The following is a 288358-nucleotide window of genomic DNA, read 5'->3' as shown; positions in this document are numbered from 1 at the left end:
GGGATAGTCATCACTTTCCACATCTGATTTATAAAAAGCAATGTTAGTTGGAAGAAATGGTTGACAGTGACAAAGAAAGCAAAATGGCACATAAAGCTAATCTTGCAGGGAAAAAGAAAGTGTGATTGTCGACAGTTCCAACAAATCAAAAATCACCAATAAAAACAGTAGAGATTATTTGGCAACAGAAAAAAATGACATGAGGAAGGGTGCCTCACACCTTTCAATAATTAACTTTATAGAAAGATAAACTTGTCCTCTATAGATACCATACCATAATTTTATGAAAAACAAACAAGTTTATCTAAAGCAAGTTCTAGCACAATATTTACTTCACTCACATTAAACAAACAAAAAAGCCAGTTTTCAAACAATAAGCCTCAGTTACCAAGAGCAGGTTTTATTTAGGACTCTTGGCTTATTGAGGCAAGGAAATATATCATGTTTAGTGAGTTTTCCAGGAAAAAAAAAAAAAAAAGAAGCCAAAACCAAAACGTTTCAGAATTCAAAAACGTCATTTCTGTTTGTCTAAAACATAGGACTATGACACTGCAAATGGTATGAATTAACAAGAAAATACACGACCTAACTTCAGAATATGCACATTTTGTCAATGCTTACAAAATTATCAGACTATTTACTCTTCGTCCATCTAGAGTTGACCAACATTTTGATAACCGTCACGAGCCAAGAAACCACACTATGTTTCTGAGTTACAAAAGATATATTATTAACCTTTAATTTTGTGAAATCATCCCTTATTTCCAAATGACGGGGCAAAAGAAAAAAGGGAGAGTGCTTATCCTATTATCTTTATGAATCTATTAATCCTATTTTCTCTAAGTATTTATTTCACTTTTCCAGAATAATGTGCACACACCTGCCAAAAGTAATACAAGGTTTTTTCATTACTCTGTGAAATTATGATGTCACCAGTACCACCTTGGTTAATCTGAGGCTACTTTTGCCACCCATGCAAGTAAAATAATTTACATCTTAAATGAGGAGGACCAGCAAAGTTCCCATTAATTTTTTTTCAGCTACGCGCTTATTTGTAATTTTGGCGGTGGCAAAACTTTAATACAGTTATACTATAATGCACTAGCAATTGCTAGGGTTTATTGAGCTCCCATAATATTTACTTGATAACATTTCCATATACCCAAGATGCATAGCTGTACTCAAATCTTCCAGATACACAGGATAGAACATAAAAGTCATAGGAAAATAATTCCACTCCAAAGTAAGCCTGTCACTGTTTACTCTCTTCCTCTGCAATAAGCTGATGATCCCAGTATTTTTTAGAATGCTATCACACATCAAACTTCATGCCCTGTTCCAAAATGTCCTAAGATCTCATCCTTCCTCTCTCACTTTGAAAAAGCTTGGAAAAAGTTATTAACATTGCTTTTAGGGCTTGTTTTTGAGAGTATTCGTTTTTTGGTGATTTTAAGTCATTCACATTAGGAATTACATTTCTTTACATTTGTGTCTTCCCCAAGATTAAGTTATGTCCTTTCAAGTAATATTAAAGACACCTGGGAAATAGCAAAAATTAACCCAAATCACATTTTTAAGTCATTTTTGAAAACATAAGCTTTCTCTAAAAGGTCAGATAATTAATGAACCAAGCTGCACTTCATGTATAGACTTCATCTTAGAAAATATTTTTCTGCTTTTTGTTGGAGCTTACAGATGTATCTTAGGAATTTTATCCCAATGAATGAATATTCCTCTTACTATGTTTTGAAACATTTCTATCATACCCTGAATAATGTAGCCACTTTTTTTACAAAAATTTTTTTGCTTCTCTATGGAAGCAATTTTAACAACATGAATTTAAAAGAAAAAACAATAAAAGTTTAACATTCATAAACTTCACATTTTTGTTAAAGCCCTAAAAAAATGGGACACATTCATTCTTCACTCTTTATCTTAAAATACTGGCTTCCTGATTCTAGCAAAATATAATTTTAGTAACTCATCAAGACAGAATACATAAAATTGGCATATTTTTGATATGCACACAAATTCAGAAAGCATCTTTCCCAACTGTGTTGCAGAAAATGAAATGCATCTGGTATGACAATATGGCCAAGCACGTGAACTAGAATCAGTGGGAAGAAATGTTTTTTTTTTTTCCTTTTTCTCAAAGCAGAACATTTTGAATAATGGACATGCCCTAACAACAAGGCATTATTAACTCTGTTAAAGTGCCTTTCAGAGGTATATCGGGCTGAAGACCACAGAGTAGCAAGAGGGAGATGGGAGGCAGCATGGTTTGCTCAGAGTTAATCATTGTAGTTCAGTGATTTCCAAATCTCTTTCCCCCAGCAGTTCAAACTGATGTAGTTGTTTTTTTATTTTTTGTTTTGTTTTGTTTTCTTGCTTTTGCTTTTGCTTAACACCTCCACCCCGAGTCAGAGTTTATGCACATATGTTGTTGTGGCCTCATGCTGAGCTGCAGGGGGGAAATGGAGAGGTAGGGAGGTGTTGGGGAACAGGGCTAATGCCAGGATCAAGCAGAGAAAAACTGAGACATTTGCGTTATTTTTGCAATGAATTTTCTTTCTTCTTTGAAAAAAAGTTCTTTTTATCTAGGCAATCTGGAGATGTATTCAGTGCTCTTATTGCCTTTGCTTTCATGTGTACCTATTTGGCTTGGTGAACAACACAGGGATCTGCACATGCCACACTCTCCCTACCCCAGCCCAAGTATGTTGTGAGGCCAGGGCCTGGGGGAGCAAGGAAAGATCTCTGAGTGATGCAGGAAGCTTGCAAGGGCGCATGAAGCTCAACCTACTCCTGGACACCTCAGGGAGTCCTCTTCTACTTCCAGCTTCCAACTCTATTTCTTCCTCTTCTTCATCACAAGGTGAGCCAGCCAGGCTCTAGGAATTGGGCAGAGGGGCCATGGGAGGACCAAGGAATCCTGCTTCTGCACTGGCGAGAGAGTGCTACTGAAAGCCAGATTTGTGACTCCTAACAGAAGGCTGTCCACTTCTCAAGGAACAGACTCCATGAGCAGCAGATGCAGGAAACCAGCAATGGTGCCTCTTCCTAGGACTGTTTGTGGCCTCAAACAAGCCCCTCGGGGCTACTGTTCTGCCTACACCCCACCTTTCACCTATTCTTTGAAAGGCGTTTTAGCTTTGTTATTCCTTTTATGTCTTTGTTGAAATGCTGGTTCCTTATAACGAAAAGCTTCTTTAGATGGTATAATTAATAATGTCACTTGTAAATGTGATGTCATAGTTATGAAATAATGTATCACAGAGAAAAGAACAAATTAATATAGCTAATACATCATGGAACTGATTCTAGGAAGGGGGGAAACCCCCCAGAATGTATGTAAACCTGCAAGCATTAATCTTAGGACTGAAGTCATCTCAGAAACACACAAGCTCTAAAAGTTGTCAAAGGGTTATAGTAATGTAAAAAGACTCTGGGGAATTTTAGTATAAAACCTTGGTCATTTATTAACCATGTGACCCTAGAAAGGTTATTTAATGTCTTTGAGCATCAGTCTCCTAATCCATAAAATGGCAACAAGAACTTCTGTCCTGTAGGGGTGCTGGGAGGCTCTAATCCAGTAAGGCTGTAAGGCATATGGTGAAGGCACACACAATGTTAGTGTAATGTGCTCTCCAAAACAGGCTGAGGTCTTTGGTATACAAAATTCATAATTACATGGCAGTATTTTTTAAAGCTTGATAGTGTCAGAAAACTTTTTGGTAAAAACTAACAAAGATTAATTCAGAATTCTCTGCTTTTGCTTTGAGAATCTTGGTTCGATGAACTGCAAAGAATTTGGGGGGTTAAGTAATATATCTACCGTCAGAATAATTCAATTATTGGTTGTTGTATTATTCCTGATCATAGAAGTTAATAAAAACAAATGTAAACAGTACCCCAACTCTGAAGTTCTTATACCTTAGATTTATGTACACATTCAAAAGTAAATTCTATTAAAATATATAGCATTCCTCTACACTGAATTTAAAACATCCTTTTAAAAAACACTTTTTACTTTTGAAGCCAGAAACAGGAGTTCTATTCAGTTACCTTTCAAGATGAAAGGAAAAGTAGAGTTATTTAGACTCTTTGTCAATGTTATCTCTACCTACTCTTCTCCGAATAGGAACTTTTTCTAGAACATCAGGTGTCTTCTAGAGCATCAATAACATCAGGTTACCCACCTGTATTCTGGCTTGTTTTCTGAAACCACAGTAATTAGCTAACAAACTATAAAAATTTTCAATTGATAGCCCATCTATTCCTGTATCTTGCTGTTCAAAACATGGCCTTAGGGTTTTGTAGCTCAAATTTTAATCTAATTAAAGATTAACCTTTAAATTAATGAAAGATTAATTAATCAGAGTCAAAATAATGAGAATTTAAATAAGCTAAGATGTATTGGAGGAAAAGAGTTCTTTGAGGTCACTGATAGACTGGAACTTTCAAAATGCTTGCTAGCATTAACACAATTTTTAAGTATTAACAAAAGGAGCGCAACTCCTCTCCAAAAGCGAGGGAGTAAAAGCAGCTGCTCAGTGGAACGCCTTAAGAATCCTACAAGTTCATTTTTACTTGACTCTTGTCGGACCAAACTTAACTCTTGCCTGAACAAAGAGGCAACACGATGTACATAAAGCAGCATACTTGAGACGCAACCGCTTCAGATGACTACTGAAACTTGGAAAAGGCCATAGGAGCGAGTCTGACTAACTCGGCTGAGACGCTCACGCAGTCCACTTGTTGGGCAGCGATCGACTTGCAGCCGGAACTTTGAAGAAGGGAGTGCGAGAAAACAAGCCGACTTCTGCTTTAAGGGTTTCCCCAATAAACGGCCTCACGTTTACCAACGATTCACCTCCCCGCATTACTGTTCCTTCCCGCAAGCCATTTGTTTCTAGTTGTTTCCAATGGTGGCCCCTCCGCACCCTCATACATGGCTGTAATTTTTTTCTTTAAGTTGCTGGATTTGTTTTTCTTTAGAGAAGGTGAGACTTAGCTAAGACAGCCCTTCTAGGAGACCCCCCCAAAAAAGTACCCATTTTATGTCTAACTTTATTCCTCTCTCATTTGGCTACTATTAATAGTTCCATTTTCATTGGCAACGCATAGAGCTACCCAAAGAGCTTCTGGTAGTAGGGGTTATTCTACCAAAAGTAACGTCAGGGTGCAAGTCAGAACTGTATCTTTACTGAGCAGGATCGGGACTGTTTTCTTTTCACTATTTGATTTACTTGGTAGCACCTCTACTCCCCCGCGTCTCCCCGGGTAGCGACTGCCCGAAGCCGGAGGCGTGTCCCGCGCACCTAGTCTCCCGCCGCGCGCACCGGTCGCTCACCTGGCTGCTGCCGAGCTCCTCGCCCTTCTCCGGGGTCCGCGGCTGCACCGGGCTCTGAGCTGGCTCTGCGGGAGGCGGCGGCGGGTCCAGAAGCTGCTCCAGGCAGGCAGTGCCCGGCAGGGATGAACTCTTTTGATGGCACAAGTGCGCCTCGGGGCCCCGACGCCGTGCACCCTCATCTCGGGCGCGGTCCCCCCTCGCGGGCGGCTGGGGCGAGGAGGACAGGGAGGATGAGGCGGAGGACGAAGAGGGAGCCGAGTCCGGGGAGCGTCCGCCAGGAGGCGTCCCTCCCTCTGCTCCCGCGGTCGTCGCCGGCCCCTTTCCCGCGGGGAGCAAATGCTCACGGATCCGGCGGCGCAGGGTGGACCCCTGCTCGGTTCTGCCGGCGCCGCCGGGCTCGAGAGGCTCCGGCGAGGAGCAGCACAGGTTGGGCTGGGAGGAGGAGAAGACGCGGTCCAGCACTTGCTTGCGCTTCTTGAAGCCGCTCCACCTGCTGCCCGCGCCACCCACGCCGGCCGGTGCGTCCCGCCTGCCCCCCGGGAGTGGCGGGGAGGGCGATGGGGTGTCCGCAGTGCGGCGCTCTGGGCCCCCTGTGCGCCCGCCCCCGCTGCCCTTGCTCTTGCCCACCCCCAGCTGCAGGTTCTTCCAGAGCCGGGCCTGGAAGGAGGAGGACGCCGCCGCAGGCTCGGGCGACCCCGCCGCGGCTGTCCGGGGCTCCATCCTCCACCCCCTGCTCCTCCTCTCCACTCCTCCTCCACCTCCTCCTCTTCCTTCTTCTCCTCCGCCCTCTCCGGCTGCACCTCCTCCAGGAGCCCCGCGGTGGCGGCGGCGACGGACGCAGCAGCAGAAGCCGGGAGTGCCCGGCGGCTTCAGGACAGCGCGGGGGAAAGCCGCCGCCGCCGCCGCCGCCTCCAAGGCTCTTCGGCCGCCGGACTCCGGCGCCGCCTCTTCCTCCTGCACCTGCCGGGGTGGGCTGGCGCTGCCACCGAATCCCGGCCGCCGCTCCCGCAAAGTTTCTAGCTCCGAGCTCCGCAGCTCCAGTCCCCTGGAGTCCCCCAGGCCGCGCCCTGGCTCCCTCTCCTCGCGGGCTCTGGGCTGGAGAAGCTACAAGCGCCCGAGCGTGCGCGTCCAGCTGCGCCAGGGACCGCACCCTGCGCCCTCAGGGCAGCACCTGTCAGCGGCGGGGGCGGCTGCCTCCCAACTGGGCGCGCGCGCCACTCACACAACAGGGCGGATCGGGCTGAAGACAGGCGCGACCAGCAGCCCCGCGGGAGCACTCCGGGACCATCCTCCAGCTCCTGGGTGGGAGGGTGGGCAGGCGAGAGCCGGGTGGAGATGGGTAGGGACCAGCGCCAGGTTACTCCCCAGGATCTGGCCACAGCTCCCCACGTAGCTCTCTTTGGGCCGATGGCTGGACGCGCGCGCCGGCTAGTGTCTTGGTCCAATGAAGTGAGCTAGAGAGAAGATTATGCGCCTTGGGTGGGTCCTGTGGGGCACAGAGCGTCCATACCGAAAGGTGAACCTGACCGAATTCTGGGGCTGAACACTGCTGCTCCCGCCCCGTTTCGTGCCCTGGATCCAACAAGAGAGTTTGATTTCTTCTGTCTTGACTTCATCCCATCCAGCCTCCTTGCTCTTTATTTGCATGTACACCGGTAGTTCCTTTTGTGATCCAGGTCTAGAGGTTTCCGGAGTCTGACCGTAAATTAGCCAGCCCTAAAGTTGCAGGGAGTTTATGGTGGACGAAGATGTGGAGGATGTCCACTACCTCTCACACCATTCCAAACGCAGAGAATCTTGTTTAAATCCAAGTGCATTTACTTCCTTTGCTTCGTTGCAAGGCAAATGGAAAAGGGTTTGTTTTGCTCGTTCAGACCTTGCTTCTCCCTAAATCTACTGATCCAAGAGTCTTCTGATTCTACTAAGAGTGCTTCTTGAAAAGCAGGTGACACCGTGTCCCTTCCCTCCTCCACTGCCCTCCACACCATTAAATGCGGAAAACATGGAAGAGTTCCCTGGGCTTTGGCACCATACTGTCTGATTCCAGTCTCCTCTAGCTAACAGTATGCCCTCGAGATCTTACCATCCTGGCTTTTTAGTCTTTTTTTTTTTTTTTTTTAATCTTTATAACAAATACTTAACAAATATTTATTGAGCACCTACTATGTGTCAGGCAATATGAGAGGCTGTGAGGATGAAGCTGTGAACAGGGCAGACAGGGCCTCAACTCTCATGGAGCCCATCTTCCGGTAGGAGAGTCGAACAGCAAACAGAATTTCTAAAAAGAAAAGTCCCATGAAGAAAATTAAACAGGGTACCATAACAGAGTGGCTATGGAGGTAGGGTTACCAGATAAATTGCAGGACATCCAGTTAAGTTTAAATTGCAGATACTCTTTGAGTATAGGTATGTCCAGAATTTGTACACCACACACTAAAATGCCATTTGTTGCTTATCTGATATTCAAGTTTAACTGGGTTTTGTATTTTTTACTTGCTAAATCTGACAACCCCATACAAAGGGTTTTTGGTTGCTATTTTTTCTTAAAACAAAAGTCTAATGAGAAACTAAAATTTAAGGTGAGACTTAATGAGGACAAAGAGATAGTCACTGAAAGATCTGATTACAGCATTCCAGGCAGAAGGAACAGCAGGGCAAGTCAGGAAGCAGCTTGGTTAGGCATGTTCAAGGACAGATGGAGACCAGGCCATATAGTGTGAAGCAAGGTGAAAGAGTTGATAAGAGACGGAGTGGAAGAAATGGACAGGGTCCTGGCGGGTGGGTCCCATAACCACAGTAAGAGTTTGAGGTTCCTGTAAGTGAAATGGGGAGCCATTAGAGGGTTTTTAAACATGAGAGTAACATGATGTGATTAACTAATACCTACCTGCCCCATAGGGCTGTTTTAAGAATTAAGTGAAAAAGGACTTAGGTCAGTGCCTGAGGCTTTTCCACACAAGACAATCAAACTTAAAGTACCATGATCACAAAAAATTACATCAATATAGAACTACCATGATAGTCCAAAAAGAACTGCAACATACAAGTCTTTCTTCTCTATGGCACAGGAAAATTATTTTGTTACTAATATTTCTAAGACATAGTAAACAGAAGCATAGAGAAAATAAGAAACATAGAATTACTGTAAAGAAGTAAGAAGAAATGACCACCACTTCTTACCAAAACTCTTTATAAATATGTCAGTTTGTCATATTTATATGGCATGGATCTGTGGACCCATGGAAATAGCTCCATACAATTCAGCCTTATATTCATATAGTCTTTTTTTTATTATACATTTAATTGACTTTTGTAGTTTAATATTTTCATTTTTCTCCTCCACCTAATTTTGCCTTGAAAATACTAACTCTGAGATTTTGGGTTCTGGGCTCTATGACCCATCCCAAATAACACTTACTCATCAATGTGAATTCATTTATACAACTTGAATATGTATGTATATGTAACTTGCGTATGTAACCTTTCCTAAATATCTAAAGTGGATTACAAGAGAGGTTGTCCTACAAATATTGCATTATATAAAGTTGTACATGATATGTCCGATGTCTTATTATATTTAAGAGAAGATACTTATAAAAACGACAACACAAGGGAAAAGGGAATGGTACAAATTGATCACTGAGAAGTGAAGAATCACTTCTGCCCTGATCAAGGAAGATTTCTTGCTGGAGGCATCATCTGAGCTAAGATCTATTGCAGGCGACAGAGTATACCAAGAAGATAGATTGCCACCCACCAGGGAAAGCAAAATTCATGGCATGTAAGCTGTTCTTTTTATTATAATTTACTAACCATCTTAAATACTGATAGAGCATCTGTTGCTTGAATTAATAGGAAATTAATAGATGCATCACACACTGATATACAGGAGGTTGGGAAGGGGATGCGTAAGGTAATATTTCAGCACAAACCCAAAGGAAGTGAGGGAGTGAACCAGGCAGTGAATCTGAAGGAAATTTTTTTCCAGGAAGAGGGAACATTAAATGTGAAGAGGCTGGGGCATGTGGGTGGCTCAGTCGTTCAGCATCTGCCTTGGGCCCAGGGTCCTGGGATCAAGTCCCCCTTCCCCCCCCATCAGGCTCCCTGCTCTGCCGGAAGCCTGCTTCTCCCTCCCCCACTCCTGCTTGTGTTCCCTCTCTCGCTGTGTCTCTGTCAAATAAATAAATAAAAATCTTTAAAAATAAATAAATAAATAAATAAATGTGAAGAGGCTGAGGCAGGAACTTGCTCAGACTGAGATGTGGCAAAGAAGACAAAGTAGCCGGAACAGAGAAAGCAAGAGGAGAGGGGGAGGGAAAGACATTGCAGAGATGGCTAAGGGCCAGGTCCTGTAGGATTCTGTAGGCAACAGTGAGGACATTGGATTTGGGTGGATGGGAAGCCACTAGGGGGCTTTGAGGAGAGTTTCCTTATTATTAATTTGCATTTCAAAAGATTCACTCTGGTCTTTTTGTTGACAATAAAGTGGAGGAAGGGAATGGGTGGAAATAGTTTTTTTTTTTTTTTTTTTAAAGATTTAATTTATTTATTTTACAGAGAGAGAGTACTAGCAGGGGGATGCAGCAGGGAGAGGGAGAAGCAGGCTCCCGCTGAGCAGAGAGCCCGACGTAGGGCTCAATCCTAGGACCCTGGGATCATGACCTGAGCCAAAGGCAGATGCTTAACTGACTCAGCCACCAGGCTCCCCAGAAACAAAGTTTAGATAGGCGCTGTCACTCACTATAATACCCGAGGGACAAGGGTGGCTTTGAGCTTTAGCTGAGGAGCGATGAGAGTGGTTAAATTCTAGATACACGATGTTTGGAGGATAGAAGCAACAGGACTAGCCATAGTCTAGATGTGGAGTACTCAAGCATTGTGCTAAATGGTTTGCATCATTTACTATCTGTAATTCTCACAGCAACCCTATTTTATAGATGCGGGAACCAAGTCTGAGGCATGTGACATGATCTCGCAAGGTCACTCATTGAGTAGTTAGCAGATCCCAGGTCTAGGGATTCCGAAGCCACAAACCTTCTTTAGTTTTAAAATGTACGCATAGATATAGAGAATAAAATCATTGAAAGAGGCTTCAAAAAGATGCATGGATCCATGTCCTTGTCTTGGGTGAACAACAAGACTGTCCTGGACAGAACCACAATTTCCACTTGATTAGATCAAGGACATAAATGCAAGCATAAAAAACAACACTTGGGGGGACTAATTGAGTTAAAGGCCAACTAAATGGCCCTTAAGGAGCCCTCTTGTCAATGGAGCTCTGGCTGCTGTCCCCGCCAGCTCCCAGCCCAGGGCCAGATGCCTTCATGCCCTCATTTCCTCTCTCAGTCTCTAAAATGGGGATAAGAATGTCTATGGGCCTGACCCACCTCACAAGGCTCCAATTAAAAGCCAATGGAGGCAGCGGTTTTGACGAGTAAAGCCTGTCTACAAGAGAGATGTTATCATCACTTTGTAATCAAAAAAAAGAACAACTACCAGACTGACTTGTTCCAACTTACCTGGAAAAACCCTGCGTGTGTGGAGAGAAGCATTGTGAACCTTTTAAAAGCAAGAACCCTGTCATCGCAGTTCCACATGTTGAGACTGCTGCTGACTATACGGTCAGTTCAATGGAATAAACCCCTGCTCAGGTGTGAACTAGTTTTTGCCTTTTTCTTTCCTGCAAGTTTTCTCAACAGTTCTCAAATGCAGTTTAATGCTTAAATAACTTCAGAGAAGCTCTTTCTGTTCCCTTTGTTTAACCTAAGCCACCTCCTATTTTCTTCTTAACCAGAGTGTTAAAAATTCTAGGGTCCTAGACCAAGACATGCTCTGGAATGTCTATGTTGGAAGGGCATAGGACTGTCCTGTAGCTTGAATGGGGGAGGGGGGAGTTTGAAGCTGTCTTTGCATAATATTTTTTTTAAATCAATTGTCCTTATAAAAGAAGAGGAGAAGGAGTTAACTGGCGATTTGGGGAGAGAAAAGCCTTCTGCCGCCCACCTCTCAAGGCCAATTCTACATTGCACAAAGTCAGAAGACATGGGCATTTGCCTGGTGTTGCACCTAAGTGCTCTGTAACCACAGGCAGCCCCTAGAGCCTCAGTTTTTCACTAGCAAAATGAAGAAATGGAACTAGTTTCCCTCCAAGGCCCCTTTCAGCTTAAAAATTATGTAAGCTTCTGAAACAGTTCTCCAGTGTAGGATATAATCCATCTATTCATTCCTGGTCTGATGTCCTGCTTTTGCTGGTATATGCAAGGCAGGTATTACTGGATGGGCATGCAAATAACCCCCTTTGAATATATACCACATCACAGAAGCTCCCAGGGCCCTACTCCTATCCCTCAGGCCTCAGCACTTCACAGTGGGTATATGATCTCTCTACTACACCTTCCCCAAGTGTCCTAAACCAATGAGTTCCAGGAGATGATGTATAGATATTTTGCTCTCCCTCAGAGAGGGGATCAGGTAGGATAACTCAGAGGGAGGGATTCTATCTTCTTTCTAGTTCCAGTGCCCTTGGTGCCATTTGGGTTGACAACACACCCTTTCTAAGCTTCCTTCCCTTCCTGTCTCACATGCCTCCTTCCCTAACACTGCGCCCTGCACCTCAAAAAGAAACTGCTTGTATTTGAGTCCTTATTGCTAAGTGGGCTTCTGGGGGAACCCAAACTAAAACACATGGGATGGACATTTCAATCTTTAGCTAATGAGGTCCCCGATTTGACCATTCAACGAGAATAAAAGTAATGTTCTCCAGCAAGATTCCTTTGGGCCGTACAATTCTCTTACAGGGAACCTGGGGCCTATAAAGACAAAATTTATCCCCCAGCCTACAATCTATCCCCTGAAAGTGAGACCCCTTGAGAACCAGAGTTTTCATCTATGATTTACCTCCTAGAGTTGACAATAGGGTTGTACCGGCTGTTGTATGGACGTGTTGAGTCACTAAATTCTAGACCCAAAACTAATAATACAGCTCGTATGTTAACTAGCTGGAATTTAAGTAAAAGGTTCGAAGAAAAAAAATGTTCAAGAACTCGGAAGGTCATCGCTCAGATTGAGTGGGGCACTCCTATCTTGTTGCTCCACCGCATAGACCTACCATTCTCAAAGTCACTCACGCTTCACCATCATCAGTGAGCTGCACTCATTACATTCATCTTCCAGCCAAAGGAGAAAAGGGTAAAGAAGAGTCTGCCCCCACCTTTAAAGTTCCTTCCCAACTCTTCTCAGATCCCAGGGATTAGAACTCAGGTACATGGCCACGTCTGGCCATAAATTCTTTATTCTGGGCAGTCATGTGTCCAGCTAAGAAATCTGGGGTTTCATTATTGAGGAAGAAGAGGCAGGCAGATATTGGGGGACAGCAAGCAGACTCTGACACAGAGGAGTAGTCATTTGAGGGCTTCTGCACTCATAAAGAAAGGGCACAAAATAAATGATCTCTTTTCTTTATCTACATGTTTCGATGTTTGGTGTGACGTCTGGAACTGCTGCCCCCATCTCCTTCTGAATCTGAGGATGAAGCGGACACTGACGCTGGCAGAGGAGAGAGAAACAGCCTCAGTTCTGGATGTCATTGTGCTACACAGTCGGTCAATCCCTGAGGCCTTCCTTAACTCTGCTCCTGTCTTTATGTAGTTAGCTGTTTATTATTAAGTAGGAAATTAATTTATCTAGATTTGTAGACCAGAAGAAAAAATACATCTCCCAGGTTGCCTCATTCACACTAGGGCATTAGAGGAACTGGGTCCGTGTTACAAAGAATTGAGACACATCAATATTCACTAATGGTAAGAGCACTGAGAGACAGCTAAACAGGGTAGATCTTTCCTCTTTGCTGTGTTATTTCAAATCTGGTCATTCTGCTAATGAGAATCACGCTGTTCCCTTATTTTCACCTAACAGCATGCTTTCCCAGGTTGCAATCAGTTTTGGATTTATTTCAAATCCAATCCCCTAACTCACATGTTTTTCTTGAGCTAAAATGGTTATTTAAAAAATACACATTATTGATTTCAAACCAGTGCCTAAAAATTGAGCTGCCTTTCTGGCAAGCTCTGTCTTAAAAATGCCTGTTTAGGGAATACATGAGCAAGAACTAGGTAGAAAAAAGTTTTGTAGAGTTTTATTCTGAGATGAACTTCTGTCTGAATCCCATAGGGGAAGTAGGAAAAGGAAGGAAAGATGGAGTAGCTAAATGTGTACAATCATCCTTGGAAAAATAAAATCAAGTATTATGCATTTTATGAAGAAAATTACTTCGAATGAAACTACGTTGGCTAAAATAGATTTCCCAGACCCTGATTTGTAGCCTGGAAGTCCATCCCCCTGGTTTGTTTTTAATCTTGACATCTGCCACCATTACAGTTAAACTTCGAAATTCTGTCCATATAATTACATAGGTAGGACAGGTATTGTTTTCCACCTTTGACAGAACACCTAAGAAACCAAGGTATACGGGGACTTGGCCCAGGTCTCATATAAAGTCAGTGCTGAGATTAGTGAGGTAATTATAGATAACAGCATCTTTCCAAGTTTGGGCTATCCTTACTCCCACCACTCCCAGTGTATGTGGATCTATTTCTCATTCAGTTCTACGATTCAGCAGATTGGATCCAAGCACAATTTAACCACTCCAAGATCAAGAATTGTTTGTCTCTGTCGGGATGCATCAGACCATAGCCTAAACTCCAAAGACATCAGGTCTGGTGCTGCAAAGTCTTGGCTCAAGCTGGAAGGCAGCACCTGGAAACTCTGCCCTGGGGTTAAGAAATGAATTTGAGGCAGAAAAATTGCTGCCATAAGTAAACAAAATGGAGGCACCATTTATGGGGGCTGTCATCTATAAATAAAACCTCTGAGCACTAATGAGATTGGATATATGCCAAGAGGGCTAGGGACTGTAGGGAGAGTCTGACTTTGCAAATAGGAGAGTATTGGAATAAAAAAAAAAACACAGTATGGCGAACTTTTGTGCAGATGGAGAGAAAAATATAGCTCCTTTATATTTTCTGTAACTAATATGGTCTTCCTTTAGAGTAATGTCACTCAACCAGAAGTTAATGGAGAAAAAAAGAATGAAATATCCAACCCAACTTTGACAATCACCAAGATTTAATCATTTAGACAGTCCCTTTAGGAAATGCCTATGGTCTTCCTGGAACAAAATGTCTCTCAGGTAGGCTTCTCTCCCCTCGTTACTCTCCCTAAGAAGGTATCTGGGTAACTGGGGAAAGGCTGTGTCTTTCACATCTTCATGAAAGCAGGAAACAGCCAGGGCAATGTCATCTGCCTCTTCTGCTCTGGGAGAGATGTCCCTTGTCCACCTGTTTTGCCTGCTACCATTCATGAGCAAGTCTGCACTCATATGACCCGGTGTTTCCCATCCTAATCAGAGCCCAAAAAAAGCTCCCAGATGACTCAACATTTCGTTGGCTCCCACTGACTGGGGCCCCTGACATCTATCTGTCATTTCTCTTATCCAGCCTGGGCCCAATTACTCATACTAAGCTTCTACTGTGAGGCCACCTAGGCCCATTGGCACTTGACTCGGCATCCATAACATAAGAGATGAGTTAGGCTCAGAAAAGCTGAAAGTCAGGGCCTTCTCCTGCCAGCTCTAGAGCGCCACCTAGCCTTTGTTTGTGCGTCTGCACCCTAAATGGGTTTGCGACAGCTCTGTCCTCTGGGACTAAAGAGACCTTGCTCTTCTCTCTCTCTCTCTCTCTCTCTCTCTCTCTCTCTCTCTCTCCCCCCCACTCCTCCCTCCTTCCCTATCCCTATCCCATGTCCCCTGGCTTCCCTCCATCCCCTTGGACTGTCCTTTGGTATCCAGACAGGATAGGTTCATCATTCAGGGTTATAGCAGGAAATAGATACCACATTCAAGTAAGAAGATTTTGATATAAATTTAATAAATATAATTATTTTCAAAGGTGTGGGAAGGTTGAGAGCTGTGGCTCTCAGAATCTGATCTGGAGACCTGAGATCCTTTCGGGCCAAAGCTATTTTCCCAAAAATTCTAAGATGTCATGTGCCTTTTTCATAGTCTCCTACAAGTGTACAGCAGAGTTTTCCAAAGGCTACATAGCATGTACTATTTATAAGAAAGGGCATCATAAAGGAAAAGATAAAGAACAAAATGGGGAAGGGGAAATAACTGCAAAATATATAACAGGCAAGAGATTAAAATACAGAGGTTATAAGGAACTCCTCAAATTGATACAAAAAAGACAAACAACCCAATAGAAAAATTGGCAAAGAACATGAATGGGAAATTCACAAAATAGAAAAAGGAAAAATGCAAATTGTAACGCCATGAAGATACTTTTAAAAAATTTATTACAGAGATTAGTAAAATATAAAATTGCTTGAGGGTATCAGCTTTGGTATGGGTGTGGGGAGTAGATATCACAGTCATTACTAACGACAGTGTGAATTATTATAGCCATTTAAGAGGTCAATTTGGGGACACCTGGGTGGCTCAGTTGGTTAAGCGTCTGCCTTTGGGTCAGGTCATGATCCCAGGCTCCTGGGATCAAGTCCTGCATCAGGCTCCCTGCTCAGCTGAGAGTCTCCTTCTCCCTCTCCTTCTGCCCCTCCCCTCTGGCTCGTTCTCTCTCTCTCTCAAATAAATAAAATCTTTTTTTAAAAGAAGAGGTCAATTTGGCAATGTGTATTTAAATGCACATAATTCATTACTCAGGAATTCTACTCCTCAGCATCTTCCCCACCCACACCCCCAAATTCTGCACATAGATTAGGCTATATGTGTAAGGATCATATTGCAGCATTGTTAGAAATATCAATAATGGTTAGTAATAGACAAATAAAAATCAAAAAGGAAAAAATTGAATGTCCTTCAACACAGGAGTGATTATATATATTGCAATTTATCCATGCTATGAAATTTTATGCAGCAGACAAAAAGAAAGGGGTGGATCAATATGTTCACATAAGAAAGATCACCAAAACATTGCCGAGTCCAAAAAAAAAGCAAGTCGCAAATAAATATTTAGGCTATAATAGCATATTTCCATTTATAAATAAATAAATTCACAAATAGAAATCAGTAGTACATTAAAAAATAATACACCATAACATAGTTAGATTCATCTCCACAGTGGAATAATAATAGTTTACTATTAGGGAATTTACTAAAATAGTATGCCTATTAATCAGTCAAATGAGATCAAGTAATACAAAGCATGTAACAAAATTTGACATCTTTTACTAATTTAAAAACCCTAGTGAAATAGAAAGAGATGCAGGAGCACCTGGATGGCTCAGTCGGCTAAGCATCCAACCCTTGGTTTCGCTCAGGTCATGATCTCATTGGTCATGCGATCCAACCCCGAGTGGGGCTCCACACTCATCAGGGAGTGTGCTTCAGATTCTTTCCCTCTGCCCCTCCCCTTGCTCACACACACACACTCTCTCTCTCTCTCAAATAAATAAATAAATCTTTAAAAAAAAAAAGAGAGATGGATAATTCTTTAACATGATATAATAATATATGCATAAACTCCAAAGCCAGCAATAATATTCATAGCAAAGCAGTAATAAAGGGAATTCTGTATAAGTCAAGACCCAGGCAAGGATCCCAAATAATGGCACAACTATTTATAAGTGTTCTGCAAGAGTGAGCCAGTGCATTTAAATAAGAAAATAAAATAAGGTGTAAATAGTGGAAAGAACAAAGCAAATTTTTCCATTATTTATAGATGACAATCATTGAGTACTTGAAAAACTAAAGAAAAAACATAAAAACAATAAGGAAAAACAGTAAAGGAGTAAGTTACAAAATTAATCTACAAAAATCAATAGTTGTTCTTTCTACAGAGATTATAAAATAAAATAGAAAAAATAATATTGTTAAAAATAATACCCAAAATATAAAAACCAAGTGCACAAAATAAGATAAACCCAAGAGCTATATGAGGAAAGCTTTAAAACTTTATTGTGGGACATGAAAGAAGACTCGAATAAATGAAAACCAGCTGGGTGAAGAGATTCAGTATTGAATAGTGATCATTTATACTTAAATGAATCCATAAAGTCAATGTGATCCCAATCACAATACCAAGAATTTTTAAAACATGATGAAATAGTTATAAAGTTCATTTGGAAGACTATGTATATTGTAAGAGTCAGAAAATAAATCTGTCAAAGAAGAGTTTCGAGGGGAAATTAGTTCCTTCAGAAATCAAAATTTATTATATAAACTACAGTAATTTTAAAATTATGGTATTGGCTCAGAAAAAATTATGGTATTGGCTCAGAAACAGACACTATGGGTCAATGTTCAGAATGGGGTTTAGAAATAAACCCAAGTACCTACAGGTATTTAGTTTTTCATAAGGGTGCTACTTGAAAACCAACAGTAAAAGATAAAATAATTAGTTGAGATAGCTAATCCTATAAAGAAAAACAAAACAAAAATGTATTCCTACCTCATTCCTGTTATCAAAGTAAATTTCATATAGCTCAAATACTAATCCAATGCTAAAATAATTAACAATATCATAGCAAATTGAGTATATTAAAAGAATATCTAAGTGGATCAAACATTATTCCATAAATGCAGACATTTTTGTCTGTTTTATCCACCAAAATAAGACGCCTGACACACAGCTAGTATACGATAAATAATTGTTTGATGAATACATGAATCATAGACCAAAACATTAATAAAGATAAAAACTACAGAAGAAAATATAAATGATTTTAAAAAAAAATCTTTGAATTAGAGGGGTACCTCCGTGGCTTAGTTGGTTAAGCATCCACTCTTGCTTCCAGCTCAGGTCATGATCTCAGGGTTGTGAGAATGAGCCCCTCGTGGGGCTCTGCACTCCGTGGGGTGGAGGTGAGGATCTGCTTGAGATTTCTCCCTCTGTCCCTCCCCCCTTCAAATGAACAAATAAATCTTTTTTAAAAATCTTTGAATTAGGAAGGTCTTTTTTCATTGTAAAAGGAAATCCAGAAACCACTGGGGGGAGTAAAGATTGAGAAACCCAGTCAAATGAAAATTAAACTTGTCCATTCAGCCAAATTCCCATATATAAAAAACATATATGAGTGGCAAAAGACAAACTTTTTAACATTCAGAATGAATTTCCTAATCAATGCTAAAACAACAACCCCATAGGAAGCTTGGCAGAAATTAGTGGATAGAGAATAAGCTATACACAGAGAAAGGAATACGGACGGTCAACAATAATTTCATCGTTAAGTAGCTAAATATAAGTTTTCTAAATGCCACATTTTCTAACCAATAATATTGGAAAAGATAAATGGATTATACCCAGTGTTCACATGTGTTACTTATTTAAAAAGGAGTTCTCATGCACTATTAGTGGAAATATAAAATGGAACACATTAGTTAAGGTAATTTGGCAATGTATATCAAAGTGCTGAAAATGTTCACCATTTGACACAGTGTTGGTCCATCACCTTGGGGAGTTTCCTGGATGAAATTTATTATTCAAATTTTTTACTATTTATAGATAATATCAAATCGGCCCCCCTACACAGATTCAATCAGCAAAGGAACCTATGTGGCTTGTCTTAAGTGGCCACGAGAATAATCAGTCTCCATTCCCACCCGCCAGAGTCTCAAAAGTTTATAGAGAGGCCCTAACTGGGCTCAGTCACATATTCAGTGCACCTGGTCTCAACGCCTTACTCTCTGAAGGCTGCGTCCTTGAAACAGCCTGCTGCTAGTATGGGCATAGTAGACAAAACATACATTTTAGGTACAAGAGAGCTGTCATACAATAGTAGGTAGAATATACATTCCAAGGACAGACCAGCTCTCTGGTCAACCAGCAGTCACATCCTATGACCTCCTCTAACAGTAAGTTTTTCTAAATAATTTATCTGACAGATATACTGTCACAAATGTTCAAAGATGTGTATTCATTACAGCATGTTTATAATAATGAAATTTTAAAACAATCTAACTATTCATCAGTAGGGGTCTGGTTAAATAGCAATGCATAAAAATAAGGAAATACAACATAGTCATTAAAATAAACTGCAAGATATGAAAAATAACTATAATATAGATTTAAAGTTAAAAGAAAATCACAAAACAACATGAGAATGTCATTTTTTTTATCTTTAAAAATGTATAGGTAGGTAAATATATACCCCATGTGTGCACTTAGGGCGTCTAGAAGGAAATACACCTTTTTTTTTTTTTTTAAGTAGGCTCCATGCCCAGTGTGGAGGCCAACACAAGGCTTGAACTCACAACCCTGAGATCAAGACCTGAGCTGAGATCAGGAGTCAGACGCTCAACCAGCTGAGCCACCCAGGGACCCTGGAAATATACCTAACTCTAAATAGCAGTTACTTCTGATATGGGGCACAGAGCATTTCTCACATCACACAATTTTGAGCCATCAGATCTTTACAACCATTTGTTGGCTTTATAATAAAACAATTTATAACTGGTTAAGCTTTTAAAACAATATGGGAAAGCCTTAATATTTCTAAAATAATGAATTTAATATAGGACACATAATATATTAACATTAATTACTATCACATTAATTAATATCAACTATATTAATACAGGACATAATGTACTGGGCATTAGAAGGCTTGGAATTAGAAGATCTGTGTTTGAATTCAGCTTTATCCCGTACTTAATATCAGTAATTTATCAAGCCCGTATTTACTAAGATAATAGTACCTCTGTGCTAGCTACTAAATTCTAGCAACTAATGAAACAACACAGCTCTTTCCTTTATGGAGGCAACAACTACCAGTTATATCACTTAACCTATCTGGAGTACAGTTTTCCCATCTGTAAAATGGGAGTAGCAACGCCCACTTCCCAGATTCCTGTGACAATTAAATGAGTTCATGCATGTGAAAGCATCTAGCTTGTGCCTGGAACATGATAAGCACTCAGGAAATACTGGCTGAATGTGAAGTGTGTGCAGTCACTGATGACTTCACTAGCCTGAGTTTTTAGTGAAAATGAAAAAGACAATAGGAGTGCCTTTGTTTGGAAGACAAATGACAGATAGATACTGTCTTACTTCAGACTGCTTTAACAAAATATCACAGACTGGGTAGGTTAAAAAGACATTTATTTCTCATAGTAGAAGCCTAAGGTCAGGGTGCCTGGAGATCCTGTTTCTGAGAAGAGTTCTCCTGTTTTGCACATGGGCGCCTTCTTGCTGTTCCCCACAAGGTGGAGAAAGACTCTGGTCTCTTTTCTTGGAAGGTCACTAATCCCATCATGAGGGCCTCACATTCAAGCCTTCACCCAAACTTAATCACCTTGCAAAGGCCCACCCCTAAGTACCATCACAGTAGGAGTCATATTTTCTTTTTTTTTTTTTTTTTTTAAGATTTTATTTATCTGACAGAGAGAGAGAGAGAGCACAAGCAGGAGGAGTGGCAGGCAGAAGGAGAGAGAGAGAAGCAGGCTTCCGCCAAGCAAGGAGCCCGATGTGGGGCTCGATCCCAGGACTCTGGGATCATGACCTGAGCCGAAGGCAGACGCTTAACCGACTGAGCCACCCAGGCGTCCCGGAGTCATATTTTCAATGTATAAATTTGGGGAAGGACACAAACATTCAGTCCATGAGAGGATATTGCTCCCTCCTCAGAATCAGCCAAGATAGGTAAATATTTCATTTTAGTAAATTTGTCAGTGGTCCTGTGAACAAACAATAGTTTTGATACATCAAACTAGTGTATGTCATCAAAAAAGAAAACTCTTGGGATATGTTTGGATTTGCTAGTTATTGCCAGACTCACATCCTGGCATTCCCAGCTTGAATCTGTAAATCAAAGATGATGGAATTGGTATCATATAATTTCACTCAAATATTGACTAACCTGACTTTGGTGTTAAAATATTTATTTTAAATGTATTTTAACAATTTTTGTTTATGATACAATTGCAAACAATTTTGGAGCGACTATTTTTTATTGGTTCCTTCAACTAAATTAAGTTGGCAGTGAAAGATGAAATCAATAATAAGGAGATAAAGGGTAAGAGAGAATTGATAATACTTATGTTGAACCCATTGAGAACAATAGAAACATACTGCTTTTCTGTCAATATAACTTTTATAAATAATGACTGAAAAGGCATTTCAGTTTCAAAATCACTTGGTCAACTTGAATTAGAGAAGACTATGCTATTTTACTGTAGTAGCCTTGAAGGGGGGTTGCATCAATTTCAGCCAAGGCATTTTTGTTTTTTATAGTTTTGGATTATTCTTGGGATTTACTCTCTCTGGTAGTAATATGAACAACTAAAAAGATCAAATGACATAAGTAACTTTTAAGACAATAACTTCAATTTTAAAGCCAAAAATGCAATAAAGGGACCCAATAATTCAATTCAACATACACATTATGAATACTTCCAAAGTACAGAGTCTGTCCTAAGTGCTAACGGAACACAAAAATCAGTCATACCTGATCTTTGTCCTTGCAGAGCATATATTCTAGAAAGGGAGCTTTGACACATTCATAAATGATTATTAAACAGTAAAGAATGATTTGTGTTCTTTAAAAGAAATGCAAGATGCTTTAGGGATAGATAGGTAGAGGAGAGAGAGATTTTTTGGTTGGCAGATGGGGTAGGTGATGTGGATCAGAAAGTTTCCATGACCAACATAGCATTTAAGGTAACCTTGAAAAATGGATAAGGTTCTGTTTGACGGGTGGAGATGAGGAGCAGGAATACCAAATGGAAGGAAGAACATAAGCAAAAGCACAATGTACAATCGTGCACAAGCATCAACAAATGGTCTTATTTGCCCAAGTTACTGTGGCAAATTCTGGGGCGGGGATGGGGGAGCTCTACCTATTATGCAGGAGCAAAATATTGTCATTATTTATATAGTATGTTGAACTTTATTCTAAGTAATGGAGAGTCACTAAAAATTTTTTTTTAGTTGTAGAAGTGACATGGTTTGAGCAGTGGTTTAGGGAGATTAGTCTGACAGTGTACTGGACAAGGGCAAAATGGGAAGCTGGGGGAAATATTATAGATTACATTGACAAAAAGATAAGTAATAATGGCCTTGGCATCTTGGGTTAAGGTTGTAGCAAAAAGGAAGATATCTTAAAACCCTCTGAGTGACACACAGGAGGGAAACAACACATTCTGAGCTCTTGTTTTGTTCTAGATGCTTTATATATGAGCATATATATATATATATATATATATATATATATATATATTTTATATCATATATTTTTATTTTTTATATATATTTTACATATATATAATCACCACAAGGATCCCAGGTGGTAAATAATATTATCCTCCTTAACTGAGGCTAAGAGATCAAATAATTTGCTAACTAGGTGTGTTTGATTTTAAAATGCATATTTTTTCTAGTGTACTTTTCTGTAAAATTTACTTGTTAGTTGATTAATGTGGGGGGATAAGAGAGAAATAAATGAGTAAAAGATTTGGCTTTGACCATGAGTGATTGAGAGAATGCAGTTGCCACCAATAAAAATAAAATATCCTAGAGAAAGAATAGCTTAAAGAGGATAATAGTCAAGTTTTAGACACTTTGAGTTTGAATCAATATGCATTGTTTCTTCTCACCCCACTTGTTCACTCACTCAGATCAGGCTTTCCTCCCTGCTATTTTACTAAAACTGGTCAGGTGAGGGTCACCAATGACCACCTCATTGTTAAATCCAATGGTCAACCATCTTAAATTAACAACAGCATTGGAGGCAACCGTGCTCTCTCTCCTCCCTAATAATTTTTTTTTCACTTTCTCTCTAAAACTTTATGCTCTCTTGCTTTTCCTCCTACCCCACAGATAAACTTATTAGTCTCCTTTCTTTGGTTCTTCCTTTTCTCCTCAAACTTGTAATGTTGTTGTGCCTTGGGATTCAGTCCTTAATCCTTTTGTCTTCTCCATCCATGCTCATCCCCATAGTGGTCTCATCCAGTCATGACTGTAAACACCATCTGTATGGCACCAACAGTCATGTTCATATTTCCAGCCCAATATCACTCCAGAATCCCAGAATCCTATCCAGTCTGAACATCAAATAGGTGCCTCAAATTTATCGTGTCCAAATGTGATCTCCTGATCCTCCCCCACTGAACCTGTTTTACCTGCAACCTTTCCAATCTCGACTGATGGCAACTCCATTTTTCTAGTTGTTCAGGCTAAACATAGCTAATACATCAGGAAATTCTAATGGCTCCATATGCAAAATATACCCACAAGTTGACCATCTCCCATCAACGCAAAATATACCCACAAGTTGACCATCTCCCATTAATGTTAATGGGAGATGGTCAACTTGTGGGTATATTTTGCATATCCACTATCACACTTTGCCCAGATTGGAAAATAGCTTTATAGTTGGTCTCTCAGAGCTATCCTTGCTACCCTATACCTTGTTTTCAGCACAGTAACCAGAGTAACCCATTAACTTGTAAAATACATCATTCATTCCTCTGCTCAAAACTCTCCAATAGCTTCCCATTTCACAAAGAATAAAAGCCAAAGCCTGACAAGACCCTAAACAATCTGACTTCTCATTTCTTCTCTGACCCTCTCTCCTACCACTATTCTTTGAATATACCAGACATATTCGTGCTTTAAGGTCTTTGCAGTGGCTATTCCTCTGCCTAAAATGCATTTCCCCCAGATATTTTCCAAGTTAATTCCCTCACATCCTTTAAGAATTCTACAAATGTTTTTGTCTGAGCCAGGCCAGCCCTGACCACCCTATGCAAGAACGCAACCAATACTCCTATCACCACCCTTGCTAACTACACTCCTGATTCTCTTTATCCTGTCCTTTTCTCTTCTTTGTCATAGTGCTTCTCACATACAATCTACTTTTTATATGTTTTATGCTTATGGTTTGTCTGTCTCCTGCCACTAAAAAGTAAGTATCATCAGGAAGGGTAAATTTGTTTTATTCACTGATACAACCCAAGCACCTAGAATATTACCTGATATCTAGTATACACTCAGTAAATCTTTCCTCAATAAATGAGATGGTTAGCAAATGGAAACTTAATTCAAGAAATATTTAGTGAGTATTCACTATGTTCAATATTCTGAATAGATCTGGAGGTCAGGGGAAAAGTTGGAGAGATACACTTGAGAGTGATCAGAATAATTCTAATAACTGATATTGTGGAACTATATGTATTTCCAAGCAGAAATCCATGAAGGCAAAAAGAAGGCAATTACAGACAAATCTTTGGTATGGAAGGATAAAAAGGACCCAGTGAAGCATAGATGAATCATGAGCATGCCACTTCATAGAAAGAAGTTTTCAGGAAGAAAGGGGGGTGTTCAACAGTGGCAAGTGCTGGGAAGAGGAGGGGAGGAGAAGGATGGGGAAGTGGTACTGGGTTACTATATTTCAAAAGTTACTATGACCTTAAAAGCAACAGCTTTTAAAACAACTACCTTGGGGCACCTGGGTGGCTCAGTTGGTTAAGAATCTGACTCTTAGTTTCCGGTCAGGTCATGGTCTCAGGGTTGTGACATTGAGCCCTGCATCAGTCTCTGTGCTCAGCAGGGAGTCTGCTTGAGATTCTCTCTCTCTCTCTCCCCATCCCTTTGCCCCTCCCCCCGTGTGCTCTCTCTCTCTCTCTCTCAAATTAATAAAATCTTGGGGTACCTGGGTGGCTCAGTCAGTTAAGCCTCTGCCTTTGGCTCAGGTCATGATCCCAGGGTCCTGGGATCGGCCTGGTTTCGGACTTCCTGCTTAGCAGGGAGTCTATCTCTCCCTGTCCCTCTCCCCCTCCCCTCCACTTGTGCTCTCTCTTGCTCTCTCTCTCAAATAAAATCTTTAAAATAAAATAAATAAAATTTTTTTAAAAACTATCTCATAAGAAGTTTTATGATGCTCAGTTATAAAAATAGGACAGTGAAATCAAGAAATGATTTTATTTGCTACACTAGTGAGAAAGCCAGATATACATAAGAAACGTGTTATGATACAAGCATGATTTATAAGCAATCAAAAATTGAAAAAATATTCATATTTCATTGAAACTTCATTTGTTGGTCATTTTAGTAGTAGTAAAAAGTAGACAGCAGGCAGCACTTGGACTTGAAAAACCTAAGTTTGAGTCCTGGTTCTGCCACTTTCTAGCTTACAACTTTGGGCAATTCATTTCAACCCTCTGAGTCTCAGTTTGCTCCTCTGTCAAATAGATTTAATACTATTTGCCTTATCTACGTCACAGGTTTATGGGAAGAATAAATGAGATAATGTAAGAGAAGGAGTAAACTATAAATCTCATCATTCCACAACCAATATTATTCATAGGCAGCATGCTGTATTAAGAGTTTTTGAGTTCTGCTATGGTTTGACCAAGACATTGGGCATTATAGGGGAACCTGGGTCGTGCAGTCAGTTAAGTGTCCAATTCTTGGTTTTGGCTCAGGTTGTGATCCCAGGGTCATGAGATCGAGCCCCGTGTCTGGCTCTGCACTCAGTACAGAGTCTGCTTAAGTTTCTCTCTCTCTCTGCTCCTCCCTGCCCCCTCTAAAATAAATAAATAAGTAAATAAATCAATCTTTAAAAAAAAATGGGCATTACAGGTACCCATTATCTCCACTTATAAAATAAAATATCAATACCTATCTTGTTATCTCATTTTATTCTTCTAGGGATCTAATGAGCTGCTGTATAAAAGCACTTTGCAAACTTTATGCCATATGGTTGCAAGGAAATATCTACAGTTTCTCTGTGTTTAAGACTCTTGAAACAGCAGTTCTCATACTTCAGTGTATATAAGAATCATGGGGGAGCTTGGTAAAATTGTGGATTCCAGAGATCCCTACCCAGAAATTCCTAGTCAATGATCTTACAGAGACCTGGGATCTACATTTGGAACAAGCCCCCAAGGTAATTCTGTTGCACAGTCTACCTGTCATAAGGCAAAGAGTGGCAAGACTGGGAGTACTGAGGAGGTATAGAAAAGAAGGGTAGAAAGTGTGGTAGAAAGGAGGTGAGGTCCATTCTTCATTCCTGCTGATAGAGGCCTGGAGGCATGGGAAGGAATGGGCTTATTCTGACCCCTGGGTCTCACTCTTGATGCTCACTGGGGAGGGATGGTTTTTACTCCAAGGAGGCAAGAAAGGTCTGGAAGCTCTTCATCTAACTGCAAGAGTTTGATCAGAAAGTGAACAACTAACACCACTGATCATTTTATTAGTTTGAAATTGGACTAGATACTTGAACACTGAGAACACATTAATATAATGGGATATGGAATAGTTTTATACCAAAATGTTAGCCTTTCCCATTCTTGACGCCAAAATCACTGGGCATGAACACTCATAATCAGTATGAAAACAAGCGAATAATTCTTTCCTACTGGCTACAAAGGTACTCCTTTCCCAGATCTCTCTGTGACTGCATCTCAGCCTTTTGATTCATAGGATGCCCAACGCCTCAGTTCGAAAGGAGCTTCACTGATTGATTTCACACAGCTGAAACTTTCCCTGGCAATAATTGTTGTTTTCCTACAAAAATCCCCTTCCTGCCATTAAGGTTTATCATTTGTTTAAGTGTAGGACAGTACTTTCCCCACAATTAACCTGGAATAATGTTGTAGTTCTATATAGCAACACAAGATAATGTTGATGGTTGCTAAAATAAAAACAATTAATGAAACAAATCCATGTACAATTAAAAAGTAAATCCATACTTGCATTGAAGTATTTCCCAATGATAAAAATAAAAACCTTCTGCACAGCAAAGGAAAAAATCAACAAAACTAAAAGGCAACCTACTGAATGGGAGAAGATATTTGCAATGGCATATCTGGTAAGGGTTAGTATCCAAAATATATAAAGAACTGATAAAAATCAACACCCCCCAGGGACGCCTGGGTGGCTCAGTTGATTAAGCGACTGCCTTTGGCTCAGGTCATGATCCTGGAGTCCCGGGATCGAGTCCTGCATCGGGCTCCCTGCTCAGCGGGGAGTCTGCTCCTCCCTCTGACCCTCCCCTCTCTTATGTGCACTCTCTCTCACTCATTCTCTCTCTCTCAAATAAATAAAATCTTTAAAAAAAAAAATCAACACCCCCCAAAATGAATAATCCAATTTAAAAATGGGCAGAAGACATGAATAGACATGTTTCTAAAAAGACATACAGATGGCCAATAGACACATGAGAAGATGCTCAACATCACTCATCATCAGGGAAATACAAATCAAAACCACCTCACACTTGTCAGAATGGCTAAAATCAGCAACACAAGAAACAACAGGTGTTGGAGAGGAAGTGGAAAAGGGGGAACCCTCTTGCACTGTTGGTTGGAATGCAAACTGGTGCAACCACTCTGGAAAACAGTACAGAAGTTCCCCAGAAAGTTAAAAATAGAACTACCCTACGATTCAGCAATTACACTACTAAGTATTTGCCCAAAGAATACAAAAACACTAATTTGAAGGCATACATGCACTCTGATGTTTATAGCAGCATTATCTACAATAGCCAAAGTAGGGAAGTAGCCCAAGTGTCCATCAATGGATGAATATGGATAAAGAAGAGGTGATATATAAATATATATAATGAAATATTACTCGGCCATAAAAAAGAATGAAATCTTGCCATTTGCAACGACATGGATAGAGCTCAAGTGTATTATGCTAAGCGAAATCAGTCAGAGAAAGACATCTACCATATGATTTCACTCATATGTGGAATTTAAGAAATAAAACAAATGAGCAAAGGGGAAAAAAAGAGAGAGAGGGAGGCAAACCAAGAAAAAGACTTCTAATTATAGAGAACAAACTGATGGTTACCTGAGGGGAGGTGGATGGGGGATGGGTTAAAAATAGGTGATGAGGATTCAGGAGGGCACTTGTTGTGATGAGCACCCGGTGCTGTATGGAGGCGCTGAGTCCCTATGTCGTGCACCTGAAACTAATGTTGCACTGTATGTTAACTAACTGGAATTTAAATAAAAACCTCAAAAATTTTTTTCAAATAATTTTCATCTCCTTTGAAATATTTCCTGTGTTTATTTATCATAGGTCATCAAAAAATTTGAAATAAATTTCAGGGAAGATAAAAAAAATCATTTTTCTCTCGAGTATATACACCCCACAAACTTTCACTCAAAAACATTCAGATTCCACTGTATATATATATACCACATCTTTATCCATTCATCTGTTGATGGGCATCTTGGGTCTTTCCATAGTTTGGCTACTATGGACAATGCTGCTATAAACATTGGGGTGCACGTATCTCTTTGGATCACTACATTTGTATCTTTGGGGTAAATACCCAGTGCAGCCATCAAAAAAAAAAAAAAATGAAATCTTGCCATTTGCAATGACATGGATGGAACTAGAGGGTATTATGCTAAGCAAAATAAGTCAATCAGAGGAAGACAAGTATCACATGATCTCACTGATATGAGGAATTCTTAATCTCAGGAAACAAACTGAGGGTTGCTGGAGTGGTGGGAGGTGGGAGGGATGGGGTGGCTGGGTGATAGACATTGGGGAGGGTATGTGCTATGGTGAGTGCTGTGAATTGTGTAAGACTGATGAATCACAGACCTGTACCCCTGAAACAATACATTATACGTTAATAAAAAAAAAAAAAAGAAAAAGAAGATAGTAGGAAGGGAAAAATGAAGGGGGAGGAATCGGAGGGGGAGACGAACCACGAGAGACTATGGACTCTGAGAAACAAACTGAGGGTTCTAGAGGGGAGGGGGGTGGGGGGATGGGTTAGCCTGGTGATGGGTATTAAAGAGGGCATGTATTGAATGGAGCACTGGGTGTTATATGCAAGCAATGAATCATGGAACACTACATCAAAAACTAATGATGACTTATGGTGACTAACATAACATAATAAAATAAAATTAAAAAAAAAAAACATTCAGTTTCCCTGGTTCAATTTGAAAAGTATCTGTAGTTTCCTCTTGAGAAATAATCCCAAGAGTCTTATTTTACTTTTATCTTTCATTTTTTTCCCCTGCAATACTATTAAGCCACTTCATGTCTGAGTTTTATAATTTGAAACAGGACCATTCCATCTGCAGGAGCACATACAAGCATACAAGCATTTTATTTTCCCTTGCTGAAGATCTATGCATGGTGGCTTTGCTTCTAGCACATCATGGAAAAAAATATTCAAGCACATAATTCAAAATTAAATATGCCAGATAATATGTTTAATGGTAATAATCATTCTTTTCATGAAACCTGTGTATTATAGCTGGGCTTTCACATGGGATGAAGGAATATGGTTAAACAGATTGTGATATATCAGCCAGTGACACACAGTATTTTCATTAAAATTACAAATATGTAAACTATATTAATATTATAAATATAAACTTGTATACAAAATGGTCTTCATTTTAAAAGTAACTACAAAATATAATGCACATACTGCTTGAAATTATTATAGTTTATTTATTTAAACTCTGCCTTCTTTAAAAAAATATTTGGTCACTTTGAAGGCTATCTAGCACATAACAAGAAGATATAAATTAGAAGAAATTTTAAAAGTAAAGAAATAAAGTACAACTATGTAAACATTTATATCTAACTGACAAAGCTCAGAAGTTAATTTCGTGAAATAAAAAGTTTTATGTTCCATGAGTTGTTTTTTCTGTAAAGTCAAGTACATGATGAAATATTTTTCAACCATAGTTCATGGAAAATGCCCAAAATAGTTTAATGAAAGAAGTTGTCTCACTGAGACAGGAGACAGGTTCTGAGCTCTTAAGACTAGTGTCTCTAGGGTAAGTTATTTGAACATCAGAAGACTAAGGACATTGATCTCAGTACAATTCTTTGGCTTCTGGTTCCTTCTTCTGGAATGTAAATTCCACCAATCTAAACCGGCAAACATGAGAACCCATTATATATAAGAAACTGTTTCAACCTCCCTCTCCATAAAAAATGTCCTTAATAATGATTAGTGTCTGCTTCACACTTTGGGGGTTATTATTCCCCCTTTGCTGAAACTAGCTTTTCCTGATTCCAACAAAGCACAGCACATTTCAAGGGAAATTACAATTGTCTGAGCAAATCGGATTGAGTGCTAAATTTATCTGAATAATCTGAAACAACTAACGGGAAATAAATGTTTCTAGCTCTGAAGAACTAGGATTCTCTAGTTCTGACATCTTACTAATGTCCGTATCGATTAGGTCCCTGGCAGTCGGTACTGCCTCTTGTTCTTTGGGGAGGGTATGTGCTGTGGTGAGCGCTATGAATTGTGTAAGACTGTTGAATCACAGACCTGTACCTCTGAAACAAATAATACATTATATGTTTAAAAAAAAAAAAAAGAAGAAGAAGAGCTAGCAGGAGGGGAAGAATGAAGGGGGGGAAATCGGAGGGGGAGACGAACCATGAGAGATTGTGGACTCTGAGAAACAAACTGTGGGTTCTGGAGGGACAGGGGGTGGGGGGATGGGTTAGCCTGGTGATGGGTATTAAGGAGGGCACGTTCTGCATGGAGCACTGGGTGTTATACACAAACAATGAATCATGGAACACTACATCAAAAACTAATGATGTAATGTATGGTGATTAACATAACATAATAAAAACAAACAAAAAAGAACTAGGATTCTCAATACCTCAGCAAAGTATTTTAACACAAGGAAAGGGTTCCAGAGAAGTGAGACTAAAACATCTATCACCACAGTCTTGGCATTTATTCTATACTAATTGCATTTTCGTCAAATTAAGTATGAGAAGAAAATGACTCAAAGCTTCTAATATATTTAACTGTGTACAAGATCACTAAGTCCCCCTGGGTTTGTTTCTTGCCTTTAATAAATTAGCATCATTTTCCTTTGAAGAAGTCAGTTTGGCACCTGGAAACCTGAGAGATGAACAAAACCCTGTGAGAAAGTTCAGCATCCTCCCATATATATATCCTTCTGACACCAGGGAAACAACAGAAAAAGGACAGTAGCGTGGTTGAAGGTCAAAACAAGGACTTCAAATAATGAATCATGGAACACTACATCAAAAACTAATGATGTACTGTATGGTGACTAACATAACATAATAAAAACAAACAAACAACACCCAAACAACAGAAAAAACAAGGACTTCAGATAGGAATCCAGCTGGAGAGACAATGGGCAGGTTTGGTCTCCTTCAGCCAGAGGTCAAGTGGCCTCACTTAAGGTGGTCCAACGTGTCTGACAACAGAACTCCCCACCCCCCGGGGCAGCATCCCTTGCAATTCATTTCCAGATCACGCAAACACTGCAGGAAAACTACCCCACTGACACCAGTCTCAGGCATCCCCGGAACACCAACATGTTCACTGGTTATATCTGCTTGAGTTCTCTGACTTTTTCAATTGTAGACTATTCCTTTCTTCTTTTTCTTTTTCCTTGTCTTTTGAGTGGTTTTGTTTTTCCTCTGATATCAGGGTTAACACACATCCTTTCCGTGAAATTTAAAATATGCAGTTTTCCACCATACTTAATATGAAAAACGCTTGTGAGAGATCCATGATTTAATTTCTAGCCTGTCTTAAAGGGCAGGTCTCATTCACTGTTATTGCTCTAAATTTTACAATGAAAAAAAAAAAAACCAAACTGTTAGACTTTAAGCTCTAGGACGACAGGGATCATAGTATAGGCATCAGAGGTTTGCTAGAACAGTGCCTCGACATTTAGATTCTTGAGTAAGCCTGCCTGGTGCAAATACTAATTTTATGAGCCACATAATTTCTGGACAAGTTAAGGAAGCTCTTTTGGGCTTAGTTACCTCATCAACAAAATTGGAATAATAATAATAGTATCTATCTCAAAGAACTGTATTGAATGTACTGAAGGGAATAATCCATACAAAACATTTATCACAATGCCTGTGACAACTATATAACAAATGTTTAATAAATATAATACTCATTATATATTGGCCATTGACTATTTTAAAGGGTTTGAATAGGGCTACTCGATCTCCTTTGTTGCAAAGAAACTAGGTTGATATTGCAGATACACCTCAAAGCATACTAACTGATTTGTTGTATTTTCAAGTCTGCTTCCTGCTGGGTTTTGGTACATATAGTTCAATTCTCTTTTCATTTATCTTCATTAAATTGAGGACTATAAAACACTGACCTGAGCAACTCTTCCCTGGTTACTCTTTCACTATTTTTTATAGTTGCATAATGCATGATGTGTCGGGAAGATAAAGTTTACACTCAAGACACTGATCATAAGTTCTTATTTTTACTTTGAGTAATTTTCTATTTCTTTGGGACTATTTTAGTTTCCTCTGTTAAAATTGCCTTTCTCCTCTTGAGTAAAATTGAATTCAGATTTTAGAGTATTTTTATATCTTAAAATATTATATCTTACTTTTCTTTTTCCTTTCTTTTTTTTTTTTAATTCACTTCCATGAGAAACTATCTTATAGGTGGTGGTGAGAATGTTTGTCATTCTTTGGCCTTTTCCTTACTAGATTTGGTCATAAGGGCTGGTTTCCTTGTCCTCATGCTCACAGTATCCTGGCCTCTTTTTAGCTATTTTCTGATTTTTTTTTTAAGGTTTTCTGAGTTGCTTCAACATATGTAGTAATAACTAATCTTCACTATTTTCTCTACATTTGAAAAATTAACATATTTTCATAAGAAGGAATAACTAATTTGTTTATATTGTTGCCAGCAAATTAGAACCTAAGGCATTCTTTATTCTCTGAGCTTTTCACTATCCTTCCTGTTGTTATTACTCTTGTTTTCATATTCTTCTCTACATCATATTTTATACAGAACTTAGAGAAGTTGGATTAAATTTAAATAAATTCTTATTTTTAATCTTTTGGGGGGAAAAAGGATAGGAATAAAAAGGATTCTAACAATCCCGACTACACTGAAATCTAGTCATGTCATATTTGGGTGTCACAGTCCTAGCATGGATCCCAGCTCTGTCTTGGTCTCTCCAAGGTTGAGCACATAAATCTGAACCTTTCTGGGCCCTGGTTTTCTTTATTTTGTTTTGTTTTATTTCTGTAAGAAGAGGTTGAATGAATGAGCTGTAAGTTTCCCTGCAGATACAAAATTTGTCTTCAGATGAATACATCCTACAAAATACAATCATTTATATTGCTGTGGCATGTATAAGAAATTATAAAACATAGCACAGAGTAATGCAATAACAAAATATACTTTAACCAGTGATCTTTCTGTTGAAAAAAAAAAGCTAACTGAAAAATCTACTTCCTTTTTTTTTTTTTTTAATATTTTATTTGAGAGAGAGCACAAACATGGCAGGGGCAGAGAGAGAGGGAGAAGCAGGTGGGGAGCCCAGTGAGGTGGTAGGGGTAGGGGGAGGGCGCTCCATCCCAGGAACCCCGATATCATGGCCCAAGCCGAAATCAGATGCTTAACTGACTGAACCACCCAGGGGCCCCTGAAAAATGTATTTCCTTGAAAGAAACTTTCCTTGCCTTCAATATTAGATGATTATTTAAACATACATTTTTTTTTAGATTACTGGTATTTTAAAACTGAACAAAGTACGAGCACTTTAACAATAGTAACACTTCTTGGCCATTAATGAGGGTTCAAATTTTATAATATATTAAACTTCAACCCAGTATCTGTATTTTCTCATAAAACAAAATAGAAAATTTTGCTATATAAAATTGCACCTTGGATATGTTTTGTCATCATCCTTGCTCCTGGTTCTCTTTTTTCCATTAGTGCAGAGGGACACCCATGCATTGTCCAGTACCCCCTGTGGGGAGAAGTACCCAAAGTGACTACTCTTTCGAGGAGTAGTTGCCCCTCCCCCTCCCCCAGACCTCCCCCTACATAGTGGTATCACTATCGAAAGTACCAAATCATCCTGCTCTCAGCATTGACTGTGAACCAGGCAGTCTCCTACTTCACCTGAAGTAGGAAGGAGCTGCTCATTCATTTGAAAAAAAGCTTTGACAAAAATAAGATGTCTGTTATTGTAGAGGGAGATGTAAATGTGTGTATAAATAAACTGATTTTATTGTTTCACTTGAACATGAAGGTTTATTAAACTATGGAGTGTGTTCTGGTAAAGCAACAGCTGGGTTTTTGTTTTGTTTTTTTTTTTTAAATAAGATTCTATGTAATGGTTTCTACATTTTTATCATCCCCAAAAGAGGCTTCAATATTTTCACTCATAAAAGCAGTCCCACAGCTTCCACTTTCGATATTTTACTCCTCATTTTAAGGTCTAAACCAAAATTGAGTTAATTATGAAATGATCCCTACCCCTTCTTTGAATATCCAAGTAAGAGCAAAAAGAGAGGAAATTTTATCAGAAAACCTGGGTCTTCATCTTAATTCTTGAAACAACCAACTGTGTGTTCAAGTCACTTGACCTCTCTGTGCCTCAGTTTCCACCTCTGCAAAATGAAAGCACTGGACTTGATCCTTAAGTGCCACCCCTGCAGCTATAAAAATCCATAACTCTAAAGCAAACAATTTTTGACAGCCAAGTCAGTGAAACAACTCCATTCACGGATTCAATCAAGTTAATCTCTGGTTTGGATATTAGGAAGAATTTATCAGACAGAGTATGAGACTGGAGACCTGAGAGAAAAGAAGAATTCAGTGAATATGTTGACTTGCAAGAAAGTATATTAATATTGGGATCTAGAACTAATTGAGGTTGGCAAGATGCACTCATTAGTGGTCCTTCTCCATCACTGACGCTGGGTTTGAATGGTGGGACCCTGACCAAGTTTAGATCCCATCACTGGCCCCATGATGCTTTATGTAGGTTAGAAGGTTAGGCTTAGAGCTTCAGTCGAGGAGCTCCCCCACCATTTTGTGCCCCCACCTACTGCATCACTTCCTGAGTCTTGCAACTGTTCCACTCACTGAATGACACTTGCAGGTTATTTCAATAATTTAATATAATCTTTTCTATCCAAATGCAAACATCCCAAGATAAAACTATATTCAGTTTTTTCCTCACTGCACTTAAGTTTTTAGACCCTTTCCCCCAGATAACATTTTGATGAGGAAAGAGAAAAAAAGAGTACTGCCCCATCAGGGGTTAAAAAGTGAGTAACCAAGAAGGTGAAAGTAAAGGCAAATTGGCTGGAAACCCAGACTTTCAGTGAGAAACAAATCTGTACCATGTGGCATGGTGGTCTCTAGGTCCTGTTCAGCAAAGGACAAGAACAGCTTAAAACCCAGCTTGGAGAATGGTGAGAATCCACCTTTAACCAAAGAAAGTTGGTAATGAGTCTAAGCAAGAAAAGTATTGACAAACTTGTCAACTATCAAGGAATAAGGGGTGGGAATTTACCAAATAACTCAACTCTCATTTAAATTCCAATACATCTCTTGATTTTAACAAGTTTGACTGCTATCTTTCCAAGCTATTAACAGAGTGACTGTATAATTTATCAACTAAATGGGGATACTTTCAAGAGTAAAGGAAATAATATTTTGAACAGTGCTAGACAATGTATTTATACCAAGACTGTCCCACGAAAACCAGACGTATGGCCACGCTTGGTAACTTTCCTATCTTCTTAGGTGAGGTATTCTTTTTTTTTAAGATCTTATTTATTTATTTGACAGAGAGAGAGAGAACACACAAGCAGAGGGGAGCTCAGGGAGTGGGAGAGGGAGAAGCAGGCTCCCCGCTGAGCAGGGAGCCTGATGCAGGGCTTCATCCCAGGACCTTGGGATCATGGCCTGAGCTGAAGGCAGGCGCTTAACCGACTGAGCCACCAAGGCACCCTGGGTGAGGTAGTCTATATAAAGTAACTTTTTCACTATGATCCAAGTCATGAACATCCATTTCACTGTGTTGAAACGCAGTGACGCCCTCTGGATTTAGAGGACCTAACCACCAGGGGACCTCACCTTGTAGTGGGCACCAGAATCACTGGAGGGTTTGTTAGATTGCCGAGCTCCACCCTCAGAATTTCTGACTGAGTAGTTCTGGGGTGGGGCCTGAGTATTGCATTTCTTACATTTCCAAATGATCCTGACACTGGTCCAGGGCTCACACTTTGAGAAACATGCCCTATACTTCATGGTGATCTCAAATAGCAGTGTTCTGCTATTTCTTCGTTCTTAGGTCTTCATGCTGTAGTCTTTCAGTACCGGAACTCAGCTTCCCCCACTTTTTTTTGGTCAGCTTTCAGTATACCTGTCCCTCACAGTCTTCTAATTCCTTTAGTTCCTTCTAAACTGCTTCTTCTCATTTCCTGCTGACTGGGAAAATCAATATGCAAGTTATTTACAATTCTCTTTAAAATAAGTGCATCTATAGGCCTGTTCAGGCATTTCTTCACTGAGCCAACATATATTTGTCTTCTCCTCTGGACCATCCCTCAGGGGAAAGAATTGAGTCATGTGGATTTAGGCTACTCACATGCCTTGCTTCCTTTATTTTCTGTCTCCCAACTGGGCTTCAAAGAAGTATATTTTCTACATAAACGTGGAATAAGTAAGGGATAACTGCAACAGCTACTTGGAGAACATGTCATATAAAAGATAATCTATTAAATTTTTGACAGGATATTGCCATAAAGGCATTGCTACATAATATTCCTTTACAGAGAGAATGCTAATTTTTTACCAAGATTTTTTGTAAAATCTTCATAAAAATATGCCATTAATTCATAATATCCCTCCCATATTTGTCATCAACCCTACTCTTAGGAAATTATCTGTTATCCTTACAATACTATCATCAAGTTATCCTCATCCTCTTGGCGCATCCATGCATATGGCTTTGTTCCTTCGTACTTACTAAGATACATGGATTCTGCTAGAAATATAATGGAAAAAACTTAGCTTTTAAGGAGGCCTTTCTCACAGACAGGAAATCCTCATTTAGTGAAGAAATCTACTTTAGCTATTCTGAGAACTTTGTGGCGGTTAAGCTCTGAGTATTTCTTCCGTTTTTCATTGCCCTCCAATAGATACTCTTTGACACCAGAAAGTTGTTCTAATTAAAATCGACGTTGGAGTAGTGGGTGAAAAAACAGCTCTCACAAGCCAGGAGGGAAAGGAGAAGCCCTGGTGTTGGTTCCACCCCACCCTGGACACCAAGGCAAAGTATGAGACTGTACAATTGAATCACCTGCCTCTCATCCTGTGCTAATGCTATCAGCACAGGGCAAGGGCAGTGAGCAACTAGGACGGAGCCGGGCTTTAGGGTCAAGTACACCTGGCCTCAAGATTCTTCTTTGTCACCAAGTAATATGACTAAAGAGCCCCAAGACTCTTACTTTCAGGGATTCTCCTTTTTTTTTGTTATCTAAATAAAATGATTCACACTCTGAGAGAGGTTCAGCACCTTCCCAATATTTCTGAAGATTTTAGGAGGAGGGACCTTTAGGTTTCCATTTCTTCTTGCTCCAAGTTTGATTCTCAATCCCTCCTCCTATTTTTCTCTCCTGTACCTGCTTTCCTTTCTCTTCCTCACTTCGCCCTAAACATGGGCCACCCAACCAAAATGCTATCGATGCAAGACTCTGAAGGGTAACAAGGTTTTACTGAGCTTTTACTGCCACTGAGAGTAACTGCACACAGTGCAAACAACAGCTTTGAATTAAAAGCAGATCTCCCTGTCCCCCAAAATACCATTTCCAACCAGAAGGCCTTTTTCTTCCTCAGGTTCTGACTTGCTACTAGGTGACTGGACATACCAGTGACCTAGGCACTAGGTGACATACTGGGCACTTTCCATTCTATTCATTCCTCTGTCTTCCAGAAATCCGGTCCTTCTCTCAGATCACTAGTGTGCAGTCTAAAAACTTCTGTTCCTTTATTATGCAGAGCCGTTCAGTTTCTTAAACTCTATTCTAGACTGGTGGTATCCCTTCACATAACCAAAAACAAGCTCTTCTCCCCTGAAATTAATTTTATTGCTATCTTAGAATGGTAATCAATGACTCTAGTCATCTTTTTGAATTGCATTCTTCCTGTCCATGGCAATGGCTGCATGAATGTGTGTAAGCCAATTGGTTTATCTGAGCTTCAGTTTACTCATCTACTTCAGGTGGTTATTATTAAGATTACATGTCAAAGCCCAGCATAACACTTGCCAAAAGGTAACAGATAACCATGACAAATTTCCATTGGAAAGAATAATTAATAATGTCATCACTTGGGTATATGAGCCAACTCCCACAGCCAGTAGCTGATGTGCCAGGCTCAAGCTGAGGGTCCCACACTCTGGCACCAGGGACTGCATTTCCTGAGGCCCTGGATGCTATATTTTCTGGCAAATACACAGTTAGAAATATTAGGCAAATCATCACACCCAAGAGCTAAATATATCACCACTACCCCCCCAACAGCAAGGGATGGTGTTCTATCTTGCTTATGTTGTTTACTTCTTTCTCTCAGAGAGGAGAACCGAGCTGGACTGAGGCCCAGCTATGTGCTACACGCTTCTGCAATCCACTGCCTGCCATCATGTATCTGCTCTGAGAATAAACTGCAGTCACACTTTTACAAGGATTTAATTTCCCAATGAAACCAAAGTTGGTCTATGGATAATCTGCAAATCATTTAAACTGACAGATGAGTTAATGTCAGTTAATGCCAATGAAATGAGTTAATGTCAGTGAAAAAGGAACCAAATTTAAGGTGACTACCAGGGGGTGGACTTGAATCAGGTCCCACCAGCCTACTCCTTGTTCCCAGGTAACCCTCACATCAGGGTGACCCAAGGCCTTCTCTGAGGAAAGAGACCCTCACCCCCGTCTCTCTTCCTTTTTTACATTTCCAAGATGATTCCTACTCCTACAGACCTTTCCCAGAACCATAACCCAAGCACTTGTCTAAAAAGGAGGTGTGGTCGAAGTAGTTTGGGCTATTTGTGGTGCATGTACTGTACACCAGCTACGTGCCAGGCTCTCTGCTATGCACTTTACATGTATAATCACTTTACGTGTGTCCTCTCAATTATCTTCCCAGAAACACAATGAGATAGACAGTACACCCATCTCAAAGACAGAAAACTCATACTGGGAGAAGGTAAGGTACTTGAGCATGGTCACAGGATCAGTAAGTGAATAAAGGGGATTCAAATCAAGGTCTGTCAAATGTCAAGTCTCAAGCCTTTCACCACAAAATTCTCCCTGGGTGAGACCATCAGCTTACCATCACCTCAAAGAAGGTTTCTACTTAGACTCAAAGAATTCAAGAATTCTTAGTTTGGAACTGCTCACAGCCTAAAATGTTTCCAAATACATCTATCTCCACCCAACTGGGGACAATATGACATTGCTTATTCCACCATTTTTGGCTAACTTGAAAAAGTATAAGGTGCTATCTCATAATACATGAGTGATTAATATATTTATTTAGAGCCCTAGAACCACCACAACAGTGGAGTACTCATTCCCAACCTTTGTTCTTCCCGGTTCAGCCTACATCATGGTATTCTCTACCATTCTAATTCCCAACTCCCATTATGGTATCTCGTTCCTTAAAAACTACCTTTCACCCTCTGATGTGCCTCTGCTTAGTGTTCAAGGCTCTGTTCTTCCTGGCTGTAATGTAATATTTCAGCTTCATCTTCCATTTGCCCTCACATTTAGATGGTCCCCCTGTCAAGTGAAACCACTCAGGGGTCCGCTCACATGCCCTGACCCTTTGCTAGTTCAGGGTAGAAGTTGAGAGTAAATTTCTCTGCAATAAGAAGTAACAGAAACTTACCACAATGAGATACCACTTCACACTTACTATGAGATTGGCTGTATTATAGGAGCACTATAATAAAAAAAGTGGAAAATAGCAAGTGTTGATGAGTATGTGGAGAAATTGGAACTCTCATGCACTGCTAGGGAATGTAAAATGGTACCGCCACCATGGAAACAGTTCGGTGGTTTTTGAAACAGTTAGATACAGATCTACCATATTACCCAGAAATTCCACATCTAGGTATATATACAAAAAAAAATTGAAAGGAGGGACTCGAACAGATATGTATATACCAATAGTCATAGCAGCATCATTCACAATAGCCAAAAGGTGGAAGGAAACAATTTAAATGTTCATCAATACATGAATGTATAAACAAAATGTGGTATATACATACAATGGAGTATTATTCAGCATTAAGAAGGAATGAAATTTTGATATATGCTAAATGGATAGACTTTGAAAACATTATGTTCAGTGAAGTAAACCAGATAAAAAGGCTACATATTGTATGATTTCATCGTATGTAATATCCAGAATAGGTAAATCCATAGAGAGAATAGGGAATTAGTGGTTGCCAAGGGCTAGGATGTAGGGCAATGGAGAGTGACTGCTTAATGGGGATGGAGTTTCCTTTTGGGGTTATGAGAATGTTCTGGAACTAGATAGTGCTGATGGTTGCACATTGTATATGTACTAAATGCCACTGAATTTTATACTTTAAAATAGTTAAAATGATAAATTTTGTTACGCACATTTTATCACAACAAAAAATACAGACTATAGAAATGACATAAAAACTGCTCTATCATATTTATTCAATAACTCATTTATCCAAGGATGCTTGCCTTGAGGACAAATGGTGTTCCAATCCTAATGCAATAAATGTTTATTTGGAATTGTTAAAAACAAAAAAGTACCCTGTTTTTTTGTGAAAGAACTGGGTACCCTTTTTTATTATTAAGACTCTAAGCGTAATGATTGACATAGTATGTGGCTATGAATTGGGTAATATTAATATTTTGAGAAATTTATCAAATCGGTTAAGATGTCCCAGATTCAAGTCAATTTAGTAAATAATCATCCCTGAGAAATAGCAAAAGGATTTTTAAACATTTACATCTATATTCCTGAAAAGCTTCATGACAGAGATTCTGGAGCCCAATCCCACCACTAAAAGTTACATTTCAGACATTCCTCCATGGGCCCCAATTATCTATTAATCTATTCATCAGTGGTGAGGAATGAAAAACACTTTGCAATCTATACAAGCCCAAAGGGAAGGACAGCCTTGATAAATCCTCACCTTTTGGGACTGGTAACCAAGTAGAAAAATTGTTCAGTATGTCAAATCTAATACAGCAGTTAAGTTTCTATAAAAACAGATTTAATTTCCAGATAACTTAAATGGACAAATACAATCAAAAGACAAAATGTGTGCATTCCTCCTACCATTCGGGGCAATGATTTACACAAAATTTGCAGTAATTTCAGCTTCAGCCATTTATTGGGCAATATGATATTATTCTTGGAGTCATTACAGACAATCAGTTAGAACAGAGTTGCCAGGAAAAAACACTGTACAATTTAATATTGGGCACTCTTCTACTTTTTTTTTTCTTACAGCTATTGCTTTTTGAATAGTAGTTCTGACTCCAGGACCTTTCAGATTTTTTCCTTCATATATTACCATCTGACGTCCTAGGGCTGGTCAAGATGGAGCATATATTGCATGGTAGACATAGCAGTGACTTTTGAAGCTAGAAGATTCAGATTAAAATCTCTTCTCTGCTTCTTTCTAGTTGGAAAAATGAGTTCCTTAAACTTGGTCCCTCTTGATCCCCATCTGTAAAATAGGATAAAATAGTCTGTCCTCCCTACATCATGAGGTTGCTCTGAAGATTAAAATGAGGTGCTAATTGTGAAAGTAAATTATAAGGGGTGATATTGAAAACAGTGATGACAACAATTAGCAATCAGAGCTCTTTACTACCTGGTCGTTACTTACAGCGAATTCAACCACTTGCGTTCTTCATACCCTCCTCTCTTATAGTTGTTGAATTGACTTTCCTGGGAGACTGTTAAAAAAACTGGACAAGATGAGCAGAGTTGTTTTTATTCTGATACTTCTGCCAACAATAGGGGAGAAAGCAAAGACCAAGTCTAAGATCCCTAGCTCCACAGAGAAAAGGGTTGGAAAGACTTAAATTTAAGAGTTAGCATGGCAGATCACAGGCCACCTCTGTTTGCTAATTGTCCTCACCCAAAAGAAAAGTCAACTTTCTCACATCTTCATGACAAAAGTAGTTTTACAACTCGAAGCAGGGAGGTGGAGGAAGTGAGGCTCCTCCCCTCCACGGAATCTGGGACAGAGGGGCGGGGCACTATAATTGCATTTCAAAGGGTGGCTTTCAGATCCTTGAGAAAGACATTCCTGGGTTGTAAGACTGGCAAGACGCTATTTGAAAGATTTACGTCTCAAAGGGGCAGAGTAAAGGATACACAATAACAAGTTTTCGAAGTAAATGCTCTAGGAAAAGGGAGGTCAGGGGCTTACAGTCAGGAAGAAGCCTATCTGAAGTTAGTCAAGCTAAAGGGTACTTTAAAGCCATCTTGGTCAAGACCTACGAGAAAATGGCAGCAAATTGATTTTTTTACGATTCACAAAACATGTGCCAAAGTGTTCTAGTTTCACTGGATTTCCTCATAAGAGTGATAAAAATAATTTTATTTATTCAGGAAAAAAAATTGTGAATCAAGCAGCAGAATTTACGTTCCCCTGTGTGATGCTCCCAGTTCTTCTTGGGACACAGTGAGATCTGTACTGACTAGAGCACATAATCTCTCATCCTATATGACCTGCCATAGAAATTACCCATGAGTTCAAACACTGGCTGTTATAATCTGAATACAGCAATCTTTGGATGTTACCAACAAAGAGGAAGGATTCTGTAACGGAAATCAAAGTGCTTTCTCTGTAGCCTTTCAGAAACTCCTTCAAGGGGGAAGCTAATAAAACGTAAAAGCCATATCAAAAAGGAAATAGAGTTAAGAAGTTGAAGAAAATTCTCACTCTTCTCTTAAGCTACCAAATGCTTCCTGTGTTTACTTTCCTTCCTACCAGCTTCTTTCAATTAGTTCCTTGTCCTTGTATCTTAACCCTATCCTACCAATCCCTAAACTAGTATCAATTCAACAATTTACTTTCTCTACCATCGCTGCTATGAAGTTGGGTACTATTGGAGAAATCTCAAAACTTTATCTACTGGCAGTAATTCATAGGTTAAGTTTCTGTAAACAGAATAATGGCCTCCCCAAAGATGCTCACGTCCCTCCCCCCGCCCCAGAATCTGGGAATATGGGACCTTACATGGGAAAAGGAACTTTGCAGATGTGATTAAGTTAAGGATCTCAGTATTGGGAGATTATCCTGGATTATCTAAGTGAGCCCAAGGGTCAAGATCAAAGGAAAAGAGGTGAACAACAGACCTAGAGAGATGGGGTGATGAGCTTTGAAGATGGAGGAAGAGGCCATGAAACCAAACAATACAGGTGTCCTCTAGAAAGCTGGAAAAGGCAAGGATACAAATTCTCCCTTGGATCCTCCAGAAGAAACACAGCTCTGCAGACACCTTGATTCTAGTCCCACAGGACTCATTTTAGATTTCTGAAATCAGAACCATAAGGCAATAAACATGTGGCCTTCCCAGGTGGCTGCCAAAAATGACAGGGGGCAGATCCTAGTGCTTGGTGGCCAATGCCATCTCCTGGCTGCCCTGCAGACATCGTGGCCAAGGAGGTACTGTTGGGGGGGAAGGTGGTACTCCTGCACTAGGAGGGCATCCACGTTTCTGGCAACTTCTACAGAAACAAGGGCCCCGTTGAGGTGTGCTGCCCCATGAGAACCCTTGAAGCCCAGGCTGCCCTGCGCCACCTCTAGGTGTTTGATGAGACCCCATCACCTTATGACAAGTAAAAGTGGGTGGCAGCTCCTGCTACTCTTGAGTCTGTGCCTCTGAAGCCTACGTGAAAGTAGGTCTAGCCATACGGAGCCAGGAGGCTGGCTGGGTGTACCCAGGGTGCCAGCCACCCCGGAAGAGAAGAGGAAGGAGAAAGCCAAGATCCATTACTGTGAGGAAAAGAACCCCAGCTCATGAGGCTATGGAAACAGGACAAAAAAAAATGGGGAAGAAAATTGATAAATCCACAGAGGTATTTTTTTTGAAGATTTTATTTATTTATTTGACAAAGAGAGACATAGCGAGAGAGGGGACACAAGCAGGGGGAGAGGGAGAGGAGAAGCAGGCTTCCCGCGGAGCAGGGAGCCTGATGCGGGGCTCGATCCTAGGACCCTGGGATCGACCTGAGCCGAAGGCAGATGCTTAATGACTGAGCCATCCAGGCACCCCACACACAGAGGTATTTTTTAAGACCATGGACTCCTGGCCTGAGCATGATAAAACTGTTTATCCTTCATGTTTGGCCTGGCCTGTTCTTTTCCATCCCTGCCCTGGATGGAGGGGATCTGGAGGTAGCCATCAAGGTGCCAAGGCAGCGTGGGACTTTGCTGAAGCACAGAAGGGGCCTTGGTCGCTGCTCCTATTTTAAAAAGAACTGTCTTCTACGAATGTACTTTAAGTGTACTTTAAACAGCTCTAACAGTTGCACAGACAAAATTCACCTACGATCTACCAGTTCATGAGGGAGTTTTAGAAGATGGAGAATAGGGACAACCAGTTACTTTAGTTTTGATATTTGCCCAAGCGAGCTGGAAAACTAATTGGAACAAGGCGTCGTGAGCAAGACATCTGTTTCCACTTCCCACATGTCGGATACTACACTCTGCAGCTGTCAGGGAGCATGCTGGCGGGGCGGAGGGAGCCTCGGGTTGCACAAAGGCATTCCCAGTCGTAGACTGGGCACACACACGGTACAGACATTGCCCCTGCTGCTTCCCTGTATTTTGTGGTCAGAAATGAATACATTATTTCAAAGTAAATGAATAAATTGTGTTGCGTTAAGCCAACTTTGTAGTAATATGTTTGGGTGGCACTAGAAAGCGGATACAGTTTCCAACCTCAGGTGAGTCTTCAAACCCTTCAAACCCTCAGAAACTGTGGTGGAGAGACCTCAAAGACCACTGCTCAGTTCCTTTCCTCTCTGTACGTGCCTGCAGCTCATGATTTCAACAGGCGCCATCTCCTTGCCTGCCCCTTACATCTGGGCTGGCTTCATCACTTGTGTTGACCAACAGAGCGAGATGGAAGGGACACTCTGCCAGTTCTGGGCCTGCCCTTGCAACAGCTTTTTGCTTTCTCCCTCTTGGTGGCCAGCCACCATGTAGGAAGTCTGACTGTCCTGAGACCATTATGCTGTAGGAAGCCCACACTGTTCCAGGCATCCCAGCTGGGGCACCAGACACAGGAGTGCGGGAACCATCTTGGATCATCCAGCTGACACCGTATGAAGAAGAACTGCCCAATTGAGCCTAGCCCAGATCTCAGAATCATAAATCATACATGGCTGTTTTTTAAGCCACTAAGTTGGGGGTGGTTTGTTACCAACCAAGAACAAACTGAAACAAAAATATTTCCCGCTTGCCATTAGTCAACTTCTTCTCCCATTCCCTTCCCTCTCTGCAGATGATCTTCCCCCACCCCTATTTCAGAAATATCCTGGTCCTTCCAGCATATTTTCCGTTGGCTTCAACCCTAATCTCCCCTCCCATATCTGTAGCCACATTGATTTTCTGGTCTTTCTTAGAATTACCCTCCTAACTTAATCCCATCCTGCATCTCAAAGTTTCAGTTTTTCTGCAGATTCTGTCACTGTTGTTCTCCACTGGCTCCTTTCTTGGTACACACACCCAGGTTGATCCCAATCCCTTTAATTACAGCTTCAAGTTATTGCTCTCCTTTTTTAGTCCAAACTTTTTGTAAGAGTCTGCACGTGTCATGTTCACATTGAATGCTCAGTCACGTAGTGAGCTAAACTAGTGGAAGGACCTAATAAGGGTTGAACAGAGGCAATCGTGTATGTGGGAGTGGGGCAGAGGAAGCTGGGGAGGGAGGTCTATTATTTAAACAGAATCTAGTTGCCAACACCAGAAAGTAAAGGTGGGTTTGTGGCAAGTAGTGCCCGAGTCAGGGAGAGGACAAATGTGTACGGTTAAATGTATCCTACAGGCTGGGTGCAAGTCCCAGGCAAGACGTAGAGAGGGCGCTCAGTCCAGCCAAACCACAAGAAGCTGCAAGGTTGGAGCTTCGATTATTCAGCTGTGCGTGGTTGCTCTTGCTCAGGTGGACAAACAGGCCACTTCCACACAGAAGGACTTGCCTGCCCCAGGCTTTTCTATTCAGTGGTGAGGGCTCCATCTCTATATACTTAATGGATTATACTCAGAAAACAGTTAATGCTTAGATACCTACCAACAAAGCAACATTTCCAAATAAAGTAACATTGAGGTAAAATTACCAAGTTAATTATTTCAAATTAGTTTTCCCGGAAGAGATATTCACTTTGGACTATATATAACTAAAAATCTGCAAACCAGCTTTCCCAAAATAATAAATGAACAACATTTTTGCATTCTACTAGCAGAGTGAAATTGTTAAGAGCATGCACTTTGGAATCAGAGAAGAGGACGCACACATATCAAAACAACAGTCCATGTCTTAATGCTGGAAACGGTGAAGGTGTTACCTTACACAGCAAGGGGAAATTAAAGTTGCAGATGGAATTAAGATCGCTAATCAGCTGACCTTAAAATAGGGAGAGTATCCTAGTTTATACGGGGAGGCAATATTATCACAAGGGCCCTTCAAAATATCTGAGGGAGACAAAGGAGGAGGTAAGAGTGTTGCAGTGTGAGCACTCAACTTGCCTTTGCTGGCTCTGAAGTTGGAGGAAGGGGGCCAGGAGCCAAGGAAAGCAGGAAGCCTCTAGAAGCTGGAGAAAGCACGGAAACATCCTCCCCTAGGGCCTTGCTTTTAGTCCAGTGAGACCTCCGTCAGACTCGTGACCTACAGAAGTATAAGGTAAGAATCGTGTGTCGTTTGAGCTGCTAAATTTGTGACAATTTGTTAATGGCAGCAGTAGAAAACTAACAGTGACTACATCATTCAAATCCTGACTATCATTTACCTCTGGTGGACTTAGGGAACGTTACTTAATTTTTCCATTCCCGTTTATTTATCTGTAAAATGAGACTAATGAAATGAGATGAGATAATACATATAATATTTAGAGTAGTGCCAAACACACAATAAGGGCTCAATGTTAAGTGTTGCTATTGTTATTTCATTGTTGTTTTGTATTTACCTTTCTCTTTCATTTTTTGTCACCAGATTTTACCTGAGAACCATACTCCAAATATGTTTTTCCTGTATCCACTTAAACAGCACAAGGCCCATACCTGCTAAAGGATTAATACCTTTGAAGTCCTAAATTGCCTGGAGTACCTTCTTAGAATGTTTTGTTTTTAGCTTTGAACATCTAACTCATCTTGCTTGTTCCTATCTTGCTAGAACAAGCTGTACTAACACCATTTTTTAAAAAGAACTTTGCTACTTCTTGAGGACTTAATTACAGTGTTGCTGGTTGATGAGTTTGCATTTTAAACCGAGACCTTGAAATAAACCGTCATTTCAGTTCTTGATACAACGCAGAGAAAGTGCATTCTCTGATTAGCCTGTCGCCTTAGGACTGCACCATGGCAATGGGATAAAATTAGCCATACTTGCCAATGACCTGATACCCATTACAGATTTTGGCAGTTTCTAAATTCTTAATTCTTTTTGAAGTATATTGTATTTGATATATTTAGGGTGTTTACAGTACATCCAGCCATTTTATTTGAAAAATGTAATAAGTGTTTGCAGTATTTAATTAACTTAAATAATTTACATTTTCACAAGAGGAAAGTTTTGTTATACACGTAAAACATAAAGTCCTTTTATTTGTACTAAGTTCTGGGATCCCCTAAGAACACAATCTTCAACAACATCCATCTTCATGCTTACAAGACATGAAAAAGAGCTTTGCATTAGGGTCCTGCTTTAGTCTGAAGGGTCCCACCCTCCTACTCTTAATGGTTAACAACAGGAGCCCTTTTTATTAGCATTGACAGAAATATACATAAAAAGTATCAAAGAACATTGTTTGGACAAAAGGTTTTAGTGATGTCCAAAATCCTTTTGGACAAAAGGATTTAGTGATCACCAACAATTTCAACAGTTGGTGAAAGAAAAAGAATGGATCGAGTTTCCTTGTTTGTCATTAATTCATTCTTTCAACAAGTGTTCAAGTGTTTATTAAGTTCATACAATGGGACGCCTGGGTGGCTCAGTCAGTTGAGTGTCTGCCTTGGGCTCCCGCCTTAGGCTCCCTGCTCAGTGGGGAGTCTGCCTCTCCCTCTGCCCCTTCCCCTACTCGTGATCCCTCCCTTGCTCTCATTCTCCCTGTCAAATAAACAAATAAAATCTTTAAAAAAAAAAAGTTCATACAATGTCCCAGGAATTAAGAAACTCTCTCAAAAGCTAAATAGTGTATTGTCTAGGAATATACATATATATGTGATTAAATGGATTTTAAAACCCACCAAATTCAAAATAGTACCACTCTAGGGGAGGTAAGGAGATGGGAAGGATGAGGATTACACAGGTATTCCCACTGATGTGGGTGTGTCGGAGTTCTGGAATGGGTGGTAGGTCCTCAGGTGTTCATTCTCTGTGTTTTATAACATACACATACTTTACTTACATTCTTTTGATGTATCAAATACTAATTTTTAAAAGGAACAACCGATTTCTACTTTAAGGAGCTACTAGTCTTGGGCGCCTGGGTGGCTTAGTTGGTTAAGCAACTGCCTTTGGCTCAGGTCATGGTCCCAGGGTCCTGGGACCGTGTCCCGCATCTGGAGCCTACTTCTCCCTCTCCCTCTGCCTGCCACTCCCCCTGCATGTGCTCTAAATAAATAAATAAATAAATAAAATCTTAAAAAATAAAAAGGAGCTTCTAGTCTTGTATGATGTCTAGAACTTGACTGTTTCTCATATCTTGTGCTGTAACCATAGCCTGTCTCCCCCGTCACTCCGTATTTAGGAGTCTGTCATCGTCTTTTAGCGGGGAAAAAAAACCCAAACTATATGCACCAACATTTTTTTTTAAATCCTTAATTAAAGAGTGTTACGAATTCAAAAGTGCTTCCCTATCCTGAGTTCAAAGGCCCGAGGATCATCATTGTCTAATGAGAAGAGCAGTGGGTGCTCTTGTTTGTTTCCTGCCTGTTTCCCGCGACTAGAGCTCAAGGCAGGGTGAGCCCCTGGCATACCTTGGGTCTCGCAGAGTGCTAAATAGTCAAAAGGCAAGTTTCTAGACCCAGTTCCAACATTAGCTCACTGTGTGAATTTATGCAAGTAATTAAGTATTTTGTGGGTTTTTAAAAAAATTTATCAGTGTCAAAACACTCACAGATATAACCTATCTCCCTGGACCTATGAAATATAATTACAAATATGAAAGCATTTTGAAGAGTTAAGTGCCACATTAAAGTTGAATACTATTATAAGTGTTCTTATTACAAGTATGTGAATTTAATAAACATTTATAAAGAAATGCATGCATATAAAAAAAAAAAGAAATTTGTACCTGTAATTCAACAAAACTAAAAAGATAGAAGAGCATAGCGGGGCAGAAAGAAGGTAGATTTATAGCCAGACAAGCTTGGGTTCAAACCTTGGCTGTTTGTTATTAGCTGTGTCATCTTTATCAAGTACACTTATTCCTTTGAACTTCTGTTTCTTCACCTGTAGAATGGGATAATAATACTAGGCTTATAGGATTGTGATTAATTAACATATAACAGTAAATTCTACTACTCTGCTGGTGGGAATGAAAACTGGTATAGCAACCAAGGAGAGATACATGGCGACATCCATCACGTCAAGTTGACATATCCTTTGAACAAGAAATCCCATTTCAACAAGTTTGTCACAGTCTCACACAATTAGGAAATGACAAGACATGCATGGTTGTTTATTATAAGATTATAATTACTGAGGCTTAGAGATAATCTAAACACACAGAAATAATGCACATCCATACAACAGAAAATTATAAAACTGTTAAAAAAAAAAGTGAGGAAGTTCTTTGTATATGTATATGGAATCATCTTCAGGATAACTTGTTCAGTGAAAAACCAAGGTCCAAAAGGAAAAGTATGCAATCTACCACAATTTGTGCTTTTTTTTAAAAGAAAAAATATTAGTTTAATATGCATGAAATATTTCTCTAAGGACACACAGGATCGTATCACTTTGGTGACTTTTGAGGAGGGAAACTGGAGGACCCTGGGAGGGAAGGGGAGGCACCCTGCATACCCTTCTGGACCTTCCAAGTTTTGAACCAACAAAATACATCACCTATTTGATAAAGTTGAATGGATGGATGGATGGATGGATGAATCACAATATCAGGCATAAAATAAATGCTCAAAAACTCTTAGCTTTCATTCCCTGTTCCTCTCTACCTAAATTATCTTTAAACTAAATGTATAAATTTTAACCCTTTACCAATTTCACCCAATAATTTCAGAAATTCTTTATTTTATTTTATTTTTTTTTAAGATTTTTATTTATTTATTTAACAGAGAGAGAGAGAGAGCATAAGTAGGCGGAGCGGCAGACAGAGGGAGAGGGAGAAGCAGGCTCACTGCTGAGCAGGGAGCCCGATGCGGGGCTCGATCCCAGGACCCTGGGATCATGACCTGAGCTGAAGGCAGCTGCTTAACCAACTGAGCCACCCAGACACCCCACAATTCTTTAGTTTAAATAAAATCAACAGTAAGTCTGCCAGTTAAAAAAAAAAATCCATATTTCCCTATAACATCAACTGCAGAAAATGAAATAGAACACTCTTTCAGCAGATTCTGATTCTTTAAAAAAAAAAAAAAAAAAAAAAAAACAAGAACACACACAAAGGACCATCTCACACCCAAAGTGAACTCAAGACTCAAGGACATTAGAAATGAGAGAACAAGCTCAAACACCTCTGTACCTCTTTCCCCAAAGGGAACAAGGTGAACTCTCTTCCTGCAGAGCCTGAGCCACATCATCCTTTGAATTCAGCCTCTTCTCCCACCTGACCTTTACAGTCACTTTCAAGCAACAAAAAGAAATTCCCTGATTGAAGCGCCAATGGGGAAGGAAATGTTCCAGGAAAGGAAAGATGCCAACAAAGCTCAAAATTCAATAACCCAAGTACTTGGGAGGACAAAGTAATTTGACTTTATTAACTTTTTCTGTATGATTAAAGCAATTGCCATTACCTACAACTTACCATCTTTGACCTCTGTGTTCCATGGACCATTTTTAGAATCCTTTTGGAGACCTAAGATGCTAGATAGGTTTGAGCTCAGGTGGTTTTTTTCTATTTCAATTCTCAGATTACCTGCCTCTTCAGTTCCTTCCCAACTTTAAGGGTTGGTTCTTCAAAAAAAAAAAAGAAAAAATAGATTGTGATATCACTTGTTTTTTTCTTTCGATTTCATTTACTATATCCATCATGCTTTTGCTGCTCAATAAGTGTTTAATCATGAAAATGTGCATAAGGATATACAGATGTACATGACATAGGACAATGGAAGAGTAAATAATAATCCCAGACAAGAACGATGAAAGTAAAGCAGTGCAGTCTGCCATAAAAGTCAAAAGAATGAGAACAGTAGGTGCTAGAGGCCCATAGAGGAGGAAGTCACTGTGGTCTGAAAGGACTGGAAAGATTTCATGAAGGAAGTAACACTGTTGGGTACTAGAGAATTTGGATAATGGAATGAAGAGGTGAGGACATCCCAGGTGGGAGAAATTGTGAGTGAAGGTGTGGAGAATGGAAAATCTAAATCACATTTGGGAAACAAAAAATTTTTCATTAATTAATTAAAATAAAAATAAACCATATTCAGCCAGGAGTTACCAGTGTGGGGCAGTATTTCCCAAAGTGTGCACCAGGTAACACTGGAGGTACTAAAAGATTTTAGATGATACAAGGAAAATCATTTTATATTTTAACTTTTTTTTTTTTTGAAAGAGAGAGAAAGAGAGGTGGGGAGGGGCAGAGGGAGAGGGAGAGAGAGAATCTCAAATAGGCTCCACACTTAGCAGAGAGCCTGACATGGGGTTCGATCTCATGACCTGAGCCTGAATTAAGAGTCGGATGCTTAACCAACTGAGCCACCCAGGTACCCCAATTGTTGTGCTATTTTGAGCAAGTTGGTTAACCTTCTGCAATTACGTTTTCTCATTTATAAAACGAAATTAAATTAGAACAGTGGTTACAATTTTTGTTTTTTTTTTGAGATTCTGTGAACTACTAAAATTTCAAAGAACAAAAGGAGACATGAAAGAAGGCTTGAAACTTAATTTTGCCAAATGTGGCAGGGATTGGTTAATTTGTCACTAATCCTGCTGCTTCTTCCTCCTGAGCACATAGCTAACCTGTATTTCCCAGCCTAATTTGCTGAGAAGTTTGGCCACATAGTGAGTTCTGGACAATGAAATGGGAATAGAAGTGATGAGCTCCAATTCCAGGCATGGCCAGTAAAAACCTCGCTCCTGAAATCTTCCTTCTCTTTCTCCTGGAGAAAGGAGACTTTGGGAATCTAATCTAATCTAATCTAATTGAGAACAGAGCCACAAGATGGAAGGAGCCTGGGTCCCTGAGTGAATGTGAGTAATGCTTCCTTTATTCAGATTTTACTTGAGGAAGACATGAACTTTATTGGGTTAATCCATGGATATCTGGGGATTATAGCAGCTGTCATTACTTACCATAAGTCACATACCAAGTAAAGACATTTTAAAAATACCATCTCCTATCACAAAGAAAGGACATTTTTACATCAAAATTATAGGAAGCATACAATCTTAGAAACTGGAACAGTCCTTCAGATTGAAAAGCTAGCTTCATGAAAACCTCATTGCCTTGAACCTGCTTTTTCTCATTTCACCATGAATGTATGAAAACTTCATTATAGACAGTCACTGGCCCTTGACTAAGCATTGAACTTTAGGACAGATGATCCTCCACTCAATCAGAACTCAAGTAACAGGCTGAATTCACCTGCTCAAATAAAGTTGTCAAGAAGCAGCCTCTCTCCATCTCCTGGCTCTGCCATCCTGTGTTGCTTCATTTCCAATAGGGTAAATTCTCATGGTGGGCCTCATTCCTCCAAGCTAACATGAGCATAGTTCCAGGTCCAGAGGGGAGAAAAGCCTAGCTTCCTGTCGTTTCTTGACAAGTCCCAGCATCAGTTCTGCTCAGATCAGCATGGATCATGTCCCCACCACCAACCAAACACTGCAACCCAGAGGCCGGGATGGGCTACATGGCCATGCCTGGGTCACATACAAGGCTGTGTCCCCAAGGAAAAATATGCATGTTCTATTACCCAAAGGAAAGAGAATAAGCTCCACAAGGCCAAAACAACAGATACTGCAAATTCCAATGCCTCTCCAGCACTGAAATCCTGTTTGTAACTGGGGCAATCTGATTTGAAGAAGCTTACAGAATATTCATAGTAGCCTACGGTATTCCTCACAGCTGGGTGCCATAATGCTGCGGACGACCTTAAGCAAGGATTCTGCCCAGCTTGTCAGTGGGATTTAAAACAAAATGGGGGAGGGGCGCCTGCGTGTCCCAGTTAGTTAAGGGTCAGACTCTTGGTTTCAGCTCAGATCATGATCTCAGGGTTGTGAGATTGAGCCCCACAGGAGCCCAGGACTCCGTGCTCAGCAGGGAGTCTGCTTGAGATTAACTCTCTCCCTCTGACCCTCCCCCTCACTCGTTCGCTCGCTCTCTCTAAAATAAATAAATAAATAAATCTTTTTAAAAGAAAACGAAGTGTAGAAGAATCACTTTACAAAGCAGCACTTTGAAGATCAAAGAGTAAATGAATAATAATCAATCAGGCACATATTTCCCAAAATGTGTTATTATCCGTATGAAGATAGATGTAGATGCCCAAATTCTTGGGCTTAGGCAGGCTTATTAATTTCAAATGTGAGCTTTGGTTTTTATTTGGAGCATAAGAACAAATGAAATAAATTTGGGATAATTAAAAACTCGGTTTCTCCATCTATCATAGTATTTTTATATGCTACTAGTATCAGTCCATCTGTGAGAAAAGACTCAAAGACATTCAGCCCTTAGTATCATCGAGGCCACATCATTTTTTTCCTCCTCAGTCTAGTGCCCCCCTCCTTCTTAAATTGGTGATTCTTAGTATCATTAAATGCATCATTAAATTTTACTTTACCCAGATTAGTACAAAGTTTCAGGCTTTCAATCTAAGCTCTTTTGAATTTAGTATCTCCAAATCCTTTGAAAGACCTGTGCCATCATTTTGGTTCCTTTTATCCTAATTGTACAAGAAGGCTGGATATATATTCCTATTTTTCAACAATCTAGCCAAGTCTCATAAAATGTAACCCAGCATATACCTCCAGAAATAAGTGGACAATGAAGAATTTTCAAACCTGGTACAGATAAAAACTATATCACTCTCCATTATGTGGTATTTTTCTTTTCATCTCTGCTATCATTAATTCAGTCAAGAGCCCTTCGATATGATTTCTCCACACAGCAATGGATTTGTTTCTGTTCTTTCTGTCCATATTCATCTCTTTCAGGCAGATGTGAAGGCCAACTTCTGCCTTTATTACTTCAAGGCTATCTCTGCCCTGAATCACCACATAACACTGCACTTTCATTTTTTTTCCCTCAACAAGAAGAAAAAATCTATAGTCCCACATATTCACTTGCTTTTTCTAATGTATCGTAGCATGTGAGGTCAACTTCTGTTGTTGAAATATTGGAAATTCTTAAAACATTCACAATTATTAAGATGAAAATTAAATGTATGGATAAAATTTAGAGTTTTTTTCTAAAGAGATCTGATACTTTTAAAGTATTGTCAAATATCAAGGGATAAGGATGCCTGGGTGGCTCAATGAGTTAAGCATCTGCCTTCGGCTCAGGTCATGATCCCAGAGTCCTGGGATCGAGTCCCATGTCGGGCTCCTTGCTCAGCGGAGAGCCTGTTTCTCCCTCAGCCTGCCCTCACCCTGTTTGTGCTCTCTCTCTCTCTGACAAATAAATAAATAAAATCTTTAAAAAATATATCAAGGGATAACCAATCACTCATCCTTTTAACAAATACTTACTGATTCCCTGAATGTGTCAGTCAGTGTGCTCTGGGAGCTGAGGACACAGCACAGAACCAAGCACTAGCTCCTACCCTTACAGAGATGATATCCCAAAGAAGGAGCAGGAAAGAAACACCAACACAATTGTTAGAAAAACTGGGTCAAAAGCTAGAGAGTGCCTGATGGAGAACACTGTTATGGAAGTCATCTCTGAGGACATAACATCTCAGCTGAGACCAGAGGATGAGAAAAAGGCAGTCATGCTGTGAAGTTGGGTGGGGACAAACGTCCAGGCAGAGGAAACACATATGCAAAAGTCTGGAGGCTGGAAAAAGTTCCCCAAAGTCACAGGCTAGAAAGGAGACTGGTGTGGTTAGGTCATTATTTTCACTGATCTCTGTAAATACCCAATTCAGAGACATTATTTCTTATCTTCATTTACTGCACCATTTCAGTTTCATGGTTAAGTCACTTACTTCTTAACTTTAATTATGACTTACTTTACTTATGCATTTAGGTCATTGTGAATTCTCTGAAGGAGTTTGTCTTTACCACTAGAGAAGCCTTTTGAGAGTCAATGTATTAAAATCATCCGCTACCACGCCAGTGGTCAGGAAGAGTTAATAGACCTCCCCAAATATCTGGTTTACTGCCAAGAAATCCTGTATACCCTCAGAGAATCTGGCTGGGTATTTGTAGCCATCTGGTATTTAAAACAAAACCCATTGTGCAGAACTGGCCAGTATTTTAAGAATACAATACACCCAATCTAGGTTTTAAATGCGTATACCAATTGAATTAGGCTGCACTCATCTTTGCCTTTGAGCGCCCTGGTTTTAATAACATTTCAAACTAACAAAATGTCATGTAAAAAAGATGGAAGGAGCAGGGTTCGATTGTCTCTTTTGAGCTCGGCAGGATCCTGGTGTCTGCTCCATCTGCTTCCTGTAAGTACTGGGCCAGTCAGGAATCAGCCAGTCTGAAGATGACAAAATGCTGACTGCTGGCCCTAGCTCTGCTCCAGCTCTCTGGCAAGTGGGAGGAGAGGCTTCCTTGACAAGAAATGGGGTAATCATTGAGAGGATGGACTATGACGTCAGGAGGACCTGAGTACAAATTCTAGGCTGCTATTCACTGGCATTAAGACCTTAGTCCTTAGATAACTTACCTAACCTCTCTGAGCTTCACTTTTAGCAACTATAGAAGAAGAAGGATAATAACTACGTATTTGACTTGTTGTGAGAATTAAGTACGAGAATGTATATACAGCATGTGGCACACGGTAGGTGTTCAACAGTAGCAGGTATCATTTTTATTAGTCTTAATAATATAGTCCATTCTTCAGGTGAGAAACACCTACTAAGCAATTACCAATCCATAGAGATATGGCAGGTACTGAGGGTATATAAATTAAGCAACCTACCAAGGCCACCTTGTACCAGTTCCCATCACTATATCCACTCTGTCTCCCTTATCTAAGGATAGGGACCTCAGTAGGACCATTTACCTAGGGGCCCTCACTGATAAGGGACCTCATATTTTAGACACGTTAGATAAATACCTTGTAAGGTGATTCCAACATGAACTTCCTACCTCCTTGTGCCTCCTTTCCAAGGGTCTTTAGGTCTTTTTTGGATTCCCCCCGTGGGAAAAAAGAGTAACTGGTAGCAACTTTCACTTCCCCTACCAATTCTAAGAAAGGTCTGTTAACTCCTGTCTCCTGGGTACCTGGTGACCTCAAAGTTTTAGAGAAATAAAAAATAGCTGCTTCTAACACAATAAAAAGGTCTAGAGTGTCCTGCTTGAGATATAATGCAAAACGCTTGGAACTTACAAACGATTTCAGGTGCCCATCACTTAATGGCACTATTTGCTATTTGTAACTTAGGAATAGCCAACCAGCTTTATAAATGCCTCTTAGTCTTCACACCAGAGTAGACTCTGTTAAAATGCCAGGTTTTCTACAAAGAAATAATACTGGACTTGAAATATTATATTAAAGCAAGAACATAGAGAAAAACAATTCCTAAGCATTTTGCAGACTCCTCTACTTGATCTGTACACCTCCCTGAGCCCCTGATGATAGGCTTCTGGAGGCTAAATCCCAGCAATGTCCCCAGCGAGCTCTACCTCTGGATCCAGGTGCCCTCTGCCTGGACATGAGAACATCAACGGCAAGCCTTGAGTCACTAGCTGTCTTCCAACCCTTGTAATCCCTTGTTGACCTGTGTCTCAAGGCTTGAGCCACAGTTTGGTAATGGGTTATCTGAAAAGCAGCCCTGCTCCAGGAGAACTTCTCAAGGAAGTGGTCCTGGGGCCAATGGAAACACTTGAGTTTATGGCAGGGGCAGAGTCTACTTCCTCAGCTGCCAGATCTTCTGCCTCCCCCTGACCTCACTTTCTGCCACTCTGCTCCTTACTCCTTCTTGGCCTTCTTTCAGTTTTCCTCATACAACCTGTTCTTCCCTGCCTCAAGTCTGAGCACACACTGTTTTTTTTTTTTTCTAATTGAAATGCTTTTCCCCAGACCAGCTACACCCTTTCAGGGCACACTGCAAAATTAAAAATCAGGTGTTCTTATTCAAAACTCATTAATAATTTCAATATGGTGACAGCAGAGCTTTACACCAAGCATGGGACCCTTCTAAGCTTGGGGACCTGAGCAAATAAACAGGTCTTACACCCACAAAAACTGGCCCCACTTTTATTCTGCTTTTTACATAGCTGGCTCATCATCACTGAGGTCATCATTTCTAGTTATTCTCTTTCAGTTTCTTTTTTATTTTCTTTATAGCACTTATCACAATTTTCGATGTTAAATAATTAGCTTACTTTTTTGGGTCTAGCTCCCCCCACCCAGCCCCCTTTTACACTATGAGCTGCATAAGGGCAGAGGCTACATTTAGCCTTGACCACATGGATCTCCAGTGCCGACAACTGTGTTTGGCATAGTAGACACTTAATAAATATATGTTGTGGTGCGCCTGGGTGGCTCAGTCGGTTAAGCATCTGACTCCTGATTTTGTCTCAAGTCATGATCTCAGGGTGGTAAGATCAAGCCCCACGTCAGGCTCCACACTAAGCAGGGAATCTGCTTGAGATTCTCTCCCTCTGCCTCTCCCCCCATTTGCATGTACTTTCTCTCTCTCCCCAAAATAAACTTTTTAATAAAAAAATACATACATACATACATACGTACATACATGTTCCATGGTTGGATTAATTTATGTTTCTTTGCTTTCAGCTACAAGTTACTTTTAGCAATTGAAATCCTCAGTGCATAAAATAGCTTTAGACTTGTCAGAGAGAAAGCAGGAACCTCTAAGAGTGATCAGTGCTTGACTTGAGTCCGTGTAATGATATTCTCTCTTTCTCTGAGAAACTGCCTCTTGTTTCCCCAGAGATGGCTTGCTTTCTAGAATCATTTCATTGCTTTTAAGATTTCTGATCTACCCAAATTTTCATATTTTTCTTCTATAAAGGAAACATCCCAGTCATTCTATGAGGTATATTTAGAAATGAAAAAGATGGATATGATGATGTCTCTGTGCAAGAAGTGAATGAGGAGTTATTCTGATGCCAGCCAGTGTACTGCAGACTGCAGTGAATTCTGACGCTGACCACCCGGAGTTAGCACAGACCCCACAGGTTAAAGAGCCCAGTACCTAACAAGACACTTCACACACCAGCTGTGAGTGGAGTCCCCAGGCCACCCACACTTTCTGACCAACTGGCTATATACTTGAGTTCTCTGGGGGAGAGAAGGACAGGCCTCTCGGGCAGGTTTGAAGTGGCTTAAGAGCGCAAAGAAAGGAGACTGGCCTGGGTTTTTATTGTCCTTAGGGGCTTGAATCTCCTGCAAGTGCCAAAGGAGGGAAGGCTTTCTTATCAGCTGGCGTAGATGTGGGGCACAACGGGAAGAGGGAAGGTGACACATAAAGGTTGTTGGCAAACACCAAAATATGGAGTCAGACTTGTCATTACACGTACTAAAGTAGACAGAATGTACTACGCTTCCCCACTCACACATCACAGAGCTTCAAAAATTATCATGCAGTTTTTTGTTTCTTCTAAACTTCTTCCTACTTCCCCACCCCCATCAGATTATTTTGAGGTAAATCCTAAGCATCAGACCATTTTATTTACAAATATTTCACTGCATATCTCCAAAATACAGATGTTCCTTTTAAAATATAACTATAATTTCATCATTAAACCTAAACAAATTAACAATAATTCCTTAATATTATCAAATACTCATTCTGTGTTCATATTATTTTTAAAGCTTCTTTTATTGGAATTTGGATCCAAAGACCATAATTATATTTAGTTAATATGACTCTTCAGTCTTGAATAATTTATAGGTTCCTACTATATCTAATTATTTTTCCTTGCAATTTTATTGCTAAAGAAACCAGGTTGTTTGTCTTATGGATTTTCCCCATGGTCTGACTTCTGCTGTTTGTATTCTCAATATGTCTTTCAACGTGGTCCTCTTCTCCTTTAAATTGATGGTAATACCTAGAAGCTTGATCACATTCAGGTTTGATTCTTTCCTTTTTTGCAAGACCACTTTACTGGGGTTACTGTAAACTTCCATAAAGAAGTACATGATATCTGAGTGCCTTTTTATGTGGTGTTAGGAACCACTGATGGTTGGTTCACAGATCCATTAATTCATTAAGGGTTGTAAAATGATGAATTCCTAATTCTATCATTTCTTTTTGATTACTTAAAATACATAAGAAGGAACTTTTGTCAACCACTTGGTTACTTGGAGGTAGAGTACTATAGGAAAATTAGAAGAACTGCTTGATTCTTTCCCTGTATTTATAATGAGTTGGTGTCCTTGTGTCCTCAAAAGGCAATCTCTGAGTTTGTCGGAGGCTTTCTTAATTTTATGGTTTTAAATACATGGATTTAAAAATATTTGCTTTTATTATTCTCATTATCAAATTTTATGACCTTAAACTAGGGAGAATCATTTCAAGTTGGCTCTTGAGTTCATTTGCCACAATCCCAGTAGCCTTTGATAACGCTCCTGCTTGTTGTGACAATGCAAATCTTCAGTATTTCCTTGGACTGGACATTTCTCCAAGACATTCTTGTCCCTTTAGTGGGAAATTGTCTTTAAAATCACTATCTGAGAGCTATAAGTACTTGTAGCTATTGGGTTGGTATTGTAGAATGGGTTATGTTTCTGTTTTTGTATTTCCATTCTTATTTCACATTGATTTTTTAAATTCTAACTCCACTCTCATTAATTTTTAGTTTTCAGCTTCACAGTATTTTAATGTTCTTAAAGTAGGTATACTACAGCTTGCAAAATCATCTTTAACTGACCTAAGCCTAGAAGAGTATTTTATCTTCTTCCAGACAATGCAAGGACCTTAAAATAATTTTATTCCATTCACTTCTTCTCGTAAAATACTGTTGTTGTCTTATAGGACTTTAAAATATGTGTATTTTATTTACATGTTTATGTAGTGTTATTCTTTCATACTGTTAACATTTATTTAGATTTACCCTTTTTGGTGCTTGTGATTTTTTCGTGCATCTCTAAGATTTCATCTGAGATCTTTTCTACCCAAAAACCTAGTATTTTCTTCAGTGCAGATCTTCTGGTGATGAATTCTGCCAGTTTTTATTTGTCTGAAAAAGTGTTTTATCCCCATTTTCTTTAGGCTGGAAATTATTTTATCTCAGTAATTTGGAAAATGCTACCCCACTGTGTTCTGGAGTCTATTCTTTTTTTAAGTTTTGTCTTTTTACTCTGCTTACTTTGTAAGACTTTTTTTTTTTTAAGATTTTATTTATTTATTTGACAGAGAGAGACACAGTGAGAGAGGGAACACAAGCAGGGGGAGTGGGAGAGGGAGAAGCAGGCTTCCTGCTGAGCAGGGAGCCCGATGCGGGGCTCGATCCCAGGACCCTGGGATCATGACCCAAGCTGAAGGCAGACGCTTAACTGACCTAGCCACCCAGGCGCCCCACTTTGTAAGACATTTTTATTTTTGACATTTCTTTTCACCAATTATAGCATGATGTGTCTAGGTGTGATTTTCTTTGCATTAAACTTGCTTGTATTTCTTCTCAAATATATGGCTTGAGGTCTCTTTACCAGTTCTGGAAAAATCTTCAGCCATTATCTCTTCAAATATTTCTTTTGCCCTTCTCAATCTTTTTCTTTTCTTCTGGGATGTCAAGGAAACATGTATTACTTTTTTCTATATATTTTTTTTATCTTTCTCTTTTCAGTATTTCCAACCTCTTATTCCTTCATTCTAGATGTTTTCTCTGACCTTTCACTCTGTTTATTCTCTATTCAGTAGTATCTGATCTTCTAAGTCCAACTTTGTGTCATTAATTTTATATATTGTATTTCTCATTTCTTTTCACTTTCAGTTCTTTGCAAAAGTTCTTGATCTTGTCTTTTATCTCTCTTTCTCTCTTTTTTTTTTTTTAGATTTTATTTATTTATATGACAGACAGAGAGCACAAGGAGGGGGAGCTGCAGGCAGAGAGAGAGAGAGAGAAGCAGGCTCCCCACCGAGCAGGAAGGCCGATGCAGGACTCGATCCCAGGACCCCAGGATCATGACCTGAGCCAAAGTCAGATGCTTAATTGACTGAGCCACCCAGGCACCCCTAATCTCTTTAATCAAATTATACACATGGTTTTGAATTCTATTATCTAGATTCTCTGTGAATCTGTTTGTTTGTAGTTTTTAGTTGTATTGTCTAGTTTCCTCATATGTCTTTTATTTTTTACTAAGTGCTAGATATTGGAAATTAAAAATAATAAATGTAACTTGAATCTTATTAGAATATTATCTTTTTCCTAAGAGAATTCACTTTTACTTCTGGTAGAGATCATGAACACTGCAATTTTAGATTTGCTTAATACAAAAAGGGATTAAAATTATTTGAATGATCTGGGCTTCAGTCCCCGAGAGCACTGGTCTAATTTCCATACACCTTTACTCGGGTAATGCATGCAACTATGGGCTGCCAACCCAATGCCTAGGAGTTTGTCAGAGACCTTCTTCTTTTCATTTTCCACCCCAGCCCCATGAGTTTGTTAAATATTTGCTCAGCTTTTCAGGTCCTCAACCCACATTTCTGAATGTGGCAGGCATCATTATGGAAAATGCAGCCCAAATATTCAGAGCGTAAACCCTCTGGGTTTACCTATCCTGGATCTGAGTCCCACAATTCTTTGCGGCCTCAGTGGTTCTCTGATACCTTCAAAAAGACTACTTTCATACTCTGTCCACCCATTTTAATTGTTCTTAATGGAAGTATTAGTCCAAATTACCCTTTCTGTCCTTATAAGCCAAAGGTTGATGTCTATCTATGCTTTTAGATGGCAAGTATAGCTAAGGTAAAAGTTAATTAAAGTTGATCTGTAAGCTAAAAGAGTATTCAAAAATTTTAAATTGAAAACTGGTGGTACATTAAATGATTCAAGGTGACAGACTTTTTTTTTTTAACAGTTATGTATTGATTGTACAATTATCTTTTCTTTGTGGAAAGTTTAAAAATGAGTTGATTTAAAGAAAAACATTAATGAGAGAAAAGCCGGTGCTTTGATGTGGCAAAAATCATTGCTATCTTTCACAAATAACTGAAGTTTGAAAATCTGAAATAAAAAAAAAAGATCACAGGCAAATAGAGAAATGGAAGAGAGATTCCTTTTTTGGCTTTATTCAAAATATAAGTTAGTTACTCATCTTAGTCCCTAGTTCATAAGTCAGCTAGCATTTTCAAACTACCTTAAATAAATGTATCTGCCAATCATGAATTTACTTCTCCAAACCACTTTGCATAGGAAACAAATACTTTAGGAATAGCTATTTATTTTAATCTATTAGTTTATAAAGAATTGCCTTACAAGGATAGTATGGACTGGTTCTCTCTTGCAAGGATATGTATCATTGATTCCTCCTAAGATGTCCACTGAAATAATACATACCATTCCAGAAGATCCTCCCTCCCAGGGGAAGACAGGAGAAAAAGATGGGCAAAGACTTGAGAGAACAAGCTCTTTCTGTTAATTTTATTAGAAAAGATACCAGTTCCTTCTTCTTTTACTGACTGTACTTCTAGAATTCTTTCTCCAACTTTCAGATTGCTCAGCATCAAATTTTGCTTGCTTAATGGGATATATATGTTGTTTTTGTCTTCCAGTGTCCCTCTGGAAAATCATCTCTCCCCCACCCTTCATGTGTTCCTAGTGGGCTATCTATCAATCATTATGTTCCTGTAACCCTGGTGGGTTGGTCACAGACTAGGTATATTAGTTTCCTATTGCTGTTGTAACAAATGACTACAATTTAGTGGCTCACACAATACAAATTTATTTTCTTACAAGGCTAGAGATCAGAACTTCTAAAGTCAAGGTGTCACCAGGCTGCATTCCTTTGGAGGCTGTAGGAGAATCCACTTCCCTGCTTCTTCTGGCTTCCAGAGGCTGCCTGAACTCATTGCCCCATGACCACATCCTCCATATTCAAAGCCAGCAGCATAACCTCTTCCAATCTCGCTCTCACTGTGAACTAGGCTTCCATGGTCACATCACCTTCTCTCTGACTCTACCTCTTCTGCCTCCCCCTTATAAGGGAACTTGTGACTACATTGGGCCTAGCAAACTAACACTGGATAACTTCCCCATCACAAAATCCTTAATCACATCTACAAAGTCCTTTTGCTTAGTATGGTAACACATTCACCAATTCCAGAATTCAGCCTACCACATTGGGTCAGTTAGGATACCAATAGCCCTGACCACAGAGGTTTTTGAAGAATGAGCGTACAGCCCAATCAGAGACAATGAGAGAATTTTCTAAGGTTGATATGTGGATGTTGAGAGATTCTCTCTTCCTACCACGATTGTTTATCAAAAATGCTATGCATGGCCCTCTTGCCTGACACATGGAAAGAGATTGAAGCAGACTCAAATTAGTCTGGAACAATTAGAAGCAAGGAATGGACAGGTGTGTGGGAGAGAGTGGGGAAGGCCACACCCCTAGCAATATCCTTAAAGTTCCCTTATCTAGTAGCTTCTGAAATAGTGTCTCCACCCATGAACATCTCAGTACCATGGTTCAATTCATTCTCTTATTAATTAAGCTAATGTGAACGGGGATTTTTTTTCCATACTAATGAAATTGCTTATCTGTCAACTGATCTCTAATCTCTAGGTCAGATGCCAGGTCAGTGTATTACTCAGGCTTAAATGATTCAAATGAATCATAGGGAAGACCTTATTTTACACTCAAGCTTTTTGTGGTTAGAATTTCTGCTGCTTTTCTCCACATAAGAAAGAAAGGAAAAGAAAAGGCTTCATGTGGCATCTTTCCAATGAGAATATAACAACACCTTTCCTCCTGTGCCACAGTTCTCCTCAGTGGCAGACTTCTCTACCAAATACCTTTGGTTTTTTAGCCATAATTTTCTTTCTGGAAGGACTCATTTGCTTAATCATCCACTAACACTCATTTCTGCAAACTGGGTTGAGATACTGGCTACATGGAGCCAAAGTGGTTTCTTAAAAGAGCTGTATATTCTTTGTAGAAAACAGAATTCTCAACAAAATTTAACATGGATTTTCTTTGTGTGTGTGTAGAGACATCAAAATTGCTTTCATCATAAGGTGCAACATTATTTTTCTCCATTTAGTGGTCTTCTTCACGGACAAGCTTATTCCATGGAGAAATAAACGTCTTCAGTTTGGATCAGTTATCAGTTACATAGATCTATGAGCCTCTCCCCACCCCAACACACACACACACACACACACACACACACACACACACACACACTCTTTAAATTTTCAGCATTCTATATTCTTAGTTACATTTATAACTCCGGATTACTTTCCACTTGTGATTTCTAAGGTTTATTACATAATCAGCTTAATATATCTACCTCAAAATTTAAGCAACTGGGGATTACCAAGAGGTCCAGTCTGCCTTCTGTGGTGACCCTGGAAACTGCTCGGCCCAGACAAGGACAGTCACTGCCACCAATGGTTTTGGCTCCTTTGCCAGCATGTTTGCTGTGAGCTGACAACATTTGTATCTGACTTCTGCTAAAATTAACCTCACTTGGAATACAGTCTTTCTGTTTCATCAGTATAATTACTGGCCCTAGAGTGCCTTCCCAAAGCTGTTGTTTATAATGATTCATGTAGCAGAAAATATACAACTTCGTTCTCAAGAGCCAAGCAATGACAATTCCATCCTGTGGCAGAGAAAATGCAAAAACAATCAGTATAAAAACCCAAAGGTAAAGAAGATCTCTTCCTCTTTGAGTGAATCATTTTTTGGTGAAGGAAATACACACAGACACACAATGCACGCTCCTGCACTTTGAAACATCTCTCATTCTAAAAATCAATGACCAGCATCTGTTTGGTGGCTCATCTCATCCAGGTTAATTATAAACTGGGTGAGCCATGGGTGAGGGCAAAATGAGGGATGACTTCTGATATTGTTTCAGGAGTCATGAGAAGACCTTGACCTTCCTCCAAATGCTTTCTTTGTCCTGGTAAATGACAGACATGTCACCATCAGTGCTTCATTCCTTTAGCAGTTGGATGTGGTCAAAATGCAACACCCCCGAGGCAGGTAAGCATTCAAACTTCATCTTCCTCTGTGTTTAGGATAGACAGATTCTTCCCAGCATCAAGTTTAGCTTGAAGCAGCAGCTCTCAACGCTGACTATACATCAAAATCACCTAGGAAGCGTTTACAAAACACAACTGAAAGTGTTCTACTTTAGACACGTGAATCAGAATTTCTGGGGGTGGGGCTAAGGCACCAGTATTTTTTTATTTTCCTTGCCTCTGGAGACATGTCTAGCAAGACGTTTCAGTGGATGAGGCCAAAGAGGTTGCTGCCTGTGTTCTCCTTTAGGATTTTGATGGATTCCTGTCTCACATTTAGATCTTTCATTCATTTTTTTTTTAAAGATTTTATTTATTTATTTGAGAGAGAGAGAATGAGAGAGAGAGCATGAGAGGGGGGAGGGTCAGAGGGAGAAGCAGACTCCCTGCCGAGCAGGGAGCCCGATGCGGGACTCGATCCCGGGACTCCAGGATCATGACCTGAGCCGAAGGCAGTCGCTTAACCAACTGAGCCACCCAGGCGCCCCAGATCTTTCATTCATTTTGAGTTTATTTTTGTGTATGGTGTAAGAAAGTGGTCCAGTTTCATTTTTCTGCATGTGGCTGTCCAGTTTTCCCAACACTATTTGTTGAAGAGACTGTCTTTTTTCCACTGGATGTTCTTTCCAGCACCAGTATTTTTTAAAGTCCAAGTGCTCCTGTAACTTCCAACATGGGGCTATGATTGTGAAGCTAGAGAGTTTAGATATGAGAAAGGAATGGAGAAGATAGGAGCCAGGCATCCAATGTGAAGGCACAGTGTGTGCACACTGACAAACCCCTTCCAGGAAGAAAGGAATAAAAGAGGGACAGACCTGACAAGGCTGTCCACATGTGAGGGACAGCTTGTCTATACTCAAAACACCCCCTCCATCCCCAAATCTGCTTATATGCGCTCTAGGTCTATTTGACCGGTGGAGGTAGCCCTCCATCTGTTGGTGGGGAAGGGAGATGTGACCTAGGTAGGCCTTGCCGATTGGAGCACTGAATCCCTCTGAAAAGTGATTGGTTTGAGAAACCCAAACTGCACCAGTCTGAACCCCAAATCCTTCAGATACAGAACTTTTACTGAAACTACTGGGAAAGAAGCTCTCTTTCAACTGAGATTGCTAAACTGCCAAGATGAAAGTCTAGACCTGCTAGTGCTAGCCGCCATCCTGAGGGGAGAAGCCTGAGAATGAAGCCAACATGGAGGAAGGTGCTCCGGGATGAAGAGAGCCAATCTTAATGGCATTCTATGAACACTGGATCTTACCTCATATATTGCCTAGACTACGGTGGTGGGAGCTAATAAACTCTTACGCTTGAGTCATTTTGAGTTGAATTATCTATAAATTGCAACAAAGAAGAATTCTGAATAATTGACAAGTAGTCAAGCCCAAATGAGTCAATGAAATCTCTAGGTCAGATCTGTTACTGTCCCACTCTTAAGGTAGACCTGGTTGAATCAAAAGTGGTAAAGGTTACCGTAAGCCATAGAAAAGAAATTGAGATTCTCAAAGTGTTTCAAAGTTAATATGTTAGACTTTTCATTTTAGTTGCAAATAAATATCAAAAAGAAGAGTTGTGCCTTTAACTATGTTCCTAATTTTAAGAAAATCTACTCAGTCTTTTTTTTTTTTTGCTATTTGGGTTAATCTGAGCTAGATTAATTATAGCATCAGTTAATTATTACCAACACTTAACCTCCTATGATGAATCAACCTCTCATGAAAAACTAGTTTACAAATTCAAGTGGAAAAAAAAAACAGTTTTCTGCAATACACATTCTAATAAATTGGGTTTCTATGTACAACATAGTCGATTCTGGAACTACAAATCAATAATCTTTGAAACTACTCAAATCAGCATTATAATATTTTAGGAAAGCTGAATGCCCTTCGCAGCAAAGAGAAACAAATATACATTTTTATGATAAGATATAGAATAAGTTTATATTTAACTTATATTTTATGGTCACTGTCTTGAAAATATTTGTCACCTTCACCTTATCCATCTAACATGTAATGGACAATTCAAGTCTTTTTTTTTTTTTTTTTTAAAGATTTTATTTATTTATTTGAGAGAGAGAATGAGAGAGAGAGAGAGAGCACATGAGAGGGGGGAGGGTCAGAGGGAGAAGCAGACTCCCTGCTGAGCAGGGAGCCCGATGTGAGACTCGATCCTGGGACTCCAGGATCATGACCTGAGCCGAAGGCAGTCGCTCAACCAACTGAGCCACCCAGGCGCCCATGGACAATTCAAGTCTTGTCGTCTCAAATCTCATGCGTCAACAGACTCCCATTCTTTCCCAGCTCTTTATAAATAATTTCTAGTTGGAACTGGAAATCCATCAAATTCAGTTATACTTTTTAACCAACCTTGATTTAAATAAAGGATTATAATTTTCTAATTTTACAGGTCTGTGGTTGAAATACTCCAATCTTGTGTTTCCCTTTGAAGCAAGCAAATAAGACTTTTGGATAAGGTGTTAGGAAGAGTGGAGGAATGAGCTTAGAGCCAAACCATGTGAGTTGACGGGTCTCAGGCACAGGCTAAACCACAACCTGTGGATGTGGGTGTCACAGGTCAAAGTAATCATGTGGCCCCTATCCTAATTGACACTCCTTAAATTTGTTCAACATTTAGTGATGTGTCATCTGCCCGCATGCAGTTTTGGTTTATTGGTTGTTTGGTTCCATGTTGTGATTGCTGTTGTTTTAATTTCCACTCAAGGTCACTGCTTTCTTCAGCAGGAATGGGACTAATTAATGTTTCGGTCATTATGTAAGAGGCTGCATATGGAAACCTGAAGTAACCTGTTCTGACTTATCCCAACTATATCTTAACATGCCTTAAAAACTAGTGACCTGACTGACCTGCTTTCTGATCCTGCCTTTAGCCCCATCATTCCTGGTTTGGAGCAGGCCATGGTGTAGACTGAATCCTAGTACTGGGATAACTATTGTCCTTGAGCCTTGGGATGTTTGCTCTGGGATTTCACTTCCTGAGGTATGTGCATTCTGCCACTAATCCAAAGGGAGGGAGCTCACAGAGCTCTGACTTCAGGTCATCTTCACTCCCTCTCATCCTGACCTGTGCCTTTGATCCCATCCCATAGTCTCGGTCAGACCATAGCACACAGCCAGCCCATCTCTCACTCTAAACATTTCCTAGGTAGGAGTCAGACACCAGTCGACTATGTCCTCTTAACTTTAGGGGACACATACCAAGTTCTCCAAGTGATAGATAGCATGAAGTCTTGAAGCCTCTTTCTCTTGGCTTGGCCTACAGAGGAAGTACCTACACACATAGAACTTTTTTCCCCTTGGGGGCTATGTCTCTAAAGACATCCTCCTCACAAATTCTCCTTGATCCTAAACAACTAACTCTTTTTTATCCTGGAAGTGGATGAGATATAGAATCCTATAACTCATGTATATGTAACTGATTTTTGGACACTTACTTGGAAATTCCTATAGGATGCTCTGGCTCACAGAGTGTTACCTATCACCTGAGGGTTCATCCCATAAGTTCCATGTTAATTTCCTGTTTTAGCAAGGACTAATATAGCTAGCTACAGCAGGATCAAAACCCCGTAAAGTCATCCAGATAAAAAATGAAAAGATTCTTTGCCAAGCATATTTAGAACAGCATCATGTCTCACCTGGAGAACAATCAGGTCATGACCACCTTGTGCTCTATTTTTCATCTCTGCGGTTACATGCCACTTTTAGGAAAACTTGGCAAACATCATTGCTTTAACTCATACTAAAGGCAGAACCACCTCGGCTGCCTGAAATAACTCACTCCTTGATCTACCTGTAATAGCGTCAGATTCATTCCCCAAAGAATGCTTCATGTACTGTAGACTGAAAAGGCACGGTTCAGCTCAGCAGGACTTCGATAGTCAAAACTACTATAAATAAATACAAGTCACTTTTCTACTTTAGGAGTTTGATAACTTGACTCAATGCACCTTTACAATTGTGTCTTCTAAGTAACAGGACAGATAAATCCATGGTTGACATGAGATGAGGCATATGATCTTCTCAATACTTACAGAGGCAGAACATTCTTCAATTATTTGGGGAGAGCAATTGTAAAAATAACACAGCCTCATATTATTAAGAATTAGTACTGACCAGAATAAAGAACAGTGTTTTTTGTTTGTTGGTTTGGTTTTTGTTTGTTTGTTTTAGAGAGATAGAGAAAGAGAGAGAGAACAAGCAGGGGGAAGCTGCAGAGGGAGGAGCAGGCTTCCCGCTGAGCAAGGAGCCCGATGCAGGGCTCGATCCCAGGACCCCGGGATCATGACCTGAGATGAAGGCAGTCGCTTAACCTACTGAGCCACCCAGGCGCCCAAGAACTGTGTTTTAAAGTCATTATTTTTGAGTTTGGTCTGGTTTTATTGATCCTTTTACTTATATTAAAGATAAAATTTTGCCTGTGGATATCCATGGACCTATTTGCAACAGAAAACAGTTGGTAGGTGCTGGAGATGCAGAGATGAACCCAAGGTCAGCCGTGTACCCAGGGTATCTCCGGTTCCACGGAGGAAGCAATGCAGCGTGGCCGTGACGGTAGGACGCGCCAAGCCCTAGAGTGAAGCCACTTACAGAGGGCAGAACAGAAAAAAAGTCACGTAGTCGGAGGCACTCCGGGCAGACGGAGTGGTATGTGCAAAGGATATGAGAAGTGACAATTCATGATTTATTTCTGGGACGTGGACTGCTTCCACAGGCAGAGGAGGCTGCCCTGTCAGCATCCCTGTCTGGGTTTGCTTGAGTCTCGGGCACACAACTACTGGTTGCCATCGATTTGGTAAGCTGAGTAACAAAAAAGGGAAACTACCTGTGAGGGCTTACCACGGACAAGCAAGTAACTGAGACATCCTGAGATTATCTTGGTATTCAGGTTAAAGGTGCTTCGCAGGGACACCTGGGTGGCTCTGTCTGTTGAGCGTCTGCCTTCCTCTCAGGCCATGATCCTAGGGTTTTGAGATCGAGCCCCACATCGGTCTCCCTGCTCAACGGGGAGCCTGCTTCTCACCCTCCCCTTGCCCCTCCCCCTCACCTGTGTGCTCACTTGTTCTCTCTCAAATAAATAAAAAATCTTTTAAAAAATAAATAAAAAATAGAAAAAAAGAAGAAGAAGAATGTAGCAGGAGGGGAAGAATGAAGGGGGGGAAATCGGAGGGGGAGAAGAACCATGAGAGACAATGGACTCTGAAAAACAAACTGAGGGTTCTAGAGGGGAGGGGGTTGGGAGGATGGGTTAGCCTGGTGATGGGTATTGAGGAGGGCACGTTCTGCATGGAGCACTGGGTGTTATGCACAAACAATGAATCATGGAACACTATATCTAAAACTAATGATGTAATGTATGGGGATTAACATAACAATAAAAAATTTAAATAAAAAAAAATTGGCTAAAAAATAAATAAAAAATAAACGTGCTTCACAGAAAAAGCCCTCTCACTTTGTTGTCTAATTCATCAGAGAAACCGTGCTGTGTAGCGGACTCCAGCCCACCGAAACAATACACTTTGTCTTTCCCGGGGCGCCCTTCGACTGAACCAAGCCTCCAGTCAATCTCCCCATTTGATCCTACTTACAGCAACTGGTGGAATCATGTTTTCATTGTTTTTATTTTTTTATTTTTTTTAATTTTTTTTAAAGATTTTATTTATTTATTTGAGAGAGAGAGAATGAGAGAGAGAGAGCACATGAGACGGGGGAGGGTCAGAGGGAGAAGCAGACTCCCTGCCGAGCAGGGAGCCTGATGCGGGACTCGATCCAGGGACTCCAGGATCATGACCTGAGCCGAAGGCAGTCGCCCAACCAACTGAGCCACCCAGGCGCCCATGTTTTCATTGTTTTTAAAGAAAAGTGTTTTAAAATTAAAAGTGACTCAAAGGTATCCTTGAGAAACCTTCACAACGCCTTTCTAAGAATGTTGGAAAGGGGGAAAAAAAGAAGTTCAAAACACTTACAGAAATTGGAAATGCCTTCTCCTAACCGGGATATTTCCTTGAGGTAGGTTTCTTCCAGACCACCAGCAGCACCTGGAACTTGTTAGAAACGCCGTTTCTCCAGCCCCACCCCAGCCCCACTCCAGCCCCACCCCAGCCCCACCGAATCAGAAACTCACGCTGGCGCCAGCCTTCCAGAGTCTAACAGGGCTTCCAGGTAATTCTGATGCAGGCTCAAGTTTGAGAACCATCATCCCAGAGGAATAACTAAGGGCCTGGCAAAGCCCACAGGCCCAAAAATATGCTTATACAAGACTGCTGGTTATGTTACGAAAATGTTTATCATTTAAATGTATTCCTTGGGATTAATGCACAAGCCCCTTAGAATGACCATATCTTACTTGGGGAAGTCACAGCCACACACTCACCAGAGAGTTACTTCAGGGGGCATCTTTCTCCTCCAAACCTCTTCTTGTGTTGATGAGAACACTGAGGCCCAGAGAAGCCAAGGAACGCGTCCACAGCAGAGGGCGAGGTCTAGTCTTCAGACTTCTTGACACAAAATTGAAGGTCTGCGCCACAGATACTAACATAATTGCACAAATATATTTAGTTCCTCTAGCAGAAACCAGGGATTCAAAAAAATGGACCATAGTGAAAATAGTTTTATTATTTCTAAGCTTTTTATTTTTTGTATTAGGGAAACTAATACACATTCATGTAGGGAATTTAGAATTAATAAAACTCATAAGAAGGACAAAAATCAACTATAATTATACCAAGAGAAAAGTGCTATTAACATTTTAATGTGTGTACATGTATATGCATTATGTGTGTATAAAGACTATTTTGTAACAAAATTTTTGCACATGCATGAGACATCCTGATATCATCTTGGTATTCAGGTTAAACATGCTCAGTGGAATGTTTTCATTGTTTTCAAATAAGTGTATTTTAAAATTAAAAGTGGGGCCCCTGGGTGGTTCAGTCAGTTAAGCATCTGCCTTCCGCTCAGGTCATGATCCCGGGGTGCTGGGATCAAGTCCTGCATCAGGCTCCCTGCTCAGTGGGGAGTCTGCTTCTCCCTCTCCCTCTAGCCCACCCCACCCCACCCCCACTCGTGCTCTCTCTCAAATAAATAAATAAAAGCTCTAAAATAAATAAATAAAATTACAAGTAACTTGAATATATATATGGAGAGAGAGAAAATAGAATGTACATATAGAGAGAATTTCTATATAGGGAGTATAACACATAGAATTTATGTATTTTTTCACTTAACATTTCTTTAGAGAACAAAATCACCATTTTAATGATTGACTTGTATTTCATCAGAATAAATTTTTTACCTTTTCTTACTTTTTACATTTATAATTTTCCAACATTTTGTTCTAGGAATAGGAAAGAGGTACCCAAGAAGGGCCCTTGCCAGCTGGAGAACTGAAAGCCCCCAGGCCCCTGTGGAGATACTAAGATGGGCAGGAGGAATATTTTGGGAGATGTGGAAATCCCCAAGAAAAACTGACCATTCACCATTTTCCCAGGCATTGTACCGTGTATAGACGTGGCTGCCTCAGAAAGAGCGCATAGCTTCATCCAAGGCTAACACATGCACTCACCTCTCTGTCTCTCATAACTCTGAGAAGCTACTTTTCTAGAACTTCAGTCAAGTGATAACAAACATCTTCAGTGCTTCATTTAACTTAGAAAGGGCGATTCAATCAAAACAGATCTTCATAAGAATTCTTCAAAGATAAATGCAATACACCTTTTTTCTAAATATTTTTAATCAATGCTTATTGTTTCCTCTCATCTGAATAAAATTCCCTTTTTTTTAACTCAGTGCTAAAACAATGTTCTCAAATAATGATGGATGACCTATTTATATCATATGAAAAAGAGTATATTGCTTCTAATCTACAAGGCTATGTTTAGGTTGCTCAGCTAAAATGTTCTCTAGTTATAAAATATTTATAAAGTAATTTTCCTACGTTTTGCCCTTTCAACAAGTTTGCAGTTGTAAGCATAGTGTAGTGTTTGGGTAGGAACTACATTTACATCTTATCAGTTTGATCATTTTCCCAAACAAATAGCAGTCTTTTCCCAATGGGTCCTTACTCAACATGATAATGTTTATTCTTAATTCCATCCAAATTTTAGAAAGAATTTCAACACCTGTTTTGCGTGATACATTTTTTTTAATTGAAATACTCTGGGGGCTCCTGGGTGGCTCAGTCGGTTAAGTGGCCTTTGGCTCAGGTCATGATCCCAACGTCCTGGGATCCAGCCCCTTGTCAGGCTCCTTGCTCAGTGGGGAGTCTACTTCTCCCTCTCCTTCTGCCTGCCGCTCTCCCTGCTTGTGCTCTCTCTCTCTCTGTGTCAAATAAATAAATAAAATCCTTAAAAAAAAAAAAAGAAATATTCTGATCTTCAAATGGCCACTTTAATTTTCACACTTGCCTTTTTAACTCTTGGCAGCATTTCTAAAGATTTGGATTTTAAGTGTCTGTTCAAAAAGAAGATTCACAGAGATTCAGTCATGCAGAGCTCCAGTGAAATAAGACGATGCTTCTTTTCTGAAAGGTCAGGTATTCCAATGTCCAACTTGAGTCTTCGTGGAAGAACCCATCTCCTGAGCAGTTGGTGCTGACCCTGGCCCCATCCCTTGGTTGGGGGAGGGAGCTACACTATGCAAGTCCACCAATGAAGATGCTGTTTACCTCTAAAAAATTTCAAGGAAATTAATTTCTGAGCTTTTCACTGGGACGCTTCTCAAAAACAAACTTTCTGAGGTAGTATTTCTGAAAGTGGTTCACTATTACCCTGGGATGATAATAATTGTTTTTCAATTTAAAATAAAATAAGATTACCTAACTATATAATGTTTGGAAATGGTTAAGCAAAGGTGAGCAGTTCGACATGCTAAAATACCTGCTGAAGAGGGGGAAGAAAGGGTAGCAGTGGTTCCCAAGCTTATCTGACCATGACCATATCTTCCTTCAAAAAAACACAAAACTATTAAATGTCGCAATGAAGATTTGAAGCCACCAAGGTCAAAGGTCAATCGTCCCTTCTTCTATGTCCTGTCCCAACATCACTTTCACAGCTTTTACTGACAATTCTGTAGATATTTCTACCCCTTCAGCTCTATTCTTTCCGAATTTACATCAGCAGGGATTCACCCCATGTGTTGGAAGGCCTTTACTATAATGAAAGAGTGTAACTGCTTTCTTTCCTAATTCCTGCAAGAGGACAGGTCGCTGCTCCTGATGTGTTCCACAGTGCTACTTTATCTCTTCATACCTTTCCCCAGGGGTCTTTCCCCCATGTACACATATTTTGAGTTGAAATCAGTGGAATTTTTTTTGTAACATAATTTAATTGCCTCTCCGGCCTCTTCCATCAGGAACTATGGAATGTGCTTTGCTTCCTATCAGGGGAAAGCCAAGTTAGACAGCCAGTTTCTTGCTGTGGCAGGTGGGGGTTAGAAGAAACCTACTCCCCTGCCAAGCCTCTGTGACCATCCCACTACACCTCATACTTCTAATCCCTTTATCTCTGTCCCCAGAACAAGAAGTCATGTCTGTTGGCCTCCCGATACCTCGGTGGGATCGGGAACCTTAGTAGTGACAGCTCTGTCCTTTCTCTGGATTAAGGATCCTGGAATCCAATTTGAAATGAGAGAAAAGTCAATGTCTTAGGTAAAACATACTTTCCAAACTTGCTTCCATTGTGCCTCCTTGGACCTGCCCTGGGACTACTACTGAGTCCCAGAGAGCACCAGTTCCTGCAAGGTCCCTAACCACTAACCCCACCTCAAATTCCAAAGGACTCTAGGGCAACCAACCCCTGAGGAGCTTTCCAAAACTCAGGACTTTCAGGACAAAAGCTGGGAAGGTCCTGAACAAACTGGGATTGGTCATTCTGTTCTCAAAGCACCTTTCCTGGTAAGAGCACAGTCTTTCCTGGTAAGAGCGCAGAGTCAGGGTAACAGAACCTCCTTTCTAGTGATTCCCACTCTTGTCTCTAGGGAGCTAGGAAGCAGCTGGAGCCAGGCCAAGATAATGATCTAGTGGGGAGTCTGGCTCCTCCCCTCCCTCCCTCCTCCCCTTCAGCACCTCCCAACAACCCCCAGAGCCTCCTCTTTCTATCCCTTTGAACTTCAAGTCTTGGTCACAGAATGTCCCACTTTGTTACTTCCCTTATCATGCCTTATTAGTAAGTCATTCTAATAAGGGGAGTAACCTAGAGACGAGACATAGAGTCAGCACAATCAGGTGGCCTCTGGGGATGGGAGGCACAGCCATCTCCATGATGGAACATTTAGGCTCTTTCTACCTAGTTGGTATTTGTGACCAGTGGGGTTGAACCCCCTCCCAGTCTGAAACAGTTTCTTCCAGAACCATTTGGCTGACTCACAGCTTCCTGACCTAAGATCTGAAGAGTATGGTCTACACACAGGGTAGTAATACTCTTTTTATTACTTATATCAGTTAGGATGTTTCTACTGCAAGTAGCAGACAACCCTATTCCAACTGATTTATAAAATAAAGGGATTGTATTGTTTCATAAAACTGAAAAGTCTAAAATAGGGAAGTTTTCAAAAGATGCTTGACTTAGTGCTCCATGAAGTCACCCAGGATCTAATGTTTTCATTGTCTGCCCTACTTTTCATGGTTTTGCTCCGTCATAAGACTGGAGTCCTTACCTCCAACTTTTTGTGACAAATTGAATTGAGTGAAAACTACAGGGCTTACTTCTTAGGTCTAGCTCCTATATTTGTGCCTGGATCTCTGTTCCACCAGTGTAAACCAGTCACAAAACCCTGACTGTTCACTGGTTTCCAAAAATAAACAAACAAACAAGCAAATGAAAATACCATTCTCCCCCAGCATTTAAGGAATCTAGCAAGGACTAACGATTTGCAAAGGACAGGTCACCTCAAGCCCTAAATGCTCCACACCTGGATATTCTCTCGATCTCCCACACACATCCCAGCAATTTTCCTCCCTTTCTGGAACAAACCAGCCCTCACTGGCTTTTCCCCTCCTGTCAAAAGCCAGGGCACTAGTGGGCATGGTCCCCAGTGGATAATGGAGGCATTTTCCTTTAAAAGGTGATTTGCTCAACCTTGAGGCATACTCACCACACTCAACCAATAGGAGAAGGGCCCCTGCAGGGACTGAGGGCTAGCGTGAGACAATATCATCCTCTACTCCACCACCAAGTGTGGCATTGGGTTCCAGATCCTTCCACTGCAGTGTGTCACCTGGAGAGATATTAAGAACAAACTCTTATTGGATATTTGGATGACTTTCTGCAGTTTTCATCATTTATTCAGTTCCATTATTACACATTTTAAGTGTTATAATGTGAACATCTTGTGTTCTCTTTCTCTCAATTCGAATACATTCAAACTCTACCTTATTGAACATGTAGTTTTATTCTATTAAGCATACAGTTGTAGTTATGTATTATTCATTTATTACTTAAACAAACTAGGCTAACAAAGAACTATCCAGTGGAATTCCCAAGGACTTTTTGAAGAGATTTTAAAATAAATAAGTAAATATGTACATACTAGATATACATACATAAATCCATTCTTCTTTCTTCAAAGTAGTGAGGCTTTTCCTCATAAGTATCTTCAATATCCCTCTTCAACTTTATTTATACCATTAGTATTATTATCTAGGCTCTTAACCTATTTAAAAAGAGTTTACAAAAAAGTTATCTAAAACTTCAATCCTGGGGGCACTTGGGTGGCTCAGTCGGTTAAGCATCTGCCTTTGGCTCAAGTCATGATCTCAGGGTCCTGGGATCTAGTCCCGCATCGGGCTCCTTACTCAGTGGGGAGCCTGCTTCTCCCTCTGCCTGCCACTCCACCTGCTCCCCCTGCTTGTGCGCTCTCTCTCTCTCTCTCTCTGACAAATAAATAAATTAAATCTTGGGGAAAAAACAAAAAAGTTCAATCTTGGGACAGAGTGGCCAATGGCCTGCAGAGCAACACAGCTAAGTTTTATTGTGACTACTGTGACCCATTCCTCACCCATGACTCTCCATCTGTGAGAAAGACACACCGCAGTGGTAGGAAGCACAGAGAACGTGAAAGACTACTATCAGAAATGGGTGGAAGAGCAGGCTCAGAGTCTGATCGACAAAACAACCGCTGCATTTCAACAAGGAAAGATACCTCCTACTCCATTCTCTGATCCTCCTCCTGCAGGGGCAATGATCCCACCTCCTCCTTGCCCTGGTATGAGGTCAGTGCCCCATATGGGGGGCCCTCCCATGATGCCAGTGATGGGCCCTCCTCCTCCTGGGATGATGCCAATGGGACCTGCTCCTAGAATGAGGCCTCCTACAGGAGGCCATAGGCCAATGATGGTTGGGCCCCCAATGATGAGACCTCCTGCCTGTCCCATGATGGTGCCCACTCAGCCAGGAATGACTCGACCAGAAAGATAAGGAGAGACAGGAACCTCTTTATATTCATTTTACATTACTTATTCTTCTTCACCAGGAGATCATGGTGCTGTAACTCTGGGCGTTTTCTCACAGCAGGACAAGGAAGACTTGCTCCCCCTTCCTAGCAAAGAGAGAATAGTTTTTGCAGGGGAGTAGTAGGACAAAAAAAAAAAAAAAAAGCAATTTTCATTTGTATTGTGAAATGTGAAAATAAAATTGTCTACTGTTTTATTTAAATTAAAAAAAAAGACTTCAATCCAACCCTCATAAGCTATCCCAGATTCCACACAATGAATTTGAATTAGTCAAGTTTTACTCAGTGTTATTTACATAGATTCACTTATTCATTGTTAAAAACCTAATGTTAGGTTACATTTGCATTGTCTCTCAAAAATTGCATTCTTAAACTGAATTTGCGAATATTAAAAAGTAAGTATGAAACATGGTTTAAAGGTTAAGACAGAGGGGCCTGGAGACATTTTGGTGGAGAGCATGCTTTCACACGCAGGTCGCAGGCTCGCCCAGACACTCCCATGCCGTCGCCTGCCCAGGCCAGGCCGGCTCTGCATCGGACCTCTCACTGCCACCCCTCTACCACCTTCCGCATTTCCCAGCTCCACACGGTCCCCTCCCCAGTGAACACTACTCCGGCCTCAGCTGTGGCTAGAGCCAGAATCAACAGACCCTCCGTGGGACTTAGTAATACGAGTGAAGAGTGCACGTGACCACCAGGTTTGCAGCATTTAACAGGAAGCAAGATGCAGATGGAAGGCTGGGTCTCCCTGACAACAGACAACTTCAACAATGGTGTCCAATAAGGCCAAGTGTTGGCAAGGATGGGTAATGAAATAATCTGCTTTGTCCATTTCCTAGTCTAAATTGTACTCTCTAACCAAGGGTACTTTAGCCATTTCTTGTAGTATAGTTTATTCATCACCAGGTTTAAAGTAAACAATAGAATAAAAAGCATAATTAAGTTTAGCCCAAAACCGTCTTAAGAGAAACTCAGACAGGGACGGCTGGGTGGCTCAGCCGGTTAAGCGGCCGGTTAAGCGGCTGCCTTCGGCTCAGGTCATGATCCCAGGGTCCTGGGATCGAGCCCCGCATCAGGCTCCCTGCTCCGCGGGAAGCCTGCTTCTCCCTCTCCCACTCCCCCTGCTTGTGTTCCTTCTCTCGCTGTGTCTCTCTCTGTCAAATAAATAAAATCTTTAAAAAAAAAAAAAAAGAGAGACTCGGACAAGCAGCTGGAGAGATGCTTGGCTCAGAGATAGTGCTGTTTGGTTTTTTGTTTTGTTTTGTTTAAGATTTTATTTATTTATTTGACACAGAGAGCGAGAGCTCGCATGAGCCGGGGGGGAGAGAGAGGGAGAAGCAGACTCCCTACTGAGCAGGGAGCCCGATGCGGGGCTCGATCCCAGGACCCTGGGATCATGACCTGAGCCAAAGGCAGCCGCTTAGCTGAGCCACCCAGGCGCCCCTGCTGTTTGTTTTATTAACTCGTACCTATCGCTCTGCCTGACCCATGTTTGATACAGTCATGAAAGAGAGAGAGAAGAGACAGAAATATTGAGACAGAGAATTGGACTCTGTCTCCATGACACCAAATCAAAAACTGCTTCCTTCTACATCTTTTGCCACCACCTGGGCGATGCTGGTGGCAGAAGACAGAGCGGAGTGGCTTCTGTGGCAGAATGAGGTTGCGATGCAAACAGCTCTGATGACATTTCCTTGAGTGGCGCCTGTCATCTGCAAAGCCACATCTGTTCTTCATCACACCCCAGTCCTAAGATGGCCACCTAGAATAAATCATCTGAAACCCACATGTCATCGCAGATGGGGGAGGGTGAGGCCTGGAGTGATAAATGACAAGGTCTTCGCAGCGAGTTTGAAAGCCACAGTTTAAGTGAATAGAAATGCTTTTGTCTGATGAACTTCATTTATGTAGAGTTTACCTCCAATAAAATGGCCCCGTTTTAAGCCTATAGCTCAAGAGCGTTTGACAAATGTTACGCACCCATGTAATCACCACCACAGTCAAGATACAGAACATTGCATCACTCCAGAAAGTTCCTTGTGCCCTTCCCTGGAAATGCCCACAGGAAATCTTTTTATTTTTCAAGGCATAGAACATCTATTTGAACATTTTAAAATTGAAGTACATAAAAAGGAATCTGTTCACTTGCCAAAAACAATATTTAGATCTTAAATTCCTAACGTAAAATCAGATAACGCTTCTCGCAGTATAGTTTTAGCACAGACTAGCTACTGATGAGAAGCCATAGCCATAGTCCTTTTGAACCTGGCTAACATTTGAAGTGTAGCATTCGCCCAAAACTCTGAGTGGGGAAGGGGTGTTTTAACCTACTTGACATATTCTGAAGTTATAAAGGTCTCCCACTAAGGCTACATGGTAGGTCACTCACATGGGTGAGAGGGTTGGGAGAGGGAGGAAGCAGAAATGGAAAGAAAAAAGACTTCACTTGAAATAAATATCATTTATATATTTATTTAAAATTATATATATATATATATATATATATGTATGTGGAAATTGAATTTAAAATACAAAAAAAAATTTCAGAGGCACCTCAATTCTTGCAAAAATTTTAAAAGTTTCCTAGTGAATTCCCCTAAAAACATTTCTTGTTTTATGTCATATCAAATAATTTTCCCGTCCCTCTTAAAAAATAAAAACAAACTACAATCTAGAACAGATAATTGACTGATAGAAATAGAGTCTGGGATTTGGAGTGAAAAGTGCTGTCTCAGCCTGCACCTAAACATTCTGCTCTGAAAGTGCTTCCCTCCATACTTCTCCACAAATCAATAATAGATCAGGCAAGAACTTTCTCCGCTGCTACTTTCTAAGAGATGCAGAGAATTGGGCAAGTCAGGAACCCAACGAGAATTCCTGATCCTAAACCCCGTATCCATCTCTGTCAGGTGCAGTCTGTGAAAACATTCTGGAATGAGAAGGCACTTTCAGCCTTCTGGCTTCAAAGGGCTGCAGCTAGGAGATCCTAGTGATTTCTAGTATGACTTCTTAAGAAAATGTTAAAATTGATGCACACCATTAGAAAATGAAATTATGCCTGCAATTTTATCCAAAAACTGACATTGGTAAGGAAATTGAGGAGGAAAAAAAGCCACAATTGCACAACAAAAGAAGACTTGCCTTAGTCACTTTTTTAAATGTAAAAACAATTCATGCTAGTAAAAATATGGCAAACTAGAAAGAAGAAAAAAAATTACGCATAATTCTACCTCCCAAAAAGCTCTGATAAAATTTCTTTTGGAATTTTTCTTAACATAGTTGAAATCAAACTGTATATAACATTTTGTATCCCAATTTCCCACTTAACAATTATAATGTGTACATTTTATATATCATAAATAATTATTAATATTTTTAATGGTTGTCATAAATAAGTCCAACAAAAGTAATACTCTTCATTTCCCCAGTGTTGGACAATTAAGCTGGTTCCAATTTTTTGTTAACACTATGGTTAATATGTTTGTATATAAGTCTTTTTCTGTATTTTGGGATATTTCCCTAGAATATATTTTAAGATGTGCGGTCTCTGCATTTGGGTATAAAAGTTTTTCATCTCTTGTGACATATTTTCAATTTGCTTTACAAAAATCTAATAGTCTCTTTTTAGGGCAACTTGGCAGTGTGTATCAAGATCCTCACAAATATTCCAAACCTTTGTTCCATTATTTTCTTAGAGAACAAACAGAAATATATAAAATGGTTTTGTTTAAAATATTATTGCAGTATTATTTCCATTACCAAGAAAGTTGGTCACAATCTAAATGTCCAAAACTAAAAAAGTAGTTAGAATAAAATTATGGTAGCCATAGGATATACTTATACATCATGTGGATAGAACTGGAGGGTATTATGCTAAGTGAAATAAGTCATGCAGAGAAAGGCAATTATCATATGGTTTCACTCATATGTGGAATATAAGGAATAACATGGAGGACCACAGGGGAAGGGAGGGAAAACTGAATGGGAAGAAATCAGAGAGGGAGACAAACCTTGAGAGACTCTGGACTCTGGGAAACAAACTGAGGGTTACAGAAGGAAGGGGGGTAGGGGGATTGGGGTAACTGGGTGATGGGTATTAAGGAGGGCACGAGTTGTGATGAGCGCTGGGTGTTATACGAAACTGATGAATCATTGAACACTACATCAAAACTAATGATGTACTCTATGTTGGCTAATTGAACATAATAAAAAAATACTATTTTCAAAAAATATGTAAAAACATGTGAAATGTCAAAATATACATATAATGAAGATTAAATGAAAAAGTTAGAGGGGCGCCTGGGTGGCTCAGTCATTGGGTGTCTGCCTTCGGCTCAGGTCATGGTCCCAGGGTCCTGGGATCGAGCCCCGCATTGGGCTCCCTGCTCCGCGGAAGCCTGCTTCTCCCTCTCCCACTCCCCCTGCTTGTGTTCCCTCTCTCGCTGTGTCTCTGTCAAATAAATAAATAAAATCTTAAAAAAAAAAAAAGAAAACATTAGAAAATAAAATTATATGTATAATATGATGTTAATTATATACCTAATTATATATGTATGTGTTCATAGAAAAAAGTCTAGAAAGAAACACATCAAAATGTGTATAATGATTTTTTTTCAATGATTATTTCATAAGGGATGTTTGTAAGTGTTCCCTGCTGTATACCTTGGTATATATATACATATTTTTTTACATACTCAGAATATTAATCCTTTATTTCTGTGATCTATTATATTTATGTAAAAGTATATGTGTATACATATAAGTGCAGATTGAGTAGAACATTTAAAACATAAAAATAGAGACACCCCAATTCTTACAAAATAATTTTTTAAGGCTTATTTTTTGTCTATTTTGTTTGAAAAAAAAACTGACTAATTTCTCAGGCTGGGTTTTAACATTTAAACACATCCATAGCACTCCGGGACTCAGTAAATACTGTGTGACCACCCAGCTCTCCATCACCTATAGGGTACATTCCAAACTCCCCAAATGCCCACAAAGATACAAGACCCCTCAGCATCTGGCTTCTACTCATCTATACAGCCTCAGCTGTGATTATCAGGGAATAGGCCTCCCCGTTCCCGCCACTCTGCCCTCCTGGCCATGGGATTGGGCATTCACTGAGCAGAAACTACTTTATCCAGTCAATGGGGGCAATTGCTACAGGGCCACAAGACTCCCCTTAGGTGTCACTTCTTCCAAGAAGTCTTCTGTTTCCTCCTTCCCTGCAGGCTGCTTGTCCTTCCTCTGGGCTGCCACCATGCCTATGCCTTTGCTAGTCTCAATAATTGTACTCATCACACTTCCTCTTGAACGCCTGGGTACTTATTGCACACTCCCTTTTAGAATGTCTGTGAGGGCATAATTTTTTTTTCCTGTTTTGCTCATCACTGTAGGCCGGGTGTCCAGAAAAGTACTTAGAGGTACCCAAGCAATGTTCAAATGTTTATATGGCTGACTGACAGAATAAATGAGTGAATGAATGATTGAAGAGATTCAGCAGAAAACCTGAGTATCTAAAACACAAGGTGTCTGGCAAGGGGCAGAAGTATGCCAAAAAGAAGGAAGAAAAGGATGAAGATATCGAGAGAGTTCAAAGATAAGGAGCTGGGACAGGTAGAAAAACACAGACTTGAATCAGAAACACTGCTATAGGACTTTGAGAAAGTTTCTCAGTTTGCACCTATGAATAGGATATTATATTCATTTGGTTGTTGTGAGAATTAACTATAGATATAAATACACACAGAGAGAGCCTTGCATGTCATAAGCATCCTGTCAAGGTTTGACCTTTTTCTTTTCTCCTTACATTATCATTTTGTCTAGTTATTCTAGATCTATGAAATACTGATCACAAATTTCTAAGAAAAAATGCCCTGGACAAAATTATTTTTACTGTAATTTTTTCAAAGATAAATCATTCTAGAAGAAGGGCAAAGGGAAGATGGCCAAACTCTTAACAAGGTTACGCATCATAACCATAAGGAGATGTGCTACGTAACCCATATTGCAAGTGGGGGCCCCAGAGGTTACTCAGAGGTGAGCTTTGTACAGAACAGAATCTTATATATTTTAGTGATGGGGCAAAGAAGTATTCCCAGAGCACAGGGAAACTTCTCTTATGGGTTTCATTACCCTTTCTATTGATGAGACAAACACATACAATATTAAATTCTGTCCTAGAGCCATTTGGCTAAATGTGTAGATGTCTAGGGCCAAAAATACATTCATTGATTTTGGGACTAGACTCTATTAATATACTTTTCAAACAGATATTTCTGTTCACCTTGAAGTGCTGGTGCTCATGTTCGGCTGGATGGTTGGGAACACTGGTCTTACTCTGCAACAAAAATGAGCTCCTCGAGATCATTAGGACTGCAAATGGGATGGTTGCCCACCACAGCCCATTCCTGGTGAGCTGACACTTGGCAGGGATGTTGAGTTGACTTATCTAGAGGAGACTGCTGGATCCACAAACCTCACTCAGGGCCTCCCTGGCAGACTGAGCAACGTCCCCACGGCAAAAGAGATTTTTGTTGAGAAATAGAATTAGAATAGGATTAGAGCAACAAGAATAAATATTCTGCTGCCAGTATCATAAAGATTCTTTAATTTAACAATGAGCACAAGCTTTATTGCTTCCACAAAAATTCATGGTTCCTATATGTAGTAGCAATACAATTAGTTGTCATTGTCTTGGAATTATTAGCTTACCTACTTACGTACTGCATCATCAGCCATGTGGGATTTTGTCAGTATCTTCAGTGGTTGTGTTTTGCTTTTGTTTGTTTGAGACTCTGTTTATATGTGTGAATATGTGTGATAGACTGATACAAAGATGAATCCACTTGCCCTGAGTGTGTTTTTCCCTTGGCATTTTATGTCATTGCAATCATCAAAGTTCCTATATTTTAAGGTATTGCACTTCTTAATTTGGTTAGTCAACTTACTTGGCTGCTATTGGCCAAAGCCAGATAAAGGTCAGTGGGAATCTTAGGCAGGAAACAGAGCTAAGGGAGGTGGGAATTCACCATAGCAGCTTGGCTACTATTAGGTGTCTGGGGAGAAGGTGTTTGTTCACAGGTAGAGGAGACAGAGGGAGACAGAAGGGGTAACAGAAAACCAAAGAATGGAAAAAGCGAGCCTTGTGGGCACGTGGAAGGAGGAGGCATAGACAGGCACAAACACAAGGTAGGAACGAGAGCAAATTCCTGGTGGGCACCTGAGGGCAGACTTCCTGGTAGGATGTGGCTTGGCCTTGGGGGAGGTGCAGATGGTAATTAGGACCTGAGGCAGTTGTTTCAAAAGGAGAAATCTCCAGCACTGCTACCAGGTAGGAAAATTCACACAGACACAAGATCTAAGGCAAAGATGGAGGGAGGCACAGTGGACTAGATGGATGGCTGCATGGGCAGACGGGCAGGCAGGTGGATGAACAGACAGAGGGACAGTTAGATAATAGTTTATGGGAATACAGTAGCAATTTTTAGGATCAAAGAGGTCCACTGACCAAAATTCTGTTCTCTGTAGGACTTTAGGAACACCAACGTTAGAAATTATTTCCTTTTGAGTATTTCACTATGGGGTGCTTGGATCTCTGGATCAAAATGAGCTTGTTTATAAACTAGTTGGGGTGGGACATAGGAATTTATGGCTTAAGAAGCTCTCCCCCAGTGAGTTTTATATACACCAGTGTTTGAAATGCCTGAACTAAGGCATCATCCTTTGTCCAGTGTAAAGTCCATATTGGATTAATCAGATCCTTCCTTTTTTTTTTTTTTTAAGATTTTATTTATTTATTTGAGAGAGAGAAAACAAGCAGTGGGGAGGGGCAGAGGGAGAGAGGGAGAGAGAGAGAGAGGGAGGGAGCAGCAGGCTCCCTGCTGAGCAGGAAGCCAGGGCTTGATCCCAGGACCCGGGTCCATGACCTGAGCTAAAGGCAGACACTTAACCGACTGAACCACCCAGGCGCCCCTAATCAGATCCTTCCTAACAGACACTGGCGGAAAGTCAGACAGCAAGAGAATAGGACAAGAAATATTTGGTGGTGGAGAGAGAGAGGTCTTTTCTCTCTCCAAGTGCCAGTGCAGGGTACTAGGCAGGAAGAGGCCCTGGAAGTGCTCTGGGGGCTGTTAGGGCAGCAGAGAGAAGAGTCAAACCACAGGGAATGCCACTCAGAACTTAGGAACTACCAGTCATGCATTTTTTAAAGTTCAAGTAAAATGCCAACTCCTTCAACAATTTATGCCACGTTCATCAACCCAGAGGGGAGTCACCTATACTTCTGCATTCCTCTGTAGAATGTTGTCTATACATCCTGATGGCCTTCATTTATTCATTCATTTAACAAATATTTATTGGGCACTTACTGTGTGCCAGACACCGTTCTAGGCATTGAGGCAGAGCAGTAAACAGGAGACAAAAATTTCTGCCCTTGTGGAGTTTAGATTCTCATAGGAAAAACAATAAGAAAGGGAAAATGTGTACGATACAGATAAATACCAGGGGGAAATGCAGCAGGAAACAGTAATACAAGCATGTATTTTTATTTCTTTATTTTTATAAAGATTTTATTTATTTATTTGAGAGAGAGAGAAAGAGTACAGGTGAGGAAGAGCAGAGGGAGAAGCAGACGCCCCGCTGAGCGTGCGGTCTGATGTGGGGCCTGATGTGCGGCCTGATGTGGGGCCTGATGTGGGGCCTGATGTGCGGCCTGATGTGGGGCCTGATGTGGGGCCTGATGTGGGGCCTGATGTGCAGCCTGATGTGGGGCCTGATGTGGGGCCTGATGTGTGGCCTGATGTGGGGCCTGATGTGCGGCCTGATGTGGGGCCTGATGTGCGGCCTGATGTGGGGCCTGATGTGGGGCCTGATGTGCGGCCTGATGTAGGGCCCCACGGACCCTGGGATCATGAGGAATTCAGTAGAGTTGCAGGATACATAATCAATGTACATAAATCTGCTGCATTTCTCTATACTAATGAAGCAGCAGAAAGAGAAATCAAGGATTTGATCCCATTTACAAGTGCACCAAAAACCATAAGATACCTAGGAATAAATCTAACCAGCAGTGAAAGACCCGAGCTCCGAAAGTTATGAAATGCTGATGAAAGAAATTGAAGATGGCACAGAGAAATGGAAAGACATCCCATGCTCATGGATTGGAAGAACAAATATTGTTAAATGTCTATAGTACCCCAAGCAATCTACACATTTAGTTCAACCCCTATCAGAATACCGCCAGCACTTTTCACAGGTCACGTAAGCAGAGGCAACAGTAAGATCAAAAGCGATGCGGCAAGAGCCCGCCGGGGTGTCGGAGGGGTACACCAAGGCGGCCTCTGTGGCTGGAGGAAAGTAAGAAAGTAAAAGAGAAGTAAGAGATGAGGTCACGTGGCTATTGGAGGACTCTATCACATACGCCTCAGAAAGATTTTGTAGATATTACAAAGGCTCATCTTTTACAAGACGGAAAACTATTAAATGATTTTGAGCAGATGAGTTTCTTGATCACTCTTTGCCAACATCACCGGCTATTTCGTCGAGAATAATTTACGGGTGGCAAGTTTGGCGGAAGGGAGACTGGTTTTAGAAAGCCATTGCAACAGTCCAAGGGGAAAACAACGGTAGTTTGGACCCGTGGGGCAGCACAGGAAGCAGTGAGAAGTGATCCATTCTGGATATTTTTTTAAGGCAGGGCAAACCTTGCGTTTGAAAGAAAAAGAGAAGCAAAGGAAAATTCCAAGGTTTGGGGCCCAAGCAACTGGAAAAAGCTGTTGTCATTTACTGTGGGAGGGGAGGCTGTATGGGTGGCAGCTCTGGGGAAAAGGGGACCTGAGGGATCACTAGCTTATAACCCTAAGCTTAGGTGAGCTCGTCAAGGGGATGAGTGTCAAAGTGCAAGGACTGAGCTCTGGGGCACAACACTCACAGGTAGGGTGATCAGCTTTTCTGGTTTGCTCAAGGCTGATTCCCAGGACATGGGACCGTCAGGAAAGCTCTGAGAATACTGAAACCATTGATCCACTATTCAGAGGTGAGGGAGATGAATGAGAAGCCCATGAGAAAGAATAGCAGAGCCCTGGGAGACGCATTGCCCTGGCAGCCAAGCAAGGAACCAGCTTCAAGGAAAAGACAGCCCTCAACTCTGTCAAATGCTGCTGATGGGGCAAGTGACAGGAAGATGGAGAGCTGACCCCTGGACATACATAAGAGAAGTCACAGGGGACTCTGACAAGAGCAGTTTTAGGGGAAGGCGCCTGGGACAGAAAGCCAGATTCTGGTGATCCAAGAGCGTCTTAGTCTGCCCAGGCTGCTCTAACAAAATACCATAGTCTGTGCAGCAGAAATGACAGAAATTAATTTCTCACAGTTCTGGAAGCTGGTAAGTCCAAGATCAAAGTGCTGACAGATTCGATTCCTGGTGAGGACCCTCCACCTGCCTTCTCATTATGTCCTCACTTACCTCAGAGTGTGTGTGCGCAGAGACAGAGAGAGACTGAGATCCCTTTCTCTAAGGCCATCCATCCTATCAGGTTAAGACCTCACCCTTATGATTTCATTTAACCTTAATTACCTCCTAAAAGAAATTATCTCCAAATGCAGTCACATTCAGGGTTAAGGCATCAGCATATGGGAGAGGGGTACAATTTAGACCATAGCAAACAGAGAAATTAGAAAGAGGAAAATAAAAACACCACTTTCAGGGAGTTTTCCTGTGCAGAAAAGGGGGGGGAAAGTGGTAGTTAAAAGGATATATAGGATCAAAAGAAGGTTGTTTGTTTTAAGATGGGTAGAAGGAAAATAAAAACATGTTTGTATGCTGATGAGAATGATCTAGCAAAGAGGGACGAGGGGCCCTTGAATAGTTGAGAGGGAGTGGGACCTAAGGACAACTGGGGGATGGGCCTAAAGAAGGAACACAGATGGTTCATTTGTTGAAGCAGAAGCGGAGACAAAATTTAGGGACAGAGATGCACGTAGGTCTATAGACGTAATGTGTGGACTCAAGAGAATTCTGATAATTTCTGTTTTCTTGGTTAAATGGAAAGGAAAGATCATGAGCTGAGAGTGAGGATGGGAGCAGCTGTTGGCCGTTTGAGGGTTGAGGGAAAGTAGGAGTGTCATCTAGGACAGTAGGTGAGTCCTGTAGAGAGGAAATGTAATATAATTGCCAGGGAGTGTTAAGGACTCCCTTAGAGTTGAGCGCTCCTTCAGAATGGCGGTCGAACACTCACACCTTAGCAGAATCCAGTATGGTTATCCCAGGAGGGCTGGTACACAAGGCTAAGGGTTAGCTGATCTGGGGACTAGTCAGTCAGGGTTTCACCATTCACTTATGTACGTCACTTCATCTCTCTGAGCCTTCTTGTATTTTTACCTGTAAAACTGGGATATTCATGTCTGCACTGCCTTCCTTGGAAGAATCATGAGATGGTAACTGAGGAACATCTTCTAAAATGTTAAGTGTTAAACACATCAGAGATTACTAGAAGACTAAAGCAGGTAAAACTGGAATAGCACGAGGAAAGGTCCTCGGGTCCAAATGAGGTCTTTCCAGGAAGGATGGCCTAATGGCACTCCAGATAACAGGTTGGAGGTGACATACAGGAAAAGGAAGTTGAACAGGACACACTCTGCCAATGACTACTGGTTGCTGTGGCCTAGGGCTGGTTGAAGCTAGTTAGCTGAGGACATGCACTCCAAAGACACCCAGGATCGGGGCTGCCCCTGGTGCATGTACACTTTTTGTGGTGAGTTAGAAATGGGCGCCCCCTCGCCTGGTTGGCTCAGTCAGTTAAGCAGCCAACTCCAAATTTCGGCTTAGGTCATGATCTCGGGGTTATGGGATTGAGCCCCAAGTTGGGCTCTGTGCTGAGCTGAGCTCGGAGTTTGCTTGTCCCTCTCCCTCTACTCCCCCCCAAACCCCCCCTCTCTTGTGTGCACTCTCGCTCTCTCTAATAAATAATCTTAAAATCTCAAAAAAAAAAAAAAAAACAGGTGCCCCTTCCTCAAGACCCTTTACTTCCACATATCAGAAAACTGTCCCGACATACTTAGCTTGTTAGAATAAGATATTTTCTTGACATACACCTGAAACTTGTAACAAATATGAAAATCGACAGTGCTATTGTGTGAAAGGTGCCCCCTGGGGTTGTGGAGTGCTCAACACAGTTGTCTCAGCTGAACCTCAACACTCACCAAACCCTTTACTGACCACCACCTCATGCCTATATTTAAAGTAATATCAGAATATAATGTTGTTTTTAAGGTTTCAAGATCAAAATTGAACATTATTGGCCTTTGTGCTTTAGGCTCTATTCTTGGTAGACCTGGATTAGAAGAGGTCTTGGAAGATTGCTGACTTCCAGGAAGGATTTTACATATGCATTCAGCAGGTGGGAATCCAATGGTACAAATATGTTACATTCACTGATAAAATGATGATCAGGATGGTGTAATGGGCCTTTTGGACAGCTTCCAAACCATGAAATACTGTATTTCTAAGTTTTGTGGGTTTGTTTGTTTGTTTGCTTGTTTTTTATTTGACAGAGAGAGAGATAGCGAGAGCAGGAACACAAGCAGGGGGAGTGGGAGAGGGAGAAGCAGGCCCCCCACAAAGCAGGGAGCCTGATGTGGGGCTCGATCCCAGGACACTGGGACCACGACCCGAGCCAAAGGCAGACGCCCAACGACTGAGCCACCCAGGGACCCCTGTATTTCTAAGTTTTAAGAGCTCAGCTTAACATTAGAAGACATACTGCTGAAGCCAAAAATCATGGGCAGTATTTATCTGTGGGATCTAAGTTTGTCATTTGGCATCCTGAACATTACGTGTCCCCAGAGCAAGGCAAACCTGGTACCATACTTCGAAAAATAACTCAACCAATAATATAATTTCTGTATATGAGGGCCAGGTAGTATTACCAAAATCTGCAGATTCCAATTTTAGAACTCAGGAAAATATTTCAGAGCTGAAACAATCAACATCTTTTTGGCCAAGTAACCGAACAAAATTTTCTCTACAAAGCCAAGGTTCAATATTTTAATTCAGTTAAAGCCGGGACCCAGTACACCCGTCATTATTACTGCATTCTTTGTGAGACTCCCTCTAGTGGCCCACAAGAGTTAGCTTCCTGAACGAGCACACTTGGACGAAAACTGGGGAGTTCCGTAGCAGTTCATTCTCTTTGTCTAATTTGATGGAAACTGGTCTCCTATCAAATGTGAAGGTGAAATCAGGGGAAGGGTGTGAAATGTCAACCTAACCGCCGCCCACCCCCACCCAATGGGACCAAGAGGTGAAGGACCTAGTGATTTTACGACAATGAGCACTAAGAAAAACCCTTGAAGCTCTGAAATCCCAGGGACTTGACCTAAAGTGTGAGGGCCAACCCCATTGACATCACAGGTCTTTCCTGTGGTCACAATGATACTGAGCCACCCTGGGAAGATGCCCCAGAAACACAAAGACTTTAGTCAGATTGCAACCAAGTTTCCTTAGAGCTTTGGCTTTCTGAAAGACAAAAAAAATCTCTGCTCCCTTTCAAAAACGTCAAATCAACAAAAAATAGAGCCAGGATATCAAGCATCATGAGCTCAGGTATTTATCTCATAGATTATTCAAGGTCTCTAAGTTCTCATTCTTGACGACCTTACTTATCTTTCTTACTACATATAAACAAGGTAATAAACCCCAAAGGAGATCCTTGGATGGCTTGGGTACGATAGAGTGAGAAATCATTTCCTATTATTTTATAACAGTTTGATCTATGTGGATGCATCTCAACAAAGTTTCCTAAATGTCTAATGGAAGTACCTGGGATGATAAATTCTTCTAGCTGACTATGGGTATGATGGGGACCTGGTGAAGAATTGATGTAGGGGAGGACAGAAGAGGGGAGTGTAAAATAAATTAGAAGCCTCCCTTAACCTTCACCGTATGTACAGAAACTGTCCTTAATTAAAAAAAAAAAAAATTTAACCACCAGGGCAAAAATTCACTTGCCTTAGTTCCTGATCTGATTCAGCATTCTGGTTGCCTAGTTACAGATGTAAACAAAAGTGCCTCCCCGTCTGCAGAGGAACAGCCGAAGGAAACTGATGGCCCCCTTCCTGGCTCAGTCAATGACCAAGAAAAGAAAGCAAGTACTTTTAGCCATTCATATTAAAAATAGAATATTTTGCTCAGCTTCTTTAAAGCTTAGCGTTGTTCAGAGAGTTCTAAGGAGTCCTAGAAGAGTTGTTTTTCTTCTCAATCTACCTACATTTCTTATTTGTTCTGCTTTGACAAAGTGACTGGTGACCACACAAGCTGAAAAGAGAAAGTGTTTCAATATGTGAATACATTCATTGTACTGACTTTTAATATGCAGGGCTAAATATGAACAAAATTTGATCATTATTTTTTATAAAGATTCAAAAGAAACTATGATAATTGCAAGATAGAGACTTTATCTCTAACATGAAAAAGAGAATAGCTAAATAGGTTTTTTTTTATTGGTACTTGTCATCAATGAAAAAGAACATTCAAATAAGCAGTATTTTTAGACCTCACCAGGGGATGCAGCCTCTGGTGACGGAAAGAGCACCGGAAAGCTAGCACAGTATCAAGCACTGGATTTTGGTTTCTGTTGGCTGTAGCACCCACAGGCTGTGTGACTTCCAGCAATTACTTAACCTCTCTGTTTCCTCTTCTGTGAAATGGGCTAATTAGGCCTATCATCCAAAGATGTGAGGTTTGAATGAACCACTAAGATAAAGAGTTTAATAAGTAAGAGAGACTCGGTCAATCGTTAGAATATGATTGTTATTATCATCATCTATATGATCTTGAGGAAGTCTGCTACTTCTCTAATCCTCAGATTCCTTGCCTATAAAAATAATCATCTTAAATTCTTTCTGCAATAAGGTAGGATTTCAGTAAAGACAATGATTCCCACCTTATAGGGCATTATATACGTGAAAGTATTTTATAGGCTTCAGTTAAGCGGTAAAGGAACACAGCATTTTAAAGTATTGTTATAAAACAGGTGCAAACTGACACACGTAAGAAGTCCGGGAGTAGCCACCGACTTGTCTGTGAGAATTGTTCTATAATCACAGTCTAGCTTGTAGGAACAGAGATGCAGCAGAGCTGCCTCCTATATGCAATTAGCAAAGATAGAAAAATTTACATATAAACTTATGTTAGATACATCAAAATTTGCATACGAGAGGAAACAAACAGGCTGCGACGTTAACAGCTTTTGCTCTCTGTAGGTAGTACAATTACAATGAGAATTTCTTTTCTCTGTATCTTTTACTTTTCTATATTTTTCCAAATTTTCCTCCATTATCAGGTCTAACATGTGTTACTTTAAAAGTATGTGAGTTGTAGCTGTGTTTTTAAGAGGATGCTATTTATGGTCTTCAACATAAGACTTAAAAATAACATAAAGGTGAAAGATACAGATCCAACTGTTTCACTTGAGAAGGGGGAAGGAGACAATCACCTAGTAATTTAGTGTCCTTGGACACAATATTCACGAATTCTTTCATTCCACAAAGGGAATGAAAGGGCTCCTGGGTGCCAAACACGGAAGGCCAGGGAGCAGCCAGTTGCTGAGGGAATACCACGGGCCGACCGTGCCAGGGTCACCATGGAGAGGTGAGAAGGAAGAGCAGCACTGAGTAGGCCAGGAGCCCAGGGTCCAGCTCTGTTCCAGCTCAAACCTGGAATCAAAACACAGAGCAGGGCAGAAGGCCAGTCATGTTCTGTAGGTAGTTAGGATGGTTTCCATAACATGGACCCCTGGGTGCCCAGTGGATCAGTGTACCCATCCTCTAGGGGAAGACCTGGCTTCAGCGCCTCAGGCCCCACTCAGCAATGGGGACAGAGGGCCTGAAGCATGATCATGGTGGTCACTGGCTCATTTTGAGCAGGCTTGAGCCGTGCTGGTTGTCCACCGCCAAGTGGGCAGGGTCAGGGGAGCCTAACTATTGTCAGGGGGTCTTTATTAGCTTCCTTGGTAATAGACTCACTTTTTTTTTTTTTTAATTTTACTGGAGGAGAGAGCTTTCCAATTAAGTCTCTTAGGTGTTAATTAAGAAGTAAGACATGGTAGTTTTGCAAAAGGAATGATTTCTGTTTGTGGGTCTTACCCACTCTGCTCACCATGATCGTATACAATAACATAAGCTAAGAAAAATATCCCAGGAAACTATTTTGTTTAAGTTTTAAACTGAGGCGAAATACCACTCATACTCTCCCGATTGAATACAGTTCAGTGATGGGCTATTAAAATGAGCATAAATCTGTGTCCTGTTTTTGATCTTAAAAATAAAGAACATTAAAGTTTAAAACAGTTTTAGCATATGTCAAACAGTGAGTGCATTTGGCGGTCTCTTTCCTCTGAGAAATGCTGTAAAATCATGAACTTTGGTACAAGGGGAACTTTCTAGTAGTGTCATGTTACTGAATTAGTTAAGTTCATATGGCCAGCTATGTTAAACACTAGTAAGTTATGTACAAAACTGTGCTCTGCTTTCATTTCTCATTGACTGTAATAATCTGACAACCAGGTTTCGCAGAAAACAAAATTACCTGGATAGACTAGATTTCTAGTTTTGGACTTCATTTTTGAAAACTAGTTGTTTCCCCTCAGAAATTAGCATGTTGGAGTAGATTCGCTCTGTGAGAACTTCTTTAGTAACTCATCCAATAATCATTGGGTATTTCACTTAAAATTTTTCTAAGAATAATCCATGGCTTTGAATTGTCCAAAAAAGTTTCTCCTGGCTGTGATAGCAATCTATGAAATGAAGCTCTCTAACTTGATTTTGGTTTTAGTCTCTAGAAATACAGATGGAGCATGTGTAAGTTTAACTGGGCTGATGGTCTATAGTATATATTTTGTTTAAAATTAAAATATTTATATAAAAATAAGATTGGTAAGACTTACCTATAAAGTAGCTGATGATACATTTTAAACCCATGACCTTTGTTTTAGGTAAGATTATCTCCTGCCACAATGTCAACCAAGAATTCTACAGATCTAGTTCAATATGTTGACACGTAAGTCTGTAAATTGCAACGGGTTTTAACTATTTACTATATTTAATGATTCAGCTAGAGATTAAAGTGCCTGACTAAGATCTTTGAGTTCATATAAACGGATTCTCTGCTTTCAGAAGAGACTGCATAAACAACTTCAGAAGATGACCCTCTCTATGCTATTCTTTTCTCTTTGACCAAACGAGCCCATTTTATAGCCTCCTCTTTAAGTACCTTCCATAGGCTCCTATAGATTATGAATCATACAACATAGGCAATGAATGACATATGAAAAGATCACATAGAGTTAAAATGACTTTCAAAATACACCAAATAAATCTATTAACATTTTGTTATAAAAACTCAGAAATTTTTGGGCACCTGGGTGGCTCAGTTGGTTAAGCAACTGCCTTCAGCTCAGGTCATGATCCTGGAGTCCCGGGATTGAGTCCCGCATCGGGGTCCCTGCTCAGCAGGGTGTCTGCTTCTCCCTCTGTCCCTCCCCACTCTCATGCTCTCTCTCTCTCTCTCATTTTCTCTCTCAAATAAATAAAATCTTAAAAAAAAAAACACAGAAATTTTTAAGTATATTAAATGAATCATCAGAAAATTTTGTTTCTGCTGCTTACAGTGCCACACCTGGACCTCATCCAGGGAAGGTCTGCAGAAGAGGGACAACTCTGGGGGCATGGAAATATGATACATTATTGATACATATACAATGTCCAAAAGACCCTTGAATTCCAGTTGGTAAAGGTGGCATCACAGAGGCAATGCATATTCAATTGAGTTGTTTTCTATTTTGTATGTCGAGGAAGGATTTGGTCTGAGGCAACAATTAATGTTTTTAGGGCATTTGGGATTTCATCTCTATATGACCTCAATCAGTCCCATAATGTCTCTTGGCTTTGGTTCTTTCATTTGCCAAACAAAGAGGTTAGTTAGATTAGAAGCTCCCTCGGACCCACTGTAACTTTCAAATGATTCTGATCCTGGGGCATCTGGGTGGCTTAGTTGGTTAAGCATCTGCCTTTGGCTCAGGTCCTGATCCTGGAATTCCAGGATTGAGCCCTGCATCGGGCTCCCTGCTCAGTGGAGAGTCTGCTTCTCCCTCTGCCCTCACCCCGCTCATGCCTTCTCTCTCTCTCAAATAAATAAATAAGATTTTTAAAAAATAAGATAAAATAATTCTGATCCTAAAATATATATTATGACCACAGAAGAAATTTATCAAATAAATGAAATGAGTCAATGAGAAGAGAAAAATCTAAATACTGGATTTTCATTTTTTTATATTATCTTTAACAATGAAGATGATAAAAATTTTAAACTCACAGATTTTTATTACAATCTGTTCACAATTAAGAGTTTCCCTGGTCCTTAGCCAATTGAATTAACACACCACAAATACTTCAACCACAGTATTTCAGCCCCTCTTAACTTGTATTTGCTTATATGACAATAAGGCCATAATTTAGGGAAAATGAAACCAAACAAAGGAAAAGGATTTTTTTAACGTTTAAAAATACAACTGAGGGTTCTAGAGGGGAGGGGTGTCGGGGGATGGGTTAGCCTGGTGCTGGGTATTAAAGAGGGCACGTACTGAATGGAGCACTGGGTGTCATACGCAAACAATGAATCATGGAACACTACATCAAAAACTAATGATGTAATGTATGGTGATTAACATAACATAATAAAATTAAAAAATACAGTATTTTAATGTTTAAAAATACAATTCGGATTGGTGACTTTTTTCTGAGTGAAGGACAATGAATGTGGTAGGCACAGAAATAATTATTTTACATGGATATATTAGCTAACCTTGCCATCCGAGGAAGAAAGGGAGACTTGTTCCTACCTGAATCTACACATGGTAAATGGAAAATAGAAATCATTCGTCTGATCTGTCAAATTCCAATATGAACCCCAGTGGATTTCTTTAGCCCAGGCTGCTGACCTACATCCCGGGAGATGACAGAATAAATTCTTGGAAGACGGTGACAATCTTGAAAAGAAATCCAAGGAAATTTTTGCCATTTCTTGGATTCCAGAGAAACTAAAATTAAGACAAGGGGGGAGAAATATTCTCTAATTCAAAGCAAAAGCATAATGAAGATTATCTAGTCCCAGAATTCATTTCTACCTTGATCTCCCCCAAAACCCCTCTCTTGTGGTCTAAGCCATATATCTAGAACTTCTATGTACCACCTGAGATAGTTTTGTTTGTTTTGTTTTGTTTTGTTTTGTTTTTGATCTTTCCCCTGTGATCTCCCAGAGCAGGCTGCAAGCTTTCAAAAGGCAGGGATGGTATAACCTTACCCCTACAGTACTAGCCTATCGCGGTGCATTGACTATCGATTCCTGTGGAACCATAGTTGATAGACTTAATGGAGAGTCATGGGGGAACAACTGAATCTTTAAGAGTCCGCTTCGTGCAGCAGACTCCTAGGTAGCTGATTAACTGGAAAAGCAAAATGGCACTCGGGCATTTCAATCATCAGTGCAGATAATTCATACTGACAGGTCGAATCCAATAAAATAAACAGAAAAACAACAAATTTTTAAAAATTGCTTCATCCTTCAAGCCATAGTACTCAGTGAGCAGCAACAAATTTATTGATATGCAAACAAGGTACTTACACAAGCAAAAGTCATTATCAACTCATTAAACTGCCTGAATATATATTACATATTCACAGAGGTTCTGCCTTATAAATCTATATGGGAATACTTATAGGAAATACAAAAAACCAAACACTAACCACAATAAAAAAAAAAAAGTAAAAATCCAGCAAAGATTCACGCTGTGAAGGTTTGCACATTAAAAAGACTGGCAGGACCAAGTGCTTACAGGGCTCTGCTCAGCCTCAGGCAGTTGGAGCTACGCCCACACATTATTAGTACTTGTTAAATGTTAGTCATATTAATAATCCATGGGGCAGGGGGAGGCGGAATGCTTGCAATCATTTATAGGACAATTATGGTGACATTATATTAAAGGCAGTAAATAATTCTGATTGCCACATGTGTTCGTTGATTCACAATGACAGGATAGCCCGTGCTTATTAAGCTTGATTGAACAGGAAAGCACCAAAGTCTTTTTTCTTTTTCTTCTTTTTTTTTCTGCTGGCAGAAGGAGCACTGCATGGAGGCCAGGCACCTCAGGTCCACTCTTAAATCCGCCTCTAATTAGCTATGGGACCTTGAGAAAAAGAAAATGTCTTTTCTTTGTGGGCAGTCTCTGCCTCTTCTGTAAAATGGGGTGGAGTTTTAAGTGATGATGAGCAGCCGAAGTCCCAAGGGCTGTCTGTGTTCACAATCAGATCCAGATTTCATTTCCAGGTTGCAGATTAGAAAGCTGCCTCTGTTTGCTACTTCTCAACTCTGTTCACAATTTCTCATCAACATTCTTTTATGTCATAACGTAAGTGGCTAAGATTTAAGAACATAGATTATTCCCCCATGGGATTTAATTTTGAATAGAAAACAAATTCTGCCGATAAATCTCTTTTTTATTTTTCTTCAATTGACCCTACTGAAAAAAAAAAAAAAATTCTGACCTCTGAATCAAATAATTTCTAAGGTCTCTTCCATCCCTAAAATTCTTTGGTCTTCTAAAACTGGTTATTTACCTTTTATTCACTTTACAAACACTTATTGAGCATTTACTATGTGCTAGGCACTTAGAGAGTCATCAGGGGACAAGACAGACTAAGCCCCCCGGCCTCGTGGAGCTTCCATTCGAGCAGGAGGAAGAGACACGCGCTGTTGGATAACCTGTCAAGGCAGGCTTTGCTGAGAAGTCAGATGTGAGCAAAAATCGGGAGATGAGGGAGCTGGCCATGTAGACGTGTGTGCGAAGAGCAAAATTTCCAAGGCATGGGGGCAAAGATGGTTGGAATGAAAAAGAGAAAAGTATAAACTTGAAGTATCATGCCCCCGGGCCAGGGAAATGAAATTGTTTGATACTGAGGAGTTGTCCAGGCTGGGCTACAGCCAGTGTGTATCTCAGGCGTTCTCAGGAGTACCCTCTGGGAAGATGAGGGGTCTGGCTGACAGCCAAAGAAGGGTATTTAAAATTTGGATCCATAAAACTATCAGTAAGTGAAATGGGCAAAATAAGACATGATTGATGATCTCTCTTGGTGAGTAGAATACGGCATTTGGGGTCTGGGAAGTATTTTTTTTCATGGTTTTCCCTCAGTACCATGGCAGACATTATATCCCCGTGATGCATTGCTTTTCTTGCTACATGATGAGACAGATATTTTATAGTATAGGACAGGAGAAAGGAAGACCAAACACTGTTGGTTGAGCTTTCTATGGGCTAGGTCATGTTACCTTGGAGATCTTTGGGGTTTTATTTTGCAACATCCTATCCATCCATGAGGGCAACCAGGTCCCAGGAGAGAAAGTTCAGAACAGTCTGCACAGCTCGTGACGGAGCGGGCACTCTGGGTTTGTTAGCAAGGATTCTATGACCTGGCAAACCCTCTTGCACCCGGCACAGCTCCCTGGCCCCATTGAACATATTCATTGCTAAAGCTTCCAGCTCTTAGGCCATGGTAATCTCCTCACCTCATCCTCTCAATAACCCTCACAGAGGGAGAGTGTCACTATTTTAACGACAAAGACCCTGGGGTTCAAAGGAGTCAAATATTTGTCCACACACAATACTATGACAGGACCAAGATTCTAACCCAGAAATCTATGTCTAGATTTCCACATGCCTTGCCAGCCATCCACTCAATACACGTGTGTGCACACGCACACATACACACGTGCAACACCAGGGGACATTTCACCTGCAGCCCATCCCTGGAGCATGAAAGATGTGATACGACCATAGACTTCTGATCTTCCTCCATGCGGGCCCCTCTGTGAGGTGTGGCCAGCCTGGACCCCCAGCATCTTAGCCGTGCCTGGGAGGCACCATCATCAGCCTCAGTGCAGTCTCTTATTCCTCTCTAGCATCTTCTAGATTCCATCTCTAGCCCCTTGCTATGATGGGTGAGACTCTGGCTGTGGGTAGACACAGCTACAGGAATTGGGCATGACTCACAGTTAGGGTAGGGGCTGCCCAGATGAAACTCAGTACCTCCCCCACCCCCCAGGAGGCCCTCTGGATTCTTGCCACACGTCGGAGCTTCTGCTCAAGCGAGAGAACTGTGCTGGGGTCAGGTTGAGGCTGGACTCAGTTCTTTAGAGCAGAGAGGGAGCCCCTCCAGCCTCTGGGCCTCAGAGAGGACCCTTAGAACTCCACGGAGAGACACAAGCCAAGCAGAGGAAAGGTGACTGGTAGTTACATAAAGTATCCTGGGAAAACACAATGTAACAGGAAGAGCTACTGATTGGTCTAAGCAAAGTTGCTGTGATGCAGGAAAAAAGAGTCAAAAGAAGCAGCTTAAAACGTTTCCCAGCCGAGTTACTGCCAATCTCCAAGCCTCAGATTCCATCTGAATTGAGAAAAATTTTACCTATGTAGTGGTGGGGATGAAATGAAATAATTTTTATGGAAGTGCATGTTGACTATAGGCATTACATGGAAATAAGATTGTGTAATAATATGTTCCTTACATTTGTCCTGGGTTAGGAACTTCCCTTAAGTAATAGACCATCTTTCCTAGGGCTGCCATAACACAGTCTCATAAACTGGGTAGCTTAAAACAACAGATATTTATTGCCTCACAATGGGAGGTCAGAAGTCTGAAATTAAGGTGTCGGCAGGATTGGTTTCGTCTGAGGGCTCTGAGGGAGAATCTGTTTCATTCCTCTCTCTTCGCTTCTGGTGACAGCTGGTAATCTCTGGTGTTCCTTGGCTTCTAGATGCACCACTTCAATCTCTACCACCATATTTGCCTGGTAGTCTCCTTGTGTCTCCATCTTTACATGGCCATCTTCTTATAGGGGCGTCAGTCACACTGGATTATGGGCCCACCCTACCCTATCATCCCAACTAATTACATCTGCAATGACCTTATTTCCAAATGGTTATATTTTGAGGTACCAGGAGTTAGGACTTCAACATATCTTTTGGTGGGGACACAATTCAGCCCATAATTCCATCTAATAATTACTAATAATCATTGTAAGAACATATGTAAAAGATACTTAATGACATTACAAAGCACTCCAAGTACATTAAGTAAATTGATATCCTTCAAGCAACTGGGTCAGGTGGGAGTCCTAATCTCCACAGGACACAAGGACAGAAGGACAACCCAAGAAAGGTTAAAGATAGTAAGTGGCAGAGACAGCGCTTGAACCCCAGTCTTCGGATTCCAAATACAGTGTTCTTTACCCTGGAGACTCCCATAAACAACACATACAGCCCTCCAAAATAGCCAGGCAATATGGAAAAGTGTCACAAAAATGCTACAAAATGCAATAAGAACTCCAAATATCATCAAAACCATTTGCTGCTGCAGTTTGCACATGCTTTGCCCGTGAGAGCTACCTATCACGTCTCCATTCCCGCAGACACTCCGGAACACCCGAATGCCTCCCGCAAGAAAGCCAGTCACCGCAGGGGTAGCATTCATTCTGCAATGTCATTGAAAATTTTACTAATGTGAGGTGTTTCCCTCATACACTATAACTTGTCACTAGAAATTATCCAGAACCAGTCTCCTTCTCAAATCTCTTCTCAGCTACGTTCCTATTTAGAGTCCGGTCCTTTCCAGGCTCTTCCATGCAGACCTCGAACTGGCACAACCCTACTGGCTTTGGTCGGCCTCTTCCCAGACTGTACCCATGAAACCGGAGCTGCCTCCCTTAGGGCCCTAGAGCATCCAGTATTACGTAAAACTCAGCAATGGAGGCTTCTCTAGCTGCCAAAATCCATTTGCCGGGGTGGTTAGATATAAGCAACAGAGAAACTACAGAAAACACCTTTTCAATTTCATTGTTCCACATTCACTTACAGGTTATTTTTGTGAGGCCTCAAAATGTTCCCTAAAATGTCACTTTATATGTGTATTTTTTCCAGGACTCTAGGCACCAAGAACGGAGCTAGTCATCATAGATCTCACAAAAATGAAAACTGTCTTCAGTTCTGCTCGTCATTGTTCTAGAAAAGGCTTTCAGCTCTCAAATTTTTGCGTCTTGAGTATTACAGGTTGCCAAGATGGTTATCAGAATCTCCTAAGTAAATGTAGTGCTCTGTTCACAAGAACAGAACAGGCAGAGAAGTGAGAGGTTGTCTGTGCCGATGCATCTGTCAGCAATAACACAGCTGGTGCAAGTCACACGGAGCCGCAGAGAAATAGAACTCGGAGTTTGTGGAAAATCTGTTCAGATTCCGTTGTCAGCTCCATAGTCAATGATTTATGGAAAGCCCAAATATCTCTCTGAAAAGGCCCCCTGGGAATTCTTTCTCCTGCCGTTAGTAGCTCCATCTGGACTAGTCTGGAATATTCAGTCATTTCTTTACTTTCACAGTTAAATTTAGATATAAGGCCCACTGATATAACATACTAATAAAACAATGGACTTGTTTTTCTTTTTAACTTACTGAAAGAATCAGAGTGGCCATATCTTGTTGTTCAGTTTGTAACCATTTGGATGATCTGAGGCTTTGAACCATGGTATCAGGACTCTCTCTTAGGAGATTGAGAATGTTCCTATGTGAGTTTTTCTGGTGGTTGATTTAGAAAGCTCAACTGCAAAACAGTCTTCTCTTTTGTTACGGTAATGGAAGTGGAAAAATATACGAGCTCTATGTTTATCTTGCAGGAATCATGTAAAGAGAACTAAACAGAGTATTATCTGGTGCTTCATTAAGCATCATTAATAAATAATAATAAAACGCCCCACCTATAGTAAACCTTAAGCATGAAAAGAAATTTCAAAAAGGAATGCTCTCCATTTAAGTGTAAAATAACTTCTAAAAATAAACTTTAAAAGCTAACAGAAACCAGAGTCCACCATTTATATGAGTCAGTTAAGGTCCCCAGGGTTGCAGGAAAATATACTTGCAGAGCAGCAGGTGCTGCCTCCCCAGAGGCCTCCCTCAGTGTACCACACGGCAACATCATGGTGCCCGTCATGACAGGCAGGGCCGCAGACTGGCATCTGAGCACAGGCGGCAGCCCCGTTCCTCTGGCCCCTCTGCTGGCTTCCGTCTCATGCCTCATACTCTCTCTGGATACAGTCTTGACACCAGCCAATAGCACCCCCCGAAGAGTGAGTGAACGTGGTCCTCATAACCCTGCAGCTCCGTGGCACTGGTTTCGCCACCTCCACCATGTGCCTCTCACAGGAACTATACAGAGCTTCACAACCATACAGCCAAGTAGGCCGGGTAGCCCCACTGAAGGATGAATTTAATTGAAACACTTGGTTGGTCAATGGTGGAACCCATATTCTACCCTCAGTCTATCTTGTCTACCACCTTGCCAAACTGCTTCTGACTACCCACTTGACTTGAGAGCTCATATTCTCTATTTTACACATCAGCACTTCATTCTATTCTGCCTTGTAACATTCACTGATTCACATGACCCATCTTAAATAAATCAATGATGCTCAATATTTAGAAGACATTTAGAAACACCTAAGTGCTTATTTCAAATATGTATTCTTGCAGTGTCCCTCCCAACCTTCAAGATTATGATTGAACGAATCTATGGTAGAGCCAAGGAATCTGCATTGTAGCAACTTCCCTCCCTTCTCCACCCTCATCGTACTAGTTCAAGTTTCTTTATGAGAAATACTGAATTAGACTAAGTTCCTTGAGGGACAGACCACTGTATATTAAGCATGGACTAGAGTAGATATTTAGTACATACTTGCTGACGTATTTTTTATTTCAACTGTCATTTTTATTGGTAGATTATTATAGATACAGTGCTTTCAGCTACACATAACACAAACTCCAACCAAAATGGTTGATTAGCTCACATTTTTATAAATCTAGAGTTTGGTTAATTTAGAGGCTTAACATCATCAAGCAGGTGTTTCCTATCCTTCCTCCCTGCCATCCTATTCTCCCTCATGATCACAAGATGGCTTCAGCAGCTCCAGACATCACACACAGACATGACAACATCCAGCAAACAAGTGGGAAGTTTCTTCTTATGTATCTCTTCTTGAAAGCAAAGAAACCTTACCCAGAAACCCCACAAGAGGTTTCCCCTTTCACCAGACTGGCCAGAATCGCTTCACATGCTTCTACTTAAACCACTTGCATCTCAACCCAGAAGGAGACCACCATGATTCACGTGCCCCGCTGAAGGACATGGCGGATGGGAGGATGAACCAAATCAGGCAGAAGCAGCAAGGGTTGGCAGGGTGGCTACAAGGAGTTAACCAACAATGTGTGCCACACTGGGAACACCTAAGAGTACACAAATACTCAATTTTGAGAGGAATGCAGCATCATTCACAAGTGTCTGTATGGGGTGGAAGTCTAGCAACCAAACACTCTTTTACTGGCACATGCAGGCTGCAGATTGTGGAGAGGCCAGAAAGCAGCACTTGCTCAAGGAAGATCGCAAGTAAATGTGCAGTCTGCCACTAGGCTATGTGTCACCGTCAGCGGGGCCCGACATCCTCTTCCCTTCTGCCTGTGACTCACACAGCCCATCCAGGGGAGCACCGTCAGCATGCTGGGGTTTTAGAGGAATGGATTTTACATATATATGAGGCTCCATTTGGTAATTTTCCAGAAGAACGTTTTTGAGCCAAATGAGTGGTAGAGGGAATTTAATGAAACCCTCAGCAAAGCCTTCTTTGTGCAGGGGAAAGGAAAGAGGAGCTTCACCTCGGCTGAGGCTGAGGCTACTTTATACTGCCCAAGAGATGAAACTGTAAACGTTGAGGATCTCCCAACCTGTAGCTTTATGGCACCATTCCCGCCCCTCCCCCCCCAATTTCCAACAACTCAGCCTTAAGGGAACAAACAGCCCAGCTAGAAAAAACAGTCAACAAATATTTATTGACTACCTACTTCATGTCGGGCACCCTTCTCAGTGTTGGAGACCATGTGGAGAACAAGTTAGATAAAGCCCCTGCCCACAGGACGCTTTTAGTCTAGTGATGGAGGGCAGAAAATAAACATAAGGAAGTAAGATAATTTTAGATAATGACAAATGCTGGGGAGAAGATGAAATGGGGTATGATGATAGAAAGTGACTGAGGAAGGGCGCTTGGGTGGCTCAGTCGGTTAAGCATCTGCCTTCTGCTCAGGCCATGATCCCCAGAGTCCTGGGATCTAGTCCCGCATTGGGCTCCTTGCTCAGTGGGAAGCCTGCTTCTCCCTCTGCCTGCCGCTCCCCCTGCTTGTGCCCTCTCTCTCCCTCTGACAAATAAATAATAAAAATAATTTTTAAAAAAGAAAGAACGAAAGTGACTGAGGAGAAGACTTGTCTGAGGAGGGGATACTGGATTTGAGATAAAAACAATGAGAAGGAGGCGACCATGAAGTGACTGCAGTGAAGAGCATTCCAAGCAGCAGGAACAGCAAGTGCCTAGGCTCTGGGTAGGAACTAGTTTGGCATGTTTGCGGGACAGAAAGAAGATCCATGTGGTTGAATAAGAGTGAATGGATGGAAGAGTGGGAGGAGCTGAGGTTGGAAATGAGAGCAAGGATTTTATTCTCAGAGAACGGATAAGCCATTGGAGGGTCTTAGACTTTTAGAAGACCACTCTAGCTGCTATGTAGAAGATGCATTTTTTGTTCAGACACAGAAGTAGAGGAGATAATAGTGGCCAGGACCAAGAAAAGAAGAAAGAACTCGGGAAAGAGTGGATATGGAGCCTAGGGACACTTCTATGTGTCTATGTGTCATTTCTGCTGCCACTCTAAGAGATCACATGAGTAGCATTAATCAAATTGTGTCCCCTGCTTCTGCTTATTATCTCTTGGAATTATAGGAATATAGGAGAGTTAAGCTTAACATTTGATTTTGGAGTCACACAGATGAGTTTCAAATTTTGACCCTGACATATCTGAATTGTGTGACCCTTTCTTCTGTCTGGTAAATTTCCTCATTCCGGTCTCCCAAATCACTAGTTCATCCTTCAGCTATTTCCTCTGTCATATTTATCCCATCTTTTTTCTTTATTTAGACTATTATAATTTTTATGCCTAATATTTCTACTTGTTTACTTTTTTATGTTTTCCAGTTTTTTGTTTTCATTCTGCTAACATCTTCCCTTCTTTTATTGTTTACTAGCCTTTTAAAAAATGTCTTGTCGGGACACCTGGGTGGCTCAGTCCATTAAGCATCTGCCTTCGGCTCAGGTCATGATCCCAGGGTCCTGGGATCGAGTCCCGAGTGGGGCACCCTGCTCAGCAGGGAGTCTGCTTCTCCCTCTCCCTCTGACTGCCACTCCCCCTGCTTGTGCTCTTTCTCACTCTAGCAAATAAATAAATAAAATCTTTAAAAAAATTAAAATACAAATAAAAAATGTCTTGTTGCATATATCTTACTATTTCTCTTACATGGGAAAACCCAGCAGATTAGTTGTGGGCTAGTTGGTTTTGGAAAAGACTGTGCTCCTCAAATGTCTTACTATTTTGGCCCAGGAATTAATTTCCCTGGGGGTTGTCAACTCCAGTAAACTCAGGGGGCAGGGTGTGGATGAGCCCCAGGCACAGTAAAACCACAATCAACCACTCCTCATCTTACAAAATAACTTGCCCTGTCAGGTCTTCACCTTTGCTCCTCAGGAAGAAGTAACAGTAGGAGACCAGTTGCTTTTCCACCCCTGGGGCCTGTGAGTAGGACGGTGTAAAAACAAATGCCCAAGGTCAGTTGCTCCCCAAGTTTTTTGTTACTGTTGTTTCAGGTTCTTACCAACGCAGGCCTTCTGCCTTGCCTGATCTGACTCTTGAGGACACTTAAACAAGAATCTGAAATTTCACACAGATAGAGCATTTGTCCCAAGGCTATCAAGGGGAAGAAGCAAAAGCAGAACTACACCAGTCCTTCATCCGCATTTTACTCTCCCCCAGCCTCCCTGAGCTATCTCTTGCCCTAGGCCCGAGAAGCCATCTGACTGAGGTTGGCTTGCCTAGGAAACAGGCTCTGAGATGGAGATTGGTGAACAGAAGGCTCACATGGAGTGCTCTGGGGTCACTGTCGGGAAGGGAAGGAAACAGAATTGGGAAGAAAGAAAAGTATCATGATACGATTCCACAGGGAGCTCTGAAGCTGGGATGGTCCTCCCAAGTTGTTCTGAGATAGAGCAAGCGTGCCAAGCCTTCATTCTCACATGTTGACCTATCACTAAGTTCAAGCTGCCCCAGGAAGTGGGCATAGCGCTGGGCAAAAGTGACTCTCTTCACCAAGGCCGTTCCCAGAGAAGCTGTTAGCTGAGGTCTGTCAAACTGGCAGCCCTCCCAGTGCTTGGGGAAATAAGCCCCTCCTTCCCGAAAAGGAAGCTGGGGGGCACATAATGGCACCCAATACACCACCCTACTGTACACATTCACCAGCTTAAAATAACCCCCACAGCACAAGGGTTTTTCAAAGTTTTCAAAGTTTCCTTTCTAGATCCTCCAAGGTTTTAGGAGGCAGAGAGGATAGGAAGCCAGCAGTCACGACAGGTCAGCATTTTGGTCAAGACCATAGTGAGCCCAGGAAATTTTACCCCAGAGGGACTGTGTAACTCATTTCCTTTCTTCAGAGAGTAGGTCACAAAAACAAGCAAAGTAAATTCAATAAAGGAAAAAAAAAAGGACAAAACAAAAGTAGCTTGTCCTTTAAGAAGCTTATCTGTGAAGGGAAAGAGGAATATAATAATGCCAGTAGAGGTTATCAGGATCTTACATGTTTCTTTACCCCAATACTAACGAGCCCTAGCCTTTCGGTTTCTTTTTCTAATTTACTGTGTTTACTTTTTCGCTGAACTTCTGATTCTTTTGTGAATCTCTGCCTTTGAGCTATCATTTCTCCCACCTTAGAAGGCAACACTCTCTTCAATCTGGAATTTTCAGGCATTAAATTTATATGGATCTAACTGGCTTGTTAGAATAGCGGGTAAAGTATGAAATGATTCCTGCTTAGGAAACATGAAAAATGCATAACGTAAGACCAACGCAGAAGTCAGATCTTCTTAGATGAGATGCAAACCAGGATTCTAACCAGGCTGGGGCTTAGAATCCTCCCAAACTTCCAAACTTCTCACAGGGGAGACAAGACTGGAGTAGAAGTGAAGATGCAAGTTCTGCTTCTGGCTCCTCCTACTCATTCTTGTAACGCCCCTGGTGTTGTTTCTTTTTCCTGACCAGGGGTCATTCGTTCCTTCCTGTGATTCCAAACACCCAGAGAAGTCAGCTAGAAGACAGACTGAACAAGCAGGAGCGCACCATTGCGTTCCTCCTTGAACAAGCCTTCCGCATCAAGGATGACATCTCTGCTTGTCTTCAGGGGACCCACGGCTTTCAAAAAGAGGAATTGCTTGCCAGGAAGCTACTGGAAAACCACATTCAGACCATCACCAGCATCGTCAAAAAACTCAGCCAAAATATTGAGGTAGTCCTTTATTTTCCTTATGTTGGCATCATTGTTTGACAACAATTATCAACCACCAATATCATCTTTCAACTATAGAAATGAGATACTATGGCTTAAGTTTAAGTGATTACAACATGTTGCCCCAGAGGAAAACAGTTCAACTTTTCAACTGCTCATTTATGCCAAAAAGTAGAAGGAAATTCTATTCAAAAAGCGTTTAATATCTATTCTGTGACAGCAGAGAGAATTGTTTAACAGTATGTCAGATACATTTTAATCTAAATCTCCAAGATTCTTTTCATGTAATCATCAAAAAATCTTAGTGAACTTTTAGAAGGTATTTTATTGGTATTTAGCACATAATGAATTGACCCCTAAAGAGTCAGTGCACTTCTCAAAGTGGTCAAAGGTGTTTCTAGGCATAATAGTGTTAAGAAAGCGACAAGAGGTTAGCGGCTCAGTGCTTTTGAGATAATGATAAGTGCTTTTGAGATAAAATCAAGTACAGCACTAGTGCTAAAATAAGATACCAATTTAAAAGTCAAAACTTGTTGGTAATTAAAAAGAAAATAGCATTCTCAGAAATATCATAATGGTTCTAGAATGTTCTATATTTTCATCTGGGTGGTTGTTACATGGTTGATTATATTTGTCAAAATCCATCCAGATACACACTTTGATTTGTACCTTTTAATACATACTAATTATACCTCAATAAAATACTCTTCACATTAAGGGGGGAAAGTTTCCAGATCTCTAGAAATCTTGCTAAGAGTTTCTTTTCCTAGAATAATTGATTGTTGTAGATTAGCTCTGAAAAAAAGACAAAACATTTTCTAAAAACTGTAAAATCTCAAAATATTTGCAATCCTGTTAAGGGGTTGGCATATATAGGGAAAATGAGGAGGGCTGGTCTGTGTAGTAAACTGAATTAGAAAATATTTTAAAGTCTGTAGATAACATAGTTAAAACATTATCAAGAAGAAACTAATAGGCTACCTCTAGTAAATAACTAAGACTATAGAGTGACAGGTACTTTACAGAAAAATAGATGCTACTTAAGTATTTTTTTTAAAAACTTGAACTCATTAGCCAGGTCAGTCCTTGCCAATTGACCAGCAAGATGGGTTTGAGTGTGAGCTGAAGCTGGACTTGGGCTTTTGAGAGGAATGAAAAAAATTGTTTTTAATCAACCATAATTGTAACACTTAAGTTGCTTATTCCTTTTCATAATCAAATTATCTGTTTTTCAAGCTGGCAGCTAATTACAAATTTTAAAATTAATTTAAACTCAAGAAATAATTTTATGTAAAACATTGCTTTCTTGTGTTTTTTCCCATCAACTTATAAAAGCAATACTTGTTCATTATAGATTATTGTGAAAACTTAGGAAAAAATGTTAAAACCTGGGGAAAAAAATTCTCATAATTCCACCAACAAATGGCAATCTCTACAAACAGCCAGAGTTATTTCCCTCAAGTCCTTCCACATACTCCATTCAGGAGGCTGAGACTACATTTGTAAGCCCAATCTTTAATATAAAATTATATCATAAACTCTCACATGTCATTAAAGGTTCTTTGCATGATGCTTACACCATGATTTCCTAAATTATTATCTTAATATTAAAATATCTTTGTGCATAAATGTATGTCTGTATTTGGCTTCTTTCCATAGTATATATTCTTAGAAGTGGAACTCCAGGGTGTGAACACTGTAAAAGCTCTTGATGCATGTTGCTAAAATGGTTTCTGGAAAGTTTATACTTACTTACACTTCCATTAGCATTATATGAGAATGCTTTTTCACTGTGCCCATGACAGCATTGAGATTTGTTGTTTTAACTTTGCTAAATTGATGGGATAGAAATGAGATCTTTCTCTTTTTTTCACTTTCTGAAAGTGACTGTAACCATTTGCATTTTCTCTGTCAATCATCTATTAATGTCTTTTGCCAATATATCTTTTGGAGTTTTAGTACTTTTTAATTCTTATTGATTTGATGAGATTTTTTTATTAATTAAGGATAATAGTTGGTGGTACCTTGGCAAATGTTTAACAACCAGCAGTCAAATATTTTCTGGAGGATGAAAACTTGGTTTGTAGCGTTTGCCTATTTCCATGGTGTTAATACTCTCACTATGATTGATTTCAAACACCAAAACACCAAACACAAAGAGGGGAAAAGATAGGCATAATTGGCTTTCACCAACAAGCGCATGCTGATCGTAGCACAGAACTGAAATCCTTGGCAATAACGTTCGTTATAAACGCTTTTCCAGTTTGTTGTTTACACCTTAGTTATATTTACAATGTTTCTATCACATTTTACATAAGGTTAAACATTCCAATATTTTGCTCTGAGATTTCTCTCATTAGTTTTAAGAATCGAAATGTCTTCATTTAGAACTGAAATAATCACCTGTATTATCTGTTATTTTTATGGCTGAACTTTTTATTTATATTTTTAATCTACTTTTCTAAAATCTATATTGATGTATGTCATGAGGTAAGGATCTAAACAGATTGTTTTCTGAATAATAACCAGAGATCCCAACACTATTTGTGAAATTCCTCCCCCAGTGATCTGTGAGCCTCAAGGATAGCACCTTTCTTTCTTACATTTACCAAGACCTTCATTACATTACGTTGATCTATTTAGGTATGCATATCTATTTAGTTACATTGATGTATTTATCTTTGTCTCATATAATGTTTTAGTGTTTAGTAGGGCAATTTCCCTTTCATCACAATTCTTTACCAAAATAAAGCAAAACAACATCTATTCTATGGTCTGAAGGTCTGTGTCTGTCCCCTCTCCCCAAAAATTCGTATGTTGAAATCTCATGTCCAATGTGATAGTATTAGGAGGTGGGGTCTCATGAATAGGACTAGTGCCCTCCTAAAAAAGACCCCACAGATCTCCCTAGCCCCTCCACCACGTGAGGACACAGTAAGAAGTAGGCAGTCTGCAACCCAGAAGAGGGCTCTCACCAGAACTGGACCATGCTGGCACCCTGACCTTGGAGTTTCAGCCTCCAGAACTGTGAGAAATAAATTTCTGTTCTTTAGTAGCTACCCAGTCTGTGGTATGTTGTTAGAGCAACCTGAATGGACTAAGACACCTACATGCATGCAAAAACAAATGAAAACAAAAAAACTCTAGCTAGTGTTCTTGACACTTCTATGTTTTCAGTTAAAATTTTATTTGCCCTTGGGTGGTCTCAATCTGCCAGTTCACAAATGAGAAAGATCCTGTATATGGTCTTTAAAATTTCTATCATTCATTTGTTACAAAAATCCTTCTTTTCCTCAAAAAATTCATAAACATAAATTTAAACATAGTTCAGGCCTTGGTCAAATACAGCAACTAAAATGTTTCCCCAAATCATGAACTTGTATTATACTCTCACTTTTTTATGAATAAATACAAATTATTTTATACATCTTCACTTTACACTAGAATTTGTTTGAATGTCAAGTAAGATAGAAATTTTGTCTATGGATAAGCAGAATTTTTTTTTAATTTTTAAATTAATACTTACATATGAGTGTGAAAAAATTTTAAACTACTATTCTTGGAACCACCAACCTGGTAGAGTAAGACAGTCAGGTCTATTTCAGAATACCAAGAACTACTGAAGACATGACTAAGGATACTCAAGGGTAAAATCTGAACACACTTCAAGCCATGACTCTCTCGTGTTCTCTAAAAAACCAAGAAAATAAACCTTTTTCACTCCATGTGAGTGAAACAGTCTGATTCAGATTTGCTTGTGTTAGTGATATTAGCTTCACTGTGCTTCTGAGTCAATCTGTGAGGGGTCTTGCCTGATGCCATGTGAAGGATCCCTTTTTCTAAATCCACCACCAATTCTGAAACAGGTTTTTGTGAAAAGCTTGAATATCAGTGATGGCCAAATGGCAGCTCATGGCCATAACAGCGCAATAAGTATGTTTTATTTGGCCCATATTGTGTTTATAAAAGATTTTGACTAAGATGTCAATATTTAAAAACTGAAAGATTTAGGGGTGCCTGGGTGGCTCAGTCAGTTAAGCTTCCGACTCAGTTTTAGCTCAGGTCATAGTCTCAGGGTCAGGGGATCAGCCCCGCATTGGGCTCCACACTCAGCAGCGAGTCTGCTTGGGATTCTCTCTCTCCTTCTGCCCCTCCTCTCACTCCCTCAACTGAGCTTGTGCTCACTCCCTCTCTCTCTCTGAAATAAATCTTTTTTAAAAATCAAAATATTTAACATAAAATCTAGATTTCTGGCTTGTGTTGAAACACCGTGGAGCCATTATTCCTATCTGGCAACAATCTGCTGGGATCAGGCCATCGCTGCCTCCCTCAGATAAGGCAGGGACTGCCTCTCTCTGACATAGGACTCTCTCACTCCTTTACACTACCAGCCTAGTTAGGAAAGGCATTCGATTCGGTAGCCTCTGCTTTAAACTATATTTTCTTATCATGTGGGATGGGAAATTAATGGGAATTTTCACTCAAAATTACAGGTTTTGGAAGACCAAATAAGAGCTCGAGACCAGGTGGCCACAGGAACTAATTTTGCAGTACGGGAGCTAAACACCAAACACCTTCAAGGAGTTGGAGATCTTCGAGGAAGAGTAGCCAGGTGAGAAGAAGCATCTAACAGATAGTCAGTTCTTGCTCACTGAATTCTCATTCCCAAATAAGTTCCAGATAGTAGAAAAGTAGATATTGTCTTTACATGAGGCTAAACTGACGAGGTAGTAGTTGAGAAAGTGTATGATAGAATTTGAAAGCCTCATACCACCTGTGAGACTCCAGGGTTTTATAAAAGACCCCTTATAGGCAATGTCCAGTTTGGTTCCATCTGAAAGTGAGAAGAATCATTATTGTCTTTATAGCCCTGGACTGTCCAAATACCAACATCTTATGCAAAGACACAGCCTCATAGCCACAAACAAAATCCCCAGATGTGTCAAATTCTAATAATTAAAACATTAAAAACATATAAGAATGACATCTAAAAGTCTAACAAAAGGGACTTACTTCCTAATGGATAAAATTTTGAGTAACATCTTTCAAATGATATTTCTAAATCAAAAGAATTAATGTTATACAGGTTAGCAAAAATCTGTGAGTATTGACAATGGCAGGACCACCCCAGTAGGCATACCAAAGATCACTTGTGAACGGCTGACTGTAGACACCTTTGCGACTCTACATCGTCTGCCAGCACCTCTTTCCTCTCTCCTGGAATACCCAACCTCCATCTTGTTAATCTGCTCCGAAATGTTAATGACCAAACAAGAATAGGTGATTAATACCTAGGACAAACTTATCTTAGAGTATCTATCCATTCAACTCAACAACAAAAAATGCATTAAGCTCTATGCTGTATACCAGGCAGTATGCTGGGATTCAGGGATTCAGCAACATGGTCCACTTCCAATTCCACATGACCCCCGGTTTATGGTCTACCTGGGAAAACAAGCTCCAAATATAAGAAATGAGATGAACACTACAATGAAAGCCTATGGTGCCATGGGAATATCCAAATCAGATTGAGGCGTAGGGAAGTCTTCCTGGAGGAGGTGACACTTGAGTTTTGAAGGATCCATAGCAGTTCGCTAGACAAGGAAGGATGGAAAATGCACTTCAGATAGGAAGAATAATATGTGCAAAAGAACTGAGGGATGAATTACTGTGACATGTTCAAGGGGCTACCTGTGAGAAGAGTGTTTTAGTTTTGGTATTTTGGGGTTTGCATTTAGGGAGAGATGGGAGATGGGGAGATGAAGTCAAAGGTGGTCTAGATTGGATGCTGAGGGATCTTGTGGGCCAAGGAAAAATGTCTGAACTTTACATAGAAGGTTATAAGTAACCATGGGAAGATTTTAAGTAAGGGGATGACATATTTAGTGACATTCTAGTAGTAGCTGAATTGCTGCGGTGCAGAAAGCAAACATGAAAATGAAAGGAAGCCTATTGCAGCAATCAAGGTGCCAAATGTCAAGGGCTTAAACTAAAGCACTAGCCATCAAAGTCCAGAGCAGGTAACAGACATTAGGAAAGCAGAACCTATGGAAATAGTACCTATGTGTACACACACACAGATACGTAATTATATTATTTATAAATATATGTTTATGAGTCCAAAATACACAAAATTCTATATTTCATTATATCATATTTGATACATACAAAGGAAACTTTATAATATTTGGGTAAGTTATGAAGCAAGATAATAAAACACTAGCAAACCCACCATCAGACTTAGACGTGCCATAATTTTCCAAAGATAAATACCAAACATCTGTTTTGAATAAAACTTAGAATTTGGTTCCATTTGGTGGTGTGCTGATGATGACTCAACTATTTATTTTTTCTGCAAACTGCTTACAAACCTACTCTTCTATTTTTGTAAATTCTGCCTTACATATAAGATAAAATAACAGATTTAAATGAAACCAAGACATGAATGGAATAATATCAAGAACAAGATGCGCAACTCCTTTTGCTCTGCTCTAATTTACTTTTTTCCTTTTTGTCTCCTTTCTTAAAAATAAAAATTATTTATATTTAAAGTCTACAACATGATGATTTGATATATGTATATGCATACTAAAATGATTATGACAGTCAAGCTAATTAATATATCTTCTCCTCACATAGGTACCATTTTATGTATGTGACAAGAGCATCTGAAATCTACTTTTTTTAGCATATTTCCATTCTTCAGTACAACATTATTAACTATGATCGTCACAAGTATACCTTAGGTCTCTAGCATGTTCGTCCTACCTAACTGTAACTTTGTAATCTTTGACCAACATTTCCCCACTTCCCCCACCTCCTCACCCTGGACAACCACCATTCTACTCTCTGCTTCTATGTACTTTACTTTTTCAGATTCTATATGAGATGATGAGGTTTTTATTCTTTCTGTGTCTACCTTAATTAACTTAGCATAATGTCCTCCAGTTTTAGCCACGTATTTGCGAATGGCAATATGTCCTTTTTTGAGTCTAAATTGTAATCAGAATCTGTGTGTGTGTGTGTGTGTGTGTGTGTGTGTGTGACAATTTCTTTATTCATCTGTCAACAGACACTTAGGTTGTTTCCATTTTTTGGCTATTGTGAATATTGCTGCAATGAACGTGGGAGTGCAGATATTTCTTCCAAGTACTGATTTCATTTCCTTTGGATATATATCCAGAAGAGGGGTTGCTGGATGATGTAATAGTTCTATTTTCAGTTTTCTAAAGAATCTTCATCCTGTTTTCTACAACGGCTGTACCAATTTACATTCTTACCAATACTATACAAGGATTTTCTTTTCTCCACGTACTAGTCACCATTTGTTATCTTTTTATTATTTTGATAATAGCCATCCTAACAGGTGTAAGATGATATCTCATTGTGGTTTTGATTTGCAGTTTCCTGGTGATCAGTGATGTTGAGTACCTTTTATTGTACCTGTTGGTCATTTGTATGTCATCTTTGGATAAATGTCTATTCAGATTCTTTGTCTATTTTTTAATGTTGGTGGTCATTTAAAGCTAACTCTTCGTTTTCTATGGTCCCAAGGGACTTGCAAATGAGCCCCATCAGCTCTTAGAGAGGGGTGATTTGGAAGCCAGTCTCTCGAGTGGCTGTTTGGTCCAAACATTTCACTCCTCAGGGAGAAGCTGGGATTTGGGGGTCTCCCCCAATTGTAAGGAAGGCCCCGTGCCAAGAATGGGGTTTACAGCATGAGTGTGTCTCAGCTTTTCCTACCCATTTCAATATTTTCTTAGTTGCCTGATATGTAGGAGTCTTTAAATTAGTTTCTGGATTTTTCTCAGAGGGAACTGATCTGTATGTAGCTGTTTATTTGGTGCATCCAGAGGAGGAAGGGAAACCAAGAGCCTCCTATTCCTCCATTTTACTCTTCAATTGCTTAATTACCTTCCCCATGAATCTTAAGTAGTGATTTTAGGACAAGGTCTTATTTTTCCTTGAAATGTCTCCCTTTTATGAAAATTTCTTAAATCTATTTGTTAATCTGAGACAGAATCTGGCTAAAAGCCATGAGACTTAACCTCACTCTTCCTCTCCCATTTTGTGCATTTTTGCCAGGCAAGTGACTAATGGACAAGTTGAGACCGAAGTAATGACTGTTCTTCCACATATACTGACCTTCATTCCAATTAGTATTTTGGCGTAACTGAGATTACGTTGGTTATTTTAACATAATTCTTAGCAAACGTTTTACTGTTGCATAAATCAAACTCAGTATTTAATAATGGCAATGTGCTTTGAATTTTTCACCTTATTCCCTACTCCGAAATAAGTGGCAGTTGAAAAGCAAGTACTTCCAATGAGGTGAGGTTCTCAAAGTTGTCTGGCCTGCTTTTGATACCCTCTCCTCTGTTTGGTAGATGATAGTCTCAAGTGCAAATGAGGAAAAGCAAATACGTAAAGAATACCCACAGGGATGGCTATGATTTATAGCCTGCAGCAGTAGCCAGAGGAGGCCAAACTTCTAGCCACATTTGGTGATTTGGGACCCGAAGGCAGATTTGCTTATGAAAAAATAATAAATTGTGTTAATATGTGACTAAAAGCAAAAGTCATATCCTTTGGAGAAATAATAATGATATCATGGATATCGTCAACTTTTGAAAAGCTAAGAGTAGGAACTTCTGATTAAAGATAGTCAAATAAAAATATTTTCACGTCACTTCTCTCACTTGAGACATCTTAAAGCCAGTTAAAAATATAAGAAGGGAAACAAAAACTCCATCTTTAATACAACCTGGAAGTTGCCACAACTGCTAACCACAAACAGCATACGCTTATCAACTACTGTGATGTCTGGACTGATAGAGTCCTCCTCCGACCTCGAACATAATAATTTGCTCCAAATCAAGAGTTGTAATCCTAAAAGGCATAGGCCAAATAATTTGAATGGAGCAATATTACCTAGGGGCTCAGGTGGGAAATAGGAGAGATAGGAAGTGGCCCTTTAGAGACTCAGGTCAGTAACACAGAGCAGCTAGGGAGTGTAGCTGAGGACGCGATCACGTTATTGATCATTTCGAACAGACCTCCATGCTTGCAAGTTCACACCTGAGAGAAATACTGACGTGTTATGTGCAGAGGAAGTGGAGGAGGCCTCTAGTGTCACAACAGAGAACCTAGGACTCAATGATTGGCTGTGAAATACACCAGTCTAGTTTTTGACGAGAAAATGGGGAGATGTGCCGCCCCACACACACCCTGCCAGGCCTAAGGAAATAACAGATTTGATACCAAAAGCCTAAGTGGAGGATGCGGTCTACTCCTCACCAAACACGCACTTAGCTATCTGCAGGTAGTCAGAATCATTCAAAGATGTAAGAATGACAGTTGGAAGAATCTAGGCTGTGCATAAAAATCACCTCCACCACTATCTAATAGACAGAGAAAAACATAAGGCTGCTGAACATACCTCAATGAGAAGAATTACTCAGAAAAACACAGGAAGAGTTCAAAGGTTCTCCTGGTTTCAAAGAAGTTAAGAACAAAAGAAAGAGAAGATTGCTGATTGATCAGTCACATGTAAATTTGCTCCTTCCCAAAGTCCCACTAAATCTACAGCAAAAATAATGTTTCTCTTTAAAACATACCCACAAAGACAGAGGATATCAGCATAGAAATCTTGGAACCTAGAAAATAGACAGACATGTGGAAGCTGATTTAGCAGACATAATAAAACCAATTTTAAATCTGTGGGGTAAGCTGAGAATGATGTGGTTTTACACCACAGAATTCTCAAAAGGCACAGGAGTTGGCCTCGCCAGGAACCTCTGAAACTGCGGGTAAAGACAGGCACCTGTGTCCGGGGAGAACTGAGAAAAGCAGGAAGAAGCAGAGCAAGGAGCCACTATAGTTTGTTATTAGCCTTTTAGTTTTTACTGACTTCTAAACTATAGGCATGGTTTAGTTTCATAAAATAAATATTATTTAAAATAAACAAACAAATATTATTTTAAAAAATAAGAAATAAAAGGGCTTTCCCCCAAAAGAGATTATCACATAAAAGAACGAGAGAGATAAACTGGAATTGTTCAGGAATAAGGTGGAAATTTTACAGAGATTAAATATGCTTTGGAAGCCCTCCAAATGCAATAAATACAACTACAAATAATAATAATTTATTTTTTAAAAAGCAAACATGAGCAAACCATAGAAAACGAAAAGAAAACGTTTTTCAATATAAAAATGGTTGTAGAGAAACGATACATACAGCAGACAAGTAAAACTCATTCAGCAAAGACCCTATGGGACCTCCTCAAGAAGAAAGAAAACGAATTCTTCAGGAAAAAACTATGCGTGGGTGTAAGAGAAGAAAACTTTCTTGAAACAAGATTTGAATCTATAGATCAAGACTGTAATCCCAGAAAAATTGCTATAAGAACAATTAAATCAAGATATCTTGGTTGAAGTGACTGAACATCAGGAATAAAGAATCATTAGACAACCAGGTAAACAAAACAAATCAGCGTGAGGCATTAGGCTGGCGCTGTGTGTGTTCACGTGGGAAGGCAGGAAGCAATAAATAAAGCTGCTGATCGGGTAGGGGTGCTTCCTCAGTGCCAGGTACTGGCTAAATCCTGTCTGTTCATTCCTCCTTTCATCCTTAAATAACCCTATCAGGCTAGAAAGTAGCAGATTCAAAGCCAGGTCACTGTGATGCCAGAGACCAGTTCTTAACCACTAGTCTACAAGGCACAGACCAGCTGTCGCTGAAGGTGGAACAAGGAGGGCGTTGGGTGAGGAGTGGCAGGGGGTGGTGGCAGCAGTCACTGTTTCTGTCTAACCTTTGGAGATCTTAATGTGGATTCACGTAAGAATATCCTAACTAACCGACAATAGAACTTGTTTTGACAACAACGGTTTCTACAAAACGGCTTTTGCCCATGACTTTGGCGCGTTGCAAGCTAGCTCCCATTTTTGATCAGATTAATTCCGAATTTTCCCTCCCAGCAGTCTCCCCACCCCCATGACAGTCCCCTGGTATCTCTTGAAGGGACTTCTCAGGCAAAATTACCATCTTACTCACTTTTGGCTCAACTTTGGCACCAAAAATCTTAAGAAAAACAAATTCATTTCTAGATCCTAAAAAATATTGACAGCTATAAAACAAACGATATTTATAGCACTTAGTGTCACAACATGAAAATGTGCTTCCAGTAAATATTATTTGAGGACAGTCAAAAGAGTTATTTTATAAAATTACAAACTTCAAAGTGATCTCTGTTAACTTTATATAAAAAACACAGTCCCTCAGCGTTCTACACCCTATCTTTCATGCATATATGAGTGTATTGAAAGTATAAGACAATCTGTAACCTGTTGTCTCCCAGGAGAAGCCTTGAGTGGTGATAGTGGGGTGGGGTTCCCTGACACGCCGGGAAGATGGTTAATCTTCAACTCCAACCCCACTTCACTAGAGTTCCTTCCTTAAGATACCAATGCAACTTTTGGGCCAAAATTTTATTCACATGTTAGTGTGAATTGTTTTTGTCCTAATATAAGACAACACTTGACTGAGACCACTCGAGGAACAGGAGTTTTGATTGGGGCTGAGAGGAGGGAAATTGTCTTTTGAAGATGGGTTGGAAGATGATGGCAACCTGGGACTCTTTGTAGCCAGAAGAGAATTGGCAATCTTGGAGTCAACGAGAGAGACTAATCAGAGGAAAGTGGATTCAGAATGCAATATAGAACAGGAAAAAGTTTCGATTTTGCCTAACCATAGGCAGCAGGGATTATTCCCAAAACATTAAAATCTGTTGGAACTCCTATGACTGAATTAATATATCAGACTGAAAATCTAAAATTCTCCACATTTTCTCCCAATGTCTTCATCTACTTCAACCCAGTTCTTTGATTTTGGTCAATGTATCATTATCCAAAGTGGTTTCTCTCCCATCAGGAAAAAAAGAGAAAAATGCAGATTTCTACATTTGCTCCTACATCTACTAACTCATTATTCAAAGAACTTTAGAACTTTTGCCATCAGGTGAATGCACACGTCCTACTGCAGTATTAAAAATGTTTGCACCTATTGATCTCACGACCAATTTTCATCTTGCTGCTAGATGTGACTCCAGCATTGTGAAGCTTTCTGGAGACATTCACTTCATCAGGCACGAGCACCAGAAAGCTGAAAAATCAATTCAAGATTTTATGTCTGCCCTAGAAACGGTTTCTAAGAACTTGGATGTGAAGGTAACTGAAAATATTTGGAACTCTTAAGTTACGTGTTACAGACAGAAGATCATTATAGCTTATCAAAATGCCTAGTCAAGTGGTAATGTTTCAAAAGGACTCTTTTCTTCCAAAGAGTTGAAATATGACAGCTCATGCATATATACCATGAGTACTGTCAGTTGAATGAGCAAATATTTAATGAGCACCTCCTATGTTCCAACACAGCAACCCATTGCACGCCTATGCTGCTTGATTCCACTTTTGCTGTTGTTCCCTTACTCTCTGGGTTTTCCTCAAAGACTGTAGAACCAAAGATTATAAGCAAAGCAATTTCTCATGGAAGCTATTATTATTAAAGATATGAGCTAAACGTGAGTTGATTATGTTACATCCCTACAATAGGTTATGTCTCTCACAAAAGAATACACAAATCCCCCATTGGCCTGGTTTTAAAGGCCATCTCCACACTGGCCCCTGCTTAGCTCTTCAGCTCACCCCATGTTTCCTGGCTCACCCCTCACACCTAGTGATACTGAACAACCTGCCGGTAGGTCCCTACTCACTCTAAGATATAGTATGGCCTCCATATTATTTGTGCTCTTTTCTGCCTAAAATGCCTCTCCTTTCTCATCTTCCCAGTCAATGGCTTAAGTAAAGAAGCTAATGCAAATTTTTCCCTGTCCTACTTTGTTACATCTATTTATTTATTTATTTGAGAGCGAGCAGGAGGCAAGGGTAGAGGCAGAGGGAGAGGGAGAGAGAGAATCTTAAGCAGGCTTCACACTCAGTGCAGACCCCAACGTGGGGCTCAATCTCATGACCCTGCGATCATGACCTGAGCCGAAATCAAGAGTCGGACACTTAACCGACTGAGCCACCCAGGCACCCCACTCTGTCACATATCTTATGTAATGATAAGCACATCTCTTCTGAAGTCATTTGGGCAGAACAAAGTGAAAATCCTTTGGGAATTGGGGTGGGGGAGATCAGTGTTTGATTATTTGCTCGTACAAGCCAGTTTATCAAGAGCAGAAGGTTCACAGGGGCACATAGTTTACTGCAGTCCCATTGGACTCACCTTGCCCACACCTACACACCCATCTAATTAAGTCCTAATCGTTTTTTGGTTGATTTTCTTTGTTTTTCTTCGATTTCTTTGTTTTTCAAAATATTTAGTCATATCAACAACAAGTCATAACCACTTAATCTCTGGTTTTCTGATTTGAAACCTTAGTACTTTTTTCATAAAGCCATGACCAGAACGTCCAGGTCACTGTTAAATACAATGTGTGGGTCATAAATGGTCGTAATGGTCATAGAGGACAGCTTCTCTAGCTTCCGATTATACTGGAGCTGTCTTCTGTCGTTTGCTGTTGGTTTGATATGTTTAACCACGTTAAGGAAGTATCCAGCAGTTCCTACTTACTTCCATTAGTTTTTAGCAGTATTTAGTTTGTTTGTTTTTTTTTTTAAGATTTTATTTATTCATTCATGAGAGACAGAGAGAGAGAGGGGGGGGCAGAGGGAGAAGCAGGCTCCCAAGGAGCAGGGAGCCCGATGCGGGACTCGATCCCAGGACCCTGAGATCATGACCTGAGCCGAAGGCAGACCCTTAACCATCTGAGCCACCCAGGCGCCCTAGCAGTATTTAGTTTTTATTAGGACTGAATATTTAACTTTACAAGTTGCCTTGTAGACATCAACAAATGCCTAAATCATCATATTAGTTGTTTTCTGGTTTGGGTTTTTATTTGTTCACTTGTTTACCTCTTTGGACTTCTAATGTGCTATGTCAATACATTTCCCAATACTGAAACATTCCAGCATTTTCTGCTCTACAGTCTTGTGTAATCATTCAGCATTTGTCTCTGCATCTAAGTTCAAAAGTGACATTGACTATAGTTCATCCTTAGTTTTTTTAAGGTGATACATATGATATGTATCGTTCACAAATCAAAACTATATAAGAAAATGCAGGGGTGCCTGGGTGGCTCAGTCAGTTAAGTGTCCAACTCTTGATTTCGGCTCAGGTCATAATCTCAGGGTCATGAGATTGAGCCCTGCATTGGGCTCCATGCTCAGCAAGGAGTCTGTTTGAGATTCTCTCTCTGTCCTGCTCCTCTCCTTTCATACCCCCCTCAAATCCCAGTGTACTCTCTCTCTCAAGTAAATAAATAAATATTTTAAAAAGTATACACCGAGAATTTTCATGCCCATTTCTGTCACCAATTATCACATTCTTTCATTTCCTCACTGAAACCATTTTTATTATGCTGTTGTGGATCCTTTCGGTATGCCTTTATGCAGATATAAGCAAATGCAAATATATTCTTATTTCCTCCTTTTTACAAAATAGATAGCATATTATATATATTACTATGCACCTATTTTAGCTTTTTTTAATTTAAATTTTACTCAGTTAACATACAGTGCAATATTAGTTTCTGGAGTGGAGTTCAGTGATTCATCACTTACATACAATACCAAGTGCTCATCACAAAAAGTACCCTCCTTAATACGCTTCAGCCATCTATCCCATTCCCTCCCACCATCTCCCTCCATCAACCCTCAGTTTGTTCTCTATCGTTAAGAGTCTCTTATGGTTTATTTTCCTCTCTCCCTCCCTTTCCATATGTTCATCTGCTTTCTTTCTTAAATTCCACACATGAGTGAGATCATATGATATTTATATTTCTCTGACTGATTTATTTCACTTAGCATAATACACTCTAGCTGCATCCACATCATTGCAAATGGCAAGATTTCATTCTTTTTTATGGCTGAGTAATATTTCATTGAATGAATATATATATATATATATATATATATATTCATTCATGTGATATATATATATATACACATCTTCTTTATCCATTCATCAGTTTCATCAGTTGATGGACATTTGGGCTCTTTCCATAGTTGCCTATTGTGGACATTGCTGCTATAATTCAAATCTGTATTTTTGTATCCTTTGGATAATGCCTACTAGTGCAATTGCTGGGTCATTGGGTAGGTAGTTCTATTTTTAACTTTCTGAGGAACCTCCATACTGTTCTCCAGAGTGGCTGCACCAGTTTGCATCCCACCAACAGTGCAAGAGGGTTCCCCTTACCTCTGCATCCTTGCCAACACCTGTTGTTTATGTTGTTAATGTTAGCCATTCTGACAAGGGTGAGGTGGTATCTCATTGAGGTTTGGATTTGTATTTCCCTGATGATGAGTGATGCTGAGCATCTTCTCATGTGTCTGTTAGCCATCTGATGTCTTCTTTGGAAAAATGTCTATTCATGTCTTCTGCCCATTTCTTTTTTTTTTTTTTTTTTTTTTAAAGATTTTATTTATTTATTTGACAGAGAGATAGCGAGAGCAGGAACACAAGCAGGGGGAGTGGGAGAGGGAGAAACAGGCTTCCTGCCAAGCAGGGAGCCCGATGTGGGACTCGATCCCAGGACCCTGGGATCATGACCTGAGCCGAAGGCAGACGCTTAACGACTGAGCCACCCAGGCGCCCGCTTCTGCCCATTTCTTAACTGGATTATTTGGTTTTGAGGGAATTGAGTTTGACAAGCTCTTTATAGATTTTGGATATTAAGCCTTTATCCAATATGTCATTTACAAATATCTTCCTCCATTCCATAGGCTGCCTTGTAGTTTTGTTGATTGTTTTCTTCACTGTGCATAAGTTTTTTATCTTGATGAAGTCCCAATAGTTCATTTTTGCCTTTGTTTCCCTTGCTTCTGGCAACATGTCTAGTAAGAAGTTGCTACAGCCGAGGTCAAAGAGGATTCTGCCTATTTTCTCCTTGAGGATTTTGATGGATTCCTGTCTCACATTTAGGTCTTTCATCCTATTTTTTCTAACTAAACAAATATATCCTGGAGATTAGCCATATTAGTACATGGAGAGCTTCATCATTCTTTTTTATAACTGAATACTCTTCCTGTCTGTATAAAAGCTCATTTAACCAATCTCTCACAGATGGACATTCGGGCTATTTTTAATATTTCTCTCTTTCAAATCAATGCTGCAATGTATAACCTTGCACTTATGTCTTTGTGTGTGTGTGTGTGTAGATATGTTTGTAGGTTCAACACCCAGAAGTGTGATTGTTGGGTCAAAGTACATGGTTGTTATTTTGAAAGATCTTGCTCTCTGTGGGGCTTTGACCATATTGCACAGCCACCAACAATATGTAAAATGTCCTATGTCCATCGCCTCACCAATGGTGTTGACTTTTGAATTTTACCATTCTTATAGGAAAAAGATAGCTATAGTCTCTATGTTTCGCTTAGTCTCTCTTATTGTGAATGAGGTTCATATCTTCAAGAGCTATTTGTATTTCTTTTTCAGTGAGCTATCCGTTCATCTCTTTTATCCATTTCCCTATTGGTCTGTTTTCCTTTTTCTTCTCAATTTCTAGGAGCTCTTTATATGTTAGAGAGATGAGCCCTTCTCTATGATATGATCTGCAAATACATTTTCCCAGGTTGTCATCTTTTGACTCTTGGCATGCTTATGTGCTCTATTTGTAGCTAAATTTATCAGTTTTTTCTTTTGTGGCTTCTTTTAAGTCACACTTAGAAAGAAATTCCCCATACAAAGGCCTGAATTATTCATATTTTCTTCTAGCACTTTCATGGCTTTATTATTTATATTTAAATTCTTGATCCATTTGGAGTTTTTCTTAATAAGGTGTTTTAATTATTATTTTAATCAGTGAGGCCTTATAGTACTTTAATATTTTTAAATTTATTTCTTCATTTTAGAGAGAGAAGGGGAGAGAGAGTGTGTGTGTGAGTGGGGGGGAAGGGCAGAGGGAGACAATCTGGAGCAGTCTTCCCGCTGAGCACAGAGTCCAATGCAGGGCTCAGTCTCACGACCCATCTGATCATGACCTGAACAGAAACCAAGAGTCGGACACTTACCCAACAGAGCCACCCAGGTGCCCCAGTACTTTTAATACCTGGTACAGCAAGTCCCTTTCATTGCTTTCTTTTCTCCCTTTTCCTGGTGATAATTGTTTATTTTTGCATATGATTTTAAAATCAATCTGTATAGTCCCAGCAAATAAATCAACAAACTCAATTTTAATTTTTATTGAAATCATGTTAAATGTATAAATTAAGTTTAGAATTGACAGAGTAGGGGTGCCTGGGTGGCTCAGTCTGTTAAACGTCTGCCTTAGACTCAGGTCAGGATCCATTGAGCCCTGCCGCTCCCCCTGCTTGTGCTCTCTCTCTCTCTCTCTCTCTCAAATAAATACATAAAATCTTTAGAATTGACAGAGTGCTAATGCTGAGTGTTTTATCCAAGAACATAGCGTGCTTCCTATTTGTGCAGGTTTGCTTTTATATCATTCAGGAGTGGTTTCAAATTTTCCTCATGTATGCATCATCTTCAGTGTATTTTGGGATTTTGTTATCTTTTTTCTTTTTAGTTTATTGTAATGAAGTTTCATTATATCTTCTGACTAGTTGTTAGTTGTATATAATGAAGGCTATATTAATTTTATATTCTACTAATTTAGCGAATTCTTCTATTGATTATAGAAATTTTTCAGTTTTTTGCCGTTGTTGTTTTCCAGGCACACAATCATATGATTTTTCAATAATAAGTTTACTCATCTTTTCCCATTTTCACACACATAATTTCTCTCTGTGTTCTAGTTGTTTTAATAACTCCAGTATGATATTAAATAGTAGCACGGGGTTAGTAGTCATCCTGCTCTTGTTTCTGATGTTAACAGAAATGCCCCCAGTGTTTTCCGCATGGTGAGAGAAGTTTCCTTAGTAAACATGTTTGGTGCACAACTATTCCTATTTTACTGAGTTTTTGTTTTTAATTAAGAATGATTATTAATTTGGCAAATGCCTTTTCAGCATTTGTGGAGATAATCATGTGAGTTTTCTCTTAAACTATACTAGCGTAATTATTTGTATTAACATATTTCTTATTAAACAATTCTTGTTTTAAAAAATAAATTGCACTTGATTATGATTTTTTTTAAGTTGTGATGCTGGATACTGTTTGCTGATATTTTATTTGAGAAGTTTTCATCAATGTTTATAAACAAGACTAGTCTTTTTGTGCAAACTTTTTCAGATTTTAGAATCGATGTTTTGCTCACTTCATACAAATAATTTGGAAGTTTCCCTTCTTTTTCTATGCTCTGAAATAGTTTAAAGGCATTGCAATGACCTATTCTTTAAAGATTTGGTAGTTTTGCCTCTGAAGCCATATGGGCCTACTCATTTAGTGGGAAGGAAAGACCTTTGATATCTTTGCTCAGTTTCTTCTGTGGAAATTGGTCTGTTTAAAGGCTCCATCTCTTCAAGGGTCTTGGAAAAAAGTACATTTTTCATCCAGATTTTGAAATTAATTTCCATAAAATTATGCAAAATACTTCTAGGATTGTTTTAATTCTTTCTGCTTTTATATTTTTCCCCTTGCCATTTTATTTGTGCTTTTTTTCCCTTTGATTAGTTAGTTGTGTCTTAACGATACTGATTTCTCTCCAATGAGCCAGTCTTTTTATGTATTTTTAAGTTCTGCTTCTATTTTGTTTTCCATGTATTCTCAGCAATTTAAGCTTTTGACTTTCTCTTTTTCCTTTTCCTATGATTTGTTTTGCTGATCATTTTCTAACTTTTTGAATGACATATATTTGTAGTCTTTCTTTGTTTTACTGATATAAGCACTTTGACTCTGAATTTTCCCTGAGCTTTCATCTACTTCCCTGTATTCCCTAGGGTTGATACTGTGTTCTCATTATTGTTTCCTAGAAATTCTGCAATTGTATATTGCATTCTTCCTTTGACTGAACAGCTTAAGAGGGGTTGTTGTTTTCCGTGAGTTAAGGATTATTTGTTATCCTGGTATTCATTTTTAGTTTTATCTCATAATTGAAATTTTTATTGTATATACTAGTTTCAGTTTTTGGAATACCTTGAGGGCTTTATTTGGTGGCTGGATAGTAAAATTTTGTACATGTTCTAAAAAGAATATATTCTGTATTTTGGGGGCAAAAATTCAGTCAATATCTAAAAAATTGCTCAGATCAACAAACTCAAACCTATTGATTAGGGCTTTTGTATCCGTACTTATTTTTTTGGTCTATTCTTCTGTCTTGGTTTGAGAGAGGTAAATTAAAATCTATAATTATTTGGCTTCCACTTCATCTATAATCTCAGCTTTGTGAATATTTTCACTACGTTAATTGGATCATACTTATAACTACTCTATCTTTTCTTCCTAATTTTAGTGTCTATGGGTTTTCTTTATGTTTAGACTGAGAAAAACTTTGTCTCTTACCTTTTCAAAAAAACAACTCTTGGATTTACATATCAATCCTATAATTTTTTCTTGCTTATTAATTTTTAATATTTGTGTATTAGTTTTCTATTGTCATAACAAATTATCACACACTTAGTGGTTTATAGCAACATAAATATATTATCTCATAGTTTTGCAGGTCAAGGCTAGAGCAGATCCCCTACTTAAGGTCTCACAAGACAGAAATCACGATATTAGTAGGGCTGTGTTCCTTTGAGGCGGCTCTGGGAATTAGTCCTCTTCCAGACTCATTTAAACTTTTGGCCAAATTCAGTTTCTTGTAATTATGTGACTGAGGTTCTTGCTGGCTGTCAGTTCGAGACTGACGTTCTCCCAACTGCCAACCTTCTTTCTCATGTTTTCCATGTGGCCTTTCTCCAGAACAGGCTAAGTCCATGCCATGCTTCAAATCTCTCTGACTCTAGCTGGAGAAATTTCTCTGCTTTTAGAGGCTCATGTGATTGAATTGGGCCCAACTGGATAAAACAGGATAATCTCCCTATTTCAAGGTCTGTAACCCTAATTATAGCTGCAAATCCTTTAGGCCATCTAACATATCATATTCACAAGTTCCAGGGATTAGGCTATGGACATATTAAAGGAACCATTCCACCTACCACAATTTGTCAGTTTCTTCATTCTGCTTCCCCTTGGTCAGGTTTGTTATTCTTTTTAACCTTGTGAAATGAATGGTTCATTTATATAGCTTTATTCTGTTTTATATAATTATGGAAACATTTAATGCCACAAATTTACCTCTGATCATAGATGTGGCTGTGTCCTGTTGATATATAATGTTATTATCCTTTCCTAAGTAAATTGTAATTGCAGAGTTGAGTTATTCTTTGACACTAGAGTTAGTCCTTTGAGAAGCAAATTCCATAAAGGAATTGATATGCAAGAGATTAACTGGGGTGGGGGGTGCCTGGGTGGCTCTTGGTTTCCGCTCAGGTCATGATCTCATGGGTCATGGGATAGAGCCCCATAGTGGGCTCTGCACTCAGTGGGGAGCCTGCTTGAAGATTCTCTGTTTCTGCCCCCCCTACAACTCGCGTGCACGCTCTCTCTCAAGTAAATAAATAAATCTTAAAAAAAAAAAAAAAAAGAAGAGATTAATTGAGACGGAAAAAATCTGAAGGAAAATGAGGAGGTTCCTAGAAAAGATGGAGAGAGCCATCAGATTACAAAATAGGTCTGACTCCTGTGAAAGACAGAAAAGGAAGGCCCGAGACAGCCATTCTAACAGTTTGATCCAGTTCTTGGAACCAAAGTCACTCATCAAAGGAAAACTATTAAGACACTGGCTGGGAGCAGCCAATGGGAAGCGTGGTATCCACACATGGTTATGCATTTTACACAGCAGTCAGGGTCCTCGGCCAGTTATGTTCCTCTGAGTAGGAGATCTGAGAGACACATTTCCATGTAAAACACTGGAATTAAACAACAGAATTAAAAGAGGTCATTTTACTCAAATGGTTAGGTTTTTCTTTCTTTATAGTTTTTGTATTAATTTCTAGTTTTCGTGCAGTGTAAAGTCATGATCTGTGTTTTTCCTGCTTTGTGGAATAGATTTTTTTGGTTTTTGGGGGGGGGCAGGGGCAGAGGGAGAAAGAGAGCCCTCGGGGCTTGATCTCATGACCCTGAGATCATGACCTGAGCTGAAATCAAGAGTCGGAAGCTTAACCCACTGAGCCACCCAGGCACCCGTACTTTGAGGTCTTTATAGTCACATGTCTGCTTAGTTGTTGCAAATGCTCACTGGGCACTGAGAAAGAATGAGTGCTTCTTGCTGTTCGCAAGTTAGATTGTTTGGTATACAAATCTACTAAATAAACTATATTTTTCATGTCTCCCCATATTTTTATTTATATTTCACTTATTTGACTTCTATTGGTCAAAGAGAAGTCATTTAAAATCATTAATACATCATCTCAGTTTATCTTTGTAATTCTACAGCTGTTACTTTTTAGTTCAATATATAATGTAAATAAAGGTTTAAAACTCTTTTCGCTGGGGATTCTAGTCTTCATCTGTAAAAATGACCACCTCTGTCCCATTTAACATATTTTGCCTCGAATAACATTTTGTCTAACAATATTGTTCTGCCAACTTTCTTTTCCTTTGCTTTTGCCAGGGATATTTGCCTATTATTTTATGGTTAACAATTCTGCCTTGAAGTATAGCTCCTCTACATAGCTGGTTTTAAGCGTATCTCCTATAAATAGCCATTCATGAGCTACTGGATGCCCACCCAACATTTATCTATTCAAACCCTTCTGTTATTCATCTCTTTGGGAACTTAGATTTTGTTAACTGCCCACTCTCCTCCATGTGACTGTCGGTCTCAGGAGTTGAATTCTGTTTGGCCAAAGCCCATTGTATAGTTTAATTCCCCTGGACAGTGATTATTAGTGTAGTCATGACTATGTGCTGCAATTCTGTTCTATTTTCCAATCCAGTCCTTTTACCTGAAGGAACTTCCTCACTGTTTCTGGCTATGTGGAAGGCACTCTTATCCTAACTTCCAGAAATGGAACTTGTTTTCTCCTATCTTTATATGCCCTAAAGTCATTTCACTTGGAATTCACTTGTGCTCAAGTCGGACTCCTCCCTGGAAATTCCTGAAGCCTAATTTTAGGCCACTCATGCATTTTCCTCAGAGTCTAATTAATTGTGCATTTAAACGTTTATTCAATAAGTATTTGGTGAGTATTTACCATTGGCCACCTAATGTGCACTAAGGCTATAATGGTGATAGAGGATATCTAGTGACTTTCATTTTAATTGGGGAAAAAGTAAAGAAATAATTAAAATTAACAAATTGGTAAACTAATATCAATTCTATGTTTTTGTTATATCATTAGGTAGCCTATTATCAAAAGGAATATTATAGCTAGCAGAATGGAACACTTGCCTATAAATCTTTCCCTGAAGATTTTTCTGTAACTATTGAATCATTCCTTTAGAAAAAATCATTTTCAAATGCAAATATGCTTTAGGCTCAAGTCTGTTTCTTGGCTCGTTTAGGAATAAAGTATAATTAATGTAAGTGCTAGTGATTTTGTTCACACACACACAAAAGCTCCCTTTTGTACTTTCATTAGGTAATGCAGCTCTTAGGAAAGATTGAGGCTTCCAGTTCTGAGCAAACCTCAAATTTAAAGATGGTCCAGGGAGATTATCGCCATGAAATAAACCTTTTGGAGTTCAAGTAAGTGAATGGAAGATTTTTTAATTCTGTTAAGTACATTTGAAAAGGTTTTGCCTAATGAAAGTATTGGCATTAAATGAAAACCCATCCCAGGAATTTGAAACTGGCCAAGACGTAAAGCAACAAACCGATGGAGAGAATACTCTACACTGAAGCAATGCATACAATATTCATAATAAAGGAAATGAAATATGAGGGGAGGTGGGTGGGGGGGATGGGTGAAACAGGTGATGGGGATCAAGGGGGGCACTGGGTGAGCACCAGGTGTTGTATGGAAGAGTGGATTCACTGTGTCGTACACCTGAAACTAATATTACACTGTATGTTAACTAACTGGAATTTAAATAAAAAGTTAACAAAAGGAAATATGAATATTAATTTTGTCATTCTCTTTGCATATTGCAACTGAACTGATGTATATAGCCTGACCTTTTCTATAGAGTAATTTTTTTTTTTTTTTAAAGATTTTATTTATTTATTTATTTGAGAGAGCGAGGATGAGAGAGAGAGAGAGCATATGAGAGGGAGGAGGGTCAGAGGGAGAAGCAGACTCCCTGCTGAGCAGGAAGCCCGATGCGGGACTCGATCCCGGGACTCCAGGATCATGACCTGAGCCAAAGGCAGTCGCTTAACCAACTGAGCCACCCAGGCGCCCCTCTATAGAGTAATTTTAACTTATCATCAATTATATATTAAAATGCTTCAATGTAATGCACTTCCCTGAATATACATCGATTCCACAAGACCATCCAATAATTTTTAAAATAACTTTGATTTACAAGCTTTGCTTTTCAAATTTCTTCTAAGATTCTCTACTTGCTCCTTTACAGTCTCCCTTTTTAAAGACTGGCCTCTGTCCCATCTTCACTGAGTTTCCCCCTATGCAATAGAGAAGAGTAAAGGAGACAACACTCCACAAACATTCCAATTACTGGCCTCCTTATTCCCAAATCCTCCTTTCTTAAGTGACCACCATTTCCTGGAGTCCTGGTGCAGGCAGAGGAAAATTCTAGTCACTTGGACGATACCACCTGACTGCCCCTTTTCACCTTGTTCTTTTTCCTCTCTGTTCCACATCACCTGGGTTTAACGACTTGGTCAAATCCAGTAAGCTGAATATAATCTTCTTGCTCCCTTTACCCCATCTTTACAGTACACTTCATTAAATCTAAGTGTCACTGATTATAAGACATACCATTATCATGATTTTTTTTACCTCTAAAACATGATGCTAACAATTAAACCATAGCATACCATCATTTTCAAGACACCTCTTGATTTCAGAGATGTTTAATTGGGAAATAGGTGTGACATCGAAATTGATGAAAAACTGTAGTCACCCCTCAAAGAAGTAAATGTCTTGAGTAAAGAGAAAATACCCACTCTAAAAAAGCATGTCTAGGTGCTTAAATTCCAGCACACTGAAGATGCTCAGTAAATATCTGTGTGGTGCTTGATCTAATCCCTTTAGCTTAGAATTAAATAAAATTAAATAAAGTGTCCAAAGGAGAAGGAGAAAAGTAAACTGTTTCTAGAAGTACACTGTAAGAACTGATTTTACTTGGAGAGAAAGGGGATTTATAATCTGGAATGGAATACTGGCTTAAAGGAATGAAGTGTATTACCAAGCAGCAAATCAAGAAAAAGGAAAGGTTTGAGAACTAGGGTTAACTGCCTTATTGATGGTGTGGCGTGCTTTTTCCATCTTCAGTCCTGTAAAAAAATTGGCTTATAGATAAGTCATCTAAATAGTTAAAAATGAATCTGGACACTTTTGTAATAATATAAACTTGAATCTTTTTCTCACTTGAAATAAAAAAGTCTTAAAATTTCATTAGTATTACAGTAGGTAATGCTGAATTTATAAACCAAAAATTTCCACAGGCAAATACCTATAAGCTCTAATAATTCATTGAAATACACAATTGACTTTTTTATTTAAATCTTCTTCAACATTTTTTTTTAAATTAAAAAGTAACAAAATAAAACAAAGATGGAAAAAAAAGGTCTTCATCTCAGCTTCCTAATACAACCAATGCTAACACCAAGGATGTGTCCTGCCTTACTTTCCTCCCTGTTAATATAAATATCTAACAGAAAAAGGATGTTTATATATATTATATATATCACATATGTATAGAGCATGGCTTTTAAAAATACATCCTATTCACATTACTCAATAATTTGCTTTTTTACAGTACATCTTAGTTATCTCTCTAGATCAGTGAATATTATTCTAACATTTTTAATAGTTGCATAATATTTAAACTTACAGATATGCTATAATTAATTCAACCATTTATCATATTGATGAATAGATTCTTCCAGTTTCCAGCTACCACAAACAAACCAAAAAAATATTGCGTGTATATATCCTTAAATATTCTTAAATGTAGATGTTTTTATTTCTACAGGCAAGATTCTTAGGTCAAAGAGTTTATTTATTAATTTTTATAAATTTTTTTTTTAATGTAGCAATTCACACTTCCACCAGCAATATGAGGAGACCTTTCTGTACATTCTTACCAATACTTGATTTTTTTTTAATATTTGCCAATTAAAGGATGAAGATTGCATCTCTTATTTTCATTTGCATTCCCTTCATCATTTGAATTTCCTTTTCTGTGAATTGCCCATTCTTATCATTTGAGGGATTCCTTCAAGTTAGGGATATTAACCCTTTGACTGAGATATGTATTGCAAATATATTTTCCTCAAAGAGAAAGTAAGTGGGTAAGGCTTTCTTTTTTTTCTTTTCCATTCAGAGCATATCTCAAATTAAAATGAATGAGGTAGAGTATTTGTTTTTTTTTTTATTTTTTAAGAAACAACTGTCTCTGAATAAAGGGATTAAAAGCATTTTAAGGACAATCAAATGTATGTTTAATTGAACAATTTTACCATTTAGAAACTTTAACAATTTTCAAGTTTAATGGTCAATTAAACATATATCTTATATAGATAACATAAAAGCCCCAATGCTGTCTATGGTTTTTTAGTGATTTCCTGGGCCTCTGGCACTGATCACTAGAAATGACAAAGGAGACACGCTGGCTCTTTCATCTGAACCCCCGCATCGAGCTTTCTTTTTCTAGAAGGGTCTTAGATGTTCAGCTAAGTCAGGTCCTAAGTCAACAACTTAGTGCTTATAGAGTGAGAGGCTTAATCATCATAAAATACAGCTATCTTTTAGTAAGGGTCTGGCAGGAGAAGTACCAACCATTCACTCCCTAGATAGTTCTTGCTGCTGACAATGTTTAATTGACAGTGATTTGTAAGAAAAGAAAAATGATTCGATCAACGGAGCAAATGCATAGACTCAAATCTCCCCACACAGCTTTGAAAATGCTACCACAGTATTAAATTACAAACTATTCAAGTCAAGGATATGTCTCATCCACCTCTGTATTCTCAGCACACAGCACATTCAGACACAAATAGAAGCCAATGAATGAATGAATGAGTGAATATTTGAGAACCAGTAATATGTAAGTTGTGTTTTGGGAATATTCAAAGACAAAATCACAGCCACATATAGTTGGGGGGAAAATCCATAAATAAGTTAAAAGCTAAACACAGGTAAAGTAAAAGTTAAGACAATGTTAAAAGAGAGATATCAGTAGGAGGAAATAATAAATATACTAATTGTTATTTATAAATATCTACCAATCACAAAGTGACCAAGATATTCAGGTGCATCCAGCTCTTATCCCCATTTTGGTGATGGGGAAACACAATCATGGAAATTAAATAATTTGCCCAAAGTCACATACTTAGAAAGTGTCTGACTCCAAATCTCAGGTTGTTTTACCCATCTATGACACATCTATCTCACAATTCCAACCATTAGTAAACTAACTGTGCTACAGAAATTTAGGGAATGGAAAGATCACATCTGCTTGAAACTATGAAGTTATGAGGCTATGAAGGTATTGGGATTTAAGCTCAAGTACAATATGGAATGATAAAAGTTTTCCTATCAGCATGGAGCTGGAGTTGCTCTTTATTAGTGTCACTAATTAGAAATCACAGGACCTAAAGAAGAAATTAGTTTAAGGATATAGGTACAAATTTAGTAGGAAATAATGTTTCTTGGAATTAATTTCTTTCTTCTAAACATGAAACTTAAAATCTTAGATTCAATCTCCAAAGACTGACTTTGTTAAAGCCACTATCTGAATTCTTGAGAGCCTGTTAATGGTTAAGAGTGTCCAAGAATTTAAACTTTTCATGTCTTCCAGAAAAGTTCACTTATTGAATGCAAGACAGTGAGTTTGAGACATAAGTGAACCAGTTAAAAAATAAATAAAAGGCCCAGAATGGGGCTGTGTCCTCATTCTATGTCTACCATAACCACAGTGATCACTAGGATGACAGCTGCAAGCCCCACAGTCTCCTTCACCATTTATATTCACCACAGCTATCTGCTAGGTCCATAGATCCCCGCTAAATTTTATTTTACCCTTTTGTAACTTTCTCCTTTATTATTGCCCTTGGTATGTATATTAACTTGATTCCACCAATATAAAACTTTTGTAAAAACTGTATCTCATATTATCCTAGTAAGGTCTCTGGCCATAATTTAAAAGTCTGACTTTTGTGTTTTTTGAAAAAGGAAAAAAAAAAAGAAAAAGCTCTCTATCCATCCATTCATCTACCTACTTCCCTCCCTTCTTACCTATCTTCCTATCTATATCTACCTACATCTGATAGAAATACTACCATAACTATTGGGATAGAGGATCTGGGAACTGAAATGTGAATGTCATCCAAGATAAATTCATCCTGTTGAGATTTTAACTGTAAATTCTGTAATTCAGAGAAATGTAATTCTTTCATGGAAAATCATGTCCATTATATTAGGGGAAAGTCTAAGGAAAGAAAGAGATTTATGCAAACCTTTATTATAGCTTATCCTTTCTATCTTTTAAGAAGAATGCTTTTTAAAAAATGCTTTCATATTTTCATAAACTACCCAGAGTCTGACTTTTGATGGTTACCAGGAAAGTGTGTCTCCAACTGCAGGCAAAACCTTGGAGTAAAATGATCATAAGTAGTAAGTCATTCTTTATGACTTTATTTTAATTTCAGAATTCTAATTACTGATATGTGCTTCTAAAGATATTACTTGGACACATTTAACAGTTCCCTGGTGTTCAGAGGGATGTTAATACTGTATCAGTAATGAGAGTAAATGCTCTCATTTATATACACAGTAAAGGTGAACAGTGAAGGCTGGATTCCCAACTGCAAAGCTACCTCTTGATTATCTGGGGATTTACTGTCTCTCCTAACCATCACTATTAACTAGTATTTCCACCAGAGATAGGAAAGGGAACATGAAAACTGAAGATCAGATCTCTAAATATCTCGGCAAGTATATGATTTGTTATTTGTGAACAGCCTTAATAAAAGGTACTGAATGAGAAAGAATGAATCATTTATCCATTTATTCACCTATTCATTGAGCACTTCCTATATTCCAGCCATTGTTCACCACCATGAACAAAGAAAAATGCTTTCGTGGAGCTTACGTTCTAGTGAAGCAGACAACATATCACATGGCGATAAGCATTTTGGAGAAAAATAAAGGAATAGGGAGAGTCTGACGGGGAAAATGAAATCTTTTGTTGTTTTAAGTGTGGTTTAAAAAAAGTCCTTTGTTAAGGTGGTAAGTGGTACTTGAATAGAAATCTGAATGAAATGAGGGCAGGAGCCATTGTGTGTTCTAAGGAGGAGTGTTCCAGACATAGGAAACAGTTGGCTGAAACGAGGTTGTCCATGTATCAGCTGGGAACATATTTGTCTGAGACCCTTCCGCTGTTAGCCAGTAGCTTAGGTGTTTGGAAACCGTGATGGGATTAAGAACACGAAGAGTGGCCAAAGGTATCTTCTTCATTGTTGAAGTCCTCACCCGAATCAAGGTATGCATTCTATGTGAAAAATCTCTCTCTCCGATCAAAAAATGTGATAATTCACGGAGATGAAGATTCCCATTCCTTGATTTCATCATCTAAGTGCTGGTTTCTCAACGTGGGCACATTGGCATTTTGGCTGGATAATTCTTTACTATGAGGCTGTCCTGTGCACTGTAGGATGTTTAGCAGTATTTCTGGCCTCTACCCACTACATGTCAGTAGCATCTCCAAGTTGTGACAACCAAAAAGGTCTCTGTACATTGTTAGATGCCCACTGGTCTAAATAAAAATGAAAATGGCCTCTTATAACCAGTCTTTTCCAAATATTAGCTCGAACACTTTTTCGGGGAAGCTAAAGAAGCATACACATGCAATATATGTCCAGCATGTCTTAAGCAGTGTCCAGTGATATCACAAACTCAATTATCTGCATATAATTTGTCCTGAAAACATTACAGCAATGATTATTTCAAGCCACCCACTCGTAAGGTAGTCTGAATATTTTCAAAAGCAAACAACATGCATTGCGCCTGCCTATCTAATACACTGCCTATTCTAAAAGGCAATTTGAAATCGACATCTTACTACAAGCAAGTCGCATGCAGAAAACATACAGAGACCCCTCGCCAGCCCCCACCCTCATCCCACCCCTTCTCAGACCCGGAGTTCTCAGTCATGCCAGCTGTGGATTCTCCTTTCTACTCACACCCTCAGCCACTCGACAGTGACTTTTCAAATTGATGATATATGATTCCAATCCTTTACTCTCTGTAATAACACCCACTTCCATTTTTAAAAACCCTTCATTCCGTTATTTAATATTCCTATGGTGCATCATTTTGCTGTCAGCAGTCACTTCCAGCACCTTAGCCTATTACAACTGATTTCGCTCAGTACCTCTTCAAGCCCTCCCTGCACCCCACCCCTCCAAGAATCCACAGAGACCCACAGGAAGCGACGGAGCCTTTATTGAAGTTTCACCTGAGACAGAAAAGACAACCGAGGATGGTCTCCCATGGACACTCTGCTTTCCCAAAGTCCTCTCGGGCTCTCTTCCAGCTCCCTTCCCCACTCCCTCTCTGTGACTTTTCTCTGGCCCAGATCCTCCCCCAGCCGGGAAGTGACCCATGTAGAACAGGGATTCCCCAAACTACCACCCTTAGCCAAACCTCCCCACTACTAAGAATGATTTGCACACTTCCTACTAATTTTAACAAAAATATATATTTTATGACATGTGATTATATGCTATTTAAATTTCAGCATAAAGTTTAGATTAGACCACAACCATGTTCTTTATTTGCTTATAAATCAGCCATGCTTATTTGTATCCTATGTGGTTGCTTTCCCGCTGCAATGGCAGCACTGAGTCGTTCTACAACAGAGAGGTTGCCACGGAGACCATATGGCCCACAATGCCTTAAATATTTACTACCTGACCCTTTATAGAAACAGTTTGCTGACCCCTACCACAGAGGGAGAGCCCCATCCCAAGTGACTTAGCGCAGTGTTCCTTCCACATACACAATGCACCCCGGGCCCTAAGAGGAAATCTGCATGGAGGACGCCTGTGTTTCTGTGTGTCTATGTGTCTGTCACTGTGTATATGTGTATTTTAAGGTATAAGGAGGGGTGTTGTCAGCAGCTGGGTTGAATGCAAGCTGAGGGCAGGGACCCAGAATGTGCCCCCTTACCCCCCACCTCCCACATCAAACCATAAGTACTTGCTAGATATCTTGAGCCTTATCATCTGAAAAAAAAAAACTGCAGCGCTTCTCAGTATTAAATTCTGGTTTTGTGTTTAAATTTACCTATTAAAGTAGAAACATTTTCCCCCCTCAGATTTAATTCACTTTCAAATAATCTATATGAGGAAGTTGAGAACCATCAAAAATGGACAGCAAGCCGATTCATCACCTATGAAAAAGACCACCTTGGCCATATAAATCAATGTCTGAAGCTCCTACAGGAGAAACTGGTAAGGAGTTCTGTTATTCATGAAGTAAACGGCTGCATGGTCATTGTCTGGATATTAGCAGTGAGTCAAGGTTTTGAAAGTTTCATTGTGACATTCACAGTCACATTCACTTACCTTTCCTGCACCCAGGTAGGAATCGAGGGGCCTGCCTCTTGGTCCTGTGTGCTACTCTCCAACTCCATGATCCCATACCTCTGAGTGTGCTCTACCTATGACAGAATAACCTAAAGAGAGGTGTTGGTTTTTTTAAAAAAATACGGATTCCTGGTCCCAACCCAGAGTGGCATCAGACCCCCTGAGCCCTCCTCTGGGGATCTGTGCTTCCAGGCAAGCTCCCTGGGTGATGCTTGGACACAATAAAGCTGAAAAGCTTCTGCCATAGACAAGTCGGTTTACCTCTCAGAAGATCCATTAGTAGACCAAAGGTTTTCAAAACTCCTTTTCCAGATCCAAACTTGTAGAGAACCCCCAGCTTTGAGGCAAGACTACCAGGATGGAGGGGAAATCTGTTCATGGCAAGTTCCCTTCCACTCCAGGCAGCTCAGCCAGCCAGCTGCTAGCCCCCACAGGACAGCAGCACAGGGCCATCTGTGTCACCGGGGACTGCCAGCCTTGCTGATGATTCAAATAAGATGTTTCTGGAACTTCAGTAGAGGGGCTTTAGGCAGCTGACAGAGACGGGAATCCAAGAGATGGAGATAACCATGACAGCTTTATCACTGATAAGGCTATTGAAGTCTGTGTGGTCTGATGTGCAGCCAAGAGGGCCTGCTAGTTCTCCTGGAGTTAGACTCATCCACCAGTTCTAGGCAGCACTAGGTGACCACAGGGTCACCTGCAGGCAGAAGCTTCCCACCACAAGTAAGAGAGAGGCTGGAGTCCACCTCCCTCAGGCAGGCAGGGCCAAAGACAGGAGAACCGAAGGGCTAAGTCAGTCTCCCCCAGCTCCTGCTTGCAAATTCCCTGTGGGGGGCGAGAAGGAGCAGAGCAGCTAATGAACCTTAGGCTGCCCGTGAGTTCCCGCCTCACTGCAATTAGAATCACTTGGAGAGTTTTTATTTTTTTTTTTTTATTTTTTTTTATTTATTTTTTTTTTTTTTTAAAGATTTATTTATTTGAGAGAGAATGAGAGAGAGCACATGAGAGGGGGGAGGGTCAGAGGGAGAAGCAGACTCCCTGCCGAGCAGGGAGCCCGATGCGGGACTCGATCCAGGGACTCCAGGATCATGACCTGAGCCGAAGGCAGTCGCTTAACCAACTGAGCCACCCAGGCGCCCCACTTGGAGAGTTTTTAAATTAGATAAATTCCTGAGCTCCACTGTGGACCAATTAAATCAGAGTTTCAGGGGGTGGTGTGATGGTCCAGGTGATATGAATAGACAACAGGGGTCAAGAATCACTATTCTAGCTGAACTCCGTCCACATGGAGATAGGAAGCTTGAGGGAATATGGACACCTAACAGGAGCGTGTCCAAGGACGCTAGGTCAAGCAGTTTCTAAAATGCCTTCCTTGGCCACACCTCTTTAAACATTAGACTATAATTCCAAATCCTTAGGGCATTTCAGCAAGACCACAGCCTTTTCTTTTCTTTCTCCCATCACATGCAGAATTCTAGAAACTACAAACAAAGCCAAACAAAGGGATAAACTCACACTTGTGAACACAGTTTTAGATACAAAGGAACTTGGTGAGATTTTTCATGTTTAACATGGAAAAGTGAACTTGCTAAAAACATTCTCTAAGCTAACTCTCTAATACAAATCCATGTAAGTTTTCTTTTCTGCAGTTTTATCACATGATATCTTTTATAGGAAAAGTCTGAAAATAAAATGGAAGAAAAATTACTGAAGCTTTCAAGCAAATTAGAGAATCTCATTAACACAGAGAAACAGGAAGCAGAACTAAGCAAAGTAAAGCATATAGAAAATAAACTGTCCAAAAAGATGAACCAACTGGAAAAGCACATCTGGGGTGAATTAGAGAAAATGCAGAGTGAATATCAATCAGGTGAGCAGACACCTTTGATTAAGAACACTAGCCCTTGCTTATCCAATCCCTCAGTGTTGTCTACTTTGAGCTCATGGCCATGGATCAATCTTGTCATTATCGATATCCTTCTGTATTTAATCTGACTTTTCTAAATATCCCATAGAATGTCACTATACCATTGGAAGGTTACAAGGTAAACAAGTTCTCTTCCTTCATTCGGACTTGGCAGTGTCACAAGCTTGCCAAGGCTCTGAGTTGTTGTTTTTATTTTTTGTTTTGTTTTTTGTTTTTTTTTACTAAGATCATAGAATCATAGAATTGTTAGACTTGCAAAGTCTTTGAGATCAAGACCTTACTTGTGGTAGATCATGAAATTAGGACCTGAAATCAAATGTCCCTCATTGAATTGCAGGTAATGAACCTGGACAGATGTCAGACTGGAGACCTGACCTTTAGAAGTGACAAAGAGAGATGAATTAACAGAGTCCAGTATAATGACTGCTTTTCTTCTTAAGGAAGCTAATGGCAGCAGTGTCAAGCTGAGCTAACATCAAAGAGGATTAATTTGAAAGGCTCATCTAATTTGTCAAAGGGAAGGACATGGGATAGGTGCTGTGGAGCAACCATCTGCCTTGACTCACAATCCTGACGGAATTACCAGGAACCAGAGGTTCCTTTATTAAAGAAAGATCCATCTCATTTTCTGTCTTCTAGTTATCAAAAAATTCATGCAAATTCTCCCAAATTTTGGTCCTGTACAGAGATACCTTGAAGGTGTCTCAGGAAGATATTAAGGTCTCATTCTGCCAGATGGTCCTAGCATATAAGTTAAATTTGCTGCCTGGAAATCTGACCCACACCGCCCTTACCCCCCTCCCCCCATCTCCCACTGCCAAATCAATCTAATGAATTATCTGGCCAGGAATCATATCTCAAACTTAAGTGACCCTTCTTTTAGGGCCCTGTTTTCTACCTTAGCACCAGAGGTTTAATTATATTCATTCCATTAGTATATCCCCAGGATGAGCTAAAGAGGAATTTGCAATCTCTGTTTCTTCATTTAACTAACCTGGAGTTCTAGCAAAGGGGAATTCCAAATTAATGGTGTGCTCCTTTACGCCTTTAACAAAAGTATGTTGAGAAATGACTATGTGAAAGGCCCAATAAATAAGAAATGGGCTGTACCCTAAGAAGCTCGAGGCCTGGGAGGTCTGGGAGGTCTGGTAGGTAGCTTGAGTCATGATTGAGACTAGATTTGCATAAGAGAGAGACAAAACAGGGGAACAGCTGGTGGCCACTCCTTAGGTCCCTCAACAGGTTACTTTCTGAGAAGTTTTAAAATCTTACCTGTGTTATCTTCAATTTGGTAACAAGAATGAAAAAAAAAAGATCAAAATTTCTTATCAAAATGACACAGAGAGAAGAAAATATTTTAAGTTACTTTCTTGAAATATAGAACTATTTTGTTATGCAATATATTTGGGCAAGGAGGAGAGGAACTGAATTAAATTTTCACAATGAAGCCAGACACAAGCTGAAACACTACTGATAATGCATCTTCATGACATATAAGAAATGGATTATTGTACATTTTTAGACTGGTCTTAATGGAATTTAATATGCTTTTAATTAAATGACCAATTATGGCAGAACTGCTGATTAGCAACTTTTGTTTTTTAAAAAAAGTTCCAATGCATTAAGTGTACCTATTCTCTTATCCTCTTCCAGGATTTAAATCAATTCACGACTCTCTCAGCTCCCTCCAACAAATACAGAAAACAAAGATGGATTTAGAGAAATATAAAGTACAGAAAGACCTAAAGAAATTACAGCGTAAGATAGTGGAACTCCAGGAGGTATAAAACGTTTCAGTCATCTTTTTCACCAGCCAATACAGTGGTTTGTTGGTAAGAGTTGGAAAGAAGTTAATATCTCTGGGGTGTTTACTGCTTCTTATATCTCTGCATTTCTTACCACCTTTTTAAGGAGATGAATGTACCAGAAAATCCAATAAAGCAAAGAAATTTATGATGTCTTCATTAATTTATTATTGAAAAAGTTAAGGAATTTTTTAGAGACATGACTTTTTGTATTTTTATTTGCCTACAAATAAAGAGCCGTCTACAAAATGTCCATCAATGAGTGAAGGGGCCTGGTGTAAACATAAAAGAAGGGCAGGAACTGCGGCAAACTGAAGACCACTTACCCTGTCTATAAAAAGACTAGCCAGCCTGCAGTTCTAGTTCATTATCAATATGTATGTAATCCATTAGTGCCCAAATTTTATTTTTCAAGAGAAACTAGAAATCAGGTTTTATATGAGACCATTTATAAGCATTAGCAACTAGTTCAAAATATTTACTCTATCTGTAGGGCAGATACAACTAGCAGGCTGCCAACCTGCAACTTCTGATCCAGAGATTTTTATCTTCTAACAATCCCAGTATTTATAGCAAGTCTAACCCATGCATATAAAATTACTGATTCATTGTACTCAGTATGTATCAGAGCTATGAGCAAGTCAGAGCCAACCATGCCAAATAAGAGAATACACCAGTTTCTATGAAAAACATCCAACATAATTCGATCTAGGGGCCAAATTCAAATTAGTTTTCTATAAAATTAAAATATTTCTAACTTTTCTAGATATAAATGTTAGGTGTAGAGCCTGGTATTGGGTAGTAAAGTCATTAAAAATAAAAATAAGCTATTCATGTCATACACTATCTGCTAGAACAAAGACTAATTTCTTTTTTTTTTTTTTTAAGATTTTATTTATTTATTTGACAGAGAGAGAGATAGCGAAAGCAGGAACACAAACGGGGGCAGTGGGAGAGGGAGAAGCAGGCTTCCCGCGGAGTAGGGAGCCCGATGTGGGGCTCGATCCCAGGACCCTGGGATCATGACCTGAGCCGAAGGCAGATGCTTAATGACTGAGCCACCCAGGCACCCCAAAGACTAATTTCTAATCACAGAGCTTTTGGTAACCTGGCAAGAGGACCATTGTTTCAGACTTAGTCTCTTGCCTTGGTTTAGGAAGAAGTGACAACTTCTCCCCTAAGAAAGTACAAACTTACCTTCCAAATAAATTTTTGACCATTGTCCACCTAATTTTTTAGTTATATGAAACCTCTCCATTTCTTTTTATTAATTTACATACAGCATCTTTGACTATATTGTAAAGGACATTTTTAAAGATTTTATTCATTTATTTGAGAGAGAGAGAGTGAGAGAGCACGAGAGGGGGGAGGCTCAGAGGGAGAAGCAGACTCCCTGCTGAGCAGGGAGCCTGATGCGGGACTTCAGGATCATGACCTGAGCTGAAGGCAGTCACTTAACTGACTGAGCCACCCAGGCGCCTGCAAAGGATTTTCATAGCAGAATTTAAGAGTTTAAAATGCAATAGCAAATATTCTTTGCAATCAAGTGTCACGCTAAGACAAAAGGCTAATATCTCAAGTAATCCTAAACTCTTATAAGTGGATAAGAAAATAATAATAATGAACAGGCAAGTCATGGAAGAATACAATAAGAAATGAAGATATGAAAAGACATTCAACCTATTAAATACAAATTAAAGGAACCCTTAGGTACTATTTGCAGATCACCAAAAATTAAAGTACTCGACGAGGCTGTTGAGAAATGTGCATTCCTATATTACTGGTGAGCCTATAAATTGGTACAACGAGTAAGAGAGCAGTTTGGAAACATCTATTAATATTTTAAAATGTATTTATTCTTTGACCCTGGAATTTTACTATTCGAAATTTATATTACAAAAAAATTCAAAATTTATATTACACAGAATAAAGAACCTTTCAAAATGTGCAAAGATAAATGACCAAGGATACTCATTACAGCACCATTTGTTATAGTATAAATAAAACAAAAAGCCTGAAAATAACCTAAATATTAGGAAGTGACTAAATTAATGAGATCACCAGATAAAAATGCTCTCCAACCCTTAACACAAAAAGATATCCAAGATACACTGATAGGTGAAAAAAGCAAGTTGCAAGGCAACATGAATATGATCCCAATCATGTCAAAAAATATTTTGAAATATGTTAAACAGAATATGTATACCGTATAGTATGCAAAAAAGTAGGAATTTACAACAAACGTTAGCAGTGACTGGATTATGAAGAAATTTGTTTTCTACATAAGAATATGTTTTTAGATTATAATATTTTTGTTTCCAGTAAAAATGTATTTTAAAAAATCACCACCACAGCAAATATACTACTAGGCTGAAGCAGTAACTCTTTCTAATGAATCAAGTAAGTGGTTATAGGAAGGGTTAAATTAGAAATTCATACAGACCAAGAGCCACGTCATCTCATTCATACCCATTTTTTACTCTACAGTTCTTCTTTCCTTATAAGTAAAAATGCTCTAAATTGTAGTTCAAATAATAGTGTAGGATCAAGCCAAAGGCTTTGCAGAATGGATCTCTCTCATTGGTGGTGACAGGGTAGTACCATGTAGAAGTGAATGTAATACCGGAGGGTAGGAGGGGAATCAAAGGGTCTTCTGTCAGTGTTCTTGCTTGGAATCCCAAGTTGGGGTGTTCACAGATTTGCTTAGGCTCTAGATGACCTGAGAGCTATGCCTAGAGAGAAGGTGGATCGAGGTTTTGTAGGGCCTAAAGCTTATACAATTTTGATTTATTGTTAATGTTCTGTCCTGATGAATTGGCGCCAAAGTCTGTAGGAACATTCCTGAAAGCCACGGCTACTTCAGGACAGCCGCAACCTTCTCCATCCAGAAGTGATCATGAACAACATAAACATATCCCTCTAACCCAAATATATCCCCAAGTCAACTTCTCTTTTGCTGGATCCAAAGATGGCCATAGCCACTCCAGGGGTACCTGACATCAACAGAAAGGGGAGTGGAGATAACGATCTTAATCAATGGTCTTATTGTCGTTAAAACGCCTTACTTCTGCAAATTTTCCATCAACCTTGTAAACACGTGGCTAGGGCTCAGTAAGTGAGGGGTCCTGGAGCTTGAGAGCTGTCATTTCGCCACAAATTCACCTCTGCTCTGGGCCTCCCTCCCTTTGTATATATTTTGCCATGGATCCAAAAAGATGACAAGGACAATCCCCCTAGAGAAGCTCAATATGCGTGGCACTTTATTCTATATCAAACATCAACACCTAATCCCTTGGGAAATGTCAGACTTGTCTCCCACAAATACAGAAGGATGTTTGAACACCACAGAATCTGCAATGCAGATCCACCCCGTGGACTTGAGGCATATGTTAGATCATTTCTGAGAGTTCTCGGTTTAGGCACCAACACCATCTGAACAGGTTTGAATAGTCCAAGGGTCCTCTGCCTCCCAGTGTTTTCTGCCATTTCCTTCCTCTTGTCAAAACCTGCACTGACGGGTAAAAATCATATGAAATTATTTACACTAAGGACTAAATGGTAATGTTCAAAGGATTTTGCTTCCTCACTGAAGATGAAGGACAAATTCCTCACCTTATGCTACAAAGGTAAGCACCTTCTCAGCCCCATCGTGGGGTGGATATGATCACCACCGGACAGGAGAGCAATAAGGCCCAAGGTCAAAGAAAAAGCATCCCCAAAGTTGCCTGGACATTAGCAGCTTTCCCTTCTTCTACAGACACAAGTGTCTGCTTACTTCTATTGGTATCACCCATGATAGCAGCAAGTAGTACCCAAAAACACCAGGGGGAAACTTGATCTCTAATACATACATACACATACACAAACTTCTGTGAGATATTACTTTTTACATCTTTGCAGCCTCCATTCATTCAGGTGCTAGGCATTGGGAATACCATATTGAGCAAACTAAATATGGACCCTGCTCTTAGGGAACTTATAGTCTAGTGGAAAAGTCCAATAATTAAACTTTCAAACACATGGGCAAGTAAAGAGTGTGATGGAGCACCTGAGAGAGGCATTTAGGAAAACATGGGAAATAAAGCAAAGGGGTCTTCCAGAAGAAGGGATATCTAAATTGAGACCTCTACAGTATAAGCAGACATTAGCAAGGGACAGGGCCATGGTTGGTAGAGGCCAGAGCTCAGGGAGATAGAGCAGCATGGGCAAAGGCCCAGAGGCCAAGAGAATGGAACACATGCCAGAACTGCAAGATATGGTCAGAACCTAAAGGGTATGCCATAGGAGATGGGAGAGAAGGTAAATAATGAAAAGAAGGCTGGAGAGATTAGGGAGAGCAGGTTGTCTGATCACAAAGGGCTTTATAACTCTTGTTGAGGAACTTGGGCTTTATCTTCAAGACCCAGAGTAGCTTTGAAGGATTTTAAATAGGGGAATGACATTATCAGATTTGCATTTTAGAAGATCCCTCTGGCTGTAGTGTGGAGAACAGATTACAGACACAGTGTGGGAAGCATATTTGGATGGGAAAAGAGGGAGATGATGGAGAAGAGTGTAGATAATGAGCTCAGTTTTAAACTAATTGATTTTGAAGTATCAATGGGATGTCCAAGGGGAGGTATCCAGCAGTGATTGCAAAATATGACCTGGAGCATGAGAGAGATCTAAACTGAAGATCTAGCATGGAAATAGGACTTGGACTTATGGATGAAGAAGGAAGAGACCACCTGGGGTTGGGAGGGGTGGGAGTGAAGGACATGAAGACTACTGTGAGAAACAGAGACAATGGAAAATCCCTGAGGACATAGAACACTGAGGGGACAGGCAAAGGAGGAACCTAGAAGTTTCTAGGTGACTATCTGAGGACAGTGACAGCGAAGTAGGAGAGGAAGTATCATCTTTTGAGGATTTCAGTCTTCCCTGTGAGTTCCTGCTAGCAGATGGTACCAAGTTGGAGTTCTTCCAGTAATGCTTTCAGACCCAGCATTAAATCCCCACCTATTGAAGAGGACCCTGTACAAAAGTGGGTACATTACACAATTCAGTAGGAGAACAGTTGTAAATGCTTTCCCCTTCCAGCCATTAAAAAAAAAAAAAATGTGTTGCATCTTCTCAGATGCAGAAAGGGTGCTGAGCTCTCCCAGGGAGAGGCAGAATTGTTGTCAGAAAAATATAGACTGTTTTGGCCCCTGCCCAGTTTGGCATTTCCCTCTCCAGATTAAGGTCACACTCATTTGTAGTAAAGATTTTTTATTTCAGATCTTTCCCTTAATATACAGTCATGAAATTTTCTAACTTCCTAAATTTTCCATAAACCCATTCCTTGGTTCTGCTACTTCATTTTCAGAAGCTATTTATACATGTGATAAACGATGTGAGTAAAAAATGATTGATGCGATCAGCAGTATGTCAGAAACCAGGTCCTCTTTTACAGTCCCAAAAGACACAAACTGAGAAAACAGAAAAATAATTTAAACATCTATGCTGAGAAGTCTTGAGGAGTTCTGAGGTCTGACAGATCTTAGTTTAAAACCAGTGTGGCACCAGTCACTATCTGCATGACTTTGGATATGTTCTCTAACTTTGGAGTCTTAGTTTCCTCCCTTAAAATGGGGTAATAATATACCTACCTTGTTATCAAAGACTTCTCTAAGCACTCTACCTCAATTAACTCATTTAATCCTCCAAAGAGATGTCTACTATTAAGGCACAGAGAGATTCGGTAATTTTTGTGAGGTTACACCGCTAATCAGAGGTGCAGCCAGAATTTGAACTCATTAGTCCAGAAAAGAGCTCTTAAACATTCTACTGTATTATTTCTCTAAATATATGTAGACCATCTAATGTAGTATCTGATAAATAGTAGGTGCTGTGCTTGATAATTGGTACCGATTAGTAATAATAATAAACAGAGCTTTTAATTTTGATGGGAAAGACAAGTTCCATGGTACTCTTTCATCCAACTCTGATTCAGATTAGTGTCTAAAAATACTTGAGTTTATAAAGGTCCTTGCACTATGTATAAGAAGAAATACTTTGGTTTGCAATAATCTAGCACTGGACCAAAGCAAAAAGAAGTACAAAATATAGATTTCTCCTGGAACAAAACTATAAAGAGCAAGTATTCCTCTGCGTTAAAAGCATTTCTTTCTCTGTCTCGGGAGGGTGGTTAACATAATGAAGAAACCTTACAGACATTGACTGGAGCGGGACAAGATGCTGATGCCAAGGTGCGGTGAAGCATATTTCCTCTGTAAGTTCTGGCCATCAAAGCAAACCCAAAAGCCATTATTATCAGGTCAAAGTCATTAGTATCCAACTGTCAGATGCTTTTCCAAAAAATAATGCACTGCTTTCACAAGGGAGACATTCAGGGATGGACTTCAAGTGTGTGGGGTCTTTTTGGAGACATGTGAATGGTGGTGGACAAACCTACTTCTGCAACTCAGAACAACTCCTATATCAAGGAATCTATCTAGTTCTTATGCCTAAATTCCATTGCTTAGCACTTAAAGGCTTTTAAGTATTCACAACACCAACATAAAACCCTCAGAAAGGAACAAAAACACAACCAGGAGCTTTTATTGATTACCTCCTCTGCAGGGATTAGTTGATAAGTAAAACAAGGTCTTTAAAAACTAAGAAAGTGCTAGGTACCTAACACATGTGGAGGGCCAAAAGAAAGTTCATGGAAGAGAGATTAATAATGCCAAAGAGGAAACCAAGGTTTGGCCCCTGTGATGTTATCAAGGACTAAATGTAACAATTAGCTCACTGCCGGTCTCAGTTTCTATTAAGTTCAAAATCGGACAAGGGTGGAGTACTCCTCATCATTGCATAGGTTTAAATTTGCAAGTAAAGCTGGGGGAAAAATAAATTTGCCAAGTTAGTCTTTTGGAGGAGTCTCCTTCCTCCTAGGTTCTTTCTAGAATTCAGATAGCGGCACTAGGTAAATGGCAATATCAGAATACAACTTGGCAGGATAACTGAGTCAGTCCCAAAGACACATACTTCAACTCATTGACATTTGAGGTGTCAGCAGTTATTAACAAAATCAGACAACAGTACTGGAATTCTATTTACTTAAGAATAGAGAGAAGAGTAATCTCTGAGCTTCCTTTTTTTGAGGGGTGGGCTCTGAAAATGAGGATAGCATCTACTGTAAAGAAGGATGTGAGGCTTAAACGAGGTAAAGTGTGAAGAGCCTGGCACACAGTGGGCACTCTATCTATCCCTGCCTGTGCACGCTCGGCAATGATTGCCACCTCATCAGCACAGAAAGCTCCTCCGCTGAAGCAAGTGACAGTGCCAACATGCTCTGCAATGGCGGCTTTTATTTGGCTTTGCTAGAAGCTACTTGACTTGCGCAAAAGCTTATTCCTGCCTGCATACTTTCCAATGTTCACAAAGTATTCACCACTGCTTATCATAAATCTGATTCTAGTGAGTTAATAAATCATTCTGAGCCTCGTCCTTAGATAGAGAAGCCTTCCAACCATATATAAATAGCACTTGTGCTGAGGCACTATGGGGTTGGCCTCCAGCAATTCAGAAATAAACAATGAAGCTGTTCATGACAATATAAATTTGCCTTCTCAGCAGTATATTTTCTCTCTAATCTTCTTTGCACACGAAAAACCTTCTGCTCCATCTGGCTTTTCTCTTGTGCCCAGAAACACATAACTCAGTCTGCAAAGATAGAACCTATAACCATATCTTTTTTTTCCACACCACCTGACTTTTTAGGCTAATTTCCAAACTTTTGAAGCCAGCAAATAATCTTTTTGTAAAGACTATTTGTACACTATTTCTTGATCTATTAAACAGAAAATTAAGATTAGAACCTTAAAACCTGTATATACAGGTTTTTCCTAAAAAATGTGCCACATAGTTTAGTATCAGGCAGTTACCTGATACTAAACTATGTGGCATATTTTCTCCATAGAGAAAGCAACCACCATAATTTTGTATGATCAAAGGGGAGGAAATGGCATTTAAAAAGGCAGGGTCTTAGAAACTCAAGTTACTTAAGCCACAAGGGAGTCAGATAATCAAACAATGTGCTTATTTTATATACTGTGGGTGCTCTTTCTGTATGAAGTATAACTATTTGGCACGTAGAAGGCACATGTAATTACACTCAACCATTCATAGATGCTGTTTTCCATTACAATATTCCCGAGTGTAGGTTTACTTTCTTTTTCAGAGTCTTAATACCTACAACTGATTAACTACTTTTTTTTTTTTTTACAGTGGAACCATCTTTGGAAAGGGGTTCTCCCTTAGGTTTGTAAGCACAAGAGGGGCCCCCGTTTAATGGAAACCAGAGTTGCTGCTTCCCAGGTGCTGCACCAAGCAGTTTCAGTATTTTGCTCCAGCTCATTTTGGACCTAGAAAACCTTGGTGACCTTAGAATAACAGAATGCTGCCATTAGAAATCTAGCTCAAGGCCCCGACTTTACATATTTACATAAAAATTAAAGGCCAAGACATAAAATTTATCCAGTCACATACCCATTAAATATTGAAACCCAGATTGAAACACACCACTTAGGTTTTGTGAGTATAATTTAATGCAGCTCTTTTAAAGAGAATGAGAGTGAAGTACCTGATCAACTCTATGGTGATTCTGTGCTGCAGGCAGCATGTTAAGTGAGAATACTTCAGATACTGTTACAGCAATAAACAGCCACATATTCTTAAGAGTCAAATACTTACGACATTTATATTTTCACAGTAACCATTTTTAATAACTCATCATCTTTATCTGATGACCCCTTTTTGGGGCAACAATTAAGATGATAATCCCCAATTTCAGTGATCTAGTGAAATCCAACTTCAAAGGAATGTGTCTTCACTTTAACAATATACACAGTGAGCAATGCCCTCATTTTCTATGCTGCCATAACAAATTACCACAAACTTAGTAGCTTAAGAACAATGTAAATTTATTATCTTACAGCTCTGTATAAGTCAGATGTCCAACATGGGAGTCAGCAGGTTACAGTCAAGGTGCCAGTGGGGCTACATTCCTTTCTGGGAACTCCAGTGGAAAAAAAGTTGCCTTGCTTTTTCCAGTTTCTAGAGCCTGCCTTTATTCCATGGCTGGAACCATCTTCCTCCATCTTCAAAGTCAGCAATGTCAAACCTCTGACCTTCCACTGTCACTCTCAGAAAGGCTCTCCACATTTAAGGACTTCTGTGATTAAAGTGGGTCCACTCAAATAATCCAGGATAATCTCTCCATGTCAAGGTCACATTTGCATAGCCCCTTAGCCAGATATTCACTGGTTCTGGTAATTAGGGCAAGACAAGTTTGGGTAACCATTATTCTGCCTCCCATATAAGCAGAAATAGCAAGATAAACATTTTTTTTAGTGCCCATCTTCTCTTCAGAAAAATTAATAATTTAAATATGTTTTTATAATAGGTACTATATACAGGGGAAGTATGTAGCCCAAATGAACTTTTGTACTGATTCAAACTCAGGAGAGATGATGAGATGACATGCAAATTACTTCAACACTCCAGTGAAGTACTATGAAACCCAACCCCTTTTCCAAGGGATACTCCAATTTTAATTATCCGTCTCCTGGCATCATATCCCTTCACTAAAACAAATAGGTATTTTCAATTCTAAATTGAAAATAAAAGAAAAAAGGATTTCAAATGTTTCATAACAGCTGTTTGTTAAAGAGATTCTATTCTTAAGTTCCCTCAAAACATTTTGAGGTCTAAAGATAATTTAGCATTTATTTTTAAAAAAATTATAGTTGTATAGGATATTTTTTAGGTACATTAGAATTTAAAACCCTGCTGTTCAAAAAGTTCCTATTTTAGTCAGCCCAAAAGAGGAAAAACCCATTATTACATAGCAAAGGGACAGCTAGACACCTTGAGTGGATTTTCAGTGCAACAGATCTTAAGTGACTCTATTTTCAAAACCAAAAATAAGGTATATACTCTAAATAAGGGAATTTTCTGACTTTTTACCTTCTTTGTATAAAAAGTCTTTAAAAATACATATATGGGAAGAAAATCCTGTACTTGTATCTGATACACAAATGTATCTTTCTAATGTAAAAAACAAAACAAAACCAAAAAACCTCTCCTGCAAATTGACGGTCAGTTTATAACCAGCATCTGAGTCTACATATGGGTGTCTGAGAAGCTTTCTATCCATTAGCAACTAAAGTGGAAAAAAGGAAGACCTGTAGAGAGACAGGGTCAACTATGCCAAAACAAAGTTCCACATTTTTTAAAGTGTGCAAAAACTGAAATAGATCTGCAAGTCCCTCTGACTCATATATAAAATATGCTTCATTTTTGTGTTCCTATAAAATGTCCCCAAAACAAGTATCAAGCTTTTCTATGAAGCAACCAAACATGTATCTTTTCATATTCATGTATTACACATCAGTAAATATTTACCTAATGTTTCAGAGTAGTTTTTTTTTTTTTTTTTTTATGCTAGTTTAGGTAACCATATCTTTTAATTCCCTTAATGGAGAACCCGGGTATTTCTGTCCAATGCTGTTCTGTGTAGATTCCCAAATGAAAGGAAATTTCATTTCAAACTGAAAAAAGAGCATAGCATTTTAAACTAAGGTGTTTTTTTTTATCCTGACCAGAAATTAATGCAAGGGACAGTTTAGAAATATGATAAGTGATCCCAAGCAAGTAGATTGTGTTCTAAAAGTTTACTCATAAGCTGAAATATATGTTTCCCACAGAAAATGATTATCAGATGTCTAGCTGGACTATAAATATCTAATTAATTAATAAGAGCCAAAAGGTAGATAAAAATTAGCAAAAATGCACTATAATTCTCAAATAAGGAAATATCTAATATGAATGCTAAATATTGACACTTCTGGAAATAACTTTTAATGTAATTTCTCTAAACTTACATATAAAATGAAGGGAAATTTTGGCTACTTTTAAGTTCCTAGAATCTTATAACACTGATTCCATTTCAGGTTTTTCTTTGCTTTAAGTATAGTGTTTAGCACTATTTTCCTTTACTTACTAAGATTAAATGACAATGTTTAAAACATTTAGCAAAGGTCTGGCATTATGTAACCTCTGTAAAACTCATACATTTATGATTGGAGCCTCACAGTAACTGGGCAGTAATCTTAAGAGAACAAAGAAAAGACAGGATGTGTGTACATCCATGCAAAAAGAATTACCTGAGATGGTATTAACTATAGTGTTTTCGAACCTTCCTTTCTAGAAAACCTGGGTCTGAGGTTCTCGGAGGCCAGAACGAGGCAACTTAGTCAGAAGGTCACTCCCTGGCTACAGGCCTGGAGCAAAGACTAACCAAGTCCATACTGCAGGAGAAAGTAACCTCGTGAAGCAAGTGACACCCCAGAAAGCAGATGGAAAACAAGAACTGACTCATAAGCATTGAAGCAAATAGATCCAGGCCATTCTGGGGTAAAGGCTAAAGTGCTTGCCAGAGGAAGGAGGAGGGCACGGGCACCAGAGAGGCACAGGCAACCTTTTGCAGCTCATCTCTGGCTAAGTCTGTGGGCCAGGCTGTCAAAAGAACTGAATCAGCTGGACAGTTGTGAGGATAAGGAAGAAATGGGCAGAGAACGGCAAGTGCTTCTTTTAAAGAAAAAAGTAAAGGGAATAATCATCATTGGATTAATCCAGTGGTTCACCAACCTGAATGAACATTAGAATCTCTTAGGCATGCCTTCATCATGCAGAGTTCTAGGCCCTTATCCTTAAAGATTCTGATTGCATAGGTCTGAATGAGGATAATATTCAGCCAAATTTGGGAATTCACCAAATTATAGTTAGTTCAATAGATTAACCTTTGGAGCAAAATTTAATTACAGAATATTATAAATTTATATTATCTCACAAAATAACACCATAAAGCTGATTTAGAAAAACTGCATACATAAATTGTACAACCACACATTTTCATACAACGAATAGTATATGTAAATATCTGAAAATATTTTTTAAAGCCACAAATCCAAAGTAAGCAACATACAGTTGTTTCAGATATATAAAAGGTTTTTTGAAAAACTAAAATACGTAACGTTGCTTTCAAGTTTTAAAATTTGAAACTTAGAAATTATATCTGATATTAATACTATAAAGAAAATAAGACACTATGTTTTTTCTTATTTCAGAAAGTTCAAGTCTTTTCGTCATAACTGAAGAAACTGCATGATCAATTAAACACTGTCGGCATTATTTTCCAAAATTTTCCATTAATTTTTTTAATGCAGCCATACACCTGAGTGTTTTGAATTATACAAACATATCCATTAGCAGTCTAAACTCACCAACATTTACATTATACTTCTTCAACAGAATCTGAAATGAACCACTAGTAAAATAGGCTGTAAGATTATTTAGATGTTATGATGAGTCGGTCTGCTGAACTCCAGAGTTCATAGAAGAAATTACATCTTTCAATTTATTTTTTAAGAAGTAAAATTCTGCACTGTGCTAATCTGCTTTTGCATATTATTTGGAAAATGGCTATAAACACTTTATTGTAAAGGGGTACAAAAAATATCTTATTATGCACAATGCAAGATGGAGAAAAGAATGGTTTACAAATTATTGATGAACACCTACGGGAATCATGTTTTTTCCTTTCATTATGGGCTTCTCAAAATCAAACATATTTTTCAAATTAAAGTTATATTACGAGTGTTTGAAAAATTAAATCCCTAGCTTAAGAACTTAAATGTCTTTAGATTTAAAATAGGAATGGATGATTATAACTATGTTTTTTTTAAATGTTGCTTTGGGGAACAGTCTTGATTCATCGATTCTTTCTAATAACTTTTTCTTTGCTTGCTTACTATAAAATAACATACTGTTACTGTGAGGACAATTTCTGATTCAATTCCAATGCTCTTGTATCTCCATGAGTTTTGGCATTGTTTACCAGCACCTAGGGGAAATCACATATAGGAACATTAGTATTTTGTTTATTAACAGTAACTATGTTTAAATTCATAGAAGCCAAGTATGCCAAAAGGCAGCAAGCAATATCAAACAACACAAGAAAAAGTGACTACATGCAATCTTTTCAGTCATGTTTGCTGAAATAAATTGTTTAGCCAAAGCCAACATCAAAGATAAGCACAATTTACTCAAATGCTCAAGTAGTATAGATGCAACATTTTGACTGTTACCCTTCGTCAGCACTGTATAAAATGAAAGTGGTGGTTTTGTTTATAATACTGTCATCTCTAAACCCTTACCCGGAAGACCACTTTATACACAGAACTGTGCAAATGATACTCCTCTCCTTTATTTTTTTTTTAAAGATTTTTATTTGTTTGAGAAAGAGAGGGAGCAAGGGAGAGAAAGAAAACACGAGCGAGGGGTCGGGGGGTGGGAAGGAGGCCGACTCTCTGCTGAGCAGGGAGCCAGATGCGGGGCTCCATCCTAGAACTCCAGGATCATGACCTGAGCTGAAGGCAGACACTTAACCGACTTAGCCACCCAGGTGCCCAATACTTCTCTCCTTTAAAACCATAGCTTAGAATTGAGGTTCTAGATTCGAGGCTCTATCAAGAAGCTTTGCAAGGTTTTCACCAATTCCACAAACCGTAAGATTTCATTTCGGTTGCTCATTCGACTACTAAAACTTTTTGGTTGTTCATTTTCGAACACTGTGAAGGGTCTGAGATTTTGCTCTACTTGCAAGCTAACAAGTTAGCCTGCACAGTTTCATGGATACTGCCAAAGACACGGTTCTCCTGGGTCAGAGACAAAGGTCTTCACCACTCATGGTACAACAAACTGCATGAGGATCAAGACATTTACATTTATTCCCCTTGGCCCCTAAGACTCACACAGGTGACCCGGATGGAAGTATATAGATTCCCACATCCGTGCTGGTTTGCATTACAAGAGAGGAACCCTGAGCCCAGGAGACCTGAATCCTTTATAACGGGCCTACCCTTTACTCTGGAGGGAGTCACGTCTGTCTCCCAAGGCTCACTATAAAAACATCCTTGAAAAGACAGTCTGCAACAAAGAGCAGTCAGGTCATCCGCTCACAGGATGCTTAGAAATGCAAGAAAAGCATGGAAAACTGTCTCCAACATTCACACAAGTTCTATCTTTTTGGTTTGCAATATGTTAATTAGAATGCCTTTCTCCAAGCATTGTTTTTGTTAATATTTCTTTAATACTGTGTTTCACTGAAAGGCAAACAGTATTTCAAGTGCTTTAGATATTTAAAAAGCTTCTCATTAATATTCATTGTATTTTATAAATTATAAGCTCAAGTTATGAGAATCTTAAACCTATATGTGTTTTATATACTCTACCTTTTTAAAAAGAATTTTAGAGACACATACATATATGTTTATATATTTAGATACCAGAGCTATCCCATGAGGAGTAGAAACTGTCACATGCATCCCATAGAAAAGACAAGTAAAATAATATTTCCAAAGATAGTATCAAGACCCCATTAAATCCTGCTACTTCCAAACCTATCTATATATTTGCTTCCAGTGCAATGGTCATAAAAAATACCACAACCAGCACCTAGTACCTTTGTCTAACTTTCTTATTCTACATAGCACATCAGGAGAATGTATTTCCCACAGGTTAAATCAGTGGTTCTCAACACGGGGCAATTACTGGTATCATTTGGCATGTCTAAAGACATTTTTGGTTGTCACAAGTTGGGTAGAGGGAAGAGGATAGTGCCACTGGCACCTAGTGTTTAGGGTGGCTAGGAATGCTGCTAGATATCCTACAATACACAGGACAGTAACCCTCACCCCTCCTCCAACAAAGATCCAAAATGAAATATTGTGAATAAAATCAAGGCCTTACGTCAATAAGCTCGTAGTCATTTTTGGCATGTAAGTGTCTCAGTAGATACCAACGTGCAGTTGATACAATAGACTTGGGATACCCAGGCTGATACACCACTCTTTCCAAAAGTCGCCGCGTCTCTCTGAAAAAGATATTTAGTCCAAAGCATCTAAATTAACATAAGATATCTCATATACTAGTCTCACACACGTTATCTTTCTCATTCTTTTGCCCACGTGGTACTGATTCCTTCATGAATTTTTTTTCATAGAATAAAGGTAATAATAATGGCTAATATCTATTAAGTGTTTATTATGTGTTGGGTATGACACTAAGTATTTTACACATATGGTCACATTGAACATTCGCTACCTTATAAGGTTAGCTTGCTATTACTATTCTCATTTTGCAAATAAGTAAATTAAGGCTCATTCCAAATCGAAGAGGGGAAAGGCTCCTATTTTACGAGCACTTCTGAGTGCTCTACCTCTAATCCTTTTTGAAAACAGACTGAAAACAAATCCATAAACAATACAAAAATAATCTACATCAGAGTCAAAGTGTATATCAGGCTTTTTAGTATATGCTTTAACAGACAAGTACAATATGTAAACCCATGTAATAAAAGGCTGATTTACAATTGTGTTCTAATTTTTCTTTCCTTATTTACTAACACCTATGACTCCAGAGACTTCCGTACTAACAGACACAACAAAAATTGTGTTAACTTCAGAAATGCTGAATAGGAGGATCTTATAAATAGTAATTGGTTCGAAGCAGAAACTAAAGAACTTGTCTTGAAGATGTATCTACATATGAATCACACAGTAAGCACACTGTTTTTTTCTTTGCGTGTATGTTGATTTGGGCTGATTTTTGGTGGTGATAAAAATTATGGGAGGTGCTAACAGATTACAAGGAGGTAGAGGTTAAGGCCCTCTAAGTCACCCACACTGAGCTTCAGCAGAAAGAGTTCATTAGGAAGTATAAATTATAGCCTAAAACATTTCTGGGTGAAATTAGTCATACAAAAAACTGACCAAAAGTAAATAAATACTAAATGGTTCTGGAACTGCTGATTAGCCATAGCCTTAATTCTTCCTTCACTCCTATTTTGGGATGCTGATGTGATCTCTGCCACATATTTATATGTATTAAGCTCTATGTCTACAATATCTATCCCGTTGCAGTAACGTAATGCTCCTAAACCACTGTTTTACCTATAGTTGCTCTGTATTATGTGTAATATCCATTAAAGCTACATCTTATTCTCAGAATTTTAAAATGTTCTTGCTTGTTTTTTCATCCATATGATCTTTAAGTAATGTTTTTCAAATTTATTTCTGACCCCATCCTCACCTTCCAATAAAAAGATCACTAAAATTTGTATATTGTAATCTCAGAAACTTTGAGTTTTTCTAGATATAAAAACCTCATTATTTATAAACATAATTCTGTCTTTTCAATATTCATTACTTTTTTTTCATAGCTTAGTACCTTGCATGAACTTAAGTCAATCTAGCCTTGAACTTCAGTATTTTTATTTTGTTTCTAGAATCTACATTACACTGTTGGTGTATCTGAAGACAGCAAAACTCCAAGCCCTTCTTCACTTGAAATGCTGTCATGCCCAATCTCTCATATTCTATATCTGTGTACCAAATTATTTTTTGTAAAACAAATATAAGACTTTGCTTTCTTCCTACTTGGTTACTTCGACAGCCTTTCCAAAGTAGTAACACCAAGTTTGTTACACTAACTCTAAATCTTTGTTTCCTTGAGGGACTGAAAGTGAAGAAACATTTCCAAGAAAAAAAGGGAACAAGAATTCTTCATACCTTGCCCCCATTTTGCGGTTGAATTGTAACAAAGCTTGTAAAAAGACAGCCAATGGACAAAAGCAAAGTTTCAAGGCCTCAGTTGTAGCTTCTTGAACCAAAGATGACCAGTGATCATTGGAAATATTAGCCTGTAAAAATATAAGACATATATTAAATCGAGACTTTCAACATGTTTACCTTAAAAGAATGAAATTCAACACTCATTTATTAAGTGCCTACTTGTCCAAGTCATCATGTACATGCTACAGGGGCCATGGTTCTACAAAATGATTACGATCTGATTCCTGCCCTTAAAGAGCTACAGAACAGGGCAGACTAGAAAAAAGGAAGGTTTCAAAGAGGAATATTACTTAAAAAACACTAAAATATTTCTTAAAAGAAAATGCACTATTCTACTATATAGGTGAATAAAATCTATCAGTCACTAAGCCTCTGGGATCTAACAAATATAAAAAACTCAATTTAACATGACTCTTTAATTGGTAGTGATAAAGTTCCACATTTCAAAAATTATCTAAAGAGAAAGAGAAGGCTGAAATTAAATATTTTAATAAAATCCCAAAATAGAAAAAAGGTACAAAGCAGATCACAGATAAATCAAACTCATCAATACTGAGAACTTTTTAAAGAATTTCACTTTATAAGGAAAATGTTAAGGTATCTATACATCACTTATGTTGCAAACTTTAGTTTTTTACAATATGTACTGACTCAGAAATAAGATAAATGTGTTCTAAGGAACAATAACGTGAAGATAAAATGGTGAACAGTCTGCTGAATTATGTTAGAAGAAAAAATGCACTTAAAATCTTTCATTAAAAACCTCAAATGCTCATTAAAAACTAAGATTTCATATTTACAGTTATCTAGAGTACACATTTTAATAAAGTCAATAGGATGAGTCCATTTCAAACACTAAATTATAAAAAAAAATGTTAGAGCAATAAACTGAGTGCAGTACAGGCAATACATTACTATGCATGTAATCAAGAAAAAGGAAGCTATAAAGATAATAAATTTGAAAATAAATTGTAAAGCATCTTCTATAAAGATGGAAGCAATGAGACCTTGGGTACATTTGACAAAGAAAATAAGGCAAAGCCCAAAAGTAGTAAGACTATTCCTAAGAGATTTTTATTTTTTATATTATTATTTTTTTTAAGATTTAATTAATTTATTTATTTTAGAGTGGGGGTGGGTGGGAGCAGAGGGAGAGGGAGGGGAAAAGAATGTTAAGCAGACTCTGCGCTAAGCATGGAGCCCGACACAGGGCTCCATCTCATGATACTGAGATCATGACTCCGACACTCAACCAACTGAGTCACCCAGGTGCCTCATTCCTAATATTTTTAAAAACCAAGAACACAAAACTCTCACTGGTTGCTTTTATAATATAGTCTCATATAAAATATTCTATAAAGTTAGCTCAAAGATTACTATATAAGGAAAAAGTTTCTATATGTACTTGGTATATTAAACAACAGAATGCACATTTTTGTCTCCCATTGTGTCTTTAAAATTTGTTATATGAGGAAGCACTTTATCTCTGTCCCTGCGTGTATATTACAGTAGGTTCTGTGATTCTGATACCTACTTTTCTTAGAGTCATCACAAACAACCTTAATTAGAGTATCTTCTTCCTTTCAATACTTCAACCTTCATTCAAAGGTAGTATTTGCACCCTGTCCCACTACAGTTCCCAGACAGGGTATGGTTACAGATAGCAGCAGATGGCTTGCTCCTCATCCCAACATTTACCTTTTCTTGCCAATTGTAGTTTCAGACAGCTACTGAAATGCCGGAAGTCTGTTTGACTGGTGCTACTGTACGATGATGCCTTGCTCTCTAGGCCTGATAGGTATTTCAATCTCTTTTTCTCATCCAGGCTTTCCTGGCTTTATCAGAGACTTCCAATTTCATGGGTAGTCTCTTATCTGCAGGACCAGCTATGTAATCTGTGGAGCCCAAAGCAAAATAAAAATGCATGGCCCTTTGTTCAAAAATAATTAAGAATTTCAAGATGGTGACTGGAGAGCATTAGACCAAGTGTGGGGCCCTGGGCAACTGCATAGAATGCATGCCTGTGAAGCAGTCCTGTTCATCTGCAGCTCCACTAACCTGGACAAATATACTCTATTTCACTTACTCTCCACATCCTCTAAACAATCTGGAAACCTCTAGTTGCCTTTCTGCCGAGATCCCATCACTCCTCTAGGAGGCCCTACTGGATAGGATCTAAGATAACTCCTATGCCAACTCATTTTCACACTGGCACCATTCACTCGTTCCAACAAACTCCAGGAGTGCTGCCAAACCCAAGTCACAGCAACTCTCCTTCACTCACTCCATGTTGTACCCAAGCATATACTCCTATCCACCTTTGGGATTCACTTACTGCAGACCACTCTCTACCAGAGCATGTGCTCATTTTCCAAAACACTCTCTTTTCCTCTGTCCTAACACAGCAGGTGGAGAGCCACAAACTCCTGAGGTTATGTCAGATACCTGTCCATATGCCTCCAGGACCTCAGAGGCCACACATCAAAACCTCCCTTTCTCTGAGAGAATTCAGATAGATTCTTTTATTATTTTTTAAATTAATTAATTAGTTAATTAATTTATTTATTCACTCTTCAGCTGTTTATCCCATAACCAGTTACCTTGGAGGATGAAACCCAATTGTGTACAGACTGAAAGCAAAAAATACACACTTTCTCCCTTCCTCACCTTTGTGGACATCTGTGGGTGGAAATGTGCCACAGAGATGGAGGGAAAACACAATAGCTCTCCCCCAAAAAATTTCTTCATAATCCTTCTCCAACTTCTAATCCTTTTATAGCTTCCTTATAGGTTAGGCTTCTACTCACTTTGGAAGTCTGTACCTTGATCTTCTATCTCATTTTGGAATCTGTTATCTCTGAAATCTAGTATTTAATATCTTAGCTGAACCTCTCAGTTTAATATCCTATTCATATATTATAACACATACAGGAGCCTCTCATAAAAGTGTAATTTTACAATCCTCATCCTCTGTACACTGCCAGGTGTTTACCATAGAAACATGCATCTCATATTCTTTTACAACAACTGCTGGGTGTCAAATATTACAGTAAGAATAATTAGACTCGAGCAGTGTTTTAAAGTTTACAAAGGCATTTGTAAATGTTATTTCATTTGATATTTAACCCTATAAGAAGGCAAAGTAGTATTATTATCTCTACTCTTACAAGGAAAAAGAAAGGCTCTAAACAACTGAAGTTTTCACAGGTAGTAAATCGTATAACCAGAACCAAAGCCATTAGAGAAAATAATTTTTGTGGCTGTAGTGGGTAGTGGGAGAAGATGGGGTATATATGGGTATTACTAAACTGCAAGCTAATTTCCTCAACTGTAAAATAGGATTACTGTGAATATGAAATAAGTTAGTATGTATCACACACACAAACACTCAAATAGAATATCATATACGCTGTTCGGCAGTTTGCCCCCCAAAGCACACAATTTAAACATTTATCTTAAAGAGTTTTCCATACTAGTACCAAAGACTTCTAGATTAATATACCTAACTTTGTATCAAAAAACGGATGTCAAATCAAAAATTACTAGAAGTCCTTCTTACAGAATGTCAAATTTAACTGAGAAATGACTGAAATGTTAAATTACTGGCACCTTTGTCACAGATGAGTACCTGGGTTAATTCTAATTTATCAACAGGAAACAAATATGTATATTCTGCCATAATTCAACTTTAAATTGCAATCTTTGTTTTGTTTTTTTTCTTCCCCAAACAATGACAATGTTCTGCTGGAATCTATGGATTTACATGACTCTTATTTCCACCAAAAGCCCAAATACAAAGTCTATGAGGAGGCCACACAAGAAGGTGATGAAACAACAGGAACTCAACAGAAAGCACTATCATCTTAAAGAAAAATAAAAGAATCGGTTTTTCATGATCATAATTATAATATGATCTTACCATGCAGGCTTTTAAAGCAAGCAGAGCTAGTCTCAAGAGACTCGACAGCTTCCCACTCCAACTGCCCTGTTGGGATGCTACTTGTAGACTCTTTCTATAACACATCTCTGCAGCACCCATCATTCCTTGGGACTGATATATGTGTGCCAGCCACTGAGGAACAGAAAGAGAACAGAACCAAAAAAATTTTAATTTAGTACATAGTCTGGTACTCTATTTCCAATAAATTCAATATACTTTGATGAAGTTAAATTTTTAATTTAATTTTGTAAGTTTTGTGCCCCCCAAAATCCAAAATTCACAGGTTAAGAAAGGAGTAGACATCTTGCCCACTCTATCAGCAATAGCTTACTAGCCACACCACTTGAAAGTGTTAAAGAGTCTTCCATGATGGCCAAGTCAGGAACAAAATCAAAATGGAATGTAAAAACAGATATATCATGTAAATACTGATCAAAAAGAAGTTTGTATAGCTGTATCAACCTCCAACAAAGTATATTTTAAGACAAGAAATATTAAGAGATAAAGGGGTCTGTTTCATAATGAGTAAGAATCAATTAATTGGAAGAGGTAACACTCCTACATTTGTATTCACCTAATAAAGACACAGAATTTATGAAGCAAAAGTTGACAGAAATGAAAGGAAAAAAAAACACTGAAATGCAGAATCAAAGTTGGAGATTTTAATACACCTATCTCAGCAACGGTAAAAGAAACAGACAAAAAATTCAGTAAGGATATAGAAGATTTAAACATAATCAGCTTGACTTAAATGATATATTTGGAAGACTATACTCAGCAACTGCAGAATACACATTCAGTGAAAATGTGTATTTTCTAAATCTGACCATATGCTGGGTCACATTTCAAAGAACTGAAATTATACAGTCTACTCTGATTAAGTGAAATTAAACTAAAAATCAGTAAGAGATAACTGAAAAAAAAATCATCCTCTCCCATATTAGAAATTTTACAACATGCTTCAGAAAAAAACATGGATCAGGGTGCCTGGGTGGCTCAGTTGGTTAAGTGTCCAACTCCTGATTTCAGCTCAGATCATGATCTCAGGGTTGTGCTAAAGATTCTCTCTCTCCCTCCCTCTCCCTCTCCCTGCATTCCATTCGCTCTCACTCGGGCACACACTCTCTCCCTTAAAAAAACAACAAAAAAAACACCCCTCCCCTCAAAATGAAAAAAAACAAACAGAAAAGACCTACATGGATCAAAGAAGAAATCCCAATGGAAATCAGAAAACATTTTCAAATGAATGATAATGAAAGCACAACATAAAATCTTGGGGGATGCATATACTGGAGAAAGACGGAAAATCTATGCTATAAGTTTCTATCTCAAGAAGCTAGGGGAAAAAAAAATCTAAATCCAAAGAAAGCAAAAATAACATAGAAAAGAAGTCAATAACATGTAAAGAAAGTATAATGAAAAACAAAACAAAAAGTTGGTTCTTTGAAAAATTAATAAAACTGCTTATTATCAAGAAAACAATTTAGAAAACACAAATTACCAATATAAGAATGAAAAAGGAAAAAGCATTACAGATTTTCCAAACATTACAAAGAAGGTATCATGAACAACTCTATGCCGATAAATCTGAAATTGAGATGTGCTGGACGAATTCCCTGTAGTTCCAACAATGCTAAAGAAAGAGGAAATCTTAAAAAAAACCTTTCCCATAAAGAAAATTCTTGGCCCAAATAGCTTCAATGGTGAATTCTTCTGAACATTAAAGAAATAAATGTCACTCTCACACAAACTCTTTAAGAAAATAAAGAAAAGGAGAATTAACAACATAGATAATAAAACCTAACACAGACCTTAGGAGAATGAAAAATTACAAGCCTTTCTCTCTCATGAATATAGGTATTAAAAATTCTTTAAACAGTCATTAGCCAAGTGACTCCAGCAATATATATAAAAGGAATAATACATCATAACCAAGTAGGATTTCTTCTAAGAATGCAAGGTTAGTGTAGCATTTGAAAATCAGTGCAGTACACTTCATTAACAGAATAATTAAAAAAGAGCCATTCTAATAGATGTCCCTCCAAAAGATCTGTTAAAACTCAACATCCATTCATGATAGAAAACAAATCTCTTTTACCAATTTAGAATAGAAGAAAACTTCCTTAATCTGATAAATATATATCAGGTAAAACCTATAGCAAAAATCATATTAATTATAAATAGTAAATGCTTTCTACGTTAGGTTGAGAATAAGAACGTTCACTTGTCTAACCACCACTTCTGTTTAACACTGTATTCAAGGTTCTAAATAGTGCAATATGGCAAAAAAAAAAAAAAATCAATACACAAATATTGGAAAGAAAAAGTAAAACTTTATTATTCATAAATGAAATAACTGTGTATACAGAAAACCTAAAATCATTTCAAAAAAATAAGTGAATTCAGCAAGGTTGTTGCGGGTCAAAATATAAATATCAACTGCATTTCTAAGCATTTGGAGCAAGCATACAAGAAAAAAATACCATTTGTAATCAAACAAAAAATATCAACTAACTACTAATAAATTTAACATAAAAATGTAAAAGACCTCTACAATGAAAACTGTAAAACACCACTGAGAGAAATTTAGAACCCAAATAATTTGAGGAAAATACCACATTTGTGGATAGAGAAATTCAGTAGTATTACTTTATCAATCCTCCCCAAATTAAACTACAGATTCATGCAATTCCAATCAAGATCCTAGTGGGGCTTTTGTTTGTGGGGGAAGGAAGCAGGGTAATTGACAATCATATATAATTGCAAAAAGCCTAAAATGACTTTAGACACATGAAAGAGAACAAAAAAAGTGAGAGGTCTTAATATTACCACCACACATAAAAACTAATTATAAAGCTATAAGCAAGAATAAACAAATAGATAATAGAAAAGAAGAGGGAGCCCTATAAGACCTACAGATACAGTCACCTGATTTATGACAAAAGCATCACTACAGTTCAGTGGGGACAGAATGGTCTTTTCAAGGAATGATGCTGGGACAATGTGATACACATAAGAAAGGAATGGACCTGGATCCTGCAACATTAACAAAAATTAACACTGGATGAATCATATACCTAACATGTGAAAGGTAAAACAAAAATTTCTTTCTTTTTTTTTTTTTTTTAAAGATTTTATTTATTTGACAGAGAGAGACACAGCGAGAGAGGGAACACAAGCAGGGAGAGTGTCAAATGGAGAAGCAGGCTTCCCGCCGAGCAGGGAGCCCAATGTGGGGCTCGATCTCAGAACCCTGAGATCATGACCTGAGCCGAAGGCAGACACTTAACGACTCAGCCACTCAGGTGCCCCAAAACAAAAATTTCTAAAGGAAAACAGAAAAATATCTTCAGGCGCTTAAAGTAAGCAAAGCGTTCTTAAATAGAACATTTCAATAAAGCATTAACCATTACAAAATGGTAAGTTAGACTTCATTAAAATTAAGAACTATTCATCAAAGAATAATATTAACAGAGTGCTAAGCCAAGGTACAGACATGAGAAAATATGTGCAATACAAATACCCAAAATGTGCTTCAATCCAGAAAATATAATGAATTTTAAAAATCAGTAAAAAAAACCCAAAAAAACAAAAACAGCCCATGAAAAATAAAAGGCACTTTATAAAAAGGATATCCAAAGGTTCAATAAGCATATGAAAAGTGGCTCAACATCATTAGTCAGGTAAATTCAAGTTAAAACTACCACAGGATACTATTACCTACCTATCTACTGAAAAGGGAAATATTAACCACATCTAGCAATATCAGCAATTGGAATGCTCAAAATTTACTGGTGGGAACATCAAATGGACAACCATTTTAGAAGACTGTCTGACAGGATCTACTAGAGTAAACATACATATCCCTTATCACCCACTGAAAGACATAGGTAAGGACGGACACAGCAGCATTACTCATGATAGCCAAAACCTAGAAATAATCCAAATACCATCAAGTGTATATTCATAAGATGAAATGGAAAAATTATGGCTACATGAAACAACTAAATGAGTCCCGCACACAACGCTGAATGAAAGTACCAGATACAAAAGAATAGTCCGTTTACATGATGTTCAAAAACAGGCAAAACTAGAAAGAAGTGACAGAAGTCAGAATAGTGCTTCTCCTTTTTATCTGAAGTAGGGAGAAATCAAAGAGAAAGTCATGGGGAGGCAACTAGGTTACTGGAAATGTTCTGTATCTTGGTATAGGTGGCAGCTAAAAAGGCATATAATGAATGGTAGTTTTAAGACTTTTATACTCTATCCTTTGTGAATTACATACTATGAAAGAAAACACACGCTATTTCTTAAGACTCTACTTCCTATAAAGTTTATCTTTTATTTTTCCCTTTTAGTTTGACAAGGTATTTTTCTTCTTGATGAAGAATATGAAATCATCAGTATCCATTTGACCTTAGAATTAAATTATCTTAACTCTCATATGGCAAACTTTAAGAAAGGGGATAAAAAGCACCATCTTTCTCCAATGATTACAGTAAAAAGCAGGCTTAGCTTGCATAATCCAACAACTTTATGCCACTAGATAATCTTTTTAAACAGGAACATCAAAAAGTTGTTATAATAAAAGATCAAAATGAAGAAAAAATTATAGTAAAATAAGCTTCTGTTAAATCGACATCAAAAAGCCCCTTTGACACTTTCTCTGGAGCACAGAGGAAACTAGTAAACTGAATACAGTAATTACATGTTTTTCTGTGTTTTAACATCAATAAGAATAAAGTACATGGTGATCATTACATGTTTGTCATTGCAGATAACCAGAGCCAGCTAAAAGGACATTCTGTTGATTCAGGCATCAGTAACTATTTCAAAAAACACTAAATAACCATTAAAATCCTGGATATGAGTTACCTACGTGGTAGCTAAAGAAAAATAAAGAAAAACCACATAAATCCTCTCTACAACAGAGTTAACACCATTATGACAAAATGTTTGAAACACTCTTTAGCTCTCTTACATCAACACCATGTAAAAGACAGTATTCTCAACATTGTTTTAAATCGAGGAAATTTATAATCAACAATTTAAGAAGCTTTGAAGCAGTGTAGCAGCAGATCCTAAATTAGTATTAAACTTCCTCAGTCTCCCTAATCACAATACAACATATTTTAAATCTTGAAAATGAAAGATACATGGTGAGTTTAAAGACAAGACAAATAAAATGGAGCTTAACCCCTGCCTTCATCTAGTATAATGAAGGATTCTAATTTAGGACTCATGTAAGAAAGGAGAGAATTTACCTGCCAAGCTGGAACAGAAGTTGAGTTGGACATGACTGTTTTTCGCAGCTCTTCAAGGACAGCATCTGGGAGAGGGTTTTGTGACTCCAGGAGTGGTTTACACTGAACTTGTCTCAAAAGTAAGATAATAGCTGGCTGATCAGGGTTACTTTTTAAATTCTAAAAATTAAACCCCAAATAGAAATACATCAAATAGATTCTTGAATGTTAAGTGGCAATTAAGTATTCCCCATGTTGGAAAAAAAAAATCTGAATTTAACCTTTTCTTAATAAAATATAAAGAACTGCAAAAGTAAAATAAATAAAACAATGAACATCTTGAGAATATCAAACTCCACATTTAAATTAAAATTGATAATGCTATTATTGTAGTTTTTAATTCATTTATTTTAGTTTGTCCCTTTGACTTGTTTTATTCTTAGGTGATATCCTGAAAAACTTAAGTTCTGAATGTAAATAGGTGAATTCAGAAGACATAAAATTAACAGTGAAGGCTAACACTATTCCTTATTGGAAGAAACTATACAGGAAGAGCTATAAGCTATAGTTTTCTTTTTTTTTTTTCCTTTTTCAATCTCTTCACAAAGATATTCATTAGATGTCCTTCTCTAGGCACAGACTTCCTAAACACTGTAAGAGAAATGACCCATTTACCCATTTCCCTAAGCCATTATTTATACACAAACATACACATATAGAATTACATATATGCATATGTATCTCCTCCCATATATATATATCTCGAAGAAGTTTAAGAAAGTTCTCTAAACAAGTCTTCCACTGTTTTAAACATTTCTTTCTTTATTGCTGGTCCCTCAATAACACACTTTATTTTTTTAATTAAGTCATAGTCTTAAATATATGTGATTGCTTTCTTCTAAGAAATTGGCACAAAAAAAATGGTAAGATTCATAAAAGTATCCCTTATTCTGTCAGAGAGAGCATAGCAACTGTCAGTTGCTTATTAAACACTCACTGCATAATACTAATCTGTCCTGAATTTAGATGGAATTTCTTAAATAAGAGAGAAAATTTATTACTCTGCTTTTCAGAGAATTCAAACACCAAAGGGATCTTCAAGGATCCATTCTTCCTTCTCTGTAAAATTCATCTCCTCCCACACCCCCTTGCCCCCCAAAAAAAATTTCTAGAAAGAAAATACAATCTCGACTTGGTAAGCATTTATGAAAAAAGATGCTTTCAGAAGAAGTAATGTTTAAAACCCACATTATCCATTCAATTATTTCTGAGTAAGTTTATGAAACTGATTCATTCACTGAATACGTATTTATTGAGCCCCTACTATGTGTTAGGCAAGGTGCTAAGGATTTACACACAGAGCCTACAATCCAGGTATGTACAAGGTAACTACTAAGCAGCTCCAGTTGCCCACTTACTCCTCATTGTCTTTCTGTGTGGTTCAGAGCTTTAGAGATGCCAGAAAATACAGCATTCTGAAGGTAGTAACCAGAACTCAAAAGGAAATACGGCCTCCATAATGGTATTCTCCCCAACAAAGACCTATTAAGTCCTTGAGTCCTAGAGTCAGACAAATGTGAGTTCAAATGGCAACTCAATCATTTTCTAGCTGTGAACTCTTGTGCAAATTACTTACCCTCTCTAAGCCTTAGTTTACTCATTTATAAAAAGGGGATAATAGTATTTATGCCATATATTCTTGGGAAGTTCAAATACAAACTGCTAAGTGTACTGACAGGCTTATAGGAAGTACTCAATAAATGCTGGGTGGTATCATCATCATCACTATCATCACCACCATCATCATATGCCCTTCAAATACTGTGCATTCCATGTTTAATGTTATCTTCTAAGTAGGATAAGAATCCGTAAGTCTCAATGCTCAATTTCATAATAATACCTTTGTGCAGAGGGCTTCAGCTTCAGATATTCTTCCTGTGTCTATGAGACCAGTGACAGCTTGGGAGAGAGACCACTTTTCAAGAGATTGGTTATAATCCTTAAGGAATTCTTTGTCTTTAACTGTTAACAAAAATGTTAATGTTACTTTCTTCTGCAATTTATAATGTGTTCTCAGAGGAGTAATCAGTTGCTAAGAAGTATTACAATTAGACTTATCATGCATATACAATTTTTAAAACTTAAATGTATTATAGGAATACCACAGACCATTCTAGTATGTGCCAGGTTTCTGAAAAGTTTCATGGCTGGAATATTTGTGGTTGAATAACTTAAAACTTTATAGACTTGTGATTTATATAAAAAATCACTTTATCTACAGTAAAACTAAAAATAATTCATTGAAAAAATTAAATACTGTGACATACTGACATACGATAAATTACACATATGCACATATTCAAACTCTACAACCTGAAGACTTGACATGAGCATATATCTATGAACCATCACTACCATCAAGATAATGAACATATTCATCATCATGAAGATTTTCACCCTACCCCTTTGTAATCACTTCTGTCCCCAACATACCTCTCCTCTTACTGTCTGTCCCAGGCAACCACTAATTATTTTCAGACATGATGGATCATTTTGCATTTTCTAATATTTCACATAAATGGAATCATAAAGTATAGCATATAGTTTTGTCTAGCACCTTTACAACTATAAACATGGTAAATTACATTTCCAGATGTAAAGCGACTTTACATTCCTAGGATAAACCCCACTTGATCATGATGTATTGTTACCTTTTTTATGTGTTGTTGGATTTGAATTGCTACGGTTTATTATGAATTTCTGCATTTGTAGTTCCACAGTATTCCTGTTAAAGTCTTTGCCTGGTTTTGGTGACAGGATAATGCTGGCCTCAGAGAAGAAGAATACCAACTTTTCTATTTTCAGGAAGGGTTTGTATAGAACTGGTATAATTTCTTCCTTAAATGTTTGGGAGAATTCCTCAATGAAGGCATCTGGTCCTGGAGTTTTCTTTGTGGGAAGATTTTTAACTATAAATTCAGTGTCTTTAACAGATACAAAGCTGTTTAGTTTATCTACTTCTTCTTAAGTGAGCTTTGTGTCTTTTAAGGAATTTGTCCATTTCATCCAAATTGCCAAATTTAATAGTGTAAACTGTTCCCAAGTTCCTCTGATTAGCCTTTAAATAGCTATAGTGATGTACCCTCTTTCATTCCTGATGTCTGGCTAGAGGCTTATCAATTCTACTGATCTTCTCAAAGAACTAGTTTTCACTTTTGTTGATTTTCTGTTTTCTATTTCACTGATCGCTACCTTTTATTACTTCTTTTCTTCTGCTTACTTTGAGTATAAGTTCTTCTTCCCTTTTCTAGTTCTTAAGGAGAAGCCGAGATTACTGATTTGAAGGCTTTCTTTTCTAATGTAGACATTTGATGCTATAAATTTCCTGTAAGCAGTGCTTTAATAGCACTGTAGAACTTTGAAATGTTTTTTTTTTCCTTCTCATTCAGTTCAAAATATTTTCTAACTTCCCTTCTGGCTTATTCCCTGAACTGGATTATTTAGAAGTATGTTATTTAGTTTCTAAATATTTGGGAATTTTCCAGATATTTTTCTGTTACTGGTTTTTAACTTAATTCTATTATATTAAGACAATATGCTTTATATATTATTTGAAGCCTTTTAAATTTATTTCGAACATTTTATGGCCCATAAGATATGTAGGTAGATGTTCTGTGTTCACTTGACAATGCTGTTATAAAGAAATATTCCATAAATGCCAATTAGGTCAATTTAGTTGACAGTGTTGTTCAAGTCTTTATTATATCTTTACTGATTTTTTTGTTCAATTTTTCTGTCAATTATCGAAAGAAGAGTATTAAATCTCTAACTATATAATTGTGGATTTGTCTGTCCCTCCTTTCAATTCTGTAAGTTTTTGCTTCATACATTTTTCCACAAGCTTCTTTTTTTCTACCTATTTTATTTTGAAATACAATGCAGATTGTATGTGTTTTGAAGCTCTGTTACTTAGTGCCTAAAGGCTTAGCACTGTTATGTCCTCTCGATGAATTGATTCCATTATGAAATGACCTTCCTTATCATCAGCAATATCCTTTGCTCTAAAATCCAGTTTGTCTGAAATTAGCATTGCCACTCCAATTTTCTTTTGATTAGTGTTGGCATGGTATATGTTTTTCCAACCTTTTACTTTTTAGGCTATTTTTGTCTTTATATTTAAATATACATTTATATTTCATCTATGTTTCTTTTAGGCATATATAGTCGGCTCTTGCTTTTTTATTCAATCTGACAGTTTCTGCCTTTTAACTGGGGTGTTTAGACCGTTGAACTTGACTACTGACGTGGTTGGGCTTAACTCCAATGTGTTACTTGTTTTCTATTTGTCTTATCTAAGTCTTTGTTCCCTTTTCCTCATCTTTGAATTATTTTTTTACAATTTCCTTTTATCTACCTTGGTGGCTTATTAGCTATAACTTTATTTATTTAGTATCTACTTTACATTTTTAAGTATTCATCTTTAACCTGCCACAGTCTACCTTTAAGTAATATTATACCACTTCACTTACAGTATAAAAATTTTACAACAGAATATTTCTGTTTCCCCTCCTGTTCTTTGTGCTATTGTTGTAATATGTGCTTTAAAGAGTCAATTACATTTTAAAGAGATTTCTAGCGTGTCATCTGTGGATGTTTCTATTTATTATCTCATTATGGGTGGTACTTTTCTACCTCTTTGCATGCCTATTAAGTTTTAACTGGATACCAGACATTGTAAATTTTACCTTGTTGAATGCTGAACATTTTTGTATTCCTGTAATGTTCTTGAGCTTTGTTCTGTAGGCAGTTAAGCCTCTAGAAAATGATTTCATCTTTTCAAGGCTTGTTTTTAAGCTTTGTCAGATGAGATCATTCAGCCTTTAGTGTAGAGCTAATTATGCCCACTACCTTCTTGCAATATCCTTCTGAGTACTTTACACTGAATTCATTATGTATAAAATGTTTTTCTAAACTTACTTGAAGCAGAAACAGCAGATAACAGTGCCAAGTACAAATCCATTCTCTTTGGCTGAGTGTTGTTCACTAGAGCCAGTTTATCATCAGCATGACAGGCTGCCATTAGCCCAGCCCAGACAGCAGGATCACCTAAACGTAAGGAATATAGTTAGAAGCCTTGTTGATATCAACATATTGCTGAAAAACTATCAAAAATGAGAGTAAGAGTTTATAAATACCAAAAAATTAAGTTAAAAATAAATTGTATCTCTAGAAAAAATCCATTTTCTTAAACGAAACTAATTTATACTTCTTTTCAGAAGACACATTACTATATTCATCCTTCAAGATTTGCGTTTTTCTCAAAATACTGTAGAGGATAAGAAATACCCTATTAAGTTCTTCCATGGCTGGTTAGCTCAGTTGCCTAGAGTACTGTGCTACTGTGGAAAAGTCGATTATATTCACTTTCATCGGACACCAAGGGCAAGTCTCAAGGAGACACAGTCATCATTCAAACCCTGTATTAAAGGTTCAATCATAGGAAAAGCAAGATAATACTATTTCTCAGTTTTTAAGAAAATTTCGAGCCAAAGGAAAAGCTCAAGACAACTCCATTTACCTATGTTCTAACAGCCAAGCATGAAAGTCATTTTATCATTCCAAGTAAAGTAATTCTATGATTCTATATATCCCTTCATTGATTTGATCTTTCCTTCTTTCCTTCACACCTTGACAGCAGCTTCAGGGGAGAGGGGGAAGCAGTGGACTGAAGTGGTAATGATAAAGATTATGCATATAGAGGCCTCTTTTTTAAAAAGGTAGTTGTAGGGGCGCCTGGGTGGCTCAGTTGGTTGAGCGACTGCCTTCGGCTCAGGTCATGATCCTGGAGTCCCTGGATCGAGTCCCGCATCGGGCTCCCTGCTCGGCGGGGAGTCTGCTTCTCCCTCTGACCCTCCCCCCTCTCATGTACTCTCTCTCTCAAATAAATAAATAAATCTTTAAAAAAAAAAAAATAAAATAAAATAAAAAGGTAGTTGTAAAAAGAAGGTGAAAAAGAATTTAGAAATTAGAAGATTTTTATTTTTTGGTCTTCTGTAAATCATATTTTGCAGGTTAATATTTGCATGGTCAATATCTTAGGCCTGCTATGCTTAAAAAAACAAATAATTTTGGGGTCCCTGGATGGCTCAGTTGGTGGAGCATACAACTCTTGATCTCAAGGTTGTGAGTTTGAGCCCCACATTGGGTGTAGAGATTACTTAAAAATAAAATCTTCCAGGGCACCTCGGTGGCTCAGTTGGTTGGGTGACTGCCTTCAGCTCAGGCCATGATCCTGGAGTTCCGGGATCGAGTCCCGCATTGGGCTCCCTGCTCAGCAGGGAGTCTTTTCTCCCTCTGACCCTCCCCCCTCTCATGCTCTCTCTATCTCATTCTCTCTCTCAAATTAAAAAAAAAAAAAAAAATCTTTAAAAAAAAAAAAATTAAAAAAAAAAATAAAATCTTCCAAAAAAAACCCCCAAACAAACAAAAAGACAATTTTAAAATCCCACAGGGATGCTAGTTAACAATATAGTCATTTATTTTATTTTATTTTTTTAAGATTTTATTTATTTATTTGACAGAGAGATGGAGAGAGCACGGCAGGGGGAGCTGCAGGCAGAGGGAGAAGCAGACTCTGTGCTGAGCAGGGAGCCCGACGTGGGGCTCAATCCCAGGACCCACCTGAGCCAAAGGCAGACACTTAACCAACTGAGCCACCCAGGTGCCCCAACAATATAGTCATTTAAACAAAAATTTTAGCTTAAGTTTTATATTTTTTCTTATCTAATTGTTCCATGCTATATATATCCTCTATCAAATGTCTGAAATGTATGTCTACTTCACTTACAGAGGATCGGTATTACTGCTAATAGTACAGGAATCATTAGAAACCTTAGGCAGATAAAAAAATTTTTACAAAAAAATTAAATGCCTATCTCCATATTATACAATAATTTCCGCCCAAGACAATGACTACCTTATTTTAAACAACAAAAGACATAATCACACTCCAGAATAAGGAAATGGGAACCATTCCTTAGAATTCCTGAGATCTGATTATTGTATAATGAAAGACATGTGACTGTTTTAGACCTGGGTTTCAGCTCTAACAATGCCATGGATTAAATGTGTGCCAGCTTTCCCTTTGGGACTCATTTTTCTATAAAACAAGGCAAGTGAACTAGATGATGGCTCAGGTGTCATCAGGCCTAAAACCCAAAATTCCAAATGAAGTGGACTCAGTTTCTGAGTATGAACTTATTTCTAAGATTAAGTGAAGAACTCCTTTAGGGATCTTTGGGTATAGTTTTAATTTCAGGAGGGAGGAAATGGATATCAGCTGGCAGTAATTTCTTCTGTCACAATTCAAAAGAATTACTGCTTTCATTAACTCTTCCATAAATAATCAGCAACTCAAATTCCCTATGAAACCAAGTGATAATATAAATATATGTATATACTATGAATCTAAAATTTTTTAAATATAATTTGCTAAAAATACCTTTTAATATCACAGAAGCATTGACCTAGCAGAAATTGGATTTTTTTTTTATTTAATTCTAAATTCTTGGGATTATATTTAAATTTCTGAAAAGACTCCTTTGAATATCATCTATCAAAACTATACTTTGATATAGTTCTACAAGTTTACAAGGATAAAAATCTGCAAGGATTAGGTATATAGCTACTACACATAACTACAATTATATTTACTTTCACTGGACTCCAAAAACAAGTCTCACAGAGGCATTCATCTTCATTACTCAGTCCCCTTTTCAAGCATCTTATATGATGATTCTAATTCCTTGAGTATGTATTTCTCCAGATAATATGGGAAAATAAGAAGATCATTACAGAAGACCTTATCTGGGCAATCTCACCTTTCTAAAGTTTATGCCACTCACACAATCAAAAGCTAACAGATCTTTTATCATTCTATATCCATGGTAAAAATCCTCGAGAGTAATTCTATCTAATACTATCTTGAACTAACCTCTAAAAATCAAAAACTTATCCAATGTATAACAAAGACAATTCCAAATGTTTAGGGTCTCTTTTTGTTCTATTACATAAATGAAACAAAGAATAAACTACAAGATGTTGGTCTGTTTACTTGTTTTATAAAATAATCTCTGATTTATTAAATATTTTGTGGTTTAGTTAGGATCTTTACAATTTACTCTGAAGAGAACATTGGACTTATTCTGTACAATTTGTTTCCTAACAGTCCTAGCCAAAAACAAAAGTTTTCTGATTTAACAAATGTCTGAAGTACTCTGCAGGAAAAAAAATATTTAATTCTATATCTCATATTAAAAATACTATTCTGTAAAAATACACACTGATAGGTATTCCAGTCCTCTAGCAATGATAATGGAAGTATACTGATGTGGTCATAGGTACTTCCTCAGTGATCAATGTGATCAAAGACACAAAGAAGGGCTAGCTCAGGTGAGGCCATCACCTTGACATTCCAACAGTTACTCCAGAAAACATATCTCCACTCTTTAAGGAGCTAACTACCCATAAAAATAACTAAAATAACTAAATATGTTCATTAAATAATTTAGTAGCTATAGGTAAACCTCAGTGAAGCAGACTATGGAAAACAAAAATAAAACTACTTCTTGAAAATACACAATTCAGAGTTTCAATAAAGAGTAATAAAGTATCTTTATGCAGATATTCCTTTCAGCCTGCTTCAAGAATTATCTCTTAATTATCAGTAGTCAAATGCAAGATAATCAAATAATATGCAAAAGTTAGAATATTTTCTTAAAATTCCTTTACTTCATGAAATGCAAACTCTGTGCCTATAGGTCACAAATGCAAGACCAGAGAATCTGAATTAATGAAATGGATTATATTATATTCACCTGGAGAAAGAAGAGCTGCTTTCTGAATGGTCTTTAGTGCAATATTTTTTTCAGTTTCTGCTGAACTGCTTCCCATAGCTAACTGATTTACTGCAGTGTACAGTAATGCCTTCTGCATAAAAGAAAAAGAGTGTTAGCCAATTATCTTTATAGCTCCATGACTTTCAAACTGACTAAAAAAAGGACTATATCAGGTATGATATAACTTCCTAAACCTAGGAAGAAAAATTATTTTATTGTTTCATCAATAATATTATTTAACAAGTAGGAAATTTCCTTTGTACTGTAGAAAACTAACCTTTCCATGATTTGAGTCCAAAATATGAGCCACATTTCCTGCTATAGCACCTCCCTATAATAGAAAATATTTAGATAAATGTATAAACTTTCACAAATAAAAATTAACACTGATAAAAATCTTTCCACCACATTATTTGAAAAGTTCAGTTCTATCACATTCACAACTTCCAAATTCCTGAAGTATCAAATGATTACTGCTTTAAGAGGTGTTTAGTATTTTGTTAAGTTTAGTATTTTTATAAAAAATCTTTTCTACTACAATCATTTATTTCAACTCTACTCTTTTAAAATACTCATTAATGGTGCAAAAGTTACACAATTTTACACCAAACACAAGTACATATTTCCTAACAATATAAAAGAATGTGAAAGAAAGACTGAAAGAGAAAGAGAAGCAGAATCCCAAAATTTATTTTAGGATTAACATGGTTTACTCCATGAAAATATGGTATTTTAAAAATTTCGGTAGTTCCTAGTAAAATGAATAGCCAGAGCACCTTGAAGCAAATCACTGCTTCAATAATCAACTCAAAACTGAAAATGAAAAAAATATATACATCATAATTTTTGTAAAGTAAGTTTGAAATCCTTAATTTTTAAATTCAGTTAGACATTTTACCTGGAAAAGAAAGTGAATTATGAGAATGATTTCATTTTAATTCAGAAGTATACTGTTCTCCTAATTTTATACTGGAACTGTATCAGAAATGTTTTGTACATCATATTTAGCATATAAAGAATGCTAAAAAGTAACCTTTAAAAATATGTTAATATAAAACAAATAGAAGATGGATTAAAAAGAAAACAGAAAACTTGGCAGAGTAGAAGGAGGATTCAGGAGTTAGATCTGGGATGATCTATCACCACAAATACTAACTGTGGTTTTGCACAAGTTATTTATTCTCTATGTCTCAAGTGTTCTCTATAAAATGGACATTAATTGCAGCTACTTCATGTGGTTGTTGGGATTAAATGACAAAATATATACAATAGTTGGCACATAATAAGTACTTCATTCTAGTATCTAATAATGATGCTCTTCTAGGTTCTTTGAAATACCATGTGCAAAAATGAGTAGGAATAACAAAATCAGACCCACAGAGACTTCAGACAGTGGAATTATTAGATATAATAAGTGTTCAAAACATAATTAGCTACTACCATTATGTTTACCCACTAATTAAGCAACTATGAAAGGACATAGTAACCACAGAAATTAACAAAATACTTTACAGACCTCTAAAAATATCTGGCCATTATGAACGAAAATATATAATCCCTTTTATAGAACATCAATGACTTCATATTGAGATTCACATTTTTAGATTTTAGACATTAGCAATGTTCTAGTTCTTATTTTCTTATCTTTGAAGAGCTTTTATTTTTTTTTTAATTTTTTTATTGTTATGTTAATCCCCATACATTACATCATTAGTTTTAGATATAGTGTTCCATGATTCATTGTTTGTGCATAACACCCAGTGCTCCATGCAGTACGTGCCCTCCTCAATACCCATCACCAGGCTAACCCATCCTCCCAACCCCCTCCCCTCTAGAACCCTCAGTTTGTTTTTCAGAGTCCATTGTCTCTCATGGTTCTTCTTGAAGAGCTTTTAAATAAAAATATCTTTTGGGATCCAAAAAACACAACAGTTACTTCTTCCTAAATGGCAACATTATAAACATAACCTAATCACACAGCCATTAACATAATCTGTATGTATTAAAAAAAAGTCTACCTACTTCTTTGTATCTTTCATAACGCCCAGAACAGTACAATAGTACATAAAAGAAACTCAGTGTACTACTTATCAAATGACTAATGGAAAATCTGGTTAAATAACAGAACCCCTTTGCTATATTAGTTATTTCCCAGAATGATAATGCTAATATTCTAAAAATGATATTACTGACTACATCACAAGTTATTTTATCTTTTTGCCAGAATTTAGAACATTACTCACCTTTGCACTTCGGTGAGTATACTGAGCAACTACTCGGGACAACAGAGACCAAAGAGCAGGATCAGCTGGGTTACTATAGAGATCATCAAAAGCAAAAGGCTTAGAGATGGGAGTCACTTTAAACCACGAAAAGTAAAAACAACCAACATTTTATTTAGAACCTAAGTTCAAAATCTTGTATACATCTAAAACAATTTCATATTAATTATCTATGTGTGAATGAAAGTGCCTTAATTTTCAGCAAACATATCTTCTATATACACCAAGAGTCCTTATGAAAATAAGAAGGAAAAATCAGCAATATAATTACAAAGCCTAATCTAATTAATTAAGATCTAATTAAGAAAAGCTGAGGAAATTTAGTATGTTGTGTTCAAGGAAAACACAGAGATGAAAATTGCAAAAGGAAAATAAACTTCATTTAGAACACTTTACTGCTGGGGTACCTGAGTGGCTCAGTTGGTTAAGTGTCTGACTCTTGGTTTTGGCTCGGTTCGTGATCTCAGGGTCATGTGATCGAGCCCCGCATGGGGCTCCATGCTCAGCACAGAGTCTGCTTGAGTTTCTCTCCCGCTGCCCCTCCCACCATTCATGCATGCATGCACTCTCTAAAAAAAATAAATCTTAAAAAAAAACCACTTTACTGCTGAAAATAAAACAAATAACCACTACTGCTAGTAGTAAGAGCTTCCTATTTTCTAAATTTTGAAGACATTAGTGAATGTTTGAGTGGCCAAAAAATTCCTAAAACCATTAAGCTGGACAGTATCAAATAACAAACAGACCATATCACTAACTTGAGAATAAGTAAGGACTTTTGTATTAAAATGAGATTCAGGCCTTAACTTATTGGATAAGTACAAAATTTCTGTTCTCTTACCTCCTTATCAACTGAATTTTTAAAAAAATCTTTATAGATGAAATAATGTGTATAGTCAGCTACCTGGTCCTAAGTGCAATTTCATAAAACTACATTCTGGTTTACAAAAATATATACTTCCCTCATTTTATATTCTTAATAAGGTCCAAATGTCAAAGATTAGCTCATCAAGTATAATTACTCCAAGTTCACAAGTACAGAATTTACCTGTGAACAGCTTTAGATGCTTGTCTCTGCACTGCCACACTGCGGCCTTGCAGTGCATAAATCGCTGAAGTAAGAAGGCACTTTGGATAATCATTGTCTTTCTGTTTGATGTGCTTCAGTAATTCATTAAGTGCCGCTTTTGACAGGGTAGCATCCTGCATTGTCAATCCGAGAGCACACAGGGCTTGAAGGCTTTCTGTGGTTGGTTCCTTTAAGATAGAGCTGTAAATATTTTAAATTTTCTATTAGCCATAGTACAGTAGTCTGTAACTATTAAAACATTTTCAACATTTAGTAAAATGTAAAATTTAAAATTTTAACATTTAGTAAAATGTTAAAAAAGCAATTTACTTAAGGATTCACCAAACTAAGCCCAGCTTTAAGATAAATATAAAACAGATTCCTTGGCTTCTAGGGACAGCAATTTCCCTAAATATCTAAAGCAGTTAAAAATACCAAGGGCCTTTCTTTTCTGTTTTCATTATATCTAAGTTTTAGATACAAATATAAATAGTGTTTTGGGGCCTGGCTTTTAGAAAAATAACTAACCATATAACCCTATAAATAACCACAGATATCATAGGCTATTATTTTACTAATTTATTCCAAAAACATAGAAATAGTTACAAGTTATATTGGTATATTTTTTTAAAGCTTTAGTTTTAAATGAACTTTATCAAGTTAACTAGAAAAATAAAGAGGAAAAAATCTCTTTGGGGACGAAAGAGGCCAAAAAATAAGCCAGTCAGAACTCCCTTCATTAAAATTTTAAGATCCTACTAGATCAGGTGATCAAATACTCTTTTAAACAAATAAATGATACACACAGAGTATAGGATGGTTTTGAAGGACTGGATGGATCCAGAGCTAAAAATTAAGCCATGATCTCCACCTATGACTGTCAGTTCACAACCAGGTCAGTCCAATCCCTTTTGTTCAACAAAAAGTTCCTAAAACATTAAAAACTTCATTTTACATTGTTCCAATTTGTAATCCAATGCTTAAGTATAATCTGGTCATGTTAAGTGTTGATGTCAACTATACATACCATTTAAATAGCAATGTCTTGGCTACATCCATTTTTCCTTGTTTATACTCTGTTATTGCCAGAGCTGTCAAGATATGGGCTTTGTCTTGCTCTGATTCAACAATAGACAAGGCTCTCTCATAAGCTATTATACAAAGTTGGAAACAAAAACAAAACGATATAAACACAATCCTGATTGACAAACAGTGAAATTTCTCCCTTTCTAATCCTATTTTTTAAAAGGTCTAACTAAATTATATCTTATTGTTTCCTTATTTTCAAGTGGATGGAAAAAAATTTTAAATAATCTAACCTGGTTTAGCTGGTCCAAGGTGATCCTGGGGATATCATTAGGATTATTATGAGACATGCCCTAACTTCTTGTTTTTTATTATTATGTTATGTTAATCACCATACATTACATCATTAGTTTTTGATGTAGTGTTCCATGATTCATTGTTTGCATATAACACCCAGTGCTCCATGCAGAACGTGCCCTCTTTAATACCCATCACAAGGCTAACCCATCCTCCCACCCCCCTCCCCTCTAGAACCCTCAGTTTGTTTTTCAGAGTCCATCATCTCTCATGGTTCATCTCCCCCTCCGATTCCCCCACTTCATTCTTCCCCTCCTGCTATCTTTTTTTTTTTTTTTTTAACATATACTGTATTATTTGTTTCAGAGGTACAGATCTATGATTCAACAGACTTGCACAACTCACAGGGCTCACCATAGCACATACCCTCCCCTAACTTCTATCTTCAGACTCTACAGGGAAGTCTTTAAGTGATGTGAAGGCCTGCAGCCATTGAGATACCACGAAAATTTCCACGTGCATACCAGTAACCATCAAGCTGTAGATACTTACAGTATCTACACACACATAGGTTGGGTGCATATATATATATATATATATATATATATGAAAATGTACTCAATGAGCATTTTTGGAGAAAATCAAACACACTATTACCAATAGGTCAAGGTCTTCACTTATCTGAAATTTACATTTAAGCAAAGACCTGCTTTCAAATGCTAACTCTACTTTAAGTGATCTTGAGCCTCAGTTTCCTTATACAAATAATTAAGATAACACTCAGCTCATAACACTGCTATAAGGACTATTCACATAATAATGTACTAAGGGAGGGAACAGATAAAAAGTACCTAATATCATTCCTGACTCCTAGTTGGATCTTAATAAACATTGCAACCCCTACTCCCATTTCAATGTTCCATCTTTCTGTATATAATCTTGTGATTAAATTCCACTCAGCCCTGGAAAAGTAAGATGTGTCCTTTAGCTTCAAGCAACATACTTACCTTTGCTGCTTTCTTTATACAGACCTTTCATAAATAAAGCCAATGCAAAACCTATGATGTCTTCTAACTCTTTAAGGGGTGTTGACTTAAAAGCCTGGATAGCTTTATCATATTCACCAATGGAACTAAGAAGCAAAACATAACTTACTTTTAATATTAAAAACAATTTTGGCTTATATCATAAGAATACAAAGAGATTATTATACCAAGATTCTTTTAATACCTTCACATACTTCATCTATCAGTGTTAAAGTGAAAGAAAAGACATATTAAAATAGAAGGTGTATCATTTATTTCAAATAAGATATACTGGAGCAATTTAACTTCACACTTTGTTTCTTTTAAATTACATATGAAAATGATTAGTTCTGCTAAATTATAAAGTGTCTTTCTTATTAACAAACTTGAACTAAAATCCCAAGATATAAAAATAATTTCAAGTTGACTTTTATACAGAACTCTTTAAGCTTAATATATTGGTTGAATATTACCCTATGAGTATGGTTCTAGCATCTCTGACAAGCTTAAGAAGCATAAAATACCTAATTAAAATCAAACCTAGCCTTTGTATAAACTGTTTAACTGTTTACCTGCACATCCTTTTTTTTTTTTTGGAGAGTATAAAGATAAACTAAATTCCACAGAAAAAACTATAAATTATCTTTTCTGTATTTAATAGGAAGAAAAGTAAAAATTGTTACATATGACACTAAAGTACAATACTTTTTTTAAAAGTTTATTTGATTTTATTTTTTGGAGAGAATGCACAGCACATGAGCAGGGGTTGGGGGGGTGGGAGGACAGGGAGATAGAGGGAGAGGGAGAGAATCTTGACCAAGCTCCACACTCACTGGGGAGCCCCACATGGCACTCAATCTCAAGTCCCTGAGATCATGACCTGAGCCGCAATCAAGAGTCAGATGCTTAAGTGAATGAGCCACCCAGGCACCCCTAAAGTACAATACTTTTTAATAACAAAAAAATAATTGTTTTGCTTATTTAAAAATGAAGAGAAGCTGCCATCGCCTGGAAAGGATACATTCTGCCCTTGAGAATTTTATTTTTCATATCCATCACTATAATCAGAAACTGTTTTTATTTTTAATGTGTTATTGGAAATCTTTTTAGAAAATCCTTTTAATCTTGGGGAGGGTGTGGGATCTAAAAATACAGGCATTCTTTGATTCTAAAATTAGTCTCTAAAGGTGAAAAAAAATTTTTTTAAGATTTTATTTATTTGATAGAGAGAGAGAGAGCGTGAGCACAAGTAGGCAGAGCAGTAGGAGAGGGAGAAGCAGACTCCCTGCTGAGCAGGGAGCCAGATGTGGGGCTCGATCCTAGGACTCCAGGATCACGACCTGAGCCAAAGGCAGACACCCAACCGACTGAGCCACCCAGGCGCCCAAAGGTGAAAGACTGTAAAAATCAAAAAAATTTAAGGTTTTTAAAGTCAAAAAAACTCAAATTTTGATAAATATTTTGGTGAAGGAAAGAGGGCTACCTTAGATTGTATATGGATACATACATATATTAAAAGTTTTTGTTTTTTGTTTTTTTAAAATAAACACTATCTTCAAACATGTGATTACTTTTGTAGAGAACAGAACTAGGAAAGGCACAAGGGGCTTCAATTTTATTTGTAACTTTTTCTTTGGAAAAAAACCCTGAAGACAATGGACAATTTTAAGATCTGTTAAATTTGGGCAGTGACTATTCATTAAATTATGCTGTACACTACTTACACTGCATTTTGCATGTTTAATATATTTCATAATAAAAACAAATTTTAAAAGACATCTATTTTCAATAGAAGATATAGATTTTTTCCTAAAATATTTACATTATATGATGGGGTACCTGGGTGGCTCAGTAGGTTAAGCAACCAACTCTTGATTTTGGCTCAGGTCATGATCTCAGTGTTGTAAGACTGAGCCCCAGGTCTGGCTCTGTGCTAAGCACGGAGCCTGCTTAAGACTCTCTCTCTCTCCGTCTTCCCCCCTCCCTAAAAGAAAACTAAAAATAAAAACTAAAAGTAAAGAGTAAAATATTTACATTATATGAAACCAAAACTAAAAACAGATACTTATTCCATATAATTTCTTACAACCTGTCTTCTGCTACAACAAAATCTTAGAAATGATAAAACTACCAACTCCTAAACACTACAGTTTAAAAGAATTGGAGGGAAAAGCAGTCAGAACAATAATATTTTCCTGTCTATGAATATGATTCAGTTACATGGTTATAAAAGAAAAGAACTGGCTACCTCAGATCTCTAGTATGTACCTCTTTAAAAGATACAGGCACTAATCCCAAAATATCAAACTACAGTTTTAACAATGTTTTTCAAACTGGACCATTCAATTTGGGGGCACTTCTCAGCTTGAGGAACACCTCCCTAACTTGAGCCAAAAACCTTCCTCCCACAATACTTCTATTCTCTGGACCTAATTCTAATCTCTAAAATAATTGGGTTTTAATCTTTTTTTTTTTTTTTTTAACTCTTTTTGAAGTCAAAAGTCTTTGAGAATCTGAAGAAAGCTATATGGCTCTCTCTCCATCACAAAATGCACATACACAAAAATTTTTATGTACTTTCTAAAGGGCTTCTGGGTCCTCAATGGCCATTCCCCATGTAAGTATAAGCAGCAAACAAGTCAGAATAAATCCAATTCCTCTTCCAATTAACTAGGATTCTATTACAACAGACAGCAAGAGCCTCTCTTTGAAATGTTCTCTTGTACAGACCACAACCATCAATTCTAAATCTGCTTCTCAGTGAAGCACAGTGGCCTTAGGTATCAGTATAGGAACAGGAAACTATTAACAAAGCCCAGTATTGAGGGAATTATGTATCCTTGGGAGATTTTCAGCCCACTCAACTATATACGCCCCACTACTCTGGAAATTCGTCACCACCTCACTAGTCCTATAGCTTTCACCAGAAAAACCTAATAAATTCACAGAATTAATGGGAAAAAAATATGCTTACCATAACAATCTGCCATAATTTCTTACTGTAACATTATAAGTATCTTGGTCTTCTGCAGTCTGTAACAGTAACATTGCCCTTAAAAAGAAGGACAAGGTATTTTAAGTTACCTATGTACAATAACATTCTTTTACTCTTCCTCCTTAACAGAAGATTTTGTAACTTTTTCTTTGGGGAAAAAACCCTGAAGACAACTAACTGACAATCCTATAAATTTTTGTTTTCTTCATTTAACTCTAATTCTTTAATGCTGTCATAACAACTTGTTCACATAACAACTTGTTCACAACAAGTTGGTATAACAAAAGCTCTTAATATTTAGATTTTAGACTGTCAGGAAAATTACCTTAATAAGGTGATCTCTTACTAAGTGAAATCATTTATCATACTTGAGTTTTAAATATTCCAAAAAACTTAATCTAAATATGGGAAACAATGGTGTTACTATTTTAAGTTTTGACATTATCTCAAGTATATAGCAAACAATCTTAAAAATATTTATACAGTAGTTTGAGTTAGGAAGCCAGGAAATTGAGTGCTTTCATGTGCCCTTCCCTGTTACATACAGAAAAATATTTAAGCAATATTTAGTTGAGAAAGAAAAGAATCATAAGGAGTCCCTAAACGCCTTATTTTTATCTTCTTGTGTTCAGTCCCCTTGGGACGAGCAGAAAAATGTCTTAATCAACAGGAATTGGATATTTAGTAAAATTTTTGTTTTTACCTTCCTTTTCTGTTTAAAAAGGATTATCTAGGGAAAACTATCCAAGGAAAGTTTTTAATATGTAGGATGTTACGTGAAAAACAAATATTTGCCAAAGCAGTCTAAAAGACAGTATTATACAGTATATTAAAAACTATAATGGTTAGATTTATACCTAATTTGTGGTTTTAAGCTTCAAATAGTTGTTTAAGGCAGAAAACACAGCAGTGATCAGTCAAGGAAGAGTGGTGCATATCCACATGACTGTGGAGTTGCTATTTTAAGTTAAAGGTATACCTAGTGTTAGATTCATAGTATGTACAAAAAATTAGCAAGCACTGTAAAGCTATCTAATTTTTCTTTGTTTAAAAATCCTGCTCACTGTTGTATTCTACCATATTTCTACAGTTTGTTTACAGGTAAGCTTATTGTGACATTGAAAGAAATAGACTTGTGTTTTTTTTATAAACCTCCACATACACCTGAAAAAATACCTTCTTGATTATGCAGCCTCCAGTACCATCTAGTGATGACTCCTTTGAACTACCAAGAGATCCATAAAAGGGCATGGCAAAGCATTTCAGTCAACTCAATTATTTTTTATCTAACAAGGCTTCTTCTACGTATTTTTTAGATTTAGGGCAATGATACATGCAATTAGGACTTCTAACTTTTCACCTAGTATTCACGACACTAATAGTTATTTTCTTATTTACCAATCAATTCATTTGCAGAGAATAAATCTTCAAGTTGATTTCATTTCCTACCCCCTCCTGGTTGGCTGTTTCACTCGAGCACACTGTCCTGTTTCTTCAACACACCAAGTCCACTCCTGTGTCAGAGCACTTGCTCTTGCTGTTCCTTCTGCCTGGATGCTCTTGCCTCTTAACCAATGGCTTAGAGCCTCACTTCATTCAGGCCAAGCGTCAACTGCCTCCTTAGGAAACGTATCACTCTTAAACCTGTCTCAAATTCACTACCTGCCTTAATATTCCCTGGCCCTTTACCGCATTTTGATTTTCTTTCTTAGCAATTATTACCATCACAGATGTTTATAAGCTTATCATATGTCTCCCCACCACCAGAACAGAAGCTCCATGAGAATGGAGCCTGTGTCTGTTTTATTTTGCTGCTAAACTGCCAGTGCCAAGGACAATACTTGGCACAAAGCAGTTCAAAAACTACTGAGTGAATAAAATATAAATCTTAAATTCAAACAAATATATCATAATGTTATTTCTTCTCTGAATGAACCTACGTGTTTATTTTATAAAGCTAGACAAAGTCTAAAGTGAAAACTTGGTCTAAAGCTAAACGAAGTCTCAAATGAAAATTTTGTTTTTCTAAAACAAAATCTGAGAGATTTTTTAGTTTGGTTTTTGTTTTTTTCCTCTCTGTCCCTCTCTTGGTTTGAGCAACAGAAACCCAAATACAGCTGAAAATTTAAAACTGTGTCTTTTCATCTTCAGAGATGTAATAATAATAGATAATAAGAGATCAGGAAAGGAATCAGAACATTTGTTTAGTACCTTCTTCATGAACTGAGACTAAATAAAAAAAGGCCAACTAATAAATAAGGACCACTTTTAATTAAATGTAGAGTTTACCTTTGGTATGCATCTGTGGCTTCCTTTTTCAGTTGTAGATGTTCATTTAAGTAACCCAACATTGTGAAAGCTGGAGCATAATTCTGAATTCTTTCTGAAAATCCAAAAATATCTTTTCTTTACATGTGCATGCTGGTTGTGTTTGTAAAATGCTAGTTTTATTTTCAGTATCTTAGACACCAGATTACCTCCTAAGACTACTGGCATTGTTAAGAATAATCTGATATTTATCTTGACTATAAAATACTAGTAATTATTTTATAACTTCTAAATTATTGAGTATTTTATAATTATTTATAGTTTCTGTTACACCTTAAAGTCTAAACATTTTTATCCCCAAAGGTGTAATAATTTGAAATTGTAGCTCACGTTAACACTAGTCATAAGATTTATAAGGAAATTCAGTTCTTTGGCTAATCACTTAAACTTTCCTGCAATTTTCTTGGTGATTCTGTTCCAATTTCTATGTGTTTAAAAAAAAATAAACTCAGGGGCGCCTGGGTGGCTCAGTCGTTAAGCGTCTGCCTTCAGTTCAGGTTATGATCCCAGGGTCCTGGGATCGAGTTCCGCATCGGGCTCCCTGCTTGGCAGGGAGCCTGCTTCTCCCTCTCCCACTCTCCCTGCTTGTGTTCCCACTCTCGCTGTCTCTCTCTGTCAAAAAATAAAATCTTTAAAAACAATAAAAAATAAACTCAGTATTGTACACTAGAAACCCAGGATGACCTGGACACTTTCAATGCAGTATTTTGAAATTTTAATGTCAAAAACCATCATGTATGTACTAACATACAGAGAAACACATCTGATTTACTTAAAAGTAGTATTGGGAAATAAGCCTTCAAATCCCTTAAATTGTTTAACAAATTACACTGCAATCACAATTTATGTGATGGGTGGGCTCCAAAGTTAAAGCACAAAGTGAAAAATATATAGTCAAAGTTATTCCTGAAAACTCCTGAAGTCACAAAAGAGAGGGACACCAAAACTGAGTCAAACTAAGAAGAGATTCATGCCTTCCCAGCACACTCACTCTGAGGCAAACTGTCAGCAAGACAATGAGACTGCCTGCATTCTCTCTGATCCCCCTCTCTCTTTTCTCCTCCTTCCTTCCTTTCTCTCTCTTTCTTATTTATTCATCTGTTCATTCATTCACTTATGGCAAAGCCACATATAGTTGAATTTAAATGAGTATGTGATATGGCTCCACTATAGGGTAAAAAACTAGGCTAAGCATAACTGTCAGGGAACTCTGTGTTCATTGTTCTAGGTATCTGAATTTTGTAGAAAGCTAAAGATTTCTTTAGCTATGTAAATCCTTTACAAATGTTACCCATTCTTATGGAAACTTCACAGTAAAATTTCTGATCCATACACTCTCGCAGAGGCTCTAGATATTCTTTAGAGTTGTTCATTTTGGCATACTGCATAACATGTAGTGCTCTAAAGTGCTGATGTTTGTCAACTGTCTTCTGCTCAAGTATCCCAGGTTCAATGCAGGAAGAGTATTACAATCCTCTCCATACCTATGATGAGAAATTTTCTCTTCTGCTTTTCAGTTTATCTGATTCTTCATAATATTCAACTGTCCCTGAGCCTGCTTAAACTTCTGCTTCTTTATTTGTCAAGGGATAAATAAAAGACTAGTGAAACTAACATTTCTTGAGCATCTAGGGTATGCCAGGTACTCTGCAAAACATTTTGTATAAATCATCCCATTTAAACTCTAAGCAATAGATACTTTCATTCTTGTATTACACATGAGAAAACTAAAATCCAATTTGTTAATATGCCCAAGCTTTCATTATAGCTACTAAGAGGTGGAGTAGAGATTAAAACACACTGGTACTTTTCCACCCCCCACCCCCCCATCACAACTACTTTCCTTAATCCCCGTCACCTCTCTCACCCAACCCCCACCCACCTCCCCTCTGGTAACCATCAGTTTGTTCTCTATAGCTAAGAGTCTGTTTCTTGGTTTGTCACCTCTCTTGCTTTTTAACTTTGTTCATTTGTTCGTTTTCTTACATTCCACATTTGAGTGAAATCACCTGGTATTTTAGTCTTTCTCTTTTGACTTATTTGACTATTTGTCTCTATTTGACTTATTTCATTTAGCATTATACTCTGAAGCTCTATTCATGTTGCTGTAAATGGCAAGATTAAACTGGTAATAAAACTGGTAGTTTTGGGGCGCCTGGGTGGCTCAGGCGTTAAGCGTCTGCCTTCGGCTCAGGTCATGATCCCAGAGTCCTGGGATCGAGCCCCGCATCAGGCACGCTGCTCGGCGAGGAGCGTCCTTCTCCCTCTCCCACTCCCTCTGCTTGTGTTCCCTCTCTCGCTGTCTCTCTCTGTGTCAAATAAATAAATAAAATCTTAAAAAAAAAAAAAACTGGTAGTTTTATTAAGGAAGAAAGGAAATTATTACAATAGAAGGTTAATGAAACTTCACCATTCTGTCCTTTTCCTAAACCTAAACGTATTTTTCCAGTATCCTGAAGAAAAATCAGGTGTTAAAGTAGGAGGTTAAACACACTAGTTTTGGAATTTAAAGCAGATTATCACACTTAATTTTCATATGTCTACCACCTAGCAATTATTATCTCTACTTTACAAGGCTAACAGAAGTTAAGAGAAGTATAAAATACTTGGCCTAAGACTGCAGAGAAATAAATGGCAGAGAGAGAACAGCAGCAACTCAGGCCCATCAGGCTCCAAAATGCTTTCCACTACAACACGGAAATCAGTTTTATTGTAAGCATTAGGTAACAGCAATTTTCATCACTCTTCAAAAGTCATTACTATAATTTGAAAAGCAGACTGCTTGGCCACTGGGAGAAAAAAAGGCAAATTCATGTCTTAAGGAACACTAATATTTAATTTGGAATTAACTAATTTTAAAAACTAAATTGTTTCAATGGTTATTCAAATACTGAACACCTTACCTATGTATTTACTCAAAACAACTTGTGCTGCTGGAATAGCATTCATCTGAACAATGTTGTACCGGTACAGCTCTGTATCTCTGTTGCTTTTATCTTGCAATGTTGTACAGACCCAGTACGCATAACCTATTGCTCCCTCAGTCTATAAAAAAGACAAAGTTAACAAGTAAACATAGGGTAATAAATATACCAATAAAAATTATAAAACAGTAGACTTCAATACAGTAAATATCACATCTTAGTCTTCTTTAAGTCAACTGCTAAGTGCCTCTAAATGAAGAGTCACTATGATTCAACACAGCTAAGGGCATATTTAAATTACTTGCTCCAACCCTAAGTAGAAGAATCAAATGGGATTTAAATAAAGTGCAGAAAACAGAGCGTCACCCAATGGGCTGATCTCCTTCTTCTCAGCACCATTCTTACAGATAAGACTAATAATTACCAATCAAAAGGGTTCTAAAACACTTCATAAATAATCAAGAAATGTCAACCAAGTCTAGTCCTTATCTCATGTTGATTTTGTCCTCGAGTCTCAGTTTCAATTCTGCATGACTACTATATATCTATTAAATTCCATGTCATTTCTTTATCAGCTTTTGAAAGATAACAGAAGACAAAAATGAGAAGTTCTTTAAAGACAGCTTATCTGTTTCTAAGACAGAATAAAGAGTAGAGACAACTACTGTTATTAACATCTGATACCGCTCCGTATTCATTTTCTCAGCAAGCATAATACTTTATTCATTAATGAATCCTCAAGAATGGTCAAATTCTTACATGCATACTGAGTTCTGTAGTGTGCCTGAAAAGATCCATTGTGTCATAACTTCCAACTGTCTCTGCAATAAGAGCCTATAAAAGGAAAAAAGAAGTTCTTAATATGTTTAAGAGGAATAATAACAATAATAAGTGAAACTATTTGGAAGATTCAAAGGTATACTAGCTATGCTTAAAAGCAGAGCTAATTTCTTTTTTAATCTTAGCTACTATATTCTCATGGCTCAGAGGACCAGAATGACTTGTTAAATTGGCCCTTAAGCTGGCAAATGCTTTCAGAATTCCATCTGCAACCAGGTAATGGTGGAATAATCCACATAAAATTCCTCAGAACACTGATGAAGCTGCACTAACTTCTCCCTTCCCTTTCACCCTTGATCCATTCATACTGGTATTTGTCTGGAGTAGGGTTCTTAACCATAGGATCACCTCAGATTCACCTAGATAAGCTTTTTTTAAAAAAGGAGGTCCTTACCCCTAGCTTTTTAGTTTCCACAGACTTGGGGTAGACTCTCAACATATTTATTTTTTGAAAGTGCCTCAGAATTTATTTTATTTTATTTTATTTATTTATTTGACAGAGAGAGACACAGCGAGAGAGGGAACACAAGCAGTTAGAGTGGGACAGGGAGAAGCAGGCTTCCCACAGAGTAGGGAGCCTGATGCAGGGCTTGATCCCAGGACCCTAGGATCATGACCTGAGCCGAAGGCAGATGAGCCACCCAGGCGCCCCGAAAGTGCCTCAGAATTTTAAATAACATACCTATGCCTTTAACTTTATAGACTATGAGATAAGTTAAAATTACTTTCAAACTCATCTATCTTTTATAAAAAAAATTCACGTTTTTAAAAGTATCATACATTACTAATATTATTTAAGAAATAATATTAGGTCTTACTTTTACTGTTACCATTTTAATTAAATCTACCAGTTAATGTCTGAAATAAATTATTTTTAAGAATAAAAAGAATTGAAAAATTAAAAAAAAATACTTAGGTGGCTCTGATTAGCATCCAAAATCTCCTGACCTAGAGCAGTACTACCCAAAGTGAAGTCCCTGGACCAGAACCAGCACCTGGGAACAGTTAGAAATGCAAACTCTTGGGCACCTTGAGTCCAATAACTTACACAGAGATTAGTAATAATGCCACTGCTCCCAGATGCTATCACAGTTCATAGAACCACAGTTCATAGAGTTACCTTTCTAACTGTTTGCTTCACCAATTAACTAGAATTTGACCCAAAAGTCAAAAGTAGAATAAAACATATATAAATTCTGATTATCGATTTCCTGAGATGGGTGATGCTCCTGCTATTCTCTGAACCAAAACAATCAACCACTTACTAATTCATTACAACTCAACTAGGTAAGACCCTGGAGGCCACTCAGCCAAGCCCCTTCTTTTTCAAGATAGAAAAATGAAATGTAGCAGTGATATGTTAAGATAAAATAATCAGTCAGTGACGGACTCACATTCGTAACCGAGTATCCTGATTCCTATATGGCAATACACAAATCTAAACTTCAGGGGAGCAGAGGAACAATACTCATAAACAAACATCAAATCAAATATAAAGATTTTACAGATAATGGGAAAACATAATCAAAATGATCTTTGTCAATGTTAATTTTTTTGGTAAATGTGCATTTAAATAACAGAGTTCTGGTTTTTTTTTTTTTTTTAGCATTAACGTCAGACTAATGGGGCTCAAAGCCCCCCAGATCAAAGCTTAATCATTACAAGTTGTATGACCTTGGGCACAATACTTAGGGTCTCTAAACTTCAATTTCCCCATCCATGAAAAGTTTAATAACAACCACCATCTCAAAGGATCGATGAAAGACTAACTGAAATAATATATACAAAGAGACTAGCACAGTGACTGGCACAAAGGAAGTCCTCAAATGTTACCTGTTATCATTATTATCATTGTTATTTGTATTAATAGGTTACTTATACCACTTTACATATTAATAGGTTGTTTATATCTTAGGATTATTAATAAACATATATATCTTACTTGTCCAATCCAGCACATTAAATAAGACGGATCAAGAGACTGAGCCATTTTGAAAGCTTCATGAGCTTGCTAGGAAAAAAGTCAAAAAAATAACATGTCATTTTATTAACTTAGTACTAAACTAAAAAGCATAAGAGAATAAGATAAGTCATACTTGTCAACACAAACACTTATAAATCTAAAACTTCATTGTTTAAACACAACTAGCAATGTTTAAAACCATGTTTTAACTACATAGTCCTAAAAACTCGTGGGTACAACAGATCTCTCTACAGGCTTAAGGGTTCTGGTCCCCAGTGAAAGGACAATAGAGAGATGCACCTCATAGTCTGTAGAACTTTTAACCAATCACCCATCCATTTGCTAGCCACAGGCAGAAGTATCTATTGCCCTCTCCTGAAGCTTAACTGGTAGGATAAAAACTAACAAACAATGAGGTCTTTGACATATATCTGCTACTGGGCAAAAAAAGAATGATCAACATAAATCTGTGCTAAGCGGTCAGGAAACTTTAAAGCTACCTCACTTGGGCACATTAAGTTGTGTGCTTATTTTTCTGCTACAAACACTGTTATATGCTGCCTTATATTGTTTACTCAGTAATCTATATGTGACAGGAAACAGTCTTATTGTTCTTATGAAAAAGGAAGCTCATGGACGGCAACTGAGTTGTGCTATCATAAAACTATATTCATAGCTTATTAACTAATACCTAGCTTTGTTTAAATTTTTAAAAATATTTTCACATATTTTAAGTCCCAAATTAATATTCTCCTTCATTCTATTTACAGTCTTCTGAAGCAATCTTTGCAGTGAGTTAATTTATCCTGAAAATATTACTGAAGCTATTTTAAAAGGATGATATTCAATATAATAGCTGAAACACAAAATAGTACAGATATGCTATCACCTACAGATTTATGGAAACTTCTAAACATGCTACAAACACCTTTCCAATTACTGTATTTCCAATTCTCTAATATATAACTGTTCGAGTATGACAAATTACATTGTGGCATCTAAAGGAATTAATATCCACTAAAATCCAATCGAAATCACTCAAGCATAGATTAAACTTAAGCTGCAAGACAATACTAATCATCCCCATGACTTCCTCATCCCACCCCTAACAAAGCCTACACTGGGCTCCTCTTACACATGTACACATAAAAAGAAAAACACCCAAATAATTCATAACAGGATTGTTTTAATCTTTAAATGAAAACCCAACATAATTATAAAACCAAAATCTCTTCTGTTGTGTGGAAAGGAAAATAAATCTTACACATTCACTATTCATATATGTAATAAACCAAATGTCATCAATTATCTAGCATACAGGAGGGCATACAGAATAGACAGTAATATTCAAAGTAATTCTCCACAAGAAGCTGAGTGATTACAAAGAGGTCATATATAAAGAACGCTTTTACTTTTAATGTGACAAAACAGACAACACATTTACCTCAATGTTTTCATTTGCAAGGTATAACACTCCCAAGTTGGTCCATGCAACAGCATTCTAAAAAACATACATATACAATTAGGATCCTGCCTAAATGGCAGTCTCAGAAAATTATTAACACTAAATTTTGAAGTTCTTTATCATAGATAGATACAAAGAACACCCACAATTTGTTCCGACTGGATAGACTTGATGAAACAGTGTTGAGCAAGGGCGTAATTTCCAATACCTGAAAAATACAGAATTTGATGAAACTGAACTTTATTACCTAAAACAATCTTCTAAAAATATTGAAGTGTTACTCAGGTCTTACCATTGTGACATGAAACCACACCAAGAGCATTCCAGTATAAGTGATTTTTACTGTCAAGTCTCACTGCCTTTTTCAGACACTGAAAAGTAAAATTAGATTAATTTTTATATCTTGGAACATCAGCATTTATATCAAGATAAATGTGGTTTTATGTGAAAACACGATAGTATCTACTTTATCAGAAACATCTATCAGAAAAGCACTTAGTTTTTTAAAAAGTTTATAAAAAATTTCTCAAAACCGTACATGTAAAGATTTCTCCAACAACTCTTTAAGATCATTTGTATTGTTGCCTGTTTCTGCTAGATGTTGTGCTTGGCGATAATAATTAATTCCAAGATCACACCATGTATTAGATGTAGACATCAGTTTTAACGCACGACCATAACACCTATGGAAATATAAAAATAAATGTAATGTTTTGTTAAAATGTCCTAATTCAAAATGAATGTCATTAACTAGCAATCTTTGTAAATTACCTTCCTCCAAGATGGAGAAGCTCATTCTTCTTTAATACCTGTTTTCCTTCTTTCTGACCTAGAAGGATTCCTAAAACCTTAACGTTCACTTTAGATGGGGAGACAGCATACAGACAGGTACAAGCATCCCCAACTAGCTTCCAAAGGCAAGACACATCAGCTTGATGCTGCAGAGCCCTAAAAAAATAAACAGTGTGATTCCTATAATTTTTTCCGAACAATAGGAAATTTATCTCTCTCATTACAATCTTAATTACAAATTACTTCCTTGGTTAAGTGCAGTGAATGCTTTACTAAATTCTTTCTAAATGGATAACATCTTATCATCTCCCTATTAGGAAGAAGAAAGGAAGGGAGGGAAGGAAAACTGGTTATTTTAAATGCCAGAAATTTTGCAAACATCTCTTTGGTACTCTTCATCATTTTTGTTAGAAGTAGCAGAAATCATATAATCAATATGTCAATAAATTTTCCAGGACCAATTCACCATTAAGACTGAACTTTTTTTTAACTATGCTCTCTGTATTTGTCTTTTTAAACAATAACCAAAGTAGTCAAGTCAGTAACTCTCTCACAGTTAATTATTCTAAACTCATGTTTTGGCTTGTTGATCTTCAGTCAAATAAAAAAGACTGGTAAATGTATAATATATTAAATATATTTGGTGGTCCAAAGGATTTTTATTCTCTGAGACCAAGATTACCTAAAAGCTAAATATGAAAATGTGAAAATCCATATTTATTGAAGCAAATAAAACTGCATGCACAAGCTTAAAAGAGTAATTAAAATTTCAATTATGGTGATAAAGGTCACTTCTTTTAGAATGAGAAAAATCTCAGCTATCCATTTCTCTTCAGTTTTCTCTTCTCAAGATCTTATAAATAAAACACGACAATTTCACTTAAGCCAAGTCTCAATAATCAGCTATGTTACTGGCAGATGGACAAGCAGATGGAACATTTCTCATAGCCTTTTCTACTAAAAGAGTCCAGCCAAAAATCATTTTCCAATATCTTCCTGAGAAATAAGATTAATTATGGCAGTCATCACTGAAAGCCCACTGTGAGGATCAGGAGGAAGGACAACACTATTTGTAGTTCCTCTGCCTAAATATCTTAGCATAATTTCTAAAATTGACAACATGATAGAGAGTATAATGCTAAGCGAAATAAGTCAGTCAGAGAAAGGCAAATACCATATGATCTTACTCATATGTGAAATATAAGAAACAAAACAAACAAGCAAAGAAAAAAAAAAGACACAAACCAAGAAACAGACTATTAACTATAGAGAACAAACTGATGGTTACCAGAGGGGTGGTGGGTAGGGGAATGGGGAGATGGGGGTGGGGGGGAATTAAAGAGTATACTTGTAGTGAAAAAAGGTAAAATAAAATAAAATAAAAATACCTAAAAATAAAAAATAAAATAAAATTGACAGCATGAAAGAAGAAAACAGAGGGGGGAAAAAAGAGAAACAGAGGCAATTTCAACAGCCTAAATTCTTATTTCCTTTAAAGTTCAATAAAAAATAAAATATCTATAAAATGAAATAACTTCTATCACCCTTACATAAGAATTGTGGTAATATGAACTTTTAAGTCTAGAAGTAAACATAAATTTGGAGATTATCACTTAAAAAATTTTTATAGACCTCCATTTAGTTGGCTGTGAATGCTACATGCTACCCAGAACAAAATTTCCCATTGTCAGAAAGGCTGTGTTTGTACCTCAAGTATCATCACTGAAAGGTTCACATTTACTCTTAAATACTAGTTCAAACGAAGCATGCCCTCTTCACGATACCCTCTCCTATTTGGAAAGATCTATATTATGTGAGACTTGAAAAGTAGCAATAAAAATCTGTGGGAGAGAAAAGGCTAAGGTTTTCTTTTCATATTTGGTTCATACTCAAAGAAAATCAATTCTGGAGCAACCAAATCAACAGGAACCAGAAGAGAAGGCAAGTAGGAAAAGAAAGGAAAGGGAGCACAAGAAAGATGTATAAGAAAAAAAAAATTCAAATGTATGTGTAACAGACTTTTAAAAATCATCTAACAAATAACACTTCTATTTCGCTAGTGAAGTTACAGTTCTATAAAATACCAGATTTACTCAAATTTTTCTGATTCCCTTAGTATTAGACATCACTTTTTTTCCTGCACAGATTCTCTCCGGGAACAATGAGATTGCTCATTTCCCCTCATCTTCAGCCCTACCAATATACCTAAAACAGGCCCTTACTAGGGAATGTAACACTGATACATTGTATCCAAGCTGCCACTCCCCTGACAGACTGCTTCTTCCTTCCCACCCTTCCCCATGCATCTAGCATGTCAGCTGCTACTAAGTGCAAGAAATTGTATCTGTTCCCCAATGCAAAATTAATACAATATGTATATTATCGAATTCATTGGCTAGTATCTTTATGTTTGATATTCTGAAAAATGATTGCTTTATCTAACAGAATAAATACATAAAGATTTTCTAACCTCAGCTTTATTATAATTCTAAGATAATAAACACAATGAATAATAAGAATAATACTAACCAAGTAAAATATTCCAGTGCTTTTTCTATGTAGTCTACAGCTTTCCCATCAAGATAATCGACTAGAGCCGCTTTTGCCATCATGAGATGGCATTCACCCAAACCTAAAATCAGGTTAAGTTTATAGTTATTAAAACACACACAAGAAACACTTAGAATTAAGTTGATAAAAACGTAGTGATGTGATATTAAAGCCACTTTCCAGAAAACAAAACTCAGTAGTATTGTATAAAAATTATCTTTAAGTATGGTCTGGCATACATTTAGTATGGAATTCAAATGGCAGGGTTCTGTTGGAGTAAATATGTACTAAAAGTGATAAAAATCTATGGAAAAGAATTTCCTTGACTTTGGGCAAGTTACTTAATTCAAAACCTCAGCTTTGAAAATGCTACTAAATGCTTCTCTCCTTCATATTACTATTTATTAACTATTGTGAAACAAGATTTGATCTTTTTATATTCAAAACTGGATAGCAAACTACACTGTAAAAATTAAATGAAATAGCAATTTCCTAAAGATTTAATAAATGTGAATTCTTCTCTTAAGGAAAGTTTTACAAAATTTAAAAAGTTTCCAAAACCTAAGTTATGTATCACTTACAACATATACTATTTCTGACTTAAACCCCAATTGTTTCACTTAAAAAAGAAAAAGAAATGGGGGCGCCTGGGTGGCTCAGTTGGTTAAGTGACTGCCTTTGGCTCAGGTCATGATCCTGGAGTCCCGGGATCAAGTCCCGCATCGGGCTCCCTGCTTGGCAGGGAGTCTGCTTCTCCCTCTGACCCTCCTCCCTCTCGTGCTCTCTGTCTCTCATTCTCTCTCTCTCAAATAAATAAAAATCTTTAAAAAAAAAAAAAAAAAAAAAAAGAAAAAGAAATGGAGTAAAGGACATATAATGGGCTCCAGGTTTTTTAAAATGGTTAGATATAATCATATAAAATTTAGATTATATATGGATGGTGGTGTTTTACTTTATATTACCAAAAATCTTTTGTTAAGGAGTAGGTATATATGGAGAAACTGAAATTGATTTAGGTATTACAAAACAATGTAAGTTGTCCCTAACGTTCAAAAAATGAAAAAAAATGTATAAGTTAAAAAGTAATTAAAAGGTATTGAGATATTCTGAAGATATAGTGAATTAAGTATTAAAATATAAGAGTAGGGAAACTCTTGTTTTAGAGATCCATTAAATAGCTATCATGCTATTTGTTCTAAAAGTTAAATGTTTATCATATTACTATTTATTTATTGTTAGAAAACAAGATCTGCTCTTTCTATATTCAAATCTATATAACAAGTCATACTATAAGAGGTCCATGAAAGAAGACACTTGCTATTGACTAAAGAAGTCCTTTTTAGGTCACGAAATACATTTAGGAAGTTTACTCAAGGATTTTATACTTCATTATCACAAAAGTCAAGGAGGTATTAAAAAATTACCTTTCAAAGCCGGCACATAGTCTTCTTTCTTTTTAATGATCAGCTGGTATTGAGCTATCGCCTCCTTATATTTGCCTAGGATTTGCTGTATTGCTGCAACCTTAAACACACTGTATGTGGATTCTGGGTTCAGCTCACTGGCTTTTGTGAAGGATTTCAAGGCTGTTGTATAGCCACCTCTGCTTAAGTATGCCTCTCCTAATGACTCCCAACAATTGAAGTCCTTTGGGTCTGCCCTTAATGCTGCCTGTAAACTAAAATTTCAGTAAATAGTAAGAGAACTGAAAGTAAAAGAACTACTTCCACATCTGAAAAGAAAATATAAAATAAATAATTCAACTGAATCACATATATCCATAGTTCCTTCTATTTACGAAAGTGCTATTTAAAACAAGTATAAGGGGCACCTGGGTGGCTCAGTCGGTTGAGTGACAACTCTTGATTTCGGCTCAGGTTATGATCTTGGGGTTGTGGAATTGAGCCCTGTCTTGGGCTCCACACTCAGCTGGAAGTCTGCTTCAGATTCTCTCTCTCTCTGCCCCTCCCCACTCCCCTCATGCACTCTCTCTCTCTCAAATAAATCTTAAAAAAAATAAATAAAGCAGATATACCTGTTCCTTTTACAACCTGAATATATTTTATAAAACTTGAATATTTTAATACTAAAAAATTTTATTACAATTTTGGAATGAATAAGAACAAAATATTTTTCAAACAAGCGCTGGCCAGAATTTTCTTCCTTGACTATCTGGAAGAATTCCAGTTTCCCACCAAAATAGGTATATATCTCCATATGCCTCATGACAATTAATAATCCCCCACTGATCTTTCCACCAAAACAGAAATATCACAGTCTTCTAGATATTGACCTAAATCAGAAACTTTTTCTCCATTCAAATATATACATATATATATTTGTTAATGTTTTCACAAATTAGAGGGAAAAAATAACTGGTACAACAATTTGTTAGGTTCAGAAAAAAGGTACCTTCTTTTCCTGTCTATAAAGAAAATATACAAGGCTTATAATTAATTGTGATCATTCACATTTAAGTATTCATTTTAAGTTTTCAGTGTGACTGTAGTAATAAATGAAATTTATTTCTCGTAGTATAACCAAAAAACTTTATATACAGACTGAGGTCTTATAAACTTAATTAAACTGAGGGACGCCTGGGTGGCTCAGTCGGTTGAGCGTCTGCCTTCGGCTCCGGTCATGATCCCAGGGTCCTGGGATCAAGTCCTGCTTCGGGCTCCCTGCTCAGCGGGGAGTCTGTTTCTCCCTCTGCCCCTCCCCCTGCTCGTGCTCTCTCTTGCTCACTCTCTCTCTCTCAAATAAATAAAATCTTTAAAAAAAAAACTTAATTAAATTGATAGAGAAATGCTATATTCTCATTACTAGGAAATGCCAAGGCTCTGTTACACTTCCTTGTAAACACAAAGTCTTTGTTTTTCATTTTTTTAAACTGGTACAGTTTAAAAAGTACAGCTGACATAAAATACTATATTAGTTTCAGGTGTATAACATACTGATTTGAAATTTACAGACACTATGAAATGTTCACCATGATAAGTGTAGTTGATAAGTGTAGTTACCACCTGTCACCAAAGTTATTACAACATGATTGACTATATTCCGTATGCTGTACTTTTCATCCCTGTGGACTTATTTATTTTACAATGGGAAGTCTGTACCACTTAATCCCCTTCACTTATCTTATTATTATTATGTGTTTATTATTATTAAATATATTTTATGTATTCTTTTTTTTTAAAAGTAAGCTCTATGCCCAACATGGGGCTTAAGCTCACAACCTTGAGATCAAGAGTCACATGCTCCACGAACTGAGCCAGTCAGGATCCCCTATTTCATTTATTCTTAAGAATAGTTCAAACCAAATAACTAAAAAGGAGCTGCACCACATCACATGAAGCTGGCAAATGTATCTCCTGCCCCAAAACAAAGCATGCCACTGGGAGAACAACAAAGGTATCAGCCTCAGCTTTTTAACATTCCTTAAGTTTCCACTGAGAACCTATTATATGTATAACACTAGGAAGATTTCACTTCATTAGAATGGCCAACTCCTTAACAACTGGACATCATTTAATTCATTTTTGCAATTTCAGTGCCTTGTAGATAATAAGAACCAATCAACTATAAATAAATTTTGCTATTTCTTCTCTCAAAATATAACCTGGAATGAGGCAACTTGTAAAGTCCACCTTTGGTATAAATAGAGTTTAATTTAAGGAACCAATATGCTAATAGTTTAAATATACTAAGGTGTCTTACTCAGCCACAGCTTGAGAATGCTGACCAGCTTTCAAATAGTATAGTCCTCGCCTAAGCCAGGCCCATTTTGCCGTTCCAGCACCTGCCTTTTGAGTTACTGTTGTTAGGGTAGCTAAGGCAGTTTCCTGAAATCAATAAAAGACTAATATTAGACATCTCAAATATCATAAAAATACACAACACCTATGTAAAGTACCCAAATGTATTTTCATTTACCACTTCCTAATTTTTAAACTTACACTGTTATATATTCAACTACAGTTTCAAAAGTAAGTGATGAGTAATGTAATGTCTGCCAATGAAAAGAAAATTTACTCCATAAACAGTGGCAAAAATATTTCTATTGCATCTACAAAGAAAAATAAAAAATAAAAACTTTCAAGGACACACATATAAAAATATTTCTATTTCTATACCCAGGATAAAAAGGCAAAAGTGTTTAAGTTACTGGACATACCATCTCTTCAAGCTCCACACTTAAGTCAACTGCCGCAGCTCCAGATTCAGCATCAGTATCATCTAATTCAAAAGCTTTCCTGTAACAGCCACGGGCTCTGTTTTTATCTCCTACCACATCTCTGTAGTAATGACCTAAATAGCAGAAAACTTTGCCCATGTATGTATCCAGTTTGGCAGCCTTTGAAATAAAGATTGACAGTAACACAATATTAAAGTTTGTCTGTGAGGTTCTTTTTAAAAACACAGAAGATAAATACACAGGTTAAAAGAAAAATAGAACACTTTTGTTAAACATACAAAAATATGCCAACACATCCCTTAATGTAAGATTTAAAGCAATAGGAAAGCTGGATGTCACTGCTTATAGAATGCAAACAAGTGTAAAAATATTATTTCTTTGTTAAAAAGAAATGTGAAATTAGAGTTATTATTACATTAACCTTCTTTTATGCATCAAGATAAGCATGTAAGACTTTTAGATCTTTAACATCTAAAATACAAGAAATTCAGGGCGCCTGGGTGGCTCAGTCGTTAAGCGTCTGCCTTCGGCTCAGGTCATGATCCCAGGGTCCTGGGATCGAGCCGCTTCTCCCTTTCCCTCTGCCTGCCGGTCTGCCTACTTGTGCTCTCTCTCTCTCTGTCAAATAAATGAATAAAATCTTTAAATAAATAAAAAAATATATAAGAAATTAAACATCTAGAATTATATATGCCCATATTACAGTGGAAATTACCTAAAAACAATATTTTTCTCCAGAGATAATTATGTCTCATCTTCTATAATGTGTGTTTCTGAAATAAGTAACTTCTACATTTTTTATTTTCTCCTTGAAAATCTACATAACATTCTCACAAAACCTAATGTGTAAGAGATGAAACACCATAAAAAATCCAGTTAAAAAAAAAACAAAAACAAAAAAACAGTTCAGGGGTGCCTAGGTGGCATAGTCGGTTAAGCGTCTGACTCCTGGTTTCGGCTCAGGTCAAGATCTCATGGTTGTGAGACGGAGCCCCACGTCGGGCTCCGCACTGAGCATGAAGCCTGCTTAAATTCTCTCTCTCCCTCTCCCTCTGTCCCTCCCACTCATGCTCTTGCTCTCTCTTTAAAATAAATAAATTAAAAAAAAAAAAAGAAAAAACAGTTCAGAAAACAGTAATTTTAAGTGCCTAACTTATCTGATTATTTATGATTTTATTACAAATCCATTTCAACTAAGAATTGAATAGTAGCATTTGTTTTACCTTTAGAAAGTGGGTAAGAGCCTTTGTTTTATCTTTTCTTGTTTCTTCATCCATGAACCAATATGTTAACCCAAGTTGGTAATGATATTCAGCAACTTCAGCATCTTTCTCAAGAGCTCTCTGAAAACTAAGTCACAAAAGGGAAGTAAAAAGATACATAGAACACACACACACACACACACACACACACACACACACACAATGTAGGAAACTCCTAGTTGGGACAAAGTTTGAGTGATTCAAAGATGCTAAATCAGATGTAAGTTATTACTTTAGAATTTAGATTATAATGAGAAAAAATACTATTTGAAGAGGAGCTTATAAAAGCACAAAGGCCTTTTGGCTTTACCAATGTGCTAAGCATTTAGGAGGACACATCAAACATTGTATCTACTCACTGACCATTACGATCAGCTAGTTAAATTTCATACCCATTATGGAATTTTCTTACAGGTACTGTGCTACATGTTAAACATTTCTTAAAAATACTAACGCTTACACAGATCAAATTTATACAAAACGGATCTTTATCAAACCTACTCATTTTGAATTTTTGAGAAACATAATAAATTAAGATATGACTAGACCTATAAGCAATCTAAACATATCCTTACCATTTCTCTGCTTGTAGATAGTCCTTTTTGGTAAAATGAATCAAAGCCTCCAGGGCATGAACTTCAGCTAGGTCAGGGTAAGAAGAGAGAAGGTCTTCCATAATCTATAAAGTAGATATCTGTCAATTCTTTATCCAAATTAAGCCACTTGTAGCTTTAAAAAATTCCCAATTTGGGGAACCTAGGTGGCTCAGTTATTTAAGCATCTGACTCTTGATTTCGGCTCAGGGCATGACCTCAAGGTTGTGAGATGGAGCCCCACATCAGGCTCTGTGCTGGGAGTGGGCCTGCTTGAGATTCTCTCTCCTCTCCCTCTGCCGCTCCCCCACCAAAAAACTCCCAGTTTGACTGAAAAAAACCAACCTTTGAAGCTTCATCTAATGAGCCTTTGTTCAGATAGGCCAAGCTTTTAAGAACCAAAAGTCCTGGGATATTATTTGCATCAGAAACCTAGAAAATAATTGTAAAGAAATTAAGTCTCTTTCAACACAGAGCAGCAATGTTTGCTTTAATTAAGGAATGACCATAGAAGAGCAGAGTAAAGACATACAGGTCTTGATTTTTATCACTATGAACACATTCATTCTTTGTAATCTTTTTATTAGAGAAAATTTCAAAAACATTTCAAAAAATTAGAGAACAGTACAATAATCCCACATGTACTCATTATCCAGCTTCTAAATTATTAATTCAAAATCAATCTTTTCTCATCCATACCTCTCTACCCATTTCACTATACTCCTGCTTAGATTATCCCAGATATTATAACTTTTCATCTGATACTTTAGCATATATACCTAAAAAGTTCATTTTTATATAACATAATTGTACTATCACTACAAACACCTAGACAAAACCAACAAGACATCCTTAGTATCATCAAAAAATTAGCAAGTGTTCAAATTTCTCAGTTGGCTCAGAAAATATTTTAAGAATTTATTTGTTTTAATCAAAATCCAAATAAGGTACATACATTTCAAGAGGCTGATGTCTCTTAAGTCTCCTTCAATCTATAGGGCTCCCTTCCATTCTTTTTTCCTCCCTTACAATTTAATTGTTGAAAAATATGGGCCACTTGTCACATTTCTCACAGTCTGGATTTTACTGAATGTATTCTCATGGTCCTGACATGTCCTTTGGTCCCCTGTATCTTCTGTAAATTAGTAGTTAGCCTTCAACACTTAATATGATTCAGGTTTGATGCTTTGGCAGGAATATTTCACGTGTCCATGCACTTGGTTATGTACAGTTCTTTGTTCTGGGTGATGTTAGCAATCACTGATCTTCAATGCCTAGATCTATTAATTCATTATGGATTGCAAAATGGTGATTTTCTAATTCTATATTCCTTCTTTCCTTATTGATGGAATACTTCAACAAAAAAAAATTTTCCTCCTCTTATTATCTATTTGATTATTCTGAGGAACAGTTCATAAAGGAAAGGCAGGATAAATACTATGAATGTTTCCAAATGGTTTCTTAGCATCCTCCAAAGAGTTTTTTATTGAGGATGTTTTATTGATTTTTTTTTTTGTATCATCTTGAATACATGAATTTAAACTTAAACATATTTGATATCTTTCTGTCCACTGTAGTTACTGGTGCTCAAACTCCCCTTTAGCCATGACAATCAATCCATGGTAGTTCCCAAGCCTTTCTAATATAATTCTAGTAGGCTTTGATAGTTTCCTTGCTTTCTAGCATTCTAAAATGTCCTGGGCTCATCTTACACATTTTCTGTTTCAGACCTAGACTTCATCAGCTCTCTAAGAAACTTTTCTTTTTGTGTGTGAATAAAAAAAAAAAGATTGGAAAGACCTCCTCAAAGCATTCACACAAAATACATTACTGGTAGAAGGCAAGTAGAAAATAAGAAATTAAGATATTAGTTCTTGAAGGATGCTGACAACTGTTCTAATTTTAATGAAATATTATGAAATGCAAAGCCCTTTGAAATATACAAAACAATGATATTTTAAAAACTCAAAACCCCACAATAAACTGAGTGATACAATTTTAATTTTAGATAAAAAAAATGGCCTTTATCTGACAAAAATCTGTAAAAGCACCATGTTGTTATAATTCATAATTCACTAGTTTTTTGCCAGGGATTTTCAAATTGCTTGAACCAAAAACATTAAGAAACAGGATTCCTTCTTAAATATCAATCTCCTTCTGTTTTATTAAACGGAAAAACAAATAAACAATACTGTCTACTATGAAGCTACTGTGTCCTTCATTGTTCTTATCAATAATCTATGAACTCTTTATTGAAGGAAAAAATTTAGAATCCCAAATTAATAATAATCAAGTAGTAATAGCCCAAGAGGGCAAAAAGAGAAAAGGAGAATAAGAACAAGACTAAAGAAAGAAATTGCATCATATGAAGAACATTGTAAGTACTTAACCAAAAGGCAAACAAATAACTTCAGTAGTTTCCATGTGCGTGAATGATTTAGAAAATGCAGATGTGGTGAATTCATATCTCTAATGCAAAATCTGTTTAAAAGTAAATACTTATAAGGAGAGAGTGGTTGATGCCTGGTTGACTGGAAAAAATAAACTTGAAGGGAAAAACCTGGTAAGACTACCTGATCAAGAGTACAAATTGCTTCCACTGAAGATTCATAATCTGAGAGTTTAATCAAAGCCTCTGCTTTCAAACGGAGACAAAGATTCTTCTGATGAAGACTCCCACCAGACACACCAAGATTATCTATGTTCTTCAGAGCTGACAAAATTAAGGACATCTGAATGAAGACAACCATATTACTTCATTTTTTTCTTCTTAAGGGTGATAAATAATAAATTGGAGATACAATAAGAATAAATTGCCAAAACAATATACATGAGGAATAATTCAGAGCCAAATATAAATTCTTCCCTGAATTCTTTATGGAAATATCTGCATTAAAAAAAAAAAAAAAAAAAAAACAGAACAGACCTAAATTTAAAATCTCTATCTTTACGTAACATAACATGAACATCCCGAAATACAATGGCTATCTATATCTGCTACGTAACAAAGGTTTAGCAAAGCATCAGTAAAAAACCTAGCAAATGAGGGATACTGAGGGAAAAGAAGTTGAATTCAAATGGACCAGGGTGAACTGCTTCTCAACTACAGAGGCTAGGCCACCAGGTAGGTCAAGAGCAGTGAACCACTTTTATGATTTCCTATCCCCTCATGTGACCCATCTGATCACATTCAAATAGGCTCCAGATGCCTAAGACTTCTCTTATTTATATCAAAGGAATCAAAAATTCCTGAAGTCCTGGACGCACCAGAAACTTCCCTATTACAAAGATAGAGCACCTCCACACAAGCCTAAACTGACTGTCAAAATTCCAAGTGCAGGGATCCTTTGAAAAACACTCATTGTTAGTTTAAAAGAAAATACGCTACATGCATATACACTTGGCATTACTTAACCACCTCAATGAAATTTAAATTAGTAACTTAAAATACAAAATAAAGCATATAAATTTCTTTAAACCACTATCTTTTTCTCCTTTAATATGAAAAGAAATAGGGTTGGCCACCCTTACAGATGTCAGGAATACCTTGATTGCATGAAAGAACAGCTTCCTTAGGTCTATGCATTTTAACTTGGGCTTCTGCCAGATGATACCATCCAGTTGTGCAAAGAGGGCTTTCCTTTAAACCTAAAAGGAAAAAAGCAATCACAAAATCCAAGCTTTCTATGACTACTGAGAAAAACGGCAACACCATCTACTCCCCAAATCAGATCCCTTCTTTCCCTTGTCGCTCATATATAATTATTCAGAACACTGATTCCATGCCCCAATCATTTCTCTACCACCACTACTTCAGCTCCCATTTCCACCATCTTTATCCCAGATCACTGAGGGGCTTGCCACCCACTCCAATTCATTCTCTACACTGTAGCCAGAATAGCTCTACAAATACAAATGGAATTATGAAATTCCCCTGCTTAAAACCCTCCACAGGTTCCTGGCTACCCTTAGGATAACATGCAAACTCCTTCACAAAGTGTGTAAGGCCCCTCTCCAGTCTCCTTTCTTGACTCTTACATTTTGTTGAACTGCCGTGAATTCCAGCTGTGCTCTCAGTCTCAGGCTATTTCACCTCTTGGCTTGAAATGCTCTTCCCACCCTAAGCTTGTATTTGTTATTCAGATATCTATGTGACTATAAGTTCAGAAACATCATACCTAACAAAACTAAGTTAAAGATTCCTAAGGATGGCGGGGGGGATACATATATATATACACACACATATATGTATACACACATGTATGTATACATGTGTGTATACATATATGTGTGTGTATATATATAATTATATATATGTGTGTATACATATATGTGTGTATATATATATAATTATACTTACTTTACAAATGAAAACATTGAGACAGAGAATTTAATTACTTTTCTCAAGGTCTTGAAATTAGTGAGTGGCAGAGTTGGAATCCAGACCTAAGCAGACTCTAGAGTATGTATTTTTTCACTTCTATTTTAAATATACATTCCTCAAAGAAAGGCCCAAAGATAACTGCCTATTGAGTATGTTAGCTAGGATGTAAGGAGGAATTATTCAGATTAGAGGGCTGAAAGTTATGAGCAGAAGAGAAGGGAAGGGACAAAATGGGAAGGGAAGGAATGTGTTTTGTTTCACACAACCAGCAGAGCCTACCCAGGAACCTGCTAGGATAGCCTCTTGCATGAGCCAGTGTGAGCCACTTTGGAGCTCAGGGCCTATATCAAAGCCCATCTAAGTGATCCTGAAGTTACTGTAAGCTCATTATAATACTAAGATTTATTGCTATGGATGGGGTTTTCGGCCATTTTTGGAACGTACACTGTATGCACTAGCATGCTGACATGCTAGGCATCTGTAGCTCAACCAAAGTGCCTAATTAATAGCATATGGACTCATTATATTAGAAAATGAAGCATGGGAGCAGGAAAGGGCAAGAAATCAGACTCGGGAGGGTTGCAAACCTTGTGAAGGAGTTTCCATGTTATCCTAAGGGCAGCCGAAAACCCATGGAAGGTTTTAAGCAGAGGAAGAGATATGTATATATTAAGTTTCTTAATGTATACACCAGCTCTCTACCCCTGCCCCCTAATACACTGAATAAAAGTTTCCTGTACTAACCCCACAGGGAGACACTGCCTTACGGGCTATTTCCCTGTCTTCTTGTGACAAATGTTGTTTCAACACTTTCTTGGGTTGTGTTCAATTTAATGCACCCCAAGCAGTGACACCCCTGAGTCTGGTTACAACTATACCTCATGTTACATGCTCTACACTGTACACTTACCTTCTGTTAGGTTCCTAACAGCATCTTCATACTTTTTGTCTTGTAATGCTTTAATGCCTAAACCAATGAAGCCTGGACCACTTTTGGAATCCATTTCCACTAGTCTGCAACAATACTGCTGTCCTTCATCAGTAAGACTGCCTGGAATTAAAAAGAAAAGTTATTAGCATACATACTCCAAATTTCCAATTGCCAAAACATACATACTTCAAGCTCAAATGCTGTCTTACACATTCTCCACCATATCCTGACTCCAGGAATTCAAAACTTAAATAGACCAACAATACCAAAAAATATTAACATATCATTAAAAAAATTACGCTTCTTCATCTTCTTAAATATCGGAAGTAGAAACTACTTTACCCACTGCAGTATGGGGGTAAACTGAACCTGAGGTCATACTCAAGGGTTTCAAACAAGAAACCTACTCCTACTTGCTACTACGCTAAGACACACAGCCTTCCGCTTGCCAGCTCTCCTCTTCCTATTCCACAGTAACTTCACTAATCTCTCTCCTTGGGCAACCATGTGCTGTTAGAGATGTGGCAGCCAGGATGCCAAATCGAGTGGATTCTTCCAGAATCCTATGACCAAAAGACAGACTATTTGTCAAGATACTATACAAAAACTTAGTCACATTTTTCTTAGGTTTACAAGTTCAGCAGTACATTTCTACCTTCTTTCAAAAACTTTCTTTTCCTATATAAGTTAATGGTTAAACCTATGTAACAGTCATCCAATGCCTACATTTGTTCCAAATTTATTTTGGTACAATAATTTAGTTTAGAAAACACTATTTATTTTGTTATATTTCCATTTTTTCCAACCTCCATCTCAGGATTTCCATTCCCAGAAAAGCATAAAAACAAGCAGAAAATATTTCTGCTTTGAGAATAAACTGTGAAGAGTACTCAGCACTTTAATAAATTGCTTAATCATATAAGAAAATTCTTAAAAACTAACACTACAACTTGAAGCAATAAATATGGGGAACAAATAAAAATAATTTGTTTGAGGGATGCCTGGGTGGCTCAGTCGGTTAAGCATCTGCCTTTGGCTCAGGTCATGTTCCCAGGGTCCTGGGATCGAGTCCCACGTCAGGCTCCTTGCTCAGCGGGGAGTCTGCTTCTCCCTCTGCCTGCCACTCCCTCTGCTTGTGCTCTCTCTCTCTCCCTCTCTCTCTCTCCCTGATAAATAAATAAAAATCTTTGAAAAAAATAATAATTTGTTTGAAAAAGCAGTCTGATGCTTTACTATCTATGTAAAACATATGCCCCCAGACCACATGTGGAGCCACTCTTTCAGTCTCAGATGTCGAAGATAAACTCCTTGCATGTTACCATTTATTTTATATATTTCAAATTTTTCAAAACCATATACACACCAGTGCATAATCCATGATATTATACATTGATTTAGAAGTCCAAGTTAGTACCAAAAATTCAAAAAATTCTTCACGGCTAAAGAATTAAAACTTCAATACTGTTTGGTGAGATATGAAAACAAAGTGGAAGAAATACTACTTTTTTAGTTATCCAGTAAAAAAGACCTGAGCCAGCTATTATTATCCTTCTAGACATGAATTTCCTTCTGTCAACCTATTCTCATTATGGCTTCCATAAATGTAATTTCCAAAAGCAGACGTGCCTAATTTCATACACCTTCCTCCTCCCAAGCAAACCAGTGGGGTTTTTTTCCTCCCCTTTTCAACCAGTGGTATTATCTAAACTAGACATCAGAATCACCTGGAGAATGCTAACCCCCCCCCCCCCTCAAAGTTTCTGATTTCAATGTTAGACCTGAAAGCTGGCACTTCTAGTAAGTTCTCAGGTGATACTGATGCTACAAGTTCAGAGACCATACTTAAGAACCACAGGCCTATAGTATTTACCAACACCATATACCACCTTTATTGTTAGTCTTATATATATACTGCAGTTGCTACCTCTGTAGCTACACAGTAACTTCTGGAAGGTAGGAACTAGCATGGTATCCTGTACACATTAGGCATCCATTAAATACTGTAATGATCCTTTAAGAATACCATTATGAATTAACGTACCAAAAGGCTTAGTCTGTTAATAAGTAATGGCTGAGAATTACTATGGAAAATTAAAAATCTTCACCATTCTAAAAAAGAAAATAAAACAGCTATTAAAATTTTACCTTCAATTTCTAGCCATCTGAGTCAAAACTATCTTACTCCATAGAAACGTAATTCATGAGAGTACCTTGGCTACATAAACTGCCCTTATTATAAAAAACACACCTGTGATGGAAAGAAAAGCCAATCATGCATCATCCCAATGACTCTCCATATGCACGGTACCTAAAAACGTACACAGGTAAACAAAATGTGGGTAGGTAGATGAACACTGTTTGTAAAAGGCTAAGATGAACATGAAAAACTTCTAAATAAGATAAATCTTCCTTAATATCTGGGAGCACAATTACAAAAACCAAGAGATTTGGGGAGACTATGTTCTAGCCCTTGGGAAACATACTCTCTACGTATGACTAAGAACAAATGACACTTAGAGGAATCTTCTCTGGTGTTCCCAAAAACTGTCAACAGTAGTAACAACATCACTGACGCTTTGTAGAGACAAGGGATATTCCAAAGCTTCAGCTCTCAATCCTCTTCTCCATACTAACTCTTGCTGAGAATACTAGCTAAATAATATGTGGAGGATAGAAACAGAGAAGAAATACACTTGATTTCTTTTTGAATAGAAAATCATTTCTTTACCTTATCTGCTCTTTTTAACATTTAAAAGAGTCTAAGATTCCAGGCTTAACAACTTCAAAACAAGTTTGACAATATTATTTTTATTTCTCAATAAGGCAAGCTAGACTTGGGGCTGATGAATGTTAAATCTCTAAGAATAAAAGGCGTTCTGAAGAGACTCAGGGTAGATGCCAAGTAATACCTATAAGAATTCTGTTTCCTAAAGTTTACCACAAAAAAAAAAGGTGATTTTTAAAAATAACTAATTAATTGCTGACATCACAAAGAAATTGATCACTACTATAGAATTTTTCTTTTAAATAAACCTAGCTTGGGGAAAAAAAACCAAAATGGCATGTATTCATTTCTTTATTTTCATCCGGATTTTCTAATATTTCCAGAGCACAAAATCTTAAGCTCTTTCATGTTTGAATTTGAAGAACCAAGCTTTCTTATCCTCCCCCATTTCAACTATAAAGCAAAATAAAATAAACCGAAAAGGTCATTTAGCATGAAATAACATTTCATCAGCTGACAACTGTGAAAGCTATTCACTACTTGTTATGTGAAGCTTTATAAACTGAGTCATTTTGAAAATGAATCTTCAAGTCTCAACATGCAAAGGAGGACAAAGGAGAATGAAATACATTTGTCCCCAGTGGAAGAGAACCCAGTGATTAACTGCTGTGAAGTAGCAAATTCCGCAGATACTAAAGCACGCTGGGGGAGGATAGGTAAGCTTTTAAATACCTAACAGTTTCAGAAGTTCTTCATACACAGAAAGTTTGGTTTAGAGGAGCAATGAAAAGAAAACAAGAAATCATTAAGCACAGCTTCCTACTGTCTGACATTAACTATTAAACTTTTACCCCTAGAATAATGCTTTACCTTAGAAAGCACCTAAGCCTGAATGGCTCCATCCCACAGATTCTCACAACCAATGATTCTACAGAGAAAAAACTCTTCCTTGGTGTACCATGTATGTAAATATCCACCTACCCACTCCCCTTTACCAGGAATATAAGCCTTTCCTTCTTTAAATTCTGCAAAATAACCTCTCCAGGAATGATTTTTTTTCATATAAACCAACACATTCTCCAATCATTCAGCATAACCACTTGCTATCTCTTTATTCTAGAACACTTTGTCAAATACTGAATTTATGTGCATAACTCTATAGACTTTGTTGATTTAATTTCTTCTATAATTTTGTAGTTTTTTTTTTTTTTTAATATAGGGGCCATGCTTATTTCACAAATCCACATTATAGGCATACATGTGCTTATTGAGAAAGCATTCAATCAGTCCTCAAAAAGAAATTTCAAGTATCCTCTTGTGTCATTTGGCATGTGACAAGGTCAAGAATGAGGGAATAGTACAAATCATTAATAGCCGAAAGAAAATAGAGAAAAAAAGGGTGAACACCAGCCATTGGTTTCTCAATAGCAATTGTAATAGCAGAAAAAGGGTGGAGGAATGGGTACCAGAGACCAATTACAAAATCAGCCCATTTATTTTAGAAATGTATTAGGATTCATGTTAAAATTTAAAGAAACTAGGTGAATTCTGGAACTGTTCCCTGTCAGTGGGGGGAAAAAAACCCCACAAAAATGCACAAGCATGCTCCTCATATTGAAAGTCTCCTACTATGTCTCATCCTCCTTGACCTCAAAGCAAAGTTCACAATGTTAACTAGCCCTCTCTTCCTGAACCTCTCCTCCCAGGCAACACTACCGCAATTCTTCTCCTACTCCTCTAAAAGTTACCAACCCCTTTGCATGCTTCCTCCTCCTCTCCTTAAACGTAGTCAGCCAAATCCCTGGATTATTTCTTTTAATATCTGCTAACCATTTCTTCCTACTCTTTTCCCACCATTGAAATCTAAGTTTCAATGCAATCACTTTGGTTAGGAAAGATAGCCCTAAATAAAAACCTCCTAATCATAAAGTTAGTTGCTCAATCTGTCAGTACAGATGTCCTTTCTGAAATGTTCTTTCTTCCCTTCTCTGTTGCTTCACATCAGGTTCCACCAACTTCCTGTCGGACCTCTCTGCCTCTCTGTTTTCTACTTTTCTCTTTCCCTCCCTTTCTCTTCAAGCCAGCCAGCACCACCCAAGACACAGTTTTCAGCTTTTTGCTCTTTAGTCATCCTCTGAAGTCATCCACTCCACTTCACTTTGGTGATTTCCAAACCTTATGTCTAGCCTTAGTATTGATCTCTCATCTGCACGCCAGATGGGCATTTCCCTTTAAATGTCCATTAACCTCTCCTCTCCACAACTCAACTTTCTTACAGATGATCATTCCACATTAGGCCAACTTTCCAAGAGAGCTAAAAGTAAAATTATTTTCTCCCTCCCTTTACAGCTTAACAAATCTATTTTTTTCATTCATCTGTTACCTTCTATTCCCACTATCATAGTCCCAGTTCATTCATTCTCAAGATCATTTAGTCTACCCAATCTAGTCTACCTTCTATACAATCTATCCCACATATCATATTAGTTTGACTTTATACTTCATAAATTGATTCACTACAACATTTACTACAACATTTCTTCTCTCACATTAGTGAAAAGTGCTCTTACAAGTCTATCTCTGACTCAATTAAAGCAAAGGGGATCCACTTACTTCTCACCAAAAAAATACAACACTTAAGGTAATAGTTCTGAATTTTAATTCAGACACGGCGGGGAGGCGGGGGGAGTACAAGTAGGACTTAGAAGGGAAAGTTAAAGTGGGGAGAGCCAAGACAGATGCAATGATACTCTTTCAAAAGGCATTTTCCCTCAGTTACCTCTATCACTAGTTTTCAACAATTTTTCTATAATGACACCTGTGATGGTCATTCACATACAAAGCATTCCCAGGTGTATACTCATTTAGCAACAAAATGAAAACAATTAAATTAGTAAAACTATGCAAACTTTATAATCACTGACACATTGGTGATGGTACTGTTATTTCTATTTCAGTGACTGATTTCTGTGAACTTTGCTCATCAGCTGAATACAGGCACAGACAGGAGTGATGGTTAAATTATGTAAAAATCTAATCAGCACAGATACTGACAAAGAGGACCGAGGCTGGTGTGAAAACCCATTGGGTCAACCTCCTGTAAACTGACTGAACACCAGCCCTGGGCACGAGACATCCACAGGCATGGGTTCCAGCAACTTCCAGCATGCTGGCTGTCATCAGCTCTCTCTCCCCCCCCCCCCCAAGAAAGGAAACAATGAAGAGCACAAGGGGCGCCTGGGTGGCTCAGTCGTTAAACATCTGCCTTGGGCTCAGGTCATGATCCCAGGGTCCTGGGATCGAGCCCCGAATCGGGCTCCGTGCTCAGCAGGAAGCCTGCTTCTCCCTCTCCCACTCCCCTTGCTTGTGTTCCCTCTCTCGCTGTCTCTCTCTCTGTCAAATAAATAAATAAAAATCTTTAAAAAAAAAAAAGAAGAGCACGAGGCATAAGCTAAGACATACTCTCTGACTTGAATCTGCTCTATTTCATTAAAAAAGGAGATCATTCACAAGCTTCATTACTTTATAGTATTATAGCATCTATAACCAGTACTTGTGACACTAAAACATCAGCTCTGAGAATGTATGACATTCATAGCCCTAGGCAATATAGTCCAACCTACTCAACCAAAATCTCTTAGTTATTCCTTCCACTAGAGCAAATAAAACCATTTTAGTATTCCTAAAAATTGCAACCTACCTCCATACTTCTGCTCATGCCATCTAGAGTACTTTTCACCTCCTCCTATTCATCGGATTTCTATGGAAAATTTAAGACTCACTTCAATTCTCACCTTCCAAAAGACTTCATTGATCAACAGTGAACTCAGTAGTTCATAATTCCTCTGTATCATTATACTCTCCTACATTTATTAGCCTCTTCATGTGCACAAAGACAACGCACTGTACTTCCTTTTACGTCCAGAAATATTCAAACAATACCTTACACAGGGTAAGCACTGAAACAATTTTTGATTGATAGCAGCAACACTCCCACATGTTCATACACTTCTAGAACACACAATATAATAGGGAAGAAATTACCTGATTCAATTAAATGCAAACAAAGCACTTCTAGTGGATATTGTACAGTGGGATAGATGTTTATCATTCCTTCACAGGCCTTCTTCAATCTAGCAGTCTCATGAGGAAACTTGAAAATATAAAAGTAAAATAAACTAAGTAATAGTAAAATACGCTTGTGAACACTTTCCTAATTAGAATATAAAAGTCACATTAGAGATTTTAAAAATCAACTTACTTTGGATAAACAGTGAATGAAATGTCTATAAAGTACTTGGTGATCCTCACTAGGAATCTTATCTGATAAGTCCAGTGCATTCTCAAAAGCAGTTAAAAGCTGAAACAAACAAAAAAGCTATCATCTTTAGCATACTGAAATGACAAATGTAATAAACAGTTGAAGGTATAAGACTCACTTATACAATATACCACCTCAACTAACGAACTGCAAATGTATTTTATTGTCTCATATTTTCCTATATTGTCTGGCCCTGACAATTTCAATGAGGAAAAAAATGTCTATGCAAGTTTTAGAATAGTTCTAACTCCAACTGGCCAGGAGACTGCACTGAACTATTGAGGGATAAATATAAATTAGCATCATGAATTTAACAAAACATTCTTGTAAGTGCTTGCTGTTCCCTATAAAGTAGTCAACTGGAGAGGTATAGTCTTATTTATATACCAGTGTAACTGCAACTATTCAGATCATTTTTAAAACATCTCTACTGAAATCACCAGTATGCTCCTTGGAACATTTTCAATGGTTACAAATCTTCAATCTTAAATAAATTTGTAAAGTTATACTTATGTCAAAAGAAAACCAGAAATATGACTGAAGTATAATAAAATCACTTCTTATCCAGTATTACTAAATGACTTTGAAGAAAATTCCGAAAGAAGCTTTCTAAATATGTTTTGAGCAAGAAAACAATACTAGAATCCAAATCAAACACTTTAAAGGATACCATTCATATAGTTATATAAGTTCTACCTTTTTTTTTAAATGAATTTCCATGACTTTATTTTTTTATTTTTTAAAGTAGGCTCCACGCCCAGTGGGACTTGAACTCATGACCCTGATATCAAGACCTTAGCTGAGATCAAAAGGCGTATGTTTAAATGATTGAGCCACCCACGAGCCCCTCCATGACTTTAAAAATGAAAAAGTCTCAATACTGTTCACTACCTCCAAATTTCTTTGTGAAGTATGGTATAAAGTCTACATAAATAGGGAAAATTTTACTCCTCTGATAAAGTTAATAATCTTGCAAAAAGGGAAGCCTAACTTAGACCATTTAGCACAAGGGATTTCAAAAAAAAAGTAATGCAATTAATTCATTTGGAAAACAGGTGATACATTTTTTCTGAACACACTTAAATAAGCAAAATTATCATTAGAATTCAAGATGAAAATAACCCCACCCCGAAATCCTCTTATCCTATTTAACAGTTAAACATCAATTCTTAAAATGATGACAAGCATAATTAGCTCTCTTTCATGGAGGAGCATAGTACAGATAATTCAAAAAAAACCATTATTTTGGTATTTGGTGTATGTTTGATATTTGTAACCTATAGTTTTTCAAGGAAAGCAATGAAGCCATAATATGAAGATATGATTTAAGAGAAGTTCACAGATCACCTAATTTTGTCACTGCTCAATTTTTTCTCACAACTAAATCTATACACAGATAAACCAACACACAAACAAATGCAAATTATATTCTTCTATTTTTATCTCCAGCATTTAGGACACTGCCTGACATATATAAAAGATTCTATATAAAATACATATTTTCTGAAAAAAGGATTAAGGATTAAATGAACAAACATACAAAGAAATGAACTTCTCATCCTATATTCAGTCTATAATTGCTTACATTTAAAAAGTCCATTCAAATTTCACAAGTATATACTGATGGCTATGTATGATAATAAGAAATTAAGTTTACTTTTAAACTTACAAATATAAAAAAGTAGAATGGAGATATTTTCCAATTACAGTTCAAAATCAATGGACTGTTTTAGTCTTTTTAAAAATTCTTTTCAATTACTTCAAAATCTATAAACTAAAATGGAATATTTCTAGATATAAGTACCCTATATACTTTAAACAAAATACTGAGTTGCTAAACCTCAAAGTAATTTAGTACTCTTACTTCACAAACATAAAGAAACACACTTTTAAACAAACCTTAAGTAAGTACAACTTTATAGAAATTACAGCAGTTTTGTGAAAGCCAATTTCACAATTTCTTTTTCACGGTGATTAAAAAACGGATTTACTGTGGATTCTTATGAACACAAGGAAGTAAACTGTGATACCCTGAATACCAAGTCCACTCTGTCCAGACTTAATATGAGACTGCAGGCCAGGAATTTTGACTGTATCAGCAAGAACCTCTCTGAATTTAAAATTGAACACTCATAAAATATCAATTTTGACATATGGTACTTTCCTATATTACACCATTATGTTTCCATTTGCTAAATTCAATTAAACGATTAATCTTCATGACACAAACTGTAGGGAATAAAGGGGTCAATACCAATTGCTGGGTCTCATTATTTTGATCCTCAGTACTCTCAGCCAGCAACTGAGTCAATTTCCTCCATAGCTGATGAAGCTCATGGTTGTCTGCACCTTCCTCCTGCCGTGTCTTTATCAATTTGTGCCATGTTCTGGCCACCTAGCAAGAAGGAGATTTAAATGTTTTTTAATTAATCTTAAATATCAAAAATGCCAATTAAAAATATAAAATCTACAAATAAAAATATTTTTCATTTGCTAATACATAAAAATAGCAAAAGCACAGAACTCCACCTATTATGAATTCCCCAAGAAATAGGTGACTGGGCAAATCCACACAGCCCCTATATTAGAAGTACAACTAAGATACCAGAGTGGAAACAGGAATAATGGCTACATATCCCAATCCTTGTAACTCATAGCATCAGCTATGGATGCACCACAAATGCATCACTAAATTCTACAGACGATGCTTTTACTTATTTTATTTATCCCTGCCCAGTTGCAAAAAGGTTTGGAAGTTAGAATAACTAAAACTTGAATTTTAATTTAGTTTCAAAACACTGTTATTTGTAATATCTCTCTATATTCTTTTAACATCATACTACATATTAATTTTTTTTAATTTTCCCTTAAGCTAAATGAAAGCTTTCTTCTAATAATGCCTTTAGTAAAAGAAGTCTAATACCCCAGCAAATCATTAACCAACCTCTACGTGTTTCTTTTCTTGGTAATATAGATCCACAAGTTTCTTACAGACATCGCACCACTTCTGTTTGTCAACACTTAGAATAAAAAATTAAAAAAAAAAAGGATTTTGAATCTGATTAATGAAAACAACCAAAGGCTTAAGATACTAAAATTAAAATATCCCAATAATACTACTGTCAGGTACTATTTTAAATTAGAACATATCCTCTTTCATACCACAGGAAAATTTTATAAAATAAGCCTCTCATTAACAAAGAAAAGGTTTAAGAAATAATATCTTCCATTATATTAACTGAAAATTTTATCAAAATTCCCAAATTAGTCAATCCTCTTACTAATAGTGTTTTGATTCTGTTTCAATCACAATCAAAAGATTCTGTAACAATGGTATGAAAGAAAAATGCTTCTCAATTCCCAGTAAATGTTTGGAGTACTTCTATGTAAGTTTTAATCAGTTTATTTGAATTAAAACTTTTAAAGACACTGGCCTTTCCCCATACAATGATTACCTTTCATAAAGATCCAGGAGCTTCTGGTAAACACCAGGTAAGTCATCCTTAGCGTTTATGTGATTACATTTCTCATACAAGCTTGCTAACCCCTAAAATAGGAAACAGTAGAGATTATTCCGTTCTCACATTCATTTTACTAAATAAAGTGACAATCTATAAAGATTATTTATGATAAAGAAAATTGTAATTTACAAATAAAATAATATGTCTGGGATTTGCCTCCAAATAATTAGGGGTAGGACGAAGTAGATGAAAGTAGAGATGAAAAAATACTGGCCATGAGTGGATTTTTATTGAAGCTAGGTGATAGCCAAAGGAGCTCATTATACCATTCTCTTTACTTCTGAAAATATAATTGAAGTGGGCATCTAGGTGGCTCAGTCGGTTAAGCGTACAACTCTTGATTTCAGCTCAGGTCATGATCTTAAGATCTTCGGATCAAGCCCTGAGTCAAGCTCCGTGCACAGCAGGGAGTCTGCCTGAGAATTCTCTTTCCCTCTCCCTCTGCCCCTCCCCACTCGTGCACGCTGCATGCGTACAGGTACTCTCTCTCTAATCTTAACTCTTAAGACATTACTATATGACACTACTTTTATATGGTCAAAATAAAAAAATCCAAGTAATTTGTGGAACCTGTCATCTTTGCTTCAAAGAAAGATCAGGTATCTTAAATCAATCAATACATACTAAAAGCAGGCATCTCTCTAAGTGTGTTACCAGATACCCCCTCTCACGTTCTTGTTCACATAAATGTGATACAAACAGGTTCATGTTCTCCCAAGCCTACTGCCTACTATTAATCAGTTTCTAAGATGTGATTGAGATATGAAACAAACTTATTAAATATGAAAAAGTTGGAGAAGCCAACAAAAAACATGAAGAACATAAAATAAGGAAAAAGAATTTCACTTGTACTCAAATATATAGATTTGCAAATTTTTTTTACCTTTAGAAAACAGATTAATAACCATTTCTTTTCCCCTGAATAAGCATAAAGAATATCCTTGATAAGTCTTTCATATGCACACATAATTAAATTAGAGATTTATATAATCATATTTCAATTCCAATCCTCACCTTTGGAAATAATCCATTGGGTTGGATATCAAATAATGTTAAATAGCAGCATTGGCATTTTTTTTTTAACTAACATTCAGGTTTAGAAGACCAATAAATTAAAAATTTTTTTCTTCTGTGAGGTAAATAAAGGTTTAAATGCTTTTTTAAAAAGCTGCTACCTATATTTTAAAAAATGGGGCAAAAAATTCTTTACCGTTAATATAGGAAAAAAAAATTTCTACATACCTGCCAAGCCAGTAATTGGTCTGGTTCTAGTTCAGCAGCTTTCTTATAGGCACCCTGGGCCTGATCAGGTTGTTCTAACTCCGCTGCAGCAACACCAATAAAAACCCAGGCATTATAGTTATTTTTCTCTTGTTTTAACACTGTCTGATTAAAAAAAATTAAAAAGAACGGGTCATTAAATTTTGGAAGCTAATGAACAAACAACTAAAAGACTGTCGACTTGAGTGTCAGGAAATCTGGATCTACCACTAACTGGGTGATCTTAAGAAAGCCACTTAACCTCTCTGGTCTTCGGTTTCCTCAAGGAGAGAAGGAGCTGGAGTGGATCAGTAATTGTAAAGAGTCTAAAACATGAGGCATATTTTTTAAAAGCTGTCCAAGCAATGCTGATGCCTCCATCAAATGCCTCCCCATGCTCCTTGAAAATACTATGTACAAAAAGAAGACTAAGACTATTCATACCACCCAACCATCTTGCCTGCCTCCACTCCACACTGCCACCAGTCAACTCACAAAACTGTTTTCCATATCGTTTCACCCTAACCAATGCCCATATTTTCCTTCACTATGATGACATTTCCCACCACCAGACAGATTTTTCATCGAAATAACAGGGTAGGAACGTAAGACTGACCCCAATGTGACTATACCAAATACGTTCAAAAATAAATAGTGGCAATGAATGTTTAAATACCACCTGTCAACAAGAATAAAAATTATATGTAGAGCTATTGCTTTCAGAAAGAACAGCTACTTGCTAAAGTAAAAGTTTGAAACAGAAAACAAAGATGTTCTAGTGACAGAAAACAAAACTAGTAGCTACAATGAAATTAGCTCTTAAGATTTTACATATTCTAGAGAAAATAAGAATAATTCCATGAGTTGAGACAGATTATTGTGTTTATATGCATCCACATGACACTTCCAGCAATCTCCCACCAATCTATAGCACAAATTCCATTCTATCCAACAATGCTGTCTCCCAAAAAACTAACAACAAGGTAACTACTAAAGCTGACAATTCTTTAACCTCTAATATGTCCAATTAGTTGACTCCCCCTTTATTCTACTATCGCTCCACTTCTCAATTCTCATCCCTCCTTTCCCAGCTTAGACTCCACTGACCCATGACTGTCCTCTCTCCCTGGCAAAAATCCTCAACTCCTTTGCCTCTCTTCCCCATCATCGTTCTCAACATCCATACTTGAACCCCAGCATGCCCATTTCTAAGCTTGAGAAGCTGGGAATGAAGAGAGAAACTACACAACTCAGTTCAGTGATTTCACTTCAATAACATGAAACTTCAAATGGACATTCATTAGGGCCTGGCAATCCCTTCAATCCTCACTAGCAAGTTAAATAACAACTACTTCATACCTTCTTTCATCTCAAATCTCCTACACAGCTCTTCTTCCACTCTCAGCTTATACTTTACTAAGAAAATATCAGAGTGGAACATTCCTCTCTTCCTACCCCCAAACCTACAAATCTGACAGTATATGGATTTACACCTATCTTTCCCCCTGCTAAGATGGAAAAAGTATCAAAGACCCCTCTCTCGAGCTCAGGATCCCATCCTCTCTTACTCCTACACTACACTCTCTCTCCTGCACATTCAGTTTCTCCCTCTGGACAGGTACATTCCCCTCATTACCTTACAGAGGAGATTTAGAACCTTGAGTCTCCCATTCACAAACCAAATAGAATTACACTGTCAACATACCATTAAAGAATGAAAACTTATGATACAGTAGTGCTCCATAATACAACCCATCAAAAGATACCTAAGAGATATTCAGGTTTTGAGAGTGTGACTTTGAGTATGGCCAATGTAGTTTATCCTAGCACAATCACTCTAATGGTCTACTAAACAACTGAACCACGTTTGTTACATTTAGACAATAAATGATACACATATTACAAATCCATAATGCTTGTAAATAGGTAACATACTTTTACTGTGGAATAAAAAAATATATCAGTTACCTTACAATGTTTCAAAGCTTCTTTGTATTCTTTGTTTCTGATTGCATCTCTAGCACTTTTTAGAGCAGTCTTTACTTCCTTGCTGGACATTCTGTGGAAAATAAAAAGCCTGAGTGAACCTACAATAATACCAACAAACTTAACTATCTGAAAAACGCACATGTAATGCCTTTTATCTGGAACAATCTTTCCACTCTTAAGGTCCCTATAGTGTATTCTCTCACCTCTTCAGATTTTTACTCAAATGTCACTTGCTCAGTGAAACCTTGGCTGGCCACACTACTTAAAATTTCAACCCTTCCTCCCCTCACACCCAACCACACAATATTCCCTTAACCCCCTCCCTAACATTTAGCATCTTATACACTATATATTTTACTTATTTTATTTATTATCTGTTCCCTAAACCCACTAGCATGTAAGTGCCATGTAGGCAGGGATTTTTGTCTGTGGTTGCTGTGAACTGCTCTATGGCCAGTACCTAGTATCTGACAAATTGTATACATTAATAAATATTTGTTGAAAGTCAGCTGTATTTGAGTTATACTCATTCTTCATATAGTAGACTAAAACACAGATGATCTAATGGACCAGGACCCAAAACACATTATCAATCTCAATCCAATTCTACAGTAAGAAGTTTTAGTAGAATAAGCATAAATCACAAAGTAAAAACACTAACACAAATTAACTGCAGTAATTTTGATCTAAGAGCATAAGAAAGAATTCTGTTTTAATGCTGGTTTCTATAAAATATAAATCAGGATACTAACTTTCTTCACAGTAAGGGTCACTGTCGAGATACAGCAATATAGTAGTCTTTGAAGAGAAATAAATGCAATGTTTACACTTAAATGAAGGTGATGAATATGCTACAGGATGATGCACTAATTTCAACCATAAAAAGATACTTCAATTGGTAGACAAACTATTCCTTCATTTAAATTTAAGCTATGTTAATTTAATTTTAAATAAACTAACATATCTTAAGGTTTTACAACTTATTCTGATTTACCAGTAAACAACTTATTCTGATTTACTAGTAAATAGGTCAAATTCAATCACAACTCAATGCTGAAAAAAAGAAACACCTCTATTTTTTGACAATTCTAATCTCGTCAGGAAACAAAGCTGGGTAAATAGTAATCCATTATAGACTGCAGATGTTCATGGTAGCAAAATGAATCAAGAAGATGGCTTGCTGACACGGTGTACTGACATCCTTTATACCCAAAGAGGCTGAGGTACAAGTGCAGATCAAAGAAGTTTAAGAAAGCAGGGAAATAGCTCTAGGCTTGGCCCGCTGGCTGACCATTGCCGGCCGCCCAGTGGCCCGGCAGCCTAGGACCCCGCGGAGGCCGAATAGGCCACAGACCCACTGGAGGGGCTAAGATGGACCTTGTACTCAATGCTGCAGATTATTATTTTTTTACACTGTACTTCTATCCAGCCTCATGGTCTGAGGATGACATCTTCCGACAATTAGTCTCCTGACTGTAACAAAGCTTGGTGCTTATATCCTCTCTTCTTTGCAACACTGAGCTATTATTTTGTCTATGATCCTTCATTAATGAAGCATCCACAATTTTTAAAGAATCAAGTCTATAGAGAGATTATGTTTACTGTCCAGTCATTGCCATGGATTAGTATTCCCACTGTGTCAGTGTTCCTGCTGGAGTTGAGAGGTTACAGCAAATAATATGATGACGTAGGAGAGTTTCCCAGTGGCTGGGTTCGCCTCTTTGTTAGTATACAGTCCTTCCTCTTTTTCACTGACATGCTGATCTACTGGATTCACAGAGGCCTTCATCATAGACTTGTGTATAAGTGCATACACAAACCTCATCATCTCTGGAAGATTCCTACTCCATTTGCAAGTCATGCTTTTGACCCTGTGGATGGCTTCCTTCAGAGTCTACCTTACCATATATACCCTTTTATCATCCCATTACACAAGGTGGTCTACTTAAGTTTGTACATCTTGGTCAACATCTGGACGATTTCCATTCATGATGGTGATTTCCGTGTTCCCCACATCTTAAGGCCATTTATTAATGGCTCAGCCCATCATACAGACCACCACATGTTCTTTGACTATAACTATGGACAGTATTTCACCTTGTGGGATAGAATTGGAGGCTCGTTCAAAAATCCTTCCTCCTTTGAAGGGAAGGGACCACTTAGTTATGTGACGTAGATGACAGAAGACAAGTGCAACAGCCATGTAGAAAATGGTTGTAAAAATGAAAAATTATTCAGTGGGGAGTTTACAAAGACTGAGTAGATTGTTGCCCTATTATTAAATATTATGAAATATTTTAATAAGGAAAAATAATCTACATACATACAACCAAGAGACATAGCAAGCGAATGGTATTTGAGAGTCTGCATTATGGGTACTGCTGAGGAATGATCGTGATGTAGATCGAGGAAGGAATGCTGTGAACACCAAAATTTTAACCTCATGTTTACCATACTAGGTGTTGGTCTCAAGGACAAGTCGTGTCTCTGTAGCCAGCATATCTGTAACTTGTATAGCCTCAACAACAGTTTTTATAAGGATAGAGAATAAATTATTGAGGGGACTAGGTTATGTCCTTTTGCCTTAATCCACCCATATTCATTAAGAAAAATACATTGTGCTTGATAATACCAAGACTAAGCATCATAACAAAGAAATACTAATATAAACATGGTTCCTTGTCTCAGGAATGGTTAAGTCTTCAATGTTGGTATGATAATGACTACCTGTAGTATTTTGTTCAAGTGGATACATCAGTGTGAAAAAAAAAATCTGATATAACGTACTAGTGGCCAAGTAAATGACCTAATTAACAGCAGGTGTAATAAGATTATCATCTTCCTACACATAGGAAGCTTATTCTCTGGGGACATTGTCAAATATTACATTTTACTGATGAAAAAATAAACTAGAATTTTAAAAAATAAAATAAATAAATAAATAAAAGAAAGCAGGGAAATAAAACAAAAAAACAAGCCTTCTGACTCAAACAATGTTAGATTCAAAATAATATGAAAATTGACATATAAAATCAATTTATTTGCAGCTACAATCAGATTCCTTAAATAGGCAGAAAAGTAACTTTTTGCCTAGTTACATTAATTATACAAGTAAACCTGCACAGTTCATATGCTCTTATTTTAGCAATAGTTCTCTCACCTGAAATTATCTTGGTATAAATTTATAGGTGCAAACTTCAGGATTTTTTTTTTTTTTTTTTTTGTAGTCTATAAACTTTGACTGGAACAGGCAACAAATTTCAGCGATGATTTCACATTAAATTTTCTCACACCAAAATTATCTTGGGTGGATAAATCTGCAGACTAAAAAGAAGAGAAATGAGTGATGATTAACAACTAATCTGGACCAATAGAAAGGGATAAAAAGAGACATCCAAGGGGAAAAAATTAAGTTAAAAAAGAACAAAAACAGTTCCAAGATAAGACCAAGCAAAAACAAAGAGAAGAATTCAACTTTGCGAAGAGAAAGATCACCATCTCTTCTATCGCCTAGCATTTGAGTGGAAGCACATTCAAACAAGGCAGAACCAGACACCACCAAGCCTACATGCAACCCCCAAGCCATACACTGCATAGGACATAAAAGCAATAGAAAAGAAGCCTCCTGCTCTAAAGAATATAATCTAAACCAAACCTAAGACATATGAGTAATTAAAGAATCAAACGCTGAACTAAGGATAATGAATACAACTGCAAGAGGAGTTTAAAGAAGGAAGGAAGTGTGGTGTGAAGTAATGAAGAGATACCAAAAGAAGACAGGATTTAAGAATGGAGGGAAGAAGGACAACTGTTCCAGTCAGAAGTAACTGCATCAGCTAAGTCAGAGAAATAGGAATGAACGTGGCATGTGTAGGACACAATGAGAAAAGTGGGCTCAGTGGAGCAGAAGGGACTTGCTGAAGAACAGAAGAAAATGAGGTTCACTGGATAAAGTAGAACACTAGACTACAGAAGACCTTAAAAATCAGACACACGGACAAGTGTAGACTTAAATATAGCAGCAAAAACAGCTGTTAAATGCCTCTACATAAGGTATTTTTAAAGACCACATTAGACAAACTCCATTCTTCCCTTGGCAACCAACTAATGTTCAACACCCTTCCATATCCCTGTATGTCTCCATATGTAATGACAATTACCCTTACTGCAGTGGGATCTTCTATTCTTCTCTTCCTATTCCTTTTTCTTTTTTTTATTAATTTTTAAATTTCATTTTATCATGTTATGTTAATCTTCCTATTCGTTCTTCATTTGATTTGGCATTTAGCATAATATGCTGGCACTGAGGCCCCCTCTCTTCACCTAACATTTATACAGTGAGAAATATACAGATACAGATATAGACAATATAGATAGATAGATATAGATCAGTTTTAGGGGATTGACTAATTTTTGAAAAGACAAAATAATCTGCCCCTTTCTAGCCCTAAAAACTTCTCCTATTTTTGGGAGATGGAGTAGAGAAGAGAGAGGCTCATCCATTCATTTTCTAAGCAAAGCTTTCCTAAGTACTAACCTACTAGGTATCATCAAACTCACTTCCTTTCATAGAGCAAAAACGAATGAAGAAAAATGATACACCTCTATTTGGGACACTTCCTTCTATTCCAAGTATTTCCAACATTTCAAAGAAAAATCTAGCTCTTTTACAAGTGTCTTTAATATTCTTCCACAGCCCCACCCACTTTCCCTTGATAATCTCTCCTATTTTTTTTCTTCTCAATCTCAAGTCATACTCATTCAATAAGAGCATTCATTTCGCAGACTTTCAACTCAGTGAAAGGGTTTCTACTACCAAACTAAAAGGGTTTTTATTCAACATATCAAGCATAAAAAGTAGCAACAACTGCACTTAAAAAAAGTTAGAAAGTGACACACATTCCAAAATGATAAATCTCAAAAATAACAAATGTAGGTGGATGAATTACTATGTCCTACACACCCCAGCTAAAGCTACAGAACCTTAAGCTACATTCCATTGTGCAGATATGGAGACTCCACAAAGCAAACGTAACAACAATAATAAATAATAACAATAATGACAATGGAAGTTAACTACAGAAAGCAAAATACGGTACTTTTAAATCTAATAACAAAAGTCTAAAGGTGTTTTTTGATGACCTATAGTCTGGCAATAACAACCTACACTATCACACCCTTCTTCTGAAATGAATCGGTAAAAACAATGACTAAGTAAAAACAGACTCCAATTACCTTATTATTTAGCATTCTAGACACTTACCTTTTACCTACTATCTTCTATCTTCTTTTTGAATTGAATTTCAGATTGTTCCTTAACCATTATCCATCTAAATTAAGTAAAGTATGAGACAGGTAACATAAAAAGCATGATAAACAGCCCAAAACTCTGTGAATTTTTTAACATATCAGATTCATGTTTAATTTTCATAATTCATAATTTAAAACACAAGAAATAATTAGGTACAATTTTTCATCTTTTTTTCTTTCCCAAAATTTCTGAATTGGTCTGTGTTCCCAGAGCCTCAGGTGATGAAAGGAACTTCCATAAACAGAAAAATTCTCAAAAAACATTCCAGAAACTCAAAATGCATGAACTTCAGTATAAAAAACTGAGCCAAAAAAGGTATCAACTATGTCTATGTACTTTGTTTTGAATCGAGGACAACCAACAGTACTTACTTACTCCCTATTTGCAGCCTAACTATACTAAAGTGAACCTGTTTTAAGCCATAAAAAGAATTATAAATATGTAAAATGTTGCCCACATCATGTAACTAGATTAATTTAAAATCTAATGAAAATAGAGAAAACTTTCTTTAAATGTCAAAAACCCAGCTAAATAACCATCTGAAATATTAACACAAATTCTCCATGATATAATCCTAAGTATCTTTTGATGGGATCTCTGAAATAAATTCCGTCAAACAAAATTAATCTAGAATGCTTCATGGAAAGAATGGAAGTGATTTCAAAAAACTGAATTAAAAAAACAGCAATGCTACCTTAAACTAGGAAATGAACAAAATTTAGGTGAAGCAGGTGGGGATGAACAAAAAAGAGAAAGTAAGCTTACTGGACTGAAACATGTACTGGCAATATACTTAAAATAGAATGGTTAGTTCCATAGAAAAGGGTCTTACTGTTAAGAAAATAAGTATCGTGGCCTCCTGTCCTCTTTCCACCATCTTTCCATGCTGCCGTAATGGTGCACATGAATGTCCTGGCAGATGTTCTCAAGAGCATTAACAATGCCGAAAAGAGAGCCAAACACCAGGTTCTTACTATGCCATGCTCCAAAGTCATCATCCAGTTTCTAACTGTGATGATGAAGCATGGTTACATTGGCAAATTTGAAATCACTGATGATCACAGAGCTGGAAAAATTGTTGTGAACCTCACGGGCAGGTCAAACAAGCGTGGAGTGATCAGCCCTAGATTTGATGTACAACTCAAAGATCTGGAAAAATGGCAGAATAATCTGCTCCCATCCTGCCAGATCGGTTTCACTGTGCTGACAACCTCGGTTGGCATCATGGACCACGAAGGAGCAAGACGAAAATACACAAGAGGGAAAATCCTGGGCTTCTTTTTCTAGGGATTAATACATACGTGCAAATAAAATGCCTCAATGGAAAAACAAGTACTGTGATCCAAACAATGTTTAAGAAAGTAAAAAAGAAGTTAAAACAAGAAGGATAACGAGGGAAGGTAAAACAAAAGTAAAAACCTGACTCTATCCATTACACTAATTTTTTTAAGCCCCAAACCAACCTGATTGTAATTACTTAGTCACTTCAACTCTGTTCTTACAAAACACCCCAGGTTTTGTCAGGCCCTTCATTCTGCCATAACCACCCGCCAAGCCAAAACTTAACCTTGTTCAGAATATGCGTAGGATGCAGATACATCTGGGTTCAAGTACAATCTGAACTTGGACATCTTACTTCACCACTCCAAGCCTATTTCCTCATTGATAAAGTGAGGATTACATCACTTACTTGATATTTGCATAAATGGAGTGCCTGAACAAACATAAGACACAGTTGACCCTCAAACAACATGGGCTTGGAGTCCACTTATACATGGATTTTTTTCAATAAATGTATTTTCTTACTGTCAATGTACTGTAAATGTATTTTCCCTTCCTTAGGATTTTCTTTCTTTCTTTTTTTTTTTTTTTAAGATTTTATTTATTTACTTGTCAGAGAGAGAGAGGCAGTGCATGGGAGGACAAGCAGGGGGAGCTGCAGCAGAGGGAGAAGCAAGTTCCCCACCCAGCAAGGAGCCCCATGTGGATGCGGGGCTCTATCCCAGGACCCTGGGATCATGACCTGAGCCGAAGGCAGACGCTTAACCGACTGAGCCACCCAGGCATCCCTCCTTAGGATTTTCTTAATAACCTTTTCTTTTCTCTAGCTTACTTTATTGTAAGAATACAGTATATAATACATATAACATAGAAAATAATGTGTTAACTTTATATTATCTGTAAGGCTTCTGGTCAACAGTGGGCTATTAGTAGTTAAGTTTTTGAGGAGTAAAAGTTACATGTGGATTTTTGGCTGTGTCGGCACCCCTAACTTCCACATTGTTCAAGGGTCAACTGTATATTAGTTCTATTCTCCTTATCTACTGCCACCCTCTCAATCAATTTCACTTTTTTTTCTTTTTCTTTTTTTTTTTAAAGATTTTATTTATTTATTTGACAGAGAGAGAGATAGCGAGAGCAGGAACACAGCAGGGGGAGTGGGAGAGGGAGAAGCAGGCTTCCCGCAGAGCAGGGAGCTCGATGCGGGGCTCGATCCCAGGACCCTGGGATCATGACCTGAGCCGAAGGCAGACGCTTAACGACTGAGCCACCCAGGCGCCCCTTCACTTTTTTTTCTATTCCTAATTCACATGGTTACTACAAACTTTCTCTACATATTTAAAATCCCCAATCCCTCATTCTTTGATCTCTCAAGTAGTAACCTTCTTGCCAATGTTCTTCAAAAGATGGCTATCATCAAACACAAGTATCCTCTTTGAATTATGTGAATACTAGTCCAGAGTAAATCCTGCAAAAGAGACCACTCCGTCCTCTGAATCACTGAAACATTAGTTGAGCTATTCATTCAAACTTAATCGATATTTTTTACCATTGCTATATTGATATGCTCTGTTTCCCAGGTTAATAAAACCCGAAACAAAAGTATTATATCTTTGGAGTTCCTTACATATTCAACACCTATTGAGTAATATGTACTCAATAAATGGCTGATTGTCCAGCTCCCAAAGCCTACTCTAAACATTTAGCTTCCCCACTGCCAAAAGGAAGTAATTCTCAGTTTGCTAAAATGAGAAAGGAAGAATCTTTTTTTGTGTATCAGCTCACATAACTTTTTGCACCATCTCCCAATACTTTCCACTTTACATCTTTGCTTCTCTCATTCAGCCTGTTCACACTGCTTCTATCTACTCAAACGGTACATGTAAATTGAAGGCCAAATTCAAGCATCAAGCATAAAGCCTTCTCAGATGAATCTCACTAGTCTGAACTTCTAACATTTTTAATCTAAACCAACATTTCCAAAAAGTATTCCAAGGAATAGTAACATGCTTAAAACTATTAACACACCATCTAGTAATTTTGTGAATGCTACACATTATATATCTCACTTTTAAAGTCATTCTAAATATATATTAGCACACTAAAGACTCTGAAAAGTCCTAAAGACCCAAAGATAGTTTAACCTAACATTTCTAAAACTTACATTACTATGGAACATTTATTTTAATGAACAGCAATTAACATTTTGAAGCACATTAGCATTCTCCAAAGTATAATTTGGGATATTCTGGGTTTTGATTTTGTATGTTTGGAAATTAACTATATTTTTGATGTCTCTTATACTGTTATTAAATTTACAGGGGTGTGAGTGTGTTTGTTTCCCAGAAGTAAACTGGAAGTTCCTTAGGAGCAAAGACTACTTCTATTATTCTCTTTTATTTCCTACAGCATCTAGTACATTGTAGATAATCAGCAAATATTCACAGAATCACAGATGGTAAATACTGAATTTATTCCACATAGTCACTAAGTTCACACTTAACCTCCTTTTCCTAAGGCAGAATTTAGTGCTGTGAGTATATTGGACGTTAAAAGAACTACAAAGAATCAAAATCTATACCAAGACCTTTCGACTGAAAATCTTTCTAAACTGCAGTTAAGTATTTCACAAAAGCAAGCAATCTCTAACATACAAATCTTTAACTGATGATTTAAACATACATGTAATAGATCACCTACCCTCAATGCAAAACATACAGAGGCATGAACACCCCTCAAAAGTAACTTTTCAGATAGTTACTGATTAGCAAAAATGCTTTATGTCCAGAAAAGAGTGACCAAAATAATGAAGAAACCTGCAATTATACAACTAGCTGAAGGAAATTGGGAAGTCCTTGGCAAAAAAAAAATGGTGGAGAAAGAGGCGAAAAGGGTTGCTGAAAAGGATTACTTGCATAAAAATGAAGAGAAATGGACCAAAGAACGATTAAAAGTAGAGGAAGGCTGACTTCAGCTCAAAATAGGAACTGTTAATCAGACATGGCAAATGTGGAATGGGCTACTCATAGGAAGTACATTCCCATCACTAGAGATAAAAAAGCACAGACTGGACAATTCACTTGGCAGGAATGTTGGGACAAATTGCATGTCAGATGGGTAGTAGGACTAGAAGCCCCTTAGATTCTTCCAGTGCTATGTCTCTGGGGCCCTAAGATATCCATCTTGCTCCAACTCACTGCAGCACCTGCTCCCACTGACACTGCCAAGGGCAAAGAGGAAAAAAAGATGTGTTCCTGTCATTCTGACTGGGAACTCAGAATGCATGCCTTGTGAAAACAAAGCCAGAGAGAGTAAACACAGTTCACAGAAATAGTACCACACTACAGATAAAGTTAGATATATTTTTTACAAATCTAAAAGTCAGTCAACAATGTTTCTGTGGTGAAATGCTTTCCACACTCCAAATTAACTCAAAACAAATTTTTGAAACATAACCTGATCATGACGCTGCTTACCTATATTATCTCCCATGCTATAAGGCTGCAGTTTCACGTATGTTAGCTTTGTTTCCCTAGAGTTTAAGTTCCTTGCAGACAGGAACTATTGTTCATATATTTGAACACTCACAAAGAGCTTTAGCATGCTTCTTGATTAAGAATTTGTCTACACTGGGGCGCCTGGGTGGCTCAGTCAGTTGAGCGGCTGCCTTCGGCTCAGGTCATGATCCCAGGGTCCTGGGATCGAGCCCCGCGCCGGGCTCCCTGCTCAGTGGAGAGTCTGCTTCTCCCTCTCTCTCTGCCTACTTGTGCTCTCTCTCTATCTCTCTGTCAAATAAATAAATAAAATCTTAAAAAAAAAAAAAAAAAGAATTTGTCTACACTAATAGAGTTTAAGCTCATCAGAATGTCATGAAATGTTATGATTAACTAGGGACAGAGGACTGTAGTGAGGGCAGACTACTAAAGTTCAAATCCTGCTCAGACTGGCTCCCTGTGTAATCTCGGGTAAATCATTTAACCTGTCCAAGTCTCAGTTTTCCTATCTGCAAAATGGTCAAACTAAGGATTACAGAAAATATTAAAACTGAGTTGATTTTATGTTAGGTACTGCAACTCCTCCTTTTCCTGTCAAAATATTCATACGACAAACGTGATAAACAAGTTATATATCTGAAATTATGATAATGAAATGAGAATTTGGCTCTGGGGCAGAAATCGGCTTCTTCCAGAATTCTCCAAAGTAATTCAACAGTCAAGTGAGACCAGTGATTTTTCTGCAGCAAAACAATGATATTCTGAACCTGTCAATTAATCGAACTCCTCACACAGCTCAGTTATTTCTTCCTTTAAGAGGCTGTTCGGTTTCTCTCCTTTGCACTCTGAAGGCAAGCTGCACCTAAGCTCTTCCCCATCTAGAACATGAAACTGACTGACTAGGCCCCGTTCCTCACGCCACCGGAGCATGATAAATCCTTACTGCACTGGCAGTAAGATGAGGCAGGCTAGAAATTTCTTTGGGGGAATATATTCGAGGAGCCCCACGAATCCACATCGCACCTGAGACAGTCCAGCCAGAGGCCCCACAAAGAACCGCCCAATCTAACTTAAGTGACAGACGCGCTGCCACCTCATCATTGCCCAGTTCATGGTCCTGTCTAATACTCGCCCATGCTTGCGCGGTACAAAATAACCAGCCCTGGCCCCTGACCCTTTCTCTCTATAGATACCATTTCAATCGCGTATTGGCTCCAACTTCTGCAAAAGCGACAGCGACCCTAACCCACCTGGGACAGATGCTTCTCCTCCAAACGCCAAGGCTAGAGGCCGAGCGCATGCGCATTCCCCAGGCATCGTTCACGTGACTGGAAGTGACTGAAGTTTTAGTTCGCTCGGTATTTGCTTAAAAGGTCTAAAGGAGAATTCCCCCTTTGCGCATGTGCCTACGCCCAGCCTGCTGGGAATTGTAGTTCTGTGGGTAAAGCGTTAGGAGAAACCTAAACTGTGTGGTCCCCGCCCTCTTTCCAGAGGCGTTCCTAGAGGGAGGCGGCGGGCCGATCGCCCAGCGTTTCTGAACCGCTCTCTGCAATGGTGCTGCTGTGGGTGTCGGTTGTCGCAGTCTCGGCGCTGGCAGCACCAGACCCCGGGGCAGGTGGGCAGAGGCGAGGAGCTGCTCGGGTTTGGCCCGCTGCACCCAATGTGGTGCTAGTCGTGAGCGACTCCTTCGTAAGTACCGAGAGGCAAGAGAGTGGGCGTCCCGCTCCAGAGTAGCGACCCGCCCCCAGCTTTTCCTGTGCCGCAGGCTTTTGGGAGCAGAATCTGAGAGCCCCATATACACCCCGTACATATAAAACAATCGAGTAAATAAAATGTATCTGATAGCACCTTTGCATTTTTTTTTAATGCTGGGCTCGACCCACTAATTTTATCACTACTAACGCACTTTCAGTCCGTACCCCCGTTTGAGTCTATTGTGGGGAAAAATAACATTCTGCATCTCCATAAAAGCGTGTTAAGCTTCCCAGTGGTTATTTCCCACTTCAAGTTTACAGGAATTCATGTTTGGGTGAGAAGTGAAGAAAGTTAACATTTTTATTACCCACGTATCTGATAATCCTGTTAGTGCTGATTTAAGTGCGTTAGTTGATGTAATTTGATCCACTCCCCCATGTTCCAAGGAAATTGTGTGGGTATGTTGTTGTTTAATCCCAAACTTGAACAGTCTTTGGAACTTTCCCAAGCCTCATCGAAAAGAATACTAGTATCAACATTACCTGAAACTTTTAGTATTATCCGTGATTTAAAAAACTACTGCTTAGACAAATGTTTGGTTATGCGTTACAATGCTAGCTTTATCACTGGTGTGACTGTGGTCACATAGATTGTTGGCGTTAAGCACGTGTGCATCAAGAGTGCTTTTAATCACTATGTTCTATTGCCTTTCTCACTGATTAACCTGTGATGATTAAAGGTACATAATCTGGATATGCTCATAGGACTTGAGAAAATTATTCAAAGTAATCTTTATGATTCTCTAAATTTAGGGAACAAGCAGTATTGGAGATTAACATGAAAGAGGTTTCTTAGGGAGTGCTCCTGAAATCAAAGGGAAAGGAAGAAAGGAGGATTGTGCAAAGAGAGAGAAGTTGAGTTTTGTTCCTATCTCAGTAGAAGCCTCAGCTGACTTTATGGGTAATTCTCAAACTAGTATGATGCTTCAGAACTGTTTCCATTTGGGGTGAGGGGCTAGGCCTTTATACCCTCATGTTGGATGGCCATTAGTGGTGTGCTGCTCCCAGAAAGGGGCCTGATTTCTTGGGCAAGGCAACTCTCATTAGCAGAGGCATTCTTTCATTCCTAAAGGGAACTTGGGTGGTGCATGAAAGCATCCTAGAAACTTCCAAAGATGACTGAAATATTTTAGGGTTTTTTTTTTTTTCCAGTATAGTATGAATATATAGGTTTTTATATATTTGTGTTTAAATCCTTTGCATTCATTATACTTGCTGATGTTCAAAATGTCCCATCTTTGATTAGTGAAAGACCCTTCAGGTTGTTCCTGAGTCCTTTTGACCCATGCCTAATAATCTTCAGCAGTTTACTTTGATAGACTTCCATGTCCAATTTGTGTATTTCCTGTCCTGTCTTGTGTTTAGACTATAATCTAGGTGTTCCAGTTTTTCATTGCATTTAGACCTTTCCAATGGACAGATCTAGAAAGTACATATATGAGAAAAAGAAAAAATGAGATCATGTTGATAGTTTCAGCTCAAATTTAAGATTACAAGGTTATTAATTCTTTGATTTTTGTATCTCTTTTATACCAAATATTTTGATCCCTAACTACATTAACATGATTGTTTGGTTTCTTTATCCAAATATATATAACATATGTGTATTTATACATGTAATATTTTATACATATTAGGATAAATATATAGTATATAAATATATATATATATTCATATATATATATATATAAATTTAGAGCCCCAATCGCCCTTGCTCTAGCTCACTAGTAGGGGAAAGGTTCAATGCCAGGAAAGACAAACCGAAAGACCAGACAAGCTTCTGCAAAGCAAGCAGAAAGAAGGAAATAATAAGGGTTAGAGCAGAAACTAATACCAATACCAATGTGCATTTTCTGGCCTTATTTTAGGTAGCCTCTCCACACAGCTGACATTACCTTTCTTGACACACTGTTTTCTCTCAGCATTCATGGGGCTTGATCTCATATCATCTTCCTCCCTTGCTGGCCATTCTTTCTTAGTTTCCCTTGACACCTTCTACTCTTATTTGGGACTCCTTGAATTCCTTTCCTTCCTCCCTTTTCATTCTCTGCATGAAAGGTTTCTTTCAATATCATAGTTTTCAATACCATGAATATGGTAAAGACCCCCATTTTTATTTCACCATGGTAGACTTTCCAAGCTCCAGATTGCTGTCTGTAATCAACAGCCTACTTTATATATCCATTTGGAAATCTCAGACATATCAAAGGTTTATGTATATCCCACATTTGGATTAACTCATTTTTAAGACTGTATTTTTGTTTATAATTATACCGAAAATATAGAATAGATAAAACTCCAGGCCTAAAATACTCTTTTTCTGTCTTTGCTCTTTACCAAGAAGAGTTCTTCAGTTCCAAAATGCGTATCTCCAGCCCAAACACCTCTTCTAATCTTCAGGCTCATTTATCCAGCAGCCGCTGACATCTTCACTTATGTCCAGCCTAAAGAACTGCTGGATCTTTCTTACCCTTTAGGTCTCATACTTCCCAGAGAAGCTTTCTCTGTTCACTCTATGTAAAGTACGTCTCCCTTGTTATTCTGTATCTCAGGGTTTTTTTCAAAGCACATATCACAATCTGTAATTATTAATGCTTTATTTTCCAGTATACTTTTTGCCTCTCCCACTAAACTATAAGCTTCAAGGGGCCAGGGACTCTGTTTTTCTCACCACTGAATTTCTGGATCTTTCACAGTACCTGGCACATAGTAAATGCTTAATAAATATTTGTTCCATCAGTTCATCATGCCCCAAAAGAACTTTCCAGAAAGTCCTTTAGTTTATTTACTATATTCAGATGAATCCAAGTACAACACTAAATTCTTAATATTATGAGGCGGATATAGGTAATACTCTCTATACTTGTTTTATCTTTTGAGGATCCTTAGGATCATACTGAAGTTTTTTGCTACTTGTAAATTTTATGGTTAAAATTAAAGGAAATAATTTTCTTCTTTTCTAATGCAATCAGTGTTAATTAAATTTCTTTATTCCAGGATGGAAGGCTAACATTTTATCCAGGAAGTCAGGTAGTGAAACTTCCTTTTATCAACTTCATGAAAGCACATGGCACTTCCTTTCTGAATGCCTACACAAACTCTCCAATCTGTTGCCCATCACGTGCAGGTAAGAACATGCTTAATATTAATGGAAGTGGCCACACACACAAAAATGTTCTCACAGTTTAGAAGATTATACCGAAAAGTACAATAGTAAGTTATATTTGTCATCTAATAAAAAATTTTAATATAAGTGATGTGTGTTTTAAGGTATGTATTGGGGTTATTGGAATTTCTACTTTATTTTTCAAGAGTAGGAATTTTTATCATCCAAAGTAGTGTTTACTTCATGTGTTACTGTTTCATTTCCTTATGATTGGTGACTAAGAATCTTTTGCCTATCCAAGCAAATGAGGAAATACTCATATTTCCTAGAAGAGTTGTATCTTCAAGAAAATTTTCGGTAAGCGTAGTGGGGACTGGGAGGGGACTTCAGAGCCTACCACAAAGTAGTTAGAATTTTCATATGTCAGGTTACTCTGAATTTTTCCATATTATTTCAGATTACAGACTTTATCTGTTTCTCTTCAGTCTCAATTCACTTCTATCCCAAATCTAGTTGTGCACTTTTTTTAGAGTAATGTAATAGGCATAGTTTTAATGGCAAAATGTTAACAGTATTAGTCCATGAATAATTGAGAAGTAGGGGGAAATGCCATTTTTTAAATAAACTGTTCTCTGACAGAGATGTTTTCCTTCCTGCCTTTCTACCATTTGTTTGCCTTGGGATGCATAAAAAGCACCTCTGTTAGGACATACGTGACGTGATCTGTGTGATTTGAGTCCCAAATCCCTGCACCGCCAGCACAATCACCTATGTAACTGCCAGTGAATAAAGGAAACCCACTACGCTAAATGACATTTCAGTGATGAAGACCCAGGGATATTAAAACAGTTGTGTTAGTGTTTTATTCCCTATTGAGCAAGTGGAATGAGCAGTGGACTAGAGTGAGGTGTTGTCCTCGACTCTAATCCTCAATGGGCCAAGCAAGTCACTCACTTTCCTTACTTACAGGGTTAGATATTTGTCTATTCCTTATCTATCTCACAGGGTTGTTCCCAGCATCAAATGAAATAATGAATAAAAAGGTGATTAATAAATTCTAAAGGTTTCAAAAATGTTAGTGATGGTTTTCCTAGAAGAACTGTATTTTGAAGAGTTTGAACTCTTCAAGGAATAGTAGTAATACAAACTGATGTTTGTTTCATTCTTACCCTGTGCCTGGCAATATTCTAAGTGCCTTACATGTCTTAATTTATATAATAATAACATGTCCATAAAGTAGATATTGTTACCACCCCCATTTTACATATAAAAACAAAAGTACTAAAAGGTTAAGTAACTTATCAAAGGCCACTCAGTAATTGGCATTATTGGGATTCAAACCCAGGCAGTCCCTCATCCCACTCCTCAAAAAGAAAACATTTTGTTAGATGAGAAAAGAAAGCTTATTCACCCCTACTATGTGTGTACCCAGAAATGGAAAGGGAAAAGGATTTTTTTTCCCAGTTTTATCAAGATAATTGACATATAACATTGTATTCATTTAGGTGTACAATATAATGACATCATATATGTATATATTGTGAAATGATTATCATAATAAGTGTAGTTAATATCCATCACCTTTCATAGTTAAAAAAATTTGTCTTGTGATGAGATCTTTTAAGATCTATTCTCTTAGCAACTTTTAAATATATAATCCAGTATTGTTAACTGTAGTTACCATGCTATGCATTATATCCCCAGAACTTATTACTGGAAATTTGTACATTTTTGCCACCTTCACCCACTTTCGCCACCTCCTAACCCCCACTTCTGACAATCACAGTCTTTTATGTTTCTATGAGTTCGTTTTTCTAGATTCCACCAATATGTAAGATCATACACTACTTATTTTTCTCTGACTTCTTTCTCTTAACATAATGCCCACAAGGTCCATCCATGTTGTCAAAAAAGACAGGGTTTCCTTTTTCATGACTAATAATATTTCTCTATGTAAAAAATATGTATGTATGTGTGCGATATATATGTATGTATATGTGCTATATATATATTTTATATATTTTATATATATATAAAATCACATTTATTTATCCATTCATCTATCAATGGACTATTAGGCTGCTTCCATGTCTTGGCTATTGTAAATAATGCTGCAGTGAACATGGGGATGCAGAGATCTCCTTGAGATAATGATTTGTTTCCTTCGGATATAGCTAGAAGTGGGATTGCTGGACTGTATGACAGTTCTAGTTCTGATTTTTTGAGAAACCTCTATACTGGTTTCCACAGTGGCCTCATCAATTTACATTTCTAACAAGATTGCACAAGGGTTATCTTTTCTCCACATCTTCACCACAACTTACTATCCCTTGTCTTTTTGACAGTCATTCTAACATGAGTGAGGTAATAGCTCACTGTGGCCTTGATTTGCATTTCCCTGATAATTAGTGATACTGAGCATCTTTTCATGTAGCCATTTGACCATTTCTGTGTCTTTGGAAAAATATCTATTCAGTTCCTCTGCCCATTTTTTAATCAGATTTTTTTTGTAGGAGTTCTTTGTATATTTTGGATATTAATTATCACACTATTTGCAAATAGTTTCTCCCAATCCATAGATTGCTTTTGCATTTTGTTGATGGTTTCCTTTGCTGTGCAGAAGTTTTCAAGTTTGATGTAGGTCTACTTGTTGATTTTACTTGTTTTGCCTTTGCTTTTAGAGTCAAATACAAAAAAAATATTGTCAAGTCTGATATCAAGGAGCTTATCCCCTGTTTTCTTTTAGTAGTTTCATGGTTTCAGGTCTCATGTTCAGTGTTTAAATCCATTTTGAGTTGATTTTCATGTAGGGTATAAGAGAAGGGTCCAGTTTTCCCAACACCAGTTATTGAAGAGCCTATCCTTTCCCCATTAAACATTCTTGGCTCCTTTGTTTTACATTAATTGACCATATATGCATGGATTCATTTCTGGGCTCTCTTTTGTTTCATCGAAATATGTGTCTGCTTTTATGCCAAATACCATGCTGTTTTGGTGGTTATATAGTTTTGTAATATAGTTTGAAATCATGAAGGGTGATGCCTCCCATTTTATTCTTTCTCAAGAATGCTTTGGCTATTTGGGGTCTTATATGTTTCCATACAAATTTTAGGATTGTTTGTTCTATTTTGGGGAAAAATGCCATTGGAATTTTGATAAGGATTGCATTGAATCTGTAGGTTGCTTTGAGTGGTATGGACATTTTAACAATATCAATTCTTCCTATCCATGAACACAGAATATCTTTCCACTTATTTGTATTTTCTTTAGTTTCTCTTATCAGTGTCTTACAGTTTTTAGATCTTTCCCCTCCTTGGTTAAATTTTTTCTAGGTAATTTATTCTTTTTGATGAAATTATAAATGGGATTCTATTCTTAATTTCTCTGATAGTTTGTTCTTAATGTATATAGAAATGCACTGATTTTTGTATATTGATTTCATATCCTGCAACTTTACTAAATGTGTTGATTAGTTCCAACAGTTTCTTGGTGAAATCTTTAGGGTTTTCTATATATGTCATCTGCAAATAGAGACAGGTTTACTTCTTTCTAATTTGGATACCTTTAATTTCTTCTTCTTGCCTAATTGCTCTATATAGGACTTCTACTACTATGTTAAGTAAGAATTGTGAGAGTGGGCACCCTGGTCTTGTTTCTGATCTTAAGGAAGAGCTTTGAGCTTTTCACCACTAAATATAATGTTAGCTGTGGCTTATCATATATGGCTTTCATTATGTTGAGCTACATTCTTTCTATACCCAGTTTGTTGAGAGTTTTTGTCATGAATGCATGTTCAGTTTTGTCAAAAGCTTTCTCTGCATCTATTGAGATGAGCATGTGATTTTTATGCTTCATTTTGTTAATGTGGTATATCATGTTGATTGATTTGCAGATGTTGAATCATCTTTGTATCCCTGGAGTAAGTCCCAGTTGATCATGGTGTATGACCCTTTTAATGTATTGTTGAAATCAGTTTGCTAATATTTTGTTGACAATTTTACACTATGTTCATCAGGGATATTGGCCTGTCATTTTCTTCTTTTGGGGTATCCTCTTCTGGTTTTGGTATCAGGGTAATGTTGGCCTCATAAAATGAGTTTGGAAGTGTTTCTTCCTTTTCTATTTTTTAGAGGAGTTTGGAGAGAGGGATTGGTATTAATTCTTCTATAAATGTTTGGTAGAATGCACCAGTAAAACTTTCTGGTCCTGGGCTTTTCTTTCTTGGGAGGTATTTGAATACTGATTCAATCCTCTTACTCATAATTGGTCTGTTGGATTTTCTATTTCTTCATCATTCAGTCTTGGTAGGTTGTATACTTCTAGGAATATATCCAGCTCTAAGTCTTCCAGTTTCTTGGCATATAACTGTTCATAGTAGCCTTAAAATTCTTTGTATTTCTGTGTTATCAATTGTAACTCCTCTTTCATTTCTGATTTTTGAATCATCTCTTTTCTTGGTAAGTCTAGCTAAATGTTTGTCTCTTTATCTTTTTTATGTTCCTATTTATTTATTTATTTATTTATTTATTTTGATGTCGTGTTCTGTGATTCATTGTTTGCATATAACATCCAGGGCTCCATTCAATACATGCCCTCTTTAATACCCATCACCAGTCACTGCCTCTTTATCTTTTAAAAAAACCAGCTCTTAGTTTTACTGATCCTTTCTATTTTCTTTTTAAGTCTCTATTTATCTTCACTCTAATCTTTGTTATTTCCTTTCTTCTACTAACTTTGGGCTTAGTTTGTTCTTTTTCTAGTTCTTAAAGATGTAAAGTTAGGGGATGCCTGGGTGGCTCAGTCAGTTAAGCATCTGACTTCAGCTCAGGTCATGATCCCAGGGTCCTGGGATTGAGTCCTGCATCAGGCTCCTTGCTCAGCGGGGAGTCTGCTTCTCCCTCTGCCTGCCGCTCCCCCTGCTTGTGCACTCTCTCTCTGACAGATCAATAAATAAAATCTTAAAAAAAAAAAAAGATGTAAAGTTAGGTTTGAGCTCTTTTTTCTTGATGTAGGCGTTTAACTCTATGAACTTAGCCCTTAGAAGCACTTTTTCTGCATGCCATTAGTTTTAGTATGTTAAACTTCCATTTTCATTTGTCTCAAGACGTTTTTTATTTCTCGTTTGATTTCTGCTTTGACCCATTGATGTTCTGTACCATGTTGTTTAATCTCCACATATTTGTGAATTTTCCAGTTCTCCTTGTAAATGACTTCCAGTTTCATACCTTTGTGGTCAGAAAAGATGCTTGATATTTCAGCTTCTTAAATTTATTAGGACTTGTATGATCTGTCCTAGAGAATGATCTATGTGCACTTAAGAAGAGTGTATATTCTGTTGCTTTTAGATGGAATGCTCTGTAAATGTCTGTTACGTCGCTCTGATCTAACATGTAGTTTTTAAGTTCAGTGTTACTTTATTGATTTTCTGTCTGAATGATCTATCCATTGTTGAATCTGGGGTATTGAAGTCCCCTACTATTATAGTATTGCTGCCTATTTTTCCCTTTGGGTCTGTTAATACATGAAGAAAGATTTATTGGATACAATCATACTTGTAGAAAATAACAGCGAAGGTGTAGTACACTTAAATTTTTTGTGGAAAGCCAGTACAAGGACAACATCCTTAAAGATGTTGGAAAAAGATCTGTACTTCACTTGACTGACCTGGAAAATAAATAAATACTTAGTGATTATTTTTATGATTGAAAGAAGACTCTAGAGTCCAACAGGCTTTATACATAATTCCAGCTGTATTTACCTTAACTTAACCTGTAAGCCTTGAAGACTCACCTGTAAAACGGAAATAGTAACTCCTTGCCAAGTTTTCCCCTTGATAACATGAGGTAACAATCAGAAATGTTAGGTAAAGCACCTAATGCAGGTTATGTCTTACTCCAGAGCATGAGTTCTAAACTAGTAGATTCTTTCTCTTGCTGTAATTGTCTTCATAGTTAAAACAAATCGATAAGCTTTACACTAATCCCAGTTTCTCCCTCTACCCCCAGCAATGTGGAGTGGCCTCTTCACTCACTTAACAGAATCTTGGAATAACTTTAAGGGCCTAGATCCAAATTATACAACATGGATGGATATCATGGAGAAGCATGGCTACCGATCACAAAAATTTGGAAAACTGGACTACACTTCAGGACATCACTCCATTAGGTAAAAAAGTAAAACAAAATAATGCTAATATGCTACCCTCCACTATAGCACATACATGTACTCTTTTTTGACTTTTATTATTTCTGCACAAAGGTGAAAGTAAAGCTCTTAATCCCTCAATTGTGTTAATTTGGCTAAAACTTCACCTTTCTTTAATCTTCTTAAAATATTAAGATTGCTAATATGCTGGTAATTTTTGTTTTTCTTAAAAATTAAAGGTCTATAAAATTCTTTACTTCAAATTTTATTTTGAGTTTTGTTATACAATATCTACTATGTACTGAATACAGTTTATATTTTTTAAAGACCATAATCTTCTGTCTGCTTGCTTTTGTCAGTTATCTCCTTTTAGTCTAGTATAGCTTTTTTTTTTTTTTCATTTTACTAAGTCCTCAAAAACCGGGCAGCTGAGCACAGTGGTTAAGAGCAGGGATCTGGGGAATCAGAATACCTACTTGTGAATCTTAGTTTCTCTATTTACTACTGACCTCTAATTTCTTTGTTGTGAGGGTTAAATGGAATGAGATCTGCAGGAAAAAAGCTCACACACAGCAGGTCTGAAACAGCTATCCTTAGAAAGGCCTGCTTTCAAGATTGGCCCTTGGCTTATATCTAGTAACTTGAATATCAGGAGTGTTCCATCTATTCCCTGATAAAAGTGACTTATTCTATACCTAGAATGTACAGTGTGGTTTATGCTGAACACCTGCTTTCCCTCTGAAAGTCTGGGATTTTGGTATGTGGCAGGCAGAGGGCGTCTGCATGATCAGCCCCCAGTAACAACTTGGGTACTAATGAGCTTCCCTAATACACAATTCTTCACATGTATCGTCATGTTTGATGCTGGATGAATTAAATGCCCTTTGTGTCTCCACTTGGAAACTTGAAAATGGTTTGCTGTGGACTTACCCTAAAGACCATTCCCTTTGCTGATTTTGCTTTGTGTCCTTTCACTATAATCATAGCCATGTGTACAACTAAATGCTGAGTCCCATGAGTTCTCCTAGTGAATTTGGGTATGCTCTTGGAGTCTCCCAACACTCAGGACTCCTGTCACAAATACATATTAAAGCCTAGAGCAGTACCTCTTGCCTACAGGTGCTAATTGAGGGTTATGGCAGTGGTCGTCATGATGATGATGATGCTAATGATTATGGTAAGAACCAGAAAAATAAATTGAATAAAAATAACAGTGAATGTAGTGAAATGAATAGCGTTCCCCAGAACTTCATGTCCACCTGGAGCTACAGAATGTGACCTTATTTGGAAATAGATCCTTTTTACAGATGCAGTTAGTTAAGGGTTCAAGATGAAGTCATGCCAAATTTAAAGTGAGTCCTAAATCCGATAACTAGTGGTCTCTTTAGAAAAAAAAAAAGGACACAGACACACAGAGAGGGCAGTGTGAAGACAGAAGCAGGGATTGGAGTGATCACAGCTACAAACCAAAGAATGTCAGAAGCCAGGAAAAAAGGAAGAATTCTTCAGAGGGAGCATCGCCCAGCCAATACCTTCATTTCCGATTTCTAGTCTCTAGAACCATGAGAGAATAAATTTCTCTTGTTTTAAGCCATCCTGTTTGCAGTAATTTGTTACTACAGTCCTAGGAAACTAATAGAATGAATTTTGGGTGAAGAGATACTGAAATAATCTAGAATAATCTGGGTATTAGTCTTGCTCTTCTGGGTAATGTTAAATTTCTTTCCTCTTCTGTCTTCCAAAATCTAAAAGATACCAATCCTGCAAACCCAGAAGGGACCTTCACATCTCCTCCCTGTCTCTGCCTTCTAATCCATCCCCAGATATTGTCAGTTCTACTTCTAAAATCTCTCTCCTATTTATTCACTTACCATCTCCACCAAAGCCTCTCCTGTCTAAAATACTGAAGTAGTCCTCTAACTTTTCTTCTATCTGATCCATTTTCTATAGGCAGACAGAGTGATCTTTTAAAAATATTCATCTGATCAAGTGCCTGACCTGCTTAAAATATTTCAGTGGTTTTTTTCCTCTGTAGGTAGGCTAAAATCCCAAGCCCACAACATGGTTTATAAGACCCTACATTATCTAGTCCCTGCGTACCTCCTGTCCCATTTCTTATCACTCTCTCTCCCCCTCAGTATGCACTTCCTCTTTCATTTATGTCACATGCTTTTCACTAGCTCGGGACCACTGCACAGGCTAGTCTTATGCAAAAAGCTCTTCCCCCATTCTTCCCAGGAATGCTGGAGAAGAAAAGGGTGGAAGTAGAAGTAAACATGGCAGAAGGAGCAGAGGCTTTGAGTCCATCCGAACTGTTAAATGCCCAGCTTCCCTGCTTACCATCCTTGTGCCCTTGGGCAAGTTACTTGACTTCTGTGTCAATGTTCTCATTGGAAAACTGGAATTAATAATACCCACCTCAGGGTGCCTGGCTGGCTCGGTCAGTGGAGCATGCGACTCTTGATCTGGGGGTTGTGAGTTTGAGCCCCATTTTGGGTATAGAGATTACTTAAAAATTTTTTTAAAAAAATCTTAAAAAAATACCCACATCATTGGATGTTTAGGAATTTTCAATGAGTTAATAAAAAAGATTAAATAATACGAAGTACTTAACAATGCCTGGCAAAGAATAAGCATTTAATCAAGAGGAAAAATTATTATTGTAAAAATGGCTTAATCAGAATTATAGTTTAATATTTACATAACCCTTTCATTTTCTTTTTTTCTTTCTTTTTTTTTTTTTTTTTAGGGAGGGAGGGACAGAGGGAGAGGGAGAGAGAATCTTAAGCAGACTCCACCCCCAGAAGGGAGCCCGACGCAGGGCTCGATGTCATGACCCTGAGATCATGACCTGAGCAGAAAGAGTCAGATGCTTAACCAACTGAACCACCCAGGCGCCCAAAACCCTTTATTTTCCTAAAGTGTGTTGCACTGCTAATTATTTCATGCAGTTTCACAAATTCTCTTTAAAATTCTTCTACTTTTTAGAAAGTAAGTTTAATCCAAAGTAAAATGTAACTATTGTTATTATCCTATCCTATACTATTACCCTGCCCTATGCTATTATCCTATTGTTTTCTCAGTTTCCTCAGCCAATCCAGTAATAAAAAGAATCTAAGGTTGAATGGCTCATACTCCCTGTAACTATCATTCTGTGTATGACATGGTTAAAATCTGATCTGAATTTTATTCCTCAGGAGTAAGGACCCTGTTTTTCTTTTTCATTGCTTTATTCCCATTGCCAATATTGTGCCAGCGCACTGTAGGCACAGAATTAAATGTCTGAATGAATGGGACAGGAAGTTACATTGATCTAGCTATAGCTTATTATTTGATAAACATTGATGTTCTGTTTAACCTGTGGTTTAAAATCAGTAAAAGGAGAAAAGCCACTTAAATGTTGACATTTGGGACATCAAAGATGATTTTCAGTATAATAATTGCTTATGGCTAATTTTCCTATCTCACCAGAGCTTAAGAAATTGAAATAAGCTCTCAGGACTGTTTGTATTAGTGCTGTATGTACCCACACAGTCATTTAGCTGACAAATAGGTCAAGTTTGCTACTAATTGCATATCTGGAGAGGTTATATGAATTATGGTACATTATCTTTTAGATTTTTCTGTGCAATTTGAAAAATGGGTCTCAGGAAAAAAATGTATCTCAGTATCAAACTTAATAGGGGTATTCAGTATTTTGATAGACTGACTCTCAAAGTCAGAAGTTGTTTTTATAACTCTTTCTGCTACCTTTTCCACTGAAATTGGCCATTTTTGAACCTGCTTGTATTTTCAGCCAGAATTACAAGTTTCTTTAGCTTATTATAGTAATACTCCATCTGTCTTTTTTAGGTCTGAAGTGATACTTTCTTCTTGTATCAGTTTAAGAACACTAGTCCAGCTATGTGTCCCTTATTTGTATAATATATTGCACTACACTGGGATCCTTAAGGGCTACACACTTGCTTATTCCAGACAATTGTTAAACAGGTAGTGGTGGTAGTACTCATTACGATTCTATTTACTATCAGTCTCTGGGCAAGTTATGTATCTACTTAACCCCCCTCACATTGTAGGTGTTATAATAGGTTTGATTAGGTTCAAATTTGCCACATCTTATTAGCAACTGAAAGGAAACATTTGTATTTAATTCATAGGGTATTTTGGTAATTTTTACAATCAGATAAAACTGTTTTGCCAAAATATATGCAATATTGAAAACAGTGGTTCTCAACCAAGGGCAATTTTGATAAGACCCCCCCACCCCAAGACATCTGACAAGGACTGGGGGAATGCTGCTGACATCCAGAGGGTAGATGCCAGGTTGCTGCTAAACAGTCTACAATGCACAGAACTCCCCCCCACCACCACCACCATCTGCCTCCACCCTGCAGCAAAGAATTATCAAGCCTAAAATGTCAATAGTGCAGACATTGAGAAAACATGATCTAAACTAAATATTCTAAATATTTCTAAATCAACAAAACCAAAGAGCGTGTTAGTTTGGAAGTGTGTAGAATTAGGAGATATTTTATATAGACATTTTAAAAACTAGATTTCTAAGATCAGCACAATTTAATAAAGAAATTGAGTATTAAGTAATATTCCTTAAAATACTAAAACTAAAGATGATCCTTATTTAAGTTACAAAAGTATAGTCCAGTGTATTTTATTCAGCCAATATTTAATGGAGCCAACTAGTATGTACCAGACACTATTTTTAAATGATGGGACTACAGGAGTGATCAAAACACAAAAATCTCTAAACTCAGGGAACTTACATTCTAGTGGCATCAGAAGCCAATTTAAATAAGCTGCTGTCTTCTCTTTCCTAGCTAAAAGTTAAAAACCTAAATTCAAATCCTCTGTCATCCTACTTCCACTGAAATTTATCTATGTTCTCAGTTCATGTAACTTCATGTTTTTCTGAAGCCAGGTCACACTAGGCAATTTTCACTCCTCTGAAACAAATGAAAAATAAAGGCCTGCTTCCAAAATGAGAGAATTGCTCTGGGGAATTCTTAAGCTTGAACCTCTTGGCAAACAGCAAAGTGAAGCAAACCACGAGCTGCTTACAGCACTCTTCCTGTCCCCGTCAGGCCTCCAGACAGGAAGCACAGTCTGGATTCTCAATAGAATCAGAGTAACTAAGAAGGAAGGGACAGAACTCAGAATAGCAACCATAGAGCCCTCTCTCAGTCCCTTTCAATTCTGTATCCTAGTGGTAAGTATGTGTATATCTCATCCATATCCACCATTATTTTATGATCTAAGATCATATATAACTTTAGATAGGTTTTCTCCATACCAAAGAGGAGTTTATTTTGTTCTTTTCCTTATAATGGAGAAAGGCATCCATTCCTTTGGTCAGTTTAGAAGATTTTGTGGAACCCACACCACTATCACCATCTTATTATCTTTAATGAAATTCAGTATCTAGAACAGCTTGCATTATTCTGGGTGCATTCTCAGATAATTTAGGATAAGGAAAGAGTCTGCTGTTGTTTTAGTTGTTCCAGAACCCTCACTTCTGATGACTAGACAATTCTTGGCTGAAGCAGCCCCTGGGGCTATCTTCAGAATGCTGTCTACCATAATTCCTAGATCTTGAGACATCAGTGGATTGCTCTGAGCCTACAATCTCATTACTATTACTGGATTTTTTTCCCATTTAATTACTAAACTTTAATGTATTAGGGTTTAGCTGCCTATAAGGAAGTTTATGTCTCCTACTTTGGCCAGTGTTAGCCATTTGTGGAAATTTATCTCAATCTATTTGAGACGAGTCTGAAGCTATCTAATAATAGGGAGATTTAACTTTTCAAATGAACATTAGCATTAGCCAGATATGACCTAGCTGAAGAGACGTATGGTTTTAAAAAGGTTAAAAAAAATAAGTCTCGATAACTACAGTACAGGGCAAAATATGTTTAATTCTGTTTAAAGGAGGAAGAGATCACATCCAGATGTTTTTTTCAGGAGATGGGAGTAAAGGCTGTATTTAATTTATTCTAAGGTGGCACTTCTTTCTTTTTCACAATTTAAGATATCTCTGAAATTGCAATGTATCTTACTATTGAGATTACAAAATTCTGTTATAGTCTAACTGGCAGTATTTTTCTTAATAGTGTATATTTATCTATCTATCTATAGATAGATAGATATACATACATATATATTTTTTAAATAGTATATATAGTTTTAATAGCATTTTAGATTTGATAAGCTTTCATAGAAGTAGAACATTACTAGGCTAAAATGGACAGGAAGGAAAAACTAAAGAAAGGCATCCAAGTAGGAGAGTACAGACCTTTTGGAGAACATTGGATAAACTAGAATTCCTGTAGTGAAGCAATGAAAGGTAAAGCTTTCATATGTGAGAAGGACTTCAGTAATAGGTTCAGGCAGCTGGCAAAAAAAAAACCCCTGCACGCTTCATCTGGTAAGCTGAATTTGAGAATCTCCACAAAGTTTTTGTTCTGTTAAAAAAAAAAAAAATAGCAGTAACAACTTGGGAATGGTTATGTTTTATTCTTTTCACCCTTGAACAGATTTTTTGCTCTCTACTCAAGTCCCATGATTATTTTACGTGAACTTTTTGAGTTCATGTAATTTTTTTTTTTTTAGATTTTATTTATTATTTTTGTCAGAAAGAGGGAGAGAGCACAAGCAGGGGGAGCAGTAGAGGCAGAGGGAGAAGCAGGCTCCACCGAGCAGGGAGCCCAACGCGGGGCTCGATCCCAGGACCCTGGGATCATGACCTGAGCCAAAGGCAGACGCTTAACCAACTGAGCCACCCAGGCGTCCCTCATTCATGTAATTTTTTGATTGATCTAATTTGCCATCCATTCAGAGTTTTCCTGTGTTCTTTTAAGTATTTCCATCCTCCAGGTGGCTCTTTTATTGCCTACATTCTATTGTAGTTAGCCATGAAAAAGAGAATTTATTTACTATGCATTTAATATTATTATATAAAAAATATATTTATAATAAAAACTAATTATGAAATATTTAAAATATAAAGTATTATGTTAACATTATTAAATTAATATTTTACACAAGTATTAATAATGAATTATATCATTTAGTGAAAATTATATCATTTAGTGAAAATCCATGATTTTCATCTTATTTACAAATAGCTCTATGAATTTAAAAAAAAGAATAAGGAGCACTGGCCACTTTAATTTCACCAAAAAAAATGGTTGGAATTAATAAAATTAATCAATGAGAAAGCATGCCTTTATTCAGCATTTAAATAATGTATGTTGAAAAGGAATGTTCCAACTTGAATTTGCTAGAGTTTATTCATTCCACTAAAACAGACTGTTTTTTGAGTGTCCCTATATGTGAGGAAGATAGGTGACAGCCTTACAAGTTCTTTAAAAAATGGTGTATTTCTCACAACATTGAGGGAAGAATATTTAATGGAAAGGAGTATGGATATCTTTTTTCTTTTATAGAATGTGTTAGGCTGATACCAGAATTTGCAAGGTACATTATTCAGAATTGTAACATTTTCATTAAGGAGACTTACCTGAGATACATCTAGCTGTTTAAATCCCATCAGAAACAATAGTTGTGTATGTGTGAGAGAGAGAGAAAAAGAAATATCCACAAAACTCTTGAAGACTGAGAGTTAATTATCTTAGGAAGCTGCAGGTTAAGCCTAACCTCAGAATTCATCTTGAAAGAAAATGGTCATGCGATCAATTGTAATGTGCCATATTTTTTCAGAAGAGATGGCTACTATGTTAATTAATCCCGTGCTTTCTGCTGACTGAACAATGCTGCCGCAGAATTTGGCATACTGGCACAGAAAACCACACAACAATGGCATATATGCAAATTTATGCATTAATTAGTTGGTAATGTGTTAGGTAGGAGTTTTTTCATTCATATTAGGAGGATATTTTATTATTAAAAAGAATTAATCAGACTGCTGATTGTTTGGTAGTGCATTTGGCCATCAACTTGTTTTCTGGCATTGAACCAAGGTAGCCCATTTATGGGCTACTGAAGATACTATTTTGGTGATCCAACTAAAAATTGAGAAGTTTCTGCATAAAAGAATTCTTAGATTGTCATGTAGAACAGTGCATCTCAGACTTTAATATGCATACAGATCACCTGGGCATTATGTTAAATACCCTTTCTTATTCAGTGGGTCTGGGATGGGACCTGAGATTCTGCTTCTGTATCACAAGCTTCCAGGTGATGCTGGTGCTGTTGGTCCACAGACCACGTCCAGTAGCAAGAATATAAAGAACCAGACTTCGGGCAGAGGTAGGACAGGGTTTATCCTATTGTGAATGCCTTTATCAGAAACATGGGAATTTTATGTCCCTTTGTCCGCTCATGTGAGATTGAGTGTGAAAAAGGCATATAACATCTTACTAATATGACAATAGCTTTGACCTCATGGGCCCCCTGAAAGCCTCTCAGGGACCTCCCAGAGATCCCTGGGCCACACTTTGAGAAATGCTGGCATATAGGAAACTACACGTTGTATGTTTGTGCTTACTGCAAGTAACACTCGCATCAATGTAAATAACCCAGAAAACGACCCAAAGACTGGCAGAACAAACTCCACAAGTAAATGTAGAGGAGAGGCCACAGCTGAAGAGGGTAGGAAAGGCAGAGATGTAGTGGGGAGCTAAACCCTGCAAGTCTGGCCACTGGAGGCAGGAAGCAATGGGCATGGAGAGGGGTGAGAGACTAGCACACGGGGGAGCCGGCATAGAGAAGACAGGTACCCACAGCATCTGGCCCTCTGAAAATAAAAGTGGCCAAATTTCATGAATTCTTAGAACCAGCAGTTCTTAAAGCACAGAGCTTTAAAAATCAGCAGGTTCCATGCTGGGATAGCCTACAGGGTACTGGGAAGCCAAGTCCCTGCCCTTAAAGAGAAAGTAAGACAAACAGCCTGAGGAGATACAGCATAGAAGCAGCACTTACAAAAGCACCTGGAGCATATAGGAGGGAGAGTTATTTACTACACTCTGTGAGGGACTTCTCCAGGAGCAAAGGAGCTGGCAGGCTCCCCCATTTCGCTCCCCCACCGCCCAACATAAACACACAGCCACCTGTGGAAACCAGTGTGGCATAAACATCCACCACCTAACTTGCTTACACCATGCCCCTCCCCCTCCAGCTGGGCCTGCCTCCGTCGCAGCACTGGGGGGTCCCCTCCCCCAGATAACCAGTGCAAACCTTGCCAACACTGTATCTCCCGACTCTGCCCTTAACACGGTCTGGGTCCTGGTGACAGCAGCTTGTCAGCTCCCACAGAGCACACACACACCTTGTTACAACTGCACCCCCACTGGCACACACTTTACAGAGTAGCCCAGGCAGCCTCAGTCTCCACAGTGGCTGCACACCCCCGCGGAAGAGAACCAGCCCACACAACTTCATTTAGATTAGAAGGAGAGAGAAAGAGTTTCCCAGACAAAAACTAAAGGAGTTCATGACCACTAACCCAGCCCTACAAGAAATGTTAAAGGGGACTCTGAGTGGAAAAGACAGACTGTGAGTAAGAGTAAGGAAAGTAGGAAACACAAAAGTAGTAAAAGTAAGTATATCTGTAAAACTCAGTCAAGGGACTCACAAGTGGAAGTAAAATATGATACCATGTACTTAAAACATGGAGAAGAGAGGAGTAAAGATTGGGTTCAAACTTAAGCGACCATTGGGTCACTGGTGTGGCTCAGTCGATTAAGCATCCAACTCAATTTCAGCTTAGGTCGTGATCTCAGTGTCATGAGCTTGAGCCCTGCATTAGGCTGGGCACGGAGCCTGCTTAAGATTCTCTCTCTCCTCCCTCTGCCCCTACCCCACCCCCACTCTATAAACAGAACAAAACAAAACTTAAGCAACCATCAACTTTAGATAGGCTGCTATATGCAGAAGATGTTATAAACCTAATAGCAACCACAAACCAAAAAACAGTGATATGCAAAAAATAGAAAGGGATCCAAGTAAATCACTAAAGAAAGCCAACTTATGGTGAGAAAAGAGAGCAAGGGAAGAAAGGAACAGAGAAGATCCATAAACACAAAAAAACAAAAAACATAAAATGGCAATAAATACATACCTAACAATAATTACTTTGACTGTAAATGGACTAAATTCTCCAATCAAAAGACACTGGGTGATGGAATGGATTAAAAAAAAAAAAAAAAAACAAGACCCATCTATATGCTGCTTACAAGAGACAAGCTTCAGACCTAAAGACACATGCAGGCGCACCTGGGTGGCTCAGACAAGTGTCTGGCTTCAGCTCAGGTCATGATCCCAGGGTCCCGGGATAGAGCCCCGCATTGGGCTCCTTGCTCAGCAGGGAGTCTGCTGCTTCCTCTCCCTCTGTCACTCCCCCTGCTTGTGCTCTCTCGCTCACTCTCTCTCAAATAAAATCTTTAAAAAAAAAAAGACATATGCAGATTGAAAGTGAGGGGATGGAGAAACATTTATCATGCAAATGGGTGTCAAAAGAAAGCCGGGGTAGCAATGTTTATACCAGACAAAATTGACTTTAAAACAAAGACTGTAACAAGAGACACAGGATACTATATAATCATTAAGAGGAGAATCCAACAAAAAGACGTAATAATTGTAAATATTTATGCACCCAACATGGGAGCACTCAAATGTATAAAACAGTTAATAACAAATATAAGTAATACAATACTAATCAATAGCAATACAATGATAATAGAAGGCTTTAACACTCCACTTATATCAATGAACAGATCATCTAAACAGATAATCAACAAGGAAACAGTGGCTTTGGATGACACACTGGACCAGATGGATTTAAGACATATATTCAGAACATTCCATCCTCAAACAGCAGAATACACATTCTTTTCAAGTGTACAAGGAACATTCACCAGAATAGATCACTTATTAGGTCAAAAAATAATCTTGATAATTTCAAAAAGATTGAAGTTATACAACGCATCTTTTCTGACCACACTGCAATGAAACTAGAAGTCAACCACAAGAAAAAATCTGGAAAGCACAAATTGATGGAGATTTAAAAAACATGCTACTAAACAATGAATGGGTCAACCAAGAAATCAAAGAAGACATAAAAAAATAGATGGAGACAAATGAAAATGAAAACACAACAGTCCAAAATCTTTGTGATGCAGGAAAAGCAGTTCTAAGCAATTCAGGCGTACCTTAAGAAGCAAGAAAAATCTCAAATAACTTGACCTTCCACCTAAAGGAGCTAGAAAAAAAAGAACAAACAAAACCCAAAACCAGCAGAAGGAAGGAACTAATAAAGATTTGAGCAGAAATAAATGATACAGAAAGTAAAAAAACAATAGATCAATGATACCAGGAGCCAGTTCTTTGAAAAGATCAATAAAATTGATAAACTCTAGACACTCATCAAAAGAGAGAGAGAGAAGACTCAAAATCAGAAACAAAAGAGAAATAACCAACATCACAGAAATGCAAAGGATTGTAAGAAAATATTATGAAAACTTATATGCCAACAAACTGGGCAATCTAGAAGAAATGGGTAAATTAGAAACATATAACCTACCAAAACTGAAACAGGAAGAAATAGAAAATTTGAACAGACCGATCACCAGCAATGAAATTGAATCAATAATAAAAAAACTCCCAACAAACAAAAGTCCAGGACCAGACAGCTTCACAGGTGAATTCTACCAAATATTTAAAGAAGAGTTAATACCTATTCTCAAACTTTTTTTCAAAAAATGGAAGAGGAAGAAAAATTTCCATATTTATTCTATGAGGCCAGCATTTTCCTGATTCCAAAACCACATAAAGATACAACAACAAGGGGGCGCCTGGGTGGCTCAGATGGTTAAGCGTCTGCCTTCGGCTCAGGTCATGATCCCAGAGTCCTGGGATCGAGCCCCACATCGGGTTCCTGGCTCAGCGAGGAGCCTGCTTCTCCCTCTCCCTCTGCCTCTCTCCCTGCTCATGCTTTCTCTCTCTCTCTCTCTCTCTCTGTATCTCTGTGTCTCAAATGAATAAATAAAAAAATATATAAAAAAAAGATACAACAACAAAAAAATAACTACAGGCCAATATCTCTGATGAACATAGATGCAAAAATCCTCAACAAAATATTAGCAAAGCAAATCCAACAATACATTAAAAAAAAATCACTCACCATGATCAAGTGGGATTTATTCCTGGGATGCAAGGGTGGTTCAGTATAAACAAATCAATGTGATACATCACATCAATAAGAGAAAGGATAAAAACCATATGATCATTTCAGTAGAGGCAGAAAAAGCATTTGACAAAGTACAACATCCATTCATAATGGGAAAAAAAAAAAAAACCTCTCAACAAAGTAGATTTAGAGGGAACATACCACAACATAATAAACGCCTTATGTGAAAAACCCACAGTGAACATCATACTCAATGTTGAAAAATTGAGATCTTTTCCTCTATGGTCAAAGAACAGACAGGGATGTCCACTTACCACTGTTATTTAACATAGTAGTCCTGGAATTTCTAGCCACAGCAATCAGATAAGAGAAAAGAATAAAAGGCATCCAAATTGGTAAGGAAGAAGTAAAACTTTCACTATTTGCAGATGACATGATACTATTTATAGAAAAACAAAGACTTCACTAAAAATATACTAGCGCTGATAAATGAATTCAGTAAGGTCGCAGGACACAAAATCAATGTACAGAAATTCACTGCATTTCTATACACTAGTAAGCAGCAGAAAGAGAAATGAAGAAAACAACCCCATTTAAATTGTACCAAAAATAATAAAATACTTAGGAATAAACTTAACCAAAGAGGTGAAAGACCTGTACTCTGAAAACTATAAACACTGATTGAAAGAAATTGAAGACAACACAATGAAATGGAAAGACATTCTATGCTCATGGATTGGAAGAATAGAGATTGTTAAAACATCTATACTACCCAAAGCAATCTACAGATTTAATGAAATCCCCTATCAAAATACCAACAGCATTTTTCACAGTACTAGAACAATCCAAAAATTTGTATGGAACCACAAAAGACCCCAAATAGTCAAAGCAATCTTGAAAAAAAAAAAACAAAAACTGAAGGTATCACAATTCCAGACTTATATTACAAAGCTGTAATAATCAGAATAATATGATACTGGCACAAAAACAGACACATAGATCAACAACAGAATAGAAAGCCCAGAAATAAGCCCACAATTATGTGGTCAATTAATCTTCAACAGAGGAGGCAAGATTATGCAATGGGAAAAAGATAGTCTCTTCAACAAACAGTGTTGGCAAAACTAGACAGCTACCTACAAAAGAATGAACCTGGACCACTTTCTTACACCATACACAAAAATAAACTGAAAATGGATTAAAGACCTAAATGTGAGACTGAAACCATAAAAATCCTAGAAGAGAGCACAGGCAGTAACATCTCTGACATTGGCCATAAGAACATCTTTCTGGATACATCGGAGACAAGAGAAACAAGAGCAAAAATAAACTATTGGGACTGCACCAAAATAAAAAGCTTCTGCACAGCAAAGGTAACAACCAACAAAAACAACCTACTGAATAGAAGAAAATATTTGTAAATGACATATCCAGTAAAGAGTTAGTGTAGAAAATCTCTAAGACCAAAAACCAAATAATCCAATTAAAAATGGGCAGAAGACATGAACAGACTAACAGATATATGAAAAGATGCTCAACATCACAGATCATCAGGAAAATGCAAATCAAAACCACAATGAGATATCACCTCACACCTGCCAGAATGGCTAAAGTCAAAAGAAACAAGTGTTGATGAGGATGTGAAGAAATAGGAACCCTGGTGCACTGTTGATAGGAATGCAAACTGGGGCAGCCACTGTGGAAGACAATATGGAGGTTCCTCAGAAAGTTAAAAATAGAACCACCCTATGATCCAATAATCGCACTACTGGGTATTTACCCAAAAAATACAAAAACACTCATTCAAAGGGATACATGCACCCTTTTGCTTATTGCAGCAGCATTTATAATAGCGAAATTAATTGAAGCAACCTAAATCCATCAACAGATGAATGGATAAAGAAGCTGTGATACACACACACACACACACACACACACACACACACACACACACAGAGGAATATTATTCAGCCATAAAAAGGAATGAAGTCTTGCCATTTGCAACAACATGATGGAGCTAGAGAGTATAATGCTAAGCAAAATAAGCCAGTCAGAGAAGGACAATGGCATATGATTTCACTCATATGTGGAATTTAAGAATCAAATAAACAAAGGGAGAAAAAAAGAGACAAACCAAAAAACAGAATCTTAACTATAGAGAAAAAAACTGATTGTTACCAGAGGGGAGGTGGTGGGGGTTGGGTGAGATAGGTGAGAAGGATTAAGAGTACACTTATCTTGATGAGCACTGAGTAATATGTGGAATTGTTGAATCACTATATTGTACACCTGAAACAAATACAACATTGTATATTAACTATACTGGAATAAAAATAACCTCTCTTTCTTCTTCTGACAGAAAAAAGACAAACTGCTAGAAAATTTAGGAGAAATACTAGGAACTTGAAACACTTTTTATATTATAAAATATCTTGTTATAAGAAAAAATAACACTTCTAAATAATCTATCTTAGTTTTAACGCACATATAGGCGAATATTTGATTCTTGTCATTTTTTTTTCCTGGATTTTGTGTTTGCAAGTCTCAATAACTCTCTTAATGAGATCTAATGTAGTGAGCCTGAACATTGACATGACTGAGTCTAAAAACTGTTTTCCATATTGCTTTCTTATATTTATGCTTAGTTTTTTTTTAATTTTTTTAGTACCTTATAATACACCTTTTTTGCCTCCTCAGCAACCGTGTTGAAGCATGGACAAGAGATGTTGCTTTCTTACTCAGACAAGAAGGCAGGCCGATGGTTAATCTTATCCCTAAAAAGACTAAAGTAAGAGTAATGGAAAGGGACTGGAAGAATACAGACAGAGCAGTAAATTGGTTAAGAAAGGAAGCAAGTAATTACACTCAACCATTTGTTCTGTACTTGGGATTAAATTTACCACATCCATATCCTTCACCATCTTCAGGAGAAAATTTTGGATCTTCAACATTTCACACATCTCCTTATTGGCTTAAAAAGGTAAGTACACTATTGTGTGCTCAAAAGTACAAGTTAACATTATAAACTATGTTATTGGTACTTGCCCACTGCTTCTTTTATTATCACTTTGAAACAAAAATTTGAAAATTCTGTATCTTAGTAAATCAAGTATGACCAATAACTGGTTGCAAAAAACAAAGGGGCAATATTACAGAAATAAAATAAGTATTAAAACTCAGTAATCTACTTCTGAGTTAACACATCTGCATATAATGTGTCCATAAAAAAAGCAACTGGGGTGCCTGGGTGGCTCAGTTGGTTGAGTGTCCGACTCTTGGTTTCAGCTCAGGTCATGATCCCAGAGTCCTGGGATCGAGCCCCGGGTCAGGCTCTTCGCTCAGTGCGGGAGTCTGCTCAGGATTCTCAATCTCTCCCTCTGCCCCTCCCCCTCTGCCCTACCACCCCCACCCCACCCCACCCCGCCCAGCTTGTGAGCTCTCTCTCTTAAATAAATAAAATCTTAAAAAAAGAAAGAAACTAAAAGATGTTCTCTTAAGAGTGCAGGCAGTCTTCACTTGGCAGAGTTCAGGGGGTAAAAGTGACCATGCAAGCTGAAACTGTACAAAGAGATCTCAACAATCAATTGAGAAAATGACCATTTTTCTAGGACTCTTAAAAACATTTGTCAAGGGGCACCTGGGTGCTCAGATGGTTGGGAGTCTGCCTTCAACTCAGGTCGTGATCTCCAGGTCCTGGGATCGAGCCCCATGTCAGGCTCCCAGCTCGGCAGGGAGTCTGCTTCTCCCTCTCCCTCTGCCTCTCCCCCTGCTTGTGCTGTCTGTCTCTCTCTCAAATGAATAAACAAAATCTAGAAAACAACAACAACAACAAAAATTGTCAAAACATTAAGCCTCTCTTATTTTGGGTTATAAATGTGCAGGGAAATGAAAAAAAGACAGTAAAACTAATGTTGAATGCACTGTAACTGAAAATACTAGAAATATTGAGGATTAAAGTGTTTTGGGTTTTTGAAAAAAAAAACAGATCAAGAATTTGAACTGCTTGTCTTCTCACTGTATAACAAGATATGGAGCAAGCATCTTCTCTAAGTCTTGGCAGACTGTCCCATCTCTTTCTAAATGTGGATCACCTTCCAACATTTTACCCTTTGAACTTCCAATGTGATGATATGTTTCTGAGAGTTCTTTTAACCTATGGATATTTGCCAATGTCACCTTCTCTAGGATATGTTCACCCTTTTGTTTTGCAACGACCTTCCTATTTTTATCAATGAGTTTATCTACACTAAGGTCCTTTGGCTGCATAGCTAGAGTGTATCAGATGGTGGCAGCGTCAGCATTCCCAGGTTGGCTCTCTTTTCTATAACTCTAGTTAATGTTTGATTCAGATTTCACGTACAGTGTTATCACTTTTTCATTTCTTTACTGTACATTCATCTTTTTTGACCAATCCCCTCTTTTGATTATCCATTTTTGTAAAAATGCCACATGGAGGTCTCACTGGGAGACAAGGACACAGCCCAGCTACACCTTGGCTGTACGTATGCATACCGAATAAACGATAAGCAGGGACCAGTCACTGATAGACTTTGAAAAAAATAACATGATGAGTCACTGATTGGGACACACACCCGTAATATACAGGGATTTGTAGACTAAAGAGCTAGCAGTGTTTGAATGTGAAAGTTTGTACTTTATGCAGTAACTCACAGTTAATATACTTTGGTAATTAAAATGTGTGTTGTTGGGGGACTGGTGTTATGTAACTAAACTGTGGTAAATGAAATCCATGCACATCTGAACCATGCAAACGGGACCACCTGTGTTTTGAAAGGTATCAACTTAAATTGAATTTAAGTTGCTTTAAAAACTCTAATCAGAAATGCTGTTTAGCGAACCCTGTTTCAAAGGAAACAATGTCAAAACTGTAGATACTTCATGTCTTCTGAAAAAGTTGCAACTGGCTCTATCTTGAAAAATTAGTACTAGCCTAAGGAACTGAATCAAATAATTTATAAGTAAATAGTAAGTAGATATCTGAGGTTTTTAAGTCACATGACTAAAAGAAGTATATGACTTAAGTTTAGTCTTGTTTTCACCAAAACTATAAGCAATCATATGTATATTAAAAAGTTGTATTTGTTCCTAGCAAACATTTGGCTGTCTCACTAGATATTGGCAGTTTTACTAGTGAACTACTGGGAACAAAATCTAGATTCTGAGGTTGTTGATTCTGGAATTTTGAGTTGGTCACACACTATATTAAAAAGCTTGGATACTTTTTCTGGACTATAATACTGTCTAAAATAGCTCATGTTTTTCATTGTCATGTATAATTATAAAAATAATTTTCATAACTCACTATATATACAGATATTAATATATACATTTTGTTGTTACTAGGAATAGTAACAGTTTGTTCCTAATTATGTATTTGATTTACTATTTTCTTCACATAACTCATATCTATTTTCTTCTACATTCCTAAGTAATTAAGCATTGTCTAGTTCACCATACATACTTGTTGGAAGAGAAGAATATTACTACCTTGTTTTTCTCTCCTTTTTAGGTTTCTTATGATGCCATCAAAATCCCAAAGTGGTCACCTCTGTCAGAAATGCACCCTATAGATTATTACTCTTCTTATACAAAAAACTGCACTGGAAAGTTTACAGAAAAAGAAATTAAAAATATTAGGGCCTTTTATTATGCTATGTGTGCTGAGACAGATGCCATGCTTGGTAGGTGGTATATTTAATAAGCAATTAAATGAAGAAAAAGTATAATATTTTTCCAACAAACTGTGATCATGCTGGTTGCTGACTTGTATGAACTTCCTCAGACAATGTTTTACAACAGTTTCTTAGATGCTAAAGGCTTAGAATTATAAAAATCTTGACACATATAAAAATTGGATAATTTGCATTATTAATCATGGAATAAAAAGCCTTTTCTATCTTAATTATTCATAAATTAATAAATGCTCAGATTTGTTCATACATAAAGACAGGACCATAGAAGGCTATTACCTGCTTGACACAAAACTTTTTACCTGCTTTAAACAGGAATCAGTATTTAACCAAACACAGGTACACATGTGACAGGTAATTGTAAGGCAGCTTAGATTCTAAGAGATAAGAGTTTAGTCACAGAATCTTGTGAATTCTCCCAGACTTGTAATAATTAGAAAACAAAACCATTCTTCCCAGGCCCTTTAGCATAGGGTTTAACTAAACCTGACATTTTCCACATGTGTATTCTGGTCCAGAATCATATTGACTTTCCTTCCCTAGTTCAGCTCAAAACTCTACCTGCTTCCATAAGATGACTGTCAAGAAAGTGTTTTGCCTACTCACTTGCAGAGTTAATGGCAGTTTCCAGTTTAGATTGGAGAACGCTTGGCTTAAAAAAAAAAAATCCATCTTTTTAACAAGTTATTTTCATATTTTGGTATACTTTAGAGTGGAGCAAATTGCATTAGTGGAGTATGGGAAGCACCTCTTCTGTACAAGTAAATTTTGAGAGTGAACAAGTGAGTAGCTATTTCTTAAGAAGCATTCATTGGGCAAAAATAGAAAAGTATAAAGCAGAAAGCAAAAAAAAAAAAATTATGGACAAATTATTTATAATATATGAAGTATAATATGAATTAAAAGTCTTAAAGATTTTCCAAGTACTCAATCTTAAATGCAAATGATATTTAAAGTAAATTTCTTTAATCCTAAATCCACACAAATGTTGAATTGTTTTTCATATTTTCTGATGTTAATGAGTATTCACCCATTTGCACCCTGGAAATCACTTTTGAAAGTTTGCAGCTATCCATTCATCCATATCTACTAAGGTGAAATACTACATATATATATATATATATATATAATGTTGCTGCAGGGAGTGTGGGAATACCTCTTGAAGTCTCTTAGAGAAAGAAATGCAGCAGCTCACTTTAACTACAAAGTTTATGAAATAGGTGATATCTTATTATATCCACACTAGTCTCGCCACCAAATAGTATTTCTTACTGTTCACTGTGTTTGTTCAACAAATATTTAGTGCCTACTAGCTAGCTTTCAGGCCCTATTTGGGGCACTGATGGTACTAATTGAATATTATTACAAAATCACACTTTTTAAATTAAAAACACTAAGCTCTTGCTCCCCCTCGGGGCCTTTGTATTTGCTTTTCCCTCTGCCTGGGATCCTCTTCCCTTTGCTTTTTACATGGCTGGCTATTCTCAGTCTTTAGCTCTCACTTCAAATACCAACTCCTCAGGGATGTCTTCCCAACCACCATAAGTTAGTGTACCAGCCCCACCATACTGCTTACTCTCTATCTTATCATCTTGATTGTTTACATCATAATCGTCAATTATTTTGTCTATTTACTTGTTTACTGTCTGCTTTCCTTGAACAGGGGAGCCTTATGAGAGCAGGGACTTCAGTGTTAATCAAGATTGCATCCCAGGTGCCTAGCTTTGCCTCCATGGTGCCTGGCACATAGTAAGAACTCAGTAAACATTTACTGGATGAGTATAAACACCAGCACTTGTAACGTGTTGTTGTAACTACAGCAGAATACAAGTTGTAGAGGCCTTGGAGGACAGTGATTCAGTCCACCTGAAGGAGCAGGCAATGTTTCGCCAGGGAGATAATGCTTGAGCTTGGTCATAAAGGAAGAATGGGAATCTGCCAAGTAGAAGGTGGGAGAAAAGGCATCCAACACAGAAGAAAGCAGAGAATGTACAGAGGCAAGAAAGTCTAACCTAATTATTACTAGTTCAGGGATTCTAAGTAGTTTAGGACTATAAAAGGTAAAGGCCTAGGAGGTAGTTGAGGGTGCTGAGCTCGCTAAAGACTTAGACAATGGGAAATTTTGAAAAAGTTTTAAGCTGGGGTATGACATGATCAGATATTTTAGAAAGATAGCCACCCCAGTGGTACAAGAGTTAGAGGGGAGAGAGATATGTGAGCAAGAAGACCAGTTAGGAAGCCATTATAGTTGTCCAGTTGGAAGATCCTGATGGTATGCACTCTGTAAATAACTCCATAGGACAGTGGGTCTCAGTTTGACTGGACCTCAGAATCACCTGTGGGTTTTGTTTTAATAATACAGACCCCTGTAGGCCAGGATTCAGGAATTGCCAAAATAGGGATGATTCTTCTCTCTGGACTATGCCTTTCTGTGATTCTTTTAATTACAACGAAGAGGACACTAAGAGACAGGGACTGGTCAGAGGAATTTTACTGTCCAGTTATTCCCTAACCAAGAATATGCTAAGTCTGACCTGCCAATTGGGGATCTGGGAGAAAGGGTAGCCGGGAGAAGAAGTTCTGACCTCCCATGGGGCAGAAATTGTGGGTTGGTGATAATATCAATCCTTTCATTGTCTGGGACACCATATAGTGCTGGCATCTAGAGTTGTCTTTCTTTTTTCATTTAAGTCACTAAGGGGGAAAAAAGTTTTCCCCAATCTCTGATAGGAACATAGAAAGCAAGCCAGCATAATCTCCAAATAAAGAAACTTTTTAATCTCCAGATGAAGAAACTTATCCTATCAGTACTATATTTTCTCCTTCCTCTCTTGTCTGTCAGGTGAAGAGCAGGCACATGAAATGTGGCGTACTTTACTTAAGAACACTAGCTAACATTCACATGTTAAGAAGCATCCTCTTGCGAGGCAGAGTTGTTACAAACTTACTGTGATAGAATACAAACTAAAAACTAATTAAGATTTATCTCAATTCGTATTGTAGGAGAAATTATTTTAGCTCTTCGCCAGTTAGGTCTTCTTCAGAAAACTATTGTCATATACACCTCAGACCACGGAGAGCTGGCCATGGAGCATCGTCAGTTTTATAAAATGAGTATGTATGAAGCTAGTGCCCACGTTCCACTCTTGATGATGGGACCGGGAATTAAGGCCAACCTACAAGTACCAAATGTTGTTTCTCTTGTGGACATTTACCCGACTATGCTTGGTAAGTAACACAATTCTGTAAATATTTGTAATAATATTGGAAAATGAATAAGCCAAGTAGTGAGGGACTTTGCTGACTTGTTCATAACCTTGAGCAATTCTTTTAACTGTGAGTCAAATCCACATCTGAAAAATGAGGATGATACTCCTCAGGTTCCTGTAGCCTTCATGTACTACAGTCATTTTTCCCTTCAAAAGATTCACAATCGGGACATGACTATAAAGTAAGCCACAGAAGATATTCAGGCTCATAACTTTATAGATATGATTTGCATATCATGTGATTCTCTGCCAGCACCTCTCAAAAGTGTAAGAAGCTCCCTTCTGGATTATTTTACCTACTTTGAAACTACTAATTTTGTACAGTGTTAGAAAAAGCCTCTTAATCGAATGTATAAACCTGTTTCTCCTCAGAATCTTTAGATTGTTCTGTGCTAAGAACTTCACTAGCTTCTTAATGTCTATAAACATAACCATACGTCTAGAACAGCAACATATGGATAGGGGAAGTTAACAGTTTTAGTTGAAGGTAACAGAACAACATCAGCAAAATCAGAGGAAATTATATAGAACTGTTAGTCTCTATCTAATTTAGCAGACTACTTTAAGTTCAATAACATTTAAATACTGAAATTCGGGACGCCTGGGTGGCTTAGTCGGTTAAGCGTCTGCCTTCGGCTCAGGTCATGATCCCAGGGTCCTGGGATCGAGTCCCGCATCGGGCTTCTTGCTCAGCAGGGAGCCTGCTTCTCCCTCTGCTGTGCTCTCTCTCTCTCTGACAAATGAATAAATAAAAAAAAATCTGGGCGCCTGGGTGGCTCAGTTGGTTAAGCGACTGCCTTCGGCTCAGGTCATGATCCTGGAGTCCCTGGATCGAGTCCCGCATCAGGCTCCCTGCTCGGCGGGGAGCTGCTTCTCCCTCTGACCCTCCCCCCTCTCATGTGCTCTCTCTCTCTCATTCTCTCTGTCTCAAATAAATAAATAAAATCTTTAAAAAAAAAAAAAAATCTTAAAAAATAAATAAATAAATAAATAAATACTGAAATTCTTCTGTTCTAAGGCACCATCAATTACAAAAAGTACCATTTATTTATAAACAGATTTTGGTGAAAGAAGAAGATAACACAACTTATGTATGTTTCATATGTATATATGAAAATGTGAAAGAAACATGTATCTGAAAACCAAAGACATAAGAAAGTTCTTTTTTATCTCCTTCTTTCTGCTACAAAGTCCTTCCATTCATTTAATGGTTGCGTTAAATAAATACGAAGACTATTCCAGGGTCCTGAAATTCTTTAGGGTGAATTTTTTTCAGTGCCTTTTCCCTTTCTCTCTTATTTTACATCACTTCTTGTATATTTGAACACACTTCTTTGTTGTTCTTTTGCCTGATATTTTTAATCTCTTTAGTTTCTTAGTTGTCATTTGCTGGTTCCTCTATATCCCAAAACAATTATCGCACTTATCGTATCTATGCCACTTTCTGGCTCCCTCACATTTCAGGCAATCCTGATTACTTCCTCATTTCTGTTTTGATAAGTTTATGTATGATTATGTATGTTTGTGTCTCTCTTATTATCATCTTTATAGTTTTAGGAACAGGTGCTTCTTTTTTTAAAAGATTTTATTTATTTATTTGACAGAGCACAAGCAGGGGGAGCAGGAGAGGGAGAAGCAGGCTTCCTGCCGAGCAGGGAGCCCAATGTAGGGCTCCATCCCAGAACCCTGGGATCATGACCTGAACCAAAGGCAGACACTTAACCAACTGAGCTACCCAGGTGCCCTTAGGAACAGGTGCTTCTTGATGGTGGCATCTTTTTGTAGTTTCCTCCCCTAGTTTTTCCTCATGTAGAAGTCTCTCCACCCCATTTCCAAATTTGCTGAACTTTTTAACCTTGTTCTGTTTTCTTGAAGGGCAGTGACCAGAACTGCAAATGATCATGAAAGGTTGGGATGATTCTTTCTCAGTATCGCCTCAATATATTTCATAGTGATAGTTGACATTTTGTTTGTCTTTCTGACTCTAGCAGCTCAATTGACCATTATGTACAGGGAGCTGTCTGCAGTGAGTCCTACTCTATCTATGCTTAGTCAGCCTATCACCTGATACGTAAGGTGATTAATATGCATTATTTAAGCCATTTTTCTTTAAATCTTGTTTTATATTTGCCTACACTGCAAATTTTTCTACTCTACATTTTTGATCCACCATTAACACTACTTGCCATTTTATACATCATAAAAGTTAAAAGGCATCTGCAAGATTTCACAATGGAAGATTTCACAATGTATTTAGCTAACAGATTATATAAGAAAACACTAAATAAAATTGCTTAGAATGAGGGCATTTATTATTAGGAGAATACCTGCCTATGCCTGGCTGATTTGTGTTGCATGACAATAAGCATTTCATTAGCCAAAACCAAACATTCCCAGAAACTCCTTCCATTCCTTCCCTACTCTTCTGGAAATTATGTAGGTGCTCTCCAATTTCTTTTTTCTGCAATTTGTTAATTATTACAATTTTCTAAAACTCACAGTTCTGTGTAGATTTTTACTTATTTTTATCTTTCACTGATTCTTCGTAATAGACTCCTTCTGAGTCACATTTCCCTACAGAATATATTAACAGCATTTAGATCATGTGTTGATTAGATCTGCCCAACTAGAGTAAAGGAAATTAAGCCAAAAATCAGTGTCTCTCTAATTCTAAACTGGAAATTTGCATCTTCAGGCTTAGCACAGTTTATAATATGCTTCATCACAAAAATTTTTATCACCAAAAGGGAAAAGTTACATTTATGTGGTTGGGGCAGGAAGGAGAATATCTGTACATGGGTCTTTTTATATAAAATACTGAAACATCCTACTGACCAGATGTTAACCGGAGATAAGGTAGAAAGAGAATGAAGGGGTACAGCAAGAATCTTATGCTGGAGCCAGGAAACAGCATGGCAACATTATCATGTATCTAAAATTAACCTTGGGGCGCCTGGGTGGCTCAGTCATTAAGCATCTGCCTTCGGCTCAGGTCATGATCCCAGGGTCCTGGGATCGAGCCCCACATCGGGCTCCCTGCTCCGTGGGGAAGCCTGCTTCTCCCTCTCCCACTCCCCCTGCTTGTGTTCCCTCTCTCACTGTGTCTCTCTCTGTCAAATAAATAAAATCTTTAATAAATAAATAAATAAATAAAAGTAACCTTTTTGCAAATGATAAAGCGTTAATATTAATAGAGCTCTTACAAATCTATAGGAAAAAGAGAAATACCCTACTCAAAAAGTGACCGAAAGATATAAACAAATAATTCACAGGAGAAGATACACAAATGGCCAGGATATTTTAAAGGTTCAAACTCGGTAGTCAGAAAAATATTAAAACAAGAAGATACCAATTTTCTTTCACATATAGAGTTTGCAAAGATTAAAAAAGAATTAGAAAATCTTCTCTTGGAAATAGGCCTTTCCTTTTTCTGCTTCTGGGAGTATAAACTGGCAGATTTTCTGGAGGCAATGTGGCATTATGTTCCAGGTTACTCAGAAATACGCATACTTTTTGACCTAGAAATTCCAATTTTAGAAAATAACCTATAGCTATATACAAAGATTTATCTCCATGGATATTTATTGTAGTATCAGGTTAAGTTAAAGAATTAGAAACAATTTGAACACCGAGTAGAAACAGATTGGGTAAAAAATAGTCAATTTTATTTTAAATGGTGAAATGATATGTGAAAATGGTCCCCATGAATTAATGAAACGTAGGCTTTAAACTGTATAAACAGGGTTTTTTGTTTTATTTATTGAGATAGGGTGTATCTAATATATTGTTCAAATCAGCACATTTTCGAGACTATTAACAATTATACCAGGATTAACAGGCATAAACGGAGTCTATTGCCTTGTTGAACACTCTCACCAGGAACAAGGCAAAATTGTTCTGATAGTCTGTGTTTAATCTGATGTTTCAATCTATCTTTTAAAATGAAATTGCTCAGTACTGGAAGAGTTTAAAGCTACTTCAGTGAAGATTAACTCAAAAATTAGACCCGCAGGACAGTATGTTCTGTTTCACCTCTGCTTAATAAAATAACACATACAGATTGTGATAACGTATCTACAACGGACTTTTTATTTTGTGATTCTTCTAACCAATTAGGAGTTTACAAGAGATATAAAACATAATCTAGTCTTAGGATTCTAAAGGCCCTTTCTTTATTAGTTTAGCCATAGCTGTATTATTTTGTATGAATCTAAATTACACCCAGAGTATGGGATTAAATTTCTTAGATCAAAGCCTCAAGCCAGACCTCCTCTTCCCTTAACGTCTTATGGATCTCATAAATATCATATAAAAGATGGTGATTTAAAACACCTCAAATAAAAGGACATTAAATAGGAAAAACCAGGGGCGCCTGGGTGGCTCAGTCGTTAAGCGTCTGCCTTCGGCTCAGGTCATGATCCCAGCGTCCTGGGATCGAGCCCCACATCGGGCTCTCTGCTCCGCGGGAAGCCTGCTTCTCCCTCTCCCATTCCCCCTGCTTGTGTTCCCTCTCTCGCTGTGTCTCTCTCTGTCAAATAAATAAATAAATTCTTAAAAAAAAAAAAAAAATAGGAAAAACCAATTGGGATTCCTGTTTTAGTAAACCTACCTTACTATGAAAAGCCTGTTCAAATTTAAGAGGCTACAATGCTTTTATTAAAAAGTCTGAATTTACGAATAGTTTTTGAAAGGTATTTACCTACACCTGAAACTAATATTGCACAGCATAATAAAATTAATAAAATTGGGGAAAAATATAAAAAGTTTTTGTTTTGGTTTTTTTTTTTTTGGTACTGAGCTTGTTTTTTTATCCCGAATTAGATGACAGGTTTTTTTTTAATTTTATTATGTTATGTTAATCACCATACATTACATCATTAGTTTTTGATGTAGTGTTCCATGATTCATTGTTTGCGTAAAACACCCAGTGCTCCATTCAATACGTGCCCTCTTTAATACCCATCACCAGGCTAACCCATCCCCTTACCCCCCTTCCCCTCTAGAACCCTCAGTTTGTTTCTCAGAGTCCACAGTCTCTCATGGTTCGTCTCCCCCTCCAATTTCCCCCCCTTCATTCTTCCCCTCCTGCTAGCTCTTCTTCTTTTTTTTTTTTTTTTTTTTAAACATATAATGTATTATTTGTTTCAGAGGTACAGGTCTGTGATTCAACAGTCTTACACAATTCACAGCGCTCACCATAGCACATACCCTCCCCAATGTTTAAAAGTTTTTTTTCTTTCCTATAAAATGGTATTTTACGATGAAGTAGAAAGGGTATTCTTAGTCTGTTTATCTTAACAGTCCTTTATGGTATACTATCACATTATCATTTTCTAATACTGGCAGAAAAGTGCCATTTTTATGAACAGGAATTCTTTATACTATTAAAGTTGATATCACTTCAGAGATTATTCTTTAAAAATTACTCGGATGATATTTTTTCTTCTCTAATAACCTATCATCAGCATCTTTTGGCTCAGTTAGAAATAAAGGTAGTCTCACTTTAAAATTAAAATTGTTTTGATTTTCTCTTTTATACTTACTTTCATGTGAATTTTTTCTTTTAATACTTGATCTTTTTTGTAAAACACCTGCCTTCCCCTCACATAAAAGATAAATCCATATTTTTTGAATTGTGAAAATGTAATTATATAAAAATGCACTTGTATTTAAAAGAATGCTTAATTGTGAAGGATTCAAATTGCAAAACCCTTCTTGTTACAAGATCTTAGTGGAGGGTTGGGAGAAGCATTCTGCACAGACTATTTTGTTTTTATTATCTAAAAAATATTCTGAAGTTGAGTAACTACAGTAAAACAAGACTTGTGTTGTAGTACTGAAGAATCCAGAGATCCTGGCGTCAGACTGCCTAAATTCAAATCCCTCCTTCAGTATTAGCCTTGGGCAAGTTACTTAACATCTCTGGTCTTCAATTTTCTTATCAATAACATGTAAATAATAGTGGCCATTGCAAAGCTTAGAACAATGACTGGAACATGGCAAACAATTAAATGTTAGGCATTATCATCATTAGTAGTTTTTATTCTTCAGTATGCCCTAAAAAATGTACATAGTTTGCATCATGGCCATACCAGTCTAATCTTTTATCTACTCATGCTCAGGAAGAAATATAATCTTATCTCTCTTCAGGAAACCATCGTATATATCCAGGTCTGCATTTTTCCCCATTTGTTTACTGTTTTAAATTCAAGGCACTTTATTGAGAATCCTGCAGTTACTTTTCATCTTTGCTTATATTACCAAGAAAGATGAAACTTACTTAAAACAGAATTAGAATGACAGATCTGCCAGAAGAAAAAAACACATGAAAATGGTTTTAAACAAAGATCAAAGAGCTTTTTGAAATGCAGTTCAAGCTAAAGTGCTTTTAAGGAAATCACTGATAAATATATGAGAAGTGAATACCCCATTTCCTGTGGCACAGAAAAGTTAATACATATGTAAAGTATTTATTAAATACTGTGGGTATGTGACATGGGTTTTATTCTTCATCAGTTTACAAAGGTATATTATACCACTACTAATAGATTGGCAACAAGTCACCATTCTCTCTTGCCTGGACTCCTGCAATACCTTCCTGCGCCCACCTTCCGCTCAGACCACTTTCAGTCAACTCACCATGTGGTAGTTGGCGTCAGGAGCGGCATGCTTCTACTCAAGAGCCTCTGCTGGTTTCCCTTTCACATAGAGTAAAATTCAAAATCTCTCCTTGCACCTGGGATTCCAACAAAATCTCTCAGTCCTCTTTTACAGTTGTACCTCTCACCTACTCTGCTCCAGCCATTCAGCGCTCCTTGGTGTCTGGGGAATGGACTAAGCAGGCTCCCCCCTCAGGGTCTGTATACTTGCTCTTCCCGAGGGGGATGCCCTTCCCCCAGGTATCTACGGGACTCGCCCTGGCCCTTCCTTGGGGTTTAAATGTCACCTCATCAGAGAGGCCTCCCCTGACCACACTATATAAAACCCCGCGGAGCACCTGAACACATACTCGCCATCATTTTGTCTCCCTTGTCCTGCTTTATTTTTCTTCATTGCACTTAGCGCCATCTGACATGTTTGTTCGTCTGTCCCCACACATTAGAATGTAATCTCTAGGAGAGCTTACCTGCCTTGTCCACTGTTGTTTCCTTACACCTGGAACAGCACTAGGTTGTTGAATGAATTAAAAAAAATACTTAACTGCACTCTTACCCCAATTTACTACTGACTTCTCATATAAACACAGGAGAACCATGTCAATTTTCTTAGTCTTCCCAACTTTTTTAGGAAAATTAGGCTAAGAATAGATCTGAAATAAGGTATTTCTAAGCATCAGAGGTTATTAAAATGCTGAATACAGGAACTTCCCAGTCCTGGGTATATACCAGTTGGTCTCTTCTTCCCAATCATCTTTGAAGTCCTCTTCTCTCCCCTCCTACACCTCACTAGTGGTGCCCCCTAGTGGCTGCCAGGCAGACCAGCCTGACCCAGCCTGTTCCCCTGCTACTTGCATTCCTTATGGTACACCTCATAGTAGTGGCCTACTGCCTTGTAAGTTTTATCTCGGGCAGTCCCTTTCTCTCACACACATCCTCTTTAATGTCTTTGCTCCTTTTGTTTTTAACCAGTTATCTCCGATATTTCTTTCTTTCTCCAAAAAAGTCCATGATTATGATTGATTGGCAGGAGATTAGTACTTGAAATATGCCCCTTCCAAGGAAATGGGAGAATACAGATTTTTAAATTATGTTATATGTAAAACATGTACCTTCAGAAGATTTACAGAGGTCTTTCTCTACCTCCTTATTCTCCTGAAATTAACCTATTATTCCTCAAATACTTAGTCATGTTAATTTTCTTATTCAATTTTGTTTAACTCCTAGCATTGCAGATATATTACTTCCTATTTTTCATTGGAAATATTTAATTATACTTAAAAACATGGAACATGGAAACCAGAAAAGGGGTGGAAAGGCAACTGCAAACTCATTTTGGAACTATCCCAAGTACCCAGTCATAATTAATGGTAGTTTTTCTTTTTCTTTCTTTTTTTTTTTTTTTTAAAGATTTTATTTATTGAGAGAGAGAATGAGATAGAGAGAGCATGAGGCGGGGAGGGTCAGAGGGAGAAGCGGACTCCCCACCGAGCAGGGAGCCCGACGTGGGACTCGATCCCGGGACTCCAGGATCATGACCTGAGCCGAAGACAGTCGCTTAACCAACTGAGCCACCCAGGCGCCCCTAATGGTAGTTTTTCTATAGGAAAAAATAGTTTGAGTTCCAAATACCCTAAAAGCATTTTTTAAAAATACCTCATTTTGGGGCACCTGGGTGGCTCAGCTGTTAAGCATCTGCCTTCGGCTCAGGTCATGATCCCAGGGTCCTGGGATCGAGCCCCACATCAGGCTCCCTGCTCCGTGGGAAGCCTGCTTCTCCCTCTCCCACTGCCCCTGCTTGTGTTTCCTCTCTCGCTGTGTCTCTTTCTGTCAAATAAATAAATAAAATCTTAAATAAATAAAATAAAAATACCTCATTTTAAGTTAGACATTTCTCATGCTATATTTTATATGTTTATATTTGATAAGGGGATAATAAATTATTTTTCCCTAAATCAGTATGTTCTGCGAAATACTAGCCCCTCAATATGCTGCTTGAGGGTAAAATGTCATCAAATAACTCTGGGACAAATGGCATACTGTTATACCACCCTTGAAGGTTTATGATATATATATATATATCAGCAATAAATTTACATCTACAACAAATTTGCCTACTTAATCACTGTTTGCAAAGATAAAGGACTATTAAACCCCTTTCTCATATAGGTCTTTTATCTTAATATCTGGTGAAACAAATTTGAGAAACAACTGTAATTATTTATCTTTCAGAAATAAAGGACTGATTAATATCTGTTGAGGGTTTCCTATCAGGTGCTATTCTCAGAACCTTACGTAAATTGTCATATTTAAACCCAAAATAAGTGTATGAAGTACAGGTATGATTATTATTCACCTTTTACAAATGAGGAAACTGAGGTTCAGAGTGGTTAATATCATGTCCAAGGGCACATGGCTAATGAAGTAAGCGTTTGGACCTAGGCCATCTATTTACAAAATCCATACATGGTCTTTGGTCTCCACAACCTCTAACGATGTCATTTATGAATATTTCAACTAATGAAAGAATAAGCTATTTAAAAACATTATGTTATTTTGTTACATAGATATTGTTGGAGCTCCTCTGCCTCAGAACCTGAGTGGATACTCTTTGTTGCCGTTATCATCAGAAATGTTTAAGAATGAACATAAATTCAAAAACCTACATCCGCCCTGGATTCTGAGTGAATTCCATGGATGCAATGTGAATGCTTCCACCTATATGCTTCGGACCAACCAGTGGAAGTATATAGCCTACTCTGATGGTACTTCAGTATTGCCTCAACTCTTTGGTAAACCTGTTGATATATTTTTAAGTGTAGAATTATATGGAATGAGGTGACCTCCATAGTGTTGCTCAAGAGATCCAGTCATCATTGGTTAAATAAATAAATATCTGCTGCTTCTTATGCCAGGACAATCTACAAAAGGTTACCCATGTGAGGTGCAGCTTCTTTGCAAATCATCTGAATTCCAGAGCAAGTGTCCAAAGGCTTTTGATCGGGGTCTCAAAACTGAAACCACAGTTTTCTCTGATCAAGGTGTCTTCTAATAGTCACGGTTATTTTCCCAAACAGTAGTCAACACCCTCTCATTATCCCTTGGTTTCAGCTGTTCTGGAGATTAACCCCTGTATCTTGTGAAGCCTGACGTTCTACATTTATTATATAAGATGATACCATTATCCTCATTTTATAGAGAAGACTAGGGGTGAAAGAGATTCAAATACCTGTGCAAGATCTCACAGCTAAGTGGCAGAACTGGGATTTTAACCCAGGTGTAACTTCAAAATCCATGCTCCTTCTACTCCACAAAGATGCCTGCTAGCTTCACTACTCTATAAATTAATTTTATTTTTCAATTTTTTTAAAGATTTATTTATTTATTTTGGAGAGCGAGAGCGTGCACAGAGGGGAGGGGCGTAGGGAGAGGGAAAGAGAGACTCTCAAGCAGACTCCCCGCTCAGCACAGAGCCTGACGTGGGCCTCGATCCCAGGACCCTGTGATCATGACCTCAGCCAAAATCAAGTCAGACGCTTAACCAATGGAGCCACCCAGGTGCCCCTCTATGAATTAATTTTAAAGCATCATTATTAAATTCAGGTTTTACTTATCCTTTGCCCCCCCTTTTCACATAAAATATGCCATTATTAATATTTATTTATCCCTAAGTTTCCTTTCCAGTTACAAATGTCAAAATTATTAACTCCAAATAATTCTTTAGGGGCTAAATTGATTGGCCTCCCCCTCCCCGCCTTAACTCAAAGAGCAGGAGATTCTTGGCTTCAAAGGGAAGTCCTTAAATTTTCATCCTGATATGTAAGGGCATCTCTTGCCCAATTCCCTGGACATTTTCTGCAAAAAAGCAGATGTGACTGTCAAAGGATCAGTGGGTGAGCCTGCCTTTCCTGTATTCTCTGGGGTTTATTGGCTGACTTCCCTTTCCCAAAGTGGTGCCATCTGAAGTCATCTAACAAAGTCATAAACGTCATCAGGGCTCTTCTGGCAAACGCACCACATAGGTTCATAGAGGTTTTTCCATCAACATGTAATGTTCATTTATTATCTTAAGTAAATTGTCATAAGATCTTTGATTTGCTATTTTTCCAATTAGATTGACATCCTGTTATATTTTCTGTTTTCCTTTTACCTAGGTAAAAAGGGTATTTATGTTCTGAAATATTTATCATTCTTTTCTTGGTGGTAGCAATTGAGATACATTCTTATTTCCATGGCTATTTGCTCAAATGGACAGTGTTGATGAACTGAATGTTCAAAAATCCAAGCACAAGATGCTAAAATATACAGAAAACTAAGAATAAGTGAGGTTGCAAGAATATGACTTGACTGTGTAAAGAATTCTTATATCTGGAAAGTGTGGGGCTGTTGAAATGGGAGAATATAAGCATTACTATTTTTTTTTCTCTGTATGTCATAGTAAACAAGGCATCAAAACCAGGAAGAATTAGGGCTAAGCCAGCTTTCTAGTGATAAGAGTTCATCTATTTCTGCCATCCAAGAATGGATAAGAAAAAAAAAATGAGATAGCAGGATGATGGTAGGAAGGTAATTTGGACATAGATTTAGAGAACTGTCCATCTTATTATGCTAAGAGGAACTGAAAATAAAAATAAACTCAAATACATTATCTGTCACAGAGTAATGGCATTCTAAAATATATTTTTGTAGCAGGTAGCTGTTTTGACAGCTATTTCATTTTTTTCTTCCAGATCTTTCCTCAGATCCAGATGAACTAACAAATATTGCTACACAATTTCCAGAAGTTACATATTCTTTGGATCGGAAGCTTCGTTCCATTATAAACTACCCTAAGGTTTCTGCTTCTGTCCACCGATACAATAAAGAGCAGTTTATCAAGTGGAAGCAAAGTGTAGGGCAGAACTATTCAAATGTTATAGCGAACCTCAGGTGGCATCAGGACTGGCTGCAAGAACCAAGGAAGTATGAAAGTGCAATTGACCGGTGGCTTAAAACCCCCGCTAATCCTAAAAAAATCTGAACTAAAGCTAGAAAATAATGTTCTAGAGCAACATATAGAGATAATGGTAAAAGATCATGATTAGCTTTTATATGTTTGTTTTAATAATTACTGATTTTTAGTTACTTTTAAAGAATGTATTCTATTTTAAAATAAAGTAGTAATCATTACAGAATTACATATTTTCAAACATGATTACTATCAAGACCTCTTACTAACTTCTAACAACTTAATGGACGTATTAAAAGGATGGAAGCAAGTAGTATAATATAAAGTTATATTCCTTTGAATAATATGGAATATAGACAATTTTAACAATTATGACTTATGAACCATAAAATAGTTATTTGTATTTGATGGTGTCTGATGAGTTATTTGCATCTGATGGGGCATAAATCATTTGGATGTATTTGATGGGAGTATTCAGAGTATTTGATGGGACACAGATCCTGGATCTGGCTGACTTTATTACTGGTTTTTAAAATTGGTAATATATGCACAAGGTACAAAAGAGTGAGCAAATGAACATGAAGTGTCCCTCTTTTCCCAGTTCCCCTTCCTGGGGCAACTCTAACCACCTTCCTAAGTATCCTTTTAAAGATACACAGTATATCTAACAAACAAACTTTGTATTCCTACCCCCCCAGCCAAAAAAAAGGGAGCTTACTCTATAAAATGTTCTGCATCTTGCCCTTTTTTTCTCCCACTTAAAAATACCTAGAAGTGAAATTGCTGGGGCAAGACTGTATCTAGCAAAATTACACCAAGTTACCGCCAGAGAAGTTATACCAATTTAAATTCTCACCAGTGATGCACTTCCTCACATCCTTCACCAACCTGATAAATAAAAAATATATTCTTTTTAATGTTTTTATTATGAGAAGATAGATCATATTTTCATATATTTAATAGCCATTTGAATTTCCTTCACTGTGACCTTTCCTATTTCTATTCTTTGCCTATTTTTCTATTGCTTGTCTTTTTTTATTACAGGCATGGTTTTGGATCTTAGCTTTTTGTCTGTAATAGAAGCTGCACATTTTTTTTTTCCTTTTTGTAATTTGTCTTTTGACTTTGTTCTGGTGTTTTTAACCTGTGGAAATTGTTATTTTCATGCAATCAAATTTATGAATCTTTGCATTTATGGCTTTGGGGTTTGTGTCATACATATTCAGCATGGTATTCCCCACTTAACTTCTTTTAGAGCTTTATTTTTGTCCTTAGATCTTTGCCCCCTCTGGAATGTATTCCATATTAGAAATCTAACTTTGGTTTGTTATTTTAAGATGGCTACCCAAATGACCTTTTATTGAGTAAGTAACATTTGTCTACTTGGTTAGAAAATGCCACTTCATTATATAACATCTTTTAGTGAATAAATTATCTTTTTCTCTATTGATTTGGAATATCGTTTTATCATATTCCAAAGTCTCATTTACATTTGGGTCCTTTCAGAACATTTTTTATCTTCCCGTGGACCAATCTACTTTGTTTACTGATGTGGTAGTCCTTCTCTGGTCAGACTAGTTCCTTTCCAACACTTTCCTTTTTCAGAGTTGTCCTGGCCACTCTTGCTAACTTAGGTTTTCCACACAAATTTAGAATAAGTTTGCCTAGCTCAGAAATGAAAAATCTTGTTAGTCTTTTTATGAAACCATATTAAATTTATAACCTATTTTAGGGAGAATTGAACTCTTTATGATCTTCAGTTATTCTAAAAAATATAGCACGCTTTTCCCTTTCTTTAAGGTTTCTTTGATCTCACAGTAGTATCCTAAGTTTTCTTCATATGGATCGGTTTCTATAGAGATTTTTGGAAAAGTAAGGACCTTTAAAAAAAATACCGCCTAGGCCCCACCCCACACTAATGAAATTAGAATTCTCGGGATGGCATCTGGGCACTGTTCTTTCTTATTGTTCCCTTAAGCTCTCTAGCTAATGATCCTGACGTGTAGGCAGAGATGAGTTTATTCCTAGTTGTTTTATCATTTGTTGGTGGTGTCTATTTTAAGTGATCTTTCTTCCATTATATCTTCTAACTGGTTGTTTATATATGCAGATTCTTTTTCTATATATTAATTTTGCACCAATAATAGAATATTTTTTGGTACCAATAGTTTTTCAATTGGTATCTTATATTTTTCAGGTAAAAGGCTGATCTGCAAATAATAATTTTACCTAACTTCCTCTTCAAACTCTCTTTGAAGTTTTCTTCATGGGCCACTTCATCTCCTTTTCTTACTCTTCTTCAGTGAATTTGTATGAGCTTATCTTTGCAGTTATGTATGAATTTCTGAGAAATAAATTTCACTTCAGATACATTCTGAAGTTTATAAAGCCCTCAAGGAAAAGATCTCAACATTAGACTATTAAGATTAAAATGAAAATACACAAATCTCCCTCCCATCTCCTAGTTAAACCTAAAGAACATGAAATAGCTAGTGTGTGGGTGGAAATGCTAATTACAGGGGGAAAATAAAGCAATAATAATAGAAATGTGGTTCTGAAAACATAGGCATGTGAAGATAATACAGTCCATCTCGTTCTACCCAAACCCTTCAAGATGCATTCGTTGCTAGAACTTACCAAGCATCCACAGTGTTTTAAGTATATTGGATATAGGATCATACTTAGGTACAGCTGAGTTTTTAGGACAAAATATAACTCAAACTGGTATCTAACAACCATGAAAACAGAAAAAGAACGGGGCGCCTGGGTGGCTCAGTCGGTTAAGCAACTGCCTTTGGCTCAGGTCATGATCTCGGGGTCCTGGGATCGAGCCCCGCATCGGGCTCCCTGCTCGGCGGGAAGCCTGCTTCTCCCTTTCCCACTCCCCCTGCCTGTGTTCCCTCTCTCGCTTTCTCTCTCTCTGTCAAATAAATAAAATCTTTAAGAAAAAAAAAAAAGAAAAAGAAGAAAAACTTGGAAAATTAAGAAATGAATGCCAGGATCTGAGAGAAACTGACACGAATTATAAACTAAATTGAGGACAGTCTTTGGGATTCATTTTTACTGCCTCCGCTGCTCCACCCTGTTCCAGTCTCCCATAATCTCCTGTTTGGAATTTTGTAGTAGCCCCCTAAGAGGTCTCCCTGAGCCTGCCCTGGGCTTTCTTCAGTCTTTTCTCAACACAGCAGCCAGAGTGATCCTGTTAAAGATATATCACATCACTTCACCGGACACTCAGAACCTTCCACTGGTTTCCCGTCTTACTCTGTAAAAGCCAAAATCATCACAAAGGCCTACAGGACCCTGGACTGTCTGGCTGAATGTTCCCTCACAGACCACCTCTCCTCCCACACTCCCACTTTGTTCACTCTCTTCCGGCCACACTGGCATCCCTGTTGATTCCTAGCACCCCAGGCATGCACCACCTCAAGACCTTTGTGCTTGTCGAGGCTTTCTGCTGGGAATTCGGTTCTTTCCTCAGATTGCCACATGGCTCACTCTGCTGCCCCCTTCAAATTACTGCTCTAATGTTACCTTTCTCACAAGAACCTGCCTGCTTGATTTTTCTCCATGGTAATCATTACCATCCAATGCAGGGTATATTTCACCTATTTAATTTGTTTATACTGTGCCCCATCCCTCCTACCCCACTAGGATGAAAGCTCTCTGTACAGGTATGGCTTTTTGTCCTTTTAGTTTCCTAAAGTATCCCAAGTGCCTGAGACACAGAAGATTATTAATACTTGTTGAATAAATTGGCTGGGAATTAGAGTCTTTCAGATAACACACTGGATTAGAAAACCAACACATTAGGCTCTCAATAAGGAGAGCCTTCTAAAAACAGTAAGTTCTAGCAAAAGCCCGCACAGGAGAGTTGACGAGGGGACTCTATTCTTCATCTTTTTCTATGAAAAAGGCCAGATACTGAATATTTTAGGCTTTGTGAACCATATGGTCTTTTTCACAACTACTCAGTACTACCCGAGGAGCGTGAAAATAGCAATAGACAATATGTAAACAGATGAGCATGGCTTCTTTTCAATGAAACCTTGTTGACAAAAACACGGGATTTGACCTGTTGTGGACCACAGTTTGCTAACCCCTAGTCTAGAACAGTGGTTCACAACTTTGCTGCAAACTGGACTTACCTGAGGCTGTTTATAAACTATTAATGCCTGGCTCCAACCTCTAAGCTCTGAGATTTTTAAAAGCTTCCCAGATGCCTCTAATGTGTAGCAAAATCTGGGAACCAAGGTTCTGGAACCTTATTATTCAAACTCTGGTCCTTGGACCAGAAACATCCACATCACCTGGGAGCCTTACATGTTTTTATTTCTCTCTGTTAAAAATAAAAGGGTAGATTTTGTATTTATCCTTCTACTCTTTGCGGTTTTCCATCTCATTAAACCTAGGGCATCCTAATAAAAACTACTAGAATTGATGGAATTTGTTAAATAGCTACATATACAAAAATAGATATAAATCTATAAGAATAATCACTAAGTAAAAATGGAAATTAGGGAAAATATCTCACATTATGACAGTATAAAATAAATTTTAACAAGAGGCACTACCTGGATAAAAAAATTATAAGGTTCTACTGAAGTATACAAACAAGATATGAACATGAAATGACAGCAAGTTCTTGGATGGGAGGATCTTATGTTAAAATGTCACTTCTCCAGAATTAATGTATAAATTTTGTACAATTCTGATTTTAATCTGAATAGGGTTTGGGGATTTTTTTTTTCTTAATTGGACTAAACAATCTTAAAGTTTTCATGGAAAAAAAGTCTCAAATATCTAATAAAATTATGGAAAAAGAAAGTTAAGATGAGACTATTCTTACTGGCTATTAAATCATACTATAAATCACTGAATCAAACTAAGAACTTGGCTATGAGGGGCCATGAAAAAGAAAGATATTTCTCAACACAAACTAGGTGGAAGAAAATCAGTGGGGAAGACAGTAAAGATCTAGACCTGTGCTAGAACTCTTCCCTTGTACACTGATCATATATTATGGATGTGTGTGTGTGTGTTGTTTATAATTATAAAGTTCTCAGGTAAGATTTTTAGCCCTTTTAAAACACAATTTAAAGTTATGAAGCAGAGGGGTGCCTGGGAGGCTCAGATAACCGGTTAAGCGTCTGCCTTCAGCTCAGGTCATGATCCCTGGGTCCTAGGATCAAGGCCCATGTCCAGCTCCCAGCTCAGCAGGGAGTCTGTTTTTCCCTCTCCCTCTGCTGCTCCCCCTGCTTGTGCTCTCTCCACCTCTCTCTCTCTCAAATGAATAAATAAAATCTTTTTAAAAAATAAAGTTATAAAGCAGAATCTTAAATAATTCTTAGGTCAAAAAATTACAGTTCTATGCTATTTTTAAAATAAAGAAAATGAGAAAACTCAGAACATGTGACACACAACCAGAACTACACTCAGAATATTTTTAGCCTTAAACTTTTTATTATTTTTTTTAAAGATTTTATTTATTTATTTATTTATTTGACAGAGAGAGACACAGCGAGAGAGGGAACACAAGCAGGGGGAGCGGCAGGCAGAGGGAGAGGGAGAAGCAGGCTTCCCGCTGAGCAGGGAGCCCGATGCGGGGCTCGATCCCAGGACCCCGGGATCATGACCTGAGCCGAAGGCAGACGCTTAATGACTGAGCCACCCAGGCGCCCCTTAAACTTTTTATTATTAAGAGGAAATAAACTGTTCAAGAAGTTAGACAACAAAATAAGCATCAATTTTGTAATATTTATAGCAAAGGATTGGTATCCTTAAATAATGTTTTGAGAGTTGTGCTTTCATATAGGATAGGGAAGGTTGCAAGGGAATATTCCTCCCATGCTAACAAAAATCAAGAAAAAAAAAGCAAGATAATCTAAGCTTTTTTTGAGCCCATCAGGTGCCTAGGCTGCAAGGCAACAGGTAAACTGAATTCAAAAGGGTAGCAAGCTCCTCTGAGAAGGGGTGAGACACTCAATCTGGGTCACCTTTGGCAGAGTGTGTGTGTGTGTGGGGGGGGAACTAGCAGCCAAAAGAATGGGTAACCAAACAACTGATACTTTGATAAATCCTTAAAATTTTAGTCCAGTGTGTGTGAAAATAACAATGGAAACTCTGGGAGCCCCCCACACAAGGGAAACCACCATGAACTTTTTTCATAGACCTGAAGCAGCACTCATGAGAAAGATTGGGAGCAGGGCTAGAGATCAAATGGAGCCCCTTCAGTAGGCCAGGTGGATATGGGCCAGGGAGTGGCTACCTCTGGAGGACGAGCACAGAACCCAAAACCTTATGTTTTAAAAACACATGCCAAGCTTAACATCACCAGTATTGAGACAGACTAGCACTGTATGTCCCTGAAATGATGCACTGAGAACACAGTATTACCCATGTAGTATTTCAGCCCCAAAACTCTAATCCAAATTTAATTACGTGGAAACAAATACAACTTTAGAGACATTCTACCAAACATGCGTCATGGACCCTTCAGACCTGTCAGAGTCATGAAAGGAAAAAGAAAGACTGGGAAACTGTTCTAGATTAAAGGCCACTAGAGAAATAATGCAATTAAATACAACCCATGCAGTGGATCCAACTAAACACATCCTTGTGAAATTTGTCAGAGACAAGAGAAGAATCAAGTTCTAGAATGAAAAAAACAACGATCACATTTACACAAATCAGGAACCAGAGCGGCTTTAGGCTTCTAAACACAAACACTTAGAACCCAGAAGGGAATGGAGCAATGCCATCAAAATTCAGAAGGAAAGCATTTCCAGCGTAGAATTTTAACTCCAGCCAAGTCATCAGTTAAGCATGATGGTAAAATAAAGAAATGTTCAGACATGCAAGATCCCCAAAATTTATCCTTTCTCTAGAAGTCACTGAAGGATGCATTCTACCCAAGCAGGGAAATAAACCAAGAAGAAACACACACACACACACACACACACACACACACACACACGAAATTAGAAAGCAGGAAACCCAGCATGAGATAGTGAAAGTGATAGTGAATGGTAAAGGGAGATGCCTGGGTAACAGCTGTCCTGGAGGGCAACGTGACTCAAGAAATAGGTGCAACAAGACTCCCACAGCTATGTCCTCAGCCTCTGCACAATCTTTTTAACCTTATAACATGTTGGATGATGTGTTTTACCAAAAGGAAAAGAAACCAAGAGAAAGGACCAGAGATCCAAGAAACAAGAATTCCAACCCAAAAGAAAGACAGAGTTTCAGTGATGACAACAAATAGACATTCTAAAATGATAGTTGTATAGTAGGCCTAGAGAGAAACCAGCCTACACAGGAAGGAAATGGAGGTCTCCAGTAAGAACGTTTCCAAGAAAAATAAACGAATTGCTACATTATGTTACAAAACTGAACTGAGGTACTACTTAGAGGTATAGGAAGAATAAGCTATGTAACAATGAAATTTAAGGCAATTATTAACTTCAAGAAAAAGAAAATGATATTCATAATATCTATAACATTCACCTGGGAATATTTTCATTTCATAATAATGTAAACACTAAATATAGATCTAACCCAAAATTACAATATTACTGTATTAAGTATGGGAAAGGAGAAATTATCTTATGAGAAGCTAATAGATAGCGCATTACACATTTGCTATTTAGAATTCTGGAATCAAGTAAATGCCAGAAGAAACAGTAAATCGATTCTAAACTGGTTCCGTCTAGAAGAGGGGAAGGAGGAGTGAGGGTGCGTGGACAGGAAAACTATGTTGTTGTCAGCCCTCTAGTTCTATTCGACTTTCCAAACTATGTGTACGTGTTATTTTGAGAAAAATTGTTTTTTTTAAATCAATGATTTATCAGGTCTTGGTAAAGTTCTGTGAAATGTAATTTCACTGGTAGAGTCTTGTTATATGAGAGCATTTCAACAAATTTGAGACAAATTATAGAATTATCTTGAGAAATATTAAACTGATATTGGCTAGAGAAATAATTGAATTATGGGTACTGCTCAGAGAGAGCTCCCTGGAAGAAGCGGATCATAAGCTGGGATGATGTATGTTACAAAGAAAAAGGTCTCGGCCAAAGCCTCTGAGGGGAGAATGTGAAAATTAAACCAAGAGTTTGATTTCCCAAGGCTATCGCTCTACCTCTTTTTCAAGTGTTCCACCAAGAATGGCTCTGCCCCCATCTCCCCAGAGCTTCCCTGGGCTCCTCCGGATGATACTGGCATAGGTATGAAAGGCTTTTTTTTCCCTCAGGTTGATGGATTTATCGTCAAAGCAGGAAAATTTGCTCAAAGTTCTCTGAAATGCATCATATATCCATTAGTTCAGCAATTCAAAACATGTTTCCTGATATCTAGCCTGTGTCAGGCCCAGTGCTAGGCACTGGGGAAAGGATAATAAAAATGACAAAGGTCAGGCACATGGGTGGCTCAGTTGTTAAGCGTCTGCCTTCGGCTCAGGTCATGATCCTAGGGTCCTGTGATGGAGCCCAGCATCGGGTTCCCTGCTCAGCGGGAAGCCTGCTTCTCCCTCTCCCGCTCCCCCTGCTTGTGTTCCCTCTCTCGCTGTGTCTCTGTCAAATAAATGAATAAAGTCTTAAAAAAAAAAAATGACAAAGGTCTCTGGCCAAAGGACGACACTTTGGGAATTAGGATTCCTCCAGGCAACTAAGAGGACTGTCTTCTGCATCCACCAAACCCTCCTCTCTGGAGCATCTTAAAGTGCCAAATGTGTCCTCAGCCTGGGACAGTGAATCCCAGCAGATGCCCAGACCAGGAAGCGCAAGAAATCTACTTGCACTGTGATCATGTGGAGGGTGCATAAAAGACAAACTGAAGCTTTCAACAGGAAAATTAAAATTTGTTTGTGAGCAGAAAGGGCTAAAATAAAAGAGATAGCATTGAATCTAAACCATTTCCTGTGACTTGGATTTCTTTTTAAAAATTGGCCGTCTTATCATTTTCTTAGTCACCTTTTCTCTAGGCTTATTGGGGGCGTATGTAGTCCCTCCCAGCAACCTCCATCTGCTTGGAAAACAGAATCAAGAGAATGAAGAGCCATGATGACACATCCGTCACTGGATGAAAATATTAAGAGAGAAATCAACAAATGTACTACCATTTGCATAAAACCTATTAATGCCCTCTTCAGATTAATGCAGTGAATTTTACATCACTGAGAGAGCAGCTGCGATCCACTGCTTCTAGTAATGAGGAGTATTTGAAACATCTGCAAATCACTGCTCCTCCTAAATGCCAAGCAGTATCATTACTTTAGTTCTCTGCAAGTAAATACTCTGATTGTTGGCCAGAGGAAGGCATATCTTTATCAAAGATTCATCTACTGGGCTCCTCTTTGCCCCAAACGCTGTCGGGTTTCTTGTGTTTCCCGTTTTTCTCATGCTAGTACACGCAGATCCATGGCACTTCCCATTTCCGATTTTTTTTAAATCAGAACTAGTGTCTGTTCTATCCCCCCCCTCCCGGCAATCCGTAACCATTTTGAGACGTACAATCTCGGTCAGGACCTTCCTCTCTGGTATGTTGGTCCCAGCTAACGTGAGCTTTTTGCAAAGGCCAGGCAAAGCGAGCTTCGGCCCCGCTGTGCTCTAC

At 37.9% G+C, this 288358-nt stretch overlaps 4 protein-coding genes and 3 pseudogenes across 20 annotated transcripts in view; 5 read left to right on the top strand and 2 right to left on the bottom strand.

Moving 5' to 3' along the window:
- The window catches only part of MCTP1 (multiple C2 and transmembrane domain containing 1), a 506871-nt gene extending 500229 nt beyond the window's left edge, over positions 1-6642 (bottom strand). For 2 of the 11 annotated variants that reach the window (XR_013445693.1, XM_078067054.1), the window contains exon 1: positions 5354-6640. Coding sequence is in view for 10 of the 11 variants with exons in the window: in XM_078067054.1 (XP_077923180.1) it covers positions 5354-6073 (720 nt within the window). In the remaining variant the exon portion in view is untranslated. Of the gene's footprint in view, positions 1-5353 lie in introns of all 11 variants that reach the window. The other 9 variants (XM_078067050.1, XM_078067059.1, XM_036084473.2 and 6 more) reach the window with 6 other exon arrangements.
- A 59136-nt stretch (positions 6643-65778) lies between these two features.
- Positions 65779-78304, top strand: LOC118530795 (U1 small nuclear ribonucleoprotein C pseudogene; annotated as a pseudogene).
- A 9326-nt stretch (positions 78305-87630) lies between these two features.
- FAM81B (family with sequence similarity 81 member B) lies at positions 87631-143485 on the top strand. Its single transcript, XM_078066324.1, has 8 exons — positions 87631-87695; positions 108614-108857; positions 113351-113469; positions 120953-121082; positions 131502-131608; positions 139369-139504; positions 141317-141512; positions 143223-143485. Exons 1-8 carry the CDS (start codon positions 87631-87633, stop codon positions 143354-143356), a joined length of 1131 nt encoding a protein of 376 aa, XP_077922450.1. The 3' UTR covers positions 143357-143485.
- An 8816-nt stretch (positions 143486-152301) lies between these two features.
- Positions 152302-252448, bottom strand: SKIC3 (SKI3 subunit of superkiller complex). 4 transcript variants are annotated; one of them, XM_078067044.1, is made up of 43 exons: positions 236252-236335; positions 230179-230245; positions 228076-228239; positions 224895-224985; positions 222909-223052; positions 221601-221692; positions 221090-221165; positions 220400-220540; positions 218086-218184; positions 217869-217977; positions 211079-211219; positions 209331-209432; positions 208358-208497; positions 206130-206216; positions 205767-205870; positions 205153-205279; positions 203909-204088; positions 203452-203576; positions 201156-201409; positions 199711-199813; positions 197161-197337; positions 196928-197072; positions 196682-196760; positions 196536-196597; positions 196369-196425; positions 194904-194972; positions 192881-192955; positions 192101-192242; positions 189159-189252; positions 186849-186926; positions 183857-183981; positions 182554-182677; positions 181506-181727; positions 180419-180491; positions 178453-178506; positions 178155-178266; positions 174256-174384; positions 171179-171300; positions 169300-169458; positions 164015-164167; positions 160033-160163; positions 158213-158336; positions 152302-156305 (listed from the first exon to the last, which is right to left on the bottom strand). In XM_078067044.1, the coding sequence occupies exons 4-43, from the start codon at positions 224982-224984 to the stop codon at positions 156231-156233; spliced, it is 4695 nt and encodes a 1564-aa protein (XP_077923170.1). In that variant the 5' UTR covers position 224985; positions 228076-228239; positions 230179-230245; positions 236252-236335; the 3' UTR covers positions 152302-156230. The 4 variants fall into 4 exon arrangements, with proteins under 4 accessions (XP_077923170.1, XP_077923171.1, XP_077923169.1 ...); XM_078067045.1 differs by lacking the exons at positions 230179-230245; positions 236252-236335 and adding an exon at positions 252316-252448; XM_078067043.1 differs by lacking the exon at positions 230179-230245 and having other exon boundaries at positions 236252-236341.
- On the top strand, positions 226233-227193 carry LOC118530785 (lathosterol oxidase pseudogene; annotated as a pseudogene).
- LOC118530788 (small ribosomal subunit protein uS8 pseudogene) lies at positions 231029-232082 on the top strand (annotated as a pseudogene).
- ARSK (arylsulfatase family member K) lies at positions 236446-279155 on the top strand. 4 transcript variants are annotated; one of them, XM_036084460.2, is made up of 8 exons: positions 236447-236690; positions 239753-239882; positions 245867-246026; positions 260866-261148; positions 263699-263870; positions 266883-267107; positions 276372-276569; positions 278535-279155. In XM_036084460.2, the coding sequence occupies exons 1-8, from the start codon at positions 236553-236555 to the stop codon at positions 278822-278824; spliced, it is 1596 nt and encodes a 531-aa protein (XP_035940353.2). In that variant the 5' UTR covers positions 236447-236552; the 3' UTR covers positions 278825-279155. The 4 variants fall into 4 exon arrangements, with proteins under 4 accessions (XP_035940354.2, XP_035940353.2, XP_077923172.1 ...); XM_036084459.2 differs by having other exon boundaries at positions 236448-236690; positions 276372-276596; XM_036084461.2 differs by lacking the exon at positions 276372-276569 and having other exon boundaries at positions 236446-236690.
- The last annotated feature ends 9203 nt before the right edge of the window (positions 279156-288358 follow it).

The sequence above is a fragment of the Halichoerus grypus genome, chromosome 2, assembly GCF_964656455.1.
Source record: "Halichoerus grypus chromosome 2, mHalGry1.hap1.1, whole genome shotgun sequence".
NCBI lineage: Eukaryota > Metazoa > Chordata > Mammalia > Carnivora > Phocidae > Halichoerus > Halichoerus grypus.
The sequence above is the reverse complement of the archived record's forward strand: the minus strand, read 5'-3'. Positions and strand labels throughout refer to the sequence as shown.

What these genes read in the sequence shown, in the direction of transcription:
- FAM81B (XM_078066324.1), top strand. Translation starts at nt 87,631, where the DNA reads ATGCGGCAAGAGCCCGCCGGGGTGTCGGAGGGGTACACCAAGGCGGCC. An exon ending in AACTCAGCCAAAATATTGAG is followed by an intron (nt 108,858 to 113,350) that starts GTAGTCCTTTAT and finishes TCAAAATTACAG; the next exon opens with GTTTTGGAAGACCAAATAAG. An exon ending in CTTCGAGGAAGAGTAGCCAG is followed by an intron (nt 113,470 to 120,952) that starts GTGAGAAGAAGC and finishes TCTTGCTGCTAG; the next exon opens with ATGTGACTCCAGCATTGTGA.
- SKIC3 (XM_036084457.2), bottom strand. Translation starts at nt 236,307, where the DNA reads ATGCGCATGCGCTCGGCCTCTAGCCTTGGCGTTTGGAGGAGAAGCATC. An exon ending in CTATCCAGTCGGAACAAATT is followed by an intron (nt 196,426 to 196,535) that starts GTGGGTGTTCTT and finishes TATGTTTTTTAG; the next exon opens with AATGCTGTTGCATGGACCAA. An exon ending in GTATAAAGAAAGCAGCAAAG is followed by an intron (nt 182,678 to 183,856) that starts GTAAGTATGTTG and finishes TTTGTATAATAG; the next exon opens with CTTATGAGAGAGCCTTGTCT.
- ARSK (XM_036084459.2), top strand. Translation starts at nt 236,553, where the DNA reads ATGGTGCTGCTGTGGGTGTCGGTTGTCGCAGTCTCGGCGCTGGCAGCA. An exon ending in CTCCTTATTGGCTTAAAAAG is followed by an intron (nt 261,149 to 263,698) that starts GTAAGTACACTA and finishes TCTCCTTTTTAG; the next exon opens with GTTTCTTATGATGCCATCAA. An exon ending in CATTTACCCGACTATGCTTG is followed by an intron (nt 267,108 to 276,371) that starts GTAAGTAACACA and finishes TTTGTTACATAG; the next exon opens with ATATTGTTGGAGCTCCTCTG.